The sequence below is a fragment of the Ammospiza caudacuta genome, chromosome 7, assembly GCF_027887145.1.
Source record: "Ammospiza caudacuta isolate bAmmCau1 chromosome 7, bAmmCau1.pri, whole genome shotgun sequence".
NCBI classification, from domain to species: Eukaryota; Metazoa; Chordata; class Aves; order Passeriformes; family Passerellidae; genus Ammospiza; species Ammospiza caudacuta.
In genome coordinates, this window is record NC_080599.1 from 32149288 (window position 1) to 32437645 (window position 288358).

At 39.1% G+C, this 288358-nt stretch overlaps 7 protein-coding genes across 15 annotated transcripts in view; 2 read left to right on the top strand and 5 right to left on the bottom strand.

Annotated features, from left to right (window-relative positions):
* Positions 1-15284: 15284 nt before the first annotated feature.
* RPAP2 (RNA polymerase II associated protein 2) lies at positions 15285-48982 on the bottom strand. Its single transcript, XM_058808586.1, has 12 exons — positions 48924-48982; positions 48012-48057; positions 47158-47272; positions 46390-46488; positions 45274-45339; positions 43966-44054; positions 42161-42196; positions 40362-41298; positions 39958-40052; positions 38152-38232; positions 32015-32083; positions 15285-16582 (listed from the first exon to the last, which is right to left on the bottom strand). The coding sequence occupies exons 1-12, from the start codon at positions 48970-48972 to the stop codon at positions 16444-16446; spliced, it is 1821 nt and encodes a 606-aa protein (XP_058664569.1). The 5' UTR covers positions 48973-48982; the 3' UTR covers positions 15285-16443.
* A 111-nt stretch (positions 48983-49093) lies between these two features.
* GLMN (glomulin, FKBP associated protein) lies at positions 49094-67174 on the top strand. Of its 3 annotated transcripts, none has more exons than XM_058808481.1 (20): positions 49094-49141; positions 49353-49489; positions 50706-50829; positions 51291-51416; positions 52807-52926; positions 53948-54056; positions 55235-55481; positions 55951-56050; positions 57072-57259; positions 57718-57771; positions 58569-58599; positions 58955-59044; positions 59586-59627; positions 59719-59792; positions 60107-60191; positions 60961-61070; positions 62183-62246; positions 64326-64449; positions 65835-65917; positions 66049-67174. In XM_058808481.1, the coding sequence occupies exons 3-20, from the start codon at positions 50764-50766 to the stop codon at positions 66154-66156; spliced, it is 1821 nt and encodes a 606-aa protein (XP_058664464.1). In that variant the 5' UTR covers positions 49094-49141; positions 49353-49489; positions 50706-50763; the 3' UTR covers positions 66157-67174. The 3 variants fall into 3 exon arrangements, with proteins under 3 accessions (XP_058664464.1, XP_058664466.1, XP_058664465.1); XM_058808482.1 differs by lacking the exon at positions 49094-49141 and adding an exon at positions 49166-49180; XM_058808483.1 differs by lacking the exon at positions 57718-57771.
* Positions 67175-67184: 10 nt separating this feature from the next.
* On the bottom strand, positions 67185-74609 carry C7H1orf146 (chromosome 7 C1orf146 homolog). Its single transcript, XM_058808484.1, has 5 exons — positions 74503-74609; positions 72192-72285; positions 70927-71095; positions 67762-67840; positions 67185-67304 (listed from the first exon to the last, which is right to left on the bottom strand). The coding sequence occupies exons 1-5, from the start codon at positions 74569-74571 to the stop codon at positions 67185-67187; spliced, it is 531 nt and encodes a 176-aa protein (XP_058664467.1). The 5' UTR covers positions 74572-74609.
* Positions 74610-83787: 9178 nt separating this feature from the next.
* Positions 83788-114984, bottom strand: BTBD8 (BTB domain containing 8). Its single transcript, XM_058808572.1, has 18 exons — positions 114755-114984; positions 114508-114678; positions 109336-109586; positions 108358-108475; positions 105272-105361; positions 103078-103158; positions 101928-102024; positions 101217-101305; positions 100910-101012; positions 96699-96881; positions 95755-95892; positions 94622-94751; positions 92051-92112; positions 90725-91352; positions 90325-90415; positions 89616-89755; positions 86224-88545; positions 83788-84878 (listed from the first exon to the last, which is right to left on the bottom strand). Exons 1-18 carry the CDS (start codon positions 114862-114864, stop codon positions 84409-84411), a joined length of 5274 nt encoding a protein of 1757 aa, XP_058664555.1. The 5' UTR covers positions 114865-114984; the 3' UTR covers positions 83788-84408.
* A 1508-nt stretch (positions 114985-116492) lies between these two features.
* On the bottom strand, positions 116493-132702 carry EPHX4 (epoxide hydrolase 4). Its single transcript, XM_058808785.1, has 7 exons — positions 132460-132702; positions 129345-129430; positions 125793-125950; positions 123624-123752; positions 121346-121449; positions 120275-120423; positions 116493-117397 (listed from the first exon to the last, which is right to left on the bottom strand). The coding sequence occupies exons 1-7, from the start codon at positions 132700-132702 to the stop codon at positions 117163-117165; spliced, it is 1104 nt and encodes a 367-aa protein (XP_058664768.1). The 3' UTR covers positions 116493-117162.
* Positions 132703-137631: 4929 nt separating this feature from the next.
* BRDT (bromodomain testis associated) lies at positions 137632-160313 on the bottom strand. Of its 7 annotated transcripts, XM_058808337.1 has the most exons (20): positions 160186-160313; positions 157872-158113; positions 157130-157267; positions 156271-156400; positions 155272-155453; positions 153812-154183; positions 152299-152427; positions 151940-152128; positions 150490-150677; positions 150126-150415; positions 149929-150042; positions 148271-148393; positions 147340-147407; positions 145984-146146; positions 145132-145244; positions 143730-143871; positions 141967-142040; positions 140500-140717; positions 139090-139249; positions 137632-138376 (listed from the first exon to the last, which is right to left on the bottom strand). In XM_058808337.1, exons 2-20 carry the CDS (start codon positions 158061-158063, stop codon positions 138308-138310), a joined length of 3054 nt encoding a protein of 1017 aa, XP_058664320.1. In that variant the 5' UTR covers positions 158064-158113; positions 160186-160313; the 3' UTR covers positions 137632-138307. The 7 variants fall into 7 exon arrangements, 4 of the variants coding, with proteins under 4 accessions (XP_058664320.1, XP_058664321.1, XP_058664322.1 ...); XM_058808338.1 differs by lacking the exons at positions 157872-158113; positions 160186-160313 and adding an exon at positions 157427-157572; XR_009274922.1 differs by lacking the exons at positions 137632-138376; positions 139090-139249 and adding an exon at positions 144329-144428 and having other exon boundaries at positions 140582-140717.
* A 25341-nt stretch (positions 160314-185654) lies between these two features.
* Positions 185655-288358, top strand: part of TGFBR3 (transforming growth factor beta receptor 3) — a 108947-nt gene continuing 6243 nt past the window's right edge. Inside the window, exons 1-16 of the mRNA XM_058809047.1 lie at positions 185655-185820; positions 199008-199181; positions 229542-229726; positions 246328-246465; positions 257449-257632; positions 262902-263070; positions 265383-265530; positions 270078-270267; positions 271477-271793; positions 272448-272597; positions 274366-274497; positions 274746-274913; positions 277545-277844; positions 278310-278430; positions 282520-282555; positions 284525-284632. Coding sequence (XP_058665030.1) covers positions 199124-199181; positions 229542-229726; positions 246328-246465; positions 257449-257632; positions 262902-263070; positions 265383-265530; positions 270078-270267; positions 271477-271793; positions 272448-272597; positions 274366-274497; positions 274746-274913; positions 277545-277844; positions 278310-278430; positions 282520-282555; positions 284525-284632 — 2404 coding nt within the window. The 5' untranslated portion in view covers positions 185655-185820; positions 199008-199123. The remainder of the gene's footprint in view (positions 185821-199007; positions 199182-229541; positions 229727-246327; positions 246466-257448; positions 257633-262901; positions 263071-265382; positions 265531-270077; positions 270268-271476; positions 271794-272447; positions 272598-274365; positions 274498-274745; positions 274914-277544; positions 277845-278309; positions 278431-282519; positions 282556-284524; positions 284633-288358) is intronic.

Sequence of the window (288358 nt, forward strand, 5' to 3'; positions counted from 1 at the left end):
AACAAATCAAACTACCTTTCTTTTGCTTTTAGCCTTCTAACAAAAGGTGTTTCTCTGCTTGGATGAGTGTTTTTGATGCGTGTTTTTTACTGGAACTCTAATTTCGAATTAGCTAGAGAACGAGAAGTGGGAGAGGAGTGGGCAGTTACCTTCCCTTCTTCCCTTGGAACAGTGTCTGCATTTCCAAAGCTGCTGTCAGCTGTGGGCCACGGAAATGGTGCTCAAGTTCTTGCAGAAAGCAGCCCCAACACTACATGCCAAGAACTTTGGAGGCTGTGTCCTGAAGCAATGAGCTCAGTAATTGTTCTCTAGCTAACAGACCTCCTCTGGTTGTCTTCAGAGCAGGAATCCATGGACCCGTTAACGTCTCAGCAGCGATCCTCAGCCCTTGCTCTATCATGTGGTGAGCTGCAGGCGCAGGGATGCACGTGCACGCCCAGTCTGACTGTGCATCGCGGCACTTACAGCTGCCTTTCTTCCTGTGGGTGAACCCTCCACGCGCACTTCTGGCATCTGGGCACATTGAGAACAACCTTGCAAAGTAAACACATCCACCTACAATTTTTATTTTCCCAAATCACTCCTTTAGCTAATGTTTCAAAGATACATACGCACCACATCTGGTGCAAACCAAATATTTTCAGTCTGTTGGATCCGAGTCAATATTTGCTCAAGGTATTACAAAGACGGTCGTGAAGCTGTGACTGGCTAAAGGTAACAGTGCCCTGGCTGAGGATTTGTCTTGGGCTTACGTGTGAGCAAAGGGACACAGAGCTTTGTGATGGGGAGCCTTGCCAGCACTGCTCCTGTGGTGATGGTGCTCATGGCCAGTTTCAGATAGCCCCCTTGATGACTGGCCCCCATGCGCTCATGCAGACAGGGCTTGACTCATCACTGGTGCTGCTGCAGGACTGGCACTGCTCATGCACCTTCCCCAGCCCTCTGGGCATTCCCCTGGGAGAGCCAGATGCAATGGGGACGTTTGCAGGAGGGCACCTCACTAGAGTGAAGGCGGTGAATAAATCAGTGCATTCTGTCATGCTGGCTCAGCTCCTGTTTCAGATTTTTGCACCAAAGTGTTTATTTTGTGTAACTTGTGGGTTCCTGGTGCCTCTGCAGTCTCTGTGTAGGCTTCCTGCTGACTGATGTGCTGTACTTGCCATCAAGATGTGGAAGTTGGCCTGTCAGAGCTGAATCAATCCTAGAAATGCTATTAAAATCTGACATGCCTTTTGGTCAGTTGAGACTCGCTTGGGTAAACAAAGGTCAAATCTTCAGTTTCTTTTTTGGTATTTACATGGTTCTATATAGAAGCTAACTCCCACTGCTCCAAGAGCATTTAGAAGCTGACTCACATGTGACAGATTTGTCTTACTCTAACTGAAATTAAAGAACAGGAACCTGACTGCAGGATGACCTACATTTAATATATCATATTTAGTGTAAATCTGAGTGGTCTGTGCTCTAAACAGAACTGAACATATTTGCAGCTCTGTAATTCAGTCAATGATATGTGGATTGCATCTAGTTAGTACTGCAAGAGTCTCACTGCTGCTGGTGGAGTGTCTCTGCAGACTAAACTTGGCAATGATCAGTCTGCTGGGGGAAAGGGTCATTTCCTGGTCACTGCTGGCTGCTGGAGAGGCCGGGTCAGTGGGTGTTACTCTTATCTTCAGTACTTCACTGCACTTCTGTGTGGCTCAGCACATTTGGTCTTTGTGCTTATGGTAGCATCTGTTTTTCACTTTGTTCTTCCTCGAGGCCAGGACTAACATAACACTAAGGGCTACTCTTAAAACTTCCTGGAGAAAGAACTCATGCTGGGTAGCTGCACACCTGATTGTGGTCAGCCTGAAATTCATTGCATTAAACTGGAAGTGACATATCCAGTGCTGTATCAAAACAGTAAATCCTCAGAAACCAGGGGTGAAGGATGAACACATTCCTGGTTAGAACCCAGCCTTAGGGGAGAGGGGAGGTTATTGTGTGACAGAAGCCTCCTTGCAATGGGATTACACCCTGCCTGACTGCTCTGTGGTTTAAGGTGTGGGTTGCTCCAACTAGCAGAACACACAGAGCAGGGTTTGACAAGTCCTCTCCTATTTTGTAGCAAGTATTTATTTCAAATTCCTCTTTTTTGATCTTTTTGTTGCATTTAAAAAGCAGAATTGCTTAGTGCTTTTTTTTTTTTTTTTAGATTTTGGGTGACTTAGCAGTCATTATGAGCAAAGAGAACTTGTTCATGGTGATTGCTGTATGTTATGAGCATATAGGAAACACTGTGTTTAAATGTTGTGTAAGAGTTGATGCTGTGGTCCCTGCCTTCATTTGCCTGTAACTGTCAACAAAATAGGTTGAAGTCTCTTATGTCAGTGCCTGACCTGTTATGTTGCTGTTTGCTTGGGTTTACAGACAGTCACTGTGGTTCAGCCATCTTTGAGAACGAGATGTTGGGCAAATGTCACTCTTGCTCTGTGCCCTCCTCCTTAGGAAGCTGCAGTTCCCTCTCATGGCACCTTGGGTGGGACATCTTCCCTTTCCCACACTTCTATTTGCTGGGTACCTGCAAAATTGCTTTTTCCCAAGGGAGCAAGAAGCACCTGAAAGAGTTCATCCCTCTCAAGCTGCTGTTCTGAGATGGGCACTTTTGTCTCTTCACCTCAAGGTGTGTGACAAGGAAATGAGACCTATACCTGGGCAAACAAGGGAATATGGACATTCCTTAATGGCCCTGCCAATTCCCTCTACCTCGTGCTTGTACCTGCCTGCCTGTGAGTGGTGTCTGGGTGACATCACTGTGTTTGCTTGAGCAAAGCAGTGGCTCAGCTGTGTGCCAGGGAATTGCTGTGCAGCCAGCTCCAGCTACTCACTTAGGACTGGCACACAGACCAGAGGTCTTTTGACTCCTGCCATGTTGGTGATGGCTATCAGTTTGGTACCTCTCCTGCCCTTTCATTGCTCTGGGACATTGAGATTAAGCCTGTAGCAAACATCTTGGGTTTAGTATTGGAGTTTTACCTGTGGCCAACATGCATCTCCTACTGCAAGCTGTGAACACACAGTTCAGGTTGGTGGAGACTTTCAAGGGCTATGCAGCCAAATTCCCTTAATGCCCTTTGGTTCCTTGCATCCAGGTGAGAGCAGTCAGGCAACCTCCAGAGTCCTCCTCCTCCCACAGCCTCAAAACACCAAGTGCCACAGTTCAAAGGGCAGGCTCTGATTCAAGAAGTGGGCCAACACCTATAGATACAGTAATGGTAATAACACTGAAAATACTGCGCTGTATTTACCCACTACTCCAGAAATAACAGATGTGCAGCAGTAATTCCTAAACACTTAATTAGAGATATGGAGAACTGAGTGGTTGAGAGAGAGTATTGCTTTCTAGAAGTAATTTCTGAACTAATACCTAAATCTACAGAGAAAAGTGATTTCTGAGTGCAGTCATGAATTATGCTGCTGTGACAGGATGTTGTGCCCCATCTCAATCTGTTTCATTCTTAGAGGCATGCTTTGCATAAACTAACAGAAATCACACTGCTTATAAAAAGCCTGATTTTAACACACGACAGGACTACCCCTTAAGTAGGACCTCATGATAACCTTCCATATTGATGGAAATATAATTCTGTTACTGCATTTAGAAGTGTAAGGACATTTTCTTGTGGCTTCACTCAGAATTGCACCTACATAGGGTTTCAGGCAGCCTAGTGTAACAGTCAGATTAAGTGCTTTCTTGCCTATGGCTATTTTACTGGAAATCCTGGTAATGAAGACCTCAGAAAAAGCATTTGTGTCAAAAAATCATGTTTTCAGTGCTTCCACCCTGGAAAGGGATGCAGTAAGAGTCTGTTTCTCTTCTATCATTGATTATTTATTGTAGTTCTCACTAGAGGATGGAAGACTAAGCCATTCTGTCTTGAAATGTCAAACCTTAACCTTTGTGCAAACTTTCTGAAATTGAGCAAGCTGTGTGAAAATGGGCCACTGTGATTGAATAACGTTAATGTGGAAATAGTTAACTCCCACACAATGCTGTGTTTCACCATCTGCAACATGGTTTGGGTCTGCAATGGTTTCACAGGTCTGTGATGCTTGTACAGATTTTGTGGTGGTTCTCCTATTTGTAATTACTACTGTACTTAAAGAAATGTCTGCACACTGATAAGCAGTACATAATATTGATACATAGATTCAGATGCTAAACATATAGTTACACTTTTGTGCTGAGCATTCAGCTATCCAGCCTGAACTTCATACCTTGTACCCATAATTGCTTTCAGAGCCAGGTTCTCACCCTGACACAGAGATTTTTCTTTTCTCCCAGATGGGTTCTCTTGCATTTGGTTGTATTGAAACACATTTTGTGACTGTGTGAATCAGATCACTCTGTAACACTGACCTTCCCTCCTTATCACCCTCTGGCTCCACGTGCTCTAATGTTATCTGCCAATTCTACTGGCACAGATTTTTAACATGACAGCTTCTTCCCCACACCCTTTCTCTCACTGTGAGCTCATGTCCCTCCTGTGTCAAACCTCTGCTGACATCCTGCTTTTCTTCACTAAACCTCTGCTGAAGTTTCCACACGGCACCTGGTGCTGGCCCTTCCTTACCCCTCTCTGAACAGGAGTTAATCCCAGGCAAGTTCAGTACCAGCTGTAGGTTTACTGTCACAGACACACTGCAGGTACCTCACCTGTTGTGCTGATGGAATTCATTGCATGAAAAAGTGCCTCTACACAGATGGCCTGGATGAAAAAAATATACCTCCAACAGCTGCCCAAAACCAACCCACCATGAGTCAAAAACTACTATTTACAATCTTTGCTCATAGTCAGCCCCATTCACTACTGGATTCCACTCTGAGATTCAGTCATTCAAGCTGGTTTTCCATACATTTAATGTGCATCCTTGTTATTTTTGTTCTCCCTAATGGGTTTTTTTATTACAAAAAATTAATTTTTTTTGTAATAATGCCTGGTAGAAGAAACTCAGGATTTGCAATCTTACTAGTTTGTAATAACAGCTTCCCCCCATGCCAAATCCCCATGCATTTATTTCTTGCTTTGACATTCCTAATAACCAGAACTATTGGATTGTACTAGTAGTTAACCATGTGGCTTAGGTTTCCTTGGACCCTAATAACCTCTTTTACCTTTTAATACTACAAACATACTGAAGTTCACTGCTGCTTTCAAACACACTTTGATTTTTCAAGACTCTTAAAAAGTAACATTATTTGGTCTAGCCCATCCTGCTTTCTTTCTTTTATAGCCTAGAGCAGTCCATTTTCCCTAAGTGGCCACATTATCTTTTCCCCAAGAGCCATTTACTGTTAGGTGGCCTCAATAAGCAGCTTTGAACTAGAAGGTCTCAAACACTCGAACTTCTGAGGTGTAACTCTGTCCCAGCCATCAGCTCCCCTTACATCTGTAGCCTTGTCTTCTTCAATGGGAGAATAGTTATAAATAGAGAAGATGGATGGAGTTACCCAGATTCCTCAAAGAGCTCAGCTCTTCCTCAGTTCTCTTTTGAGGCCAGAGCAAATGGTCTGCTTTAGTCTCTTATTCCAAAGTGGCTGGCCTCAACATACTTAACCATGTTCAGAACTGAGTCTAAAGGCTGCAGTGGCTGTATCTACAGATATGACCCAAATCTGGTGGTGATTACTTACGAAAATCTGACCCAGTTCAGCTGTAACGTTTCTGTTTGGTATGCAGCCAAGTTTACAGTATCAGCAACATCAATGCAAAGCAACTGATATGGAAAAATATGATCAATGGACTTTTATTTTTCTTCAGCTCTGTGTAGAGTTAGGCAAAAGAGTAAGGGAGGCATTACAGCATGTATTGCCAAAAAGCAAGCAATGTATTTTGAATTTCAAATGCATGTTCCACCAGAAGGGGATGTTCCTTTGCAACGTGGTGGGATGCCTGCCATCAGTTTTGGTACAAGCTGTGTTAATGCCCTGGCCATGAGTGTGGATACCAGGAGCTCAGAGTGTATTTCTGGCTCTGCAGGTGACATAGTCTGTGTGCCTGGATGAGTCACTCCACTGCCCTTTCACTTTCTTTTTCTGTGAAAAGGGGTTTAGCATCTTTGAAAAATGCTTTGCAATTGATGATCAAACTTCCAATTGATAATCATTCTAAAGGAGACTGCTAATGGTAAAGATGCATGTAAACACCTCAATGCATGTAAACATTCCACAAGGGGACCATTAGCTCAAACAAAAAAAATCAGCAAATAAAAATAAGCATGATCCTGTGAAGTCACTGATCAGTTTGATCCATCTTCAGTGGTGAATTTGTAATCCTGGTAAAAGTTCTGAAACGAAACAATTTCTTAGAACAATTAATTAAAAGTAGGAATGCATCTCTTTTTTTAGTAAAAAAATTTTCCCAGAGGTTGTATTATGAAAGGTAATGACCTTAATAGGTAACAGCCTATAGAGATACAGGGGCTGTTATATGGGGATTCTTATAGAGCAAGAAATTCTGAACAATGCAGTTACTGCACCAGTTCATCACATAATGAAATTTAACCCATCTTAAAATGAAAAATGACTTGAAACTTGATTTTCTTCTTTTTTTTTCTTTTCTTTCTTTCTTTCTTTCTTTCTTTCTTTCTTTCTTTCTTTCTTTCTTTCTTTCTTTCTTTCTTTCTTTCTTTCTTTCTTTCTTTCTTTCTTTCTTTCTTTCTTTCTTTCTTTCTTTCTTTCTTTCTTTCTTTCTTTCTTTCTTTCTTTCTTTCTTTCTTTCCTTCTTTGTATGTTTAGAAATGTCAAAATGAAACACACTGACAATTTGGACACTTTTTCAAGTTGAGAAATTAATCAAAACCAACCTTTTCCTGCAGAGGTTTCATTTTCAACCAAGTATGCCGCTTCTGATTAAAGAAGTTGCATAAAAATTCTTAATCATCTCTGCACAGGAGTACTGCTGTAGCTGTTGGGTGATTCATGCCTGTTTTAGAGCAGCTTTCATAATAATCTATAGGTGCTTTTGTATGACTCTGTATATGAGTATTTTTGCCTGTCACAGCTCATGTGGCCCATGGGGCCCTTCCAGCTGCAGGGCAGCGCCTGTGGGCAGGGGCACCAAACCAAGGGCACACTTTGGAGGAGCAGGGGGACAGTGGGGCCGTTTGCTGTCCTGTGCTGGGGGATGAGCCCTGCAACAGGCTCCCCACAGCGAGTCCCTGTGCCCACAGGAGGTGGGAGGCGCTCGGCCGGACAGAGCCATCCCTTGCTGGGCGCAGGGAGCAGCAGGAGCGGTGGGAAGCCCAGGGGTCTCCTGCTGGGGAAGTTGGGTGGGATCTTTACAGCAACACATGCAGAGCAGGCAGGAGGATGAGTGCTAACTGTTGGAATTGGTGAAGTGGTACGGCAGAAAGGAATGGCCATGCGCTGGGATGGGAAGAACAGGAAAGATTTGGAAGAAGAGGGGACAGAAACAGAGTAGAGATATGAAACAGGGTGGGGTGATTGTCCATAATTCTGGCTTTATACCCAGTTGTGAATTTTTAGTTGAAGTTTTTCAGAAGCAAAAAGTACAGAGTATTATTTATGGAGTATTATCTGTGGAGTTCTGAATTCAGTATTTTTAAGAGCCTGTGGCTCTTAGAAATTGTACTTAGATGGTAAGAGCGGATACTCTTTGGCTAACCTGCAGGGAACTTCCTTCCTCCATTTGTAAAGGAAATAAGGATGTGAAGATATGTATCTATGCTCTTGTGCTTCCATTCCCCCCTCCCTCATGCTTCTTAGCACTGGTGACTTTATCAGCTTTGCTTCAGGCATCATCTATCTTGTATTCAAGGTTATCAGATAGAGATGAACTAGGAAAAAAAAAGAAATCCAACTTTTGACTCAAACCCTTAAGATATAAATGATGTAACCCAGAATCCAGCTTTACTCCTACAGATCAGTCAAGTATCAGAACTGGAGGTCAGTGTTTCACCTTCGAATCACCAGATTAGAAAAAAGAGACCTTCTTTGAGTGAAGTCTAGACAACAGCACTACTTATAGTTAGATACTGACAGAGCCTTCAAGGCAGGGAGGTATGTGTTTGTATCTACACTTTAACTTTTTTTTTTTAATGCTGTGACAAATTTTGAACTGTAGGGAGGAGATAACATGCTGTAAAGTGTGAAGTGTGGCTCGACAGTTCAAGAAAACAGCGAGCAGGTCTTGAGTATTTGAGCGTGAAAATGATCCCTTCATTCTTTGCAGGACAGTATCATAAAACCTTTTAGATCAGTTATGGCATTACTGCCAAGGCAAATTATAGGTATTTGATGCCTTAGCACTACAGCATTGCAGACTTCATCTCGTCCCACATCGTGGGAGAAGGGACGGCTTGCAGAGGCACTGCAGCTGAAAGAGTTGTGGGTCCTGCTACAGCCTGGCCACGGAGAGCCGGACAAACGGCTCCAGTGCGCTGTGCCCGGAGCGCCTCTGGGCCCTGCGGGACTGGGGCAGGAGGCAGCTCTCGGGTGCTCCAGCAGGGCTCTGGGGCAGGAGGCAGCTCTCGGGTGCTCCAGCAGGGCTCTGGGGCAGGAGGCAGCTCTCGGGTGCTCCAGCAGGGCTCTGGGGCAGGAGGCAGCTCTCGGGTGCTCCAGCAGGGCTCTCGGGCGCGCTGCACAAACCGCACAAACGCTCCCAGGGCAGTGGCCTCGCTCGCCCCGAGTTACTCAGCCAGCACACCCATGCTGCTTTTCGGCACAAAGGAGACCCAGCTCGTTCCCACAGCAAAGCTCCCTTCAGCTCAAAGAGAGAGAAAACTTAACAAGGAAATAAAAATGTCTTATTTCGGAGAACACTGTCTGCTTATAGAGTAAGTGAGCATAAAAATGGCATTTGCATTCTTAGGAAACAATGCCTGTGCACAGTTTGCAATGTTTCAGATTCATTCTTTGGAAACAATTTGTGTGATTTATTCTGTTTTGCTTCAAGCGTGATTCTGTTTCTCTTCAGGGCTGCTTGGGGTGTGTGGTTTGACACTCAGCTTGTCAGTTTAGCATTGTGAGATTGTGAGTTTTTTGAAGAGGGCACATCTGTGGTTATACAAGAATAACAAGAAGCATCAGATGTTCAGAGAACAAAAAAGCAGAGCTTGGGAGGATCTTAGAAATGAATACTTAGCAGAGATGACATATATGTGACCCAGAGCTCTAGAGGGCTAATGTGGTATCTGTAAAATCACTTATTTTTCAAGTTTTCAAATTCTCTTAATTATCTTAATAAGGAACAAACACTTTAACTACATTTCTAGTTGTGAAATTTTTTAAGCCAAGGATCTTAAACAGCAAAAGTATCTATTTTTTTAAATTTACTGAGAACCCATAGTTGAGAAAAAAAAAAAGTACTCTTCAGTACTCAAAAAAGCTTTTAAGCAGTAAAACTACTGCCTTTTTGAGAGCAGAAGGAAATGTTGGGATTGCAGCTTTCTCCCCTGTATTCCCAAGACTGCTTGGGAATAATTAAGTTAGATGGACATTTAACCAGCCTTTATGCAAGAAGGAGTCAAGTTGAACTGCAGAGGGTGTAGGCTTATGCAGGTAACAGTGAACAGGATCTAAACCTTGTTCAAAAATCAACAGCCAAACTGTTTTCAACAGTGTCTGCCTTTCTTAAAGTGCAATTATTATTCTAGCTTAACCACCCACATTGTCATCAAAGGACCATAGTATTTTAAAAGTTCTTTTAAAATATTTTTTAATATTTCTCTCCATACTGATGTGAATTCTCCTTCTCTTTTCTGGCTATGCAGGTAAAAATAATACACCAATACAACTTTGCTTGCACTTTCTCAGCAAAGTGTTTTAAATGGATCACATGCTTTGAGACCATGTCTGCAATCTGAAACTTTTGAACAAGAAGTGCAAAAGTTAGTAATTATCTTCATGAATTCTGTGCTGAAGTGATGTTTACCATTTAACTGCTGAAGTAATGTACCTACACTCTGAAATACAGCCAGCCTTGCTAAATCAGTACTAGCCACAGATTTGCAACCATTTATTCTATTTATTAAATTACCAAATCAGAAGTGTCTGCAAAAGCTTTTCCCCTGACTCTGGATAGCACTTGCAGTACTGAGGTGTTTACGGAAAATCCTGCTTAGTGGCAAATCCTGATTAGGAAACGTTATCATTTTTCTGCATAATAGGTGAGATAGGCATGCCTAACATATGGTTGCTATAAAATACCTTAGATGAGTCAGATCTTAGCTGACAGCTGTAAGCAGGATTGCTGTGGCTTCTCAGATAATACTACCAATTATGGTCCTTTTTGTTATTTAACTACTGTACTGGTAAATTATATTCACCTGATTTGTAGACATTCCTGTTTGAGTAGAACAAAAAGGCAAGATTTATGATGTAAATCCTGATCTAATGTTTGCAGCTTATTAAAGCTGTATCCAAAGTCCTTCAAGCTCTCTGCAGTGATGACTAATTCTAACCTAATTATAGGACTCCTCAGGAAGCTGCTGCTGGCCCACTAAGTGTTCAATTCAGCTACATACACCATGAAATTTAAGAAGGTAAAAAGTCCAGAAATGGAACTGATTTGATGATGCAGGATGTACCAGTAGCCCCAGTGGCTTTGTGCTCTGATCCTTGCATGCAGCTCCCACAGGTATCACAGGGTGCAAAAATGTACTGAAGAGTTTGCCTTTAAAGTACAGACTACTGCAGTGTCCTGGGCACTGACTTCCCAGCAGGGACTTTGCCTTAGAACCTGTGCTTCTGCTCCAGCCTGTTGTTGGAGAGGGGCTCTTGGAGCTCTTAACAGCAGGATAGCCAACAAACAGGGGGACAGCTGCAGTGTACAGGGGCACACTTACTGCACTGTTGTGATTGATTAGCCTTACCAAGTCTAGGAGTTTAACCCACACATTCAATCCTCATAGCAAAGTTTATCTATTTTCTTCAGAACTCCAGCTTGCACTTTGCTCTACTCTACAGCTGCAAGCAACTCAGGGGGAATGACTTTATCATACATGTCCATCCATTGCTCAGAGGCTCATCTGCTTTCCCTGGCTTTTTGAAACCAGAGAGCCTAAATGAGGAATGCTAAATGAGAGCCACCTGAAGATATGTGTTTCCCGCACACATCCCCCACCTCCCCAAATCCTCTGTAGCACCACAAATGCCACAGCTCACGTTCTACAGCACCTTCTGTGCAGCGAAGTGCTTTCAGGATGAAGAGTCACAAAAAGAAAGTTGACAAGAGGAAAAGTCTGCACCAATATTACTTTCCGCCTTTGCTAATGGAAGGCACACCCACTTCCTTTGACTCTAATCAGAGGAGGGCTGGCTGTCAGGTGGTAGAGATACACAGTTGAGAAACAAGAGGTCTTTATAGTTAGGTGCCTAGCCCTACCTTGTATACCATCTGCTTCCAATGGAAACTTAAGACTTGCCAAAAGGAGAGGCTGAGTCTGTGTTTTCAATATTTAATGCTCACTGGAAATGACAGTTCAGCATTACCTGCTGTCCCAGTGAGATCAAGCTAAACCCCACCCACAGTACTGTGTGTTCACATGCAATTGCAGAAATAAACAGTAAGTATGGAAAACTTAGAGGCAAACTCTTGAACTAGAGTGTGACCTTATTTCAACATAGGGGCATTGTTTTGATTTCCCTAAAGACTGCCACTCACTTGAATTCTTTTGGTGTTAACTCTTATAGGTTAAGAAAAAATTTTGTGAAGTAGTAGCCATCAAAATAAGTGAATAATAGGATCAGATTGCTTAGAAACTCCCCACTGTGCAGGGCCAGGGCCCCCTTCAGTTTTGTGCACACTCTACTACAAATTACTCCAGGGAGAGCCAGTCTACTGTGTCAGCATTCTCAGCTGACTTTTCTGCTTTCTTTCCCCCATGAGGGAATGGGAGCTGAGGCATTACCACCATCCATTTCATAAATGCACTAAGGTAAGATTTGAAGACCCTAAATTTAAGAGCATCAGTTCTCTCTCAAGCAGATGAAGATAGGCAGGTACCTAAGTTTGGATGCCTAAATTTAGATGGTATGAGTATTGCTTTCCCCTTGTCTCTTCCTTTTTCTTCTCTCTGATGTGCTAGTCCTTTTTTCTCAGCAGTTAAAAGAGACATGTCCAGCTGAGCTGCTCATCCCCTCCTGCACTTTGTAGAGTCCAGGTTCTCTCAAACTAGGGGGAGAAGGGTAGGGCATGGAACATCAAGATTCACCAAACTGTCATTTTCCCCCTAAAACCACAACAGATGTCTCACTTTTAAGCTACTCACTGAGACTGAAGAGTGAAAATACAGGTGACTCTTGTATGTGTTGTGTGGACAAGGCCTGTGAGGCCCCAGACACATCTCATGCATGTACCAGCACCTTGTTGCTCCCTGCACCTCCCTTTGAAAGACAGGGTGGATCTAAATTTCCAGCCCTGGGTTTGGACAGCAGCAGAGCCCTGTCAGTTATGCTGAGGAACTTTTTTGTTTTGATAGTTTTCAATTAAATAAATCAGGCTCTCTGCTGCTTGTTTTAATGTAGGATTTTGCATTACCATATCTAGCTTGATTTGAAAACTTCACACAGATTCAAGGTAATCTCTTCAAAAACCTGAACGTGTACGGGTTACATTATGACTTTTCTCCTTTTCTGAAATGGTGAACATCAAATGAACCACTCTGACTCCTCTTTTTCTCTCCAAAATGCAAGAAAAGTCACTAAGCATGGTCAATGGGCAAAAATAATCAGATGGCAGCAGTGAAGGTCTCTGTGCTACGAGATTCAGTGTTACAGAGTGCATTGCTTACACTGAGAGCATTTACCAGACTGTGAACTGAACTTTGGTGTGAGAATAGACACAAAAGTCTTTCCATCAGCTTCTTTGGCCAGCATAAAGTCTGCTTCGAATAATGTTGAGAAAATGTGACTCTGTGTAAGTGCTTGTTCTCTTCCTGAGATTATTTCATTACAGCTATGGAAAATTTGGTAAGAAATCCATTCTGTGACATGCAGGTATGTGTCACACCTTCCTCCTTTGAGGCAGAACAGCTGCAACAGCATGAAGCAAACTTTGTTTCAAGCTTTAAACTAAGCTGTTCTTCTGTTCTTTACTAAATCAATTATATATGTCAGGGAAAAAAAAAGTCACAATTCAAGTCTGGTTTCCTTCCCACTTCCCTGCTGTTAAAAGAAACACATCCTACTCCAATGCTGACCATGGACCAGACAGTGCTGGATGCTTTACATGGTTATGGCAGTGGACTTCTGAGACTTTATGCTCCTTATCATCTAAGGTGCTAATGGCTTTGCCAAGTTATGCCCCTTTGACAGAGCTGTTCAGAAATAGAGGCTTCTATCCCATTTCCCCTGAACCCCAGATCCATGGTGTCTCTCCACACCTGCACCTGCAGCTCAGAAGTCAGTCACTACAATTTAGTGTATCTGAGATAAGGCTGAAACCACCACTGACCCAAATGTCAACTGCTCTCATCTGTTTAACTTACACAGAAGGAAAAACAGTAAGCACAGAAACAAGGCCACAAGGAAACAATCTGTCTGCCAACATAAGCAAAAAGAGAAGGGGCAGAACAACACCAAAACCCAGCTGCATTGTCTTCTGTATTATCATTTGAAGGACAGATAGTTGCGACAGAAATTTGCTTTAAGATAAAAAATGATATCTAGATTTGACCATTTCTAAGCAGTTAGGCTGTTACAAAGCATGCTCATAAGAAAACTACATAAATGAACTGAATTTTTGGTATTTGAGTTGTGATTTTTATACACCAGTTAAGGCTAACAGTTTTGAAAGACCTTTTTGGGATGAGTCTATAGCCTCTCTCCTATTCAAAAGTATTGGGTACATATGTACACTTTCTGCCTTTATTTACATGTGTGTTACATCTAATGGAGATGAAATCATTACAAGGAAGTGAAGAATATCCCTTCAGGGTGTTCCCAGCATACTACAGAATATTCTTCTGGACTCATGCTATTTTGTTCTTGTAGGGCAAGGAAAAGACTGAGGGAGATTACTACACAGCAGTGAAAGAAGAGATGCAAAACTCCTGAAAGCTGATTTTTTTGAGCTGCTGAGGCAGACAGTAAAAGCAGTTATAGTGAACCCTGATAGAGAGGTCTTTGAGCCTGCAACCTATTCATTCTTATTACAAGATTATACATTTCCTACACAGTAGGGGCTGAAGACCAAGCCTAAAAATAACTACAAAAAAATCACACCACTAAACTGACAGGAAGTGTAAAAACTTTCCAAATGAGAGCCATCAAACCTGATAAAACACAGTCACATTCCTAGTATGATGTACACTTGCAATGCCTTCTAGGTGTACTCTGTATGGCAGAACTGTTATGAGGTAATCTGTGCCTCAAGGTAAACATGCTTGGAACAGAATAATGGCTTGCTCAGAATCTACTAGCTAAAAATAGAAATTCAGTCAACTTCCAAAATCAGAAGTGAGCAGATATAAATTCAAGGTTTAAGTTCTGCTCAGAGTATCATACCTATTACTCAGTCTTCTGTAGAAGTTTATCTTTTGGTGAGGTCTTGACCCTTCTCTCCATATGTATCAAGTAAACTTTTCCATCATGGTACAAAACCAATGTACCATCTATCCAGTAATTCTTATAAATTTTGAATCAGACACTCTGATTGTAATGGGTATTTCCCTCCCTACTACATAAAAAAAATGCATAGCTGTAACTCTGCATTCAGGGTTATCCTAATTCTAAATTGTTGCTTTTACAACTTACACTGAAAGTAACTTCCCATTACAATGTAAATTTGGAAAAGTCAAACATTGCCTACATAAAGTCTACTGCTCAGTGAAGCTTCCATGGCAAAGCTGCATGAGTTTCTGTGTGTTGGGGGGAATCTACACATATTTACTCTGATTGTCATGAAGGAACTACACAGCAGTGAACTACTTAAGTCTCGAGTTCCTTTCTGGTGTCCAATTACAGAAGCAAACCAAAGGAATAAACTTTGTTTTTTTCAATGGAGCGAATGTGTAGCAGCCCTGGTAAGGCTTGTGTCAGCCTTACCTAGAGCTGGCATTTGCAGCAGACTAAGCACTGTCAGTTACAACTTTCTTCTCAAGTCTCTCAAAATACAGTCTCCTATGAACTGAGAACTATGCAATAAAACATGGAATCATTAAGAATATTAGTGGATAGTTTTAAAGTGCCATTTATAATCACTTAGTGACAGAAGCTATTCCAAACATACTCAGCCTAAATAACTCTCTGAAATGAAATGACTACTGAAAGCAATACATTTTTAGTTATTAAAATATATTTAGGAAGTCCAAATTAGTAACAACTAGAGTCTGTTTAAAAAGAACTTTTACACAAGTTCAAAGACCACCCCTTTTCTTAGAAGTAGCAAGACAAACAGGCTATGGATCAGACATATTTGTGTACTGTAGTCATCATTCCTAAAGGTTCCTGCTCCATGCACGAGGGCAACTGGAAAAATGTCAGCAGCACTGCTCTTACCATCGGAGGCTCACATGCTTCCCCCCCTCTTTCCCTGATGCCTGTAGACAAAATTTGACTGAAAGTTCCCAAACCAAGAAAGACCAAACCAATCCAAATTCCTTTCTACTGCTTTTAAGCACTTTTCAGATGATCCATATTTTAACTTGTCTTCATACCTTGAACAACTGTGGTTAGTCAGCTTCTTCGCAAGACTGCAAAATTCTTACCCATAGGAAGGAAATGAAAAAGCAGAAATGCAAGTACTACAATTCATACTAAATTTCATTTTTCATTTTAAAAAGTTCAAACAACTGAAGGTGTTCTTTTGTTCTCTGTGCAACTATTTCAGGTAGCAGGAGATGCTAAGATGATCATGTTATTCAGTGGGGAACAAAGGAGTGAGATCAGTAATGATATCATAATCTATATTCATTAAATCAGTTCAGTATGATCAACATAAGGTATTTGCTCTTAAATTTTTTGGCCTACCTGGAATGGAGAATGTAATCTCAACATCATGCAAAAAATACGCAGCTCTTAATTTCATATCACAAAATGGAACATAACAATTCCATTGTAATAATTAAAAAAACCTGCTGAGTCTTAGCCATTGTAGCCACACAGAATTTTTTTTTTTTAATAAACTGTGGTAGTAAAAATTCCTCAAAATTGCAGTAAACCAACCATACATTATCAAAAGATAAGTGTGACAAGTAAACAGCTGGCATTTACTGGAAATTATTTACATTTTATTGTAAGTGACAAAATGATGACACTCATTTCCATACCAAACATATTTCTTTACTTTAAAATGTGCTTCACACATTTTCTGCTCCAGCTGATACAATCTGTAGTTACTTTACATACTTACAAAATGCTGAACATTAAACCTGTGGTTAACCAGCTTGGTTTTAAGACACACAAAGTAGCTTGAAGTTGACTGACCATTCAAGTTGTCAGTCCATTCTAAATATTCTTGTTAAACTTTCCAGATCTTCATTTTTGAAATGCAGTTCTTCCAGTAATGTGGTCAGGAACTGTGTGTACATTGGGCTTGTCTGAGTATTCTTGAAAAGTGGAGTTGTTTGTGACAATCTGGAAAAAACCCAAACATATTTCATACAGTAAAGCAACTTTTGAGTGGCAGATGTTAGAAAGCAAAGCTTGTGAGTTCAAACTGTATTGAAGAAAAGCAGTTTATAATGTCACATTTGATTAATTACACTATATATTAGACTGTATGTATGATATACAATATGAGCTGTACCAAAATATGATTTATTAGTATGTAGTAAATAAAAAATCTAATTGGAAAAAATGAGAGTAGTTTGTATGCCTCTAATTAATTGTACATAGAGGTTATATAATGTACACAGATGTCAAAATAAACAAAGTGCAGAATGTACAATTAGACATATAAAAGGAAGGATCCCAGTCATTACTTATTTCTTTACCCAAAAGCTCATAAACAGTCACACAGTGAAAGTTATATACTTCTTCATATGACTAAAATATAAAAGGGATATAAAATTCCTCAGTTTGGAAGGAGCTACCACTATGCAGATCACCTACATACATAATATTTATATGCAGATGAGCTGAAATACTGAACTGTTTGCTCCTATTTACCCTTTAATTTATCTGAATATATTTTTATCCTGAAGTCCTTCCTTTTTCTCCTGATTCTATTGCCAAATATTGCAAAGGTAGTAATAGCTGAATCTACTTCCTAAGCCCAAATATTAAAATCTTTAATGAACAAAATCAAGTATTAAAGCTTAAGCTGAATGTTAAGAAACTGTAACACCAAAGATTACTGACAAGATCACTTAACAAGAACTCCTATCCCAGCAACAGTTACTTTGTCTCAAATACTGTAAATAAGCAGTGCCATTGACACCATACACAAATGAATTATTTTAGAACACATTTGTGCAACTTTTAATAAGACATTCAAGACAGTCTGCAGCTTCCTGAAAACTTCTCAGCTCAGGAAGTCTTCGAGTGAGTATCAACTGAGATCAATCTCCCTGCAGTCACTGGTATTAAGACCACCTCCACTTAAAAAAAGTGCATATGAGAGAAGATTCTTTTAAATTAAGCAAAAAGAGTGATAAAACGCAAAGAAAGGACCTTACAAGACATAGTAAATAAGAAACCCTTAATAAAAAAATAAATTTGCCAAAAAAATGAATGAAAAAATATTTAACTTTTAATGTGTTAAAATTACTTCCCATTTCTTTGTGGATTGCATTTCAGTATGTACATTAGCTGAACAGTTCAGCTCTCAAACTCTGACACTTGGTGAGAAGGATTTTCAGAGGTGCTGAAAGTCAGGGCAAGGTGCGGAAAGAAATGACTTCTGCATAAACTCTGCTATAAATATATAGAAGAGAAGTATTCAGAGCGGAGTTTGCCGCTGGGTTTGCAATGGGACTGAGCTGTTTCTGTCCTGGGGGAGGCGCTGGGGTCGCTGCCCGGGCTGGTGAATCAGAGCGGCCCTGGCCAGGGCAGGCCGGCAGGAGGCTGCGTTTGCACGGGGACGCTGCGCTATCAGCGGGGACACAGCAGCGCTGATAGAGGATCACAGGGACCACTGCCGAGTTAGGCTGGAGATGGCGGGAGGAAGACAGGACATGCATTTCTGCTTGTCTTCAAGTCACCCTTCTCAGAATGATGCAGGTTGTATATGAAAAACACTGGTGGCAGAAACAGTCATGACTTCCTGAGTGCTGGTTCGAGGTAGCTGTAGTCCTGTAAACTACTCTCCTGGCCATGATGAAAATTTACATACATTTTTACTTGAATTTTCTTAGTCCTGCCATGGGCTTAAGAGGATATTAACAAGGACATTATTTTTCAAAAACAGCAGAAAGCTTGTGCAGTTTTAAGGATTACTCTAAAACCAAAAGGTTTATTACCATGAAGCTCACATGCTTTTTTTTTTTTTTTTTGAACTGCATTTGGTGATAGTACATAGTTTCATGAATTACAAGCATGTCGTAAATGTCAGACCCTCTTTGAAAAAGGTATTGCTATTCAGAGAAGTTGCCAGGTATTAAATATTGAGAAATGGAAGTTAAAAAAAGTTTTAGACATGGATCAATTATTTTTTCTTACCTAAACTTTGTTTTAAAATTAATTAAGCTACTGGTTATCTGATAAGCAAGAGACTAAATCAACAAGTCACTTCAGAGAGGCACATACAAGTTTGTAGCAATTAGTTAAAAGTTGCATCTTGATGGGGCAACGTTAAATATTTATAAATCTATGTACAAACACTTTTCTCTTGGAAAACTGTGCCCTTTTGACCTTTAAATGATGCTTTAACTTGTCATTTGAAAAGCAGTTACCATCTAGTACTTTTCTAGTTTCAGGTGGCTGCTGAAGCAGAAGCTTTTGTCTGGGAAAGGAGCAAGCAGAAGCTGCTGGTTTGCATGGAGTGGTAAGTTACATGCTCTAAGTAACACTGCTCCAATGTATATTTGAGGTACTGCCCAAGAGAGTATTGAGGGACTGCTTAACTGAATTAAACCTTAATTGTATGCAAAGAAGCCAGAACAGCATTTGGGATCAGTATCTTCAAGTCACAGAAAATTACAATGATCTTATCTCTCAAGAAACTGTGATGACTAATTCAATTTAATGACACACAGGATTTCAGTTCAAAGATTGTAGAATTCCCTTGAAAGTCTGCAGCATCTTCTACAGAAGTAGAATATAAACAGGAAATAGGATACTTGGGACGACAATAATAAGAACTGGCTAGTGGACCAGTGGAAAGAAAATACAAATTTTGCTTTTCTGTTGCCCTTTTCACATGTTGCAGCATTAATCTGGAACAAACTTTTATGAATGAAGTCAAATAAAAATAAGAAAAGCTAAAGGATTAATTGATTTTAAAATAACCAACTACAGAAGTACACAATGTAAATGTTACAGTCCAAAATTACCATTTACAAATTACCAATTACACCCATTCTTCAAAGGCTTGCTTTCAGCAAGAGCTACTAAAAGGAAATGTTCATGCTCATACCATGGAAAAGCAGCATATCAGACTTGATGAGAGTGTCATTTCCTGCACACCCACTTACACCATATGGTAAACAGGCATTTGTAACGTTTAAAAAGTGTTAAAAATGTCAAACTCTATCTGATTGATAAAATTTGTATTTGCTGGCTATTCCACATATGTTACATGTACACGAAAAAAACCCCACTGAGGTGAAATTCATGTGAAGAATAATCAATTATTATCAAGCTATTAAAGGACATCTGGCTACCACAAAATGTTTACATAGTTTCAGTGCTTCAGCTCAAGACCCAAGCTTTCTATGAATCAGGTGCCTTACAGAGACATTTGGCAAGTACAACCAGGAGTCAAACCTCAATTACTTTTAGGAATAATTTTCATTAATTAATACGGTAGCGTGTGCAACTTGTTCTTAGATCTACCTTAACGAAGGTAGATCTATTCTTAGATCTACCTTAACGAAGACAGCTGAATACATCCAGAAAAGAGAAAATGTTTATGTAATTTAAAGCATTAACTGGCATTTCCTATCCAGGGGTATGAATATTCTTCCTAAAAACCCAAACCAATTGTCCAGTACCATCCTTCCCCCTGCTACTGGATCTCAGGGAAAGCTTTCTCGACCTTCTGTTTGAGATGAAATTTGTGATTCCCTTAAAAACGTTAACAATTTTCAAAGCCACCACAGTGTTACCAGTCAGTTACAGCTCTTTAAAACAGACACCTGAAAACAGGGGTAAAAACACAACCATATAAGAGTCAGGTTCCTTTCTGCTCCTCAAAATTGGTCACTTTAAATTATACATAAATTGTTGAGACTTTGAATGCACATAAATTGCTCCAATATCATGGGAAGCACTTATGTACTCATGAAGAAAAGCCACATGTTAATTCTCAGAGGACAAACAATAAGCTCCTCCTAGAAAAACATAAGCATTGCCAGTCTTCCTAATTTTTTTTCAGTGTTAGAAGCTTGAAAAAGTAAAAGCCACTGGTTGTGGCAGAAACTATGGATCCAAACACATTTTTTTAAGTTCTTTATGTTGTTTGACCTGCTTGGAATTTGAATAGGAACAGAAGTATAAAGAGAATGATGGAACAGGCAAGCACTACTCTCTTTCCAGAGTAAGCTTTGGAAAATAAGTTGTCTTTTTGCCAGTTACAGGTATTTAAGCACTATGAATAAGACTCTTAACATAACCACCACAACATTAGGGTTGGGTTTTTTTATTCTCTGTTTCTTTCTACCTTTTGTTTTAGTCACTTAATTTTTTAAGATCATCATAACCAGGATCATTGATAACTAGTTTTCTGTCAGAATGATGGAGTTGAACTACTGAATAATCACAAAAGTTTCCTTAACACTTGTTTCAGAACACAGAAATAAAGCAAGAGCTGGCAGCACTACAGGCAGCATTCTCCCCCTTTCCCCAATAAAACCACAGACACAGACACAGCATGTGTGCTACACGGGTGCCAGCAAATCTCTGACCAGTCGACTCTTGCTCCAGCTACAGCCATGCAGATAACCATGCCATTCTAGTGGGTTCCACTCCATCAACACAGAAGTGCTGGGTGTTTTGGTTTTGTGTTGTTTTTTTTAACACTCCAAATATATTTGCACTACTCTTAAGTTACAGATCAGATGGGTGTAATAATATGCAATGCAATAAAAATGTTACTAATCATAAATGCCTTTCTTTTAATATAGCAGTTTTATAGAACACACGTTTAGATTCCATTTCAGTTATGTTCCTTTTAAGGAAGTCTCCAACACAATTGATTAAACAAAAGGAATTGTTTTGTTTAAGACAACAGGCTAGACTGACTCAATCCAACAAGTGTTACACATCAGCAATAAAACTCAGTGAATTGATGTGCATTGCAGCCCACAGACCATCTGCCTGTACATGCAGCTGTATTGCTGCATGTATCAATCACTTATACCAGTGCTTCAGCTGATGGGGTAAACTCCAATGCTTGCTGCATTTATCCATTCCATGAATCCCTACCCAAAGGCACACAGACATCTGGGCAGAGTAAATTGAAACTATCATTGTAATTTTGCATGTTCTTCACAATACCTTGGCTGCTTGCTTAATTTCAGGTAGAATCTCTAACTTTCAGTATCTCACTAGATACAGAACACTTGTCTAGGGACTGCAATTTGTTAGTAAAGTATCTTAAATTCCAAAACCTGGTGGATCCATCAGGCCAAAGTTAGTATTGGACAGAAAGCTGAAGCTCTACATGAGTCTGGCTGTAAGATAAAGATGGAACACCGGGGACCTTAAAAAAATTATTAACTTTGGTGTAATTAAGTGGTTACACTTAATTACTATGTTTAAACGTATGCTCAGAAATTAGAAAATATGACTGCCTCAACTTATGTAATTTAGCTGTTGTTTGCAGTTTCAGTGAAAAAACCCCAAACCCTTACTTGTTTCTTATAACTTTAGCTCAAGCATGATTTAAAAAACTCAGCATTAAAAAACCCCAAACCCTTAAAAGCAAAAGGCTGTCTCCAGAGTGAGCAATTTCCATTAGAACACATTAATATTTGACAGACAATCTTGAACTTGAAGCATCTAACTTACAAACAAGATGCAAAAGTATTTAGATATATCTTTGGAATTGACTCTTTTAAATTAAACTACACTAGTACTGGAAAAAAGTAATTATGATGTCAGTGTCACTTGCAACTCTGCAATTAAAGTGGTCTCTAGTTTTGTTACCATATCCAATCAGTCAAAGAGGAAACTGGCATTCAGGGGCAGCTTTCTGTAATCTCTCCCAATATATTTCTGGATTATACTTTCTTAATGAAAGATAAAACACTCTAAAGCCCACAGCATTGAACAGCAATAACTGGCAGAAATAAACAGGCAATTTTCTTACTTAGATAAAAAAGCCACTTCTGGTCTAGTTTTAAATATAGCCTGAAGATCCTTTTCTCATCATAAAGACAAGAATTTTGTAACTGAAGTGCAACTTATGTTTTATTTATTATTTAACTTCCTTTCATTATTGTGTACTGACTTGTCCACAGAATCCAGCACAGGCACTTTAATCCTCTGATGGGAACAGAAACTAAATTATTCATGCTTTAAATTTTTTGTCCATTGCATTTAAATCAATGCTACCAACAGTGATTCAAAATCAATGGCTGGAATTCCTATATAATCCAAGTATACAGCAAAAATTAAGGTTCATTCGAAAGTTATGTTTGTTAATTTTTTCCACTACCTTCAGTTTTTTCCTATGCAGCTTCTACAAGTTTCTTCAATAAATATGTTCTTTGATACATGTTTATGTATATAGATATGCAAATATATTTTTTCTTCATGTAAAGTTCACTTTCCACACACATTTTTCATGTAGTTGTTGTCCAGACACAAGTCAACTTCCACTCCTTTTTAATGGGGCCAACATTTCACGTGTGGTGTAGCCAGATATGACTGGATGGCCATGACTAACAGTAAAAGGAAAGCCTTTCTACAGCACCAGGGCTTAGCTAAGCATTTCATGGAAGTGCTTGCTATCAACTGAAAAAAAAGACAATGGATCTGCTTTTCTCTCTTTCCTTCTTACCCCCACCCTCTCCCCCCAATGAGTTGTTTATGTCCAAACAGGGAACTGGCAATTGGGAGAACGGGCTGGGGCACAGCTGAAGGCGCAGCAGCCCCAGCCCCACCCCTGCCTGGGGCACAGGCTGTGCAGCACAGCTCCCTCATGGCACACCCTGCTCTCCTCACAAGGGCTTTGGGAGCCCAGTGGACATGTGCAAAATACTCTGCAGGCTCACTCTAACCTTCCATATCAGCAGTCATTTCTTGTCTTTCCCTGCGTATGAGAGTTCAACTTCTGTTTTTCCATTAAGCTGCATAAGGAAATTTTTGGAAGGCATTTAAATGTTTTAACTAAACTATGCAGGAGAGAAGAGTTGAGGTCATAGACTTAGAGCTACCTTATCAGATACAGAAACTGTTAATTTAAAATGGATTTAAGAAAATGCAAATGTTCTGGAATTTTTTTTTAACCTAACAAACAAACAAACAAACAATTCACATGAATATCAGGATGCATTGTTTATGCCACTTTCTTTGTCTCCCTTGAAAGTTAAGAATCATTCCATCAGCTGCTAGCTGTTATTTATAACAAACAGCTGTATAACTACAAAGATCCTGCAATGAAAAAAATTTAATAGTTATTAATGTTGCACTGATACAAAAAAAACAGAAAAGGAAAAAAACTCAGTACTTGTCTAATACTGTCTAATGAGAAAGTTGACAGCCAATACTCTGGAAATATTTTGCTAATAACAACAGAAAAATTCTAGGACCCATGACTCCTTTAAAGCCACAATAATAATATGGAATGGTTTTATTTGCCTCTTGTTATAATGACATTTAAGAACACTATTTTCAAGGACTTAGTCATTTTTAAATGACTACCATTTGCCATCAATACAAATATCATATAGGCCTGGCAAAAACCAATTAGTTTGGTAATTATATGCAAAACAGCACTTCCAGATTTCATTAACAGTGATTAGAAAGACCTTGAGCCAGGCAAGACTAAGGAAGCACTAAAACCAGCTCAATAATATCTACAGTTTCTTATGCAGAGTTCTCTTCTACAAAGTGTAGTGGATCAGACTTTGTTTCACTATTTTGTACAACAGGTATGACTGCAGGATGATTTCCTCAAAAACAAATGGAGCATGGCAGACATCTACATTACTGTATTCCAAAGATGAATAGCTCACAGAATAGCTCACAGACACAGAGCATTAGAACCTCTATAGCACTGTGTGCCATTTAAAGCCCCAGCATTCATACAGGGATTTGTTCCACAAACTTTTAATTTAGCTTACTTATCAGTGTAATACCAAGGCAAAATAAGATTCTCAATATAAACCCAGAAGAAATCACTATCAGCTGTTTCTCCTTAACAAATCTAAGTTTTTTATGTACACATTTCAAGGACAGGCTTTGTTTAAAGAGCTCCATTTATTTGAGGCCTGTTTCCTGCTAACCAGCTGACAGATCAAAGGTACTTCTCAGTTTGATAATTTATTCCCATTTCCCCCTCTTCTTTAACTTAATAAAAGTTGAAAATTTATTACATTTAAAATTTATTTTTAAATTGATCCTCTCATCCTTTTCAGTCTTCTCTTCCTTTTTATGTTCCACAAGGTGTTCCTGTGACACCTCAAATACTGGAATCTATGCCACTGAAATATCTGGATTACCTAGCTACATGAAATTAAGCCCAGGTATAAGTCTCAGATTAAAGAATGCCAAAATGTAAGCTTTTGAGAACCTGAACCTCTTAAGTACTTTGTAAAATACACAAATTTTGTGTGAACTATTGTTCACATAAAGTGGAACAATTTCATATCTAAAATATGCCTTTATATTAAAATCTGATACATTTTATGTATCAATTAAACACTGTTTTATATCTATCTCTATATATATGTATCTCCATTTTTGCACTTCATTATTCCACATATGGATATTCCTATAAATTCATTACCTTAGTGATCTGTAAGTTGGAAAAAAATTCAAAAAAGACAGAATAAAATATACTGACTTGCAGTAAGTTAAAACAGCTACAATGCAATATGCTTAGGTAAATAATGTCAACACTTGACTTTATAAAATGCACTCACCTGTGCTCAGTTACTAGGGAAACGATGACCATAAAATTGATCATAGCTTAGTTTCACAACTTTTTAACATTGTGACTTGATTACAGTCCAGTATACAGATCAAACACCTGTAATAATGCAGCTGAGTAAAGAGACATGCTAGGAATAGCCTTGCTTACACTGTGTCCAAATATTTTTTATTCAGAAGTTAAACATAACAACCTCAACACTCTTCTACTTGCCTTTCCCAGTTTGAAAAGAAATGCCAGCATGGTTTTGGACCTCTCAAACTGAGATTCTTAGAAATCCCTGAAAGCTAAGGATTCTTAAGCATGTTTTCCCAGAAATGACAGCACACAGCAGGTTTAAAAAACAAACAAACCAAAACCGAAAAACCCCAAACTCTTTTCCTGCTTGTTTAATTTCCTAATCTACTACCAGCCTGATGATCTCCAGTAAATCACTTTTCTACCCTTAATCTCAATCTCACCAGCTCTACAGCAGAAGAGCACTGTTAACACTGATTTGTGAAAGTACACTGAACTGAACACAGGCCTAAACCCAGCAGAATATGTGATGAGGTTTGGAATGAATATGAAGAGCCAGATAAATCTCAACTATTCCTTAACTTTTAAAAAACCCTAGTACCTCATCTCAGAAATACTGAGTTTTATGATGAATTACATCTATTCAGTGTCTTCTTAAGATGTTTACATGGACAGAGGGTGGATGAGAGAGCAAAATGTGCATTTCTGTGGAACACAGGGTGTGTGATATAAATCAAAATGCAACATGCTCTAAAATGAAACAAGCCTCTAAACACCCAAGCATCTGCACCTTTAGCACTGATGCTGGTTTTGCACTTGTAGTATGCAATTACACAGATATACTTTGCAGTTTCTGCAATAAACCTCCATGTGCTGGTTGGTTATGGTTGCTACCAGCCAATTAAAACACACTTTTCCTGGTGGGGAGGAATGGGAAGAGATCATGTGCTGCTGCAGACATGATTGTTCTAGATTCTTTTTATTGTGCCAGGCAAAATTTTATGAAGATATGATTTTGTTTACTTATACAACATTCTGGTTAATTGACTGGCTGCAGTCTTCTTATCCCCAGTATTTATTTTAATTATACATGTGTAAAAAGAGTCACCTGCCCTGATGCTAAATGCACTGGCTTGGATTGTCTGTAAATTCTGAGAGCTTTATCATAGCCCAGTGTCTAGAGAAACACTTATACATCAACTTTGGGTGACCTGCATTTCCTTCCTTCCTTCCTGCCTTCCCAAAAGAAGCTTTTCTGTTTTCATATATATGAAAGGAAATGAAATTTTCAGAAAATGCTGTACATTTTTGCTTTCACTGTTAACATCTCACTTCAGAACTTAACTGCCAGACTGGATGAGTGCCACTGGGTGTCAGAATGGTTTTGTATCTCAAGAAGTAATGTGAGAAGTAATGAGAAGTACAAACTGCCTTTGCATTTGATTCCTGCAGTATCAGGACACAAAACCAGGTCCCCACCAGTGTACCGGCCACTATCAATTATCACATAAAAATAATTGGGCTCCTCTCTAAGTTAATCTTCTCCTATCACCTTCAAATTTTCATGTGTCTGTAATTTTTAGCTTATTCCTCACCACTGTGGAATATTATAGCACCACTAATGTTCTCCAATATAACATTATTGATATGAAAAATAAATTGCATCTATTTCCTCTAAATGACATAGACAGTTGGGTCCTTAGGTAGGGTGAAGCACATGATGTCAGTCTGAATGCCCACACATACAGCTGCTGGGAACATGCAGATTTCTATCTCTTGAAGGGATTTCCAAGACACCTGGCAGGCAGCCATGCCCTGCTGGGGGGCACTGGGCAGCAGAGGGGGCAGGTGCAGAGCTGACAGTTCTGAGCCTCCCTCCTGACTCCACGCAGCAGAGTCCAGGGCACTGCGGGTGCCAGGGCTCCACTCCTGCTGATGAAGCCAAGCCCCAGCAATGAACAGAGAACTGATTATCCTGGACTCAGAGAGATTGTGCAGGGCACACATGAAAGTTACACAGCACATCCAAATGTCCCATTTAGAAGGCTGCCCATGAGAACACCAGCCTGCAGCTGTATGGGCTGTGATGAAATTCAGTGTCACTTCCTGCAGAACATCACTGCAGCAACAGTGGGGTTTTTTTTGCTCCAGGACAAACACCTTCTTGGAAACTGTTCAGGTTTTTTCTATTTTCTCCCTTATGAAAGGGGAAGATATTTAATGAATTTTAAAGTTGGCACTGAATAACATCCCAATTAACAACACTGAAATCCCTCATGTGTATGTTTCCTACATAACACTGGAACATGCCAGAAAGAAATAAGATAATACTGATCATGTCCACAATAGGCTAAATAAGCAACTTCAAGTTTGCTTAGAAATTGCTGATAACTAAGCAAGCTTAACAGAAAAAACTGCTTAAAAGACTTAAGAACTGCTTAACAGAAAATCTATTTGAATTCACACTTATCAAATGACAGCCTAAAATTAAGAGAAAAAGGGAAGAAGATATTTTTAATGCATTAAGACAAAGTTGCTTCTCCTCTATTTCACACAATAATATAACTCTACAGATAAACACAACACTATAACCACCTTCAAATGCTTTTATAAAAACTCTTTGGATTCTTGGTCCTGCAAACTCAGCTCTGTTTCAAAATGGAAAACAATTCTATTTCTAGGTTAATGATGAATGATTTTTCTCAGCTGAAACAAAAGAGTCACTCTCAATTCTGATTCATATCCTATATGAATTTGTACATTAGATTCAAACATTTCAAACATTCACACACTTTTAGATAAGAATAGAGTAGTGATATCAGAAACATCTAAATTCCTCTTAAAATGATTTAGAAATGTCAGTGCTGAGCAATAGATGTGCTCTGGTGTGCAGAGGAGTAAAAACACATACTTGAACCCAAGATTCTCCAGTTCCTGAACTGTTATCTCCAAGAGAGTAAACCTCTAGAGTACATCTCCACATGACACATTTATCTAAAGTGGCTGCACACATATAATGACTGCTTTTGTTTAGTGATCATGGTCATTTTGAGTTTGTTTAAATACTGCAGCCAAATGCTTATAAACTAATCCCAGACCATTTTGAAATGCTTCAAAGCTTTTAGCGGGGGAACCTCTTGCATAGGCTTTGCAGATGAAGCTGACCACAGTTCACTGGAACCAGCCAGCTCAGATAAGTAAGATGAAAGCAGACATTTCCTGAAAATATCTTGAAAGCTTTCCATTAGTCTGTGCCAGGGGTATACACTAAAAACAGAAAGTGCCCATGCTTGTATAGCAACCAATCCTCCCACTGCTTTCTCCATTCTTTCTTGAACTACTGTATTTATATCTATTTATCTGCTTCATTTGGTATCTTAAAAAGTTCTTTGGCAGAAAAAGATGCAACTTCTGCATTCTAGTTTACAATAAATTATAAAGCAGCTATTACGAGAACAAAAAATTCTATTTAACATACTAAAGGATGTAACAGGAAGAGACCAAAATCAACCAATGCCAAAATTACTACAGATTACAAATAAGTAAAAAATTTGATGTACAGATAATTTTTAAGAGTCACCCACTCCACGACAGGCATGAATACCACTGTTTGAACAAGAAGCTCTGGCTGTCAAAGTGTACTCTAACAAGGTCGATTCAGCATTGCTGAATGTGCCATACTCATAGGAGTGCCTCAGGCTAGATTTTCAATAAAGGCAGAGACTGGCTGTGTTCATATTTTATACAATAATTTGATTGAATAAAAACAACTGTTCCCTAGGAACATGAAATACTCCACTACTGAAATTGCCAACATTTTATACTTTGAGACATGTCACACTGTCCAGTTCCAGGCACTTTATTTCAATGAATGAGAAGCCCAGGTTTCTTTCAGTAGAATCAGTAGACTCAAGGGCACATAAGTACTTTCAGCAGCTTTTCAAAAACATGCAGACTATGAAGTATGCCTAGGGTCTAATTTAAGCACCAAAACCAGGCATTAATGATATCCATCATGGTGTATCCTCCAAAGAGTTAATATGCACACTCAAACAAAGAGAGGAGAGCACGACCATAACACACTGAAATTCAATACAGCCATAATGCTAGCAGTTATTCTGTCCAGTACCTTACCACAAAAAGGGTTGGGGCACTCTGAAAGTGCTCTGTGAAGTTAAGAACACCAAGTCCTCAGCACACACTAGCCATATATGTTTGAGAAGGAAGTGGTGAGCCACAACACTGATGCACAAAATAGGGTGCAAGCGAAGTCCAACAGTTGCTACTTGAAACAAAACAACTGTGCCCCCTTTAATACAAAACAGAAAATACCTGAAGTCTTAGATTTTTTTTGAGGTATACCTTGAAACTCATGCTCACTCTGCCTTCTTGCAATCCCTGCACCCTGGGGCAGCTGTAGCATGGTGTGGCACCCACCTGGGAAGAGCAAGCATTACCCTCTACCAGGATGCTGCTTATGCAGCTTTACTGGTTAGTGTTAGCAGTGAAATGGTTGTGGAAGCAACAGAAATATGATATGTCATACCTATGTCTGAAACCAGGTCAAGATCTGAATAAATGTGAAAGTGTGGCTGAAGCTACCAAAGACCCCCTCTGACTAGGCCCCACACAACTGTATGATCTAATTAACAGTAGATATGCTAAAATGTGCATAATGTCTCAGTACAACTAAGGGAGAAGACTTAAATAGGGTGCAATTCTTTTTCTGAAAATTATTAGTAATATATGGCAGGTTCCTTGGCAGACTGTAGGAAGTGAGAAAGGGCCTGAGTGAGAATTTGTGAGGGGCTGTCCACATCCTCAGTAGCCTTTCCCTGCACAGTCCTGGCTTCCACTAAATTCTCAAGCTTGATTAGAATTTCCAAATAATTAAATGTTCTGCTTTAATCTTTCTGGAAATAATGTAAGATGCATCATTTTATTAGAGGAATCTTAACACTCATTCTATCCCAGCTACATTCTTCCACATTCTTTCCTAAGAGGCAGCCGAGAGAAGTTGTTAAAAATCTCAAGATCATGAGCTTGCAAGAACCTTACAATAAGCAGAAATCAGCAGTGGCTTTATTCATGATTTCACTAATATTGTAAATAAAATTTACTCTTTTTAGTGATCAAATATAATTAATTTCTTTAGGGATGGAACTTTAATAAGCAAAAGTAAAAAGAGACTTGGTTCTCTGCTTATACTGACTGCCACCAGGACTGCTTACTACTTGTATAACATGTTAAAGCAGCTGTAAAACAATCATTACTTATGTAAACATTTACAGCTCATCATATGCAGAGACCAGCTACATATTTTAACTTCTGATCAAAAAGAGACACCATTTCCTTAGCTGTACTGAAACTACTTGAAAAATTCATAAGATCTGTTTCACAAATTACCAATTCAACCATAAGAATATATAGTAAAAATGACAAAAGATTTGTTCTTATAGTTGATAAAAAATTTATGCCAAGGCATTCAAGTAAAGTTACTTTCTGTGTTCTGATTTAATGAATCATTTGAGCGGTATCTGGCTGGGTGACACAGATGTAGGCTCGCTGAAGCCTGCTCTAATGCCTGCTGGTACCATCTTCCTTGGGACAGCACAGCCAGAACAATGTGTCAGACTGAAGTAAGATCAAGGAAAGTAAGTGCAGGGCTGGGCGTGCCACGAGGCTGGCCCACAATACTTCCTGACCTGTGAATGGCTCTGAGTACCTCTCTGTCCTACAGGCTCCAGTGACCCAGGAAGCCCAAAAGCAGCAGCAGCAGCGCAGTCATGAACAGACTCGGAAATAAAGATTTGTGCAATCTCGTAATTCAAGCTCAAGACATACAAAGATTGGTTGATGGTTTAACCCTAATGGAAGGCAGAGCCTGACACTGTGAAACCACCAGTGATTTCTTAAACATTTAACATTAGTTCACCTTTTAATACAAACTTGTGTGTGTTTAGCACACTGCAAAGTTTGTGTCTTTAACTTCAGAAAAGTACATGAATTTGCAAAATACAAATTAAGGAACTCACTTGATGCATATGAGTACAGCTTTTATAGATCGTGCTTCTGTGTAGGAGTTTACTGAAAGACACTGTAATACAATCAGGCTTCCCATTAGGGAAATCATTGTAAAGAATTTAATCCTACAGTAAGTAAAACAAAGCTAAGGAGGACTGTAGGCACTGTGGTACTTAACCAAAAAAGCTAATCCTCATAAAAATAAGATACTGGGTTCTAGTATTCCTTGGGAGGAATTCTCCTGCTAAAAGAGATTTCCCTTCTAAAAGAAGTTTGCTAGAATACTTATACCTATTTGGAAGCACACATATCTTTATAGAAATAATTTGAGTTTAATTATAAAAGTGAAACCTTTTAAGAAATTAGAAGCAAAATGAGAAATGAAAAGCCTGACAGTTATGCCAAATCCGAATAATACAATATACATCTCGTTTTGTCCTAATGTCAGAGAGCAGAAGACTGTATGTCAGCAGCAAATGGAAGAGGGTGAATTATACTCCTACCTCATCCTGCAAGGCCTCTTTAAAACCCCCTAAAGCTTAGCTCTTCTTTTTTTTTAATATAAATTTGTCTAGTGATAGCATTTGATGCAACGGTGAGGATTCTGTTTTCTCAAGAAAATTTTGTTCATTTTTATGAAAGAAATATTTCTGTTGATTCCACAGTTAGTTCCATGAAATCTTTCTTTTACCTGAAAATTACATCTTGTTCCAATAGGCTAATAAGACAGTTGCACATAAGAGTATTTGACATTTAAGGGTACTTACACAGATAACAAAACAATAGCAATGAGAGTCCATTCAGGCATTTTGTGAATAATATTTCTGTTTGTTAACCTGAAAAATAATTTTTAAAAAGTCAGTACATTTAAAAATAAAAGTAAGCAGATTTAAACAGCTCAATTTTAAGTCTACCATGAATACACTGGGTTATAAAGAAGCAATTACAGCTGTATCTGAGCTATTCACCAGCCCTTAAGCTTCTGTCATCCTCTAACGGAGGAATTGCAGAATTGTCAATGTCCCCTTTTTTTTATATGAAAGTGGGATGGGAAGACTGAACAGAAGCAATTTCTTTTAAATTGCTCACAAACAGTCCTGGCTGCTGTGAGGGCCCAGCTCTCACTCAAAGCCCTGGGAAATTCTCCAGAACTGACAAGAGTTTCTGAAAAGATGGACCTTCTTACTCTTAGATTCCATCCTGCTGGCTTCAGATCCAGAGTTGCTGTAAAAGCTGATGCGGACACAGACTGAATTTTATAAGGTGGCAGAGACAATTCTCTGGTGAGTCTTGTTTTTAAAATGGAAATCCAGAATTCTAACTTATGCAATGGCAGCCAGAGCAAATATAAGGGCCATATAAATATAAATGAGGTGTGAATAGAGAACCACACAGGTGTTCAAGTGCTGCTGCACTGGATACCAGCTGACTCCTTTGGCTGAACTGCCTAAAAAACTGGATCTGCTTTAAGTCAAGTACTAATCTGTGTTAAAACAATTAATCTGTGAATTGCTGTCTCAAATTAGGCATGACCCTTGGTATTCAAAACAAGCAATTTCATGGAAAAGTCACAGTCAAAATGAAGCTGTGGCTTAGCAGGCACTCAAAAGAGCCAGCAGAATTATTTGTATTCAGAAATATGGAACCATCCAACAGATAAGTGCCTCCCTATGTTTGCTTCCTTCTTGCTTTCAGTTTCCCTTCCACGACCTTGTACAAATTCAGGTCCAGAATGAAGATACCCTGTCACTCATAGCCATGCCTACAGGCACTGGTGAGGATGGTTCATTTCCAGCAAGCTCCTATCTGGCAACAAATTCAAATCCAGGGTTTTCAGATTACTTAAAAAAAAAATTACTTTGGGCAAGTGTATAGTTAACCAAAAAAACAGAAAAAAAGACTAAAATTTGAGAAAGCAGAACTATTTGTAGCTGTCATTGTTAAAATTGAAATTCTAATAAGTAATTCCCTAAAATTATATTCAAAATGGTCATTAAAATGTAGTTATCAGTAAGATCATTGATAGTATTGGTCTGCACGTCTCTATTTCAGAAAGATACTAAAAATTAATAAAATAAATTTGTAATGAGCAAAGCAATATTATCCCATTTTTATCCTCAAATCTTCAAGTCTTCAAACCAAAATACAATATTGAAGCAATAATTACTCAAGTAGTGTCTCAACAGTCTGAGTTTTGTTCAATTATGAAAGGAAAAACAGCATTTTGATCTACATACAAAGGAACTGTCACCAGAACCAAGAGTTCTGGCAAATACTGATTGTATTTGTTATTAAAAGGTTCATTTTAGCAATTATTATTTGAAATAGCTAATGGATTTAGCTGGCAACAAAATTTATACCTGGTAAACTGTTACATTTTTCTGGCTACAGAATAAGAGGCAAAACAAAGGCTGAACATCTTGACTCAACACTGATGACAGTGATAAACACTACCAAGAAATGCCTGATGGAATCATCTTGACAGGCAATTCATATGTAACATTCCAGTTAATCTGTTATGATGAGACATAATGAAAGAGACAGCTCCAAGCCACCTGGGGAAACTCTGTCAAATAGAGAAAGCAGCTTTATTTCAATGCTTTACAAGGAGTTATTATTGATTAGAGCACAGGAAGGTGTCATTCTTGTACACAAACTGAGAGATGCAGTTATTTGTGTCAATTAACTCCTATTCAATGTTAGTATTGATTGGCAAGGTCTGAACACTAGTCATTGCCATCAATATGGTATTTCTGAAGGAGGTAGTCAAGACACAGATAACCAGCAGGACACAGCAGAATGGACCTGCTGATGTACTGCAGTCACTGCACTGCATGAACAGTCAGGCTCCTGCAACTGAGTAACCTCTCAGTACAGCACCTGTCCTAAAACACTTGTGCAGCTGGAAAAAATAACATTTCAGAGGGATCAGAGTAAAGCAAGCAACCTACAGGTGTGAAGCCTTAAATAATAAAGAGCAGTGGAAGGGCAGTCACTTTCAAACAAGCTCTGTGTCAACACCAAGGCCTCTGAAGAGCAAAGCTTTCTGAAAACAGGGAACTGCAGGGCCTCTGTAGAAATGGTTCATTAATTCTTTGTCTTGCCTCTAGCCAAAACTGTTACTTCAGAACAATCCATGGAAGAGGTCACTAGATTTCTGTCCTAAAAATATAATGTGGAAATTTTGAAGCCGTACAAAACTTTGTGTGTGCGATTTTAGTTTTGCAGTGAAATCTTTTCTGTTAAAGAGTTTGGCCAAATTCTCCCTCACCTACCTAGAGAAAGAAAACAATATGCAACTTCCCAAAATGGAATGTGCCCACTTTCTTGGCCTGTGCAGGGCAGGATACACAAGCTAGGAAAGCTGGAAGATCCCAAATAGCTGTGTGGGTTGCTCAGTTGCTGGTTTGTGGGTCTTCTGGTTCCCTCCAGCAGGACACGCTGTGGCCACCCAGCAGGACCACAGGGGTTTCACACTGTGAGGGAGCCTGACTGAGCACCTGGATCCAAGGGGCAGAAACTTCCAGGATAAAGGACTGAAGAGTAAGATGCATAAAAACTCCATCTCAAATGACCTCCTGATAACTGACCAGTGCCCAGCCTGCAAAGCAAGGGAACTCAATAGGGGAATTGTAGGAATCCAGAGTAAATCAAAACAGTAAACCCAGCATCTTTGCAAACGCAGCAGCCTCTCCTTCCTCCATCCAGATTCCCAGGTAGGGGCACACATAGCTGCAGTTCAAGGATCTGTCCATTCTGTAAATCTGCAAACTGACTTCATGGCATTAGGATACAAAGCTGTGACTAGGGGATCTCAGCTACCTGTATTTTTTCCAAAACTTGCAGGAAGATGAGTGACTTTAACTAACCCAGGGCAGCACAGGCAAATACTGAAGCATATATTGTTTTTCTTTAGGTTTCAACTAGACCAATTTAACCATAAAAGGGAGCTTTTCTACCTCCTGGAAAACAGCAACATATTTACATACTGTAATATCATTTAGTTTGATGACAACCAGCAAAAATAAGTTACTATTTAACCTTAGGCTTCTTTTGACAAAAGTCTAATTACTTGAGAAAACATCATTAACATCCTGATACTCCCCTACTTCCACACAGAACTTCATCTATCACCAAGTACCACTGATTGACTTGAAACTCAGAACTTAAAATTCCACTTAACAAGGGTAACAGGTAAAATAGGTATAAATACGTGTATATACCAGATAACATATATTCAGGATACATACTTAAAAGCTAAAAGACTGTCTTGGACACATGATAAAATCGAGTTGTAACAAGAAGTCCTGAACACATCTCACATCTGATTCATTGGTAGAGTTCAATGTCAATGATAAACTCCATAATGGGAATTAAAATACTTGCAACCATAAAATACAGATGGAATCCTATTTTTAAAATGAAGTATTATGCCTTAAAAAAACCCAACCATACATTCAAAATCATTTATCCTCAATTTATATATAAGAAGCTAATTTTCTCTGGATCTTTTAACAAAGTGCCCTTACACACTCTGGAGAATTATTTGACATCTCAGTTTTCGTAACAAAAGCTTACAGGCACTGAGGGACTTTGTTTGGGAAGAGCTCTAACCATTCTAAAATGTCTCTTGAGATCTCTCTAGTGTGTTTCTTAGCAGTGGTGATTGAATAAATGCTGCCCAAAGGAGGCTGAACTGCAAGTGTTCCTTTAAAAACCAATGGAGCTGAAAATCGTTGTTGCTTAGTTCACTACATGCTCTTTTACCCTTCTTCAGCTAAGCTCTACTACAGCCATGTGTTTTACCTACTACCCTTTTTGCCAGGCTCTTCAGCCTGAACTATCTTCAGTACAAAAATCAGGAAAGAGCACCAGCATTTTTTCAGTGCTCCTCCATTGTCATTAAGCATTTGAACCACATTAACAAAATAACATTTGAATTTCTATACCTTATAAATACAAATACCATTTAAAATTTATCCCACATCTCCCTGCCAAAGCATTAAATCCAAAACTTAAGAGACTACTAATATTAAATAAACTTAAACCTACATACCAAATTGGGGATTCAAGTCTATGCCTTCATCTTAATATCCATGAGCTAGCTCTTGTGTACCAACAATCAGTAATGCAAGACAGAAAAAGGGCCCAAAGGTTTTTATTTATTCTTCACTATTTCCTATATTTTTATATTATTTTGCTATCAGCGACAACAAAACTCCATTTATTTTGAGATATATACTATATGAAGGCTTTTAAAATTCTTGTATAGTGCCCACAAATGTCTTTAACCACCCCCCACCCAGATTCCTGAATTTCTAAGCAGCTGATCTGGAATCTTCACCGTAAGAGAACCCCAAGGAGTTGCTACCATCACCTGCAACTTACTTCCTAACAAAAATGACACAAAAAATAAACTCACAAAGTGTTATCTACGAGATCAAAACAGACTAGAGGAGACCTTTAAATTATGATGAACTACTGTTGCATGAACCAGGAATTGGGTTAAAGACCAAATAAATTTGATTTGGTTCTATTCTGTAAACCCACAAGTGTGTGTGCATATACATACATGTACATATAGGTGTTTTAGAAGTCTGTTTTGGTTTCAAGTCTCATTTGCTATAAACCACTGAAAACTTTATATTCATGCCCCATTGTCTCTGAATAGCAAAAGTAATTTGAGAACCTCCAGGCCTTCTTAGATAATCAATCATTAAAAAGTAGCTTGAAAGACACCAAATGTAGTTTCTCTACTTTTATCAATCCACGAGCTAAAGTGACTATTAAGCATTTAAACTGCAAAGCAATAAAACTGTTTTAAGACACAAAGATCTTAATCAATAGCTATCTATACACTACACTATATGCAAAAACATTTTCACTGGTTTCAGTGGTGTTGTTAAAAGAAAAGGCAAGTCAGAACTTTAAAGACTGCAATCACAGAAACAGATTCAAACAGTATCAATGTCTTTATTTAAAAAAGATCATGCACAGATGAGATGCACAGTTACCAGAAAGGAAGACAGAATCTTCCACAGTAAGAAATCTTGCAGAGAGACATCTGTGTTTTAGTGGTGTCCTTCCAGATACGGGGTAAGTTGTAAGAAATTGGCTAGAGCTGGGTTTCTACTCACCAAAGCCCAGACTCCTTGTGGCAAATGCTACATGAATGAGTTTTGGAAAATATACATGTAAACCTCATACAGGCTGAGGATGTGCGAGGGATGTCTCAAGAATGACAATGAACACACAGCTAGCAACTGCTATTGCTCTTTTTCTGACAATACTTGAGGGTGAAGGACACAATCTAGGTCCAGGCTATGACAGTTTTCTCCCAAAGAAAACCTAAGAATGTTCAGAGAAGTTACCATTCTGTTTTCCCTCCTTCTTTATCTCACTGTTTCCAAATACTGTCTTTAGTCCTACTGACTGACCTGTGGTGATGAAAAGTGCCCACTAGATCTTCTTCCCTTTGAAATCAGGAACAAGACAGATCCAACTGACTCTAGAAGTTACTGGTAAACATTAATAATCAGATTTAAGCCATTTAGCCCAGCTGCAGGAAGCTAGGGCAAAAGAAAAGGACAGATCTCAGAAACTCACGCTTAATAGGAGGTGACGAGGTAGCAGAACCTTTAAAAGACTCACCAGCATCCTCCAGAGACCACTGGCCTAGTTTTTAAAAATCTACAAATACTCCTGGTGACCTAGCCACTGTCAGGAGCAGGGAAAGGGCTGACTTGTTAGTCCACAGGGAATGTGACATTACCTACATGAACACGCAGCAAGAGAAGGGGAAATCTGCAATAGGGCCCTCCTCTCTGTGCCAAATCACAAATCATTCAACTGCATGTTTAATTCATCCATTTATAAAAATCTCTGAGTAAAGACCAATACTCACCGGAAAGTTTTGACAAGATTTTTTAGCTCTGTGTAAACATCACCTGAAGCAATCTGAAGAGGGCCCAAAACTGCAGATAACCTAGAAGGCAAAAGACACCAGTCAATATACATTTTCCTCTCTTTCTAATTTCTTCTGAAGTAGGATTTCCACCAAAGCTTATCAAGGTTAGTAAAAAGGAAAAGAGATTGACTTCTGTGCAGCAGATCAGGCCTATAGCTGTCATTTCAGCTCTCTCTGTGCGCTGGTTGGGCCAACACCTTCACAACCGCTCGTTTTTAAAAATAAGCTCTAGTTCTGTGTGAATGTGGAGATTTAAATATAATTCTACATACATATACTTACTAGTTTCACCTTTCAGTTCTGAAAAAGTATTTTTACAATTATGAGGATTAGAACTACAGGCCTTATACATTTTTTGAAGGTTTATATTTACTTGGCTCAAAAATAACAATACAAAAGGAAGCTGCATATCTAAATGGGGTATTCACACATAATATACCTGCTAACCTCAGACTCACACAGATGCAACAGAAATGTCAGTCCACTGTGATCTTGGCAGATGAAATCTAGATGATAGTTACCAGAAAATTTCAAAAGAAAGAAATAGACAGGTTTCCTCCTTACTTATCTGTGCATAAAAAGGACAGACCACACAAACTGCACATACTCTTTAACTAGTTGTCAGGATTCCCAAATGATGGAAATAACATCCTTTGTTTTTCACATTTAGGATTAAACTTTTGCCTTTATTTACTTGTTAAATAGTTAAAATTCTCTTGTTTGGAATATCCAGTGATTTGCACTTATATGCACATAACACTTACTGCATCAGTATTCTGGAAGACTGCATATTTTACAAAAACTGAACACAGGGTTCTTATGATGCTGGGCATATTCATTGCTTTATCACAATGAAAATTATCTCTTGATTGTAACAAAACAACTGCATCAACTCAGAAAATTTGAAAAAAATCGACATTTACAGACAAGACACTTGGGGGATGGTTTGATTCCATGGTTGTGGCCTATCCACACATGGTGCAGGTAGAGAAAAACAGAAAGGATTTTCCTTTTATTTTGGCAGGGATGAGGGGCTTGGTTGTGAGGTTTTAAGTTAAAAAAAAGGCTTCTGCAAAGCCTAGTTTGGCTAGGTAACACAAACTACAATGACAGAAAAGTAAATACCACTACCAAAGCCAACAGAATCATGACCTTCAAACTCATTTATCTGCACTGCCTTGACAATGAGAATATTTTCAAGGTTCTCCCAACTTTGACAGATTCATAATTCTAACAGCTACATCAGAAATGCCTTAATCTCTTTTGTGACTCCAAAGCCCTTTGATGCATATGAAGAAGGTCTGATGTTTGCAAAGCTTTAAGATCCAATTGTGAGGGCCTTTAGTGGTTGTAGCTAGGGGCATACTGATACCAGCCATCCAAACACGCATTACAAACTCTCTCTTTGTATGACATATCTTAAACAATTACAAGGATTTGTTTACAAGTAACAGTATGCTTAATGTACAAGACAAATATTTGAACTCCTCTCAATCAATTTCAAGTTTTTCAGTCCAAATGTAAGCAGTTGGTAGCTACAGATGGTGCAAACTGGCACTTACAACTGGACTACAGCTGACTATTGCAGAACTAAGTAAGTCCTTTAGGGCAATAATGGGCTTAAGTTATGACTAAGGCCATCTAGAAAGAGCCAGGCCCATCCTTGGATGTGTTTGTTACTTAAAATAATAATGAACAAGCACCAACTTCAGACTGACATTCACCAAAGTAAAATGTACTTACGCTTTTCTCAGTTTTTCAAGGACAATTCGCTTCCTAATCTGCATTTGTGCATTTGAATCAACAAGTGGGAAGGTGAGATCTTCCTGCTGATCATCCTGTATCAGACAAGAAATTTTAACAGCTATAACCTAGTGTTTAACACTAGTCAGTACATCAAAAAAGTCACAGATAATCAATAAATATTTAAACATTAAATAACTTTTATCTCTGAAAAAAAAAAACAACCAAACTCCTTTTTAATGGGCAGACACTTGCATAATCTGATGCAACATAAGTATGCAGCTAATGGAATTTTTCTCTATGAGAGATAGTTATCCACTTACGACAGCAGAAACAAAATACTAATTCTTTGAAGGTCTATTCAGGCTTCATACAGCCTCCACACTGTTACAGCAGACACTTACTCTGTCTTTGCTGGGATGCTCCCCTTCCTGTGCTTGTGTCGCTGCCTCCTCAGCCAAGACGTACCTTCCTTTATAGAACTCTTTTACCCGGAGTTCTAGGAGCTCTGTTTCTTCTTTTAGCTTTTCATAACTAGGCACAGGCTTAACTATTCCACTTGAGCCTGTGAAAGGTAAAGAATAGTTCAGACTGTTTTCAGACTCCCCTAGAGCAACAGTGCTGAGATCATCAGGTGTATCTAAGTCATCCTCATCAAGTTCTTCAGTCTCCTGGCTGACAGATGCTATGCGCTCTGATGAGTACAAAGAAGTATAGTTTGGGCCATAGAGAAATTTTAAAGTTTCCTCAGTTCTCCACTCCATAAGTGTTTGCCTAAGTACTTCTAGTAAACTGCCTTTGGAATTAACTGGATGCCTCAGTTCAGGGTTTTTATGTTCTGTTGACTTAGCTAATGTTCTTTTAAGATGTTCTGCTCCTCTTTTGCTCACACCTAGAAAAACTATCTGTGATCCATACGTATTTTCAAAGATTTCTGAAGCACTTGATTTCTCAGGAGCAGTATTGTCTGAAGGTGGTGCAGTTACTTCATTATGAACAGAGCAAGCGTGTCTTTCTTCCTGAGTGTCTAATTTACAATGAGAGAGTTGTTCAGTGGCTTCTGCCACATCTGCATCTTCAGTTTTAGGGCTGGCATGGACTTTTCGAGCAGGCTTCTTTTTGAGGATGCTTTTTCTGTGCAATTGCTGTGCAAAATTGGCTGAACTTGACTGACTTCCTGGTAGGACAGAGGAAATAAATTCTTGTTCAGTATCAGTACTGCTGTCACTGGCTGTGTCATGAGAACGAGATTCACATGGATCTGAAGATATCCTAGGATTTTCAATGTCAGATGCTTTAATTACTTCATCACGCAGTTTCACCTCTTCTCCAGACTGTCCACTACAAAAGAAAACACAAATCATCAGTGAAATAAGAAATGGCTATTATCTGCAATAGCTTCTATTCTCATGTAAGAATGATAAACAAAGCATTTCCCCCCTTATAGCAGAAGTGTAACTTTTTGCTTTAAGAATCATGTGCTCTTCTAAAAGTCTTCTTGAACTCTAAGAGTTGTACTATTCTACAATCAAAATGACAAGCATAGACACTATTTAGAGAAGTGAGTTCTCAGCTGATTATTGGTAGTTAGAAAAGAAACAGTATAAACAAAATATTATTAAAGACAGAACAATGTCAGACTTAGCATAATGAACAGTGCAATTTTTAAATGAAGACAGGCATGTTAACATATGTAGGAATATAGTACCCATAAATCAGGGGGACAGCTGAGCTGTTTCAGCATATATAAGTTTGCCACCTAATGGCAACATGTTGCTAAAGAAAACAAACAGAAAGTGCTCAATGCACAGCAAGGTACAGCGAGATGACAGAGTAGCGTGATTTCATTTTGGCTCATAGAGACCTTTTAGATTAAGAAGTACAGAAGCTTTCATCACATATAATTGACACAATTTTCTTTATAAAGAATAGATGGCATAAAATATTCAAAGTACAAACAGTGTATTTGTTTCAGATTTCAACAGGCTCAATTAACACACACAATCCAAGAGCAGCTGTACACTAAATCATACAGATCAAATATGCTGGGTTATAATCACAAAGGGAAAAAAAAAGCTTTGCATAGGTTCTAGTAAGGTCTTTTTTATAACACAACAAAACAAAGATTCCCTTTGCATCTGCTATGATGCTAAATTTCTAGCTATAAGTGCATCTAACAACAAAAAGAAATTGCTCGGTGTACCTCCGTCCCTCCTTCAGCAGCTCTATGTCGGGTGGTCTGGAAAAAGAAAACAGAATGAACATTTTCCTGCTAAATCTATTCTCTTGAAATACACATGAATACAAAACCAGTTGAGTTTGGAAGAGACATCTGAGGATCTTCTAGTCCAACACCCTCTGTTCAAAGCAGATCACCCTCTGGTCTCTTCTTCAAACAAGAGAACATGCCAAGATCCTCATAGATCATAAGGTTCCTACAGTAAGGACAATTCTGAGCTATTTATAGGAAAATGTTCCAATTAATGTAAAAATATGAATATTCATGAAATTTTTACTTATTTTAAATTTTACTTTGTTAAAAATTAGGCTGTCAAGTTATATATTTTTTAAAGAAAATGGTTTTCAAAGGTTTCCAGAAACTAAAAATATGAATAAACAAATTCTTATGAATTTCTTTCCAAAGCCCTACTTGCAATTAATCTACTTCAGTTATGAGGCAGCCTATCAGTGCTATTCTTCTTATTCAATAGCAAATGTTAAAAATCTAATGTATCCTGTGACTGAAATAAAACCTCTTAAACAGACACTAAATGCAAGTCAGTGTACTAACACCTTTCAGTACATAAAAGACCCTGCAGGAAAGCTGCACCACTCATATCAATAAACTGAATTTGGAAACTAAAGGTGATAACATAGAGTGATTTAAATTTTTAGCTCCATATAATTCTTCTTTGGAGTTTTAAGTGGAGGTTGTAGTCTTTTCTGTCAAAGGAATTTCAACTATTCTACCATGTCAGTGTGTGCACATGTGTGTGGTTGTGCAAAGAGGTGTAGCTAGCCAAGAACTATCTGGGAGTTTGTTGGTTTGGTTTTTTGAAAAGATCACCTCCCCACCACCAACCCAGAATAAATAATTAACTATGTCAGGCATAAAAGAACTATACATTTTTGATGTGAAGAATAAAGGGAGATTTTAGAAATGCTTTTCTTGACAATAGCAAAACATTATCTAAAAAGCACTGGTATACTTAAACATTTAATGAAGAGTCTAGTTTTACCTACTAGAACACCTCAGATCTGATGAGGCTGCTCTAAAGCTCTTCTCTCACTGACCATAAATTTCATATGACAGATATAACTCCAGCTGTTTTCTTTGTTGAAACCTAGGGACTATGAGAAGTAGCATCTTGTAGAATGAAAGCTGAGTAAATTTGCTGAACAGTCTCTATGTCAGTCTTTGTTGTTCAACAGTGACACCCATTGGCTCCACTGAATATTTGCAAGCCCGTGTTTCCTAAGCTGGGAACATGGACTGCATACACTGTTCCAAAATGCGTATTGCAGGAAGAACAAGACACAGGCAATCAGAAATTTAGACTGGATAAAAAACCTCTTCATGTTACAGACTGCTTTCAGATGCAAGCATTCACTGTCTAAGCTTAAGATCAATACCAAGTGCTGTGCTAAAATTAGAAAATCTCTTGTAACAGAGTAAGATTATTCCAACCTGTTTGTAAAAATTCAATCCCAGTCAGTCCACTTTAAAGTTAATAGGAGTTAACTATTATTTCTGACTAATCAGCCCTCTAAACTAACATGGCCACCTCTGCTAAGTAGATGAGAGTAGTACTGAACCATGCCAATTTCTGTAACCCATACAGCTACAACACTTCTAAAACAAACACCATGCTAAGCTAACACGTTAACATCAGCTACCTCTGCTTCAGACAAATCATTTTGATGTGCTGCAGCTCTTAATTACCACTGCAGATGTATAGAGAAATAATATTCTCAAAAGGTGCAATGAATGTGTAAGATTATACTTACTTTTCCTCTTCTCTCATCCACACTGGACTTTTGGAAATTTGAGCTTCAAAATATTTAGATGCTCTATAGCAAAAATTGCTGCAAAAGCACTGGCAATGAGAGAAAGCAAGAAAACATTACTAAGGCCAACTTTAATACATAGAAAGGTACAACAGTAATTTCTTTTAATGCCTGTAAAATTAAGTACCAATACTTGTTTCTTTTCAAGCCTATGGCCAGGTTTTCAGTTCATCTGAGAAACCCAACCTATCAAATAGGTCTAACCCATTCCACACAAGCCACATTTAGCTGCTTCTTTCTTCCCCATTTTTCTGCTTTCTGCACTTTTATTACACACTGAGAAGCAAACCAGTGTTGGATTCTATATAACAATAATTTTAAAAAGCCCCAACAAACCAAACTTTTCAAAGAGGAACCCATAACCCAATATGCTGTTCATACAGTTTGAAAGACATATACAATAAAATTCAGATGTCTAATAATGAAAATTTTTCTTAGCAACAGAACCTATTTTGCAATAATTAGAACACCTAAAAATTTGCAGCATCTTTGGAAACCAGATTTGCAAACTTGCATCACAAGGGAAGAACACAAATCATCCCACTTCTTGTTCAAGTCTTGCCTGATTGCTTATGAAAGCAATTCCTAAAATTTTGTGTATCCCAGAGTTTTAATCAGAGGAAAGGAATGCATACTAGTGACACTGAAGAAATGTGTCCTGTAACTGGAAACATTTATGTTACAGTTTAGTGTCTATGTGCCTTAGGTGACTGTGTATCCTGTGAAATGGCAAAGATGATTTTTATGCAACCACCTGTGAATATACTTCCAGAAACATTTTGTGAAGAGTTAGGTATTATGTTGAAAAGTCCTCAAAACAGAAACCTAAACGTTCCCCTAAAAAGAACACTAAGGGACATGTAAGATGTAACTTGTGCTACATTACTGCAGACTTCAGTGGTTGAAAAGGATGTGCACTTTGATCCTACTAAAGCTCACTGACTATGCTGGAGCAAAATAAAGAACACTTCACAAATGCCTTTAACAGATCAGCTGTGCCACATTCAAACACCTATCCAAGTAAAATTTTCCATCTTATGTTTAAACTTAGAAAACCATGTATTTTGTCTCAAAGGTATCATCTAGGAAGTGAAATGCACAAAAAATTTCAACAGTTTGTGAAAATTATTTTCATAAGAACCAAACCTATTTGCCTTTGAATCAAGCCACCATATGAATGCTGTTACAAAATGCATTTCTGATGTTGCCACCCTTAAACACATCCTAGAAATACACTTCTTATCATACCTTTCTTTCAGTGATATCATAAACTCTGTTCGTTTTTGTTGAGATTCTGTACTTCTGCTTTGGCACCTAAAATAAATAGTTTCATCAGCAACATTGTCAGTTCCATCATGAGTACAGAGAAATCTTCATTCTTAATTCACATATTTGGGTATGTGCAATATATTCTGTTTAACAGAACTGCATAATACAACCACCTTTTCTCTCAATTCTTCTGATGTTGCACCTTCTCAGATGTAAGAATGGCAGTTTATCTTTAATCATATACATCTCATTAATCAGTAAAAGGCAGCTCCACAGCTATAAGAAAACCAGTGCTGAACATAAAACAATGGAGCTGCCATGGCAAAGCTTTCCTCATGTGTAAGTGCTGAGCATTTACAGACAGGTCCTTCCTTAAACCAGATCTATTTATATGCACGTGAGACTGAACTGTCAGACGCCCACAACCACCCAGACAAACCCAGAGGAACTTATGCAAACTGTAACAGTTTTGAAATGAACATCTAAGCAAATAGATGAAGTCCAAAACAGTAAATTGTTTTGTACATGAGCAGAATGTTTTCAGATAAGCACATGTAGCACTGGTATTACATCACAGGTTATCTAACTGACCTCTGAGTTCTACTTAAGCTCTCACACATCACACCTAAAGAGGGGTGACTTTCATATTGCCACAGTTTACATACATTTTCATAGCAGATATATATGCATTCACATAATAATATCCCTGCACTGTATTGTTTTTTCACTTCAATCCTTCTCATAGACATCTGTTGCTACACTGACAGAAGAACAAGATTTCTAAGTTTTTCCATTCACAAAGGAAGGCCATGAAGTCACAACTCTTTCATCTCTATCCCTGTCAGAACAGATCCACACATTGTGATTCTGATCATACAGTAACTGATTCTGTCATACAAGAACTGCCCTCTACTGATCAAATTTCACCTTTCACTTCAGAAAGATTATACTGAAATGGAATTATATAATGCCTGGCTCTTTACTTGACAGTAATCTGCGCTTAATATTCTAACTTTAATATTAAAAAGAAACTGCAAGAGAATAAAAATTGTGAAAAGATTCCTTTGATAACAGCACAAAGGAAAAGCAACTTACATTTTCCAGCTTATTGTGACATAGAGGATAACCACACAGTTTGATGATAGATCGCTCATCAACAACATCTTTATAGTGAGATGGAGTAATACATTTTCCCTAAAATGACAAGAAATGGCTCAACAGTAGACACTGGAAAACTTGCCAGTTTTGTACTCAAAACATCTCTTCAGCATATAGATATCTAAAATTTTATAACAGTTATCCATTAAGTTTAATGAACAACACAGTAGAAAAGGTAAAAGGGCAAAGACAGAAGGAAGAGACCTAGGCATTTCTTTTTTACATATACAAAAAACCTTCACAGTTTTGCCTCTAGTGTGGCACCTATTTCTGTAATTTTCCTCTATTTACATGTTTGGTACACCTATTAATCAGCCTATTTACAACCTTAACAAGAATAATTATCATACCATTTCAGCAAAACTCTGCTGCCAGATAACTGTGGTGCTTTATAGAGACTTTGCATACATTTACAGATGGTATGATGTGAACCTAAATTTTTACAGCTCATCTGTCAGTCCAGAACCACAGAGGTATAAACAAAGGCTGTGAGAAAAGAGTGAGGATTCATTAATGTACACAGTCCTGCAAAACTAGGGCATGTTTTCACTGCAGAACCCTTAAAAATCGGGAAACTGTTACCACAGCTGGTAAAAGACGGAATCAATGGTTTGGCTATTTCAAACTGCAGCAAATTGTTCCAAAACCTTTTTTTAAAAGTATCACACAAAGATACAAAACAGTATAAAAACTTGCAACACCTACACAATTTAGAAGGAACTCTTCAGTAATGTCCTCTTCCAGGAGCTGCTCAACAATAGACAATGCTTTTTTCTCACATTCAATCTTGTGTCTCAGTGCAGCCTCCAGAGCTGCTTTCCTGTAACAGAACAGACACGGAATGATACAGAGGGCAGATTCCATAAACAATTTTCTAATCATATTTTTATCTTTTTTTCTGAAATACAGCTTATATTTTTCTGTATCACACCATGTTGGCCAAACAAGTAACAAGTAACTGGACTAGTAATTCTGTTACAACTACAAAGGGTTATTTATTTTATATTGGTTTGCTTTATTTGCGGGTCAAGAAAAGTGTTGACTCTTACTATATTGCAATACATTCCCAAATTTTCTTGCAAGAGGGAAATCCAGAACTGGCTGGACAAAGAACCTGGGACAATTTATGGAGTGTTGTCAGGAAAACAGGAACTGGGTAAGACATGAAGAATGGGAAGAAAAAAAGAACTAGGACATGACTGTGAGGTTACAAAGTAAAGGTAGGAATAAAATTAACAAATGTCTCCTCCTGAGTGTTTTTTGATGTAAATAATTATAAATGGCAGGTATGTAAAGAAGTTAAGACAACAAAAAGCAAGCAATACAATTTTGGACATCAGATTACAAACTTTTAGTTTATTACACAATGCTCAGGTATGCATGCTGTTAGAAGCTACACAGCATCACTCCAAACATGTCCTACATGATGTTGATGCTGGTGATTTACTGAAATTCATTGTGGTACTCTGAGAAAGCAAAGCCTCTGCAGTACACAGACTGTAATTCCAGAGTGAGATAAAACAACACAAATATCACATACTGTTCCTCAGAAATTATACCTTTGAGCAGCATCTTCATTTTTCTGAGCAGCTGAATGCTTATTTCCTAGAAATCAAATATACAAATTAGTGTACTTTCTTAACAGTGGAAGATGTTGGAACGTGAAAAATATTAAAACCTCTAAACTGTAAGCACAACCAAGATAATTTCTTAGTAATTATTACTGCTTTTGATGGCTGTGGTTTCAGTAAGCTGGTATGCAACAACCATTTAGATACACTTTTTAAAGTGCGAAAAGAGACAGGCCCAACTTGTATCGTACTTTCATTCACCACGTTCTATATACAAAAAAAAAGGGAAAAAATTCTGAAAAAATTTTGTGCCCGCCACACCCCCCGTGTCTCTTTACCCCGCTGGTAAAGCCCAGTTTTACCCCGGCCGTCCCCAGCGCTGCCCCACCGCAGAGCTTTGCTCCGTGCCAGCTCCACCGCCGGCACCTGACACGGAGCCGCTATTGCCGCTCTCGGAGCCGCCCAGGACGGCCCCTGACCCAGCTCCCGACCCGGCTGTCCCGAGCAGCTGCTCCCCCACGACAAGGGCAACAGCAGGGGAGACACCGCGCTGTCACCCTGGGAAAGACGCAGCGCTCCGGGCAGGGCTCAGCGCTGTGACCGCTCAGCTGCACGGCCGCCATCACAACCCGTCCCCGCCGCTCCGAGCGGGCCGGGACGGGCCGGCCCCTCACGGCCTGACGGGACCAAGGGTCCCGGCCTTGCCTCGTCCGGCCCGTCCCTCATCACGGCTCCGCACTCGGCCCGGCACAGGCCCACAGAGCCGACCTCGGCCGGCTCGCCGCTCCCCTCGGCACGGCAGCTTGGGCGAGTCCGCCACAGTGCTGGTCTGGGGGCACAGGAAGAGCCCAAAGCGCCAGGCGGGGGGAGCGGGGGCTGCCGCGCGATCCCGGCGCCCACCTGCGCGCCGCCGCCGGGGCTTGCCCGTCCCGGCGGCCATCATCGCCATCAGCGCTGCTCCGCCCGCCGACCTCTCACCCGGGGCGGAGCCGGGAGAGGCGGCAGCGCGGAGCTGAGGGGTTCCTCTGGCAGGGGCTGAGGTGAGGTGAGGTGGTGTCGCTCTCGGTGCCGGAGAGGCGGCAGCGCGGAGCTGAGGGGTTCCTCTGGCAGGGGCTGAGGTGAGGTGGAGCTGAGGGGTTCCTCTGGCAGGGGCTGAGGTGAGGCGGTTCGGTGCCCTTGTGGCTTTTCATTCGGCCGTGTGTTTACTGGCTGAGGCTGGCAGCTTTTTCGTCCCAGCCTGGGTGTTTTGCCACCCAGAGAAAGGGTCGGGATATCTGTTTATTAGGAGGGAATTTGGTGAGTATTAATAGAACGTTTCACATGATTCAGATGCTGTTCACTTGCCGCTGAAACCTCCTAAAAGATTCAGCTGGAAACCGGATTAAGTATTAAGGCCGGAGACCATCTGCGAGCCCTGTCAGTAAATCCCTGCAGCACGGTGGGTGCTTGGGGCGCCTTTCCAGGCTGTAAGTACATTGTGAAGTTACTGAGGGCTGAAAATGCAACAGTACTGGTGTTCGAAAGTATGTTAAATTATTTTGGTGGGATTAGTAACATTCTGTAAAATGAAAAGATTAAATAATACAATGTGTGGTAAGAAAGTATGTGGTAATGATCTGGGTAAAATGACGGGCTAGAAAGGATACGTTTCAGTGACATACAGATGTCAGAATGGGCCGTGAAGAATAGAAAGTGAGTTGTTTATTCTTTGAATAAGAAAGTCACACACAGATGCCTTTAAGGCTTTTGTGAGTTGTCCCCTTTTATGAGCATCTAGATAGGTTCTTTATCTGTGTATTGTCTTGTGTAGGTGGGCTGGTGTTTGGCCAGTGTCAGCCCACCACATTCAGTCAAACATAGGAAGAAAGGCTGAGGACATTGCATGGAGACACCTGTGTTTTGATGAATAATTATCTAATTAACCGAATGTAGGGGTAATTGGCAGTCATAGTGATCATATAACCAGGTTTAGGCCCATGGCATTACTTAAAACCATAAAGATTATGACTGCTTCTATGATATATCACATAGGATAACCAGGCTTGATTGCATTTGTAATTCATGGTCCTGGCTACTTAAAACTTGGTATGTACTTGACATTAGTCAAACGTTATAATTTTGTTGTTTTTAGCAAGAAAGTTTTAAATGTTAATACCTAGATGTAAAAAGTCACTGAACTAGTCCAACCTAGACACTAGAAAAAAATAAATGAAACTACACATGTAATCTTCACTGGACTGTTGCTATAAACTGGCATGGTGTTTGGATCAGTGCCTTCACATTGCAGATATTGGGTTAGTGTGTTCCAGTCAGGGCTGAGCAGAAGCCCCTCTGGTCAGAGTAGTCACAGAAAATGTAGTGTGTCATGGGTGTGCATACTTGGTGTGCAGTGAGCCCAGACTTGCTCTGTGTTAGCTGCATTTTCCATGTATGTGTCACTGAAACCTTCACGCTTCTTAAGATGACCCAGATAGTACTTGAAAAATTGTTTTCCTTTACATAGAATGCAGGTTGTTTCCTGTCTCTAATTCTGTCTCCTGCAAATATGGGGAGTAGAATAATATAGCATATACTTTGTAAAAAATTAGTTTTCCCTTATTCTAATTATGTAGTCTTAATATTTGTCTAGGTTGTTCTTATTCCTCCATTAACATTTTTCATGGTAATGTGATTATTTTTCAGCCTCTGTTTTAAGTTCGTGTGATATAATACTGCCCTCTTTAATTTATAATAAATTTTCATGCCAGAAGAACACAGTCAAACTGTAATGGCAGTTGATGAACTTCAAGCCATAATACAAAGATGTGTAAGTAGTTTTCTTTCCTTAGAAGTAACAAGTGTCAGCAGTGTGATTTCTTTTCATATATTAGAATTAAAGCCAAAATGACCTCAAAAGACAAGTCAGTTGTTGGTAGAACTCTTCATGGGGCAGCTGAATTCAGCCTCCATGTTTCATTGACTTCTCTGTGGTGCTTATCCCAAGAAGCTTGGTTATTTCTGCTTCTTGGAGATGGAAGTGTTGTACCTAGGAACAAAAGCTGGTAGTTGTAGAAAACACATCTTCCAAAGAGAATGCTGTAGTCTAGACTTAGTGCTATTGAAATACTGCCTTGTCTTGTGTAGTAACTTGGTAGCTTTTTTAATATGTGGAAAATGTATAAAAGTTACAATGATACTACATTTAATTTTGAAATGAAAGCATGGATTTTCTTACTTCTTAATTGACATTGATAAGTATGGAGTTAAACATTCGTATTTTCTTTCTAGCAAATTCTGGAAGAAGCTGATTTCAAAGGAGAAGATTTTAATCTGTTTCAGGTAGCAGGTCAGAAGTGTTTGGAAGATGGATATGCAGCTCAGTTATTAGAAGTAATTCAAAATGAGAAAAACAAGGTGAGTTTAAGTTTGCACTACATATTAGTGTTTATTAACATCATTAATATAAAACTGCTTATTAAGAAGGAAAAGCTACTTTCTCTATGGAGCAAGGCTGTACATATGAATAGCTAATGGGTTGCTCTGTGTTAAGTGCACATAGTTCTGTATTCAGGTAGCTCACAGAAACCCAAGTCATGGTAATCTTAATAAAGCCATTAATAACTCCTTTGTGAGTGAAGCAGAGGGAAAAGAAAGCAGAAAAGCTTAATGAGGAGAAACAGACAGTGTCCCACTTCCACAGGACAGGGATTTCAGGTGGTGTACTGGGTCTGGATGGCATGGGGTTGGCTTTCTTCATGGCAGCCTGCATAGTGCTGTGTTTTGGATTTGTGACCAAAAAGGTGCTGATAATACACCAGTGTTTCAACTACTGCTGATCAGTGCTTGTGCAGCATCAAGGCCTTCTCCCTTTCTCACTCTGCCCGCAGTGAGCAGAGAATTTGGGAGGAGGCACAGCTGGACAGCTGACCCAAAGCAGTGAGATGCTCCAAACCATACAACACCGTGCTCAACAGTAAAGACACGTGGGTAGGGTCCCATTCCAAAGCAGCTGTTGTTTGGAGGCTGGCTGGGCATTGGTCTCCTCGTGGGAGATGATCTGCATCATTGCCCATCATTCCCTGCTGTATTTTCTCTTCCACTTATTACATTGGCCTTATCTCATCTCTGGAGTTCCTCTGTTTTGCTCTTTTGACTCTGGCCCCGATCCCACTGAGGGACAAGAGCAAGCCAGCAGCTGAGGGGTGCTTCATTGCTGTTGGGGGTCAGCCTACCACAAATGGATATAACAATACTGGCCAATTACAGGAGCCAACTAGGCTGATGCTAATTTGAAATACTAATGTCTGTGGGCACTAGGGATGCTGAGACAATATACCAAATTGAGCAGAGATAAATAGAAAGTTCAGAAAGAAAGTGAAGGGTAGAATATTTTAGCAATGTTACATGGAGTTCATAATCTATTACAGGGGGTTCACAATCTGGTTTTGAATTTTGTGAGTTTGGAGTAACAACTGAAAGTCTCAATCTCCTCGTGAATAATTTGTCCAAGTGTTCTTTTAGCACAACTCCTCTGCTCAGTCCCATTTTAAATGTATTGTCATGGACATGTAGAAATATTGACATGTCAATAATTAGAAGAAAACTATACAAAATTTGTGTTTATAGGTATGGGCAGAGGACACAATGTGTGTCAAATTATGGTAACAGTTGCCAAATATTCAGTGACAGTGATAGTTACAACCAGGACATTGATCTGTTGTTGCTTTTGGTCTTTATGTATACAATCTTTCTGGGTTTAAAAGAAATCCAGTTTTGGTTTATTCTCTGAATATCTGTTTTTTAGGTTATCATCAAGAACATGGGTTGGAATCTCATTTCTCCTCTTGTTAGATGTATTTTTATGTATAAACAAGAGGATGATAAGCGAGAACACTGCCTGAGGATACTGGATCAGTTGGCACAGGTATGGTTTTGAAATACATGATTATGATACAACAATGTTAGGGAAGTTCTGCACAAAAAGGGGTTCAAGATCATTAATCCATGAAGCTAATACACCAAAGGCCAATTACACAAACATGTTTGTACAATTTGATTCTGTTAATATTTGCATAATGAATCTGCATCACTACTTGGGTAAGCTGCTCTTAGTTCAACATTCCCTCGCCTCAGTTTAAAGGTGGAGAGAATTCTGAATTCATGATGCATGTTCAGTGGGTAGGGCTTTTTGTTTGGAAGTGGTAGGCTCAGCATCAGAGGTGTGGTTTTCATATGAAAATGAGCTAGGTTGATCTGAAGGACACAATCTTACCTGATTTAGCTAGCTTGAGTAAAACTTACAGTACATTGCTAAATGTCTTTTCTAGTATCTAATTCAAGGTCTCTCCCTTCATGTTCTCTCTTTAGTTTCAAAACTGTGCTGCAGGACCTTGCCATTTTCCACTTATCTCTGTCTGAATAGTATTTATTGTTCTCTATTTTATGATTCACTCAGAAAAGTCTTTTCCTTAAATCCTTCACCCTTCCTCAATATGAGAATCATTACCTGATGATTCTGATGGAGTAGGAGCAGAAAAATGTTTTAACCTGTAAAAGACTCGTTCTCTTTCATTTATGCACTCCAAAAGCAACTTGCAAACTTTATAGCTTGAGTTAAATTCACACTCAAATTCTACTTCTCTCTCTGCTCCAAAGAATTACTTTGCAAAGGTACTCTGAGGTTTTTACAGCCCATTCAAATCAGGTTTAGTGTCAGTTTTTACTCTTATATGTTTTCAGCTCATATGAAAGTGTCACACAGGTATGCTCTACAGTAGATGTTAATTGTAGGCATGTACTTACTGTTTCATATTTGTTTTCTTAAATCTTATCTTGGATGTTCAGATCTTCTCTCTCAACATTCAGGAACTTCTGTATTCCATGTTAATTATTTTTTTGAGTATGACCACGGTTATTTAAAAATATGCATTGTTCCTCTCTTGCAGCTCTGCAATCCAAAGGAACTTTTTTTGGGTTTACTTGAGCAGATTGAGCAGACCTCTGGAGAGCAAGTGTGTCAAACTGTCATGTTATTGCTTCAGCCTTTGCAGACAGGTGGGATTCAGTTTATCATGTGATTTCTGAATTAAATTATTTTCTCATTTATTTATAAATTTAGTTTAGCCATTGCTGGAATGGTTTCAGAATAAATCCATCCTGAAAAGCTTTACAGTGTATTATATTCTGCAAAATAACACAAGGCATACATTTCATACTTATATTGGCCTGTTAGAAAAAAAAAATAGATGAAACTAATAGCATCAATTGAAAAAGCAATATTCAGCTATTTGTCATCATTTACAAGAATGTGGTCCTATGGCAGTTATATTTAGAGGTGTAAAGCACTCCTACTGTTGTTGCAGAAATAGGGAATCACATAGATTCGTGAAATTCTTCATTATCTGACTTTTAAAACATGCAATTCTATTTTTTATAGTCTAAAACTGTAATTTTGACTGAAGCATGTTGAAATACTTTATTGGTGAGGGGGAATGTTATTCTGGCTCACACATGAAAATTAAAATGTTGGGTTTGGCCAGTCTTTAAGTAGGTAACAAGCAGTACTTTCTGATTTATTATAGAGATGAAATGAAGTGTTGTGTATCAAGTAGAAGACTGATTGTAGCAATGTCCAGGATATGTTATTGTATTGTTAGAATTTAACAAGAGAAATGTGTAATTTTTTTGGGTAGCCATTCTGCAATTAGTCTGCACTGATCCAGTTAAATGGAGAGCCTCTGGTGCTGCTTCCTCAGCCTGGGAGAGTGTCTGTTATTTTTGCCATGGAGTAAAAACCAGGGTCAGTTCTCAGCAGAAAAACTGGGCTATTGTCTCTAATTTTGCTAAGCACAAAAGGAGTCAAGTACTAAATGCATTTTCTGGGTCAAATATGTATCATTTCACTTAGCCCAGTTCTAGAAAACATTGTTTTAGTTCTCATCCTGCTGCTGTGGAGAAAGGAAGAACATTGAAATGTGTGCCAGATTTAATATTTGTTATTTGCAAATACATGGCCATGGTAACTACAGTATATTAAATTAAGTGATGATGTTTAGTCTTCCTGGATTTGCTCATGTGATTTCAGGTGTCAGTCCCTCTCCTTCCCTGAAAACAAAATGTTTTCTTTCCTAGTCACGTTGTTTTTCTTCATGTTTTCCTCTACTAAGTAAGTAATAACTTAATGTCTCAAAATGTTATCTCTTCTTTTCCTCTTTTTTATTTTCTTTGCCCAGTGCTTTTGAAGCTTCAGAACAAGAAGGCCTACTCAGTGGGTTTGTCATTGGCCATGATTATGAATCAGCTCACTCCCTTACCTGTACCTTATACAAAACAACAAATACAAGAAGATAAACTTGGTCTCTGTCAGTGTTGCAATGCAGTGGTGGACTTTGCTAAACCTTTTGTGAGTGAAGTTGTTAAAAATATGGAAAAGTCATCAGAATACAATGACATGGAGCTGAAAGAAGAATTAATAAAATTGTGAGCATTTTATGTTTGTCCTATATATTCCTGTAACTTAACAAAATGAATAGTAGGCATTTATTACATAGGTAGCAAATAAATAATCTTTTAGTGTTTTACAATGCTGCCAACATATATCTAACTAATGTGGTATTTTGATAAAGAACCCTAAACAGATCTTATATATTCATGCTTTCTATTTAGTAGAGGGAAATGGTAAAATGGAAATTAGTTGCTGCATTGTGAAGCTGAGTTGGTATTCCTCTGTTCCTCAAACTTCCAACAGTGAGAACAATCATAGTCTGGAGGTGAAATCTAAATAAAGCTTCTACAGGAGATGTTGAGTTTTTATTTTTTATTCTCCTTGGAGTACCTTGAATAGCAGCAGCTGATATGAGTATAGGCATTATTCTTGGTTATCAATGACACTATCATAGTCTGTATTTATGACTGTACTGGTGATTTATTCCACCCCTTTCTTTTCCAGCTGTATGCAAAGCCTGAAATACCCATTATTGGCAGCTCAGCTTGAGCACCTGGAGGGCATTGAAGAACATCCTTTTCGGCAGTTTGCCACTGAAATTACCGTGAGTGCAGTGGAAATGGATTACAGTGTGTGCAGAGCCAGTGGTCCAGTCCACCACTGCCTGTAATTGTTCTAGTGCTCATTTCCATTTCTGTATTGGTTAGTGGGGTGACTTAATGGGCTGTGTAAGGTATATCCTGCCTTTCCTGTTGGGCACAGTCTGAAACCATGTTCTTCATGTTACTTATGAATTACCTTCTCTTCTCTTTCTCAGTAAACTTCTGTTTATGGCTTTAAGTAGTGAGAGCTGAAGCTAAGGTCAGTAAGTCATGTTTAGACTGTATGACATTGTGCATAATCCTAATTTTCCAAAATGTGCCATCCTGGATGTTGGGTTTGGACAACTCCAGAATAGTGAGCTGACCTTGATCTCCCTGTTTCTCTGTAATATGTTCAAGAGGAGTTACATTATGTCCTCAGCCATAGGAAGGGTGTGAGGGGGTAACCCCTGTAGTATTTCTGATTTACAAATATTAGGGGTTCCTTGTGTTGTGCATCATGAGAAAGAAAGGCCATACAAAGCAAATCTAACTTTAAATCAGGGCTTGCCTGTAGCAGCTAAATGTTGTGTTCCATATTGATTAGTGAGAAAAAACTCAAATACTGAGTTTTCTGTGATCTGAAAACCACAGAGATTTTATAACATAATGTTTTCATGAATTTATTGTTACTCAATGTTAGCATTGGGGATAAGGGAGCTGAACTAGGAATTTACAGTTGGTCTTCATTCTCTCTTTGGCTAACTTCTGTGTGCTTGACTTTGCTATCTTAGTAACATTTTTCTAACACTAGTTATTTTTCCTCCAGGATTTTTTATGTGTGTTTGTGCATATATCATAAATACCACACGTTTGTATTAATTAATATACTACAAACATACAATTTATATATTACAAGCATTTATATTAATTTATATGCATGCTGTACAAGAGAATGTATGTAAATACAGCTAGAGCTTTAAAACTTAATTGACATACAGTTATTTTAAAGGCAACTATAGGAAATCTGTTTTCATTTTTTAGGACATTTTGTGTAATATGGGAGAATTGATACCATTAGTGTTTGTACATCATAAAGGCAAAAATCCACACTGGGAGAATCAGGAGTTTGCAGACATAGAGCGAAAGAATTCTGCTGATTCTTTGGCATGTCTGTCATACCTGATGTTTGTTCAGCATTTTGGTGTTGAATGCTTTCCAGTGGTTTTTAGGTAAGAACTATTCTTTCTTGCTCATTGTAAGTCTGTACTTTGAAGATTCTTTCTGAATGGAAGAGAACTTTATTTGTGAATAGTTATGTATGAAAACTGTATTTCAGTAGTGTTAATTTTATGTCAACATTTGAGCATTTATATTTTATGTAACTTATGTTTCATGAGAACATACTCCTGCAGATTAGTCTAGTGTAGTTTAAATTTAGATGAACTGTCCTTTAAAAGAAACTACTATGATTAGTCACGTGCTGAAAATTAATGTGCATTAATTGTTCATTTACATATCTATAGACAGTTTCCCCATAAGAGTTCTTAACAGTGATTTGACTTACAATTTTTTGTCTATTTAAAAATCAATAATTTTAGAAAGAGATTTTTATTTTTTTAAATATATTAATTATGTGGAAATGTATATGGCTTATGCAGTTTAATGTAGCTGGATTCTTCTCTTCTAGTCCTTCATACCTTCTGCTGTGCAATATGACACATATTGAAGTGCTGCTGAAAAGGTAGAGTTTGCAGGTCTAGATAGTGAGTGTGATCTTTTACAGTAACTCATTAAAAAAATTTGAAATATTGATAAGTCCAGAGGAGGTTTACAAACTTGAGCATTAAAATGGCAAGTTTCACTACAAGATATCTTCTCTTACTAAGAAGCAGAAGTTGTCTAAACATTTATGTATTGTTTTCATCTTGTATTGTGATACCATTTTTAGAAACCTTGTTCTGAAAATGTAAAATTAGTAGTTTAAACACATGCAGAATAATTAGAGTGTATACTTACTTGCCCTTCTATAACAATTATTACTAAAGGCAACTATTGTGAAAATATTATTTGGATGTATTTTGACATGATATGCAAAATGATTAAAGGTCAGGCTTTCTAAAGGAAACCAAACTTTACTATATTTACTATGTGATTATTTCACCCTTCATAAGCGGCAGTGTTACCAAATGGCTTCTAGCACTGCTATGGAAGGCAAGTTTCCTATTCTGACTGTTTATAATTTAATTTTCTTTGGTAATCAGTGTCTCAATACCTGTGGGAGATGACACTGCTTTTGAGCACGTATAAATACTGAGGGGAAAAAAGTAATTTTTGACTGTGAAGAGATAAGTCTAATGTTTATTTCTCATCAGCATGTTTATTCTAAAAATCTTTGGGAAGAATAACAAAGATCCTATATTTAAAAAATGGAATGAAAATTGTTGAGGAACAAGTTCTTGTTAACCTCTGTTCTACTATTTCTTCTGAAATATCAACTGTCTTTTTAATTCACAACCTTAAATCTGATTTTTTTTCTAGAACAGAAGAATCTGTATTATCTAAAGGACTTGTAAGTTGTTTTTTTAAATTTTTAAATTTTTGATGTTACAATGTTTTATTTTTTCAGTTTGAGGAATGGTAGAACTTCTGTTTGTCCTTCTAGGAGAGGTATAAATGATAGTTCAGATAATATTTCCAGAAATATTTTGAGGCTTAAGTATTTTTCAGTCATACAAATACCTGTATTTATTGAACTTTACAGTCCTGCATAAATGTTTAAGTTACAGCTATCACTTATAACTGCAGCTGCTTATCTGAATGAGTATTTCTGAGTGAAGGCTGTTTCAGCCATGAAATGTTAAGCTGATAGTGTTCTGTATATGTGCATACTGTTGACATCTTTCTGTTCTTTTCCACACCTGCAGGATCTGTTTGAGAGCTGTTTATTGAGAATGGAAGATAACAGCCTTCTCCATCACTATTTAGAACTCAGAGGCTTTATTAATGTACCTCAGGTAATAAAAAGCAGCATACAGGAGTCTTCAAAGTTTGATTAGAAATCATGCCTAGCTGTCCTCTGGGTGTTTGACAAGAGGCATCCTACTGGACCTTTACACACCTGTGCTCTTAAATTGAAACCCTCAGTGTCTTGCTGTACAGAATTGTCTTTGCTGCCTGCTGCAGCATGAAGTTCAGTGACAATTCCAACACACCCAGTGCATGTGCAGGTCACTGAAGGTGCAGGTGGGCACAGATTTAGGTGAAAGGTGGTGCTTGCTCATTTTTATCTCCTTGCCAGCCTTGGCTACGTTCTTACCTGCCCTGCAACCAGCAGCACAGGAATAGTGTTCTTGCAGATCAGCCCTGGGATTCTGACCGCTGAAGAAAGCATGAATTTCTCTGATGAGAATCTTCTATTCCCTGGACATTCCCAATGTTCTGTGGGTTTTTTGTTTGGTTTGTTTTTTTTAAAGCCTTGAGTAGACTATTATGTTACATCACACTGACTATAATCTGTATGTAATTATAAATTGTATTTCCTTTCTCTGACTGCAGGATTTGGTGAAAATTATGACCCTTTGTCCCATGGAGCATATGGTATGTTAAGTGGCCTACAGAATCAGTTGGATTCTGAATGCTGAGTTAATTTTTTTTTAGAATTCATCTGAAACGTCTCTGTTTTCTTTAGAGAAAGAAGAGTTTAAATGTTTTGCAGTTGTTCATAGACAAGTTTGATACAGAAGGAAAATACACATTATTCAGGTAAGCATCCAAGCACCAAAGGCAGTTTGTGTAATCTCAGCCCTAGTGCATCTTAATTGTATCAATACATTGATCTCTGACAGAATTTCCATCTGATAAGCCACATTAATTTTACTATGTTAATACTTTGATAAATCATGAATTTCAATTGTCTCTTATAAAATTAGCTATCTTCTGTAAGCCAGTGTTTAAAGGTTACATAGTCATAATGTTCTTCTGTGGTAAAACTCCCACTTAGCTCAAAACTTAGATAACATTCACTAACTCTAGGGGCAGCTTTAAAGAGACAATATCTTTGTTTTGTTTGTTTGAAGGTGTTTACTGAAGACAAGCAACCATGCTGGTGTGGAAGGATACATTATTAAAAATATAAAGGATCAGATTCACTTAGCATTAACGGTGAGGCTGTTACCAATAAAAACCAAGTTGTCTTCTCAAAATTCTGTCAGTGTGGTATTGAGAAAATGTCTACAGCTTAAACTTCTAGTGGTACATTAAAAAAATGCACTTTGAAAAGACACATAAGATTAGAAAGTTTTTTTAAAAACATTACTTTTGCTTTTTCTGTTTATGCATATTTAGGTTATAATTTTACAGTTGTATTTTTAATTGCAGTATCTTATTGTATTTTTCTAAGAAGTTACTACCTTTTCTGTGCTTGAAAATAGATTTCTCTCCTAAAGTGAAACTGCTCAGTACATTGTTTTATCCCCACAGTTCCTCATTTTTAAAATATAATTCAAATATTACAGTTCAGATAGAATTATTAATTTTTGCTTTGCTTTTATGATGACAGTGTTTTATTATGAGTGCTTTGCAAATGATAAATCCATCAGGAAGAGCTGGGCTAGATCAAAGCCATTTTAATCTCATATTTTATAATAATTATACCAGAAAGTTGGGAAAGTTAATTAAAACTATATTATTAACTTTCTACTATACAGTTTCAGAATTCTCTTACTTCGTTTCTTCCATTTCTTTCCTGGCTGACAAAAAAATTTAAAATTATGAAGAGGCTGTTTTGTGTACTTCACTCACATGTCAATATTAGAAAACATTTCTTACAGGGTTTGATTTTTTTAAACATTTCTGTTTTATGCAAGTTATTGTTACAGTATTTAAGAGCTAAATTTTGTACTCAGCTGAACTTTTTGTATTTTTTTTTCAGAAGGAGTATGACAACATTTGGTTTACAGGACATCACCTGATCTCCCTTTTAGATTTAGTACTTTCACTTCCAGAAGGTGCTGAGACGGATCTTCTGCAAAACTCAGACAGGTGAGTTGGAATCACAGTTACAAGCTTTTCTTCTTTCTTCATTATGAAAAAAGACTTTGAACTACCTTACTACAGTGATGTATGCTGCCATGTAATTAATGAGGTGACAGCATCAATGTATTTTAAGGTTTTGCAACTAGAAATGGACATGGTCACTTATTTTAACCAGCTCTGTGTAGAAGAATGTCACAATGCTATTACATTAATTTTTAACAATAAAAAAGGATGTCCTTCTCCATTCCCCAGGGATGTAAGACTTCAGATGTGAAATGCCATAACTAATGGGTAAAGCATTATTTCCTCAGGAATGTGTGGTTTGTCAGCTCTCTGCAGAAGCAGCTGAAGGAATAAAAGCAATGGGATGTGGTGGCTGATATCATACAGGGGAATAATAATTAGATGCAACCTATGGTGCAAAGCCTCTTTGAGGCAGTTTCACAGATTGCTACTGGGAATCTAGAATCTGATGAGTAGGATTACAGATCCATCTGAACAGTAAATAATTGCATTAAAAAAAACTCAAACAACTGAAATGTGTCTGAAAAATCTTGTGTATGTAGGGTAGGTCTTCCTGTATGATAAGTACTATGATGCTGCTTGTGCTTGTAAATCAGTGGGGAGATAATGTCCAGATGGACACATACCTGCTTAAAGAGCCCAGAAGTATGATGGTTAACTGTGCTTGTTATCTGGAAAAAAACAATTCATAATCTGCTCAAAAGTATGGTAAAACAAAAGCAAAAAAACAAAAAGTACATTCAAAAGTAAAAATTCAGTACAGTAATAAAGAAAATTGTCACACTAGTTTTAAATCAACTTTGGATCACTAGTGATATATATTATAAATCCTGTGATAAGGTTCTGTCTCTTGAGAGGACTCTTTCCCTCCCAATCACCAGCCCTCTGCAATCTGATGGCGGTTTCAGTTTTACTTGCAAAGTGTGAGCTGTAGTATGGACATCACTACACACCATGCTCTAGGTGGAGCTGTACTGCTCAAAGATGGGGGCTTGCTTTTTGTACAGATGGGTTCTCCATACCAGCATGTCTGGCTGATGGACAATTAAAATTACAGTCCTGGTAAGAGGTATCTGTGTGTTTGTAATTCACAGGGTTATGGCATCACTGAATCTGCTGAGGTACTTAGTCATTAAGGATTGTGAAAGTGACAATCAGGTATGTACTATTTGATTTGAAAGTGATTGATTAGCTGAGAGATGGATTCACATGAACACTCTTATCCCTAATTAAAAAAAAAAATGTGGGTTTTGCATTTTTGTTTGCAATGGTTGGTTCCCCAGAAGTGATGCTTTTATTAAGACATTAGGAAATACATGATATGGTGCTTTGTTTTGATGAAATTGTTTGCATAGATACTGTTCCTATAAAGAAATTAATCCTTTTACTCTGCCTGTTGAACTGATCTGTCTCCATAACAATAGAGTATGTCACCACAAAATCACATACCCAACAATTATTCCCACATGAAAAAATAGTTATTTTTGCTTATTTATTTGCTGGTATCCCTCAAACCACCAACTGGATATCTTTATAGCAATAACAACACAATAATATAATTTATTGTTTTCTAAAATACAGAAAAAAATTCTGATCTACTTTTAGACTGATTTGAAAATTTATCTAGGAATTAATTTTGTAAGTACCCAATAATGTTACTAATCTAATTAGAATAACAGTGAAATAACTAGTACTGATTGCTGAAACTGTAATGAAAATGAAAAGCAAAAATAGCTTTCAGTGGGTGCATTTCTAATTTACCATTTATTTAGTTATTTTACTAAATTTACTATTTATTTAGTTATTTTACTATTTATTTACTAGTTAATATTGGTAAACTGTATCTGTCATATTTAAGGGGTGATTACTATTTAAGTACTCATAGTGGTCTCCTCAGTTAGATGTAAATACATGGCTTTGTAAGAAAAGTAAGAATTCCTCTTTTATTATTAGTAAAAAACTACACATAGTAGCACTCAGCTGCTCTAACAGTGCTGTCTAGTACCTGGCAAAAAGAATGTCCATACAGTTTGAGGAAAAATAGCATCACATCTTCTGAAGATTTTCCCTTAAATTTAGCCTCTGTCAGTTCTTCTTGACTTCTTCCCTGTCTCTCTTCATGCAGTGCAAGTGAGGCAGAAAGAAAATGCCTCCTTCCACGTCAGTTCAGATATTTTGATTGCTGTGTAGCAAGCATTTTCATTAATAAAGTTTAAAAATAAGTCTTTTGTAGAAAAGTTCCTTTTTTAAGCCACATTCTGGTGGAAGTAATTACTGTTCTTATTTGAACTGTTAACTGTGTCATCTAGTATTAAAAATCGCTGAATTTTCCACTGTCGTTGGTGGATTCGCTGTATTTAAAATAGAAAATTCTTATTTTTATTGTCCTTATTCTGCCCTCTGAGGATACTGCCTGAAGAAAGGAGTTGTATAAATGGCTCCTATATACAAAGCAGCCTTTGTGTCTTTGGATTTGTTTCCTTCTACAGCAGTTTGTAGCAAACCCAAGCTTATTTTCCTCTCTGTAACCCTGAGCAGCCTTGGTTTTGAGCATCTTTCCCTTGCACCTCCTGCTTCCTGAATGCCATTATTGTAACTCCTTTCTGCCCATGTCAAACTGGGAGAATTTTGTTGTCGCTGTGGCTGCTGTGCTGAAGGATGGGAGAGTAGAATATCCAGTAACATTCCTATAGGGCTTTAAAAATGCAATATAGACAATTGGGAAGCATGATATTTATCACAACTTTCATTTAATTCAGGAATGTTAATTTAAATATTTGTTCTGTTTTACTGCTGAATTATCTGAGAGGAGCCTACATATGCCATTTACTTGCTATAGAGATTCTAGCCTGAGGAAGGGCCTAGAACCTCCCCTCCAACACATCCAGATTCGTTCAGCTTTGCTTACAGGAACAAGCTGAAAATGTGCATTTCCATTGCTGTAGTTACCAGCCTACACACTAAGTCCTCCCTACCTTCCAATAACCTTTTTTTTTTTTTTTTTTGACTGCTTCATCAGCCAATCAACAAATAATGTAGGGGAGAGGAAGAGGAGCTGAAATACCCAGCACAATGCTGCTCATGCTTCAATGCATGACTCTGAATTATTTTTTTCTCTTTTCCTCCCTGCACAGAAGTATATGTTATAAAGACTAGTTAAAAAACTTGTGCTCAAAGCTTAGTATTGCAATGCTTCACTGAAACTGGTTTGTAACCTTCTCTGTTCTGTTTGACTAGACTGGTGTATGGACCACACTTGGCAAGATAGAGCAGAATTTCTTAAAACCACTGCGTGTAGGACTCAATATGTCAAAAGCACATTATGAAGCAGAAATTAAAAATAAGAAAGAAAACAGAAAAGGTCAGTTTTTTGTTGGTTTTTTATTCTTAGGTTGTTCATATCTAGAAACTTTGGTAATCCTTTGGAAATGAGGAACTGGTGAATGCTGCATAGATCAAGTTTTATTTAACTGTTGCCACTATTCCAAATTTCAAATAATAATTCAGTAGTTGCTGAATTAAAAATTTTCATAATTGGTCAGAAAAATCTGAACTTACCTGTCATCACATTTGTAAATCTTATGGAAACTTGATAGAACTGTCACATGAAGACCTTCAGAACTTGTTCTGCATTTATACTTTTGATTTTAATGTTACAAAGGAGAAACTAAGTTTCTCTGAATGCATAACCCTTAGATTTCAAACCAGGTGTGGGAGGGTTAACAAAAGAAAAAATAAGTCACAGTGCTCTCTAAAGCCTGAAGCATTACATTCATTTTTTAAAATACATTATTTTTTTATCTGACACACAGAATCAGATTCTGCTCTGGGTTAAGCAGGCATGTTGCATGGGGCACAAGAGCTGTAGCTGCTTTAGGCAATATCTCTGTATGTCACATCCTCTGTTCCTTGTGGTCTCCAGTATAATTAAGATAGCCCAAGGAATTTGTGTCTGCTACTAAAAATGTCAATATAGTTTTTTGCCTCTAGTCCTATCCTCTTCCATTGCAAACTATGTACTTATAAGGCAAAGAAAGGGACTTTTTTCTTCAAGACAACCTGTGGATATCTCTCTAAAGGGAATCCTTCAAAATTAATCAGGAAGCTTTTTTCTTAAGTGCCTCTTACAGTTCTCTAGCCTTTGACAAAACATAAAGAAATTTGAGTTTGGGAGAGAACATCTAAATTGTAACAGTAAATGGTTTAGCTTTCTTCCCTTGTGTTCAATCTTTGTAAGCATTACATTGAATTTCAAATATGTGGTCTGAATGTAAGAAGTTTTTCCCTTATTTTTCAGACCCGTCCTTGTAGTTTAGCCTGCTGCAAGTAATCTGTCTGAAACAGAGAGGCCTGCAGCCTTTTCTTAATAAAATAAGTATTTAATGTCTGGATTCATTTAGTCAAACTAAAAAACTCCTACTATCTCCCTGGATGTGGAAATACTAAAAATGTATCAAAACTGGGCCAGATAACATTTTATTCTTCATTTTGAAGAGCATGTGAGCTCTATAAAATTAGTTCCAGTTGCAGATCTTGCCTGTTTAGTAATGTAGGAATGTGTGTTATACAAAGTATAAAGATATCACCCAACTCCAGTTGACTTCCTTTTAAGGTTCAGCACCCTCTGTCGTGTTTTGTCAATCCCTAGATTTCTGTTCTTAACAATTGCTGTCATGAAATGTTGATATTTTAAATATTCTTTTAATTCTAAGGGCCATGTTGGTTTCTTCATGTTTTCTTCTGCAGAGGCACACAGTTCTAACACAGTTTGCTCTGTAACTGTTAGTGGGGAAAAGATGCCTGCCATGACTACTGGAATGCAGCTTCAAGTGAGTGTGCACTTCCCTTCGGTCACTCAGAAGTACTGACTTTTTTTTTTTCAATGTGGAGACAAAAGTAAATGTAAAATGTATAAAAAAAACCCTAATAAAAATAACACTTATCTTTCTTGTCATTTCAGGTTTTACACTCAGCTCTCTTCACATTTGACTTAATAGAAAGTGTTCTAGCTCGGGTAGAAGAACTCATTGAAGTGAAAACAAAAGCTGTAATGGATGAGAATAGCTAAGGCAGCTGAAGTGTTTGAATTAACATCCTCCTGACAGGATCATTGGCCTGAGACTCCAGTTGCAGGGGAGGCTATGGCCCTGTAAAGAGGAGCAGTTTAGAGGGGCCTCCAGAAGAACTGCAAATGCTGCTCTTCAGAAGTCTCATTGCTGGTTTTTTTTTTCTTTTGCTCTTATTGCATGTAATTTGGAGATATGGTCTGTTTACTCCTCTTCAGAATTTGATGCTTTTTCTTAAGTTTAGAAACTAAAAAAACAAACCAGGTGTGTTCCTCTCTGTGGCAAGGAGGTATGGTTAGGCATTTATTTTTTTTAATTTTCAGAATTAGTTGGGTAATAGTTGCTGACTGGAGTTGTGAATTACAAAGATTTTTATCAAGTGATTAAAGAACCATTAATTCAAAAGCCCTGATTAAGCAAAAGGTATTTTTATTAGCACATTTTAATGTTGACAAACAAGCTTCTCTATTTGCAGACAGGACTATAAGGTACAGATAACTAACACTATAGAATATACTATGTATAGAGAGTACAAACCCTGTGGCAAAGGAAACCAGGTTTAAAGAAAAACAACCTTGGGCCAAATAAGATGTAAGAACTTGGTAACATAACAGATAACACTTATGTTTAAAAGCAGTGTAAGGTTGCATACATACAGCTGTTGTTTTTAGGGATATCTGTATTTTGGAATTGTTTTAATCATCCTTATCTTTAATTGTACAGCTTTCTTTAAAATACAGTAATTTTTTGGGGAATTATTAATAAACAGATGAGCCTCTAAGGTCAGAACCAAGTTAAAAATAAGGATGACTTTCCTATAGTGCAGCTAAACCACTTTTTTTCCCTCTCTAGAAAGCACATTTGGTATCAAGTATGCTATTTTTCATTGTATAGCTATTTAATATGAATTTTCATGGCAAATGCATATGTTGTATGTAGTCTTTTGAAATGTAACTATATTTTAAAGAACATTCTATATTTTGTTTAAAATGTAGACACTCTATTTATGAATAAAAACCCAAATATTAAGTTAATTATGGTGCAATTGGTACTCCTGAAGCATCTTCCAAACTGGACTTTTTTCTATTATTTGGGCTTTTGTCATTTCTATTTTGCAACGAGTATCATCTGCTTGTGGCTTGGAAGTTACCTTAGAGAAAAGAAAAATGAGTAGAAAAAAGTGACTTTAGGTAATAGAATATTCAAGATTTTATTTTTCCAATAGTAGAAATGCAAAATTATTTAGCAGTGAAATTTGATTTTTGTGTTCTCAAGCAGGTGTTCAGGAATGCTGTACACAGAGGTGATAGTATTTCAACAGGAGTTAACAGTAAGTGAAGATAACTTAACAGTAGTAAATAGGAGCCAAAGAAGCTCTTAGATATCTGATTTCTTTTCTTAAATGCTATTAAGAGCTATTAAGTTACCTTTAACAGTAGTTGAAAGACTCAGCTAATGCATCAGAGCACCAGTTCTACCTTAGTGTATTAATGGATTGTGGTCAGTATAACCTAAAAAGTTCCATTAAGGAAAACCAAGTATTTTATAGCTCTTGGCTTTTCCTGAGTAATACACTAATATTTTTAAGTGTATGCAACTGGACTTACCTTAGCCATAGTTAGCATTAATTTAACAGTTTCAGCAGGATTATGAACTGGTATTACACGTAAATTGCTGCCCAGGAATCTGCACATCAAAATAAATAAGGTTACTTTTAGAATATGTATTTAATTTGTTATGCCATAAAATTCAAACAGCATTCCCACATGAAGTAACAGCTTTTTAGTGTGCAGTGTTACTTACAGGGAAGGCTGCTTTTATTCTGAAAGGCAAGTGCAGCATTCATGCTGTTTGTAAAGCCATCTGTCCCATTTCTGTACCACTTATTTAGGTGGGATTTGGAAGGGCTCATTTCTTTATCTAGGTCTCTTCAACAATCAATCAGCACTTCTTAAGCATGTGTACATTCAGAGATCTAAAGTGTCTTCTGTGATATTGCTGAAGGCTCTCCTCAGTGGCAGTAAAAAATATTTGAGTTGTTTTTATGGCTGTGGAAGAGCACAGCAAAGTATCTAAAAACACTGCTAAAAATACTTCAGAATTTGAACTAAGTCTTTGTAGTGTACTATAAATAAAACAACCTGTATTCCAGACACGATTAAAATAATGGGATAATTCCACTACTTTCACGTAAAGACTTGTTCACTCAATACTTTAACCTAAAATTATTTCTTTCTATAAATAGTGTTATTAATATGCATTCATTCTTGAGAAGGGGATCTGAGGATTTAAAATAGTAGCATGAGTTGTTATTCAGTGAGATTATGGAGGAGAGACATCAAAGCTTAGGCAAGCACAGAGCCTCTCCCTAAGAATTGCACCTTAAGTGTGTCGTAACAATGAATTACCTTTGCTGCTGTTTTCTGTTGTAGAGCTAAAACAGGAGAGGCACTTCACAGCAAAGAATGAGGAATTTTAAATAACCAAAAAGAATTTAAATAATGCAGATGAAGTGCCCAGCTGCTCAGTTGCACAGTCCCCTGTGACCTCCCCTTGTGCCCACCACCTGTTCTTCCTGCAATCTGGCTGATGACTTGGAGTCATTCACATTAGGACCTCCTGCTGCTAAGGTATCTCAGCTGAACTTGTCTGCCCTTGCTTCTCATTAGCAAAAATAAATGCTACAGGCACTGTCCTTCTCTAAGCACAGGCACTCGGGTCCCTGGTGAATTTTGCTAAAATGTGATGTACAAACAAGGGCTGGATTTACGTTTTGAGATTAGGGAAATAAATTGGTGCAATTTTGCTCATACTAGAATGGGCTTAACAAAGCATGAATGAACAAAGTGCAGCAAAAAAACAATTACATGTACTTACCTAGATCCACGAAAATCTATTTCTAGAAATAGTTTTGCTTCTAATAACAGCAGGTCTAAATTTAGTGTTGTATGGACAGAATACTGGTCATTTGAACATGTCTTGCCTTTCCTCCAAGGTATTTAAATTTACCATGCAGATGTACTAAGGTTTTTTGTGGAATGCTCATTTAAGCTGTGATGGTAAACACTACTTTTCTCCCACTTCCCCCTTGCTACACACAACTCTGCATAAGGTGTTCATGTTGTTAACAAGAATCCTGTAGTTTTCTTGTTAATAATAATGAAAAATAATCCTTCCCCAACTGCAGCAAAAGCAGAGATAAGGAGAAAGGAGCAGTAGTAGAAGATAACCTGACAATACTAAGTGACTGTTTTTTAACAAATCCAACAGGTGATTTGTAGTTTCAAAGAAACACAAGTTTCAACCCCACCAGGAGAAGCTCAGTTAGTGATCACAAACAGTAGCAGAACTTCAAGCTGCCAGGTAATAAAAAAAGCACATGCATTTAAATATATATATAGATATAGATATAGATATATATAGATATATGTAATTGTCCATTGTCAACATCAATTTGATATTGCTTGCAATGAAAAAACAACTTTAATTTTAATAAAATTACCAACTTGCCAAATGGAATGCAGTTCCAAAATATCACATTTTAGTCATCAGCATGTGCACAAAACCCATTGTTCATAACCACAAAGTAGATTGAGAATTAGCATTGCCATCACCTGAATAATGTGGTCTTGCTGAATGGTAGCTGAACTTTTAAAACCTCTCATGAAAATTTACAACATTTTCACAAACAGGTAATAGATTTCTTACATTTCATCTCATACACTCTTTATTCATGAGCATTTGGCAGAATGCCCAGGATTTAATGGAACTGGTGCTAGCTACTTAAGGAGGTAAAGATCAAAGACTTCATTAGAATAGTCACTTCTCTGAGGCCAAGAGTGACAACCAACTGCAGTTAGGGCTACTGTACCTACAAGAAAATAGTTCTGACTACAAGCGGAGCACAATCTGATCCCTGTTGTCAGCTATTATGTACTAAAATATGCAAGTTTTCAGACTTCATTAGAAATCAGAGATAAAAGTTTTAAACAAACCAGTTTTAATATAGTTTTATACTTTTGGTGTAAAATAACGTTGATTATTTAATTGTTCTAGCACAGTGTAACAGATGCTGTTCCAAGTAAACATTTTAAAAGCTGGTAAAAAATCTGCACTTTACACTACAGCCTTTTTTCATGACATAAACTTGCCTGCTCTGTTTTGAAAATGACCATGAAAATATGGTTATAGAGCTAAGAAAATTGTCTAATTTTCCAATTAGAAAAAAAAATTTAAATAGTTATGCTCCATAGCCCTAAAATGATTGAAAGGAATCTTATTTGCTTTGTTTTGAGGAACATCCTCTTTTGTTACCTGTGATCTGGCAGATTGATTCACTTGGTATTCTTTTTATTTGCTATTAATAAAAAAATGCTTTAAATAATTTTTTACAGTGAATTAGTAAAATAAAATTTGTGTATTCCTGAAATAATTCACAAAGGGTAAGGCTGGAAAGGACCATAGTGTGTCAACTCCAACCTCCCTGCTCAAGCAGGGTCATCTCAGAGCACACTGCACAGGATTGCATCCAGATGGGTCTGGAATATCTCCAGTGAAAGAGACCCTACAACTGCTGTAGGCAATCTGTTGCAGTGCTCAGTCACCCTCACAGTGAAGAAGTTCTTCCTTGTGTTCAGGTGGAACTTCCTGTGCATCAGTTTCTGTCCATTGCCTCTTGTCCTATTTATTCCTAAAATAATGTTTCCAAATCCAAGACTGCTATTTCATTTCTTCTTAGCAATATAAAGTTCAGTTTGATGTTGAAATCATACCTTCTCTGAATCCTGAACATGACACTCCATTCTTCTGGTCCATGAAGAGCAGCTGACAAAAGCAAAAAGCTGTTCCGATGGATGTTTATGAACCTCTGAATTCTTTTGTAAAACTCTTCTTCCCCTGTCCTGAGCAAGTCTTGAGTGTCTGACAGAATAAATGCAATGCCTATTGGGGAAACTGCTGTAAGTGTACAGGTCATGGCAGTAAAGGGATTAAGTTCTCACCACAAACTGGAAAGCACAATTCTTAAAGCAACCATTAGTCTGAAACACAGTGGAACAGAACGTGAATGAATTTCCACATCTCTGACAGGGAGATTTGGCCAGTGATTGCTAGTAGTTTTAAGATAAAACTACAAATATCTCAGGTTATTTTTCTACTGTAACAGCAAAAAACCACCAGCAATTCCATCTACTGAAAGCAGACACATCTAAATGCCTTTGAGAGCATTGCTTCAGGAACAAGCAACTGCTATAATGGAATGAATTAGGGGCAAATGCAAAGGCTGACTGAAAAGCTCAGGAAGTCCTGTTTCTAAATGAAAGAAACAGCTGTAAAATCTTAGAAGTTAGCTAAACTGTCTACCATGAAAAATGAATTTACATCTCGGTCAACTTAAGTCGTTGTGAAAGGGAAAGTTAAGGCTGAAGTTTAGGAGGGTTAACCCTGAGCATACAAAAGTCGATCTCAACGTGTGCTAGTCCTTAGAGTTCAGGCAAATGGAACTATCTCATCTACATGTCTACAACATCATCAGTTCTAAAAAGGAAAACCAGCTCTTTCATGTTTACAATTTCAGTGATTTCTTAATCAAATCCACTCAAATAATCCTTTTCTTGCCTCCTCTGCCACTACTAGCTGTGCAAATTCAACTTGGAGTTTGAAAGCCAATGGCTCTTACATTTACAGCCACGTATATGAAAGATCTTGATGGCAGCTTATGTGCTTGTGGCATTTAGCATGTTTGCTCAGTTATAACACAAATTTACTACACAGTTCAGCTGATGATCACCAAATATCATGTAGCTGTTGTATAACAGGTCCAAAAAAAAAAATTACAATGAAAGTGGTTAATCCCCAACATTATCTGTTTCATCCTCTGATTTACCTACAATCATAGCCCAACTCCTTCCACTACTGCACAACATCCCAACAAGGTAGATTTTATTCGGTTTAGTGTAGCCCACAACTAAATAACTGCCCTGACTCTGTACTTCTTTGGATTTTATGATTTAAAAGCATGAACTTTAAAGTAGTGTACCAGAAAGAGGAAAAATCACAGATCCAGTTTCCACTGATTCTGAATATCGAACTCGGTGTTGTTGCCTCTGCAGAACTGTAGAAATTTCATGATCCTAAATAAATTTTAAAAGGTTATTTTGAAAAGTTTTCAGTCAACAAATTAGAAATATTCTTAAAGCATCAGCTAGACCACTATAGATAGACCTTTGGCACTGTTGTTCAAAAAGTATTTCTTATTCCACTAAAAATTAAAAAAGTACTAAAATGTTAAACATGATCAGTTTTGAAGTATTTGATTGGAAGTTACCAACACTGAATAATAATTATGTATGTGTATGTTCAGTTTGTCTTAGGAAACTCTTGCATTATGCATAAAGAAAGTTTTTTTTACAGTCTGTTTTGGTAAGATGTGCTAATAGAGGATTTGCAGAAGGGAGGATCATACAGTAGTGTGTTTCTGTGACTGGTTAATTAGGCTGCATTATTTTCACAGATGTCAGCATCTCAGCTGGAAAATCGTTCAGCAATTTTATATGGGACATGATTTTCTTTAAAGCTTTTTGACAGAAAGCAATCCACACAGGAAAAGTAGAACATTGCACTATGCAGGATAATCATCTACAGAATGGAATGTGTTTGGATGCATTTTTCAGCCTGCAAAAAGCATTTCTGCAGTATGTTCCACAGAAGCTGCACGAACACACATATATTAAAGGTTAAATCACTGAGAGTTTTTAGCTAATAACATGTTCTTTAACCTACCCATTCAACACACAGCCAGCCTGCTTATGTAGGGAAGTGCCATGATTTAGTGGAAGAGTACAACAGAAAATCTGGATTGCAAGTGAACCTTGAAGGAGACATTAACCAGAAATGTCACGCTTTCAATTGTCTGGAAAGGGTACACTCAGTGGCAACTGCTTGTAAGGTTTAGCTACATTTTACAAAAAAAAATCTCATATTCAAAGCCACTGTTGGATTATTTAATGTATAAATATAAATAATGTCTATATGAAAATGATAGTTCATAACCAAAACTGATACAGAAAAGCTGTAGGTGCACAGTTTGTGGTAATTGGGGCTGTGGCTGAGCCTCATCCCCAGTGGGTACAGCTGTGAGCAGCAGGTGAGCAGCACTGACAGCAACGAGCCAGGGAGTGCCCAGGGGCACTGAGCAGCCACCAAAGGGAACAGAGGGCACACAGGTGAAGGGCATCAAGAGGAGGGGATAAAAGGTTGGGACAAAGAGCAAGAAGGCCAGAGCTTGCAGCCTTCTGAAATAATGTGATGTTACTCTGCATGGGCAGAGACCTGAAGCCTTCTGATGTGGTGAGGTGTTGCTCTGTTTTAAAGCTTTCTGAAATGGTATGGTGATACTCTGTGTATTATGGCTGTAACAAAAAGCCATCTTGGATTTGTATTCAGTTCCCTTCATTGCTTTGCTTATGAGGAGGCCTTACTAAGAGCAGTAGTTTTAAGTTGAGCTGAGGACAGGAGGGAGTTATGCTGGTAGGGCTAATGAAATCACTGCCATCCATTATCTCCCACCATATTATGGCACAAACATGCACAGTTTACAGGCTGTAAACTCCAAAATGAGCAAGTAAGTATAGGCTTTAAAGTGAGGTGATTCAGGAATTACTCCAACACGGTTCACCCATTTACACAGCAGAGATGGGGTGATAACCTTGTCAGCCAAGCTTGCATAAGACATCCCTGCTTGTGAATCAAAGCTCTCTTGCCTCTAAATTCTCTCCAGCTGGCATGAAATTGGCCTCAGCTGCAGAAGCTAATTACCAGCTCCTTGACATACCCTTTCACTTTGCTTGGGAACAGAGTCAAGGCTTCTGATGTTAACAGATAAAAAATATATATTAATATCTGTAAGACTCAGTATTTTAAACTGAATTATGTACTTACAGGGTAATTGTCTACCCCTATTTGATACTGCATAGGAAAAATTAAAATATTTAGGGAGAAATTCAGAAAAAAATCAGCAACATTTCTGATGGAATTATTTATAGAGCAAACTGAAAGAGGCATCAGTGCAGTGCAAAAACGATGAGTCAGGAGAATATCCTAAAGCAGTGTAACTCAGAATAGCAGGTGGCAAGAATACTAAACAGATATGGAAGTAGCTAGGAGAAAATACAGTTGCACACAAAAATAACCAGTATTCTAATACAAGCAGTTTCAGACTAATATCTGGTTTATCCTGAAAAAGATGTACTCATTGCAATTGATTAAAATATTCCCATATACATAATCTAGGAAATTCTTTCAGCCTTTCCTAGTGAGTCAGATGCTGGCTTTGACAAGGGCTGTCCTACCTGCAGAGCTGTGCTCATAATGACCGTCGTTATCCACTTTGTCTGCTCCTGCCCACAGCTTTCTGCCATTTTTTTTCAGTGGTCTAATAGCTCTGCAGTGAGGTGTCTCTTCTGAAAAGTTTGGGAAAAGAGAGACCACAAATATTTCCCGCCAGTTAACGAGGTGAGATGTGTGAAGCACAGGGATACATTAAAGAGCTGATTAAAAACCAGCGGAGCGCCGCCAGCAGCGGGAGGAGGCCGAGAGGTTCCCCTCAGCCTTTGTGCCAGCAGCTCCCGGTGCCAGCCTCAGCCTGGCCCTTCCCCGCCCCGAACCCGTCCTGGGGCAGCGCTGGAGCCCCGGTAGGAGCGAGAGGAGGCTGGGACCCCCTCAGCCTTTGTGCCAGCTGCTCCCCATGCCAGCCTCAGCCTGGCCCTTCCCCGCCCGAACCTGTCCTGGGGCAGCGCTGGAGCCCCGCGGCGCCTGCGGGAGGGGGCAAAGCAAAGGTGCAGCCGGGCGGCGGGGAGGGAGCGGGGCCCGCTGTCAGCCTCGCACCTCGGCCTCAGCCCTCACGCCTCAGCCTCACGCTCAGGAGGAGCCCTCAGCCCTCACAGCTCAGCCTCACCCTCAGGCCTCAGCTCTCAAACCTCAGCCTCACGCCTCAGCCCTCAGGAGCAGCCCCGCGACGCCGGAACCGCGGCTCCGGGGAATGCTCGCCATGGGCGGCCAGTTCTGCAGCTGTTTGTGGGTAAGAACAGGCCAAGTTATTTTCTATAGAAGTTATAGAAACGTAGAAGTTTCACAGGACAAAAATGCAAAAGCAAGGGACTGTTGTATTGCGCTAAATCAGGCATGATTTCTTACAAGAGACTGCGCCACTTTCAGTGAAAAAGAAATACTGAATGTGTTGAAGTTTCTTTTTTAATCATGTAAGGGGAAATAACCCTTCCACATGGTCAGGAAGAGCTGGGATGCTGAACCATTAAAAGCACTGGTACCCAGCTCTGCTCTTTAGCCAGGCATGAATCTGGATTGTCATACTGTCTTCTGAAACTGGTATTTTTACCAAAAACCAGATATTTTAGTAAAAGCTTTTTCTTTTTAATCACTTTTAAAGCATTTTAAAATAGAAGAAACTAACCTTATTTATGTATTTTTAGAATGTAATTACAAAGAAATATAAATACTGGATTTAGGCTCCTGATAGATACCTTTTTTCCCTGGTAGCCACTTACTGTGCTTGAAGTTGGACACTCCCACCCAAACTCAGAATATCATTTGAGAAGCATCAAAGTACAATGATGGGTAAGTGTGGGACAATGAGAAAAACCCAAATCTTAACAGAAAATACTTCCTATCAATATTTTGCCTCCAGTTGTTATACATTTACTCACGTATATTATGCATGTTAATTACAGTTGACAAATATTTATACCAGAAAGTATTTCTGCTTGTCACTTGCATTTGACAGTAGCTGGTTTTTGAAATAAAAATAGGGCTTGTTCTGAGACAGAAGGTTCTCAGCAGAATGGACCCTGCACTGTCTCCTGTGTAAGGGCTGCCCCGGCCTAATGCTCGTCTGGGACGTGCCCAAGGGACAATTCTGATAGAAGTTTGTTCTGCAAGACCGTTTGAATATTTCACGACTTGGCTTTCTCTTTTTTTTTTTTTTTTGAGCCTGAATGTCAGAACACTAATTAAGTAGAGGTCAGACTCAAAGAAAATATATTTTTCTGAATTGTGTGTTCTTCAGAGCATTCTTCTCCACAGAAGGTTCCTTTCCCAAAAGGGACTTCTGAGGAAAGCTATCTGATGAGCTGAAGTTATTTGCCTACTTACTGTTACCTCTGCTGTGACCATTTCTGACATTTGGCTAGTCTTAGCTTTAAATCTCACAAGCATTTCTTTCCCCATACCTACATGGTGCATTTCACATAAAGGTGAAGTTGCAGGAGAGAGAAAGAACAGGGCTGAATCTGGCAGCATATCAAATATTTCCTGGAAGCAGAGTGCAGGACCCCACTTAGGCAAGAATAGAAAGATCTTGTAATTAGAACTCCCCTATGATGAAGATAATGGCATAAGCATTTGAATGAATAACTAATTTATGACAAGGCAAAATCTATAATCCAATTAGTGTTTCTCTATGTTCTTCTGGCCCATATCCTGTATGTTCTACATCAGCTCTATTGTTTGGTTTTGTGGGACTGTTACATAGGTATCTTCCTCTATGTATTTTTATATGAAAACTGATTGTCTATCCTCACACTCATATCAACTGTCCCGTTCTCTGATGACACAGTCAAAGAAAAATCAGTATTTTCCTTTAAAGGAGAAAAACAAGTGAAGGTCCACTAAAGATGGAAAAGGAAAGTAATTTTTTTTGCCATTTACGGAGCACAAATAAAAATTCATGTCAGCATTCCACAAGTTGAATGAAATACAGTGACTCAGCATTTAACTTACACATAGGATTTATTATTTTCTGTCATACAGAAATCAACTAAGAACCTTGAGTATGTAGCATGAGGAAGAAGGGTTGTGGGACTATGCAACCATACAGATATTCTTGAAAGAGAACACTATGTTGACAAAAATTGATTTCAAAATAGGATTACTTAGGCCCCAACTCATTATCTAGGTGTGGAAAGCAAGCAGGTGGGAATCATGCAAGCATTTGGTTTGAGAGCTTAACACCCTCCCCTTCCCTCCACAGGATTGAATGGTCAAAATATTCCAGGACCATAAAGCCATGGACTACAGGTAGTGACTCAAACCTTTCTTCATATGCATCCCATTATACATATATTGGATTAATCTTGGTTACTAGATAATCCAGATACATGATAATCTTGGTTACATGATAATCCAGAAAATAGAGATTGAAGGGTTTTTTTTTCTCTACAGATACAGAAGGAGATTTTATTATAGGCAGGAAGTTTGATTTCTAGGTGGGTTTCTTGTTTGTGGATATTTCCTCATTTTATGAAAGTCACAAAAAGCTTTTACACTACCTACACTGAATCTGGCATGTACACAGAGTTTGTCCTATCTGTACTGATCTTAAGCACACTGATATAACTCTACTGGCAGGATGTCATGCCACACTTGAAAAATGGTTATTAAAAAAAAAGTGAAGGATGAAAATTACTTCATTAAGCACAACTGTGAGAAAATGGCAAGAATTCCTACATTAAGGATTGCATAGGTGAGGATATTGTAGGTTAAAGTAAGTTGGTGAGATCAGTCTCAAAAATGTTTTATATATTTAAGGTACATGGGCCAAAATTTTTACTCCAGTAACTAGTCTCTCTGTCTAGACACATAAATAATGTGATCTTCATAAATGTGCATCTGATAGCACACACACTGACTTAGGTGGGAGCTCAGAAAGAGTAGTCACTGTCATTGAGTGCATAAATACAAAGTATGATGGACTACCTGGGTAATTGGGCTGAGTCCCAAATTTGTGCATGTGAACCTGTGTTCAGGTTCACCAGAATACACACTCTAGTCCAGTTAACAGTCACAATCTCTAAGTGTACAAACCCTATTTTGACCATCAGTGTCCTTGATAAATGTATCTAGTTACTGATTTATAGTCAGCCCCTCCAGAAATTGAGGTTTGAGTTACTGAAGACATGTATTCATATTTTACAGTGCAATAGAGAAAGAACTTACGTTGCATGTAATGCAAAAAGTTATGTTCTTAGTACCTTGATTTCTCTAACTGGACAATCTTCTGAGCCATCATTTAAGGAGAACAGGGAAGGAATTTAATGGAATTCCATTATTAATTATTTCATATTTTAACTGCATCTAGATGGTTCATCAGGATTAGAACCTCATTAAGTTGAGTACTGTATAAAAACACAAGTGTGCACAGTGCCTGCCCCCAGTGTCAGCTCCATTACCCTCTCTGAAAAGAGAATGTTAAGCTGAAAGCCAATCTGCAGATGTGGCTGTGGATTCACTTCTGTGTTTGCAGAACAGTGGCTTAATGGAGTGCAGATTGCAAAGAGAAGTATGAAAGGAAGGTCAAATGCAAGAAACAGGTGTGTGTGCATGCCTGCTCTGTATAGCTTCTACTGGTTTTAGTTATCAAATATAAAAAAACCAAATTTGTAAAAAAATTACCAAACTCAGTATTTTTCCCCAGCTGATATCCAGTTCTTAGATAAATCACTTTTCTCTGTTACAGGATTAGCTTCTTTAAACACACAGTAGTTGTCAGTGGGAAGAAGTAAAGTTTTAAATTAGCTAAAGAAGACATTTCAGCTGTCATTTTTCCAAAGTTGAACATTTAAGCTTATTTTAAAAAAAATAGCATATAGCTTTTGTTCGAGAGAGAAAAATGAAAATCAGTATGGATTTTCTGCAAGAGATGAAAGCTTCTAATTATATTTGATTTCAGATCTAAAAGCCCATTTCCAGAGAATCATCTGTTGTAATAAAGCTGCAATACTTCTCATTTTATCTTTTGTCCTCAGTTCCTATGTAGTCCTGGCAAGAATGTCATCCATCAATGGAAAAATGTTAAATCACCCCAGTCATGAAATATTAACAGAATGCATACAATCATGACTCCTAAATTGAAGTCTTTCTAGCTGTAATTTGTCATACCTACAATTGTACAATGTTATTAGTAGAATAAAACTAGAAAACTACAAAATATATCTATTGGAAAAAATAGCATTTCTAGTACATGCATTATTATAGACAGGTCCTGAGCCTCATTCAGCTGAGGTCAACAAGAGGGTTTCTTTGACATTAGTGAAAGCAAAACAATGAGTTCCTAAATATCTTGGTTCTCAGCAACAGATGAACAACATAAGAGCAGTTTTTAATTCCTTCATGCAAAGGTTTAGGATTTCTGGAGCAAAGTAGAATTAGCATGCTACTTACTATTTTCCAGATGGCAGTAATGTATATTGAAATATATATAAAATAGTCTCCTACAGTATGTACCTACAACAGGTATGTGAGTTTTTTTTTTTAATCATATTCCCTGAAACAAACTGATAGACAATGCTAGGGGAACACATCCTAGGGACAGTCTTTGGGAGAAACATAGGAAGTTCTCTAGTCCTAGTTCTTCCAAAATAATAAAAAAATTTGCCATCTCAAAACTTGAGTACAATTTTGAAATAATAAAAAACCTTAAAAAGTATGTTAGAAGATTATTAAACATATACAGTTCAATCACATATCATCCAGAACTTAAAAATATTGCAAGCTAGCTATATTTCTTGTACTCAATTATTAATATTTTCCAATGACACAAAAAGTAGTTTTATTATAATGAGAATAGTTTAATATCAAATATCTGTTTCCCATGAGCATTGTGTTTCTGCCTGCTGTCTTTATTACCATTTTATATGCTGTGGATCTTGATGAGGCCCTGAGAACCTCATCTAAGTTTGAAGTTACCTGTGCTTTTAGTAGCAGGTTGGACTACAGACCTTTAGAGGTCAGTTCAAGCCTACATTTTCCTGTATTGCTATGATTTTTCTGTAATTTTTTGATTCTGGAAGAAGCTTTTCTAAGGGAAAAACTGAAGAATTTATGAAGTGTCCTTTCCATTACCCCTATACCACAAAGCAGATGTCTGGGTTTTTATGCACTTATCTGATCACTTGTAGCAGTCCAGACTGGCTGCTGATCTCATTTCATGCTTACTTATCTCTTCTGATCTTCACTGTATGTCTCAGCCCCTGCATTTCTTTTGCTACACTACATCAACATGGTATAATCTCATGCACTGAAGAAGCAAACCAAAATATATTATTAACTGGTCTGCTTTTCTAACTGTTGTTTCTCTCCTAGTGGTTAGGCTCTGTTTCCTTCCTGCAGTTCTGTCAGGCTCTCCCAAGCTGCTGTCTGTTGCCTTTGGCTCTGTGGGCCAATCTCTCATTTTGACCATAGCCCCTAGGAACACTTTCCTAATCTACCTCAAAACTGGCATTTTATACTCATCTGCCTTGTGGGCTGTGTTCAGTGAAGCCAGTGGTGCAGTTTTCCTTAAATCCTCTCATCCTCATTTGACTCCTGCCTCCATCTTTTCATTTCCTCTGCTTCCCTAAGTTTTTTTTTTAATAGGTTATTGGAAGAACTCCCCCCTCCTGCCTTTCCTGTACAGTTCCAAGTGCCTGGCCTTCCCTTTTCTGTCTGCAGTATGTCTGTTGGTGACTTAGTCCACAATAATAATATTAGCTGTTATCTTTATGTAAAAACTCTGCAGAGCTGCTTCTCCAGTCCAGATTAGACTCTTAACTTTCCAAGTGAAAAAAAAGTAATTATGCTTACAGATACCACTTTTGGAGGTCTAGTCTTTTTTTAAACTTAAACTTTTAAACTTAAACTGAATATACATGCAAAATATCTTTCCTTATTTTTCATTTTCATGACATGTCATTCAAGGTAGGCCAAATCAGGGTCATTATCTGAGACTGATTGCCAAGTCCTCTCCTTTAAATTTCACTGATAGTTTACTAAATGTGTGTTGCTCTCTGTAGGATACAGCCATCTTTGCCCATTCACAGAACTATCTCAGGTAAGCACCTGTTAACTGCAGCCTGGTCTTCTCAGGTTTTGACAAAGCAATTTCACTGCTCTTATTCCAGTTATTACTGCCAGGGGAGTATTCTGACTGTGCTATCTTTTTGGTTTCCTCACTGACACCCCTTCACTGTTTGCTCAGATGTATCTGTCTACCTTGTCTTTGCTTTAGAGGTCTTTCAGGACCTCATAATCACTATTCACTTGGAGCCCGTGGCACCACCTCTGTTTCTCTATCAAGTTTTCAAACAAACCTTTACGCATTCTCTCCTGTTTTGGAGAAGAGGTGAATACAGTGATAAAGTCACTGCCAGGAGGTATGAGAAGGACTCCAGAGAACTCAGGTGACTGATACTATTAAACAAATAGCTACATGCACCAGGTTTAAAGCTTGGACATTCCCTTGAATGAGGTCAGGGTCAAACAGTTTAGGCAGCACATAAGGCTGGTCAGGATTATACATTCTTCCAGCTCCCTTGTTATCCAACCTTCAAATCTCACCCTAAAGTTTCCCCTTCTCTTATTGCATACAGGAGAAAAAATGACTATTTAAACTGATGATGTGCTGAAACCATTGCTAATCAGCCAGACAAATATTGACACTCTCATTTTACTTTTCCATTCATGTGCATTTTTTTTTGTCTTTTGTCTTATCTTGGATTCTAACCACTCTGTGGGCAGTCTTTGTTTTTGCTCTTTGTTTGTACAATGTCTAGCCAGTGGGATGCTGGTCTGATTAAGCCTCACAGGCGCTCTAGTAACGCGAATTAAAAACAATACCACGTTCTATTCCTGCTACTCCTGCAGACACTCTCTGCCTGTGGGAAGCTGAATTCTATGGCTGCCCCTGTACCAACTGAACAATACCCTATCCTCATCAGCGGGCTGCTGCAAAACTGGTAAAGGAATTGCAACAACAGCATTGGGGACTTGAAGAGAGAAGCTAATTTAAAGAAAATTAGCAAATAAAAAAAGTAAATGCAAAGACAAAAACCACAATTAAAAAAACTATATGTGACTGTATTTCATACAATACACTTGAAATTTTGTGTCAATTTTCAGTGTCACTTTATCAATTCAGTAAAAAGTTAAAAATATGGGCAAAGTGAAAAATAGACAAAAGGATCCCTTCTTTCACTTTCTGTCACTTTTCCTTTCCATCACTTCATCTTGTTTAACGTGAGAATGCCCACTGTCAGCTTTAAAATCCTGATGATACTTGATTAAACTTTTTAGTAGACAACTTTTACTTTAATGCTTTACACAGACATTAAAAACGACTATTCCTTGGCCTTCTGTAAGAGCTTTTCTTGAGCTTTATATTTTACTATGGCCAGTATTATAGTTCTCTATTTTGTCCAAAAGATTATCACCTACTGATGTACCTTGTAAATGCTGAAGGTGAAAAATAGGTTTTCTTGATGTTTTGCACTTCTAAAGGTGGTTCTAACTCCCTCAATATGAAGACTGGGTTAAATGCAGAGTATTACATTTATAATATTTGGAATTACAATATCTCAGACTATTCATCCTGCTGTTAAAAGAGCAGATGAAAGATTTTTATGATGAGACTTATATCTTCCTTCCATGAGTTTAGAGTCTTCCACTGACATAAAAAGAAAGGAAGGTTCTCCTTTTTTTCCCTTACCTTGATATTAAAGAACAAGATAAATTTCTTCCTCCATTCATTTTGAGAATAAAACATTACTTTTACTTATGTATCAGAAATTCAACAAAGTGCCTTGCTAGATAAATTATTTTGCCTCAAAGATCTTTATTCTGTCAAATCCAGTCATAACTTCTTTAATCATACACTAGGACAAGTTCATATTTCTGCAGAACTGAGTTTCTGACTATGAACAAAAAGAAATGAAGTTTGTCAAGTTAAGGTGCACTGCTGGAATTGTGCAAAAGCTTGCAGATCTGAAGTGTTATCAGTGGTTACAGTCAGCTTAAGTTTAGTACTTCTACAGTTTCAACCAGAATAGAATGTTAGTTAGCCTTTTACTCCTGTATGGCACTCACTCCTGAAGGCACTTCTGTTAATGACTAAGAGGAGGTAGAACTTCCTTTTGAGATTTTAAGTTGTGTGAAAAACAAGCACTACTGTTTCCATAATGCAGATATCTTAAGGGGGTCCAACCTCTGCAGGGAACAAAGCCCTGTATGTTTCAGGAGTTCTGACTAGGGAAGAATTACAAGAAGTTTCTCACTCCTTCCTCCTCTGTCAATCAGAAAAGACAATAATCAGTCCTATCCACACCCAAAGAGCCAAAAGCAGCAAAATTATCTGTATATCCTATTTCACTCTGAATCAAAAGAAAGGTTATTGTGACATTTAATCTCAATTTATAAAAGCTACACTAGAGATAATAACAAAGATGCAATAATCCTATTACCACTCCCAAAAATGTGGCATCTATGAAAACACACAAAACCAAATTCCTGAGAATCTTGCTATACTTCAGCATGAGAATATGCAAGTGTAATTAATTAATGCCTGAAGGTAATTCTAGTTAGCATCAGACTTCAGATGTAACACTGACCACAACTTCAGACTCAGAGGTACTTTTGGAAACATCAGACATGCTGTTTCTTAGAGCAGGAGCAACATTCTACCAACTCCTCTGAATTCATGCACTATGCCATTTAAAATATTTACTTAAATATGTGCATTTTCATGAAAGAAACAGTGGTCTTCGTACAGCGCAGACCCTGTGAAGTCTTAGATTTGAAGAAAAGGCAATTAAAAAATTTATTGGAAACTTCTAAACAAAACAAACCAAAATACAAAAAATCAAATCTGGAAGAAACAGATGAAACAAGCTACTCATATTAACAAGGTCCAAGGCAGATTCAGATTGAAACATTTTCTTAGAATATGTTTTTCTGTCATTTAAAGTAGTGTTGGCACACATCACCTTTTGACACAACCATTCTGAATCTTTATTGTTGTAAAATGAAGTCACCGTATTGGAGGGGAGAAGGAGAGGAATAGGTCTACTATAGTGCATTCGTCTTTAAATTTTTGATCAATGAGAACATTAAATGTCAAAAAAGAAGATAAAAGGGAGGGCAGAAACCCAGACTTTTCCTTCATGTTATCTAGTTTTTCTAACAATTCTAGAAAATACATGCTCAAGTTCATTTTTAGAAAAGACATACATTTAAGTCTTGAAAAATTATTGTACTTGTGATTAAATCTAGATGATAAGTTAACATATTTACCTCAATTTATCAGAAAGATTGCCTCAGTATCAAGAATTGCTCGTTCTTGACTGATGCAGTATTTCATTAAGGTATGGAAACAACTCATCAAAAATAGATTTGGGGAATGGGTTGGAGTTCAGTTGCAAAGAGCTGAAACCTTAATGATGGGTTTCCAGTTCAAGAATTGTCCATTCCCCTTGAGGGGACGAGCAGTCTTCAGATGAAAAGCTCGCCACTGTAATGCTTGTTGAGGAGTCGTCAAGTGGAGACATGAGCTCAGTCCACCTGCTGAATGTGTCAGCCTGGGAGGTACCCTGAGGATTGGAACCATCTCTTGCCAGAAACAGTGTCTGATTGATAAGACATTGTGCTAAGTTAAGGTCTTCAGGAACAGAGTTTTTGAAATCTATATGTGAGTTATGCTCAGATAGCAATTGCCTGAGTAGAGTCCAGTCCTGTTCTGCAAACGGTTGATCTTCAAGATCCATCTCTAGATCTGCTGTTTCTGAATCCATCCTCTGCTCAATTGCTTCTCCAACATCCATCTCATATATTGGAGAAAGGGTTTTTGAAGGCCGATGTTCATACATGCAGGTTTGTGCCATTGTGTCATAATCATCTATGTCTCCTGAAATAATTCACAATACTGTACAATGTAAAAATTGTAGATGATCCTCCCCTCAGGGCTGTGTAGAGCAAAATTTAATTCATTCAGGAAGGACAATCCAATCAGGTTAAAAAAGGGGGGATGGAGGGTTATACAAAATTGACAAAATTTGAGGCATTTATTACCTATATAAAAACAAAGTATGATTTATAAATTAAGTTAAAGCAGCAATCACCACTGGTAATTAACAATAACCTCCATAATTAAGTTTCTGATACAGAAAATGACAATGTAAATATACACTTAATGCACATGAAATTTCTCATTTACTACATAAATTAAATTTAGACCAGGAGGTGCATAGAGGGAATTAATAGAGAATGATTACTGAATGGTGACTTAAGCTATTTCAGCTTAGTAGAGAATTAAAACCAAAATTGTTTATCCACAGGCTTATTTCTACACTGCACATGCAAGGGCAGCTGCAGGCAAGGGCAAGCAAACTTAAAAAAAAATAGTACAACTTTTAATGTCTTCTTGTTCTGTGGTCTGGCTGAACATAGATCATCATCAATGTTTCATTACTCTTGAATACACAATAGTTGTAATCAACACTATTGCATATTTTTGATGGGATAAACAGACTGAATTATTGATATAAAGAAGACAAAACACAAAACTAGACAGGTATTCATCTAGCTACATGAAACAAGTTAGAACTTTTTTTGTATATAAGCATGAGTTCTAAGTATAATCTTCTCTTTAGGAAATAAGCTTTTACTGGTAAAATTTAGAATTTTAGACATCTCATAAGCTCTAAAGCAGAGTTCAAACCTACTCCCACTGGTGTATATGGCAAATATTCAGTTATATTCAGTGGGAGAATGATCCAAATTTGTATATAATATATAAATAAATAAATTACAACAATAATGCATATAGCTGTTCAGGTAAACAGTTCAGTGCGCTTTAGTTAAGGTTATTACTTTAGTTATTGCACATCCCATTCAGACATACTATATGTTGTCAAGCAGACAAAACAAATACTAAGATTCCATCAAAAGCTGATGCTGTCAATGTTAGATTGGATCAAAAATAACTGAAGTACAGACAACTGCATCCAATCTTTCTTTTAGCATTACAGGAAATCTCTTTTCTTGTAGTCAAGTTTCTCATTGAACAGCAGGGTATTGACGGATATTTCAAACAGACAAGCATTCTCTACCCAAGTTAAACACTTAAAAATATTTAAATACTGTTTCAGCCAAAATTACTTCAGTTCAGGATTCAATCCCGGACAAATTGCCAAAGCTTTCCCTATTAATTTGGTTTTGAATGACTGAATGTTTCTATTTCTGTACATTACCTGGAAGTAAATCAGTATTATCGCATTCAGTAGTTGCTGGTTGACTGTCTCTCACTTGACTTTCCTGAGTCAGCACCTGATTCTTACTGGCTTCTACAGGTTTTGCAGAGCTGCTCTTTTGCACATCAGAATTAGTTTCTCTCTGCTGAAGATCTAGATGACATGGTCTTTCTTGAGACTTTGCATCATTGTCTAAGTACTTATTGCACTGGTGAAATTCAGTAGCCATGTCATTCTTGATATTTACTTGCTGGTTTTCTCCTGGATGTGGACTACCTGCTGAATGTACTTTCTCTGAGCAGTTTTGTTTAGTCATTGAAGCACCTTGATTCTCCTTCCCTGGGATTTCAGCACCCTGAAGATGCAGGACAGAACTTCCACTTTTATCCGATCTATTGTCTCTGTCCTTTTGCTGTTTGCCATCCAGGAATCCCTCTTCAGTTTCCAATGAGTATCTTGAATGAATAAAATGGTGCTCTTGAGAAACACTGTCAAATACTTCTGAAGGAGTAAGAGACTCTATTGAGTGCTGACGTGAAGTGTGAGTTTCCGCTTTATCGTCGGCTCCCAATTCTTCACATTCATCTACTGAAAGTAAAACAGATCGTTTGAAATTTTTAGTTTTAGAAAACTCCTGACTTGCAGTATCATTTTCTGTTGCATCCTCAAAAGCTAAATTATCAATTCCTTGGAACTGTTGAGTAGGAACATTTGATGGAGGAAAGCTTTCCACAACGTTCTCTGCTTCAGATCTGTCATCTTCTGTTTCATCGGCAGAAGAAGAAACTTGGTCTGCTTCCTGAGTAAACTGAGCATTTCCAAAAGTAGAACTTTTGCTTTCTCTGGCTGTGGTCCGTGAACTGTCTTGATGGGACCAAATTTTTCTTGGTATTTCATCATCACTTGTTGAATTAACACGAAAGAGATCAGAACCCTCTTTTTTCATTTTCACTTCTATTCTTAGGCTGCTATCATAAATTTTTAATTCCTCAGGTGTACTTGTGTCACTGCTGCTTCTTCCAAGAAAATCATGACATAGCATAGTGCTGCACTTAGAAATCCCTCTTTCATTGGATCCCTCATCGTCCTGAGAGCCTCCAGCATCATAATCTTCTGATCTAGGTTTTATATCATCAGAGGATGTGGTTGCACTGCCAGTGTCTGATTCAGGGCTCTCTTTTGGATCTACAGCACCAGTACTCCAATGGTCCACAAAGGGAATTTCTGCATTTTCATGGTTTTCTGGCATTTCCATAGGCTCTATAAGCTCTGTGTAATTAGGTGAATATTTTTCTGTTATTTGTTCTGTGGAACATTCTGAAGCATCGTCTAAATCTGCTGTAACTGATTTATATTCAGTCAAGGCTGATGTATCACACAGTTCATCAACTGTAAGAAATCCTTCCACATGGATCTGAGAAGATGATATCTCATCCTCTTTATTGGTTACTTGGGAAAAGCTTGACAAAGCACTTTCACCATAGTTATGACCTGTTTCAGAGTTTATTTTATCACTCTGTTCATTACAGACTTTTGCTGCTTTTGAATCTTTCACCAGTTCTCCTGAAACAATAGCCTTTTGATTGGTTTCCTTGGAAAAGTCTGAATATCCATCAGTGGAAGACTGTGCATGACAGTGAAATTCAGCTGTATTGTCATCTTTCTCTGGATCTTCAGTCTTTCTAATTCCAGTCTGATTGCCACAGATTTGTCTAGTTTCCATGTCATTTTGTATTGAAACATTCAGTTTATAAACAGTTTCTTCTGCAATTTGAGGAGAAGATTCGGATTGTATTTTGTATTGCACAGTTTCAGAAGAATCTGGTAATTTTGTTTTATTGGATTGACAGGACTCCAGCAATCTATTGTCACTGCTACTTTCTGCGGCAGATTTTAAAGATTCATTTGCAGAATAACATTCATCATTGTCATGAAGTTGACCTGCCACAGCATCAGCCGTGTTTTTCTCAAGTTTCTGTCCTGAACCTCTGTGCTCAGAAGTGTGCATATTCTTCTGGACAACAGGAGAATCACTCCTTGAGTGCTTTTGGGCAGAGGACTGAGATTTTAATACAGCTGATTTCTGTTTCGGGTCTTTACTATTCGTATTCTCAGCATTCTTTGATGGAGCCAGAGTCTTAGGTGTTATTTTTGAAGTGGCTTTTGTTGTAGATGTTTGTGATTGTTTAATACTCTTCTTCTTAGCTGAAGGATGCTTTTCTGGGAGTGTTGTCTGAACCAGGTTTTGTAACACATTTTTTTCTTCATTATGTTTTGGAGACATTCCTGATTTCAGTGAATTTGGTGACTCCCCCTGAGGTCCTAACAAACAGTAAAAAAGACTATAAAAGTTGTATGTGCCAGTCACAGTATATTCACCAATTTTATGTTAATGTTTGTTTATGTTAAGAAACAAGTTACTCAACTTTTAATGTAACTAAGGGATTTAAAGCTTGTTATAGAATTAAGATTTGAAATAACAAATAATAGACAAAAAATACTGTCTTGGCACCTTTAAAGCAGTTCATAGAATATACATACAAAAATCACTTCAGCCTGTAACTAAAGCAGCCATCCCTAAAGTAGAAAGCAGCAGCTCTCTAATAATGCATACAAACACTACACAGCAGCTTAGCACAGGAAGTAATGAGTACTGTATTTAATTTATATTGTAGAGGAAATGAACAGAGGCAGAAAATAATTACATTAGTTACAATGGGATTAGAACACCAGAGTTAATGTCCCTGCTCAGTCAGAAAATACTGCAAGATCTTTAATGACCACAAATTGACAGAACCTGTGTCTTCTACATCACAGTGCATTTAAGATAATAAAACTTGAATATTTGAGCTCCATCCTTAACACCTTGTATCCTTCTAAACCAGTGTTTCCTCTCTGTGTTCTATAGTGGCATTTCCTACCCCTGCTATCAGTAGCTGTTGAAATTGAGTATTTGTTTGGGGCCAGTATCAGCCCCAAACAAATAGTGCTACTGACAGGGGGAGACAGGAAAACACCTAATTAGGAGGCATAAAGCAGTATGCAGCCCAGATCTTTGAGGCTTATTACAGATGCACAACCTACAGAATTTCTGTTGAGCTCAGTCATGGTTCCAAATGCAGAAGTGCAGGGGATCAGCAAATGGAAGCCTCTGCAATGCAGATTAAACAAGCAGAAGAAAACACCGACTGGCAGTGAAGAGCGTCTTTTAAGTATTTTGAAGTTGACACATTAATTTGCATTTTACAGTTTAGGATTGTCACCAAAGTGAAATATGGAAAAAACCCAGAATTCTCCAGAAGATTTTTCCAAAGACTTGCGCAAAAAACCAAACAAACCTCAAAGCTTTGCATAATAGTGGCAGATCATTGAACTGCTGTGGGAAACTTTACCTTGGTTCTTGGGAGAATTGGTAGGTGTGTTTTGAGTCTTCTGCTGTGCTGCAGAACTCATACTCACATTCCCTTTTTTCTTCGGTACAGCTTGTACATTTTGATCATTACACCCTTTTCCTATTGGTTTTTTTGTCAGACTGCAAAAAAATCATTACATCCATTATTTCCGGGCTTAGATCTAGCACTGTTTAAGTATATTTAAACAAGAAATATACGTGTTTCAATGTGCACACATATATAAACATTGAAAATGCAACCTAAAAAGTAAACTTTTTGAAATAAAAACTAAATATGTATCTATATTGTCAGTTTATATACAAACATGTATATATAATGACCCATTTCACAATGTCATTTCAGCTGTCTCCTGTCCAGTTCAATTTAAACTATTCCAGAAACAGTAAGTTTACAACACCTTGTGTAGTCATTAAGTGTTCCAGTATGCAGAATTCTGAATGACCTATAACAATTTAAAAATTATTAACATGCAACAGTCCAACACAAAAGCCAAATCAGTTTTATCTTTACAGCAATGTTGCCAATAGCTAACTCAAATTATTTTGCAAATAACATCCTACACACAACCATTCTCAGAATAAAAAGAACATCTAATGGTAAGCTTAATAGTTCACCTGAAACCTTTCTTCCCAAACTTATACACATCTATGCACACATCTATGTAGCAGCATGTTGCTTTGTAACATACCTGCTTGTTGTGGCATTAGCCTCAAGCTCAGTCTTTTTTTTTTTGGTGGTGACTCCATTTGATACCTTCACAGATACCTTTGTTTTCACTACTGTAGAGTAAATTCAAAGTTAATTACAGAGAGAATGCACTGCACATAAGTACCAAAAAAAATCTAATATATGAAGATCAGTTATTGAGAAGACCATATATGCATATATGCTAAAATTGTAAAATGTTTACTGTTTTAGGTGGCTATTAATTGACCAAAAAGTCAGTTTATACTCATTTACAGGATAAGAATGTAACTCTTAGCAATTTATAGTAGATTGGCTTAGAGCTTCCCTGGCTGGTTTTCAGTGTATGACCAGCCTGAGACCAATCAGAAGAGGACTTTAAAGAAAGAATTATAAAAAATTACCAGTCTGTTTTTTCCCTTCCTCTGTTGATTTATCCTCTTTGGGTTCCTCTGTCTGTTCACCCGCATTCTGGATATCCATGTTTGAATTTGCTGACTTGCTGGAAGCTGCTGCCACAGTCACCAAGGAGGGAGATTCCTTCCCTGTGGTTTTTTTCAATGGCTTTGTTTTGTTCTGCATGCTTGAGGTTACTGTCAGCACTTTAGGTCTGGCACCTGCAACTTTTCCTTCATGATTCCTTAGTCCTTTGCTGCTTCCTGAATTTTTTTGTCCACTTGCAGATGATGTCTTTTCTATATCTTGCTTGGTAAGCATGCTTTCAGCCTTCACATTTCCATTATTTTCTATTTTTGTCTTTATAACAGCTCTAGCCTTTGGCAAAGCAGCTTTTTCCCCAGGTTTGGAATCCTTAGTAATCTTGGAAACTAATTTTTTGCCATCTTTCCCCTTTACATCCTCATGCTTTGAAGTCTTATTAACAGTGTTTCTATTGGTGGATGCATGTCCAGATGCTCCTAATCCATCAGATTTCATTTTATCCTGATTAGTGGAAGAATCTCCCCAGCAACCTTTCTTGCCGTGTTGTGCCCGGGAAGTATTCCTTATGCCAACAGATGTACTTTTATTTAGCTAGGAAAAAAAATGGCATCAGAAAAAAAACCAAACAAAACATACTTGTAATGTATGATTTTACAGGATGATTTTAACCATTACCAAACAGTGTATCCACACAGAAATGTCAATATTGATTCTCTCAGGTAAAGAGGAACTCAAACATGGAGAATTAAGTGCATGAAAGGGAATCTTTGTGATACCAGTGTCATTGCAATGTATGCAAGACTGTCAAATCATGTGAAACCCATACTGGTTTTTTACAAATTAATAGTGTAGTTTTGAGTGTGAGTTTCAATAGAAGAGTTGTTGAGGGCACTAATAAAATTTTTTCAGAGCAGGGAGTGTAACAGGCTCAGTGGTGTGGTGGCTTGTGATAATAGCAGAGATTCATTAGCTCAGTAGCAAAACATTTGCTCTGGGAAACAGACGAGTTTCATTATGTAGCAAGAGAGGAATGTGAGGTTCTGAACACAAATTCCTGCCTTTTATTTGGGCTTATCTGTTTGAAAATGTCGCAGAACACAGTCTAAGTCCTAAGATGTTTCCAGTAGTCATTACTGATTCTGCAGAAACAGTTTACAAGAAAATACAGATTTTTCAAAACATAGTTCCATTAAACAATATGGAAAATAAGTATCAATTTAAACAAATAATGAAAATGGTTTAGTTTACAATTATCTGAATGTTTTAAATGTTTGGATGTAAATGTTTACCTGAGAACTGGTGAATACAGGTTTTTTGCCAAGTCTTCGGTCATCACCCTTGTCAAATGCAGCTGTAAAAGGAATAAGCAGTTTCTTCACTGTTTGGCAGGAAAGGAGGGGGACAGAAATCAAGCCAGCCTACTCAGTTAACATCATGTGAAAGCAGAAAGCACTTCTTTGGGTCCTGATTTACTCTAGAAAGGCTAATTTTGGTGACATGGTAAATATTAAGTCGAAATACATGGCTTTATGTTTAGAACAAAAAATGTGGGATCTACAATGACATCACATGGCCATAAGCAAGTTACTTAACTCTTCTGTTTCCCATGTCCATAGTCAGACTTTTGTTTATTCAAGCTCAATTCATTTATAGCTAGCGGTGCACTGAGACCTTTAAAAGTGTACAAAATTTACAAAAATATACTTTCAAATTTAGAGTACTAACAGCTTTTAAGTGTGTTGTTAATTATAAGGTATTTATTTATACTATAAAAAGAAAAGATTAATTACATTGAAGTAAATTATATTAGTTTTCAAAATTGGCAAAGCCAATATACCTAAATGTACACAGAAAGGTCATAGTGCCTCTTTAGACAGCATGCAGAGTAATGTCATGAGAATTATCCCTGTGATTGTCATGTGGAGTTTTCAGGCAGTGAATGCCTTTTTTTCCATCTGATATACTATGGGAGGAAAGCAGTTTTCAACAAAGCTTTTGAATCAATTGCACTTGTAGAACACAAAAGGGATATTTATAGACACTGTACAGACCCAGAATCGATAGGTTTCATTTATGTCTGTATTCATATTTCAACTGGAAAAAAGGTTTTGCAAAAAATATATTTAAAAATGTAGGCATTCAGTGCCTCATGTTCTGAGGTACTATACATGGAAACATTTTTTTAATGTATAATACAAAAATTCTGCTGAATTCTTGCTAAAGATACTAAAAATAATTTTTATATAAATCTCTAAAAATCACACAAAAGGTATGCTGAAAATGGCACCCCAGGGATCTAATCCTTTTTCTAGCAATGACTCTGCATATTAATACATACCAATATATTAAGACCAAATCCTTATAAACTTGTGCCTAAGAAAACACAAGGCTGTAAATGAAAAAACCACAATATCATCTCTCTTACTTTGGCATTTTCCCTCCTCTATTTTAGCCTTCTAAAGCTATATAGGCTAAATTTCTAGGAGCAAAGCCACCATCAGAAATCTTTAAGATGAAAGTTGATCTAAGTTATCCTACATGCATTTCACCTGAAGATTAAAATTTGTCTAGCAATATTGTACGATTGCTTGCATGTAACTAAAACCAGATAATTAATGCAAACATTTCAGCCTTTTAATATATATAACATATGCAACTTTAGTCACAATTTAACCTAAAAGAAAACAAAACAATTTTTGGCAATATGGAGTTTGGAAAATTAAGACACACCTTGATTTTAAATATTTCTTTCTATTGAAAGCACTAATGTAAAGTAGCCAAAGCATTGTTCACAATAGGGACACAAGCATCTTAAAATTAAACCACCCCAAATGAGAACAACCCACCCTTTTTTCTAAAAGCAACTCCTCTGCTTCTGAAGGATTTTATAATCAAGAAGCAATCCTATCCCTGTTCTACAGAGTAGTATATTACTTGACTATATTCCTAAATCGTGCTTAGAAAGACTGTCACTGCATCTTTCAGCATGTAATTGTAGAATAAAATTTGCATCTACCTCTAGGTATATAATTATGAAATTGCTACTAATGTCTTTAAGGATATAAAAAGGTTCACATCTCCTTTGAATCAAAAGTGATTTGAATTCAGAGCAGTATTTAACATTCTTTTCTTTTACAACACTGTACCGTCAAAGCTAATATTAAACCAGAACCTGAACTCCATCATCAGTTCCACATCCTCAGAATACTCGTGTACTTCAAAACAAAGGAGCATTCAGAACAAAAACTCCCTTTTGCTGGAAGTGCTGTCTGTTCAAATGTTGAGAGCACACCATGCAGCTCCTTGGGGGCTCTCTGCAGCAGCACACACAAGATCACAATGCCAGCCAGCCGAGCAGCCCAGCTCTCTGCATTTGCTCCCAGTGCAGGACGAGCATTATGCAAGAGACGAGCAACATTTATACATCATGGAGAAAGCGATAAAGGACAGAAACAGAGTGCAGAGAATGGATAATCTGCTTTGGGCAAATTTAATTCATCCACAGCTCTTATCTCCTTAAAAATGAGGCAGATCAGGTTTTTAATCCTACTGCAGTGTTTTCAGTAATTTAGAGTAGCTGTAAATAAGAATAGAATGCATCTACATGATGGTGGAGGGGTTCTATCATATATACTCCTAACAAGAAAAGCAGGGAGGACTCTTCACAGAAAATGACCTATTGATTCCCATGTTTGAAACTACCTAAGCATGCCATCATGCTTCTATTCTAAAACACCACTTCAAAACACAAAGCAGCACAAATTTTGCTTCAATTTGTATCAGGCTCCACAATTCCATCTGCATTGTATCCACTGAACAGATTGCTAAAAAATTCTAATGCCGTTTGATGCCAGACATACCTGCTTGTATTTTCTGTTGATGGTCTGGCCTCATCAGCTTCCAGCCTTCTGTGTGACGAACAGCATAAAAAGACTGAACCAGGAAGACCCAGAGCTTATCACGCAGCGCCTGGATCTTGCACGTAAAACCCTGTGTTCAAGTAACAAATCAGCAGCTGGCGAGGGGCATATTGTCATAGCAACCAGTCATTATTCCTTTCAGAATCTACTTACTCCCTAAGCTAGATCAATGATGTCATCACTTATATTTTATAACGGTCTGCTAGATGGAGATGCTGTTTTTGAAGGTTTATTCCCACCACAGTGATTTTTTCTATAGTTTAAAACCTACAAATTACAGCACTAGTAAACATGACATTGCTCTCATTGCTCTTTTTTTCCTTTTCTTTTTTTTTTAAATGAACCCCATAATAGCTCTTCACTGTCAGCTGTGTCACAACAAGGTCAAATACTCCAGGGAAAAATAATGTATTTGATTAAATTTTCATTGCTTTGACCAAGTAAATCTGTAATAGCACCAGATTGCAGTAATTAATGTTTCATTTATTTTTTATTCTTTGTCATACTGTTTATGAATTGTTCCCAGAATTAGCCAACCACAGCTTAAATGTCATTATTTAGATTGTATGAATATACACGGTATGTTACACACATGGAGCCTGACACCTCCACCCAATCCAAAAAACACACACTGGATTAAGTGTCAGTCCTTGCTTCAGAGGACAGTTTAAAAAAAAGGTTCACAAAAAGCGGGGGAAATATTTAGGAAGGAAGAGAATAAACTCTCTTCCCCTGTAAGTTTTAGGTAATGCAACATTTTGCTAAGTTTTTCTCTTATCACAAATTTAAAGTGATAGTAAAGATCAATGGGGCAGTGCTGCCCATAGGACTTACATTTTCAGTAATACACAGGATGTTTTTTATTGCCAGGATGGGGTTTCTCTTTAAAGTAAACAAATGCCTACGTTTTCTGTACTTCCAAAAGGACCTTGGATTTATGCAGATGCTTTTCTGTCTGACCCCAGTTGCATGACTGAGCCATCTGAGCTCACACCATATCATCTGATTTGAACCATGGCATGAAACTGTACCAGAATAGTTTTTGTACAAGCACTGCACATTTAAGAACCTACCATCTCCTCCACATTTGCGGACTCCAGCAAAATATCCACTGCTACAAGAAGAAAGCAGCTATTTTCATTTTTAATGCTTTTTTCAATTGCATTGAAAATTAGTTCGAGGAGGTCAGGTTTGCTGCTCATTGCCTGTGCCTGAGGAAACAACAAAAGGCAGTCGTTTAAAACAAAAGCGTGTACTTTGTATGCAAAAGCATTACCGAGCAGAGAGGATCTGCTATCAAGCTGTGCAGGAGGTATTCCAAAGCTGAGCATCTTCTTTTGTATCCATTCCACAGCCCCACCCCTCTCCAGGCCTCCAGCAAATTATCCTGAGGCTTCACTCGTTAACAGAAATCTTAGGAACAAGCACACTGTGATGAATTTACAGCCCCATGCAACTCTGGATCCAAAGGCAAATTCTTTTAATATTTCCCTCTTTATTTTTTGCACTCCTCTGTATATTATATCATATTAAAAAACATATTTCACAGGAGAAATGGACAGGCTAATTAACAAGCTGGGTGACTAGGTGAGCTCTCACCAGAACCTGCAGCATTGCCACATTCGTGCAACTGATGACAGAAATCAGTAGCAGTTTGAGTACGCTGCTCATACTCATAATCTTGTAAATCTGGGCTGTTTTTCCAGGGGTCTGAAAGCTTTTTTGAAGCACACAGACACTGTCCCACTAAACCAATTGGAACTTTTGCTTAACTGAAGCACATACCCTGAATGCAGTATTAGCACTGTGTATCAAAGCATTTACATGCTTTAAAACAAACCTGAAAAAACCCACCCCAAAACTCTTAGTTTTGGTGTTTTTTTTTTTTTTTTTCCCGTAGAATTGTAATTCAAAGCAAAACCTGAGACTATTTTGGTAATTTAGCAGCCTGATCTTTCAAAAATGTGACATAATTCAATTTATTTGGAAGCATATTTGAACTTGAGGGCACTTTTACCTGCAACAAAACAGAGAAGCCTTCACTTTGTACTATGTGCAGGAAGTTTGCAACAATAAAGGTTACACATTCCTCGTGTAGCCGTGCTGCCAAGGCCACAGCTCTCTCTGTCCATTTCACTCGGGGCAGGCTATTGATCAGCCGGTCACTCTCCATCAGACGGAGAGCAGCATTCTTGTGGTTCTTGAAACAGAAACAGAAATTAGCGTGTTGCCAAGCAATTACCTAAAGAACTGCTGATTGTAAAATAGCATCTGTTCAGTTACTGAGCTTTTACACAGGGATCCAATCATGTCATTATTTCCCTTATTTAAATAATTTTTGGAGTCTATAATTCTTAATATTATATGTGCCTTTGAAACTAAAGCAGAAACAGAAAGCTCTATTGGTTCAGTTTTGCCTGAAGCTGGGTAGTGAAGTTTTAAAGTTTTCAATAGCTTTTACTATATTTTTTCAACTGTGTCATTACATACTGCAGTCCTGAAGATAAAAAGCAAATGTTTGCTGGAGAAGCTGAATAGAGAAAAAGATCATAGGTCACCAAAAGATGTAATAAATTCATTAATAAAACTGCTAAGTTGAGGTTTTAGGTGAGTGTGGATGGCCTAGCATTCCAGATACAGAAAAAACTTTTTCATAATTATGAATCTTTTTGCTTTATTTAATGGAATTGGACAACAAATATTTGTCTTCCCAGATGGAGTTCTAACTGAACTTACCCTCTTTGTTGTTTAAAGTTTCTCAAAGGAAAGTAACTGTTACATTTCTAGTTACCTTTCAAACATGCAAACAGAGTTGCTGATATTTATTATCCTGGTCTGTGTCTTTGGTTCTTTCATGCATTGCATCAGCACAGTACCTGAGGGCAATTTCTACTGGCTAACACAGTTACTTGAAAAGAACTTGGAATTTATGGTTATCCACATTAGAATGGCCTGAAAGCTCCATTCAATGTGACCTAGCAGGACACTGATAAACTATGCAGTAACACTTGAAAAAGCAACGATTCAGATAAATATTTGACACAAAAACCCTTACTGCAAATTCAGATCACAATCAAATTCGTCCTATGCAAGTTAGCAGGGAGTACCTTCTTTGTGCAAATTATAGTTAAAAGATAAAATCTGACCGTTCATTGTTAAAATATACTTTAAAAATGATTTTACTCATCTCTGGGCAAAGTAGGTTTGCTTCTCTGCAGATCATGTAAATGAAGAGTTACATATATGCTCATGGTTTGATTTTGCTCCCACTGGACTCAATTACAAGCTTTCTGAATGTCTCAAATTCAACCCCTGCTCACAAGGCAATAAGCATTTACTCCCATTAGACACTTCCAGTGAAATATAAAATGCCTTCATTGACTTTTAATTAAATCAGCACTTTGTAGAAGTGATTCTAACTGAATTTTACTTCTCTTGTTGTACTTTTTTCCTAACCATTTTAAAGTGGAGTCCACTTATCTAAAAACTCAGTAATTTTCATGCATGAAGTTGAGACCTCAGGGACAGGCGCACATAAAGCACCTGGACAGTGCTTTAAATGATACTCCCATTTTAATGTTTCTGTGTTCATCATTGTGGTCTCACAGGGATTTTCCCATCAACAATCTCCTTTTCTTTACACCTGTTTTATTTTCCTCTAAAGGGCTGTCACATTAACTAGGTTTTACATTTCCAGCATCAGTAAATTAAAGGATGAGGAGAGTTATACTGTTTAACTGGGTGTAAATGTTTAAAGTTTTACAGCAGAGAACTCTAGCACAGCAGAGAAAAAGGACTGTAAATTTTACAGTAGTCCCTGCAAAAATCAATGTCAGACCTTTTCTTCTTCATCCCTCAAGCAGGATTAAAGCATTTTTGCAGATTGTGAAAAACTCCCCTGGGAATTTCACCAGTTTTTGGAATGGGTGTCTTAAATGCTGAAAGGAATGCTCGCCAGAACCGTTCTCTGGGCAGTAGAGGCTTATGCTTTATCATTTAATTTTGTAACTCTAGATGCTTTCAAGACTTCAGTCCATAAAATACCAGTGACTCTTGCAAAGACACATCAACACAAATTTTAAATCATTAATATGGGAACTAAAATCCACTTTAGTCCAAACTGCAAAAACCTTCCAGCGAAGCTGGGTACACAAAGGGGGCAGTACCAAGTACCACAGTGCCATGGCTGTTCTGCAAGTGCTGGCAAGTTTGTGTATTTCAACACAAACTGTAACCACAGCATCTTTATTGACTAGAATAAGCAGAGGGGAAGGGAGGTCTGAACATCCACCTTTCAACTGTCCCAATAGCATTGCACAAGGGCCTAGAGAAGGACCTAGAACTGTGTCTACATGTGCTTATAGCTACAGTACACGCCTGAGGTAGTTTGGAGCTGGAGGTGGGTGGTGGTTTAACTAAGAACAGCTGCAGATCAGAATGAACTGCCTTATATCTGAAAATGTTACTTAAAACTTCTCAAATTTTCCACTATGCATAATTGCTATGTGTATATCCTAGGAACAGTCCAGTATGCTGATATAATATAGTGGCAGAACACCCAGCATCTTGAGATACTAGACATACTCTTGAGGTATTATGGCTGCCGTCTTTGTTCTGTTAGATTGATGCATTGTGGTAGAACTGCTCAGATTTTATAACTGTGGATATTCTCAAGCTTCTCTTGACTACAGAATCACAGCTGAGCTGGAAGGATACCCTCACAGGTCATAATTCCAACTCCTGGCCCAGCACAGCACCATCCCCCAGAGTCCCACCCTGTGCCTGAGAGCATTGTCCAAACACTTCTGGAGCTGTGCCAGGCTGGTGCTGTGACCACTGCCCTGGGGAGCCTGCCCAGTGCCCAAACACCCTCTGGGGGAAGAATCTTTACCGAATATCCAACCTAAAGACACAAAGCTCTGCAATCTGTCATTTTTCAGGCTTTCAGCTGCTACTCCTAGCTGACCTGCTGGCCTCAGCACTTAAAGTACTTCATCACACAAATCCTGCCAGTCCCAAGAAGGCTTCACAGTCCTTTCAGCAAGGGGTAGTTCTTGGCCAAGAAGCACAACTCTTGAACCAGGGCTATGTTTGACCGTCCATGGCCACACCAGAGCTATTTAGTGTGGGTAACACAGGAGCACAGACACAGGGACAAGGACTTCAGCAAGAGATCTATGTCACATATTCAGTTGTTGGGTTGTGTGCTAGAACCAGAATCATGCTGTGAATGTTACCTGAGCTAGTTAGATTACATTTTGTTTGTGACAATCCACATTGCAGTTACATACACAGACAGTCATGTTTGGCAACAGCTCTACAGATTTACCTTTATTGCTACATACTGTTCATATATCTGTTACAATTCAGTGTATTTACAGGCTGAGTACTTGACCAAAGATCTGTTAACAGGTCTAGTTCAAATCAGTTACCTTAAGTCAGCTCTAAGCATAGTTGATACAGAAATACAGTTAGAAAATACTTTAAATTTAGGCAGGTATAAATTGGAACAATGTAAGTGCGTGCTACAAAAATTGAAAGCTGAGCTTTGGGGGGACCAGTGTAGTACTGTTATTGGAGAAGTAAAAGATATGGATACCATACTGCTACTTTGTTTTTGTAAAGTCAGCCCGCCTGTAAACAACTTATGATCCCTGATAGCCAGGGACCACCTGAGGTCTGAAAAAAAATGAAATCAATTTTTTCCAAATTAGAATACAGGCAAAGATGAGAAGGCAATCACAAATGATGTATGCCACCACATAACACAGAAATTCATACAGTGATTTCCTGTTTCTCACTATGCATATACATAATCAGAGAATGACAGGATGGCCTGGGTTGAAAGGGACCTTACAGGTTCTCTAATCCCAGCCTCCTGCTGTAGGCAGGGATACTTTCCAGTAGACCAGGCTTCTCAGAGCCCCATCCAATCTGGCCTTGAACACTTCCATAATGTTGCATTATAATGTCACAGTTGCATTTCATAAACATATTTTCTATTACTGTGGTGGACTTGGATGTCACTAGACTGTGTATCATGAAGCTTAACAATGACATTTCACATCAAAATAGTTTTTAAAATTGTTATTTTAATTGGAACTTTTACATAGTATAAATGTACTACAGATTTAAGAAACTGTATTTATTATCTCCTAAATTACATTGTACAGCTAAATAAGGAAAAAATTCACATTGCTCTATTTTTCTACAAAGCACACTACTTACCAAAGAGTTAATCAACATAACAAGACAATTGTTCTGAAGTTCAGTAGGTAAATTGGCAAAGCTTTTCTCTGAAAAACATCTTGCAAAATGTTTTCCTACCCATCTGTTGAAAAGAGAGCCATTCTTAGGTAAGGAAGATGAAAAATGTTCTATCTTCACTTGTTAGCATAAGTGATACCTCTAAAGTATTGTGAAGAAAAAACATTCAAAATGTAGACATTTCATATGCCAAAATAAACCCTATCTTGCAAAATAAAATAATTTCAACAGAAAGCAGATAAAAACAATTTTATTTTATTTTACTTACTTCATGCAAGCAGCGTATAGGTTTTCCACTCCCAATGAATGAGCAATAGCCATGCATTCTAGTACAGGTTGCTGTTTGCCAGGAACAGGCTAGAGTTGTTAGAAAATTATTACAGTTATTGTACATTTGATTTACAGAAACTATACAGAAATACAAAATCTTCAGTTCAAAGATTCAGAAGGAATGTCAGCTGCCATGGTATTTAATTTTGTTTGCCTTTATGCAGTCATCTATTTCCACATGTCAGTAAAGCAGAATTCAGCCTCATGAGCCTAGTGTGTGGAAATGCTCAATTCTAAGCAGGTGTTTGTTTTAAAACCAATTTTAATTGAACAGACTTTATTTCTAAATACATGCCCATGAAACAAGATAGGCAAATACACAGCATTTCCACATGGCCCCCAAGAGCAGTTACATTTACAGTAGCACATAATAAACTACCCTGAGTGTAATTTAGTACATTGAATTAATCATGTGGAATACTGCTTTTAATCAGCTGGGGTTTCCAAGTGTCTATAAACAGGTGATGATATCAGAGGCCTTACTCCCACCACCTATCCCAGATTCACACCTGAGAACAGGGACTGCTGACTTCAGCAGCACCTTGATCATGTAGTTCTTACATATCTCGTCACTATGATTTAGTGTTAAGCAATAGATTTGAAATTCTCAGGCTCTGTAGCTCACCAAGTAGCATGAGAAGTGACATACCTTTTGGAAAAAATTGCAGTAATCTCTTTTCAAAATGTAGATAGCTACTCCTTTTAGTCCATCCAGCCCATACATGTCTGCAATGCTCAACATATGACTGAAGAGAAAGCAGTAGTGATAGGAATTAAAAATCCTTGTGATATATGAATTTTCCTTACAGAACAATTTACATGCTAACTTTATTACCTCTTGGTTCAGTCAGAACTTACTGCAGAAAGAGACTGATAACCAAGTGTTATATCAGTGCCAAAGAATAATCTTCAAAGCAGAAACATACATTGACCTAATAATAACCTCCCAGCCATGGAGTTCAGCCTGTATAAAAACAAGCCTCAGTCATAGCTGAGACCTGTTTAGAAGACTCTCAGTTTCTCTATTTTAAGGACAGCAAATGAAAAAAATATTTGTGCCAGTGGGGTTCTGGAATTTTGTAGGGTTTTCCCCCAAGATTACATAAAATGTTATTGATGACATTCTTAAAAAAAAAGTGAGCAAACTATTAATTATTTTATATAATAATCAATACCATAATTTTACTTTCTAGATCAATTAATTAGCTAAACATTGGTATTGGGACACATTATAAACAATTCCATATTTTTAGGAAATGGTAGCATTTTAATGTTTAGTGGCAAGAGTTCATCACCTACTATATAAATGGTTACAGAGAATAATTCACAAATTTCAGATTTTACTTCACTAAAACAGGATTATACATAAAACAATGATTAAAAATGATCCCAGAAGAAAATGCCAACATTTACATTAGTTCCTATATATCATCATTCATGGATCTAAGACTATTTCACCTTTTCATCACCTTGAGAGATTATTCAAAAATAAATTAAAAATATGAACTATTATGTACTATCACACATTGTATATATATTGTCTGAAAACTAAAAGGAAGGTACAGGCCAATTGGGTATCATTTTGGTATGAAACATCATCCTGTTTTTCACTCTCCTCATAGAGTATTCCAAAACCAGCTGGCACACCTTTTCCAGTAGCTGTCAAATAAATAAGATTTCTTCAACAGCTTTTTTTTTTTTTTTTTGAGTCTTCCTTTTGATTTTTAACTGAGAAAATACAGAACAATCAAACAAGCACAAACTAAAATGAAAAAAGAATAATAAAATTTGGCATATACCCAACATCAACTTCGTCCGGGAAGTCCAAAGTAGCTCCATATATAGAATGCAAGACAACATTCATTTCTGCATGGCTTATGCTGCAAAAAAGAATGAAAAAATACAAATGAAGACATGCCCATAATAACCTGCATCACATTTCTTAGCCAAAGGAAGTTGGCAAAAAAGCTGATACATCATCCAGCTGCTCTGTGAATGGAAGGCAAATGATCAGATAAAATTAAAGCAATAAGATTTTGCAATACAGAAGTATCTAAATGGACTACACTTGGGGTGAATTTAGCTACTCAATAGATTTGCTGAAACTTTCTAACACTTCTGATCTTTAAAAATAAGCAATAAACAGACTAATACTAATAACTATATTATTTACACTGATAATATAGAAGGATTTTTTCATCATTGCCAAGCTCTTTACCAGCAATAAATCAACTAATAAGTAACTATATATTTTAAAAGTTTTTATTATAAGTACTCTAAGTCTTTATTTTAGGATATATTTTTGTTCATGCAACACTAAAATATATATTTAGTAGTTTTATCACAATGCTAAGTAGAAATGTTCCTCAGAGTATTTAGTGTTTATTCAGATTAAGAAAGCTGGCAGACCTACACAGCAGTGTTTGCATCCTTTCACAGCCCCAGCATCCTAATGCAGAAAGGCACAGAATGCCTCAATGACGGACACAATCTGAACAACACTGTCTTCTACTTGTGCACATACATTTTTGTGTGGAGTCTTCAGGACTCACAAGTGCTGTGTGCATTGGTGTAAATGGAATATTCATGCAGAACTAAGACCCTCTAAAACGTCAGACATGTTGAAGCAATTGACATGAGTGACTAAAAGCAAAAGGAAAAGAAGCCAGCGCTGCAAACGCAAAGAAGCAATATCAGCCCAGCTGTCTCCCTGTATAGCAGCACACACAACAGCCATAAAGGCAGCAAGGAGGAGTTTCCCCACAGCCTTGACAGCTGTTACCTTAAGCAAAATTCTCATTATTTCAGAATAAGCCATATGTACTTCATTTATAAGTGTTGTAGAAAACAGCACAGAAACCAGCACTAAGCAGAAAAGTGAACTGGAAAAGGTAAAATTATGCATATGACTCATAATAACAGAAATTATGAGACATTGGCATGAGAGCAGTCTCATATAAGGATTCAGTACTTCTCCAGAGAATGCCTCTACTGAAAAATAAGGATAAAATTTCTTAACCACAGAGAAATCAATTACAGAGAGATAAGTGTAAACACCTGACTATCAGCCTCTAAAACACCATAAAAATGAAGGAATAAATTAAATTGCAAATATATTGCTTTATAAAGCCTTGGAATTATAACCAAATCAACACATAACCTTTGTGATGTTGCAGCAGCATTATTACACTGCCAGGGAACTAAAATGAACATTTAAGAAAGTATCACTTGGCCAAGAGATTTTATATTAACACAAAGCAGTTACATTTTGCAGCACTGTAAGGTACACAGTTCTTTCTGAAGAAAACTGAGTCAACCAACATCATGCCTGAAAAAAAAAGCTAACATGTACATGGATCAGTACTCCTCTGCTTTTAAAGGAAATTGAATGTATTTCAATAGAGTTTTCTGATACTGAAAAGATCTCTAACCTAACTACTGAAAAGAACAGTCCCCAGCTTATCTGTGAAGTCTTAAGTATTCATCCTACAGTGACAGCTCCATTATTCTCATGCAGAAAGCCATGGTGAACAAGCCCACTAGATAAAATTGCTTTAGTGTATGCTGCTGAAATATCATAATTAAACACTATTTAGGAAATGTTATTTATCTTTACATTGTAAATATACTTATTGTACAAATAAATAGGAAAATACACTGATCACACACATTTCATGACATGTACAACAAGAAGTGAAAGAAAAGAATTTTCAAGAAGATTGTGAATATTAAAACATACTCTACACAAAAGGATTAGTGCCCTTCTGCTGATGAAAAAGACGTTTCTGAATCATCTGACAATATTAACAAATACACTACACACAGAGTTTCATCCTGAAGTCAAAACAGTACTCAGGAAATGTATCAGGCTGGAGAAAAGTGTCAAGGCATATTAATCTTCAGCGCTGTGTTCACAGCACAGTTGTTACATATTTGCAGCAATTGTAAATTGCCTACCTTTGCTCCCACACGACTTGCAGAGACAACACTTACCCTTGAAGAGTGATGTGCTCTTGAGAGCTCTCAGCCCAACTTCCACTCAGCATGGCAGCAAAGTAACTAGATCTGGCACATAAAATGGCCCTGAGAGAGAAAAAGTAAACATTATTCCAGTACATACAAATATTCATGATGAGACTCTTTGATAACATTGACTTAAATCTTTGCCCTTTATGCATTAAGGTGTCGCTGTGTACTGCATGCCTTTTCTCCCTGTATGTTTGGAATTTCAAAATATGCTATAGAAAAAACCAAACAGTACTCTATAAATTTTTCAGTTAAAGCTTGTTTTTAGTATGACTTTGAGATTCACACAGAGGAAATCTATTACCACAAGCATCTTCCTTTTATATAAAATTTCACATTTATTTCTCCTGCTTTATTTATATTTATAAATCAGAGTAAATAACAGTTATTAAATAAAGTAAATAAATAGTTTATACAGCCCCTTTATAAACAATTATATCCTGAACATCTTAAATTCTTCTATTACAAAATGGGTATTTATCAAAATGATAAGTATGTAATGTCATGTATTCAGAATTTTCTACCCACCAAATTCAAACAAAACTTGCTATTAGCACATGCTGGGACAATAAGATGTGTTTTTACAACAAGAGCTGTCAGCTACTTCTGTTCACACTTAGTGTCCTTCTATATTTAAAAGGCATATAACTGGCCATAACAGGGCTAATTCAGTTTACTACTACATCCATAAAAGAGAATAAAGAAACCCCAGAGCTGCAGTCTGTGTAGCTCAGTATCTCTATCAGTATCAGTCTTCCAAATATCAGGTCAGAAGACCTTTGCAGCAGGGCTCTTAAGGTGGAAGTGCAGTGGCAGAGAGGAAGACAAGACAGTGGATGAAAACTGCTTTGTGATTTCAGTTTTCCATATCCACACCAGTTAAAGTGTTAGCCTTTATGTACCTTATCAGGCTTACTACAGCCACAGATAATATTCTCATACATAGAATTTTGTCATTACACTTTTATTTCTAAAATTAGCTTATGTCATGTATTTCCTGTGGCAGAAAAAGCAAAACATTATACTAGGCTTGAGAATCCTTTCTGTTACATGTATTTGTCTCTTCAAATGTTTCTGAGCACTCTCATTTTGCGTAGGAAGAAGCATGAAGAAGACTATTTATGGTCTCTTTTACAGTCATTTTATATTCTGTATTTTCTCATCTCTCCTCCTGCTTCAGAAGTCTCAATACTTTAATTAGAAACTTCTGGCACATTCCTCCCGTGAGTCATCCAGCAAAAATAATAATAACAAAGCTTTTACTAAAGGCTTCATATCTTAGTGAAATACATCCACATGTAAATGGGTATTACATCCTAACCTGAAGTGCATGAAATTCTGGGTACACACACAATCTTTTTGTTATAAGATACAATAACAGTATCATAGAGATATGGAATACACTTATCTCCAGTTTTTTATTCTGTTAAAAATAAATTTTAGTAATGAACAGTGATCAGTCAACTTCAAGGGCATAATTAGAATTGGTATTTCAAAGACTCATTTTAAGTAAGACAGGTACTCAGCAGAATATGGACAAATATGCAGTACCTAAACTTAAATTTTATCAGCATATATTTATAAAGTATATGGAGATACTAAATTATTTTGAAATAAATTTCTCTGTGCTTTCCTACAGTGATGGTTGGTGCCAGTTTTATTACCAGCCAAATCTGACTTGCTTCATGCAGAGCTCTGTAAGAATGCAACACTAGGAAGACATAAACCAGCAACACTGAAGTCTATTGGAAGTTGACAGGACTTCATGAGAAGGTAAGGAATACTGACACAAGTGGTGGGGGACTCTGGGGGCCTAGTCTGTCTCCTGTTTGAGAACTTAAAAAAAAAAACCCTTACAGTAAGTAAATCATTGCGGTGCTTTTGCCACAATGAAATTGAAAGTTCCATTGCCCTTATTAGCTCCTACTGTTCACATGACCCAGTGCTAAAACGAGCTCAAGTCCTGTGCCTGTTTCAGAACACCCTTGTTTTCTCTGTGATTTACTGCTGTATCTTCTGATGCTAGTTAAACTAGATACATAGCTCCAGGCAGTAAGTGGCCTAAATTAAAGCTCTGCTGATAGAAGCTCTTTGTTGCAGTATTTTTTCTGCATTAAAGCATTTGTTTTTCAAACTTACGTATCTGAGAACATATAATGTAGACCAGAAGAAACGAACATTCTTTACTACACTTCATTCTGAAAATGTAGCACATATCCAAATACCCACACAATTGTGATATACCTTCTCTAAAGATAGTGTAATGTCAGTAACAAATTGTCCCTCCAGTTTTGTGTTGAAAAAGTACTAAAAGTAATGGAGGGTTTTTATAGTCCCTCTCAGTTACTTTATATTCTCAAAGGGAACAAAATACAGGCTGTCTAGTTTGCTATCTCAAATGTAAACAGACCTATATCAAAAGTACAAGGAATGGTACTGACACTTTAATTTGCTTTCCCAAGCCACAGGAGTACAATAAGCCAAAGTTCTTAAACGGTCTTGGACTTTCAATCTAGGAAAGGCTCCTGACAATCTTTACATCTACATAACTGAAGTAATGAAAGTAAAACCAGATTTTGTATGCACAGATTCTGAAGAGCCAAAACAAAAATTACTGCTCCAGAAATTTTCTGCCTATATGGAAATTTTATTCAGCATTAGTAACTGAATAGTTTATTAGTAGATTTTTGTTTTCTTTACAGATCACAGTTTTTAAAAAATATTTTGTTATTCATATATATATTTATATATATATATATAGTTAGGAAAAAAATCTACAAGTATTTCCATAAGTATTTGCTCAATATATGAGATTACAGTGGCAATCTTAAAACTGCTAAAAGCACAGTTGTTTTCAAAATAGTGGCAGTTGATGATAAATTATATTCATTAATATCAAAGTACAGCCACTCCACACATAAGACCTAAAACCTGTAACAGTTCACAGCTACAGAACAGCGCCAGCAAAAGCTTCTTAGAGATAACAGTAATAGCAGCATTTTATACCAGATGGTTATTGATTGAAAAACTCTTTACTGTAAATACTTATGTACCTGTGAGCTTGAAAATTTTTGCCTTCTACGCAAATATTAATATCTGGGCAACAGCACTTCTTGTAGAGCATCAATAAGTCTTCTCCTAATACAGATGCAGTTTCTACTTTGGAATTACCTGCATATAGGAGGAAAAAGCTGTTTTCACTTGGTCAGGTGTACAAGAGACTATTGGCAGTGCACAGACAAAATATTTGAAAAGAATCTGACCTAATTAAATTTTTTCATATTGCATATTCAAGCTTTTCCCTGAAAAGTTCTCCAAACATCACTTTTTACTTCTTATTTTGACTTATCAGAAACTTGACCAATGCTCCCTATTTGGTATCTACAGAAGAGCTACAGTTACTCTTTCATAAGATCATAAGATCACCCAGTTCATTCTTTTCTGCAGAGGTCTGGCACTCTGCACTGAAGAAGCACAGCCCCTGAGGAAGTCTGGGGAGATGCAGTGCCACAGGTCCCACCTGAACAGATGTGCTGCTTGAGCCCTGGCACTGACACAGCTGGAGCAGCCAGCACCTCTGGGGAAGATGCAGTTAAACTTCCTTGTATGATTTCATTCAGAGCTGTAGTATGGCAGATTCTGAAAGGTTCCAGAACCCTCCTAAAACAGCAGTGTAACCAGTGCAATTCGCTAGGGAAGGAAAACAAGGGAGAGACTCTACTGTGTGGAAGTCCCACATGGTGAAGAGTGGAGCTCACTGTATTCCAGGGAAAAGGCAGGACATGGTGGTGACCATGCCTGGTGCCTGGCAACTCCAGATTTATTACATCACACACAGGCTTGGAACTGTGCTTGCCTAACTTCTGCAGCAATTAATTTCTTCAAAGTGTGAGATCATGAGGTGGACCAAAGAAAAGAATATCCAGCTGTGCTGTAACAATAGTTTTAATTTTGCCTGCATTTGTACAAGTGTAGAACTATTTGGACAATTTAAAAGACAAAAAGAGAAAAAAGTGCAATTCCAAACCTACCTGCAGCAGCTTTGTCACTTTCTGCATCAATGACAGCTTCTGGAATTTCTTTCTCAATACCAACCAAACAAACAACTCCTTTCTGCACAGCTCCACTTGGAGTAGTCTGATCAGCTGGTGTTCTTTTGCTTTGTCCAAGACAATTTACATTTTGTTGAGTGTTATGAAGACTAGTAGTGTTGCTTTCTTGTATTATCGTCATAAACAGCTCCTCAGTTTCTTTAAGATTTATATCAGATGAATATAGAATCCTAGAATATGACACTGATTTTTACTCTCATGATTTTTCAATTGAAGAAAACAAAAAATTACATTTTTAATCTAACAAAATTCATGACCAGAAAACAAAGAATTGGACTCTCTTGTGCTTAAAAAACCCAACCTTTATAAAAATGTATCTTTGGAAAACTTATTTCTGCAATTGCTTGAAAAGCATAAACAAGCACCACAAAATACCAAAACCATCTAACATCAAGATTACAGTAAAAAAATCATAAAAAATGTATAGAGATAGAAATGAATTGGAGAAATAAATTTTAATCTCAAAGGAAGCACTTCAAGCACAAAAATTTGCAGTTAAGATTACCCAAGAACTTTCACTTTGCCTATCTAGTAATTCCAGCTTCCCACTTTCCCATCTGTTTCACCAGCTTATTTTTGGCTCAGGATCTGGAAAGGCTAACAAAGCCTGCAGTCTGTGACTGCAGAGATCTCACATTTATAGAAACATACTGCACTCCAGCACAGACAACACGTCTTATCCTTGGTTTCATACCATCTAGATGAAGTTAGCAAAGTTTAACAGAAGAGCTACAGTTCCTTTGGATGCAGCAGAAATATCCAGAGATCTGCTTTAGTCACTCACTCCATGGCAAAGAGGCTTTTTTGTTAATACTCAGATAACAGTAATTTGAGTGTGTTATTTGAACACTGTACTCTGACAGGGCAGAGAAAACATACAAAGAAATCATCTTCCTTCTTGAGTCCTGTATTTAAAGGATTGAGATAGGTAGCATTTTTTTGGTCTATGTGATACAGGTCCTCACCAGGAGAGAAGAAGAAATAAGAATGTAGGGAATAAGAACGTTAATATTTTGTTTAATTTTGAAAGCACGCATCAGGAAAGGATGCAACAGGAAGAATAAGATTTCACATGGAAAGAGCAAGATCAGGACCCTTTTCACATGGGATTTTAAGGTTGTTGTGTATCTATGTGCTTTCAGGTCTCCTAACCTATGAACTGACCATCTATTGCTTTTCAGATATAAAATGCTTCCCAACCTAGCACAATAATAGCAAAAGGGAAAGACAATTAAAAACATCTGTACTGCTGATTCCCTTATGCCCAGGGAAAAGAACAGTTGTGCCAAAAAAATCCACCTGCAAGCACCACAAAAAGCCCTTTATGCAGCTGATCAGTTTTCAAGTTCCATGAATCAGTCAGAGAAGATACTCCTTGCATGGTAAGGTACACCACATCAATAGGCACAAGTGATAAAAGGGAAGGACCATATCAGAACAGTCTGTATAAACTACAAAATTCCAAGAATATGTGTGGCAGGGCTATTCTTCTGAAATAAAGTGGTCTGCAACCATACCCCCCCCCCTAGGGGCAATACACAAGCAGAGATATTAACAGTACAATTGCTGAGGTGTATACATAAATGAATTCAGTACACATGCATAACTCAGGTTTGTTTCCTCTAAAACCCATTATCCAATGGGGACTATGGCAGTCCAGCAACTGGGAAACTCATAGACAATTTATTTGGAAAAGTAATTTCCTTTTTCACTACTTTATAATCCAGTGTTATCCAGTGGAACTCTAACTGGAAACTGTATTTAAAGAACAAATATTCACAAACATTCTATTTGGCATAACTTGTTTATGAAAACCTCACATGGAAGAGAATATTATGCTGGAAATAGTGCTAATCCACCACTTCTGTAGTGTCAGTATGATGCTGTGTAATTTTAACAGGTACCCCACCTTATGGCTTGCGGTTTTTTCCCTGTACACAGAAAAGAATCTGATAGACATGAGCAACAGTGAGTTTGCAAGAGGTGTGGCTAGGTGGCAGATGAAACAGGAACAGGGTATCTGTTGTATTCATAGCAGTTACTATAGCTGGAGATTTTTTATACAAAGGAAAGGTGTGCATACACAGACTCTACTGAAAGAAGTTATTGCCATCATGCTGCCTAGAGGTTACCTTCTAAAAGATTTCTGCCTGCACCTAAACAAGACGTAGCATCCTTGTCCTGCCTGGTACAGAATTCTGTAAGCGTAACATGGTTAAAGGCTTGGCTGGTCTTTAAATCAACTGCTGGTATTGCAAACTAACCCCTGTGGCAGTAACTGTCACAATGACAATCGTATTCCTTTGTATTTGATTGTATTTGATTGCTTTTTAACTGGATCTCACTGTCATTTGGTCCTTCTCTGTCCTTCCTTGTATTAGACCCTCTAACAGAAATATTAAGAGATAATATCTAGATTTTTATTGCTAAAGCAGTATTTTGTCCATCTGCAAGAGAAAATAAAAAGCAGTTTGCCTCTCAGCAGGCAAGACAGTAATGATCTGTGACAGACAGCCATCCTTCAGGGATGCTGATTTTCTCTTCTTGAGGCACACTGCAGAACCCTGCCTAGGCAAGCATCTCCAGCCATCAATGTACTTGCAGCTGCTGATGTTTTTCTAGTTGTGTCCTGAAGAATGACAGAAGGCTACTGGAGGGCAGAGTGAATATTGCATTAATTTCACCTGGGACAAATGTAGCATGCATAGTGTCTTCTGGGGACCAGAAGTTTCTTCCTGGTGTCCTCAGATTATGCAAGTGTACAGAGGGAAACAAAGCACTGCTTAGTTGCTCACCTACTTTGTGCTGAAGCTATGCGGAAAGATCAGCATGAAGTTTACTATGTCCTGTCTCCTGCCCCAAACAAGAGGGAAGAGGAGCTGCACAGCCTTCAGCACCCAAGTGACACATGGCCCACTTCAAGTCTCCTGATGAAGGGAGACAGAGGCCCACAGGAAGCATGCATCACTGAGAGGCAGGCCAGATATAGCTCATGAGAAAATAAAGTCCCCAAATCCCCATGGAAAGTTAAGTCTTACTTGGGAAAATGAAAGCGATAAAAGAAGCTGAATACAAACAGGAAAAGGAATGAGATTTTGTTACAGCTTTGATGAACTCTGCAATACTGTTACTAGTATTCTACTTCTCCATATATACAAGAAACCAGAACTTTCATAGAAGAAATAACTCTCTCAGGAGCTCAGCTGCAGCTACAGGTCTCTGTTACAACTCATCATGGCAGTTTACATGCTCGAAGAACCAGGCTGGCTTCCAGTACAACTAAAGCTCCAATTTAAGGCACTGTTTTGCACTTATGAAGATCTAATTAATTTACATCTTAACAGTGAGAAACCACTGAGATTCAGCAGCCACTGATACTACTTGATCACCTGAACAATGGATTAGGCTCTTTTCAACCAATCCTTTCTTTGGTCCAAATGAGTTCAAAGTTCAGTGCATTCTGTAAGCATCAATCTCCACAGAATGTGCTAGGTTAGAGGACTCAAAAGGTGAAGTACCAAACAGCACTGAAAACTAAATTAAGAAAAAGCAATTATCTTGCAAAGCACACTTCATACACAGCTTAGAACATATGGGGAGTTCATTTGAAGATTCTAAACTCACCGTGAAAAGATACAAGGTTTACAATTAGTTGAGCTGAGTTTAAAGGTGTTGTCCAATACCATGCTTTTTGGAGAACATGCAGAACTTCCTTGCCTTATAGCAAACTCAGACAAAACTGAAAGCAAGTATCAGTGACATATGAAGTGCTTACCATTAGGAATACAAGCCCCTGATATAACAGTATATAAATAATTATTCAGAATAATTGTTTCAAAATTAATTTCATTTTTTTAAATTGCATTCTCCTACTTCTCTATGAAATTCTTCTGTAACACCACTTAGATGAATGTGAAAGAAATTAATGGCATCACAGTAACAATGAAATCAGGAAAAACACAAGACAAAACCCATGCTGTTTTGTTTCTTACCACTTGTTTTGCTAATTCTCCTGCCACGCTGTGGCAGTAACCGAACAAATGCCTGGTAATCAAGCTGCTCCACTGCAAGGATTCTATGTTTCAGATATTACTCTGGGCTCAAAGTTTTCTTTCATAATTAGGCTGTGTTTCAAGTACTAAACTTTAAACTGCAACACTATCACGTTGCTGTTGGCAACAATCTCAGGAGCCTGCAAGTACCTACATTTTCTAGGCACGTCTTGAATTCATGTGAAATCCCAGAATGATTTCTTTCCACCACTTTGCTCCTGGTGCATTCCTGTAAGTGCCGATCAGCTCTAACACCAACTCTTTTTTAGGGAAAGTAGGTGGCAATACCAGAGCTTTGTTACAGAAAAGCAGTTCTTTGAAAAAGGGATTAGAGAAACTTAGAAGAAGGAGGATTGCAAGGTCTGGTGGCAGCACCAGCCAACACCCCTCATGAAACTCACCTAAGGTTTGGAGCAAGACATGAGAGATGTTGCATATGTGGCACTGGGAAAATAGCTGGCAGTGCAAGAACATGCTGGCCCTTGCACTAGTCCCTGGGGAGCAGCCAGCCCACACATCTCCCTCTGGGATCCCAGCCTGCACCAAAGCTAGACTGTGTTTGGCCTGTGGTTCACTAGGACTTGAGAGATGAGTTTTGAATTTAATGCATTTTCCTCCAACTTGCTGAAGTTCTCCTCGATTCCTATATCCATAACTTTTTCAAATATGAGCTGAGAGTTGGTTTTATTTGCAGTTTTCATCTGGGACTCTTCCTGGAAAGGGTTTTAGTAGGCACAGACAATCTCAAAGGACTTGTGCTGGTTTTTCCTCTTTTTCTATTACAAGACCTTTATACACAACAAAAAAGCACGCTAAGGTGGAGAGTACAGCCATGTGCTATCAGCAGAAGGGCAAAGGCAGAGGAAAAGAAGAAGTTACAGAAAGTCCTCTGCAAACTCTGCAGGAAGGCTGCGAAAGTACTGCCTTGAATGGGAAAAGCTTTAAAACAGGTACTGGCACTGGGAGAAAAGAAAGAGGCATGACACGGGAGCGATGATGCCGAGCCAGCCCATCGATCCCGCCGCGGCCGCGCACTCACCGCAGCAATTCCCGTAACTCCGCGGGTTCCAGGCCGTGCAGCTGCAGCTGCCTCCCCACCAGACGTTCGCAGAGCAGCGGCGCCCGCGCCAGCAGCACCGCCCGGTGCACCCGCACCTCCTCGTTGCCCACTTGGAAGGTCACGTCGGAGTGGGTCCCCTCCGCCAGCAGCCTGCGGGACGGCACCGTTACTGCGTGTCCCCGCCCCGCCCGGCGCCGCCCCGGCTCGGCCGCCGCCCCGCGCCCACCTGTCGAGGTCCTGCCGGAGCTGCTCGGCCAGCGCCTCCTTCAGCCGCTGCCTCTCCGCCGCCGCCGGGCCGGGGCCCTTCGGCACTGCGCCGCCGCCGCAGCGCGCCATGCGCCGGCCGCCCCTCCGCCCCGCGCCCGGCACGGCGACAGACACCGGACAGTCGGTGCCTTGGCGGCGGGCCGCCCCACTGACGGAGAGCACCGGGACGGCGCTCGGGGCGCGGACAGTAACCGGCCACAGAGCGGGAGCGCCGCGGGACTCGCGCCCTGCGGGACGCGGCTCCTTCCCCGCGCCGCTCGCGGGGCGGGGCCAGCGGGAGCCTACACCAATGAGAGCCAGTGTTGCCAGCCTGGCCCCGCCCCCAGTAGGGAACGCGAGGGGAGGGTGGGGCCTCCCCGCTGAGGGCGGGGCCTCACTGATGGGGCGGTGCCTCAGCCGGCCGAGGGCGGGTGCCGCCGGGAGTGCGCCCCCTACCGGCCGCCGCTCCGCCCCACACGCGAGGGTCGCTCCCGCACACCAGAGCAGCTCCCGCACACGTGAGCCGTTCCTACCGCGGAGCGCTCCTGTACTCGAGGGCCGTTCTCGCATTCGAGGGCCGTTCTCGCACTCGAGGACCGCTCCCGTACTCGAGGGCCGTTCCCGCACCCGAAGGCCTTTCCCGCCGAGTCCCCCGAGCGCAGCGCCCTCGTGTGAGGGGCCCGGCGTTCCGCGGCCGCCCCTGCCGTGTGCACCTGCCGCGGGGAAGGAAGCGGGGCGGGCTGCGGCTTCCGAGCAGCCGGTGCTCTGCAGGACAATCCCTGCTCCCCAGACTGTCTTGCCAAAGCAAAACTGCTGCACAGGCGATAGAAGTATCTCTGTGCCACCTCCTGAGACTAGGGAGAGCCTTTCCAGCTTCACAGTGTAAGTAAGAGAAGCACATAACCATTTACGTTCATAAGTGCTGAAAGTATTCAGGGAAAATGTTTGAAAGGCACGTACTAGTGGTGGATGGAAAGAAGAAAATATAACACCACTGTCGTGATCCTGAGGAGACTCTGCTGGGATTTGGGGACAAGAACAGGTCTCCAGCCATGAGCTAGCGCTGGGCAGGCAGCACCGCTTGGTCCTTCCTGGCGAGGGTTACACTGAGGGTTACACTGCACCCACACCGAGTGGGACACAGTGGCTCCAAAGGGATGATACACTTGGCAGTGGGGGATGTGTTGGGACTCCCCAGCATGTTCCATCTCTGTTCTACTTTAGTGTGGACGGTTGTTCAGGCTCACCTGGCCCTGACGCCTCCCTCAGTGGCCTCTTGTTCACCTCTGATTCCAGGGCACTGCGCTTGCTCTGCAGGTGGAGAGGGAGGCTTTGGAAACCTGATAGGCAGGTGACACCTATTCTGTGGTCTTGTATTTTTGCTTCTTTTCCCATTGTAGTTAGCTTACGTTTTTCTTCTCCCCTGCCATCACATGCAAGTTAATTCTACCCTTTGTGTTCATAATCACTGCGTCTCTTCCTCCTATAAACACAGGAACTTGGCAGCAGTTCTTGGAGACAAGAAGAGTAGTTGCTGACATAGGAAGGATAATGCCAACAATGAGGCATTATTTTCAAAAATTGACAACAATCATAGCATGAGTGTCCAGGCTGAATACCAGACCAGACACTTCAGCTATTCAAACTCAGTTCTTAGCTTCAGCAAATCTCTCCATAGGAAGACAGATAAAGTAAACGGAGTCTTGTAAGTTGCATTTTATTAGACAGAGGTGGATTTGATACATGTTATATCTTAATTTTCCATTGTTCTTGTTCAGACATGTGGAGTGTACAGGTTTCCCATTTTTTAGTCAAGAAAGAAAAACACATTGCGCAAAGCAGCTGCATTCAACAGTACAACAAGATACGGATCATTATTCACTTGAAGACTAGAAACGTACCCAGAAAATTTTCAGTCATTCAGTATGCTAAAATATAGATAAAAAGAGTTACTGTTTAATGGTAAAATACATTAAAAAAATTCAGGCAAATCTAGAATGAAAACTTGTGACTTTCTTCAGTATGGCACCACACTATTGTTTCATTATAAATTTGTAAAAGGCACCACACATTACAACTGTAAAGCAAGGGAGAAAACAAAACCAAGCAACTTTCCATGATTTTCTTTCTGTACAAATACATATGTATTTTAAGGCAGGTGTTTTTATGTGCAAAATACAAGTATACAGGTAAAACCAATGTTGGTATCATATATTCTCATACTCACTTCTTTTAGCTGTACGATTAGTGTCCAAATGTACAGTACAATGAAAACACTTCTCTAACAGAGCTCAAAATAGAAGGCAGGCTGGAAATATGGCCCTGATAACAATTAGGTTTTAAATCCAAAGAGCTTTTATTTAGACCCCTTAAAACATGTACAAACAGTCATTCTCTTTTTCTTTTTGTCTCTTCCTTAAGAAAGGTCCATATCAACTTGTTCACTATGTCAGGTTGATCCTGCTGGAGCCAATGACTGGCTTCTGACAAAATAGTTAATCTGAAATGATTTTTAACATAAATCCTTGTAATTTCTGCCATCTCAACTTCCATAAATGCATCTCTTTCTCCCCATAACAGCAGGGTTGGCATGATGATTTCATGGTTCTGCAGAGGCAGGCAGCTTGAAAAATAAAACACACTTAGTTAGGTCTTCTTTAATAAATCATAGAGACTATGCTCTGTAAAAAAGCAAGAAAAAGAAGGTGACGTCTTAGTTTAAAGTAAAACAAATAAAATGAGACTTTGAAGACATTCTTCCTCTCTACTTACACGCAAAGTCAAGAAATGTTAATAAAAGATCACTTTAGATAGTAATTTCATTTTGACTGATGATTGCAAAAATTCTTAAAATGGCCTTTTCTACCAGTGGATTTAAATCTCATTTTGCAAACAACCTGACCTCACCCACCGAACCACAGCTTATTCATAGTACCAATTTTAAAAAATGATAATTTAATATCTGATTCTGTGCATTGAGACTAGTCTCTTCACCTTTTACTCCAGTATCCTGGATCTCTTCACTATTAACATGTGTGTTTTCTCACCACTGTACAGTTTACTGTTTTGTGCCTTGCAAGGTTTGCAGCCTGACTTAGGTAAACTCTGTCAGGCTTTATACAGGCTTTTTTTCACAGGCTTTTTTTGTCACTTTTCATTGCCTATGAATGGCATTATATTTCTGTTCAGTCTGGAATATGGGAAATTATATCATGCCTGAAATTTCCAGAAATTGCCTTTAATAACAATGAATGCACAGATTTCTCATTTAGAAAGGGAAGTTCCATTTGTGAAATATTAGTCTTTGAAAAACAGACTCATACCTTCATACACCATTGTTATACAGTTTCTCTGTAAACAGTGAAGTACTTCTTAACTGTTACAAGAGAACTAATGCTATTTTCTAAACAAATGGTGTATCAGAAGACATTAAAGTTTCAGCTTCTTACCTATCTCTCTTAACCAAGCATGATATAAAAACTTTATAGATTTATTCTTAAAGTGTTTGTATTTAATATCTAGTGAAAGGAATGACCACTGTGCTATTTATAAAAAGATGTGCTGGTGATGGATGGAAGTGGGTTATTTTCTCTTTGGAAATAATATTCCAGAAACATGAGGCTCTGAAGAATGCACCTCCAAGTGGACAGTAATGAGTTGGAACCCTTTAACACACGGGTCACCAGTATCAGCCCACTGGGAGTTATGGTGCATACAAGTCATTAGCATCCAAATATATGGATGCTTAATGACTTAGATGAGAGAAAGGGAAAATTCCAATCCAGTTTTCATATTTAACAATTCCCAACCCATTAGGTGTGACCATCAGAACTGGTGGCAAGAACTGAGTGACTGATTTTTTTGTTTACTGCATTGTGGCTGGCAGCACCTAAATAAGAGTCTCTGAATTCAGTGCAGGTGTACTTTCATTAGAAGAATAAAGCAAACAATGCACAAACATACACACAAAACACATGGAGGAATTAATAGCTGTGAAGATACTTTCTGACTTATAACTGATACTTCACTGTCTTTTTGAGTCTGCAAAGGTCTGAAACAATAAAGGTCCACATCTCTTCCGTTTGTGTGTGAGTCCCAGAGCAGTTGAGCTGTCACAGGCCCGTCACTCTGCTGGCAGAGGAGCAGCTGGTTAATGTGCACACGCACTGGAGCGAGGTGCTGGGGATGGAACGGGCAGGGCTCGGGGCGCTGAGCTCCTCCTCAGCCCTGCCGGGGCTGCCGCAGGGCGGGAGAGCGTCGGACATCCCAGCTGATGGCATCGGCTGCTCTCTGCACGGCTTTAATAATGTACTGTTACCAGCACAGCCGTCTCATTTATTCCCCACTGTCAGCCCTGCTTGGGGTTAGCTTTCTGCCTTCTCCTTCCTGTTCTGTCTCAGCCTGTACCAGGCAGCACCTAGCTCAGGTCCCTGTTGCCCTCACAGTGTTTTCCCTGCTGATTGCTCTGCTGACAGTGACACAGAAAGAGCAACAAAGGTGGCAGTAAATTCGGACCATGGAAAATGAAAAGTTATTCTACTTCAAACATCTACTGCCTGAGTTTAGGCAAAGAAGCGAATTGCTGTTTGAAAGGATATTGGGATATCCTGGTCTTTTGTTAAAGAAGCATGCAGGACATTTATCACTAAAGACCAGAGATGGTAAAGGAAAAACAAATTCAATGCCACTCTTCTTGATATAGTCCAAGTTAGTGCTGTAAATAGAATATATGCAGAGTTAAGATCTTCTGGCCCTGTTTTTGGTAGGTAAAAAAGGGGGTGTCTGTCTCTAAGGCCAAGCCAACTCCTTTCAGGAAAGTTAAAATCATTAGAAAGCTGTTTGAGAAAATAAATATTAATCTTGCAAAAGCATTTCCTATTATGATGCTGTCTCTGTTTTACTCTGTGAAGGGAGTCTGCTAAGACCAATAAAGGATCAAAAAAACCCCAAACCAAATCAAGTTAGGTTAGTTTTAGGCTTAGTTATAAAAAACCTCTCCACCTTTCTGAAAAACAGAAATAGACTAAACACAATAAAATTGTGCCAGATATGGTTTTTTAAAGTTACAGATAAGGGTAACATACTTGGATGCCATATCATCTAGTAGTATTATATAATAATAAGTTCTTGATAGATATTATCATAACATGAATTGTAATGCAAATAATTAATTGATGTTAATTTTTAAAGTATTATTTAAAGGTGGATTTTTGGGATTGCCATGGGAGCTGTGAATGAAGAAGAGTCTTTGCTCTATTAGATTTTGAAACAAAGATTTTCCTTTTGTGCACTCTGCTTGTTTTGCCATTTTGTGTGGACACCTCTCAGAGCACACCTGGCCTCTCACTGCTGGACTGGGCCTGTGCCCACCTGGTGAGGCTTCAGGAACACACCTGGGGGTTTCCCCTGGTCCAGCAGCAGGAGAGGAGCAGCAGTAACACCTTTGGGCTCCAGGGGACTCTCTAGAGTGTTTTCCTTTGCTTGGGAATATTATACTGACCTGAAAAGAGTTCTGTAATGGTTAATGGGTCCTGTTAATGCTCCGGGTTGTGAAAAGACATAGAGATAAGCTTCAATATCCTCTGCAGTTAATCTGCAGCCTTTCCTTCCAATTCCAGTGGCCTGGCTGGTAAACAAACTTTTCAGAACCTACAAAAATAAGAAGAAAAAGCTATTATGTAAGATAGCTAGAAAATGTGATTTCTCTCCTTCAATAGGACACATCTTTCTAAAATCTGTTTATGCATATTTATGAAATCTATTTATGTTCAAAGTACAATGAATGGTTCAAATGAGTTTTTAGAGAGCTATGTGTAAAGCACAAGCTAAACATCTCTAGTAGAACTTATTCCAGAATAATCAAGTACAGAGAAATACCAGTATTACCAAGTCACTGCATCCTGCCCTGCTACCTGTGCCAGGCAAGTGCAGGCCTGTAGGTTTTTTTGGGATGGACCCAGCAGGTGGCAGGGCAGGAGGGAGGAGGATTCATGGCCTCCCTGCTGGCTGTGCCCTGTGTGTGCAGCACGGGGAGCTCTGCTCGGGCTGTTGGTGTGTAGGAGGTGTGTCCTGCACTGTTGTCCTTTTCTATCGGCTCCTGCTCACGTTTAAGGTTATACAAAGGGCTGGCCTTGGCTTCTCGGGCACAATTCATCACCTGGCTGGATGCAGTGCCCAGCCCCCCCCACTGCCTGCCCTGTGGCAGGCTCTGAGAGATGAGGGGATGTCCCACTGTACACAGGAACTTAGATAAGTCAGCAGCAACTCCCCAGGCACCGGCGGTGTCCCACTGCTACGGGCACAAGTGAAACCAGCTGACCCTCTAGGTGCAGTAATGCACTGCTGAGGTTAAATGTGCCTCCCTCAGCTCCTCCCAGAAATGCAGAAGTAAGAGTTAATCTCAGAGACTCTATGGACTTGTATGCTACTTTATATAAAGCTTAAGAAGGAAAATCAGAAGGCTCCATATTTTTTCCAGTAATTATATCTACATCAGAAGAGATCAATGTAGGTGGCAATTATTCCATTACTCACAGTTACAGATATAAACAAGAGCATTCATTTTGCTCACCTTGAAATCATTTAGTGTAAACATGAATTCAGGAAACCATGGCATTTGGAAAAAGAAGAAGTAACCAGATTTAATCAATTGTGATGGATGTCGTAGAATGTATTCTGAAACAAAAATGTCCATGAATTAAAAATGAAAACTGATGGCTCAAACAAAATTACTAGTAATATTACTATTTTTTAAACATAAAGGAATGTTTTAAAAATATTACATTAAAGTATGCTGCGTGACAAAAGATGATTATTTCAGCAGTAAATATATGATGTGGCCATTAAAAGGTACTTCTTTTATAAATGTTAGTAGAAACAGCCAGCAAAATAAAAGTTTGCCAAAGATTAGGTGAGGACAGCGGGACTGGAGTTAATTGCATGGTAGTTTTTCACTTAGAGATCTATTTGTGTAGCTAGTCCAAAGCATTTCTTTTCCAGATATGGAATAAAGGGCATAAATAGGTATTCTCTCATCAATGAGGTGATGCACAGAAATCTGTACATGATGATCCACTGACATTCTAAAAACTGCATCACTACTGTTCATTGAAGTATAGAATTTTTCTAACAGTGTCATTTTGGCAATTTCAAGAACCATAATCAAGATTACATAGAGTCACTTTTCAAAGATTTTTACAGTTATTTTTAAAGACATAGCATATATAGCAAAAGAAAATTATATCTATATCTATCTGTCTATAGATTATAGACATAGATATGATTATAGATATAGATTATAGATTATAGATTATGTCTATATCTATCTATCTATCTATCTATCTATCTATCTATCTATCACAAACTTGCATCTTGCATTGACTGTTTTGTTCTTTTTTTTGAATTGCAAATCTGTGTCTCCAGTGAGTTTCAAGAGCCAACACTGACATTCAAATACTTAACTTCCTCAAAGCAAGCACACAATGTGTGCAGCTGCTAGGAAGTCTAGAACTTTTCCTGTACAGGTGCAAATTTAGGAATGCAAAAAACCACATTCCCAACACAGGACATCTCTCTGAAATATTAATTCTGACTGTGAATAAAAATGAGTTTTAAGACAACAGAAATTGAAGTGTTAGTTATCTTCTATAGTTTCCTATCTTATACATTCTTAAATTGCATTATCCATTATATTTTCCTGATGGACCATTGTCAGCACTGATCACTTTTCTGTACTATTTATAAACTGTGTGTTTTCTTTTGGCCACCCAAAGTAGAATAAATTTGATGTAGGGAGAAAATATTAAGGTACAGAACAGATTTTGTAGTTCAGCAAACATGCAAACAAATACTATAATAAAATGCAATTATCTTCTCTACAGCCTCGCTCCTGCTCTAATGGAAAACACAGCAAAATCTTCTGCTTTCATGTGGAAAACAGACCTCTCCATGGGTAAGTGTGGATTTACCACCTGGCAAAATGTTCTTTAGTATCTTAGAAAGGTGCCCAAGAACACTGTGAGAACAACAAATATGGATGGTGTGGCTGATCCCACAGTGTAAGGTCAGATTTATTTTCAATTGAAATGAAAATTAAAGTTCTGCTGAATATTCTTAGCTATTTATGGGGAAATGGGGTGACTTTTAAAATGGAGATAGGGTAAGGCAAGCAATTTAAAAAATTCAGATTAGTGAGATAGTACTTTCCTTTCGATTGCTGAATGTTTATATAATTCCTGTGAAATGTTTTGCAATTCTGGGTAGTAGACAAACTCAACTCTATCACACAACAAATAGTGAAACAAGTCCTGTTTCAGCAAAGTACTGGTATATTCCTGAACATCTATTAAGTAGCCTGGAAAGACTTCTTCCAATGAATATTGCACCAGATCACAAATTGCCACTTGTCACCTAAATCAGGATGTAATTCTAATGTCTGATTCACATTCATACAAAGACAGGCTTATGCAGATTTAATAATGCAGTGCAGCCTTTACCAAAGTGTAATACAATATACATCCCTCTTTGGGAATTATTTCCTGATATATATAACAGTGATAAACAGTGATAAAGTGCAAAAAACCAGATTCATGGGTTTGAAAATTATGTTTGTGGACCCTCAAGGATTAAAAAAAAAAATCTGTAACTTTTGTGGCAAGTATTCCCATTTCCTACAATAAATTTATTTTCATAAGTCAAATACTTGCTATCTTACTGCTTCATAAAATACAGTCCAGACTGTGAGAGCCATAGAGCTTATCTACTGAGGCAGGCTGTTGGTTCTCAAAGCAAGCACAATTGTGACCAAAATGCAGATACTTTGGATTAACAAAGACTACTGTCAAACTTACCTGTAAATACAGAAGGATGAGGGAAATTAACCACAATCAGCTTAGTCACCATTTCAGGGTAACATATGGCCACTAACCAAGCAATCATTCCTCCCCAGTCATGGCCAATCAACACACACTTGTTGTATCCTACCACATAAACACAGACACATGCTTTTATTTCAAAGGAATTAAAATCCACAGAAATCAGCTCATACAATAAAATCATTATTGGGCTGAATAGGTGGTTCAGCACATTCATTAATGTAACTTTAATACTGCACCATTTCCATTACTAACAGTCAGAAAAAATAGGGCACTATTATAGTTTAAAAATTTACAAATATGTCAAAGTATTTAATTGGACTTGATTCAACTTGAACTCCACTACCTCCATGTCACCCTAAAGTCACTCAGTATGCAGATGGCCACCCTGTTCACATCTTGGCCAGTGCAGGCTCAGATGGACACTTCAGCCTGCAGCCATTATAACACACGGACACGTGCCATGTTTAGGGAGTTTGGAATTGGAAACTGCAGACAAGAAGACTGAGCAATCTCCTGAGCACCTCCAGAACAAAAATAATCCTAATGTATTTCTCTGAATATGAGAGGTTATCTAAGCACTCAGTGGCATCATTATGCAAAAAGTGGGCATTATACTTAGTAGCCATATATAAAGCATGTGTAAACACTCCCATTTATATACTTAGGAGGCCTGTAGCTTTTCTCCATATGCTGTTTTGTTGGAAATTTTGTAAGTTCTGGACATTCACTTACTTATTCTTCCATCAATAAAAATTGTATTTTAGCAGCAATAGAAGTGGTATGGGCAGGATAGTGACCAAGTGTTTTGAAAGCTCTAATACTCCTTCTTAAACCATTGCTGGAAAATAACATACTCTAGTGTCAGATACCATCACGCTCCTCATTGAGGACTGGTATGGTGAGCAACAGACTACAAATGAAACATATAAAAGCCAAAATGTTTAGAATTCTGACATAAATTTGGATACAGTTGTCAAAGAGCCTTATAAACCCTCTTGGACAGAAATCCAAGAGGGAGCACTTTTGATATAATCAAGTTCTCCAAAAGAATTTAACTTGGGATTAGGACAAACAAAGATAAGGCTCTGAAGTGATTTTCCCAAAAAAATTTAAATCCCTCTGAAACTGAATTATGCTGAGAGCACTTCTCAAGCATAACCATGGCATTACCATGGAGATTAACACAACCAGCAAAGGCTGGAAAATGTCAACACTGTGTGAGGACTGCTGCCCAATCTTTTGCCAATACTCAAACATCAGAAGCAAAGCAAAATTCAAATCTCAGAACTTGAATCACTGCATTATTATTTCTCCATATGAAATGCAGTAAGTTATTTTACTATGGCTAGAATATCCCGGGAATTAAAATTACTCAGAGAATGACAATCTAATCCCTTGTATTGATCTTGGTATGGAAGGGAAATAGCCTTCACCAGGGGTTACAATTTATCACCCAAACAGAGACACTTCAAACTGAGTTGGAGGAGCCAATTTTGCACTTCAGCTCTAGACCTTTACCCTGTGTATTTGCCACAGAGAGCAGTGTGCCCCTTGTTCTCCCTTTTGCTCTCACTGTTGTGTAAGACAGAGTGATACAGCTCTTCAGAACTGACAGGAGTAGTATTGTGCAAAGGGTAGCATTTTTGGAGGTTTTTTTTCCCCAATACATCAGATGAACTCTCACCATCTCTGTAAAGCCCTCTATAACAATAGTTATTATGTCTTGTTTGTGCAAGAAGAATGTCGTCTGATATAAATTCCTTTGTCTGCAAGTCCTTTAAGACTCTAACTCAGAATATTATCCACTAAGGCAAGTGATTAGGAGGAAAGGCTTCTTAAGGAAAAGAACCATAGGTTTGTACTGCATTTTACAGTACATAGAAATTTTCTTTTCAAAACTCCTGATGAAAAAATAATCTTTACATATTGCTTATACAGACATACACATTGTGATTAGAAAACAACACTTCTTAATTTATAATTGTCCAAATAATATTAGTATCCTTAGATTTATACACTTCTGCAATGTGTATATTAAAACAAACAAACAAACAAAAACAGTGCTAGATCTTTATATAGGTTTCTTTTCCTAGAAAATTAAGTCATTTTTGAGTCAAGTAGATTTTTCTTCTACTAACGCACCTAGAGATTCCAAAATATCCTTTATGTCTGCTATCAGGCAATCTAACTTGTAATTTTCTTTGTGAGGAGGAGCATCTGTTTCTCCATAACCTCTCAAATCCAGGGCCACCACTCGATATTCACTTTTAAATTCCCGCAATTGATGGCGCCAAGAATACCTAACAAAGGGGAAAAAAAGTTGGAGTTACAAGGTCAAGTAGTATGATACCAAAAATGCACTCAATGCTTTTGCACCCAAATATTTGAGGGTAAACTAGCATGGCTTTGTTTGCTCTGAGATTATTTTTCCTTTCTGTGCTGTGCTGATGGTCCTTTGTGGCTGCAGTAGTTTTGTGCTCCTGTCTTGAATTCCCCAGTAACAAAGTGCAGCTGCCACAAAGGGGACACAGCCAGAGCCAGGGCTTTGCAACAATTCCTGGAGTCTGGCACAGCCCCTTTGCTGCAAAGGAAGCAGGCATAAACCAGAGCACAGGGAGGACTTTATCCTTGGAGCCATAGTAGCATCAAAAAAGTAAGACCTGAAAAGCTTTCTCTTCTCCCTGGCTTACACACAGCCATGTTTTGCAATTTTTTCTATTCAGAAAAAGAATATCAGATAATTCATACAATAAATAAACCAAAGAAAGAAATCCAGTTAATAACAAATGATCTTGGTGAAGCTTATAGGATTTGTCCTGTGTACACTTTCATCTGTGTCTCTGTACCAGAACTGTTGCAGAACAAGTTCTCTCAATGTGTTGTTACTAGACAGAGTTTTTCATCCTTGGGTTTTTATGGAAAAGAGTGATAGCATTACATACATCAAAAGGCATACAAAGGCAAGAACTCAGGCAAAGGCCTGGGCTATTCCTCACTCTGTAACTGTTTGTAATGGCTGGATGTGTGTTATGAAGCAAAAATAAAAAGAAAATGGTGGGTCTTAACCTGCAAGAACAACCTGTCCTTCAGCTGTTATTGAAACCAAATAAATTTTAGAATAGCCAGTACCAAGACAGACATAGTCTTATCTTACACTGTACTAGAAAGATGTAGGAAAACCATGATCCTTCTGGACATATATAACAGTGACTGCATCCCTCTGTGCTGGGATCTAGCTTTTATTTCTGCTTGTTTCAGAGAAAGGATATATAACATTTGGATCATCAGTGGTTTTAAGTGTGATGCATAGAATTCTACCTTAATCCAAACAACATCTGTATCAGACCATGGGCTCTTCCACTTTACCTTTGCCTCCAGCCTATTAGGGACTTCGAACCTAAATAAGGTTACAGGAACACTCAGTGGTATGAATCTGTTTTCATATAAACAAAACAGTCAGAACATTTTCATTTCAGTGCTATATAATGTGAAGACAAGGTTTAGCTGAGATCTCTGGGAATGAATTTTTTACAGGCATTATATAATGACTTGGAAGCTGAATTTGCCATGGTAACTGTTGCAGCTATTCTATATACTTCTGTAAGAAGAAAGAACCAGGCCCATAAATACATAAATCAACTATTTTTGTTTTCTGAAAATGTCTACAAGCTATTCTCATCCTCTGTTTTCACAGCAGTCCATCAGTCTCCAAATGTATGACCTATCAAATGGGTAGGTTTTATATTCAAATAAACCCTTTTATCCCATATGATATATAAATATTGGACAACTGCTTTGCAAGCAGAATTTGGAAATGTTATGAATGCCTCCATATTCATAAGGTTGAATCTATTTTGAGACTTTCTGATAATATTTTTTCTAAAGGGCAAGTAGTATAAAATGTAGCAGCTCACACACAACTTTTAAGTACTCAGCTGCCTCAACACATTATGTCCAGTTTTAAGTATTTTATTATTGACCTTCCACCATGTATTGATTTTCAAGTTCTTATGCATCTAAAACCCTCATTGGCTCTGGTGTGTTACATTTTTTAGTGATCTGTCACCTTCAGACATTTTCTATCACTCTTAGTGGTCTGGTTATATTTGTCCTAGTTATAACCTTGAGACATTTGAAAGCAGAGGATTTATTAAAATTAAGAACTGTAATTGTGGATAAAATCCTTTTTGTTTTCCTAGACAAACAATACAAATTTGCTGCTGCTTTACCTCTCTCTTAAATTGTGGTTATTTTATCTTGTGCTCTTAGAACAATCACTATTCCTGAATGAAAAAGAAATCACTGAGTGAATGAATAACCTAACACAAATATTGGTAATATGACTGGTTTACAGACTATTAGCATATAGTGTTCTTTTTAAAACAGTGATAGAAACTCTCGGTGGTCCCAGTGACCTACATAACACGTTTTTTATTAATCCCTTTTGAATGGTCAGACAATACAATCTAGTAGCTGCCACTTATAGCATGACTCACTATCCTAAACTGTAAGAATTACTTTCTGCTTTTTAAAAATAATATACCTAATCTCAGTAGAATATGTATATAAAATGCTAATTTCTCTTTTACTATTCCCCCATAGGGGAAATCAGCTGTAGTCTCATTGCCTGTGTTAGACTATGCTTTATGCAAGATATGCATAATGTTTGAATAGAATATGCACTGACCCATCTAACTGTCCTTTCAATCAAAGTTTACAGCTTTAATAATTTTAGATAGCAATTTATTATTAGAATAATGTTCTTTGAAAATTTAACTTAACAGAAATGTGGCTCTGTACCATCACCCTGAAGGGCATTAGTACCTAGGGGAAATTGCTGAGGAAAGGGAACTGACCTCTCCTACTTGGGTCAGTTTAGCATGGTATGACCTGAGTACAGACTGGAAAATCACAGCTCCAGCAGTGGCCCCTAGCCCCACAGCTGAGTTTGGTAAGGAAAAGGATCGTTTACCTTGCTGTATTTCTGGCATTAGTACTCCCCTTATTCCCTTACTGTTTTTCTTGTGCAAGTTCTGTAAGCCATGCTTCACTAGCTAAACCTGACAACAACAGGCTGAGCAATTTGGTTAAATCATTGGACACATGACTGCTCTTCATTGTTATAAACAAACATTTAGGATTGGGTTTGATTCATCATTCATCTTGTGATGAACTAATAATAGAACCTTTTTCCCTGAGTAGCATTCTGAAATTAGGCTGCACAATAGCCTATAGAACTCATAGTTCTTCCCCTCCCCTAGTTAAAAATTAATGTGTAGTATTTTTAATAAATGGAGCAATCCTGATTGCACTTAACATACAATGGATCTTTATTTTAACACCCTCTGCTATAATTCATAAGTTTAGCCATATAATACAAGTACTATCCAAAAGGAAATTTGTTTAAAATTAGCAGTTCCTTCACAAAGTCTGCAGGAAAGGGTACATACCTGAGGAAAAATGGATTGACAGTACAAAAAAGATGGTTGGTTTGTGTTAGTCTGAAGGAACTTTCTTTGTGGATGCAGCAGTTAAAACGATGTTTCAATGGTTCATTGCCTACTGAAACTTCATACCATTAGTATTCATAAATACATATAAGGGATTGCACTGGGGATATTTAAGCAGAGGTGTTCATCCTTGGGTATCTTATGCAGCCTCTTTTATAATAGAAAATGTTGAAGGGAGTTTTACCAGAATTCTGGAAAGCCATGAAGCAGCAACATGAGTGGTTTGCCCCTTTCTCCAGCAGCCACATAGTGGAATCGTAACCCGGAATCCTAAAATAAGAGAAAAAGAAGTGTGTTTATTGCTGCACAGAACTGCTTCTTTGGGATTTGAGAATGATGATGGTTTCAGATCATATTCTAAGAAACAATATAGTGAACCTAAAATAATATCAAATGATCAGTTTTGAAGCTGAAGCCTTCTTTACTTCTGAGATCAGGTATCTGCTACACCGTGGCAATGCTGAGTGTCCCCCAGCCTGCACACCCAGCACAGCTCCTTCCAGGAAGGACCATCCCCAGTACCTGCCCGGCTGTGCCTGTGTGCCAGCCCAGCCCTGAGCACACCAACACTTCTGACAGAGCACTGCCTGCCACAGCCACTGGCAAATGCAGGTTATTGTCACAGCAAGCACGCTGCTTTCACACTGACACCAGTCAGCTGCTTTAAAGAAAGACTTTAAAATGCAGAATACTTTAAATGCACTTCCAATCTTTCAGTTAGCTGGTAAGATTATGCAACTGTTTAAAACCATCACATTGCATTCTGGCATGATAGATAAAGGACCACGTGGATTCTTAACAACCAAAAGCAATCAAAATTAAGTAACCAGAAAGCAAGACATATTTGCTAGTTTTTATAATTCTAGGTTTCAGATTCACTTCAGAAAATTAAGCCTTAATGTTATAATCTTCTTTCTGCCGTGTCAATAGTCAGTTTCTGATGCAACTTTTAAGGAATTGGGTCTTATGAGAATTACAAGCAGGCAACTTACTTATTGTAGAAGCTGAACACTGAAATGCTATTGAAGAGAATGGATGTACACAAGCTTGCACTGACTGAAGGTCAAATCCAGTAGAATTTGAATAAACCGTGATCATGACCTAGAGGTTTTACTGAGTTCTGACACAGAAGTAGATAGAGAAGTTGGGAGTTAGCTCACAAAATACTGTTTAGAAGTCATGTGAAAGAAACTGCAGGAAGAAGGGTTGTACAGCTCTGAACAAATGTCAAAGCCTGCACTGTCTCTGCTATTTCAAAACAGAAAGAAAAACCCCATGCCTTTGCTACACATCAAGAGCTAATATCAGGGCAAGGATCACAAATGCATGAAAAAAAGTTTTCTTGCCAAGATGCTTCAAATGCTCTGACATATCTTTGCACTTGTAAGTCACTAATGAGCTCCAAAACCGTTAACTTATATCCTCATTCTTGAAAGGACTCTGAAGAGGGAACTATTTGGATTTTTAATATTTGCTCTGGATATAATAGGGACTTTTGCTCCAGATATAATAGGGACTTTTTCTTTTTTGCCCCTAATTACATTGATGTTTCATCTCTGGGATGCCAATGAACTTGAAGTCCCTAGAGGTAAAAGTAAATTCCCAAGAAATTTTGGGGTCATTACATCATCTGTATCATTCTCCAGATCATTCTGTCTTTAATCTTTTTTTATTTAAAAAAGTAGAAGTTTCTCAGTCTTCTTCCACAGTTTCTCATTTAGTGAGTAATAGGTAAGCCCTCTTCCATGCTGTTTCTTTCAGTCAGCATCCTCTTGGGATTTACCCTCCATGTTTTTATTCTAATCTATTTGTTGCTTTTAAGGAACTCCCTTTACTCCTGAAAATTCTATTCCCACCTGTACAGCAGCAGTTTAAATATCACATGGCCCATCCTGGACTTTTTCAGTTGCTGCTGTTCCCTTTTTTCCAGCCTCCAGAACAGACATAGGATGTTGCCACCTTTTCCAACATTGGCTGTTTTATTGAAATTTGAATGGATTTGTAGGATATATGTGTTTGGAAAGTAATCCATTAGCCTGCTGTTATCCAACAGCATGAGTTTCTTACTTCCTGAAATGAGTGATCAACTGTCATATTGACAGCAATTCGATTTGCCCCCAAATGCTCTTCTGTTACTGTCATACCCCTCTCACTTCCCCAGCAGCCTGTTCATTTACTGCTTTGTGGTACAGGAAAAAAAAGAACATGTCATATGAGTAAAAAGCCCACACATGTCTCCTAATGATGTTAGCAAAAGAAAACAAGCAAATCATGACAAACTGAGGCTCACTAATTTATATTAGTACTGCCTGGCATAAAACCATCTGCACAGAACCCTGGGAACAGAGATCTTTATGTTTATTTTATGAAAAATAGCACTTGACAAAACTAGCTATGCATTCTCTGCTCACCTATAGCTGCAAAAGAAACCTAGCTAATACAACTTCATTTAGAGCATTCAGTAAAGAAGCAAATCACAGAGACCTGAGACAAGTACAGAAATTGACTGGTGGCTTAAACTGTACAACCTGAGGGTCAGCAATTAGCTTCTTGCTCTACGTTTTCCATGTAACAGTGATGCACGAACCGAGCTCCCCGGTGCAACTGGGCAAACCGTAAACAGCAGAGAGCAGCGGCGGTGCAGGGAGCGGTGGCTGCGGGATACCCGGGGCCAAGGAACCGCTCACCGCCCACCCAGGGCTCCGCACCCGGGCCGGCCGGGCACCGATCCTCCCGGCCTGAGGCCCCGCAGCCGGGCCGGGCACGGTCCCGCTCGCCGGGGCAGCGCAGGCAGGTGCTGAGTGCACCTGTGCAGCTGTGCGAGCACGCACGGCAGGGCAGGCGGGCTGCCCGCGCACCCCGCGCAGCCGGGCAGGGCAGACAGGGGTGCCATGCACAGCGCAGCCCATACAACAGGGCAGGCAGGGGTGCCATGCACAGCGCACCCCGCAAGGCAGGGCAGGCAGGAGTGCCGTGCACAGCGCATCCCGCACGGCAGGGCAGGCAGGGGTGCCATGCACAGCGCATCCCGCACGGCAGGGCAGGCAGGGGTGCCGTGCACAGCGCATCCCGCACAGCAGGGCAGGCAGGGGTGCCATGCACAGCGCATCCCGCACGGCAGGGCAGGCAGGGGTGCCGGGCACAGCGCACCCCGCACAGCACGGCAGGGCAGGCAGGGGTGCCGTGCACAGCGCACCCCGCATGGCAGGGCAAGGCAGGGCAGGCAGGGGTGCCGTGCACAGCGCGGGGGTGGGTGCCTGCGCGCCCAGCGGGCCCGCTCCCCCCGCCCGCGCCCTCACCTTGATGCGGACGTAGCAGTGGGTGCCCAGGGAGGGGTCGTTGAGGCAGGCGGGGGGGTTCTCCCGCACCACCCAGCGGAAGGTCTCGCCCGGGCGCCGGCCGATGCTCCAGAGCAGCCGCAGCCCGGCGATGCAGGCGCACACCCCGCAGTAGCTGTAAACCAACGCCCAGAAGAGCAGCGCCCGCGCGGCCACCATCACCCGGCGGGCGGGCGGAGGGCACGCAGCGCCGGGTCTCGCCATCGGGCCCCGCCGCCGCCGTCCCCGCCGGCCGGGAGGGGCTCGGAGCGCCGCCGCCAGGAGCCGCCCGAGCGGAGGCACCGGGAGCGGCGGCGGCGGCGCGCCCGCCCCGCGGCCCTCGCCCTGCGCCGCCGGGTACAGCACCGGGCACAGCGCCGGGCGCAGCGCCGGGCGCCCGCACGTCCCGGGGCTCGCCGGACCCCGGGCGGTGCCTCGGAGGCGGCGGCTCTCCTTGCGGGGGTCGCGCCTGCCCACGCAGGGCTTGGCCAAGGAGGGCTCTGCTCCCCAGATATTTGGCGGCGAAAGAGGGCGAAGCCGTCCCTGGGGCGGCGGGGCGCGGCTGTGTCACCTGCGCGCTCCGGCAGAGCCGCCAGACACATCGGAACGCGCTGGGAATGTCATTGGGAGCAGCGGCCGCGGCCGCCGGGCCGCCCCCGCCGCCGTGCCTGCCCCAGGCCCCGGCGGCGATCGCGCTGCGCGCTCCGAGCGCGCCCTTGAGCGCCCTTACCTTATCGCCGTGCCAGAGGTGGATAACTGCCGGCATGGGGTTGTGTGCTCGCACCATGGTGTTTTTCAAGATTTCATTCTTTCACTGCCGTTTCACTATTACCCATTTAAGGGTGATTTTGTAAACGTATTTACAATTTTAGTTATTATATGCTGATACTAGTGAATATTTCTTAAAAAGATAAATCACCTAAACTTAAGTCTATATTGATACCTCAGCTCCGGAGGGCTGATAGAGGCTGAACAGTCCCTGCCTGCCCATTAGTACATCACAGCATACACCAAGGAGTCACTGTCTCATACAAGGCCACAGATGCCAGGGTAAGAAGAAAGTCTTCAGTCTGTCTCCTACTAACCTACTGATATGCAGGGTAAATGGAAATTTAAAACTAGAATGGCTCACGTAATCCAAAACTGTAAGTCGAAGTGTAACTATATGAAGCAGTTGATTTTACAGTTTGTAAAAGTGCATTTAAGAAATTACAGTTTATTAGCTCTAGAAGATAACAAAATGTGGACATGGTAGGTGCTGACTGCCAGGAAAGTATAATGAGCTTCTATGTCAAATCCTGATCTGACTCACTGCATGGCCTGCTCACCTTTACTTCTCAGACTAGAGGATATGGGCAGGTTCAAGACTTTTGGAGGCCATATGAGAGGCACAGCTCAGATGTAAGGCCTATGTGCAGCTTCTTGCCATTTGAAGAGAGCAGGGTTGCCAAATTCTATGAAAAAAAAAATTGTTCTTGGTCCACATTAGTCTGTAGAATTAGAACTTTACTTCTGAGAAATATTTTTGCTCTGTCCAGCAGTGCAAGTAGAAGCTCGTACAAAGACGCCATCCATCTGTTAACTCTAAGATGTGTGATTCAATGAGCTAGTTTTAAAAAAATTGGATAAGCATGTATGCAGACAGAATATATATAATTTTTCACTCTGCATGGAACACAGCTTGTAGATGACTTTTGTCTGTAACATACCAAATGCTTTCTCCTACTTGTTCTAAATTCAGACTTACAAATATAGACACTGATGTTGAATCCTAGGCCTATTGAAGGCAGTGACAGAATTAATGCTGGTTTCAATAAGGTCAAAATTTTTCTCTTTTTAGAAAAATCAAATGAAATTAACTAAAACAGCAAAAAGGAATGTTATAAATAATGGCCTGTTACTGCACGTTATTTTAAAAGTTTAAACAAGTTTAAGCCCTAATATGAATTTATTTTCTATTACTAAAGATAACATTTTAGGTAGCTATAAAAAGCTTCCAAGCTTGCTGTTATCTATAACACAAATGAAATATCAGTGACCTACACCAGCTGCCAATGCTGAATAACACTGTTCATGATCCCTGCTCCTTGTCTGAACACCAGCCTTACAAATGTGAGGTCAGGAGCTTTATCAATCTGCTGGGGAAAGAGGTGCAGGGCTGTTTAAGGCTCCCTCCTTCTCTTGGGCAAGAAGAGAAGGAACATCAGATGCAGATGATTCAGTTCAGACACCGACCTCTGCAGACTCCAGTAGGATTGCATGAATCATGCCTACCGAGCTGAGCTTTCCCTTCGTGCTCAGATTACTCACGCTGCCGACCCTAGGATTAGCATGCAGCTCATTTCTTATGCATCAGACTTCGTGCTAATGACCTTTCTTGTAGGGAAGAAGCCTTTGCAACTTCTCAATATCAGACTAAGCAGCAGCAGAATTTTTCCCTCAAGTGCACCTCAGTAAACCAGTGACCCAGTTAGATAAATTAGGAAGTTTGGCAGAAGCAAAAAAACCCAATGCTGTTGTTTATATTATGGTAGCCATCAAATTTCTTAATGAACCACTAATAAGAATTAATTACTGTAAAACATCCCCTAAGAAAAATTGGAAAACACATTTGAAATCCTGAATCTGACCACAAGCTTTCACTTGCTTTCAAAGAAAGGTTGATGAAAGATTTAGGCAAAGCAATCAGAAAACTCCTGTAATCATCTAGAATACAAGAAGGAATAAGGATGGAACCATGATGTGCCTTATTATACAAAGGTATTTGGCCATGCTATGCAGTAGTTCTTGTACAAAGAAAGAAGCAGAGCAAATTTTTTCACAAGAATAGAACCAAGTTTGTTTTTATTTTATACAAACTACCTCAATAGTTATGTCAACTTCTAAATTATACAAACCTTTTGGCTACGGAGTTTAGCTATCTGAGCTATCTAATTTAGCCATCTTGAGGTAGTGGACATGGATCTGGCATCAGAGCTGAGAAGAAGGTAGTGCTGGTGACCTAGCAGTTCTGAGCAGTGTTTGCACAATGAAATTGCTGCACACCCTAATGGAGGATTTCTGGGCACCACTTGTGCTGCCGTAGCTTTCCTGTTTTCCAAGGAAGCTGTAGAATTTCTCTATTATTTAGGAACGCTTTGTACTCTAGGACCACACTGTCCACATATGTGTAACAAACGTGTTTGTACAAGGCAAATACCTGCCACAAGTTTTCCAGGATTTTGGAGAAGAAAGCTTAGAATCTTCTACCTGTCATATGAATAAGAAAAAAGGAGAGCCTCAACAATTATTTTTCTGTCTTTACATTTTGATTTTCTCATCATCTGCTCTAAATTATTGTTGTAATGGGTGCCAAACCAAACCAACCCCAGGGCAGATGGTCTTACGTGCTTTGACAGTGTGCTTTGCCCTCCATAAGGTGCCATCTGCCTGTTTATCTTTTGTCAGCTCAACTAATCCTTGTTCTCTGAGAGACAAAAGAGGACAACTTTTCACATCACTGCTTTTGCCTCTGCCTCCAGCCTGACCAACTCATAGTTGATAGTAATAAATTTACCCTATTGCATTTATTAATGAGAGAAACTTCTAAAAGCTAATAACTATCTTACCTTTCATTTATATGTAGACACAATCTACTAGCATAGACACAAGTATGCAAGTGACACATTAAAGCAGCTGTTTTCACAAATGATAAAGGTCAATGAATGGTGTAACAGAACTTAGTACACCTTTTATCTGTTAGGTAACTAACAGTTTATTTAAGCAGCTTGTTGTTTGCAGGGTGATCATTTGCCCAAGTGGTATTTCTGCATCTTTGAGCATGTTCGTGGCTTTGGGCAAACAGTCCCTAGAGGCTTGTTGCTGGGGACAGGAACTGATTATCCTCTCCTAGTGACTTGGAGGTTGCAAATAAAGGGTTTATCAGATTAGCAGTAGCAGCACTGACGTTGTGACCCATTGCGACAGTACAGAGTCACGGAAGCTGGAATTAGTTTTTGAAGTGACAAAAGCGGCAGTTCAAACCAACAATGCCCATATAGCTGTATCCAATGGATGAAATGCTCAGAGGGAATTCTTGCCCTTCCCTCTTGTCACCTCCTATTTCCAAAGCAAGAGCTCTTGAGCTTGCATAAACCCAGAGAGAAAGTATATCCAAGTGACAGCAAAGTAGAGAGTCCTAGATGTGAACTGCAGCACTTTATTGCAGGACAGATAACTCTTAACAATGTATAAACGACAAATGAAGGCAGGTCACTTTTGATGTGGATATGAAAGACATCCTAACAGCACCACTTTACATTACAACCCATCTTTCATCCCAAATCCCTGTTCTAGCCAAGTCCTCAAATCTCCCAAACAGCGTACAACTTGAACATGCCTCCAGCCAAGACATCCCTGGACATTTCACAGGGTGCTGGCCCAATCTGAGCATTTGCCATACACACTCTTTGTGCTGTTGAATGAAATGATACCATTCCAGCAATGGCAGAGTTTGAAGATCCATGACTATATTGAATAAATATATTTGAACTAGCACTAACTCATCAGCCTGCTACCTGAAAGACTAGGCCACCATTTTTGGGCATGCTTTAGCTGGCATTTTTGAATTTAGAAGCAATTTATTGTCTTCTCTGAAAATTCAGTTATTTGTAGAAGGTTTTGTTCACTTAGGTTACTTAGGTTGCCTGTGGCAGAACCTCATCAGAGCTGGCAGTGTTACCTTCACTTTTCATCCAGGAACTTGACAAATTGAAGTTCTCTATTGGGAGAGAGTTTTGAGTAGGAGGCTCAATGAGATCAGTAGTCTTCAAAGTGGAGTGTGGGAATAAAATATTGAATACAATTTTTTAAATTACAAAATAAAATAATAAATAAACAGGGTTAAAAATAAAACAGAAATTAAAAATATTATAATATAATGTAAAAAATAGACTACTACAGTGGAATATTTATAATGTGTATATAATTTATAAATTAATAAATATATATGTCTTGGGGGTCTATGCTTAAAATATTTAAATTATGGGGTACATGGCAAAAAGGGTTTGGAGACTACTAAACTAGATTGTCTGAAGAGGGCCCCCCTTCCACCCAGCATTTCTGTAATACACATTGTGTTTTGGTAATAATTCCATAAAACAATGTTTTGCTTGTCCCATATTTATTTCCCATACCTGTATATAATCAACAAGAATGTAAAAACTACACATTCTGGTTTCTATCAGAAAATTTTTCAACACTAATAATATCTTATATCAATCAAAAAATCTTTCACACTGGAGCCAGTTTGCCATAATTTCTTCCTGAGAAGAACTAGAACTATGTGGCAAACATGTTTACACCCTTAGCTAAATGTTATGTTAACATAAAATACATTAAACACATCTGGACCTTAAAATACATGCAAGTAGATAAGATTTACTGATGAAATTAAAGAGTTCATGGAAGTTGTTTTTGTGATTACAAGTAATGTTACACACCCCCTCCCTTAGACAGTACCACTTCTAGAGAGATCCTTTTGTCACAGCCCAGATTTTGTACAGGTGTGTCACAGTACAGTGATTCTTTGTAATACCAGATAGAAACAACAGATGAAACTGTAATCGAACTAACAACTCCATTCTACTGCTCAGCAGAACAGAATACATGTTATAAACAAGCAGTGAAAAGAAATAAACCTTGTGACGCTTCAGGTATTAGTGAACAAGCTTTTAATACAAAGCATTTTGGAGAAGATCTTTAAAGTGGTCTTAATATTTAAGATCATAACTAGTACAAAACTATGCTGGGTTTAGCAGTTCGAAGTTAAGTTCTATATAAACTACTGCTTTCAGTCAAGATATTCTTCGAAAGATGCCATAATATCTCTCTGCAGATTCACATCAATTATCCAAGCTGTCTGCAAGAAAGCAAACAAGTGTGTTTTCAGAGCAGTCAAACATTAATGGACACTATGCAGGTCAAATACTTAAAGATTTAAAAGAAAACTATAAGGCATCTTCTCAAAAATGAATGTCTTTTCTGTTATGACAAGTTTGAGAGTGTGTGTTGCTGAAGCGCTCAGAAAAGAGCTGAAGGATGAAAGCTTCAGTTGAACTTACCTGAATCCAGCATGGTCTCACACTGGTACTTACATTCCATTCTACAACACTATGAATTTTTTAAAAATGTTCAATCTTAAAAAGGTAGCAATTAGAAAACACTAATTACTGTCACCAGTAAAACCAGTTAGTTTTAAAAAGGCTTAGGTGTGGTATTTCACACCAGAACTGTAGGACTAGCATGTTTGTGACATGTAACACTTTAAGGAGGATGTACAGCTTGCAACACTCAAGTTTGGAAATTATTTAGAGGGCGGGGACTCCTCTTCTGAGTTTTTTTTACCACATAATTATTCTAAACTTATGGGAATACTAGGACCAAGCAGATGGTTTTTCATATCATGCCACTTGAAGATGTACTTTGAGTTTCCTCTTGCATTTTCTGCACTAACTCTTCAGGTAGTAACTCTTCAATCATTCAGATCATTTGAAATAAGGACCTCATGTAATATTTGTTTATTCTATAGTAAAGTTGAAAAATAAAATAGTTTAGCAAGAGTCAGAAACTTACTGCTTCCTTCCTCCTGCGTTCTTGTTCCATTTTTCTAGCCAAGTTGCGGTCCTGATCAAGAACATGTTGTTGAGCTTCGGGCAGTTTACTCTTAGGCATTTCTTTTTCAAGCTCACAGTCTGGCACTGCCATGGCATCCAATCTTGTGCTTTCAGGGCCCCTTTAAAGACAGGAGAGGAAATCAGTATAGGATAAAAGTTCTTTTTTTTTTTCATAACAACCTGATGGAATTCTACAAATAATTTAAATCAGTGCCTAGCACTTAAAGGGTCTCTTTCACATTGTTTCAAAATGATTTCCCTTCACAAGAGTTATGTGCACACAATTGTTGGGCTGTAGTAGGTTCATGCTTCCTGTGTCCCATTTCTAATCTGCATGCATGTGGGATTTACAGATACACTACACAAAATTTACATACACTTGCTTTGAAATTCTTTATTTTCTGTTACTTTCTTGGGCTGTGATGTTTTTTTTCTACCTTCTTCCTATTCAGTTAGTTATTTGAGGTAGATTTCACTAATTTCTGAACGAGGAGTATACTCTTAAGTCTCTCAAATGCTCTGATTATTAAAATAAAACAATCCAACCAATTGACTTATTCTAATACAACCAGCAATGGGCAAGTTCAGGAGAATTTAAGAACCAGCTCAGATTTATCTTTCACAGGATGGAAGAGGCAAGGGGAAAAAAGCAGACTACTGAAGAGGGGAATATTACAAACAGTTTCCAAAAGGTGGCAAACAAACTCCAGGATATTACTGCAATGCAGTAATTAGCAGGCAGTCATTTATCCCGCTCAGCATGGCCACAGACCTCAGGGCTCTGCCTGAAACAGGAGCTGCAAACAGCCAGGGGAGCAGGGGCTTATGGAAGGTGCTTTTCTACAGCAATGCAAAGAATTCTGCTGCATGAAGTGGTGCACACTGGAACCCCTGTATAGCTACGTTAACAACATGCTCTCAAAGACTGGACTTTCCTGTGTCCCCGTAGGAGAGCACTAAGATGAGGACATTCCTGGCTACAGGTGTAGGAAAATAGGACAAATGTGAACTCTGGTCATGAGTGCTCCAGGGGACCAAAACCTCTCACCTTAGTACCCAAACAAAAACCAAATTCCCTTCCATCCAAAAAAACCCCAAATAACCAAACAAAAACAACAACAAAAAAATCCAGAAGCAAACTAACAGCAACAACAAAGGAGGAAGTTCCTGGGAAGTTTCTCTGATTGCTGAAATAGTACTGATTTGAAGAGAAAAGGCTGCTCTGTGCATTTGGGATGTGCAGTTTTGCTTAGCATGGTACAGCTCCCCAGTTTCATCTGACATGTGGCAATTACCAAACCCAAACCCCTTGTCCCTGAATAACTAAGCCCTCCAGTATCATACAGGCAAAAACCAGAATAATACTTACACAGAAGTAGCTACAAATCTTTTGTTTTCTTGTGGAAGATTTTGCAGCTCCCTCTCAGCATGCCCAAGGGACCTTTTTGCCTCCTGCACTTGCCCACTCCTCTTTAGTACTGCATCCCTGAACTGATTGAAGCTCTCAGCAGATGCTTTTATTGGAGCTGGAAGCTTCATTGTTTTACACAGGCTTACCCAGGAATCTACAGTCTTCAATTCTGTATCCTGAAGTTACCAGAAAAAGGAAAACACAGAAGAGGAAAAAAAATACTCTTCAACTACTTTACCTGCCTAGTTCTTACATTTGCACAATGTTGTTTGACTAGGCCTGCTGGAAATATCTACACCAAAATATTTTTCCTTTGGCAGGATATTAGTGCATATGCAGCAATCTGAGCAGATTTTAATGTGCTTTCTCATCAACTTTGAGAGTCTTTGGCAATATACCAACAAACGTTAGCCTTTGTAGCTATTCTGACTATTTAAGTCTACCTCTCCACTATTTCATTTCAGAAAACATGAATTCACAAGGCTGAGTTCACACAAGGTCCACTGACAGGGTTTTAATACAGAAGTCCATCTGATTTCTATACACAGTCCTTACACAACAATAGTTTTATATTAGGCTTGTGGGTTTTGTTTGTTCCCCTGTGGCATTTTCTTCACAGCATAAATCAGAATAAAACCAGCATTCTTCAGAAATCTTCCTTCTAGTAGAAGCATGTGCTTATGAAGGAAATACATATTTTTGGAATTCAATTCAACATGTTAGTTAATAATTTTCTGAAACCTAAGTGCCTAAAGAAAAATCCTAGAAACATTTTAGCTCCACAGATGATATAGAAAACTTTTTAGGTCCAGAGGTTGACATGATTTAGTATTAGTGATTTTGAATTAATGTTTTCAATTAGCTGATTACAAGAGAAGAATTTAGTAGATAAGAAAATCCCTCTGTCCTTCCAATCAAGGTAACTTACTGTATGCCAGGAGACATTTTGCTCAACTGTTACAAATACCTTTAGTCATTAGAAGTGCTTTGTCTTATTTCAGAACAGGTTTTCCAATAGTACCAAGACTATATTCCACACTACTCTTATTTTTTTACTGGATCAGTTAGGGAAAGCACACTAATAACTTGGATAGCAGAACTAGATCAAGGAACACTAGTTCCTTGTTTAAATATTAAAACTAGATGAAACAAACCATATTTTAATAAGGCAATGTGGGCATATTGAATATATATTTGTGTGCATGTATCTTATGTGCTTTACCTTGTGCAATGAAGAGAGACGTTTGGTTTTAACACTAAAAATGAGATAAATCTATACAGATTATACCAATAACAAAGACCTATTGTACACTAAATATTCTATTTGTAAAAGAACCAATTTTTAGAGAAGATCCAGGTCAGGGAGTTATTCAAGCTAGTAACTACATTCAGCCTCTTCTCAAACACAACTTGAGCATCACTTACCTTTCTTGGAAGGAGTTCAGACATTGGCTGTGGTATGTTTTTATCATTAGATTTATCATTGGGTGTACAATGACCTGATGGAAAAATGAAAAGAGACTTTTTTGACCATGTTGATTTTATAGACGATTCTTTCTCAAATTTAAATGATAAATCTTTAGTCTTTCCAGGAATTGACTTAAAAAGCTTACAGTGCAGTTTATTATTTGGTTCAAAATGACAGAAGTTCTCCCAAACATTTCCTAAGCTTAAATTAACCTGGACCACTTCTCTCCACTTTTGGGCAGGAAAAAGTATAGGTAGCTCGACTATAGATGAGAAATTAACTCCTGGTTAATTCTAGGAGAGGTCCCAGCAGAATGCTTTAAAGGTTTGGTCAGGAAGGCTCAACACAACACTTTGCCACTTAGACACTTCCTCCCCTTCCCACCCAGCCCTCTTTCCTTTTGATTCCAGCTTTAGGGTTACCTGATGGATCATGCAAACTCATTTCACCTATAGCTCTCAGCCCCATTTACTTTTATTTAAAAGCAGATAGGCCAGCCATCAAGGGCTCGTCCTCCCATTTCCAGCAGCCTACCCATATACAAATACTTCATCCTGTTACTTCTTTTTTATTTGAGGGGAAAAAAACCCCAAACACTATTTTCAAACCAGAGATTAACAACACATTTTATCTCATTCAGCAGCAATCCTCTAGTGTAGTTTGAGATGTTTCATTATTTAAGTAAATGCTTAGTAAAAAAACTTCGGGTAACACTTTTTAAAATTATGCAAATAAATGCTGGATTCAAAGTATCAAACCCTCAGCCAGTTTGTCATTAAAGGGGTTTTCAGAAAAACCTCAGAGCCACAAAACTTTGTTAGCAGAAATCTTAGCTGAGGCCATGTACCAATTCCAGCTGCTGCAAGTCTAAGCAAAAGGGGGCAGTAGATGTATGGCTTGGTGTCTTAAGACCCTAAAATTAATAGAAATTCATGGAGAATCAAATCTCCATTTTTAGAATTGCTTTAATACACTGCGACTGCTTAGCATTATTCTTTGCCAAAAATAAGAACTCATCAGTGAACAGGCTCTGCTTTTTAATTTCATGAAGTTTTCAGAAGTTTCTTCCCTTCTTCTCTAGGTGTTCTAGAGGGCAAAGAGTAAAGGAGAAACCAAAATGATCGTGTCTGGCCATACTGTACACACAGAGCATGGATGTTCAGTCAATTCTTTAGTTGGAAATATGAAGTATAGAATGCAGCTTCCAGAGGGCCAGTGTTCTTGTAATAATTGCAAGTTTATTCCATAGTGAAAGCCTCTTTGACAGTGATTTCCTGTCAGATCCTTGTCACTAAGAGCCAAAGACAATAACTCAAAATACACACAAAGTGCTCTGGGAAAAGAGGTCCATGAAACTTCAGCAGAAGACATTTCAGAAGCCAGTGAAGTTCAACAGATTGAATCATCAATTCTCAGACTTCATGGTTTACTGGTTTATGTATCCCTAGTGCCACATTCTTAAATCAAAAAGTAATTTTCTTTATATATTTTAACACAGAACAAGAACCAAACATCAGTTTAATTTCACTTTTTTTGTTGTTTTTAAGCAGCAAATAAAAAAAAAGGAAGAGCAAGGGAAAACTGCATATCCAACCATTATCCTGCAAAGTGAATAATATACAAGGTATTCAAGCTTGATATTTCTTTAAACTAGTTTCTTGTGCATTTTTAACTTTGCAACACTGATAATAGCTACAGTTTTTATTATGACATTACATACTTTGTTCTCGACTTATAGATATTAAATCAGCAGTTCTCATGCTGGTCTTGTTTTGCAGTTTATTTGATTTGTCTAGATGTCTTGTTTGCTCAGCTTGTTTACTCCAGTCAGCACTGTCAACTTGGAAAATGGTGTTGGACACCTAGAAGAGAAGCTAGACTTCAAAATACATCCTTTATATTACTTGTGTTTAGCATATGAGGATTCTTATTATACAGCATCAGGATTAAAGGTTTAGAAGCTTAGAGCAGTAAATTCTTGCAGCTCTAGCTTCTGTAAACACCAAGGAAGAAATAGATTTCACTCATGGTAAACAAAGCAAGTTCATAAATGAAGACTTCAGATTTAGAATATGCACAGCTCAGCAATCCCAAGTGATGGAGTGGGTAGAGCATGAGAAACTGATACAAGATCTTTAACCCTTAACGTGGTACAGCAGAATAAAGTTGTCTTAAAGGCAGTTGCTGCACTCTAGCTTGTGGCTCAGGGCAAAGGGTGACTGTGATCTTTGGTATTTTTACTCTGTGCAAGATTACTCTGTGTAGTAATCCCTTGAACTAAGAACAGTGCTCCACAAAACTGAGTCAATTTTATATTACCTGCTACCTTGGACAGTGGACACCAAAAGGAAGGTGTGAGCTGCTTTTCATCCTTACTTGCAGGACACATTCCTGGGCTCATAGAGTCAAGAGGCAGTTTCTATCCATTGCCAAAAATAAAGCTATTACAGCCTGATTAAAGCAACTAAATTTCCAACCATGCTCAGAAGGATTATTAATTATCATAGGATGGAAGTGATCATGCTGCAGTAACATCAATAACTTCCTTTGCTCCACAGAGGCCCTTCTAACCAGAATACTCTCCAAGAACATATTAAGACAGAACTCAACAGTCATTAAATATTTTACAACCTCATGTAGACCCTGAAAGCCCCAGTTTCCACAGCTTTAGGAAAAGGTATGAAAGGCATCACACTTCCCCAGTAGAGCCTCAGTATTGCTGAGTTTGTGAAATTGATATTTCTACAAAACCAAGACACATATTATAATCTCCCTCTTTTGTAAAGGTTTTGGTTTACAGGGTGGACTTTTAACCTGTAAGTGTGCAAGAGTTACTTAAGTTTAAGCTATAGCCCTGAAAAGAAATAAAATAAGCTTTATAGTACACTATGTGATCAGCCAAACTTTCCTTTACAGCCAATAGGCAATGAAGTAATACCCTGTTACAGGATAAGAATCACTTTTTCACTGGGGTTTCAGAAAACTTTTGTTGTAAACCTTAAATGGCCTTCATTGCATCAAATGCAAGCCTGAAGTACTGTATTACATCTTACTTCAAGGGTAAGAACATGCTTTACAGATACTGTTTGAAATTAATTAATTGGAGAGAAGCACGTATTCACCTCTGGAAAAACATTTCTGGAGTGGGTGACAGAAGACTCATTTGTCTTTGGAGTGCTCTGAGGAGTTTGCTGGTCTGGAGCATCACACAGAGCAGGTACAGCTGAGATTTTACCTAAGAAAGAAGTAGGGTATGATTTTTTCCCCTGTCATGTAAAATGCAGTCCTACATCTCAAAATTAGGTCACTGTTTAGATCTGTGGAGTAACTCAGTATTGAGATATGTATTCTAGCCACGTGATTTAAGAGAGTTATTTTTAATTAGTTTTTAATTGATTTCTCAGTTAATCAGCTACCAGTTCATGCTGTCTTCTACCAAAAATCTTAGTCGTGTCTGACATTATTAGACTTTTTTAAATGAGGGAGGGAAAATAGCTCCTTGGATCAAGTTCCTAAGCAACTTCATGTATCTGATGTGTCTAGACAACAACACTCCGTTCAGAGGACTTGTGGCACCAAGCCTTCCATTCAGCAAGTAAGCATTCAGACATGAACTTGGGTAGAGGGCAGGGGTTGAAGCCTCTAATCCTGCCTCAAGGTGTTCAACACTTCTGTAACTCCAAGTTCATTAAGATGTCCTTTTCCATCTCATAGGAAGGAAGCACGAACACTTCCTGTTTTTAATACTACTTTGCCCCACCACAAGTGTCCCACTAAGCTGAAACCCATAGCCAATCCTTAGTGTTCCCATGCTTTAATTTCCATCGTGCTCTTTGGTAATCCGTACTCTGCAAGAACTTTTTCAGTTATCCACTTGCTAACCTCCAAAATTCCAAGATAAGCTTGTTTGGTAATACAGGCATCCTGACAACCCTTCTTTCCTCAGCAGTCAAATACAGGCATAAAGGTATTACCTGAGAGAGTCTGAGTGTTTTGTTCTGATGGATTAAGTGATCTACACTGAAGCATTTGCAGTGCATTGGGAGGTTGCTGCTGCAGTTCAGATGATCCATGAATTTGCAAGCTGCTAGTGAGAGAGGAGGGCTGTGCTTGCAGACCAGCATTGCAGGGTGTCCTCTGTAAACAAAGTGGCATTCTCTATAAAGAGACTGCAGTTGTTAATACAGCCAAATTTTTTAAATAGTTATCTGATCCTCTTTTCCCACCACTCCTTATTTCCACTGTTTATCAGATTCAGTACCCCCTGTATTGTGATACTGATCCATCATTTTCTAAGCATTTAGATGACAAAAAGCCATGAGGTACAGCGCACTCACTGCCTTGGTCTGACAGATACAGAAAACCCCTGAGAACAAAATGTAATGTGAGGATTTCAAGTATGATGTTTGTTGCTACTCAGGAGGTCAGTAAGGGGCTGTTACAACTGACCAAGCTGAAGCTCATTTCCTGGATCCTGTTTTCTCCAGTTCATTGCTGTCATTCTGTCACTGCAGAGGCTGAGGCTCTTAAGCAAAAACAGAGTGTTGCATAATTCCTTCTCTGAATCTTTGCTTATGAAGATGCAGAAGGAGCAGCTGAATAATGAATTTGCAGCCTAGTTTCCTGTACTTTAAGGGAAAGTCAGTCTATTGCAAGAAGAATGAAGGTTTGGCTGTGATTTCGCTTTGAAAATCAAGGTCTCTTTCTCTGGTTGCTTCAAGAGAAATTCTTGAAGCAGCTAACCTTGACAAGAAATAACACCCACTGTATAATACAGAAATAGAGCAATTCAATCTAAGAGGCATTAAGAATTATTTCTAGATAAAACTGCTGTTGGTTCCAATAATACCATAACAATAAACAACATTAAAGTACCCTGAAAATAAGTGTACAATGTATTTCTTTTCAGGCATAGAGGTGAGGGTATTAACAGATTAAAAAGCATTACACTGTTTGTTAGGTCAATTCTATACTCAGAGATCCATTTGGAGACTATTTGCCCTTTTTGGGGGTGGGTGGGATACATGGAGCATTCTGCCCTTCTTCATCAAACACAATCACCACAATGATAATAAAAGATAAAAACCTCCCAGTATATCTGTTCCTATACAGATGCATAAGGTATTTTTAAAAACAGCTCATGGGACATCTTCATATCAATCAGTCCTACAGAACAAAGAGCATTCAAGCCATATTTATTATTTCCTGATGAAACTGCATCATTTCTATTACCATTATATGTTAAAAAATAACTTTAACAAGGTCATTTGTATAATAACTTTGTTATTTGTTTAGGGCAAAATCATTATATCCATTCCAGGCAGATTTACCTTAGATTTTTCCATAGAAGCTGGACATTTGTGCCTGGTTCCAGTCTGTTTTGAACAGGTTTCTGTAACTGTAAATACAGTGAGGTGGGCAGAAAAAGTGGGATAGAAAAAAACTGAATCAGTCATTCACATATGTTTCATTATTCACACACAGAAGGTGTGAGCTGCAGTTGTACCTAGAGTCAACCTCACAGTGAAAGGAACATTCTTATCTTGAATACTTTGACTTGAGCTTGATGTGTTTAGAGAATTTCTCCCAGATATAACAAGAGACCACAGATTTCTGCAGGACCAAGGTCTCCATTGCCATTGATTCACTGTGTTTGCTCCCCCCCACACTGCAGAGGGTTGGGCATTCATCTCACCCTGTACCTCATATGGAGATCTACACTGCAGAGCTCCAGTTTGGCAGATATATTCTGTCCTAGAAAACTAAAGAGTTCTGTGTACAGAGAAACATCGTTCAGTGTTCTGATGCTGAACAAACTTAAAACATTTTAAGCACCAGGGTGGATTTTGCCTCTACAGTTAATGCTGTAAGCACTTTTGTTGCTCAGGTCACCCTTCAGGTGCAGACCAGAAGATGAAAATAAAGTGAATCACACTTTCAAAAAGGGATCAAAGCTACATGAGTAAGCTATAGCTCTATTGTCAAGTGTCCAGGTTAGATACAAAGAACTTTTGCTAGCTTATTTTGGTCCCTATAGATTTTCACTGGTAAGTTGAACGGATGTACTAGGGGTTTGGTTGTCTTGTGTTCCCTGGCATCACAGTATTAAAGGCATTCATTTCATTTCATAGCATTGGAATTAAGCCTTGAAAATGGAGGGAACCAAACCAAAGATTACTAAAATCCTTGGTAAGCATGGGGAACAGTAGATGCTAAGAGAGAAGATATTTTGCCTACACAAACAAAAATAAACTTTCTAACCTGATTCAGAGTCACTGCTATCTGAGGAGCTACAGTCACTGCTAGAGCTGCTGCCAGCTGAGGAGGTGCTGCTGCTGTCACTCAGTCTGCTTGGCCCAGTACTTGACTCAGCATTGTTTTCAACTGCAGGAGAAAAAGAAAATTCAGAACAACCTGCAATAGAGCATTCTTCCTATACAAGACAGTGATCAACCTTGCTAGGTCTATTCTCCCATGCAAGAGTTCATTTCACTTCCTTGTCTACTGTCCATTTAGCAGTGGACTTGAAAACAAAGACTTCCCTCTAGAGACCATAGGAGTGGGATTTACCAGCAGCAAGCTACTTGAATGAATGAAATACCCAAGGAGAAGCTGTAATCACAGTTTACAGTTCTGAAGCAAATTAAAACAGTAGACTTAAGACACAATTCAAGCAATTTTCCCCCATAAGCTTTCCTGTGGTCAAGAGTGTGTTTGTGTGCACGTTGCTGCTGCCAGACTTGTCTGCAGAGTTCTTTATCTACAGCCAGCTCTTCCTTCCCTAGCCATATGCACTCCCAAAATTGCCATCTTTTGCCACCTCCCCACCATCTGACTATTTTGCATCTGCAGGGTTGATTTAACTCAGCTTACAATGATTTTGGAATCAAACCTTTTTCAAAGTTTTTTCTCTGTGGAAGCTTCAAAAATGAGAAGTTACATGGATACCTGTTTCCCTGGACACAAGTCCAGATTTAGCTCTTGTAAACAAGCCAGATACCAGTTGTAAAGATTTCCTAGGCAGCTTCTTCGCTGTCCTCAGAACATATAGTTAATAACTGATTTCAGCTCCTTAACATTTTCTTTGTAGGATATTTTCAAGGCATTATGCATACCAGACAGGAAGACTTGACTGAGCTAATGCTGGATACACATGTCCCTGTGTCTTCCAGAGCTGCTTCTATCATGTCAGCTGATTTTACATAGGAGCTAAATAGATATCCAGTGGAGGGCAATAACAGCACTCACTACTTTAACGAGGAACAGCTTGACTTATAATAGCAGCATCAGCTGCACTGATCCATTCTCAGCCCCTGATGAGAACCACCAGTAAGTGTACAGCTCAAGTAAGCACTGACTTTCTGGCTTTGATCTTGAAATGCATTATTGCCTGAAAAACTGAATTTTTCTCCTAGGACACTTTCTTAAGTCTAAGGTAACACAGCACACCTGTCACTGATATACCAGTTTTGTTAGCATGACAAAACTGGTATATGACACTGCCATATAACAAGTATTACTAGAATTGGTTATTCTTGTGTCTCTAAACCACAGAAAGTTAATTGCAAACAAATAGATTGTGTGACCCTCCACATCCCCCCATGTTTTCATATATTAGCATAGGGGAATTTTTCAGTGCCCCTTAATTTCTGAAACTGTTACCATCTTTACTTGTAATAAAGTATTAGGTGCAGGAATAAGGAAACTGTTTTAGACAGGATAAAGAACTGACCAAATTTGCTGCTGTGACTCCAGCTCACTCAACATAGAAAGAATCTTGAGACTATCAGTGGGAAGCTTAAGACCCCACCTATTGTGAGGAGACAATCTCCAGATACCTAAAACAACTTAAGCCCAAGGGAAGAATTCCACTTTAAGCTATTTCCATTGCAAATGAATAAAAGTAAGAGCCACATTACTCTTGAAGCTCTCTCTCTTTGGGTTTAGTTGACCATTGACATCCAGTAGTCTCTTCTCTAACTCTTGTTTCCTCTCAAAATTAAGTTCTTCTTTTGACTTTGTTGGGTTTTTAGCTGCATGTGAAACAGAAGTTAACATGAAAGAAAACCAGAAAACAAATCTAATGGGTTTTTAAAAAATCATTTATGCTACATACCCTGCATTCTTTGTTTCTTCCTCAAACAGGTTGCTACGTATCTCTCTAGTTCTCTGAGTGTTGAAGCATTTAAAGTTTCAAAGTCTATTTCTATCTCATCAGGGTTAGAGTTCCTCAGTGCAGGTTCTCTTGACTGTATTATATGGACTACTTTCCCAAGCTTATCTCCAGGGAGTTTATTTATGTCCAAACTCAACTGCCGTTTTTCATCATAATTCATAGGTTTGGCACCATCCTCATCTTCTGACTTATGTGCCAACAAGACCTGCTGCATGGTGTTCTTTGATTGACTGCAGGAAAAAAGTGTACTGCAGTAACGGCAGTTTAAAATAATCTGACACCCACACAAGTTCCCCACACTTACATGTTTAAAGAGAGCTTTCTCTTAGATTTCTTCATGTATTTCAGATTTTTCTTCTTTTGAATCAAGCTTTTCATTTCAGCTTTTTCCTTGTTCTTTCTTTTCTCACTTTTAGCCTTCCCTTTTTTCTTTCCTGGTCTAGATAAGCATGCTTTGGTCAAAACCCACAACTGCTGGTGAAGAGCTTTAAGCTATCAAAACCAAAAAGAAAACAAGAAAACCCACAGAATGTTGATAACCTTGGGCAATGTAGGAGGAACAATAAACTGGTCCTGAATATCACAGGAAGTTAGTGGCAGCTGAATGGATATTAATAGGATGTCTGCTTTCCAAGTGAGATTTATTTCCCAAACATTTTACTATATTGTATCTCAGTCACAGATTATGCATCTAGAGGATACAGGACTGTTTATTTTATGCAAACATTTCTAACAGTATGTGCTTTTAGCATTCTGTCAGGAAAACACAAACACACCCCCCCACCTCCCCCAAAAACAGAAAAAAAAAAAAATCACTGCAGGGGTTTCCAACAGCCTCTCTAATTTCAGGGATTTGGGATGCACATAAATGCCTTATTAGGTTACATTTCTACAGCATTGCTGAATTAAGCAAGTGGGACTGGGCTCATGCATCTCATTTTGCAATATAAAGTGGCTAGTTGAGAAATGCTAAGAATTTGAGAAAAGAGCTTAACACAACTTGGTTTAAACCTCAGGAATTAGAAGATGGTCAGATGATGAGATTAGAAATCTCTGAAATACCTCACTACTGTAAAGGCTGGCTTGTACGCTTAAGTTCATCCTTCTGCCTACATCCATAAACTGATGATGCAAATCTGTCAAGGACTGAAATCTGTCCCTCATTTCACTAACGGAACAAATGCTAATTTTCCCCAGAGTTTATAGATGCAGCAGCAACAGGTTAAAAACTATGTTCAAGCAGAAGTAACACCCATCCCACTCCTAATATGAAGCATGGCTTTGCTTCACTGGTTAGCATGAGATACCTTCTTTTCTCTCTCATACTGAGCTCTCTGAAGAAGAAATTAACAACTTGCTTTTGTATGGCTCAAAAGAGACTGAGGGAAGGAACAATGCTTTTTGACCATGTGAAAGAAATGACCCTGTTGGAAGAATATGCCACTAAGCTACATATGGAGTGCCTGGAGGCTCTCATACCACAGGAACACGCTTTTATTTTTTAAGAAGTTTGAGATTCCTCTGAAGAAGTGGTAGGCAAGAGTAGTAGAACTGTTGCTCACTTGGTATTTGTTGAGGCGCTATTCACTTCACATTTGGCAGTGCTTCCAAATGGGACTAAAGTTCTTTATTAAAAATACAAGTTAATAGAACCTTTTGAAAACTGATTTTTGTTGCTAAGTCTTGGAACAGACCATTGAAAGTGGCATTACTAGAGAGATATTAAGTCACACACAATAAGTAATAATGCTTACTTGCTCCTGAAGCTTTTTGAGGTTCACTTTTCTCTCCTCTTCAGAATCTTCAGATGATTTTTCTTCTGAAGAGTTTTCATTACTGCTTTCACTGGAATAAGCTTCTGTCATTTCTCTCACAGGCTGTGGCAGATCGTCACTCGCAACAGCTTCATCAGGAATTTTAGCAAAGTGCATTTCAAAAACATCCTGAAGAGTTAGGTTTGGGAACAGCACATTTTTCAGATTTTTGAAAGTGTTATGCAGCTACTATTTGCAGAACTACACAGCAACACAGTAGTTCAGTAATATTAGTAGATTCTACATCAGGGCATGAGATGAACTATTCCATTTCAAGTCTGACTTAAAAGATAACTCACCTGAAGTTTTCTTGCCATAGCAACTATTTCATGGTCTGAAGAATTACGTTTGTAACAGTTCATGAACATTAATCTAACATCTGTAGCAAATTCTTGTATATCATTATATTCCAAGTTATCCATTTTCTTCTAGAAGAAAAGAAAATTTAAGGCACACTTAGTATACAGTATCTCCATGAACTAGCAGAAAGAAAGGAGGAACAAGAATTTTAACATATATATTCAGGTTCAGCTTGTATTAAGACAGTAAATATTATAAAAAATGTTATGGAAATACCTGCATCTCATTTCAACATTGTCTCTTTAACAAAGTAAGAGATTTTTTTTTCCTCTTTTAAGCAGATATAATTGTAATTGCTGAAAGACATTTTAGAACTAGTTTCAGCACTTGTCAAGACAACGTTTGGGTGGTTTTATTTGGTTCTGAACTCAGCATCTGTTTTTGATTCTATGCATAGTATTTACATGAAGCTTATTCCATAATAGCTGGAATCAAACAAATGGACTAGAAACTGGGAAATAACCTTTGTATTGTGCAAGTGAGCTTTCAAGATAGTTCTGTAAGCTATTAAAACTGAACATTCCCCAAAAAGTGTTGCTTCACTGGGCTAAATATTTTACCCCATACAAATACACTCAGCATCCACAGACAGCTCTCCACATATCTCCATCTAGAATGGTTGCTTCCCACTAAAAAGGTGAAACATGTTACATAAACATCCAGTATAGAAGTTCTCAGGCACTTAAAGAACATTGAGATTGAGGGAAAAGGAAGACTTGACAGAATTTCATTTTGTTTTATAGGGCATTGTCGCAGACATTTCTCCACAGAAATCCTTTTCTTTCATATTTCTGTGTCTTCGGGAGCCAGAGGCCCCGAAGAGAAGGTAAACAATTATTATCAGCTGCTGTGGAATGCAATAGGATTCACCTTGATTGGCTCATTTTCCATGTTTATAATTAAGGGCCAATCATCAGTGCAAGCCAGGGGACTGAGTCCCTGGACACAACTTTGTTGTGGATTCTTTTCTATCTATTCTTAGCTTAGCTAGCAGCTCTGCAAACCTCTCTCTATATTCTATTAGTATAGTAATAATGTATTATATATCATATATTAATAAATAAGCCTTCTGATCAAGATACAAGATTCACCGTCTCTCTCTCACCAACTGCGACCCACACAGGCCGTTGTAATAGGGCATTAGTAACAGCACTGTGTGTACAGACAGATATTTAACATGTGGCATGCTTGGAAGGGCTTCATGGAGATCAGAAATCCCTCACTACTTATATTAGCTTTTTCAGCAATTAGGTAGATTAGCCACTATGTGTCACAATGAGACTCAGAAGACTTTTATTGACTTTGGCTAAGTTTGAGAAACAGAAATGCATCTGGTTTCTAGGCCTGTTATGTCTTTCACAGAAAAAGCAGCTTTCATGGCACCTTTTCAGCTAACACATTTAAAACCTTGTAATCACACAAATAGCCTATTTTCCCCAGAAACACACTTACTTTAATGGCACACAGGTCTGTAGGACATTTGGCAATGGCTTGGTTCACCCCAGTGGAGAAAGATGCTGCATCTACAGGTTTTATGAAAGGCCATGCGTATGCTGCATGTTTCTTTGAAAACATTTCTTTAAGTATTGCATTACAATGTTTCAGTTGTCCTGACAAGTGAATCTTTTTAACAATTCCAGGTGGCTGTTGAGAATCTGAAAAGGATCTCTTCAGAAATTTATTTGTTACCATACATTCATTTTCACCTCTACATCCTTTAATAGCTTTTCTTTCACTAAGCATTGCAGAAGATTGACCACTTGCTGTGACTATTGAAGTAGTAGGAGTTGTAGTGTCAGCCTTCCTTTTCACACCTTTTTTTGCCTAAGAAAAGAAAAAAATATTCAAGTGTCCAGAACAGGAAGAGAATGGTCAATTTTAGAAAATTCTTTTGTGTGGATAGCCCAAAAAAAGTGTCAGAACTTGTACAGCTATTGAAGTCAGAGCAGAATTCAGCAAATCCACAAGCTTAGACTAAAAACCAACAAGGTTTTACAAGACTAGCACACCAAGCTCCATTTTAAATGCAAAGGAAAGAAGCAGATGTACTGCAGGTCAGGCTGTGGTCAGATTTTAGCCATTTGTGAAGATTCCAGGAAACTGGCAGGTTATGAATTACCTGCAAGTTGACAGTTACAGGAAGGGGGTAGACTACTGCAATTTAATTTAGGCCTGGTTGAGGGCCTTATCTAAATGGTTGATCTTTTTTTTCTCTAAGTTGTGCAGTATTTGGTTTGGAAGCCATATAATGCATGCTTTATCATCAGTGTTCAGACTCCATGTGAGTGAAGTGTAAATATACACTATAGGGGAGACTGGCAAAAGTGCCTGTTCCTCATTGGAAGGGCACAACCAGAACTAAGTCAATACAGGAATCTTTTCAGATGTTCGCGTGCAGCTCAGATTGAAGTAACAAGAATCTGCTTTGTGAGCTACAAACATCACCTCTCAGGCTAGTTACACAGTGTTTAAGCAAACGTTAATTTTTGAAGAAACAAGTATTTGATTTACATAGAAAAGCATGAGAAATTATTAAATAGAACTTAGATCTTTATTTTAGTAGTTTAAAACCAATTATCCTCAAGGTGAAGCCCGCAGAAGTATATATAGTAATACACTTCAAGAAGGATCATCTAATTTTTTTTTCTTTGAGAACAACATTTTAAAATTACATTTATAAGAAATGATGTGCCAAGCAATCATCCCAATTTCCATTTAACTTCTAGAATTAGTACTGGCCCAGGTATTTAGCAGAGACATTGAAGATCTAATAGAGATCTCTTACTGTCTTGTATCATAACAGAAGTTTCATAAACATACAGCAATAAGCATGGCTTCTATGCTTTTGCCATAAGTGCCTGAAGGAACAATTTCAGTATCTTTCTTTCTGAAAGTTATTTGAGGAAACTTACTTTTGTTATAGGGACTGCAGCTGGCATTAAAGCAGTCAGCTGGGCTGCAGACAAAGGAGCCAATGTAACTTGCTGTCGCTCTTGAGTCATCACTGGAGGCTGTTCAGCTTTCAAGCTGCTTTCAGCTTGCTTCTCATTTGTGCTTTGTTCATTTGAAATCCCAGGGTTGGCCTGCCATGTTTCTGGTTATTTTAATACAGGAAATTTTAGAAGTTAAGTCTTAAAAGTTGCAGTTAATTTCTGTCATGGTCAAATTGACCAGCTGTCCACATAACCACTAGCCTATACAGGAATGCCATAAATAAATGCAAACCAGAATGTTTGTTACTTACACAACATTGGTATCCTCCTCTGCTCACACCTTTAGTGTCTCAGCTACAATATCATGCCAAGTCACACCTTACTTGGCTTCAAGACAGTGTGGGTTAACTTCAGACCAAAGATTAAAGAGGCATCATACTACCTTCTGTATATAGTAAAAATGTTCTTGCCAGGGAAAGTATCAAGTTGTTGTCTACAAACACAAAGACCAAGTAGCAAAGAGTGCAGACTGCATCATGTAGGTTCATGTTTCCTAAGCATAGGTAATAGCTGCATATATTGCTTAGCAGTACTACAGATCTCCACTGCTGAGATCTGACAACAATTTAGACCAATGTTTTTCTGTATTTGGTTTGGCTGATTAGATTATTCATGTCTTTGTCAGCTGTTACTCTGTTTACTTCCCACAGATGTTCACACCTATTAGTTTATATAACACAATGTTGAGCAGCATGACAGTCTCTGAATTGGAAGTCAGGTCCTTTTCTAAAAAAAGGAACTTTTTAAATTAAAAAAAAATCTAAAGCCTTATAGCAGTATTGTTATTTGTCTGATTGTTCTGGAAAGAGTAGAGAACACCCAAACTGTTCCAGGGTTGAGCTGTGACAAATGAGATACTCGGTTTCCAGTTCTGTTTGCTTAATATATCATAAATTCAGCATATAACACAGGCCTTACCCTCTGTTTTCTTCCCTTTACTCTTTCCTTTCTTGAGACTCACTGGTTGTTCTTCTGGTGGCATATGGGCTATTTTCTGCATAAACACTTTTTCTAGTTCTTCAGCCATAAACACAATGTCATCACCTGGCTGCAAAATATGGTCAACACCATTCAGTAAAGAGGCTGCAGTAAAGGGAGCTATCTCATAAAACTACCAGGCTAGAGAGTCCTGCACCAACAGATCAAAAAAAGCCACTAGTACCAGAGAGGTCTTTAAATCATTGCCATCCCTGCTCCTGCAACTCACTTTACAGCAAATTCACCATTTAAATAATCTCTCTTACTGTCCCATTGAAAAATTCTCCTTTACTTCTGCATGCTTCTTCAGCAAAAGCCCAAGGGGGCAGATCTGCAACTCCCTTATTAACCCTGTGTTGCGAAGAAGCTGTTGAAGCTCAAAGATACCAATACACAGCCAACAAATACCCAAGCACAGGGAGATGATTATACTTCATTAGGTTGAACTTGTTGAAGGAACAGAGCATGGCTCAGGGTTGCTAGCCTTGGACTTGTACAGCAGTGACATAGTGCTTGCTGTTCACGAGCTCTGCAGCTAAACCCCAGAGATTTTGGATATGGAGCTCTTGTGCAGAAAGAGCTATGCACTCAGTTGCTGGAACAGCAAGCAAGACTTCACTTACATCCTCAGTCAATCCCAGATTAAAAAACCTCCCCAAGACTTCAGAGAAAATAGTTTGAAAACAACAATAAAATGTCAACTAACTTACTGCATATTCTAATAACCATGTGCTTGTTTTAGACTTGTTTGTATCATTCAGTAGAACCAGTTACTGGTAAGAGTTGGTGTTCCACCTACCTTGTTGTACATGTAGCAGTTCCAGAACATAGTTTTAAAGTCTTCAATACATTCTGCAGCTTTTGTGTAGTAATTGTGTTCCAGTCGCTTTTTTATGGTGCCTAAGTCCATAGGTTTTTTAATGATAGTGTAATAATCCTGGGGTATTGAAAGAATAAATCATCAAACATATCTTAATATTAGGACATGAATATTTTTACACATTTAGTTATGAAAGCTAATTTGCAAGAGAGAATTGCATTATATTAGTAGCAGTATTTTATTTAAAGGAAAACCTTCCCCTATAGTCATAGGTACCAAAAACATAGGTGTTCAGGAATTCTTCACTTCATATTTTTTCCTTGTTCTTCCATGTAACATATATCATTTTAAGTCCCAAAGAATATTGATTTCAAGAGGCTCCAGAGCTCTACTGGTAGTACTTATTAAAAGTAAGGCACTTCTCATTTGTTGTCTTACACAAAGCAGCACTCCAGTTTACAGAACAGAGGAAAAAGAAGCCAAACTTCAACAAAGTCTCAGTCACTAACAAAAAGAAGCTGCCAAGTTTTCACAATGGCTGTTGAAATACTTTATCCCTGGCAGCATTTCTCTAGAAAGAAAACACTTTTCTTGTAGACTTGGATTAGTGACAGCAGTTCAATAGCAAAAATAGTCTTCCATAATCTGTTGCATTAGAAAAAACCTTTTTAACGTTGATATAATTTACATATTAATACTCCAGTTCCAAAATGGTTCTTACAGGCAGATTCAGCGCTGCTGCATCGACAGGCTGGTGAAACGGCCAGGAAAAGTTGTGTCTCCACATGGCTCTCATGACTACCCTCTGTAAGTACTGAAGTTGGTTTGTTTGACATCCACTGCTTTTGTTATTTATGTACTCTGGTGGAGGAGGGTTCATAATAATGGCACAGTGCTGGCTTTGAACAGACATCTTTAGGGAGTTTGTACATCCACTTGCTCAAATATCGTTACACATTTAACCTGAAGGGAACAAAACAGAAGCATTCAGTGAAGATATCTAGATTTAATGCTGCTTACCTGTTCACTTCTGTTTGTAGAGCATCCATACTGTAACTACAGACATGCCTTTGTGTTCTGAGCAAGACATTGGTCTTAAAGTGCATATTTGGGCATTCCTAGAGTCTAGGAATGCATACTAGTTTTCTCCTAAAAAAATCTGATAGCCAGCTTTTCCTACCAGAAGGAAGTATTGTGTGAGGTGTGAAAAAGATGATAATAAGATAGACAGCTACTGTAACCAGCACACTGCCAGAACAGTGGATATGGCCCACTCTTACAACAGCTGTAGCATCCCAGCAGATATTGCTGATTACACATCTTTTCTTTTGTTTATTTCAGCATTCAAAGCATACCTCTTCTGACTTCCTGAAGCCTATACCTTAGCTAATAAGAGTGAATACTATTTGCACCACCACATATCATTAACTAAGTGCTAATCCTTTCACCAAAATATCTATCTTGGAAGGGAAAGATCTGGACACATACAGGATCTGCCTCTCCTATAACTGGCCAGCATTTGAAGACAAGTTCCGAGGTAATTTTAAGTGCCTCACAACTCAGCCAACTCCTTCACACATTATTTTCAACTATTAGGATATACTATCATTTTTGCCTGTTTTTTTCTGCCAAAAAACCCACACTAGACGATATCAAGTGCAAGCTGTTCACCTTCTCCATCCAAAGCTCTGAAGCTATGGAAGGCAGAAAGAAGAAATTTCTTCTTCCAGAAGAAATGGAAGGCAGGAGCAAAAGAGTACAGTTTAAACTTAGCAAAAAAATCTTATAGCAACAAGCAGAGAAATAACAACATTTAATACTTAAATTTGAACATAATATAACATCTAATCTCTTGAACATTTTGTAAATTAGTACAGTAGAGTCTAGAATAAAAGGCATCAAGAGTGCCAAGGAGACCAAGAGACTGAAGTTTTGTGTACATAACAGTGTCTTCCGCTTAGATGCTTAGCTTTTAAAACCTTAATTTATGCTGTGAAAACTACCTTCCCTGCTTACAATAGAGCTAAGCCTGCACCTTCTAAAGACAGACAAGTCTGTGTTTTCACTCCCTCCTTTACTACCTCCCTCTCCATCTCCCCAGTCACAGAAGACTTCCCTATCTTAAAATAAAACTTATGTTTGCATACTGAAGCAAAAGCGTGATCAGATTCCAACCAGGTAAGTGTTTTAATATTTTTCAAACCCAGCCCCATGTGTCCTTGAGATGCTGAGTCAGGTCCCAAAGGCCAAGTAGTCTTAAAAAGAGAAGCCTTGAGTGTTTCCTTAAGATCCAGTTTGAAGATTCTAGCTAACCTGATAGAAATGTGGTTTTAGTTTAAGAGTAAAAAGCAAATAGCTTACAATGAATTACATCACTAGAGAAGTCAAGGCTTTTGGCAAAATATCACATCTTGTGAGAATCAATCATTTTTCCTTTTTTCTCGGTAAGAAGAGATTATATGCTATTAGTCAGTGCTCTCTAAAAGCATGCATTAAAGACCCTGCTGAAAAGGCATCTATTTCCTCTTGTTTTAGCTCTGTTTTAGTATAAAACCTGTATACACCATATACTGTACAAGAACAACAGCTTGGAGAAATACTAATACACCACATACAGAACAAAGGCAGAGAGTGTACCAGGTTCTACACACTAAGAACATTTCATTCTTTGAAGCCTTTTTTACAGATTTTGTTTAGGTGACTGCCAATAATCACACTGAACATTCATAAATAATATTGGAATCTCCCTTGGGTAATTATATTAAGGCTACACACAACAGAGCACAGCCTTCTTAGGGCAAGTAGCGCCATCTCTTCTTTCAAAAGGACAACTGATCCCATAAAGACACCTCTAAACCAGCATTTCTGTATGTTTAGGATCTCTCTTGGGATACATCAAACAAACCTTAGTTTATATAAATATTAGGTGTTGAGAAAACACTGACTTACAGCTATTACCATAACAAACACCAACCACTCTTGGGCAATTCAAACCTAAACTTCCACCCTCAAAGCAGATCAGTCATATCTTTTACCTTAATTTTAGGGAAAGCCACAACTCAACTCGTCCCTCCCAAAAGATGAAGGAAGAAGAGAGCTTTAGAAGGCAGACAGAGTAGTCTTTATAACCTACTCACACCCTCATTCTCTGACAATAGCTCCATCAAACACCTGCAACCCCAACTAACCCTGCCCTATCAATGGTTCTCATTGGCAAGCCATCAACATAGAATAGGAACAGCTGCTAAAGACTGAAGCACAGCAGCTGGTTACTGGTGCCAGGGCTGCTCTCTTGGTAGCCAATAAGGCAGAGTAGAGGGACACAAGAAGGGGAGTAGATACACTTAGATGAATTTTTGTTTGATCTTCTTACCTTAACTTCTAAGTCTCAAATTTGACATCATGGGAATGTTTATGTTTTATCAATTATCCTGGGTCACACTGGGTTATGGTATAAGAAGATTGCATAAATAATATGTCTGGTTAGGAGTGGTACAGTACTCATATTTTCTTTCACTCCACCAATTAATTAGTTAAATTAAAATCCAAATCTATTTAGTAAATGCATAGAAGTATAAAAATGAGGACCAGGTTGTTTTATAATAAATTTAATTTGTTGTCATTAAAGCCACAACTACTTGGAATTTAGCCAGCTTATTTTGAATTTTGGTTATTGACTAAGCATTTGTTTCTCTCAGTACGCCTAAAAAGATTCGTCCCCAGCATGCTTTAGTACAAGGCAGGTCTACAAAATCAGATTTCTGTTTAATTTCTTGTACCATTCCCATTTTCCCCCAATTTGGGATTGAAACCTGCTTGGATTCTCACCATGAAAGTAATTAATCTGCATTCTTTTTTTATTTCCCTTTTTCTTTCTCACCAAGATGTCCTGGCGACTGTTGCTTTAAGACTACTGCATCACCCTCACAAACACATGAAGCACAAATAAAATTGAAATCTTGTGATTGAAAACTTTGATATGTTTTAATTTGTAAGTGTGGAATTGTATTTCCCAAAAGTGTTCACTTTCAGCATGTTAAAATTGGTGAGAGCATTTAAAGCACTGCTTCACCTAGTAAATGCTGTATGACAGGACCCCTAACTGTGCAAACAACAAATACTTAAAGAACCACTGGAAACAGAGTAACAGGAACTGAAACTCCCCACAAATAAAACATGATTACAGGAGTCAGCTTTGCATCACATTAAGACATAGAAATTGAAGTTAATTGCTACTGCTTTATGACTAGGCCAAATATGGCTCTGGATAGTACCCTGAATTTGGAATAACCTATCTTCAACAGAGTTGCCTTAGGTTTTCATCAGGGTAAATGATAGCAAAATAGCAAAATGCCATTTCCTTGTGCTGTTTAACTCACTGTATCATTTTCCTAGATATTTGTAACTTTGTTCATCTGCGACTCCATGGCAGAGTACCCACGAAAGTTGTAAAGGCACGTACAGGAAATGACAGTGAAAAAAAATTATCCATTCCAGAAAGTTGCACTATTCCTGCTTGCTTTCTCACCCATTAGATTGTTCTCACACCCAGAGGAATCTCACACTTCATTCACTCAGCCTTCAAGGGGCTATTGCAGAATGATGCCTGACTGAGGAAGTATTACATCATCACATGATGCAACTGGCAACTATCTATTTCTCTCTCTGAAAATGATTTTCTAAACTCTTTCATTGCAATTGAGTCAATAATTTCTGACATTCAGTTGGTGAGATGCTCCCTGCACCCCTGCTGTGGCTCTGTGAATAAGCAGCCTTCTCTTCCTTGCTGTCCCTTCTGGCACTCCAGCTTCTCACCCAAAACAAACATGTCCCTCCACCTGCTCTGCTCCTGCCTGGCCTCATTGTTCATTGCATTGGTATCTGCTTACTTCTTGGACTTCTAAGTTTTTTCTTTTCCCATAGTTCCTTATTAATTACCTCCTCAAAAATAATTTCACTGTGGCCAGGCTTTCATTTTTGATGGCCAGCTTGTTTCTGTGCTTTCAGAGATCATAACTGGATGTGGATGTGGGGGCTGCTGTACTCTGAAAGGGAGGTATCCTGTGAAAATTTCCATTCCTCTGTACACTGAGCAGGAAATAAGCCCTCAGTTACTAGGGTTCTCTATATAGCACTTGAATGCATTATTCTGAACAGTTCAAGTATATGTCAGTTCTTTGTCCCATCCCATGACCTTTGGCCATCTTACAGAGAGAATGGGGAAAAAATTTCAAACTCCTCTGATGTGGAAAAGGGAACTCTTTTTATTGTGTATAAAATTAGCAGGATGAAATTCTCAGCATGCTTTTGACAACCAAAGATTTAAATAGCTTGCCAAGGGAAAATGACTGGCTTGTTCAGTATATTTTTGTACTCCTCAGGATGTTGATACTCAATATCAGCACTAAATCTGTGGTTATTAGAACTAACTAGGGTGCAAAGAACAGAAACAAAATAGTTTACTAAGTCTGATTTTTGCATTTTTTATTTTCCTTCATGTGATGCCTTTTTTATGTATTTCAGGAAATAAGCTGTTCTTTTTTTCTAGGAAGTCTTCTAATGTTTTCTTAAAGCAACAGTACATGATAAAATCCTATGTGTTTAGCCATAAATCAGGGATCTTGTTGCCATCATATGATTGAATGTAAAGAATGTGTGTTAAAGTTTGGGTTCTCCCCATGCTGTCAAGCTCTTCTTGTGCTCTAGGAGAAACTGAGGGTGGAAAAGATACATCCACAGCCTTGTCTGCTCACTGAATTTAATTTGTTGAAGTAATGTTCTTAGAGTTGTTTGAGTCCCTGAGAAAACAATCTTCTTCTGAGCAAAATTTGAATTTTTAAATCCTCTTCAGTGGTGGCTTTGTGCAAGCTGGGGTGGCTCTATATTACAGCTGGCTAGGGTAGCATACATGTTATTAATTACTGTGCCTCAGCTGAAACCTGAGAACTTTCTGAACAGCTTTAACACAGTTGCAAGCTATTATGTGTTCATACCCTTCGTGATCTAAGCTAACCCAAAGTAGATCTGACCAAAATGAATTTCAGCAGTCATTTCCATGAATAAAATTGGCTCAAAGTTATGCTTGAAATGCAAAATTTGAGGTGATGATTGAGTAGTTACATCCCCAAGCTATGTGCCTGATTTCTCTGTGAGAGATAATACCCTTGCAGCAGAATTGCATAAATTTATACTTTCATGAGCTCTTATCCATTCAAATCCCAAATCATTCACCAGGTACCAATTGGAGATCCTTAAGAAAATACTTCTCAGTTTCCTGTTGCACTGTTGCAGTTTTCTGCCAGTAGATGTCAGCTCAGAACTGGTGAAAGTTTATTCTGCTTGTTTCAAGGTAATTAGAATCAGTGGTTCTGTGACTTTGGCCCTAACTGATAATATCAGATTGCTTGTTCAGAACATCAGAAAGCATCATGTCACTGTTCAGACATTGAACGTGTGACCAGTGTGACATTTGCACACTTGGACATTTGTAAAGAGAGAATTCAGACTGAATTAATTGATTGAAAAAAAATAAAGCTAGGTAGTGAGTTATTAAACTTTAAGGAAAAAATTTTCAAGATCAGACTCTGATTCCAAGTTAACTCCAAATTCTAGATTATGCTAAGAAGCACCATGTTGCAGAGGGTGGTAGTAATTTGTGGCAACCTCTCTGCTGCCAAAAAAAAAAAATCCTGGAGCATTCCTAGGAGTCTCTGCCCCAGTAAACTGGTTATCCCTGTGAGACAATGTGAGGGAGAGATCTGCTTGCTGCTGGGAATTTTTTTCCCCTTTCCTTAGAACTGCAGGGCTAGTTTGCATGTGCATATGGTTGTAATTTGTACATGTTGCTGGAGCAGCATTTGAGAGGCAACCCTCTGACCACTGGTGTTCACAGTAGCATGGCAGTGTGCATATAAGCCCCTGCTGGGACAGGAGGAGCTGTACTTCTCTGTACACTGTGCACAGGCCCTGTGGCACTGCCTTTGCTCACTTGATGGCATCTGCTCTGCAGGCAGGCACAAAGACATGACATGTTCTTGGCACATGGTCATGTGTTCTGTGAGCAAGCATGGGACAGTCAGTCTTACCTTCAGAAATTTCTGCTTCAGGGGTAGAAGCATGCTGTTAGTGTACTTCCCCACTTTCTCCTGAGGACTCTGGAGGTCTGCCCCAGAGATCTGAGTGCCTTAGCCACAGAGCTGGGCTGTGCTATGAGAAAGCTTGCAGTGCCCTGTGAGGCAGTGACTTTAGCCCACTGTCATATCTTGATGGGTGTGTTTCTGAGTCTTGCCTGCTCAAATCCATGTTTTACAAGTAGGACAAGTAGGTTGGCTGCTCACACTTGTAGGTGAGTTATTTATGCTATGGAGTTGGTATTTGGTAACATCATTGGCATTTTCTCCTTGAAATGCAGAAGTCATAGGGCATGGTGAACAGACAGAGATACAGACAGGTGTGTGAATGCTGCAGTACTGTGCAATACTGTGAAGGGACCCAGGCTTTGGGATCATAGAATCATGCAATGGCTGGGGTTGGAAGGGAGCTTAAAGATCATCTGGCTCCAAACCCCATGCCATGGGCAGGAGCAACTCCTAATAGACAGGTTGCTCAAAGCCCCCTTCTGTCTGGCCTTGAGCGCTTCCAGGGTTGGGCCATTCACAATTTCTCTGGCCAACCTGTTCCAGTGCCTCAACACTCTCACAGAAAAGAATTTCCTCCTAACATCTAAACTAAATCTGCCCTCTGTTAGTTTAAATGCCATCCCCCCACATCCCCTCACATTCTTTGGGATAGGCTGAAGCCATGTTGTTGTTGACATCTGGGAGAACGAACAGTTTGGTTCCTGCATTCAGGGCCAGCCCTGACATAGTGCAGAGTGTGGCTTTGGATGGAACTGGGAAGAGAGCAATGTGAGAAAGAGCTGTGAGGAACATCATAGGATCTCCCTCTTTTGCCTCAGGTCTGTGCCCTTGCCTGAGCTATGTGATACTTGTACCCATTCCTGGCCATATCCTTGCTAGTCCTGATCCTCAGCTGGCTGCCTGGCTGTACCTGGGACCTCCTTGGTCACCAACTTCTGTGACAATCACTGGGTTATGAGCCGACCCTAGTTACTGTTGCAGACCTGCTCTTCTCACGGTGCCTGGGGACTTCAGGATGGGGACCTTGCTGGTGACGCCATTGTCACCACTGACTTTGTGCTTACTCAGCCTGGTGGAGCAGCCAGCTCCTGCTGCTCCCTGACACTAACGGGCTGCTACTGGGTAGCTATCACAGGCTGATTTATCTTATGTAGATTACAAATCAAAATTTTAAAATACATGTATAAATTAAAATTAAAACTTGTCTTGGCAGTTCAGTTCTCTGTACTAGCACCATGGAATCTGTTAACTGATTAATGATGTGTCTCCTCAAAATTCATGAAGATAAGAATTTATAAATTATTTTCAGAGATTAGGCTTTTGAACTGGTAAGTGTCTTATAGATGTTATATCTGCTCCCACCTGATCCTCTAAAAAGAGAGAAGAAATACATAAATTCCAAGAAAACATTATTCCTATTTTTGCAGATTGCAGCCTAGGTCAATGCACAGTTGTGGATGTCAATACAATAAATTCAGTTCTAGGATCTTTAGGATATTAACTGCCTGTTTGTTTAAAAACTTGTTTCTAGTGACCTTGCTCCTTACCATGTGTCATTACTGGGGTTTTTTTGGAGGTGGGGAGGTTCCTCACTATTGCCATTGCTCAGCAAATGGAACTTTTTTAACATCAGAGAGCCAAGTTTAGTAGAACTGGCTGTAAATGTTTGACAGTGGCAAGAGGTGATTTTGTTGAAGTGCATTGAAGGTTGATGCTGGTGACAAAAATCCATCGGGGTACCAGCATTCTCAGGACCCTCAATTAGACTGAGTTTGAAAACCTTGCACTGTAGACCCAGAGGTATTTCTGTATGGTTTACTTTCAGGAGCCTGCTTGTTTAGGGGACTGATATGGGCAACCAGAAAGTGCCATTGCTCCCGGGGTTGGCTCAAGATGGATGGGGAATGAAGATATACCCTGCATACCTACTTCCTGCATACCTACTTCCAAGGGGCTTAGGAAATGAGTTTCTGAGGGGAGCCATAAGGGCTTGAACACTTTCAATAAAATTTTAATTAGATTTAACTATACAACCCTCAGTTAATTTGTAACATGCTTTATGGGTTTATAGGTTTAAGGAGATTTTTAGGTGTTAAGTGACCATATGTTTTACAGGCTTTAGGTTTTAGATGATTGTGACATTTTGCAAGTTTTTGAAAGTTTAGTAATTCGTTCCTTGGTTCTTCTGCATGTGCAGAACCCATATAGCAATGTATTTTAATAAAAAACCAGATCATTAAACATTCAATTAAAGCCAACCAATTAAATCCTACTAGGTGCTTGTTCACATACACAGAAAATAACTCGAGTGAAATGTGATTTGAAAAGATATGTATCTTTATGTGCTTAAAACATTTAAAATAGCTATAGTGAAATTATGTGAGCCCCTGATAATTACAGTAATAAAGGTCAGTCTCTGTGGTAATGGATATCTGAAGAACTCTGCGTTCCCAGACTTGAGCAGTTCTTATAACTGTTTGTGTGAAATGACTTGAAACTGAGCATATGCTGGTGCTTCAGGGCAGTGGCACTGTGCTGGAGCTGGTAGAAAAGCCAGTATGACATTGTGTGTGCAAGCTCTTGTCCCCAGCCTGGTGACTGATTCACAAACCTGAGGTCCTGCTCCTAAGCCTCTGTCCTTCTGCAAGGAACTTGCCCTGCTATTTCTGCCTGTGCATTCTGCATCCACTTCTGTGGAAAACTCATCCAAGGCTGGCTTGACTTTTCTCCATTGCTGAACACTCCCTGCTCTGTGCATGCCAGCAGCAGCTCTTGCTGTTAGTGTCCACAGGCACATTATGTCTTACCATACTGTTAAACAATGTTAGAACTTGGCCTTCCTCTATTACCAGTGCTGGTTCTAACTTTGTTTCAGGCCAGAGAACTCCTGGAGAGAACAACAGTTGCTAAAATATCCTAATGGAAAAAAGAACTAATATTTGAAGCCAGTGGGAATATTCCAGCTCTCTCTGCCAAGGAGCCTGTGAAGGGAGCAGTGTATCAGCAAATGGAGAGGCTTAGTAAGTGACCAGCCCAGTCCTGGGGAATTTGCCCAGTCCAGAAATCCAGCAGCCTGTCACTGCTGTTGCTCTAACAGGTAATGCTGACCAGCATTATTTATTAGGGAGGAGGAAGGATAACTTCCAGTTATCCTATGCAATGCTCCACTGGGATGCACATGCTTGCTTTCATTATCAGAATGGCTTCTCCTCCTCCATCCTCTCAGCTATGCTCTGCAAATAAATGAGGAAGGATAAACAGCATGGATTTGCAGCTCTGTTGTTGCAATATTAACAGTCCTTGTGGGAGATGTTTCTCACTCTATCAGTGTGGTGATATATGACTTTTCCAGGGGCTGAGGTGGTGTGATAATTAAAGCTACAGCCTATAGAAAGGGAATGAGGAACCTCACATGGGAGGAGATGAGAGAGGTCCCTGCTGCTCCCACCTCTTGCAGCTAGGACTGTCCCAGCTTCTGCATGTGGCCACTGCCTGAAGCTGAACAATCCCTCCAGGAGCTTTGGAGGTGGCAAAGGAGAACAGAGTGCTCCTGAGACTGCATCCTGAGTGCTTCTGACCCAGCTGCACGGGCTGAAATGCCTTTGGCTGGAGTGGGCAGGGGAGTGTATGGAGAGACATGTTTCTGGGAGTGAGAGGTGCCTAGATTCAGGACTCTGATACTCAGTGAGAACAAATAATGAGACAGAAGAAAAAGGAATTTTGGCACAACCATTCTTTTTACTGATGCAAAACTGAGAGATTTTTCAATAATATAATAACATTTAAATAATTATGTGGAGGATATACTCCTCCAGCATGAAGCTCTAATGTGCATATTTGTTTTTACTCATGGGAGGGTCAAAGTATGTTAAACTAATATTTAAAAAAAAAGTTGAGGCCTTTTTGGGTGGGGGGAAAGCTGAGGGCAAGTTGTGGATGGGATAGCTGGGGTTTTTTTGAGATAAATGGCTGGCTGGAGTCTGTTTTAGCTTAAACAAGAGTAATACAACTTGTGTAAGACTGACAGCAGAGCCTGTTTATCTAACTTTTGTTTATTATTATCTAGCTTTCTGAATTTCTAAACCTCTATTTCAACATATTTAGAATTCCCATTTCCTTTTTGCAATGTGCTGTATTTTGCATGATGCATTTGGCTGTACTGCATGTGCAGGGGTTACAGAAAAGGTATTATATGTACATTAGTGCTGTACCTTTATATTTCTCTATATGCCAAGATTAATCCAAGATGCAGTCATGTTTTGCCAGGAGCAATTGTACCAATGAACCTTAACCCTGATCTTGAGAGACTTATGCTCTGTTCCTGTGACAGTTTGTTTATTCTTCACTTCAGGGCCTCTTTTGAGCTAAAACAGCCATTAAGAGCAAATTGTTCTGGACACCTTTTCTGCCTCCGAGTAACAAAAACGGTGCAACTTGTTTTCATTTCTTCCTATACCTTTTCCAGGTGATTCTTAAAAACATAAATCCACTGTGGTAATCATCCAGCACTGGAATGTTCTAAATGCAAAGATATTACTTGACTCTTTACCAGTGTGACCTTTCAGCATTCCCTATTCAGCAGGGGACAAATCCCACTGTACTTTGTGTACAAATTATTGTGAATACAATGTGTACAGTGCCCATATTGGAGGCAAAAAATGCATCCAGGTACTTTGTATATTTTCAGCTGTTTCTGTAGGTTCTTGTGCTGAGTGCCAGATGAAATTACAGCTGTATTGTAAAAGAATGTTATGTGTTTAGAGTTTAGTCCCAAAATAGATCTAAACCCCTGTAATTCTGTGGAAGGTATAAGTGCTCTATCAATTCGAGTATTTGATTAATCCAATTAATCAACTTAATCATTAAAATTAATAATATCAACATATGAATGAAAATATATTCCTATATTAAGCAGAAAATAGTTTTTTACTTCATTATAAACAAATATATTATCTGTGAAAGGGTAGAAGAAAAGAAATGAAAAAGATTGTTTGCCTGCAGTACAGCAGAGATATCAAGGGAAAACTGGAGCTTTTGTTAAAGTTAATAAGAGCTGGATCAAGGCTAGGATTTCTTACAGTTCTCATGAGGCACCACAGCTCTTGACTTCACTAGTCAAGAATTAAAACCAAATAATTATGAACTATATCTTTCTCTTCACTAAAGAAGAAATAACTCCCAGGTAGATTTAACATGGTAAAACTTGCTTTATGAAACCTTTTTTAATTAACCAGGTACCTTACATTATTTCAGGTGCTGCTGTTCTGTTCCTTCTTATAGGAGACTACTGAAATGGAAATGAAGGTCGGTTTAGTAATATGAAATTTATTTTAGAATTATATCTAAAGTGAAAAGATAATCAGAAATAACAGTATCATTTTCTATCAAGCTAAATCTTACGCTGGCAGTGCAAGTAGGTTTATAGTAGAATAATAAATTAATTACTGCCCTTTGAAAACATATTTTGTTGAATTGCAGTTGCAACATAATTGTTAGAAAATTGTTGGAAAGGAGGTAGAATGTTTTTGTTTGTTTACATTTTCACAGAGATTTTTCTATGGCTGCCACAGAACAGAGACAGCAGTTACTTCAGTAGTATGGCAGATATTCCTCCTTTTTTTTTTTGCATAATTTTTACATAACTGAGACATTTTACTGCCTAGAATGAAAAAAAAAAAAAAGACATTAACAGATCCATATGTATAATGATTATGGATGTTTTTAATAGAAGTATTTTTATTGCTAAAGGTAATTGAGATTTTTATCTTGTCTCCTCTTTTTTCTTTATTTTATTTTCTTTATTTTCTTTATCTTTTTACTTTGTTTGAAATTACAATCTAGGAAAATATGAACAAGTGGAAAAATCTGATTTATTGTAATATATTGCATCTCATTAATTTTAAATCTTCATAATTGTAAACTATAGTAATATTTTTGAGCAAATTTATTTATGTGTAGTTGAATCGCTAGATTGAGGAGCTGAAGTGGAGTCTTACAGGATACTTAAAATATTCTATGAACACTTTTTACTACATGCATTAATGGTAAATTTTGAGAAGTGTGAAGTGTTGATGGGTGCAATGAACAGAGGTGGGATTGATCTTCATTACAGCTGCAGCAGTTTGTAACTCTGAGGCTTGTGACAGCTTATTCTTGAAGAATAAGCCCCTGCTCATTGGCTATGTTACCAAACAAATGAAACACTGAGAGGAATCTCAGACTGGTTTCTCTGTGCAAAATCTGCTTCTGCTCAGGTATTATTGTCCTATAGTGAGAATCTGAGTATGAAAGTACAATTTACCACCTGAAGCAATCTTGTCCTGTATGATTTTACTCAGAATATGTAAATTTCTCAGGTGGTGCTCAGTTAGCTGTAGCTTTCTGCAAAATTATGTAGGAACATAAATAATTCTGATAGTTCATGAAATATGAATAAAGGCCTATTCAATACTTTCTTTTTATTTGAGGCTCTTGGGAAACCTAAATTGAATTGTGTAGCTGAATTTCTTTTGAATACATATTCTGTAAAATTTTTAATGTTCCATTTACTTTTTCATTAATTTGATATAGCTTTCAATTCTTTCAGTGTTCCTTCCTGATGAAAAGTTTTGGCAAATGCCAGTCCTCATTTGTACATGGTTTCCAACAAGGGCTGTTGGACATGTCCTAAAATTATTAACCTCAGTGCTGGAAACATTTCACTTTTCTGCATTGCTACTTCTTGTTAATATAGAGTGAAACTGTCTTCTGTTATTGTTGGGCAAAATGTTTTGCCTCTAAGAAAAATTATAGAGATGTTATTTGTCTTCTTGACATCTATGAATACAGAAAGCCCAGTGCTGCTGCTTGCAAGCATCCTCAACTCCCTGTGTGCATTCACGCAAGGGGCTTTCCTGCATCTCATCACTGTGCACTGTGAATGTAACAGGAACATGAAAGACAGAGGATCTGTCACAGATGTTTCTAAGACTCCTGCTGCTGCAATGTCTTTCTCGCCCCAAATTACAGCAGGCTACATCAAGATCAATTTGGTCAAAAGAAATTATAAAAAAGCTCCAAATCCAGAAAAGCTTTCAAATTGAGAGAGGTGAAAAACTTCAAATAAGATAATTATATACCTTAGATAAATAACATGTGCCATAACTCATCTGTTTTAAAAAGTAATAGCAAATGTTGCTAAGTTCGAGAAGGAATGGCTGTTCACTTTGTCTTACAAAACAGTGAATACGATAGTCATGAAACTGAAATGTTTTGCCTGCAAAATTGAAAGGAAGTTTTTTTCATGCAATGCATATTGTCCCAGGGGAAATCATTATTTCAGCATATGGTTTGGTATCTGGAGTTTATTGGGATCTAGAAAAAAGAGTTGGCCATGAATATTACCAAAAAAAAACCCAAACCCTAAAACCATCCTTAGTCGGATTTGACATACTGTTAAGTAAGGAATTAAGTATTTTAGAGGAGAGATAAACACTTTACTGACTTATGGGGTCTGAGGCAGGCGTGACCCAACTACCTCTTGCAAAACACCTTCAAGTTTTATGAGGCAGCTGTGACCAAGGGCAAAGCTCTGCACCAGTTGAACCATGGGCCTCATCCAGCACACAATGCACGCCCACGACAGTCATTCCCTGTGATGCAGAACGAGGTCCTTGCAGCACCCTGACACCTGTTGGCTTTGGGGGAATCTGAGAGTGTTTCCTAGGTCCTAGGCTGTCAGCAAAGTGCAGCTCAACCTCCTGCTTTGCACTAGCCTGTAGAAGCACCAAGGGTTAAAAGCTGCTACGTCAGTGTTGGGGCCATCAATGTAGCTGAGGTCGGTCAGGTACCCCAGTGGTGCTGGTGAGGAGCTGGAGCTCCCACAGCTCCTGCCAGGAATCCTGTGTCCCTCTGTAGGGGCAGGGCACTGCCAGGCACCCCTCTGGCTGCTTAGGGCTGGGCCATCTACTGATCTCCAACACAGGGGTCTAGGAGACTCCAGGTGTGCTTTTTTTGCTGATTTGCTCCCCTGTGGATGCCAAATACAGCTTGATGTTTTTGCACACACTTTGGTGTCTTTTTGCTGGAAAAAAATGCTGATTGGCATCCTAATGAAAATCTAATGGATGTAGTCACATTGTGTCTGATTGTGAAGTACATGTGATGACAGACACTGTAAACAATTTATTTTTATGTGTAAAGAAAATACATCAGCTCCAGCGTGCCCCAGGTTTACATGAAAGACACACTGTTAAGAGTTTTATCTGATAATTAAGAACCTGCATGAAGATCAGCTGCGATTTTAATTTATACAAATAATTTCTATGAAACAGCTACTTTGAATGAGACTATCTGAAAGTGAAACCTTGGAAGTGCTTTCCAATAAATGAGGCATTCAGCATTCTAACATTTACTGCTGAAATATGATTAATTATATGTTACACTTTACTGTGAAAACTGGATATACTTAAACATAAACTCTCCTCAATATATATGAGCTACCCTACTTGGATGCTTTTCATTCTCTTTTTAGCAGTGAATTTCATACATTCTAAGTGAAAATTCTCATTTTTTCTCATTTCTGTTCCATGTCTGAATTCTAACCTTTCTCCTATAATGCTGGGTGTGGTTTTACTTGCTTTATCACTGGCATTTCCAATAGTTTTGTGGTGATTTGAAATCTAAATGCTAAAGACATCCCATCTCTAAAGTAATGGCAAAATTACAAGAAGACCTGAGTGTGGTACTACTAAATTAGTCTCTTTTACCCTCTTTGCACTTCCCTGTCCCAAGGGCTGAAGTTGGCTGAACCACAGCTAGTTCAGTCGAGAAGCTTATTTACAGTCTTATGCAAGGGGCTTTCATTCTGCATATGTTACAAATAATAGCTTTGGACAAATAGGAAGATCCTAGAACATAACTCTGCCATCTGTAAGTGATTATTGGAAGCTACATTCCTGGTTGGAGGATCTCTCCAACTCCCCCTCCTCCTTTTCTCCCAGATCCCTGCTGGAAAAAAAAGCCAGTCTTTGTATGTCTGAAGAAACTGGTTCTGGATCTCTTATAGTAGGTATGTTGATAATCCTTATGCTAGAAGTCCAGTCTCACTTGAATGTACCAACAATGGCTTAGCTACATGACAATTAGTGAGATAACAGAAATAAAAACTCTTAACTTTTGGTAGAGCTTATTGTCTGATGAACCTATGCCTAAATGTTAGATGTCACAGGGTCTTTAATCTGCAGTTGCCTAATTCAGGCACTTGTGTCAATGTGTGAATTTTCCCAATAAGCAGAGCTATCAGAACCTTGGCTGAGTTATGCAGTATCCCACAAGGAAGAAAAAGCAGCACCTACAACACAGCATGTACTTTTTTCTTTGCTTATTCTGGCCTGAGTCTCATCTTTGTATGAGTCTTGGTCTTTGGCTAGCATTTGTTTGCTAGTTCCACTAGGAGATCTGAATTCATGCAAACTGAAATGGTGAGGGGTTCCAACTTGCATCTCTCCAGGCAGATGATCTCATCATAGTTCTTGGCAACAAAACTCACACACTCGAGCAATTTCATTAACTCTGAGGGGGAAAACTTATTAATGGATTGGTACATACATCAGTAATGGTAGAACTGGGGCTTTGTGAGATATGCATTATGGATAAAGTTCCCTAAGAACTTCACTGGTACACATGGGTAAAATGATCTGTATCAGAGCACCACAATAATCCATGTGCTGTTCTGGCGTGAAGAACAAACATAAGGTAATACTAAAAGTAGTAAAGTAAAACCACTTTGTAAAAGTTCAGTTTGTTGTTTTTGTGATGGGTTTTTCTGGTATTTTTAAACAAGAAAAAGAGAGAGTGCTGGAACTAGATATTATAATGAAAATATTTTGTAAAATTTCTCGAATCAGCTGTCAAGCTAATGTAAGCTCTTTTTTCAGATCCACAAATAAGATTAAATTCATGTTTGCTTTTTAAAAAAATAAATTGACAAGAAAAATATTTAAGTTTACTGACCAGATTTAGTGTATGCAGAAAACATGTAATGGATAAGTGTGAAAGACTTGCAGACAATTTGTATGGGCAATTGCTTCTCTTTTCATACCTTAAAATCAAAGGATAGCACATTTCTACAATATGTAGTTGATGAAAATATTGTAAATAATTGTAAAAAATAATAATTTTCAGAATAATGCTTATTCTTTTGAACATTATAAGGACTGTGAGAAAGCAGAAAAAGGGGCATACTAAAAAAAAAAAGGTTGCTCATATTAACATGGCTATTTAACAGTGGGCTTGTATAACACTTTTCTTTCTGATGTTATGTCCCATGTGCAGTATCTCTATTTGTTGGCAGATGGAAAATGGGAGCAGAGGGAAGTGTTCCTCATTGAAACAGATCTGCTTTCCTTTTTTTTAATAATAACCAAGAAATACACTATCCTTTTAGTGTGCTTGGCTATATGTACTTTGCTGCTTAAAATGGCCCTGAGTGTATTAATAGTATAGCACAGGATTCAAATATTATCATTTGTGGTGGGTGTGGGAGTGAGGGCCTCATAGTTGGGCTTGGGAATATATACCATGGGAAATCTCTTATGAAATAACTGTTACTTCACTCAGTGTGGTCCATTCCAAATACTAACCATTTACTTGTCAGATATTTTTCACGAGCCTTGCAGATAAGATAGCTCTGGGGGGATAGATTTAGCTGTGTTCAGAAAACTAAGCTCACACTAGACACCCCACCTTTCTTTCAATTTGGTATAGAATATTAACGAGGGGAGTGTTGGTCTCTGGAGCTTCATCCCACCCTTCAACACATCAGATTCATTTTAGCAATATTTATTATCTAGAAGGGTGACTCACTGCCAGCTGTTTTCATTTTTGCTTATAGTACCCTGGAGCAAAATGTATATGTAAGCAACAATTTACATTTTCATTTCTGTATTTTATTGCAGTGGAGCTGGTCACAGTACCATAGTAACAGTTGCTTTGCAGTTTCACTTTTGACAGCATTTGATTCCTTGCCATAGGGGATGTGGTTAAAAGGCTTGCTTGTGGTAAGAACTGGTAAACCTGCAATTCTGAATAATTAAGTGCTATTATTTTGTTGATAGAATTTAAAAGAAGTAATTTGTCTTTATTTAAATAAAGACAAATATTTACAAAATAAGTAAATAGAAATATTCAGTACATTATTTTGCTTCAGGACTTGGTTCATACATAAATGTATATGTATATTGTATTCAACAGCATGTGCAATGTGTAAAGAGAATTTTACAGCTTCTACAGCTGTTCACCACATGTGGGGCTGCATGGGGAAAACAAATATGAGCTATGAATGGTCCCCAGATTATGCCCCTCTGTGAGATGTATATGGTTACAGTAAAAAATGTACATTTAGTGTTGTTAATAAAATACTAATAGTTACCAAGGTCTAAGTTTTGAGTAGTACAACAAGCCTGCATTTGAAAAACTACACATAGAACAAGAAAATGCAACTAAACTGCTGGATAGGTTAGTTTGGACTCTTTTTTTACACACAGAAATTCAACAAATAGACAAAATTGATATAGGCCTTAGTATTACTACCTAGGATAGGATTTACTCTCAAACATCCACTGCATGACCTGTAAGCAGAAAAGGCAGCAGCCCAGTCAGATGTTTTATCTGTCTTTTGCTAACTTGACCTAGCAGATGCTAACTGCCTTTCTGCTGGATGAGTGCTTTTGTTTGTTGCCGTTGCACTTTTTAGTATAAAAGGTAAAAGAAATATGTTGTATCTGAAAAATCACTCTTCGTTTTGGTGAAAAAAGTTTGCTCAACCTATGGTAAATAAGGCTGGTTTATCATTAATGTATGTGGGATTTATTATGCAGCTGTTACAAAATTACCTTTGTAATCCCTTGTGCACTTAAGAGAATTTGATTCCTTTTACATTTCTAATATTGAACCTTTTGAACCAAGGAATTAAGTGGTTTTCTCTTCAGGGATCTGAGCTTCATCCCATACAATGAAATAGAGCTGTGGTTGAATATTTTTAACTTGAAGAAGTAAAACCATTTACAAAATAATGGTCAGCACAATCCAGTTTCTACTCTGGTGTATTTACCTCACACATACAAGTATAGATATGTAAGGTTCCAATTCTAATGGAAGAGTCTCTGTGTTTTGTTTGAGAGAAGAAAGAGGACTGGGGACAAGGATTCTCCAATCCCTTCATGGACAGTCAGTGAAGTTCTCCCTAGCAAAGGGCCAGTACAAATCCTGGACACATCAAGGAGTCAAAATAGGAAGGACGAAGGGCAGAGCAGTACACGAAAGCTATTTCTCTGCATTGGCATGGATTTTGACACTTTAAAGTAAAGACCTGGAAATGTTTTGTGAACTTGGATTCCTTTTGAATGTGAACATCTTAGAATAGTATCAGATACATGCATTTGGCAGGTAGCAAATGCTAGTGCTGTCAGTGCTCTGCAGTATCTTCCATGTCAGTGTCTCTTGCCCATGTGTGTCCCTGAAGAGAAATTAGAGTAAAATTGTGTCCTTTGAGGTATTTGGGATATGCGTCCTTCAGCAGTTTAGGTTGGACCAGGAGCAGGCTTTGGAAATGAATCTCCTGGTCATTCGCACATGTAAGGCTTTGGTTTTTGAGGTGGTTTACAGTGTCAGAGTACACAAATGGGATTACCTCCTGAGTAAAATTAAACTGGGACCCAGAACCTAACATGCTCCAGGAACTAATGGACATGCAGTCCACACTGGAACTGATTAGAAATAACTTCCAATAAGCTGTGTCTAGTGTAGATATCAGACTCTCAAGACATGTGATTTTAATCTGTAGATCCCTTCCTATTGTACCTAGTTGGCTAGTTGTTAATGGAGAGATACCCACAGCCTGATCATTAACAGGTCTTGCTTTTAAACAAAAAAGATTATGGGAATCTGCTCTCATGTCTCCATTCCTTCTGGAATGAATTACTGTTCATTAACGAAGTGGTTGGTCTATTTCATGGGAGAAACAGGATGAGACAGATGGAGGCCAGCCAGTGTTCTTTAGCATGAGGCCTTTCTCACCCTCATAGTGATAGTTTTGTGGTTTGCATATTAGGAACAGTTTTCAATGTAGTTAACTATTCTGCTTCTGTTGCCTCTTGGTATCTAAATATTTTGACATCTAAATATCTAGATGTCTAAGAAATCTGAAAAAAATATGTTCTTTATCTGTGAGATAACAAAAAACTCTCTGGTTTATAGATGTTTCTTTCTCTCTCTGTGTACTTGTATAGATCAGTATATTTTCTAGGGTAGGCAAAGTTTTCCTTCCATGTGCTAAAAAGAGCACATTGTATAGAAATGGTTTTTAGATTTTTCCATTTTTTCTTCCCCCCCTTCCCCATCCCCCTGCAAACAATTGAATTAAACAAATTAAGTATCAAAAAGAAAATGTAAGTATATAATGTTTCTTTCTTCAAACTTTTGGGCTCTTACACCCTAGAGGTTTAAATTTCTTAGGTACCTTTTGGCTAGTTCATAAAAACATGAAGTTTTCAGTAAAAGTTTTGAAACCTCCTGCAGATCTATATTGCTATGGTGGCCACCTACCATGCCAGCCTGTAAAGACCTTAAAAAAAAAAATCAAGTGCAAATGAAACTCCCAGTCCTTAAAAGAAAATTAATCCTTCAGGCAACAGCAAAATTTGAAAGAACTGAATAGTAAATTTACTGGATGCATATATTTATAATCTCTGTTAAAGGCATAACTTGCCTTTGATTGTTTCCTTTTGTCTGTGGTTTTCAACGGCACTGAGTATGCAGTTGTGTTGCCTGTCTGCTAAACACAGATGGTTTGACACATGAGCAGGTTACAGGTGGCAAGTGTAAGCAACCTGCTTTGTGCAAAAGGTTCTTGGCCTTGTGATACAGCAAGGCCTGGACTGTCCCTGCTTTTTATCAATTTCCACCTGATAACACTGGGGGCACTGGCTCTGACGTACTGAGTTTGCTGATGTCCTTCAGCTCATTGTCACCTCATATTTGACATTGCCAGTTCTGTGCAAGTAATAATCCAGAAATACATAAAATTATTTTGAAGTTGTGCAAGGGAGGGAATGGTGGTGGCTTACAAGAAGCAGCTGTGGAAATTACTAGGGCTTGTGTTTGGGCTCATAGAGAGAATTATTAATGAAAATACAGCTAGCTGAATATACCTGGACTGCTTATGATCTGGTATTTCTCATTTTTTGTCTTCAGATATGTGCTGTGATTAGGGGTGTTGGTCAGCTGCTTTTGAGTTATTTATGTTGATTTTTATGTTGAAAAATTGTCTTTCTCCATAAGTCTTTTTCTCACTAGTGCAATCAAGAGATCCAAGGGGTCAAAAGACCTATCTTTTCCCTCAAGATTTGGTAAAAGAGCAGATGGAAGGTTGGGTTGTTTTTTCCTCCTCTGTCTCATTACTCAAGATCTCTCCTGATCTTTTGTACATATTTAAAGAGAAAAGGAACTTGCATTTGGCTTTTTTAATGTGTAAATGGCAACAAAGACTGGATTTTTATAGCAATTCATGCACTAAATAATTGATACTTCATGAATCAATGTATGACATGAAAGCCTTCCAGAAGCAATTTATGTAACAGAATAAAGTGTAATATATATAATATATATATATACACATATATATATAATATATACACATATATATGTATATATATATAATATATACACATATATATGTATATTACATATATGTATTATATGTATGTTACATACATATAATAGATGTGTATATATTACATATATACACATCTATTATATGTATGCACTTGCCTTACATCCCCATCCAGACTCAGTGAAGGACAGTTAGGTCTGATAGGTTACATTCCCTGGCACGTATCATTGTAATTCCAAGGACGATGAAATAACATGTGGGAAAAACAAACAAATATCCAACATAAGGCATTAGTCAGTAGCAGTCCAAAGTAAAATAAAGATTGTCATGTATTGCAGATCACTTGGAGGGATAAAAATCAGATCTAATACTTGCATAAAGACTAATTCTCATATACACAAAGACAAAAGAATACGTTCTCTGAAAGAGTTAATGCTGCACTGTATATGTGAAGGAAAAACTTTTATGTTGATTCCCAATTCCAGCTGGATCTAAACTGTAAGTCCCACAGGAAAGTATAAAATTAAGCCCTTTTACAAATTTGTTTTGCAATAGTATTGGTAATTTCCATTGCAAAAGAAAAAGAAAAGGTGTTTTCTCTAGGAGCAGTGCTAAACCCAAGCACAGAGCAGCAGTGCAGAATTCCTTCTTCAAATCTTTGGAGTTTGAACAAGAAATAATTTGGAGCATGATCAATGCATTACTTGGTAATTCTCAAATCCCCAAATTTTGCCACAGGTTGGTACTTAAGTTCATACAGCTAACAGGTTTAAATAGGTGACTTTTTCTCGCAGGGAGCATGTTTGGAAACACACTGTATCCTGAAGAGGGGCTCACTTTATGGCTTTGCTTTAAAATGTGACTACCTATATTGGGCTTCAAAATACCACACAGTATCATCTTATAAACATCTCATGACCTCCTCCTCAAACTTTAGAGAAGTATCACTTTAGAGACTGATAATAAAACAGAAGATTTATTCAATAAAGTAAGGACTTGCAACTTCTGGGTTTTTTTTTTGTTTGGTGGGGTTTTTTATGGGGCTTTTTAGGTTTGATTGTTTACTTGATATGAAATTTCATTGGTAAGTGTAGCTAGATTCTGAACATCTAGCCAACCTATTCATTGTGTGACAGAAATATAGCTGAAACAGTCTTATTTCATGCATTTTTACTCTGCTGGTTAAAATTTACTTCATGAAATATAATGACTATCTAGGCAGCTTGATTTTTGGCTCTGCTTCATCTGTGAGGGAGACTGTATATAAATCTCCTTCCATTTCTTTATCATGACCCATTTTATCATGTCCTTGCAATTAAATCAAATTGGGAAGAAAAAGAGAAAACCAGATCAACTAAAGATCAAAAGGGCTAGAAGAAAATGTCCAAGACAAATAATTATACCAGCGTGTCAACAGTTACACTTTCTCACGTCCATTTCAGTCACTTACCTTTGCTTATTGAAGTTGTTAGCTCTCTATGCAGCAGCCTTGTTTTGATGTTTTTCAGCAAAACATTTGGCACCCTGTGGAATTATGCAGATAAAAACAGTGAATTAATTAGGAAATTGTAGACATGAAGAACCTGTGATACTTTCATCTTGGCTACAAAGAATTTCACCCATAATTTGGTTTTGAAACCACAAGCATGCCACATGAACTTCAAAACAGAATACAGCAGTTTGGAACCCAATTCTGCAAGCCACAGGTAGTTTTAGCCATATGTATAGTTCCATATTTTAGGTATTGGAGGGTGAATATCAGTTATTTAATATGTTGAATCTGAAAGTATATCTTATTAAATAATTGTTATGTGTCTAAGTTCTAGGTGTGTTATGATCAAATATTGTTGAAGAGCATTGTCTGAAACTGAACAGTTTAAAGTAATCTACTGACATTTGTCTATTATATTTTGTATTGAGCTCTAAACAGACAACTGCAATATGAGGAATGGGATCCAGCCAGAAGAAAGTGATTGAACAATGAAGGTATGTTAGTTTCACATTTGCTGTGTTTGATCTTTGTTGATTTTTTCCTTCTCTCATATAATCTCTTTCTTTCCTCCCTCTTCTGCTCTGTTATGTTTGCATTTGGTAGGTTGAGGGCCTATAAACATCTTATCAGAAAAATGTTGGAAGGAGGGTAAGGGGCATATCAGAGTCAAGAAGAGTGCTGGGTATAGAGGAGCCTGTGTAAGGCAGGCAGGAAAGAAGAGGGGGCACAAAAGAGATGGTTAGTCATGCTGGAGGGTTTTGGTCTTTTTCCTTCTTTTTTAAAATATGAAATCTATAAGAATGTGTTATTTGAATTGGATATGTAGCCTCAGGTTTGAGTTTAAAACCCATGGTACCTTCCAGGTTTGTACTATACATGACTTGTCCATGTTTGGAATTATTCCAGATTTGCTGCTGCACTTGAAATTCACTCCCTGCCTTAATCCAAAGTAACTTTCAAGTGTAGACAAGCCTAGCAGTTCAACACTAACATTTACTTACCTTTAGCAAAAGTTTTAGGTGTTCAAGGAATGCAGGATCATTTAGTAAGGAATGTAGAATTTTACCTCATTAGTTTGTATTAATGACTTATTTCCTAAGAAGCTTTTAATGGCTTAATTACATTAACTGACCCTTCATATTAAAGGTGGTTGGGTAGAGTCATATGACTAAAACAATGGAGTTAATGTAATGCAGCATAAGAACCCATACCTAGTCAGCAACCTATGCTTATTGCTTCTAGACCTTTCTTTTCCTTGCTTCAGTGGCACAATAAATCAGCTTAAAACACAAAGCTAATTTTAAATAACAACATTTTACTTCAGAGAGGGACACAATGGATGTGCTGGGCAATGGCTGTACTGATCTGAACATACTCCCTGTGCTTGATCCCAGTTCTAAACCTATCTTATGTACAAGATATCCCTTCAGGGTGCCTATTCATCCATTTGGGTTTTGGAATTTAGTGAATTAGCATGCTTACTATTTTCTGGACTTTCAAAACTACCAGAGATTCTTTAGTGGTTCTTAGTGATTCAAAACATGGCTGCTGGCTCGTTTTCTGGATCCACTGTTATTGACTTAATGTAGAATATGATCCATTAACTTAAAAGCAAACAGGAACAGCTCTTAGGACAGTGTGGTCCTTCCTAGCTGTCTTTTTCTTTTCTAATGCTTTATTGGTTGGGACAACCTTTTAGCCTTGAAAAGATTCTAGATACTGTATGAAGTAAGAGAGTTTTGTGAGAATTAGTCCTTACTAATGTCCAAAAATAATTTCTGAGATCTTAAAATACTTTATGACAAGAAAACACTTTCATACCAAGATGCTTGTTTATAGAAGTCTCTGTTTTCAATTAGAATTTTCAAATCAGTTTGGAAATAAACATTTTGTAGAGCTGTTGTACCCTTCATTTCTTTTGGTGGGTGAAGCAAGTTTAAATAGTGCTATAAAGAGATAAGTGATCATCAGATGCCTAATCCAGCAGCAACTATTGAAAGTGCACTTGGGCTCGTGGCAGTGGGTCCATCACAAGAAGCTGTTAATTAGCAGGCAGTGTATTCACTGCCCCCTCAGTGACAGCATGTAGTCCCCAGCTCCATGTTGAGTCCCAAGGCCCCAGTCTAACGTCAGCCCAGAAGGCAGAGAAGATTCTGTGTTTCTTAAAACTGTGGAAATTTCCCAGGCAATGACAGGTTTAGTGCTAAAGTTTTGAGAGCAAGTGAATCCTAATTTTCCTTTCCAACCAAACTGTTCTGTGATTCTATGAATACAGAATGATACCCAAATGAATAGCCTGCTCCTGGGAAGGATTAGTTAGTTCAGCTTGGATGCCATGTTAACAGATTGATGCTGCTCTTGGTGTTGGTGACCTGAACTCAGCTGGCTCCTCAGGGCAGGTTAGGGCTTTATGGCCATAACATGAAATGAGTAACTGAAAGTAGTCTAGAACTTTTGGGGAGTAGTAAATGGGTAGTTGCTATCCACAGGAGTATCCCTACTGTATTTTCTGGGAAAGGAGGAAAAAAATGAAAACTTTGATATTAATAGTTTTAACAGTGCATATTTTAAAAGATTTTACATTTACTTAGGCCTAATTCTGTAGCACCACACTATGAAAACCTCTAAACCTCCTGCAAAAGTGAGCTGTCACAGCCTTCATGCATCTTAGTGAGGACAATACATTACATTGCTGGATTGGAGCAATGCCTGCTAAGTGAAGTAATCCTGCCCAGGACTGAAGATAATCACTAGATCAGCAAATACTTTAAAAGTAAGTAAAATGTAAATTATGTATATAATTGTGTTCCTCAGCTGCAAAGATTGAACACTGTAGTTAAGATTGCAGGAATTTTCCATGGTTTTAAGAGGAAATTATGTGGTTTCTGTTTATTCTGCCACAAAATGTAAAAATACAAAAAAAGCCAAAGCCAACTGTATATCATTATGTTCCTGGGTGACCCAACCCACGTGCCTAATTCTACTTTAATGTGACAATTTGTCATGGCTTCAGTCTTTGAATATCATGTACATCAACTGAGTTACATATTAGCTCATAACTAAAAATCTCTGGTTTTGTGTCTTAGTCTTGAACTTTTTCAAACACCAGGACAAGTGGTGTTTGCTTTGCTCAAGGATGCTGACTGCCTAACAGAATTGGTTCCATGGACAAGAACCATTTCTTACCAAAATCAGTGAAAATGGTAAAAATAATTTGGCTAAGTTTAGACCTATATAGAAACAATTTGATTTTACAAAGGCTTGTGCATACATATTTGATGTCACATACTTGAACAGCTCTCATGGCTACTTATTTGAGTGAACCTAATCTGTTTTATTTAATCTTTGCAGGATTGGGACCTAAATGAGTAATTAAAATTAAAATAATGTGTTTGCTTAAGTTTCAATCCCATTTTAAATCAGCAGTCTGGAATTTTAGCTAGCAGAAATATAGCAGACACACAATATGCCTTATAATACCTATATTGCTGTAGAATATTAGTGTTCTTCTTTGTTGAAGGGACTTCCCCCACCTCCACATCCCTCTTGCAAAAATTTTGCATCCTACATACGAGAGTGATAAGAGAGGAGGTATGTCATGCTCCAACATGCACAACTTTTCAAATGCTAAAAATAAATTAAAAGTTCTGTAAGTGAGCTTAGGCTGCCAACAAGCAGTCTGAACTTGTATTTTACTTGTTTCTGCAGGTTTTTCTCCAGGTTTTGTAAGCTCGTTTGCTAAAATATTTAATGTAGACTAAATGCTTGCTATTTGATTTACTTCGATTTCCTTGCTAGAGCTGTCATATACAGATAATGTTGTTTTGAGGACAGGTCTTTGGGGGACCCAGCCATTGACTGATGTGTGGTGCATGCAGCAGAACTGTGAGTAAGTCCTGTCCAAACACAAAGAGGTCAAAGGTAAATGGCAGTGGACTATTCTAGGTTGTGAACTGACATTTCAAGAGTGGCTAAATTGTGTCTGAACTCTTGTAACACTCCTCTTGGGTAGATGTAAGAACTTGGCATTTGTGACTCAGGGAAAAGGGCCTGAAGTCAAAGAGAATTATGAAAGAATCAAGTCACCTCTAATCCTCTCAGTAAGAAAGCCAATTAAACTAGTAAAATTTTGCTGAGACAATGTACAGATATACAGGAGTGGAGTAGTTCTACTCCTCTCCACTTCTCTCTATCTCCACATTATCTCCATGCCTACAGAAGAACAATTGCTCACTTGGATAATAATAGGAGTAGGGCTCAATTTTGTGATGGGAGTTTTGCTAGAATGATGTTTGCCAAGTTCTAGTACTGCTCTCATTACCATGACCTTTAGAGGACATAGAGGTTTGAGCAGCACACACCTGATGTTGCAGGACTGTGTCAGAAACTAACTCTGTTCATCCGGCTGAAGGATGAAGTTGTGGGTGGAAAGGCCTCATCTGTGGAGTAACTCCCTTAACGCCAGTTTGCTCCACAACTCGATAGTCTTGAAGTTGGGGGATTTGACAACCTTAAGCGTGCCTTCTGCACTGAACAGCACTTTCTGTTATTTCCTAGTATAATGAACCTCGAGGGAACTGGAATAGTTTGCTCTGCTGTAAACGATGTCAGCTCTGCGGTGTTGGCCAAAACTGGTTGAGATGTGGGCTCTGGGCTGCCCTTGGCTGGGGAGGCAGCACTGAGGGGCGGCCGGGGCCTCGCTCTGCGCCAGCCGCCGCTGGGAGCTGGGCCCGCTCGGGGGGCTGCAGGGACGTACCTCGGTGCACAGGGCAGGGCACCGTCACACCGCCGCTCACACTGGGCCCGTACCGAGCGCAGCCCAGGCTCCGTTACGGACGCGGTGCCCGGCGGCCTCACGCGGTTTCGAGGCCGGTAACTTAAAGGCCGTTGCGGCTCCGGCTGCCGTGAGCAGGGACTGTGCCCCTAGCCCCGGCTGCGCGGGGGTTTTCGAGCCGCTGGCCGCCAGCACAGCCGGGCCGTGCGCGACCCCAGGACCCCCTCACGGCTCCCGGGGGGCGGGCGGGGCTCAGGTGTGGGACGGGACGGGGCGGGCGGGGCCGCGGCGCGCGCTGGCGGCACGCGGGCGCGAGGGGCGGTGGGCGCGGCCGTCACGGCGCCGTCTCCGCCCCGCGCCCAATGGCGGCACCGCCCGCGTCCGCCCGCCCCGCCCCGCGGGCCGCGGGGTTACTGCCGGGCCGGAGGCCGGGCGGGCGCACACGCGCCTCCTCCGCCTCCGCCTCCTCGCTGCCTCCTCCGCGCACCGCGGGCCGGGCAGCGGTGGCCGGCGCTGGGCGGCCTTGGCGAGGACTGCGTTCCCGTCCCGGCCGGCGGTGCCCATGGCGTAGCTGCTCCGCTGCGCGCCTGCCCCGCGGGACAGACCTGCCGCCGGGTAGGTGCGGCGGCCGCGACCCCCGCCCCGATTCGGGCCGTCCGCTGGGCCGGGCGCGGGCAGTGCGCCCCTCGGGCTGTCACCGTGACAGGGCTGAGCGGGAGGGTCCGGGGGCCTCCGCCGGGCGCGAGGTGCGGGAGCTGCCGGGGGCGGTCAGTGTCCGCACGCGTGCCGGGAAGAGCGGCTCGCCCCTCGGGACCGTGCGAGCTGCGGGCTCCCTGTGGGAACTGAGGGGAGAGCGGGAGTCGGGCACCTGGCGAGGGGCAGATACAGGTGTCCCAGCGGCGGTCGCTGTGCCCGGTACGTCCTGGGCGCGCTGCGGGCAGAGAGCGAAATGCTTTACAGAGAGGCTCGCTCTGCTGTGTGCGAGTGTGTCCTCGTACCCTTCCTGAGCCCAGGTGAGAACTCGGCAGTGCACGAGCAGAGTGTGACTTCAGTGTAAGTGACAATAATACAAGGGCCAGTATAATGTCCCTTCAGTGCTATTTCAGTGAGGCATTGACATGTGGGAGTTACTGCTGCAGATTTTGCAGGGGATGCACTGGAGTCAGGTCACTGCAGGCTTCTGAGTACGGCTGTCCTAGAAATAACAAGAATGTGGCTTCTATGTTAGATGTAAAATAAGTAAGTTTTTAAACACGAGCTTTCCCCAGTTTCAAGTGCACTTGCAGTTCCAAAGTCATGGGTGTCAAACAGCACAGGATGTGCTACTTCTCCCTTTCACAAGAAAGGACTTATTCAGGTGTAGTGTGCATGTGTAGTTATGCCTTTTCCACTTGTTGTGGATGTAACCAGATCTAAATCTACTTAGTTCTATTAAGCTGTAGGTGTTAAAATTGATTTGCTGTCATTTATTATTTTCTTCTCAAATGTATGATCATTGCACAGTTCATTTTTTACAGAGTATTTCTGGTAGTGTTTGTAAGTTGTTAAAGAGACACTTGGACATACAAGTGCCATTATTTTGCTCTAACAAAAAGGTTTTCTGGCTGGGTCTGTATTTATACTGATCTAAGTTTATGTATTTTTTGTTTGGTGAGGTTAAACAGGGTGATATCAGACCCCCAATGGAGAGAAAACCCAAAGTGAGAGAGCTGCCTGCTCACTAACTGTGGCATCAATTAGGTTTGTCTCATGGTGACCCACAGGACTGATACTATTGTAGTCTCATATATGGAAGACTTTGCATGTGTAAATGAAATGTCTTCCCAAGACAAAATCTAATTGTTTATTGCTACTTATGAAGATTACTTTATTTTCCTTACAGTCCATGCTTTTTTCCATGTATGCCTGCCACAGTATGAGTTGGTAGCTGGGTTTTTAATTAGCACTGCACAAGTATCCTGTCAAAGTATTCCCAACAACAGTGTTAGTAAATGTTAATGGCAGATGCTTATTCATTTGAAGAGCTCCAGTTTAACCCATGAAAGCTTACAGGGCTTGAGTTCCAGCTGAGGAGGAGCTGCTCCTCGAATGCTGACCTGGTGCAGCTGGTGCTGGGCTGGGGGAGGAAGGGAGGGACGCGTGTTGGAGGGGGGGCAGGTCATTGGCTTCCTTCAGTGAAGAGTCCTTTACTCTGAAACTTGCTTCCCCCAATTGTTTGTTGCAGTTCAACCTTTTCAAGTTTAAAGTGACACTTCAGATTTTTCTCTTGACATGCTTTCTGTCCCTGGGGAGATGTTGTTTCATTGTTGATTTTGATCCATGTTTTGTGCGTCCAGAGCCTCATCTAGTCAAAGCGTGTTAAGTGATATCCACCAAGGGTGTGAGTTCTTTTAAAAAGTAACTTTTAGTTGTTGTTCCTGGCATGCAAAACATATTTTCATACTCCAGCATCTTGATGCCTACCACAGGAACAGTGTTTGGAAGTCAATTGCTAAACCAGCAGGGGGAACACAAAACTTGCTGTCTATAAAGTCTCTCCTCCTACCACAGTTGGAATTTATTAAAACTTTGGGCCTATACTTTTGATAGTATTTCTTTAGAAGGTGAATGTTAATTTACTTGGAACACCCACATACATTGAAATAAACATATTATTTTCAAATACTTGTTTATACATTTCCTCTAGCAGGCAGATCTCCCATTCTTCTGAATGCAATTTTTGTCATATTAGCCATGACCGACTTGCAAAAATACTACAGGTTTATGTGAGTGAAATTTCTCTTTGAAGATGTTTGAAGTGAATTAATCCCAAGAAACGATATTTTGAGTAATCCTGCAAAGTTTCAGATGATGAACTAGACAAAATATTTTCAGAGTGGAGCTCTTACTAGGTCACACATATGATTGTACGTAGACATCTCGAGAGCTCAAGTTGACTTGCAAAGCAGTTGTATTTGCACAAGAAACTATTTCTAGTATTTAGGCTTTCCATAAAAGAAAATATTTTTAGATATTCTCTTAGGTTTTAAGAAGCCATTACTAACTTATTATGTAGAGGTCAACTGATGGTCCCAGCACAGAGCAATAAGATTTTTTTTTTTTCATTCATATTGGTGTAATGATTAAGTCTTTTGTACCACGAATAAGAATGTAAAGGCTGTTGCCAAAGAAGGTTATGTGGATGGCTTGCACCAATCCATATTGCTTTCTGGTCTGTGAAGTCTGGTGCAGCCAAATGGCAAATACTGAAGGTGTGGATGCACTCAGATGGCTCACTGGGAATTTGCAGGGTGTCAGGTACTCCTCAGTAAGAGCTGGGGAACAGCCTCGCATCCACAGTAAATTCAAGAATCTTGCTGCTTCTACTTGTGGTTATGCCGCCTTTCACCGATGGTGGGGTGAAAACATGCCGAGGAGCATTTGCTACAGAGTAACCAGCTTGCTGCTTGTGAGTGATAACAATTGTATATTCCACCAGCATTAGGTGCTAGAGCAAATACAGACACAATAGAGTTCAACTGAAATTAACAGTCCCAGGTCAGGTTTAAGGATATGTAAGCTCTGGTTCTGGAATGGCACTAATTGCACAGTGAAGTATAAAATAGATATAAATGTATATAAAGTATATGCATATTTCAATGGCCATGCATTGTTCTCTGAGAGCATTACTTGATGTTGCCTGCCCGTAAAAGTATAAAAAGGTGTATGTTAAATTCCATTGGCAATCTTCATCTTCTGTTGTTTTCATGGAATCCCAAACTTTCTCTCCAGATGGTTCTCTGAGATGCTGGAGTGTGTACTTTGTAAAGTCAAACTGAAATTTCTGTTTTAATGTGATTTGAAAATAGTGGTAAATCTTTGCCTAATTTGTCTTACAATTCTTTTTTTTTTTTTTTTCGATATTGCCAGTAATATTGTGTTAAAATTAAAGACACGAATTATCAAGTCTTGGGCCATTTATGTGAATCTCAGAAAATACTATCTGGGGTGTAGATTGCAAATATCTTTGCAATCACATTGCTTTTGATCTAGTTCCATAAAAATATTTGTATATTATAAATAGGCATTACTTCTATAGCAGTAATATTTGTGGTGATTAACAGTGGTATGCCAGTTTCTAGCCACTTCATGAATACAAGCATGTTTTGCCATAAAAATGTACTAGCAAAAAGTAGTGCAGTTGGAATTGCTTGATCCATCAGTGTGGATTCGCATTTTTATGTGCTGGCATTCATCCAACAGAGCAGCATTTCTTGTGCTTACAGCAACAATTAACTCTGTGGTAGCCAAAATGAGAGAGGTTTACCAGATTTCAGTTATCTCTGGAAATCATGGAAGAGGGACTTTAAAGCTGCCACTTAATTTATATTCCATATTTTTTAATTTCAAGTATCACAAAATAAATGTCTTAAAAGAAGAACTTACTTTTTGTCCTTGATTATCTAAGTAGTCATATTTGTTAAGTTCAGCAGAGAACATTTCATATATTGCATTTTAAGATAATAACTGTTTATTTGTACTTAGAAATAATTCTGTCTTGGAAAGCGTGCTAGTTTCTGATGTTTCTATAATGAAATGAATGGTGTTTTTGAGGAAAATGTGAAAACAATTTCATCTTCATCCTGTGAATAGTACTTCAAAATGAGTGACACCTGCTTATTATTAACAAATTTATTGCATTATATTTAGCACTTCTGTGTAATAATCAGTCTAATTTCAGTACACTAGTTGGCCAAATTCAGATTTTTTTTTCCTTCTGTCCTGCTCTAAGAGGTTATAACATTTTGAGAGTCAGCTGGAAAGGGCCTCTCTTTTAGATAATTTCTGTTGTGACCTTGCAAGAGACCTGCTTAGATTGCAGGAGAGCAGTTTATCTAGAGGTCTTTGGTCTGAAACAATTTAATTATAGAGCTGCTGTGTAGAGGTTGTTTTTCTGCCCAGAAGGCAGTAGGGGCTGTGATACATAAGGTGGTGTTAGTGATTCTGAAGGATAGTGGCAATTCGTTTATTCTCTGATTCTCCTTTGTAAGCATAGGCATTTTCTGTTGGAAATTGGTGAGCTGTATTGTGTGAGTCAGGGACAATAAAAAAATCCCAAAGTATCCAGTGAGCTTACTGTGTAGTAGAAATTTGCTGAATTAATGTGTTTCTTTGCCAAGAAGCTGGAGGTGGACTGAAGATTGGTATGTCCTCTTTTGCCTTACATTTGACAAGTAAGTTGTTAGACTGTAGCTGCATTTGACTCTGTGTGATTAAGAACTATGGTAGTATTTTTACAATGTTTTTTACAATGATTTGAGTGAAACAAAATTCTGTTCTGCTTTCCAAAGCAGCTGTTGTGGTGTTTGAAAAGAGCCTTTTCTTTAATAAAGCTATTGCATTAATGAACCAAGTCACTCCTCCAGTGTATGCAGCTTGTGTTCTGTGATAGATTAGTTCCTCCCTCCAGCAGTTAAAATCACCACTGTTTCTAAATACCTGTAGATCTGGTGATTTGGTTCACTCCAGTGATGATCATATACATGATAATTTCCTTCTGACAGAAAGGTCCTTCTGACAAATTATTTATGTGACTAATGGAATTTGTTGTGGTCTTCCTTCTCTCCATACCTGTGCCTGAAAATTTTTTACAGTTGTTATTTATACATTTAATGTAACATATTTAAAGGAAATTCTGAATGGTAATGATTTTATGGGAGTGTTCTCCACTCATTCTGAGTGGAACATGCTAGTGATTCATACCTTGACTGAAGCAAATCCCTAATGAAGTTCTTCTAAATAAAAATTTTTATGAAAAAAATTTGCTCCAACCTGAATAGATTTTTCTGCTCAACAAATGGAATGACACCATTTATTTGGTAGAAAGTGAGAGGGTAGATGCCCCTATACAAAGGGAAATTATTTTTGGCTCCTCCTTTTAACTGTGTGTCCCTTTAAGGACTTCCCTGTTTGTGTGGGAGAAGTTTCCTATCTGTGAGATGTGCAGCTGAAAGTTTAGTGGCTAACAGATAACTTTTGGTGGGTTTATCTTGCATTCTTGTTTAGCAACCTGAACAAATAATCTACTCATCTGCCTGCCTATTAGAGTTTGCCTTATTCTAGAGACCAAAAGAGACAATTCTTTTGTTGTTCTGTTTGGCTTTTTTTCCCAAATGTGGGTCTGATAATGCATGCAGTTAACTTTAAAATCCCTAGTAGGTAATATTTCAGTCTGTTAATTCACTTCTTGTAGTATGTAATGGCCCATGGCAGTGAGGAGGGCTGGCTTGTATCGCTTCATCTAATTCCCCTGTAATGAGAAGCACTGATTTTTCAATCTTGTTCATTTATTTACTAACTGTCTTTTTTGTTTGTTTCTTTTACCCTTCTCAAAGAGGATTGCATCCTTATACAGTGAACTTGTTTAATGCTGTAGTCTTGCTTTTCATCATAATCTTTGTGGCTTTCTCACAATTAACCCAGACAGTTGCTGGTATTTATAGGTCATGGTTTCAAAACTACTTTTCTAAATGCCTACAAGTCATTTCAAGATCTTAAATCCACCACTGATGGATTTAGTTGTTTTTTCATGGTAGGAAGGTTCTAGGTAAAATATTTCTAGATGCAATCCTATGGTTTTTGCAGTTCAGTCTTGAAAAAAATAACAGTGCCGAGTGTGTGGAAGAAGCCTTGCTGAATTGTTGGTAACTTTCCATCCTGCTGTGGCTTCAATTCCACAGAGATGCCCTCCCTAGGGTTATATCTGCCTTGATAGGTACATTAGAGCTGTTATCTGTTTAGTTGAGGTGTTCAATTAGAAACCCAGCCAAGTAAAACTTAAGATAAATTAAATTTGTGTGAAGTTGTTGGCTGCTACTGTGTTTATGAAGAGTAAGATAGTCCAGTGCCAGGAAACCTATTCTGTTTTCAATTAGAAACAATAAAAAGTTGGTAATTAGTCCAAAGAAATTTAACTGTGAGAAAGAAAGGTTGTAGAGATGTTTTTTTCATGCAATTTAGCATGATCTCACTTAGAGTGAAGATTCTTATTTCTATTGTTTTTGTTTTAGGGTAAACTTCTTAGAAGCAGTAAGTCCCATTTAAGAAACGTGAGCTTAGTTCTTTTTAGTTGTGGTGAGATATTACTGGTTAATTGGGAACTTGAGTTTTATTTAAATGTACATCTGAGATTTCTTGAGTTGCCATGTTTTTATGTATGTATGTTTCTGGTTATGTCTGCTTTTTTGCTTCGTTGTGCTTCCTTAATGTGTATCAGAAAGATGGGGTATAATTGTGCTTCTGGTATTCCCTGGTAAGATCAGTGAGGTTTCTTGTCCATTTTCTAACTAGAAGGTGGAAGCAGAATGCCCAAAGTAGAGTGTTATCTTTCCAGGCAGGTGTTAAGGAGGTGCTGCTGTGGCCAAGGTGAGGTCCTGTTATGACTTTTTGCCTGTGAAAGAATGGAGTAGCTGTGAGTTGCACAGAAAATACACAGCTGGAGCTGGTATGAGATTGCAGATGGCTTGAGCCAATACAGTACAAGAGCTGTACAGCACCCCTGCCTCTTGTTTTCTCCACTCCCTTTAGAGATGTCCTGATGTAGGAAGTGCCTGAAGGCTCTATGATAAAGGAAAAAAATTCTGATTTGGTACTCAGATTACGTGTGGGGTGTTGGTCTTGGTAAACTCTGTCTGCGGTGCCATCTGTGCCTCCTCCTGTAGAGGTTCAGTAACCTCTAGGAATTTCTGCTGCTGTCAAAAAGCAATCTGTTCCAGTCTGCTCCTTCTGGAAGCCTTGTGTGCTCCTTCCACTCCAAGATGCCCAAATGCACTTCCTTCCCTTCCATGCATTGAAACCCTCCTGCATCCTGATCCTTTAAGAGACTGTTCTCTTGTTTACACTTGGTAAGCAAAACCTTCCTCAGCCTAGGAAGATTTAACTGCATACCTCCCTGTGTTTGGGGGAAGGGAAGTCCTGGGAATGTATAACAGAATGATTTTTTTGGTCCTGTTTCTGTAAACTGTCTCTTACTTTTGTGCTGTATTATGCAGTGATTCTTCACCCAAAACTTAAAATACCTGGTGTCATCTAAATTGACAGCAATAAAATCAGGTGATTAAAAAAAGGGAAAGTTGTGAAGCTGAAGGGGAAGTTGGTTATGAAATGATACTGAGAATAGACACCCCCATCCACACTTTCATTCCAGCTGTGGGCAAAATACCTACCAGGTAACAAAATCCCCCTCCAGTACACTGTTACTAAATAGGTGGAATGGTTTCACATTTTTATTGGATTTATTTGTTTATATTTTTGTTCCTGTAATTTGGTAGGCTACATTGTAATACATTAATAAGAAAATAAATAAAATACTAAAACAAAAATCACATGGAATAGAGGGGCACGTTACTAAATGGCATAAAACATCTTCATTTGGCACTCATCCAGTTCCCATAGCCTTTAACTGTGACTTGTTGAAATGTCCCATTACAAGCACAGCAGCATGTGAACTGCAGGACATCAGAGTTACTTTTTCCCTGGACTTTATGATATGTCAGGATTTTTAGTTTTATTGCTATTCATATATTCCCTGAAAATGAAACTGCTTTGTTGTTTCTAAACCAGAATCTGTCCCTTTATAGTTTATGAATAAGTTACTATTTTAAGTTCTGAATGAACTTGTGGGACTTTGTGTATATGCCTTGGACATAGACATTTAAAAATATGGACAAATTTTCAATTCCATGTGAGCATTTGCTAATCCTATTAATCAGCTTTCCTGCCTGTATGTGTGCAAATCGTGCAGAATTGACATGATAAATGTCAGCTAGTAAGTCTTTAAAAAAGCATTTTTAATAGGAGTAGGGTTATAAATAAGCCCTTTTGCTGTTCCTAAGTTTATAGAACTGCTCATATAGTTAACTATTTGTGGGGTTATTTTACTTGAGATTGGGTGTACTTGATTACAAATGTTTGCCTTATTTACTTACACAGGGCATGCATGTATTCACTGCATTCTCACAGGGAAGCAGCTTGGACAAATGGAAGAAAAACCGGTTAAATGAGTGAAATGGTTGCCATGTGTAAAACAAGCAAACAAAAAGTGAAAAAGCTTTGGCTGTGAAGGCGGCCTTGGATGGCCTAGAAACTTGGGTTCACGTTGCTATGGCAAAACAACACAAAGGGACAGATCCTGCTGGCTTCACTCAAGTATCCCCATTCACTTTGTTGGGACTTGTGATGTGACTTGAGAGGAGGAGGAATTTTGGCTTGCTTTGGTAGAGGAGTGTTTGTTAGCAGTGTTGTAGAGAGCTGTGCAACCTCTGGCACCACGTGTGGAAAGAGAAGGGAATTACCAGAGTCCATGCTGATAAGGCAGAGAGGAAGTGGAAGTTATTCTTCAGGCAGTAAAGGAAAAGTTTAGACAACAAGAAGGGTAGAGTTAAGGCAGGGGAAGAGCTTGTATGGGTAAGGTAGGTGCTGATTAATGAAACAGATGGTAGCTGTTGGGGAAAGGGCTTCAGGGAACAGAAGTAAAAGGGATAAATAAAACAATAAGATCCCAATTCAGCAAGAAATGTGGCAAGTTCCTGTGCTACAGAAGCGTTAATAGGAAACAGAAATGCCCTAGAATCTGTGGCTCTGGCTGCCTGCAGGTTGCACTGGGTAGAGAAGCTTTGAAGAAGTAAGCAAAAATAAATTTACCTAGAGAAGAAAAGTGTGTAAAAGTTGAAGCTAAGGAGACTTCTGATTTGAAGAAGACTGCTGCATAATAGTCACTTGGCTAAAAGTACAGAATTGGGCTGAGTAGAAAGGTGCTCAAATGTCATGAAGCCTGAACCTAACCCAGGGTGGTTCATTTTCATTTATAGTTCTTGAAGCACTTTAGAGCAGAGTCCTGTCCCCTTTCTAGAGAGCATTAGGCCCACGTGGGGGTGGGGGCATTTCTGCTAGTGGCAGAATGGTGCTGAATGTCATTTCTTAGTGACAAGCCATAGACCACAGAGCCTTATGGTCTGGGAGTGCCTGTCAGTAAGGACTGGAAAATCCATAGGGAAAGATGTTTTGGATTTTTTTAGGAGAAAGTGTCATGCTTCTAGCCTGTGAATTCTTCCATGTTGTTGCAGTATTAAAGGTGACTTTTTAGTTCAAAGGCTAGCTTTAAAAAATCCAAAGACTGAAATTCTGAGGAAGATGAGTACCAGAATTTTACAAAGAGAACTATTTATGTAGGTGAAAGGCTGAGAGAAAACAGTAGTGTACTCAAGTGATTTGTTTCCTCTGCTACTGGCTCTGACAAATGTAGATTGCTTTAAGTACCACTAAATTAAGGACAACATTCGTTGTCCTTTAGCTTAGCATAGCAATGAGAACTGTCCTTCCAGGCCGTGCTTTGGTATCTTTCAAAAGCACCATGCTTTTCACTGAGTTCTAGCTAAGCTTTATGCATCAAAATTCTCATGGGCACCAGAGGCTCCTAGCTGAAACCGAATTAAAACCTCATGCGTTCTCCTCTGCTTATCCTTATGTACTTCAAAATGTGTTTCCTCCCCTTCCATTTCCCCAGTCTTCTTTCATACCTAACAAAAGCTAGTAGTAGTCAGGTTATTCCTGATGTTCCCAGCAGCATGTATTCCTGATTTGATCTGCAGATATATATTTCTCAACAAAATAGGGTCTTTGTGCTTTTTAGACCCTCACTTTTACCAGGACTAGTGGCCTTTACAACGGCAGATTTCAGTGAAAATGACCAAAAATGACCCCATAGTCTTCAATGGTTTTGATTCAGATGCCTTCTTTTGCCAGCCTTCCTTGCAGCTTGTTGTAGTAAAAAGCATTGGCATGAAAACATTATTAATAAACCCAAAACTCATGTCTTCTTCTCTTTCTCTTCCACATCAGGATTTTTTGGTTATACTTGTAATACGCCCTTTCATGATCTCATTTACAAAAATAGCCACCCAGATATACCCCAAAGGAAAAGAGGATTCTCTTGGAAATTTCTTCTGAATGTCAAGTTGGCTAGCAGTTGTGTTTACTTCTTGGGTAAATAGTTTAGGTTCCTTATCCCTTTGCACAGCTTTCTTCTCTTGTTTCAAGGGAAATAGCTTCCTATTTTGTGGACTGGCTTTTCCTAGTTTGCAGGTTTCACATTTTTTCTAGTGACAGCAGGTCTCACACTGAAGCAAAATCTGGCAGATTTTGCACCACAACTTAACTTTCTCACTTTTTTGTTGTTGCTGTTGTGGTTGGTTAGTTTGTTTGTTTGGTACTGTCAGATGGTCACTTAAGAGCAGCTTGGTAGCTGATTCCTGCCACACATGATCATATTTTGGAAAATATTGACAAATTGCCTGCTTAGTAGGTTTAGTCTTAAATGAGTTATTACTAGTAGTTTTATCTGTCTTTTAAATTGCAGCTGTGGAGCTGACAGTTGGGGTATCATTCATCCTAAATTCATGAAACTCACTGTTAGTTTGTCACCTTTTCATGTTGTTTGATATTTGCCCTGCATTTTGAGTTTGTGAGTATATGTCTTCAAGCAAGTGAGCTCACTCTTCAGAAAGCTCTTCCAAATTTTCATTTAAGTCTTCATTATTCACCCTTCATGAACTGGCAGAATCAGGGTAGAAGTTTAGGACTATTCAATCATATACTGGCAGCTCTGAGTTATACCTTGCAAAAGTTATTGGTCAGTAGATTGTGGTAGGGATCAAATCACTCCTACAGATGGAAATGTGTATGTGTTCTCTCTGCCTTTGAAATCAGCTTTTTCAAATGGACTTTCATCCAAGTGGAATTGCAACTTGACATTTAAACACATTTAGATGCTCAGGTCAGAATGGGATTCTAAACATAATTTCTTTGTCTCCAGTTCTTTCCCGGTGCTCCCTGTTTCTACACAACTTGGTGCCTTATAAAATTGTCACTGAGGAATGAGAGGCTTATGCAGATGGGACAGTGAGCATCTTGGATTTTCTTTATTAGCATGTGTGCTGTAGTTGCTCTTTTTCTGGTTTCTCTTCTGTTTGTTGGTGGTGGTCAAATGGCTGTACATCAGTAACTTGGGTTTCAGAATGCTTCTTCATTGCCTCTTTGCACGTAGGATATCTTGCAGAACATTATGATGGTCTTCTATAGATAACACTGACTAGAAACCTCATTATTTCCTCTATTTGATAATTTTTCTTTGTGGCAGCATTTAGAAATTGAACTAGCAACCAAATAGTACCACCAGGAGGTAGAGTTAGGTTTCTTTTCATCTAGAGAAATAGCAGCAAATTATTCCAGTTTATATTTGACTTCCCAAATAATGCTCAATATTTGTAATGTCTTGCCATTTTTCCAAAAGTGCATTTTAGGTGGGACACTAGAAAAGGAGCTGCATGAACCCCCATGTTGTGACAGACTGTCAGCTCCTGGCTCTCCCCATACCCTGCTGTCCTGTAGGAGTGTGTCTGGTGTTCCCAGCAGCCTGCAGAGCTGCTCCTGTTCCCCCCACCTCCCAGTGGGATTTGGGGCACTGCCAAGACCACTTGGAGGTTCCAGGAGCTGGGTGCTGAGTGAAGCATCTGCAGGAGGCTGGAGTTCTGCCCTTGGGCCCCAGCAGCCCTTTCAGGGGTGTAGATGCAGCTCTATGCACACAGGGCAGTGCTATCCCCACCAAATAACCCATGCAGAAATGCTGCTGAGCAGTTTGTCCAGTTTCCTCAGAGCCCCAGGGGTGCTGGTCTTGAAGTGCTGATCTGGGTGCAGGTTTTGGTTGAGCAGGCTTCTGCTGGTGCACAGCATGGCACACACTGTGTGACAGAATCTGGCCTTTTGTCCTTGTGCTTCATTCCATTTTCAGGTCAGCAAGAACCTTTTAAGTGATATTGATGTTGCCACATGATCCTGACTCAGCATTGTGCTATCACTTAGTCCCATGATGGAGGTTTGTCATTTCTTGCAGTACTTTATGATGGGTGTTAGTGGTTGCCAAGGTGCCATCTGTCATCTGCTCCCAAAGGCTCAATACCAACATTCCTGTTCTTTACCTTCCTGGTTTGTAATCTTATTCTAGACATCTAGATAACTGAGAATAGAATAAAAACAAAGTTTAAGAGGATATTGTGGATCTGCTTAAGTGTTTCCCCTCCAAAATCTGCAGCATGCATTCTGGGGTCAGAATTTTCCATGTTTGTAAGGCTTGCAGGCATCAGCTCTATTGTCATTTATTAGCGTAGCACGCTGGAGTTGTTTAACTGACCTGGTATATCATGTCTCAAAGTATTTTAAAATAAAGATTCTGAGCAGTTTTATGTTTATATTTAGTGTCGAGTAGCATTGAAAAGTTTTCAGAGTTTGTCATACTGAGAAATGATGAGTTAAATTTGAGTTACCCACCAACCAGTACATGTGAAACATTTCTCCATGCTATAATAAAGGTAGCAGCAGATAACTGAGCAAACAAATGTTTATATGCACCAGGGAAAGTCTGATTACTTAAAATAAACATGTCTGAGGGTGTGAGTACCATTGGCAGGCTTCAGTGGGACTGTGGTATTAGCTGACAGAAAGGACTCTGGGGCCTCGCTTCCAAACAGATCCCAACTTGCACAATGTATCCTAGAAGGGAGCAACATCTGCAAAGACGTACTGCAATACAGGGGAGGAATACTAAGTTACTGGTACCTAGGGTATCTGACAATATAAAATGCACTCCCCTACTAGACCTTTAAGAGAGAGTTCTGTTTCTCTTCTTACAAGAGAGAGAATTTTAAATATCTAACAATATTTCTGTAAGTTGTATTTGTATTAATGTTTATTTTTACTTTTTTCTGTAGGCAATTAAAACTCCAGAAGATCTGATTTCAAAGCTCACCACAAATTTCAAAGAAAGTAAATCTATATGAGGAGCCACAAAGCAAGTTGATTTGAGAAGAATACAGCATTTACAAAAATGTCAAGTTGTGTGACTTCAGTGTTTCCTTTGATGGTTTTGTGCTTTGCAGCTGCAGGTAGGTAGTATTATGCAAATCATGCATTCAGTGGATTAACTTGATGTGCATATTTAGAATTGTTGATCAGAAATACTTTTTCATGCTGAAGAAAGTAGGTCAGCTAAAGTTTATGTCTAGGTTTTCTGTAAAACTATTGTGATCATAATTGCATCATATATGATGTGAGAAACGATGCTGTTCCTATAAGAATGTTTTCTTGCATCTATGTTCACCCTTAAGATAATACAAGAACTGCAGTAGTAATCTAAGTTATTTAGGTTATTTACCTATTTATTTTTAAAAAATGCATGGTGCACTTAAAGGGGAGGGTTGATATGGAAGCCTTTGGGAGTGGAGGCAGTGTAGCTCTGCCAGCCTGATGAACTATTGGCTCTGCCAAGAGGCTGAGCTTATTTTCCCAGATGCAGGGTTGGGCTGGTGAAGCTGAGGCTGCTGGAGTCTCTCTGCAGAGCTGGGCTGAAAGGGTCTACCTGCTCAGCTCCATGCTGCCTCCAAGACCTGTAATCTGGAATTAAGCCCCAATTATTTGACTTTATAAAAAATATGTCAGACAAAATCCCAGAAAGGTTCATAATAGGTCACTGAGTCTGTCCATCCATCCTGCCTTATTGGGATAAACCTCACCTTGGTCATTTCTGACAGTTGTCTAACGTGACTTCCAGTCGACCATTAGTGATGATGGCAAAGGCCTTTTAATAACAGTTGTCTGTGTTAATGGAGTCCTTTTAGGTTAGGAACATGCATTGCCATTTAAGGGGATTGTTCCTGTCCCACATTTTGGCCTAGCTGGGGATTTTTAAAATGGTATGTTGCAATAACTTGTCACAGAGAAAGGAAAGATCTGTGGAGTTCAAGTACCTAGTTTATTCTGTAGTTTCTTCAAGCACTGAAGTGATTCTACTCAGAATGTTTGTTTGTCAAAGTTCTTTCTGTGGTTGCAAGGGGAAGCCTCTTATGTGTCCAGCTTGTGTACAGTGTGGGTCTTTGGAGAAGAGGCCAAGTGGATGTACAGTCAGTCAAAATGAGACAGTGGGAAAAGTAGACAGTGGACAGATGGCTTGCTTAAATCTGAGATGTCCTCACTGTGGAAAAGATGACCAGCTTTGGAAGAGACAGGGCTGAACAATTAAATGTGTTACAATTTGGCTTCATTTCATCTTCAGCATGGAAAATTATGTTATTTCAAGCCCTCAAGCCTTGTGGGACTTTCTCTGGGTTTGACCTCCTTGAGGGCATCCATCCAGCATGAGTAACTTTGATTGTTTAACAGTACGTGATGCTGACATTTTGCAATAGCTTCACTGCAGACAGACTTCCAGCAATGCAGGGTGTGTCTGAGTGTGTCTGCAGCTCGAGCTGAGCACATCAATGCTGCTCTTGGCTTACAAGAGCCATTACTTGGAGCAAATCTGGATCATTCTAGATGTGTAAAAATCTACTTTAAAAGGAAGGGCCAGTGCAGAAAAGAAAAGCTTTTTTAATTGATCACAACCATAATTCTGTTTTGCTGCTGAGGAGAATGCTTGCCTGTTGTGTCAGCTTATCTCTTAATGCTAGCTTTAATTAAAACCTACTGATTTAAAAGTGCTGTCAAACAGTTACACTATTAGTAAGTTATTCAGCGTTGAGAAAACGTAATGTGTCTGTCTTGAAATTCGTTGTGGTTTTTTTGGTTTTACTCCCCATCTCTGTGTTTTCCTCTGGCAGATATTCTTGAAAGAAACTCTTAAAAAACTTTGGATTCAATCAGATGCTTAAGTAGAGTGACAGAATTACTTTGGCTGGAAGGGACCTCTGGAAGTCTACTCCAGCACCCTGCTTGGAGGAAGGCTAGTTTCAAATTCTTTCTTTCTTTCTCTGATTTTTCTTCTATCTGTATGGGAAGAAATCAGCTGAGGAGAGTAGGAGGGGTCACAGTCTGTTAGGGGAAGGTGAGGAAACACTGTCTTTGTGGTTTCTGGCTATATCTGCCTGTATGTTTTGGTTTTCTTCCATGCTTTTTCATTTTTTCAATAAATTCTTAATGAGAACAACTAGATAATATCCTTACAGAGTATAATGAGTACAGTGAGTACAGAAAGAACCAATGGACTATGATGAAGAGGGAAGAGATGTCAGGCAGATGCAATTAAAACTGAGGAAAGACAGCTCTCTGAAGGCTCTTCAGATAGAGCTTTTGCAACTGGAGGCTTTGAGTCCTTTTAATGCAAACAGTTATGCTTTAAATGCAGGGAGTTTGTGGCTCTAGGTGGGAGCACACAGCGTGTTGCAGAGCTGTGAAAAGCTGGCAGAGGCCCCCGGCTCTGGTCAGTCTGGTGGCCAGGGCACTGCAGGCATGGCTCCTAATTGCCAGCATCCAGAACCTGTGCTTTTCCAGTCTTGAACCACAAATGTACTGGTATAAACAAAACTAGAAGTCTAAATAAAGTTAAGAAGTATAAATAAAATCCCTTGCTTGTGGTGGAGCATGGGGGAGGCAGGGGGCAGCATGCCACCTCCCTAGGGTATTGATTTATTTTTACATTTGAGCCTTTTTCCAGCTTGCTCTTTGTTTCTGAAGAAGTGAAGCTGCTGCAGCAGAGCACACCTTTGTTTTGTTTGCCAGTCCTACTCTGAAACTGCTGCTACTGGTTATGGAGGGTGTTTTGCTGACATTGTAGTAGCTTTGGTGTTCTTGTATTTTCAGGTGTAAGTGAGGTTCTAGACAGAATCCATGTTTGGTTTCTGTTTTTCCACTCTTGCTCTTGAAGGTACTAGTGTGTTAAATATATCAAAAAGTCCCCAAAACCCTGGAGTTACACTGCATGATGTACAGAAATGGATGGTCAAAGATGAATCACAGATCTGCATGTTTTTCAAGCTAATAGTTTAAATATTACACCTCACTAACTGCATTGAAAATAGTCTATATAAATATTCAAAGAATATTTGCCTGTTTTTCTACCTCCTTATACTACTTGGATGTATGTAGCTAAATGCTTATCTGAATTTGATTTACTTTTGTCTTGTACACTGATTTCTTGTAAGCTTTTATTTGTAAAGCTCTTTTGGGCAGAAAAAGACTGCAAAGTAAACCTTGATTACTCTGAGATTTTTCTACTTCATGGAAAGTCCAAGGCAGGATGGGGAGAAAAACTTCTGGCAAGCTCTCTACCCGACTGAAGGAATGAAGTTTTTGAAGTGGGATTAAATTAAGGTCTGGCAACCTGCAACAGGAGCTGCACACAAACACTTAGAACTACACACAGTTATCCAGGCCTTGGATGACCTCTTAAATTAGTCTGGCTTTTTAATCTTGGAGCAAAAATATTCTGTCCTAATGTGGCTTAAATCAAAGGCTGGAACATATTTATTTTACTTGCTGGCAAATTAGTGCAGTTGGGTGCATGATGCATGTCATAATAAAATGTCTTAGAGGACAGCTGAAATACATACCTGCTCTAGACCTTGAGGACCGAACCTTCAACAGAACAGGTCCTTCTGTGAAGGAATGGGGATGTGTTTTAGCTTCAATTTTTTGTTTTTGTTTTGTTTCTTTCTATCCTGCATTACTATTCAGCTGGAAAGAAGACAGAAGGGTGATACAGGCTATGGATTTCCAGCGGCCAAAGGTTCTCATTGCAGCCTCTGGGGTAGATCCTCTGTTGGTGCAAATCATTCCTGCTGCTGAGAAAGCAGCGCAGCTGTGGCACCTGATACCAACTGGAATTTGCCCATGGAGCCATGTTCACTTTCCTTCAACACCCTTGATAATTAGCATTATCTGTGCTTGACTTGTGGACGCTTTTCTCCTTATGGCTGCATTTCATGGTTGTGGTCAGGCAGATGAAGACCCTGTAAGAATTGCATATATTGAAGAATTTACTTATTTTCTGTAATGCTGAGGTTATTGGTTTATCTGCTTATGTTAGGTCTGTCTTTATGGTTTTCTTCCAACAACTCTTTACTCCCTGGTTCTCCCCTCTATTGTAATCCTAGCTGCTTTTTCTTTCTTTTTACATACTTGTTTTTGTAAGTAATCTTACATTGTTCAGAGCATGTGTGCTTCATTTTCCGTAGGACTGTTCACTTGCAAGCTCATGTATCTCTGGATCTGTGCCCCCCAGATATGATGGTGATGGGTGCCATGTTAATAAGTGGAACAACAGGAAGAAACAGGCCTTGTCATGACACCTAGTTTTTATTTGTTTTTAAAGATGAACTTCCCCTGACCTTGAACATTGTGTTTCCAAAAGCAATATATGATTCTTCAAAGCACAGTAGAAAAACCTTCTACTAGAAGGTGAAGGACATGATCTAAAAAAAGTAGAAAGTAATACTGGGAGTTACACAAATTTCCTTCTATTTTAAACAGTGTTTGCTGGGTATTTCCCAGATTTAATTAGACTGTAATTATTTTTTCCTTAAAGTATTTGTTGCCAGAGGTGTGGAGTTTTTTGTTTGTTTAAATTGTTTTTAGAGGATGAGAACCAAGGGAAAGAGGTTGGATCTTGAATTCTTAGGACTGAAGTAAAGCACAGGCTGGTTGCAGTATTCAGCTTTTGAATGGATGAAGATTTCACTTCCTACTTCCCTTTCCCTTCACATCTTTCTCATAATCAGCTGGCTCCTGCCTCCCTTGTGAAATCACCTGTTCCTATCTGTTGATGGTCTGGGTGTTCAGACTTTTGAGGATGAAATAAACCAGCACTCAGAACATTTGAAGATTTGCAGTGTCAGAGAATTAGAGGAGCAAAGGCTGGTTCATGTGCTGTGCCATGGCAGAAAGGCTGCAAGGAGGGGCAGGGGCTGCAAGGGAATGCCCACCCTCTTCAGGGGAGGCTTATGTGCTCTCAGTTCTGAGAAATACTACTGAGAAACCAGGGACTGGCTATTAAAAGTGGAAATTGTTATAATTTTTTTATTCCTTCATCACCATGATGGTGATTTGAAACATATGAATACCACATGTTTATCTGATAAGGAATCAAATGATGAATTCCTAAATTCATGTCCGTGAGCTCTGTGACATAACTTTGAGATGCCAAAATATACATAAAAAAGAGTTAATTTTCGTTTCACACAAAACCTAATACCTTTCAAGCAGTAAATTGTTTTAAGTGAGCACTTTAAATAAAAAGACTGATTAGACTAAATCTGTGTGTCCCCTGATTTAAGTTTCTTCAGCATTCTTGTGCTGTATGTTGATCTATTCCTTTGTAAATTACTTCTTTAATCAGTTCATCTGTCTGTCTTTCAGCAACTGAATTGAATCAAATCCTGTGCCATTTCTATGTGCTTTATGCTTAAATAGTGTTTTTTTTATCTTCCAAACCCACGCAAAAATTGTGAAGAATTTAAAGAGTCAGGACACAGAGAAGGGTTATGTATTTTCAAAGAGGTAATTGTATCACAGACTTGGAATGGCTTGAACTGAGCAGGCTTCATTTTTCCTGTATCAGCAAGGCTCTCAAGCTAAAACCAGTTGAATTTCAGCAGAATTCTGCACAATTCTGCACCCATGTGGAGCAGTAGGATGTGGGATTGTGGGTCCTGATTCAGCAGAACAGCTGAGTGTATATCCAAGTGTTTGCTGAACCGGAGCATTTATCTCTAGACATCAGTATCTGCTTCTTTGATTAAAACTGGCTCTGGTGATGCCAAAGGAGCCCTAAGAAATCTGCAGCCCATAATGCAGTGCTGGAACTGTGTAGGTGCAGGCAAATGGTGTTACTGAGGCTCTCTGGAGGGAGGTACTCCACTGATGAAAAGTAGTTTTGAGGAAAATTTTATGGCACAGAATGGGGATGGCATTAATCCGTATCTTTGTAAAGGAATTTATTCAAGTTTTCCTTTTTTTTTAAGAGAAACTTGTCTTTAACGAGTTCTAAGCTCCACATAATTATTTTATAAATACTTTGCTAAAAATAATTCTTTTGTTTTCTGAAGGGAATTGGGATTTGAGGTTTTGCTTGTAGATCTTTTAATATCCTCTCTGTATTGCAGGCCCTTGTTAACTCTTTCTTAGCTTTTCCATCTGTCATTTGTCTTATAAATAACATGATCCCTTTAATTAATAAAAAAGTGAAAAAGGCATATTTATTTAACTGAAGATTAAACTTCACATGCTGTAGAACCCCACACCCAGAATTCCCAGTGTGGTCCTGGGGTGTCTCACCAAGAAATGAAGCATCTGCTATTAGAAAAACAATTGTTATTTTCACATTAAAATTGTATTGAATTTCTGCAAATCTGTTTCTTTTGTAAGCTCCTTCCACTGAAGCATACTTGTATGATTCAATGCCATTATTTTACTGCTGGTGATGTTATAGTGTAGAGAAAATATAGGGACCAGATACATGCCTTTTCAAGAAAGAGAAATAATTTAATCCTCTGTAGCTAATGCTAAAAAGAACTGAAGTCCCTTAGGCTGTAAGTCATAGGAGAGATGAATTTGGAGTGAAAAAAAATATATATTTAGCACAAAGACTGTACCATGTTTCATTACCTGAAGGCACTGAGTTGGATTCTTCTTTGGTGTGAACTTATTTTAAGTCAATGGAATTTCACCAAGGATAAGTTTTGACACCAGGTGACAAAAGCAAAGGTTTTCACTAATGCCATGAAGTGCAGCTGCTTTAAGCGCAATGTGCTTTTCTTTTTTAGCATACTTTATAAAAGATGGAGCTATTGTTCCTTTTTTTGGCAGCTTCCACACTGTGAGACTTACTAATAGGCATTTAATAAAAAAGGGATTTTAACTGTCAGGGATAGAAATAACTAAACTGAAAATGTCATTACTCTGATTATTGAAGTAGTGCAGTGAAGATGTAACAAATAAAGGAGTTTGGGGGTGGGCAATGGAAATGTATGTAAGGTTTGTTGCTGTTTTATCTCTTCAGCAAAAAGTTTGCATTCATCTGAAGCAGGTGTGGTGTTTTGGTGGTGGGTTTTTCTGTTATCTTCTCCTTAACACTTGAAGCCAAGAGTGGGTGAAGAATTTATTTTTATGGTTATTTTTGCTCATTTTCCTCTTTAGTTTTTCTTCATTTCCTTGATCACCAAATCTGCCTTGAGTCTGGAAAGGATGATGGATGCAATCTATTTTGGAATAAATAAAATTTTTCTTTATTTATACTTTTAATTTAAATAGAGCAGTAATAAGTATGTCCTACCAGAGATGCTCCTAGTTATTTTGATTCTAGCTACTATGTCAAAATCAATTTTTTCCATCACAAGAATGTGTGCCTTTCTTTAATATGTAAAAATCAAGGAGGGACACTTAGCATCATATTGCCTTGGTGATTCTTTAGACTTCTAGGCTTCAGGAATTGTATGGATAAAGGTGAAAAGGTTATTTGTAGCTATTACTGAAGTAGTTTAGCACAGTTCAGTTTGCAAATTTGGGGTTGCTTTAAGAAAATATGTAGAAGATGAAGAACTTAAAAAGCAGAGGTCACACATTTTATATATTGGGGGGTGTGTGTGTGTTTAGTCTAAATGGGCATTTTGGTTACTCATGGGAAGCATCTGCTCTGTAGCATGAAAGCTGGACAGGAAGCATAAAAAGCGTGGGTGGACAGGTGCTGCTGTGTCTGACGACAGGGTGGAGTGTTGCCCTGCCCATGGAGTGATGTGCACTCTCGGTACAGCCAGGCCCAGCAGCCCCCTGTGAGGTGATGTGTGTGTGTGTGTCCATCCTCTGTGGTGACTGAGTGTAAATGTCTGTGTCTGAAGGACCTCTGGGAGAGCGTGGGGCGAGCTATGGACTGGCAGAGCAGCTCCTTCCTGCTGTGGCTCTGCCATGAGCAGGGGCTCCTGAAGGAGAGCACGGGGAGGCTGGAGCAGCAGCTGGAGCTGTTCTCCGTGTGCAGCCCCCGTGCCCGATGGCCACAGCTCTGTTAGGTGCACGGGGCTAATCTGTGAGCCTCTGCTTTTGGCTGAAAGGTGAAAGGCTTGCATCTGGATTTGTGACTTGCTCTGTGATCTCCCCACGAGTTATTTCATCTCTCAATCTTGGTCACTTGATATGTAAAACGGATGTGTTCAACCCTGGCATCTTCCCTGCCGGCCTGTTTGAAGAGCCAATGTAATCACTTTAAAGTCACATGGTTGACATTGTTGCTAACTGCTGGGATCTCAGTAATTCTTCAAAACGTCCCTGTACCCTTTTTGGAGGTATGAAACTAGCAAAAGTTTTACTAAAGGTACTGCCAGACTATTTGCCAATTTTGCTTGGTTTTAGACTCATGGATGCTGAACTGCAGAGGTTTGTTGTGATCTCTGATAAGGATCAAGGTGGTTTACGTTTTGGCAAGACATAGATAAAGTATCATGTTCTGAGAAGTGTCTTAACTCATGGAGTTACTTATTTTACTCTACCCATCATCCTTATTAAAAAAAAAATTAAAAATCACTATATTTGCAAGAAGTAGAGTCAGCCATACCAAAGCAAGGAAGTGGGAAATCTGAGACTGTACCAAAAATGATTTTCAGGTGAAATACAACTCTTTTGTTGCATGATTGGGAGACAGCTTACAACAGCAGGTAGAACTGCATTAAATCCCATGCAGGATTTGAGCAACATGATACAAGTTAATGTGTAGCTTCAGTTTCTTGCATTAGGGTCGACTTTTCCTTTGGACTGTATAATAACTTGTAAGAGTTATATACAGTAAGAGTGGCCAGATTTCTGTATCTTCTGTTTTGAAATGTTATGTCAGTCTGGCAAAATTTTCTTTTATGGCACTAATGAGTTCAAAGCAGTAATTAATTTTTCTGTGGGATATTTTCACCTTCAAGCTGAAAAAGTAATAGGTATTTGAATAAATTGGCAAGAAAACTGTTGAGAGATGACTTTGGAAATTACTTGTCTCAGTTGCTTTTTGGAAGTAGGCCAGTAGTAGTTATTTTTCTTGCTAAAATAGTGCTCGTGGCCATATTGTTCACTGCCTTCATTCTCCAGTGCTGATGCTTGATCTCTGTGATCACATTTACCATCACAGATGGAAGTAAGAGACCTCAAGTATGCATCATAGGAAGGTCTCTGAGGTTTTTCTGAAGATTTCAATTGTCTTAATTGTAATACTTGACAAATGCTTCTGTAGTGCCTCCTGTGAAAAGGGAAAAAAAAAGTAACTGAAATGTCAGATTAAGGAATGCTTCATGGCAGTAACAGAAAAATAAAAGCAACCCTAAAAAAGATCTGGTTTTATTACTTGTGTCTCTTGAAATCTTTTTTCTTCTTTGAAATTAGAAAAGCTAGAGGTATTTTCAGCAATTTCATGCCCAAGATAAAATAATGTTTAAGACTGTGTGATGGTTGATTTTGAATAAAGCATTTTAAAAAATATAAAGTTCCTTAATTCTAGGTCTATGATACATTTACTGGATCTCAAAAGTATGTTTGCAGCAAGAAGCCTATAAGTCAGCTCTTATAAATACTAGACTGAGCTTCAACTTAATTGATGTGATTCAGGAGAAAAGAATTCTAATGAAACCGTTCTGAGTATTGAACTGCTTAATAGTGTTGTTAAAATCTTCTTGTATATGGAGAAAACCAAACCAGCTTATTGTTCTGTTTGTTTCAAAATTGCACAAGCACTATGTAAAGGATTAACCAAAAATATTGTCAAAAACATTTCAAGTAAAAGTTGCTAACAAAGAACTCCTTGGGTTTTTTTCCTGCCTTGAAGAGTCCTAAAATGTATCTTGCCTCTTTCTCCAGAGAAATAATAATGCACTTGAGATGGTTTTATAGGTCAAGCATTCATGTAACTGTCTATGATTTGACAAGATTGCTCAAAGGAAAAGTGGAGTGAAATCAGGATTTACCCAGGAGGATTTTTGAGCAATGAATCAGTGCTTTTTTGGCTTAGTGGACTGAAATAATTTAATTGGAGAAATCAACATTTTTGGTACTAGTTGACTGAACTAATTAAGTTGATTCAGTTTTGATACCTGTGTTGTCATCTTGTTCCAGTTGCTTTCCTTAAATTTTTGGAAGGAGCCAGCCTGTATACGGGTGTCCCTGTGCTCCCTGGTGCCATCTCTTGCTGGAATGCTTTTTTGAGGATTCAGTTTGCTGCTTGGAGGGCTGCAAGTGCTGCAGACATAACAGGTTCATGTTGAGACCATAACTTTCTGCAGAATTGCTGTGTCTTCTTCCCTTTAATCCCATTCTAAACCAGTCGGTAGGTGTCTGATCCTGATACAGTTGTATAGAATTATGTCTCTAGGAGGACTTAATGGCAGAAATTTGAAGATGGTGTAGCACAGGTCCTCTTTGTTAATGGGTTTAATCCTAAGGGTCATGTCCTGTAGTGATAACAAAACTCGTGTTCTGGTCTGAAGACTTTTGGCCTGCCTTCTCCGTTGGCGACACATAGGTTTGTTTGCTTTTTCTTCAAAGCTTCTTGTTAGGTCCTCTGTGCTATTTTGTTAACTAAGTCCTGTCTGGTGGAGTTGGAGAGAGATTTACTGAGAACCTGCTGTGCAAGGGGTGTTGTGCCAGCAAAGGGAAATCATGCTATTGCTCACTTTTGGTGGGACCCTGCAATGGGTGTGATGCTCTCTGCTCCCCTCTTTACTTGGGGCTATGTTCTTCCTCCCGTGTTCAATATCTCACTGTAATTGTTTGTATCCAAGATGTGCATTAGTATGGTTTTTTTTGCTAGGATGATCTCATCCCTAATGAGTATTTGATGCCTTTGCAATGTTCCTAATATACACATAGAACAGCTGGAAGAGACTTTTAAAACAAGGATCTTTGTAATATCCTGGATGATCTCAAAGAACATTCAAATACAACAGTGGAATTGCATTGGAAGCTTTCAAGATAAACATATTTTTTCATACAATGGCTGAACAGTGTGCAGTGGGTGACATAGGGGGTCTCTCTGCATTTACAGTGAACGAAAGCTGCAGTGAACTGTCCAAAGGGGTTAACTAAACTGCTAATGGTTAATAGTAAGCACAAGTAAAAAACAGTAGATGAGAGTACACTTCTGTGCTATATTTCTGAATATATTCAAGTTGTTATTGTAGCCTTGTTATCCAGAGAAAAGGTTGTTTGTCCTCAACAAGAACTTGGTTCTTTTCCAGCCAGACTTGTGGCACTGGTGCCAGGGCTGTGAGTGGTGGGACTGTGGAACTGCTCTGCCCGGGCTCTCTCTGGTCCTGAGTCAGGCCTGTGCTGTGCTCGGGGAGGGAGTGGGGCTGCTGGTTACCCAGCTGTCTGTGAGCAATTAGAAAAGGCTGATACCGTGCTTCAGGTGCTCAGTAGGGGGTGGTAGCTTTTCTAAAGCAGGATACACTCACCAAGTGACTTGCCTTGCAGTGTGAGGTTAAGCTGCTTCTGTATTGGATGGCCACTAAATTACCACATGTCTCATGAGGTATGAGCCATGAGTGAAAGCATGGCTGTTAACTTCCATTCCATTTAATGAATTTAAACTACTGGTTCACTGATGGGAAGAACAAGTTTCAACTGGGCTCCTGTGTGCTTACATGAGAGCTTTTAAGTCCTAGAAGTGGCTGGTTTTCTCTGAACCATCATGATTGCTAGAGCAAATAAGGAACCCTTGGAAGTGTGTGGTGGGGTAGTGGAGCCTCCATTTTTTGCAGCAGATTATGTTTGTATTAGGTCAAAAATGAGTTTCCTCTTATAGAAGAAGAGCATTGAAGTATTGTTCAAGTATTTTAAGTAACTTGATCTGTGCCTCACCTGGTGGCACAGTCGGACACAACCACAATGTAAAACAGCCTGTCAGAATTGGAATATAAAGCAACAAAACCATTTGGTTTACTGGCACAGCTGTACATCCTTACCCAAAAGTACATGAAAAAGCTGACAGAAGCACTTTTTTTGGTTCATGTAACTTATGTAACTCTACCCATAACAAGGGTTTGCCAGCTAGTTTCCCACAGTGATATGCAATACCTTACAAAAAGGAAATGTGCTGCTGCACAATGCAATGTTGAAACTTCTATGCTTCTCCTATGAAGACTGTTCAGTAAATGAGAGGCAACAGTCCTCCTTTGGACTCTTGAGCTGGAACTCTTCACAGTCAGTGTGTTATGCTACAATGTAAGCAAGTGAAAGCCTGAACCATTTGACCTTGTTAAAATCTACCCAACCATATAGTTTAACTGGGCCCTGCATTAGTTTGTCTACTCGGTTTTTTGTTTGTATCTTGTTGGACATCTAAGTTTTTTCAGTCCCTAGCTCTTTTTTTTCCCCAAAATCAAAACCTGATATTACCTCCTAGTTAAAATATGCTGAAGTGGGTTGCTTACATGGTATTTTCTTCTAAAAAAAATAATAGTAGTAATTAAAAAAAAAGGCATGTAAGATGTATAGCAATGGCTACTTTCAGGCTGTCAAAAATTGCAGCAAAGCAGATGAATTGTCACCACCGAGTGCTGACTCAATGATATCTTTTATGTGTACTTTGAATGTTTAGCAGGAAGAGAGATTACTCATTCCCTCACCTTTCTGAGGGACTGTTTGAAAGCTTGCAAATCTTGCATGAGGCCCCTTAGACTGCTGACTGCACTGCAAAGTTATTTTGCATCTAGTAAATTCCAGTATATTGTGACTGTTTTCTGAGTAACACTATCCTTTACTGATTGTACTTGAAAACAAATAGTGCTAAGTGTTGCTGAGTCACTTTGAAAGGCTCACTGAAAGGTTTCTCACTGCTTACCCTCTATGTAGGGCTGGGGTGTTGGTTGTTGTTTTTGTAGGAAGCAAAAAACCATCCTACTCATTGAGGTCTCTGCTTACAGTTATGTTAGGGGCTAAGAAAGCTTCTGTGGTCTTGCACTTTTACATTTAGTTAGTGTTTTCTGGTTAGTTTTTACAGAATGTACCTGCATTTTTTTCCCTGAAGCCTTGTTTGCTTGTTGAAGAAGGAGCAGCAGGCGTTTTCCTGTCCTGGAGAAGACAAGGAATTGCACTCCATTGCCAGCTCTCGGGCCCCCCATGTGTTCCCTGTGGTGTCAAGGAGGCTCATGCTCATGTGTAAGCCCTTAAATGGGAGTTGAACCTTTGCCATACAGAGAGATGGATTTCTACACCTGTGGGGTCTCTGAAAAGGAAGTACTTCAGATGTGCGTGTGAACATTTTATATTTTTGTGAAACCTGAATCGGCTTTGAGGCTCTCTGAGACTTTTTTCTCTGCAGCAATGATACTACGATGCATGCCTTATAAAGGCTGTGTTAGCATTGGGCACAAATGACTTATTTCCTGTTAAAAATCCTTTCCCCAGCTTCCCTTAAAAAAAAAAAAAAAAAAGTCAGTAAAAGATTATTTGAGGAGAAGAGCCATTGTGTTTTCATATGGAGGCCATCTCAGTTCTCCTTTTATATCTGTTGCTCGCCTGGGAGAATACGCTGTACTCATGTCCAGAGCTTGAATTGTTTTCAGCTTCTTATTAGTTTTGAAAATGCATTTAGCAGCTAACTGCCAATGTGCGTGCTCCTTCTGCTTACAGCTAACAAGCAGCTGGGCAGTGCATTAAGGAAATGTGAAATTGGTTAACTCTTGTAGAACTACATCCCTGTGTTTCTTCAGTTGCCCTTGTAGAACTATATGGGGAGAAATCCTGTAGGATAACACAATGGGCATGTGTTTATTAATAAGGGAAGAAATGAGCAAAAGGAAGTCAAGGAGAAGAAAATTGTTTGGTGTTCTGGCAGGGAGGAAAGGCTGTAGTGAGTGAAGTGTCAGTTGTTGCCCAGATAGCCAGGAGATGAGTGAGTGGTGGCATTTAGTAAGAAACTCCTTAAACATAACTTTACCTCAGGGGGAATGGAAAGAGATGCATTAGTGAGTGATTCATTTCAGAGCTCTGATGTTGCAGATGGCCTTTAGAGACCTTTCCTAAGTGAGCAGTTTTACTTTTTCATGAGAATGATTTTGGTTTGGTGTGGGGTTTGTTTTATTTCTGGTGGGGAGAAAAGGGATACCTCAGGGATACTAGTTAGTGTTTTATTTTACAATTAAATATATATCCATTTATGTTACTTCAACAGTTTTGAAAATCTTGTTACTGGACTTACTCTGTCAAAATTTACATTTTAAATAATGGAACTAATGCCTGTCTGCTGATGGGCCTTTTTCTTTTTGGTGAGGATGAGGTGCAAGTAGAGGATATATACGGCCGAATCTTTTCACATGTGGCTGCCATCTGCGTGAGCTAAATTACTGCCTATGAATCAGGCACACAATATGCAAGCTCTGCTCTGCATAAAGATCTGCTCCCAACTTGTTTAGAGTCATCCTTTCTCACTTTCCATTTAGTCCTTTCTCTGGCAAATCTCCCATGGACCTCATCTGGATTCTTGCCTGATTAAGGAGTAAGAGCTTGACCCTGTGAGATAATAAAACCCCAACATCCCTGCAAGAATCTACAGATTTCAATGGGAGTTGAAGGCAGTGTGTGCTGCTAAAGTCTTCAGCATGTGTGCTGGGTTTAAGGTAATGATTTCAGGACTTGGCTGTGTTACAGTGTACATACTGGCCCTAACTTGATTAAGCTGTGAGTATATTACTATGATTTCAATCCTCTATGGGAAGGGAAACACCTAGTCTCTCTGTGGATTTTGTAGCTTATTTAGAATGAATTTTCATTTTCTGACTGTTTATATTGAGATGTTTCTCACCAGAAAATTTCAGTTTATTGCTACTTGTGCTTTTTTAGGAGCTGTTTTCCTAAAAGCTGTTTTCCTAAAAGCAGGGGTCCAAGAGTAGATTGCTTTGGGAAGTGGAGGCCATGAAATTGTAAGAAGTAGGAAAGGTTGTAACTTTGACTCTTATTGCACAGAGCCTTCCAAAATGATTCACTGTTTCCTTAAAAGATTCCAGTATCTCTGCGTTTTTGTTAGAAACAAAGAAACACAAAGCTAATTATCAGATCCAGGAAGAAAACACATTGCTGAATTAGACCACATAATGAGATAATGAGCACAGTTGGATAGTGACCTTCAGCTCTTTGTATGGGTAATGCTCTTTAGACTTTCTTCATTTTAATAGAGCAGACTACCCTAACCCAAGGTTTAAAAAGAATTCCCAGAGAACCTCCCAGTTTAGAAGTGAGTAGGAAATATTGAAATGCTCACATAACCCCCAAAGTATCTTTTAATAAAAAACTGGGTAAGTATAAAAAGCATTTTAACTTGCTAATAGTGTCTAACATAAAAACCCTGTTCTTTAATGTTGCATTACTGCTTATAGGTTTCTTCTGGAATGCTGTTGCACCTAGGCACAAGGGGCCTGATATTCAATTTTAGGTTGAAAGAATAACCCCTAAAAGACAAAAGTTTCTTGATTTGAAGGCTACAGGATGCCTACCAGGAAAGTAACTTTTTATTGAAAAGCTCACCACAAACACAGGTAGTATTTAATTAAAGCAAGATTAAAAAAAAAAAAAAAAAACCAAAACAACAAACTGTCACTTAAAAATCTGCGTAGTTTTCTGGTGATAATGCTCTTTCATGCTTTTGAGACCAACACTCCTGTGTTTATAAACTTTTTGGTGCATATACTTCTTTTTTTCATGCACGTATAGTTGTCTCCATACAAGGTTCACAGGGCTGGGTGTCACTGTGTTTGCACACTGGCTAGTATCTGATCAAACTTATAACACTTGTGTGTTTACAAGCATGATGTGTTTTATCTTCCTGCAACATGGACTTCTGCTGTGATGACCTGGTAACACACAGTGTTTATACAGATAGGAATAGTCAAGCTTGGATGCTTGGTGAGTCAAGCAGAACAGATTGCAAAGGCCCAAGCGATGCAACCCCAGAGAGGTTCTAATAAAAAAAGACAGGAAACAAAGACTAGTAAAAGTGCTCTTGTACACCCTGATGCATATTCAAGATAGTGCTCTGAACCAGTGAGTTTGTGGTCACTTTTCCTGTAGAGACTGAAGGAAGGAAGATGAGGTTTGACTGAGAAATGGGAAACTGTGAAAAGAAAGAGTAGAAGGCAAAGGCTGTGAAGAGAAGGAAGGAAATAATGTAATTTCTGATATCCAGTCTGTGTTGTATGTGTTCATGGTTATCACAGGTACGTGCGGGATGGCAGGAAGGAGGAGGCATAAGGACTTCCTCCTTACCTGTAAATGCCTTTGGCTGCCTTCAGCTGGGGAAGGACTGGTAGGATGCAGTGCCTGGAAAGAGCACCCTCAGCCACTTCCCTGATGGCACTGAGCTGGCACACTGGAGGGAGTCAATGCCACCCAGAGGGGCACTGACTGGCTGGAGATGTCAGAGAGTCCAGAGGAGGGCACATAGTTCATAAGGGGACTGGAACACCTTCCCTCTGGAAGAAAAGCTGAGAAAAACTGGGCCTGTTCGTCTGGAGAAGGGAAGGTTGCATGGAGGCCTGAGAGTATCTGAAGGGGGTCTACAAGAAAGGCAGAGAGGGACTCTTCATTCAGGAAGTATAGTGACAGAACAAGGTGTAAGGGGTTCAAACTGAAAGAGGAGAAGTTTAGGTTGGATATATGGAGGACATTCTTTAGTGTGAGGGTGGTGAGATACTGGAACAGGTTGCCCAGGGAAGTTGTGGATGCCCTCTCCCTGGCAGGTTTCAAGGCCTGGTTGGATGGGGCTTTGAGCTATCTGGAGCAGTGGGAGATGTGTCTGCCCATGGCAGGGGTGTTGGAACTAGATGATCTTTAAGGTCCTTTCCACCCTAAACCATTCTATCGATCTGTGATTCCAAGAGGAGGGAGCTTGCATCCATTTTCCTGGCAATTGATACAAAATAATCTTTCCAGTCCCAATTTTCCTTATATAATTCTGAGATTTAAATTCCATTTAAGTCTGTGACACTGTTGTTTCCCATGTATGGGTGTTACTCTGTGTTTCAGGGCTGGAGTGCTGGGTTCAGAGGGGTGGAAGATCATGCAGGGCATGGAGCATATGCTGTACTGTGGCATTCTGGCCAGGTGCTGTTTGATTACATACTCCCACCATCAGTTTCTCCTCCATTAAGTGTGTTTTGCAATATGCCTTTATTTATTTTTTTTTAAAGGAAGATGTGAATAAACTTTAAGTGGTGCTTTTCATGTAAAACATTCAAAGAGAACCTGCTGTTTCAGCTAAAAAGGGTTAATTTGAAGTCTCATTTAAAAGCCACCAAATTATTTGCCAAAGGACAAGCTCTTTTTTCAGCTGCTGTATTTCTTTTGCCCTATAAATTAGTGGTAATAATGTTAACAGGTTATGAAAGGGGAAAATGTAGCAATGAAGCCATGCTAGTGCAAACCATTTGTCTTAAGTGCTAAGTTGCACTTTAAATTATAATTTTGTTTTTAGGAAACTGGGGCTAAGCATTTCAAAAGTCTCAGATCCTTAAATTCTTGAAAATACCTTGAAAAATATTTGTCTATGTTTATGCACCTGGAATTTCTGGTTTAAGTAATCTTACTTTGGGATAACTTTGCTGTGATGATGGCAACCCTGAGCTGTGGTGTAATGGCCTGTGGTCCAGTGGAAGGTGGGTTGGTTGTTTTTCACATGTCAGTATTAGAGTAACAGCTGAGTTTAAGATGTAACATCACACTTTGAAAATAGGTTTTGTTTAGAATGTGGTGTAAGCACTGAGCTTGTTAAAATTCAGGTATTTTTTCAGTCTTTTTGTGTAGATGTTCAAAATAGGGTTTTCTGAGGCCACTTCATCTCTGTGCTTGTATTCCACTCATCCTGTTGAGTCAGCCTTATTGAGAGAGCAAAGATCAATTTCTTCCAGTTTGGGGATGAAAAAACAAAGATGGTTTCTGCTTTTCACAGCTATAAGCCAAAAGTGGTTGATTTGTAGAGAAGATCTCTTTATTTGCTTGTCTGAATATTGACAGTTTTATAGAATTAGCAGCAAAAGATGAGCAAAAATATGCACTTGATATGGACAGATATTTTGCCCAGCAAACAAACCTGTGGACAAAACTGATGAGAAAATGTTTATTTTAATTTATTTATTAAGCCTTTTTATGGTTAAAACCATAAATTTATATGTTTATGATTGGAGGTCCTAAATATGTAAATGAATTGAAGTGACATTGTATGCACTTAATAAATTATTAAACCAGTTCAGACTTCTCCCACATCAGGTCTAATACTGGAACATCTACAGTGATCTTTGCAGTGCAGCTGTAAATGCAGTTTCCAGGAGTTTAACACAGGAAGTAGAGATGAGAAGGCAAGGGGAGTGGAGAAGTGCAATGTGGTTACCCCTTACAAAGGGAGTAGTTCCAGTTTTGCATTTCATATGAGGTGTTAAGAGTGGGCTTACACGAACACTGATTAGGGAAGCAATTTTAAGAGACCATGTGTCAGGACTGCTATGTCCTGTCATTGTAAATGGTGAGATTAGTAGTGTTGAGGAAATTAAATGGAATTCCTTCAGGAAAGGCTTTTATGTTAGTAAAAGCCAGTCTCTTACATGCTCTTCAAAAGTGAAACAAATACCTTTATATGACTGAAGTTTGATTGATCTCACTTCCTCTGAGTATTTTGTCAGCATTTACATGAGGTAGCTATGGAGAACATGTATGAGTATGCATAAATACTTACACATAAAAATATGTACATACATAGAGTGCAGTGAGGTATTGCATGAAATCTTCTTGATAATCAGAGCAGTTGTTAAGCTGTGACTATTTGTGTTCTCCACCGTGGAAATATTTATTCAAAGTGAAAATGCATGAGAAGCTTTTGAAAGTGGTAGTTTGTGTCACTATTGTGCTTATAGTCAGCACATTTTCCAAAATCAACAGCATTATCTCTTTCTAGGAAGGTCTTTTCACGTTCAGTCAGTGAGGTTTCACAAGCACAATCAAGTCTGAAGGCTCCCTGCTGCCACAGTAGGGACAGGGGTGCAGGTTTATTCCAGTGGCTGTGGTGACAGCCAGCCTAGGTACTCCCCAGACCTTCCTTCCTGCTCTCAAAGCCACCAAAGGCCAACAAAAACCTGCTTAGTCTCTTTATTGCTGGGTTACTTTCCTGTCATGTTAGTGAGTTGAATCAGCTCCTGTGGAAGACAGGTTTGATCAGCATCAAAAGAGGCATAAGATAGCTGGAAAGTGTTGGTGGGAAGAAGAAAAGTGGAGAGACTGAGGCATCCTGGGTTTGGTTGTGGTTAGATGCTGGATGATTCATCCTGTCTCATAAACCTGCAGTGCTAGGTTTTACTGGTTTTTCATTACCTGTAGCAATAACTGTGTATGTATAGCTCTGTCAAACCTGCCATCACACAGACTTGCTCTCTTGGGTCCATCTCCACCCAGATGATGTGGCCCCCTGTCTGTGTGAAGCTGAGAGCTGTGCCCTGGGTGCCAGGCACAGCATTTGTCACCTGCCAAGCAGCCACCAGGGCCTGGGGCCTGTCCTGCAGCTGGGCTGGTGCTCCTGAGCAAGCTTCAAACAATATCCAGGCATGAAGTCACAGTGCCCACACCTGCCTTGGCTTGAGGCATTCCTAAACAGCATGGGGCCAACATGGTGTTTCCTAGTCTTCTTTAGAACCTTGAAAAATGTTGAGCACAGAGTCTTTCCTAGTTAAAACCAAACTAGATAATAAATATTCAGAAGTCTGAAAAGAGAACCTGTAGCAGGGCATATTCCAGGATTGATTTCCTTACCGATTCTGCTGCCAAGGGCAAGAAGCATTGTGGAACAGTACAGTAGTTTTTGCCTTTTTCTTTATTGATTTTTAAAGCATCTCTTTTTGTGTTTTTCAAGACAAGACTGAAGATTTTAAGTGTTTTGTGGAGGAAAGTTTTGTCTTGCTTGAGCACTTGATCAGGATCAGTTTTCAAGGTTTGTTCAGTGAGACATATAGTGATAATGAACTCATCCTTAAAGGGTCAGTTACAGGAATTCAGCCTTCAGTTGAACTTGTAATCTTGTTATTTGTGATTAGGAAAAAGCTGGTTTGCTTTCATGGAGCCATCTTTCCCAAGTTTTTCTCTTTCCTTGTGGCTTTTGCTGCTTCTGAGATCCCCACTGCATTTGATAGGACTGAAGCAAGTGGTGGCCAGCTGCTTGCAGCTGAAAGCCTGAGTAGCAAAGCCAGGTTTCTTTATTTTATGAAGGGTCCTGTCCACTGATGAGGATTTTCAGTCCTTTGCAGCTGAGGAGCTGGAAAAGCAGCCCCAGCCTGGCCTGGTGTGGCTGGCAGCGTGCGGATCACGTGTTCCAGTGCCGCTGCTCTCGTTCCAGCTCTGCGTCCAGCAGCGTTTATCAGATCCTCTGACACACAGCACTGAGCAGATGTTCCCTTTTTTAGTATGGACTGATGCTTCTGACGTGCAAACTGAGATTAGCAAAGGGAAGGCTTATAAGGTTTCATGCTTGAGTGAAGCACCTATATGTCAGTTTCTGACAGGCAGAACTGAGGGGAGGGAAAACCAAACCCCAGACCAAAAAGCTCTCTCCAGCTGCTTTTCACCGAGTGCCTGGTGTTGCAAGCAGAATCCACAAGCTTCAGTGGCCAAGGATTAGAGGCAGTGACTGCTAGCCTGGTCTTCTGGTGGGCTAGTTACAAATGGCAAGGCTCCCATGCAGCCCTGGGCCCAGTGACAAAGTTAAAGCAGAAGATGATTGCAGGAAGTTGCTGTTGTGCTGACAGCTGTACCATCTGGTACTCTGCATTTCTGTGACTGTCAAAAAGATATTTTTGAAAGGAAATCACTTCTCTCTTAACTCTCCAGATGTGCATGCATCCATATGCACCAGCATCCAGAATTTATTGTTTTCTCTCTGAAGACCAAAATCTGATTTGCTGATAATTGAATTGACAGATAAAAGGAAGACATCCTATTGAAAGAAGAGCCCTGTGTATGCAGGTGTAGTGAATGCCAGGTGTTGATGAAGCTTAGGGGACTAGGTAGGAATGGTTAAATGGAATAACAGGGCTTGAATTGGATAGAATACCAACTACTGAGAAGGAAAGGAGCTCATAGAGGCGGTAAAAAAGGGGTACAACCAGAACTCCTGTAAGTTCAGTGTGTCTGTGTGAAGAAAAGGAAGAAGCTTGGGCCAGATAAAAGAAATTAAATAAAAGGAAAACTTTGGATATGCTTTTACTTTGAAGCTTGGATAGCCTATCAAAAATAATACTAATGTTATGAATTAAAGGAAAATCTGTTAATGGTTTGTAGAATTGTGTGATAGTGTAATTGTTTAGGAATGCTTGTGAAGTGTTTTAATAGATTCAGTAAAAGGAATTGGAAAATTTTCACAATTGCAGGAGTTGCTCTCAGCTCTGTGGTTGGGATGCCCCATAACCAGCAAACACAAGACACCTCTAAATCTCTCCTGATCTTGTTGAGGTTGCTTTCATTAGTCACCAGATAAGATAAACTCTTCATTGCATAGTAGTGCCACTTGGACACTGTGTTTTTGAGCAAAACATGGCTGCATATGGAGTTCCAAAGGAAAGTCAGTAAGGATCAAGCATGTGACAGCTACTTGCAATTCTGAAAAATTGCCTTGGGATATTTTTAATCATTATGATTAAGAAAAGCTGAAAAAAAACCCTAACAAAATCCATCTATGCCAGAAATCTTACCCCTGCCCCCCAGTCTAGTGTATGCATTTTATAGTCCTACTATTACTGTATATTTTGGTACCTTCATCTATACTATTGATACTGCCTGAGATGGGAATCCAACACTTGTTGTATTGGTTTGAAAATCATTAGAACTAGTATCAGAACTTGGAAGCACACCCATGAGTGTGCAAAGAACTGAAGTATGTATTTGCAATTTAAGTAGATACCATTTTGCTGTGAGGGACTCAGAAGACTTGTTTCCTTAGATAAGCACAGATTGCTGAAGTTTACATGTGTGTTTTTGTGTATGCTCTTTGATGAATTCTTGTATGGCTGGTCATGAAAGTAAGTATGGTTCTCTCACTTTGCCTCCTGAAACTTATTTTATGAAATCTGTGATTTTCTTCTCTGTCATCTTTAATTTACCCAATTTTAGGAATACAGTAAAAGCAATAGTGTGGGTAGGGTGGTTTGACAAGTTCCAATACTGATTTATTAAAAATAAAATGTTTTTGAAACCTGATTTAGAGTTTTTTGCTCTAAGCAGGCATTAAATTTTTATACAGTTTTTTCCCCCTTTTTGGCCTCAATACAGAGCTCTCATGTAAACCAAGCAGAATGCTTCCTGTTGTTTTCTGATAAAAAGTGCACTTCCATTCATTGTTTCCATGCAATTTCCTATCTTTCTGTGGTCAAGAGAGGCAAATCTGAGACGATTTATGGGCTACCTCTAGGGAAAATACACTTTTATAACATGAAGTTTAAATGTTTTAGGGAATAATGAACCAGGAATGTTAGAAATAGTTTGTGTCTGTTCATTTCTTCCTCTTTGTAATATCACTTTGCTGAAGACAGCTTTATCTATTAACAGTGATGAAAATTGAATGCTAAATGTGCTTCTTCTGTTAAGGCTGTTAAGGCACAATGTTTCTTTGCATTTTTAGGTATTGCTTGTTATCTGAAATAATTTTTGTATCTTTTACAGTCTTGTTAAAAGTTTATTATTTGAGTCGGGCATTTCTGAAATACAGCCATGCCTGGGATGCAGGGAAGCCCTCAGTCTAACATTGACCAGTTTAAAAAAGTATGGGTGCTTCATGGGGCAGAAGATTGGTGCAAGAGAATAATCTGCATTTGATTTTTAGACTAATTGCTTGAAATTTGGGTTTTTTCTCTACTACTTGAGGATAACAAAGGGAAAAACTCAACAATCCTTTTTGAAACATTGGTGAACCACTTTGTTTTCAGTTCTTTGACATGGAAACCAAAAATTGTGCTTTCTGGATGTGTTTAAATGAGAGTCAATGCATACATGCTGTTCTGTTTATGAGTATTAAAAAGACGCTCTTATGTTAGTGGAAATGTTTTCCAAATATTGGCTTGGGAGAAGGAATGGGAAGAGAGAGTGAGAGCATATGTGGATGAGTTTGCACATTCAGGCATGGAAAAATACTAGGAAGAGTTCCTGTAAGCAGTGTTTTGCTGCAAACCTCAAGAGAAGGTAGGGCTCTGACAGTACTTTTGGTCAGAACCAAGTACAGCAGAGGTTACATGAAATGTAGCTCTGTGGTAGAGTACATCTGCTTTTGAAAGACATCTTTGTTTTCCAGGTGCAGATGTTTGTTTTCTAAGATTATGCCTCATGGGTAGCAATGTCTTGAGACTGTGCTCAGCGGATGTTAAACCAAACAGGTTTTTCATTCATTGCCTTTTCTGTTTAGTTAGCTTAATATCTGTATAAACAAGACACCTAGAGTTTCTTTTGTTAAACAAAATGGTGAACTGATTGACATTGCCTATCTTGGCCTTGCTTGCTTGGGTATTGAAATAGAGTTTTGCTGTATAACAAAGGAGTATGACATTATAATTTGTAATTTTTCATTAAATGGATAGTTTAGGTTTAATTCATATTTTTTAAGTAGCAGCACATTATTACAGCAATTGAGTTTTATTTGAGAGTTAACCTCTCCAATTAAACTTGGATTAGTGTTATGTCCTGATGAGGACAAAAGATCAATGTAAGCTTATTTTTCAAAAAGTGAAAGAAGGAATTTCTGATTTAAAAATGTAATTTGAATGTTTTTCTACATGGAAAAAAGCTGTGAGGTCCATGCAGGTAACACTCAAAATTAGATCATCTCTGCTAAACAGAGATAAACATTGTGCTTCTACCAGTGGCTGGGAGCCATGGGAGTGGATGTTTTGCAACACATCCACCAGAGAGGCATAAAAAATTATTTTGCTTAGAAGGAGAAGCCAGCATCAGGAGTTTGTACCAAGCAAAACAGCAACCTAAAAAGGTATGGGACCTGTCATCTCAATGATTCCCAGTGGGCAGCTGATGATGTTAGATAGACTTTACTATGTATAACAGAAATGTTTAGAGAAACTGCAGAAAATAGAGGATCAAAAGACATGGGAGATTAAGTGTAATCTAATGTGTCGAAATGTCTGAATAGTTTGGTCCATACATGGAATAAGTCTGGGCAGAGTTGATAATAGTGGAATAGGAATAAATTGGAGGATAATGGTTGGGGATAGACAGCACATGGAGCAGGGGTCTAATTGCACGTAGCATTAGCACCAGATGTCAGTGTCAAGGTGAAGAATGTACGTTAATCCATAGTTCAAGAGAATTTTTTTTTGTTCTTGAAGAAAGGGGAAGGGTGCAGGGACGGTGTTGTGGAGTTGCTGGAGGTTAGTGAGCTCAATGCACTGGAATAGGCAACCTCTGCTGAGTTTCTGCAAAAGCACATGTTTTTAGTTAGTACAACTTGTATGTTTTAACTCCTACAACCAAATCTTGCCACCTGTACTGGATATTTCTTCAGGATATACTTTTTCTCAGTAGAAGTTTTATAGCTCATTGAATTCAAATAGATACCTGTGGAGTCTGGTATCTTGGGTGTTTTGGTTGCTTGGATTGGTTTGTTTTTTCAAAATAGCAAAAATTAGTCTATGTTTGTGAATCTTCTCCCTGCAATTTTAAACCTCTCACCCTTGCTCCAATGGCAATTCAGTCAAAAGTGGCTTCACTGTGAAAAGTATGCACTAGATGTGACGGTAAAAGAACTCCCTGAAAATTAAGGATCTGAAGGGAAATGTGTAGATTTATACAGATATAAAATGCTTTAGACAGTCATCTTCTTTAGTCTTCCTCCTGGCCAGTATGAAAGTCTGAAATTCTGTACCCTGCATCTTCCTTACGGCAATCCCACTTACTCAGAGGGGAAAATGATGGAATCCAGGAGTGGTCTTGGACAACCCAGCTCCTTGTAGTTGCTGATCATGGTGGAGGAGCCTCTCCTATTCGTGAGCAGAAACACTGAGCTTTCCTCTACGCCCTTGTCTCTCGACACAAAGCTGTGTAATATTTCCTACCACCCGATCTTCTCTTTTACATCTCTCAGGGCTGCTTGCCAGGATGAACTGGTCCTGAGCATTGATGTCTTGTTCAAGTGCTTGCTTGTGAGTGTGAAACTGGTTTTTTCATGGTTATCATTAATAAAAGCTGCTTTTCATATTAATAGTGGAGGTTGTCCATTATCCTCTATATTGAAATTACTAGGAATTTGGCTTTCCAGGTGGTCTTCTGTGAAGGGGTATGCAGGAAGGAATTTAGTATTTACTGTTAGACAGCCACCCATACTGAATAAGTAGTAGTGACTAACGTTTTCTCTGGTAGTGATAGTTGTCACTTCCCTCTGTAAATTCTTATTTGCCTCAACTCTTGTGTATATTTTTTGGTATAAATACTTCCCTCAGTGAGAAACCCTTTATGAGAAGAAGGTTGTAGGTGGTAACAATTGCTCCATGTTGAACAGTGGTCCTTTGCCCATGCACTTTTAACTTTAGAAATGAGTGGTGAATATCAAGGGAAGAAGTTATTCCTGAGTCTTGCTCAAGTGCTCTGTGAAGCTTTTTAGTTCAAGATTCAAATGATTTCCCCTCTCTGTTGTCATTCAAACGTAGGTTTGTTCCCGCCATCATTGTCACTGAGAGATTTAAGAGAATACCCTTAAAATTAACCTTCTCTTTTGTGGAAGTCTGTCATTTGGGCACACTGAAATCTCTACTTGAGTTAGCCTCCTCCACATATTAATGTGCCTTTCAGCATAAAGTGATGAATTCTGGGTTTATACATAATGACTAGATTATTGTCGTTCTCTCATTCAAAAATCAATTACAATAAAGCTGTCCTTCTTCTGAGGAGTGTTCTATCCCCTTGGTGTGGCTTGTACCCTCTGCTATGGCATATGGGAACCATGCTAATGTGCTGTGGAGCCCCCAGCACAGATTCACGCCATTTGCAGGAGCTGCTCATGCTTTTCAGCTGACAGCACTGAAGAAATCACCATGGAAATACAACAGAAACTACGTTACCCTTTACTATTTGAGTAAAATCAATCACAGTTATGAGTTGGTCTTGGGTTGTTGTGTTATCCCCCTTAGTCTTACTCTCATTTCTGCTACCTTCTTACGGCAGAACACATGTTACTCATTAGTAGCATGTAGATGTGGGAAACAAGAATGTTGAAATTGGATTGAATATGTTCCAGATGGACACAGCTACCCACTATCAAACAAAGTTGGGTCTGCACTGATTTCCTTTAAAATATTAATTGGAAGTGAAAAATAATTCCATACTCAACAATTCTCTAGAATTCTGAATTCACTAAATATTTGAAATAAGTATTTTATTGGAAAACATATACCTAATAATTGGTTCTTAGAAATAAAACTGCCTAACCTGCTTTCTATCCTCTAAAGGCATTAAGCAACTAAAATTTGATTGGGGTAGGAGCCAGGATTCACTAACAAGATTAAGTGGTTACATGCTCCAAAGTTAAACAAAACCCAAGGATGGCTGTGTGTGCGCACTTAAATTCTCAGCAGAGAAGGCACCAAAGGCTTGTGACAGCACTAGGATGGATAAACTGGAAGATATCTTTGACCCTTTGTGCTTTGATTGGAGTGGAGATGCGGGAGAACATCTGTACATATTTAGAGCTGATAAGGCAATCTTGATGTGTTAATTGGACATTGATAATGAATTTTGGCAGGATGTTAGTGTTGCTGATGCAGGTGAGGAACAGGGTGTGAGGCTGGAGTGGGAAACTGGCCAAGCCTCATCCTGGTGTTTGTGGAGGGCAGAGGGACAGTAAAGCCCAGGTAGATGAGGCCGTGGTTTCCTGTTGGCTTTTCAAATAGGTGGTGTGGAGGTGATAAACAATCAGATTAGTAGTATCCTAGGGAGAACTTTGTTTTGGTTTTTTTTCAGAGTGGTAAATATGCATTTTGTAGGATTTAAACTACATAGAGAAGTAGCTGGCTTTCTAGTCAGAGAAAAGTGACAGTAAAGAAGAAAGATGAAGGAACTGCGAGGGACTCAGAAGTTGCTAATTTGGGTAGAAGAGGGCTCTTGTTGCTCCCACTGGAGTGACAGTGCCTTAGCATCCACCTTTGAGTGGGGCGCATTTGCAGGTGCAGTAGGAAGGGCTGGAAAGAAATGCAGTTTATGAATGTTGAGCCAATAGCTCAAGCATTGCTGTGGTACATGCAGTATAAGAAAAGACTAAAGTAGAGCATAAATGCAGAAAAGGTGGCAGAAGGAGCTGCCTTGTGCCATTTACAGGCTGAGTATTCAGTGGACTTTGTGACCTAGAAATAATTTTTCCTTTCACTTGCTGCTACCTTCAGGCATGCCAATGTATGTGGGCCTGGCACTACACCCAGGTTAGTGGTTGGGCAGATATGCCAATAGCAGTACATGAGAATTGTGGTTTGATATTGCCAGTGTAAGAGAAACATGATTGTGAGAGTCTTGAATTGCTGGGAAGGGCAGTATAGGCCCAGGACACACCTACTGAGGCACCTGTGTGAAACTTGGCAAAAATTAGACAGCTCGAGCAACCTCTCAGTTATTTACCCCCACAGCATGCCTTGCACGTGGGCAGTCTCACAGCATGTGTGGTCTGATTGCAGTGGAGCATCCTCCAGGTAGTCCAGTCATTGGTTCAGATTCCAGGGCTATATCCCTTTCTCTTACAAGGCTGGTCTGGTCTGAAAGCAGTTCTATCAAATGCAGTAATTCCCCCAAAACATTGGTTTCTTGGACTTGAGTGGCTTAGAGCAGCCTTGTGCACCCCTTCCCTCCAAACAGATGTGACAGAGGGGACGTGCCCCAGGCTGCCAGGGTGTGCAGGCAGATGCTCTGAGCTGTGCTGCTCAGAGTGGCCCTGCCCCAGTAAGCCCTGCTCAGGAGTGACACAGCAGGTGGGCTCGCTGCCAGCGAGGTGAGGGAATTTCTGCTGGAGATCTGGCCCCTGGCCAGCCAGGGTGGAGTGCAGGCAGAGCAGGCATGCCTCATGCTGCCAGTCCCTGTGCAGATAAGCTCAGCTGCACACAGTTATCCAGGATGTGAACTTCTGCTCCCTCCGGGACTGTTTCCATCTTGCATGTTGAGCAGAACAGAGGGATTTCTTAACGTGCATTTGAAGTGCCAGCAGAGGAGGCAGTTACAGCCTGAACAAACCAGTCACAATCATCTTCCCCTTGTAGGATGTGAGGGGAAAATCCAGATGTCTTTTATCTAATGTATTGAGTTTGTTCAGAGTAAGTACCAGATAAAGGCTGGAGGGGAGGATTGGTACATGGCTTGCATGGGGATAGGTGTTCACAAGAAAATCACAAGGAAAGTATTTGCTTTTTCTCCTCAACCTTTGCTAAGTGCACATTTTTGTCAGCAACTCCATTTTTGGTTTTGTTCAGTCCTGTGCCTTGTTCTTTGTGGGTGAGTGTGTGTTATGACTGAAACATCTTAAACGTGAATTCCATTCTGGGTGACAAGAAACAATTCAATGAACAAGTGCTCCTTTCCTTCCCAGCCCAAGAAATGCTTGTGGAGGTTAGAGAAGCGTTTTGTGCAGGTTGTGTAACATGGTGTGCTGTAGGACTTGCACATCAGCGGCCCGGCTAATTTAGCAGCTGGCTCTCTGATCTGCTCTTGTACGTCAGGAAAATGCAGCCTTTCTACTGGTTTTGTTATTGTTACAAATCCTCAGTATTTCTTCAGCTGCTACAAAGGGCAACTTTTTAATTTTTTTTCTTAAACTGAATCATATCACTGCTTGGACCACTCACATTTTGTATGTGTATTCTTTAAAAGGAGCTAAATAAAAACCAGAAAACCTCAAGTCAGTGCTGCTTGGTCAGTGCTACTGCTAAGCTCCTCATTTAAGGAGAAGAAAGTTTGTTTATCCTCTGTACCCCAAGCACATGCATGCGTAATTTATGCCTTGAGCATTTCCTTTACAAATATTCCTGCTCTGTGGGAGCTCATAGGATATGCTCTATGCACTGGTGGGTTTCAGGAACGGCCTCTTTGAGGCCTGAGGCACTGCAGAAATCTCCCTGTGCTCAAGGGCTTTGCTTTTTCTAGATAGTCTGGTTTAAGACAGACTCTGACTTGTAAGTAAATGGCTAACTGCAAGCTGTATTTTGAAAGAACCGTGGTTTTAACCAGCGAAGTGTAGGTCAGTGCTAATACAATTAAACATAAGTGTACCCCAGCATCAGATGATCTCTAGTGTGACAATAGCTGGCTTTAGACTTGACAAAACCAGCTAGAGCTGTTCCATTTAATCAGCTGAGGATTTTCTTTATTTTGAACTTCCTTCAAAGGAAGCATTTTACTTCAATTGCAGATGTGCTCAATTTGGAAAAAAACCTGTGCTTCTGCCTGTATTTCTCTTTTATGCCTGGCAGCCTCTGAACTGACTGGTTCATGTGAGTCTAATTCTTATCTGAGTGACTTTGGTGCAAATTAGGGGTTAAATCAATTATGTTCTCCTGCGACCTTCTGAATCAAAAACATACATGTATCTGTTACTGTTAGGGGTGGGCTTGAGCCATTTTGGAAAAGCAGGGCTGCTTTTCATAAATATTTGTCTTGATTTAGTTTCCTGGGATATAGTTTAAATGTAAACTGCTCTGTATGCTTTGCTTTTGTGCTATCTTGCTCTATCACATCACACGGTCTCACGTACTATATAAGAGTATGGCACTACATCATGCTGTGGTGATTATTTGAAAGGGCGTACACTCTGTTTTGGACTAGATAACTGTTATCAGTGCAGATAATTGCTGTCAGACACAAAATAGACTCAGTAAACAAACATTTCATTTTATCATGTGACAGATGCCTGCTGTTTTGTATAGTGTATTTGAATGATGTTCACTATAAATCAGCACTGCTTCAAAAGCAACAAATCCAGCTCACTCAAATCCTTCCTGACATAATTACCTTTCTGATAGAAAGTTTTCATTGTTATATACACATGATGGCATTTACAGTTGCAGAAAAGTGTTTGACATAAACATCTAAGACAAACCAATTCCCCTGACCGCTGTCAGGGGTCGTGGGGGGAGGTTTTTTTGTTTGGTTTTTTGGGATTGTTGGTTGTTTTTGGTTATTCTGTTTATTTTTTGTTTTGTTAAATGGGGTTTTTTTAGACTTTATTCCCCTCTTTTTGTTTTTCTCCCTGGTAAAGAAAAAAATACCTTAAGTTTTGGAATTCATACTTGAAAATTTAGACTGTTAGAGAGAAATGAACCAATGAGTTAGCATATTCAGGATGACTTAGAAGTGCAATGGGAGTAAAAGTCTTAATTTTGTGGAGAATGAGCACAAAGCTTCTGCTTGTGCTCCTGTGGATTTTCTGAACAAAGGGATCATCATTATCTGACAAGTATAAACAATGCATTGCTTTTTTTTCTCCCAGTGATGTGTGTCTGTGTCTTTCTTTGCAGGTCCTGTGCCTCAGAGGGAATGTGTCTTGTCGCCTGTTAACAATTCGCACCCAGTCCATGCCTTGTTGGAAAGCTTTACAGTCCTGTCTGGCTGTGCAAGCCGGGGCACGACGAGCCTGCCCCAAGAGGTGCACGTCCTCAATCTCAGAAACCCCAAGGAGGGTCTTGGCCATCATGAAAGAGAGGTAAAGGGGAATTAGTTTTTCTCCAGATCCCTGGTGATAAGTATGTCTGCAAATGGGATTGTTATATGTTAATTTGCTGCATAAAGTTATTTCTGAATTGTCACCAAAGTACCACAAAGAACCATGTGCAATTTGCATGGAGACTGTCCACCTACACTTTACATGTCATGTGAATAAACTGCTTCCATACCTAGCCACCCTCTTCATTATCTTTCACAACCACAAAGTATACTCAAAAAAGGTAGGGGGTGGGCAAAGGAAATAAGAAACAGATTTAGATCTCCCACAGGCCTTTGCAGAATTGGCTGTCTTCAAAAGCAGGTCGTTTACCTAAATGTGTTGTAAATTAACATGAATACCTTTGGAACCCTGCCATGACCACTATAAACAAATACTGAAGTTTAGATTCTTTTACAGCCTTAATGCTTCACTGAGGGGGGGGACTGCTGTACAGAAAGCAAGTGTTGCTGACTATGGTAATCTAATTACTTATGTGTGCTGCACTTGGAGGGACTGGCAAAAATTTCAGCTGTTCTGAAAGCAACAATAGAATAAAATTTTTGATGTAAGGTTGTTCCATACTGTTGTTTACTCTCAAAACACATCAAAACAGAGTGCCAAAGTGCAAAGAAAACATTGCATGCCATGACAGCTGAGCCTTTTAGTTCATATTCTTACAGTATTACACACACAAATCCTTACTACTGTGTCCTGTGGGAGCACCGTGTGGATACACAATTAGAGAATTTGTAAAGAGAGAACAAAGATGATGATCTAACAGGGAGAAACTCAGGAAAAGAGGGTCTAAATCTGTGCTGAAAGAACTTTCAAGTGGAGTCTTTCTTAGTGATTAAAATGAAGGCAGATTCCCTTGGCCAGAATCAGTCTTTCCACTGACTTCAGTATCAGCCTTGTTGGGTTTATGGTGACTTCAGCTCAATGTGTATTGTATGCATCCATGAAATTTCAGCTGTTGTGTTAATTTTCAGTATATATATGGTCTTAAATGTCTAGTTTATGATGACAAAAATTACTTACAGTTTTTTCAATAGATACCTTATTGGCTTCCATTAATCAAAATTGTCAGATCTTCTACTGTAATGAGATGAATAGAAAAGTTACGCTTTTTTGGTGGGACTGTGAATGAGGAACAGATATTTTTATATTTGGAGGGGGTAGTGGTGGTGTGGGAACTTGTTTTGGGAATTTTTTTTTGTTTTGATGTTCTTAAAACCTTTCTTAGTATACCAGGCACCGGATAATCAGCCTGTTAAGTACACTGTGAAAGACTGAAAAAGGTGTAGGTATGATCAGTTCTCTGGACATGAAGCCCAAGTTGTTGGGCTTTTTGGGTTTTGTGGGTTGTTTGCTTGGGGAGGGTATTTGGGGTTGGTTGTTTTGGGTTTTTTGAGCATAGTTTGCAATGAGAAATAAATAGCTGTATGTGATTCTGCTGTAGATTTTTCAGTGCTTCTCTCATCTCCCAGGAAACTTTAAATCCATTGCTAAGTCAAAGGCAAATTTGGTGTGAGTAGATCTCGCAAGGTGATCACAAGTTTTATTGAAAGTGGGCAGAAGAGTGCCTGCACTCTGAGGCTGTGGTACTGAGGGAACTTGTTACTCCTTGGTTACTAAAGGGTGCCCAGGCAGGCAGGCAGGCATGAAATGGGCTGGAGCTGGAGCTTGTACCTCCCGAGAGAGCAGCATGACTCAAGTGCATTTGCATAAGCCCAAATTTCCCTCTGGGCCGTGACACGGAGCTTTGTGCGGCCTGGCCGTGTGCGCGCACAGCGTGAGCCAGCCACGCTGCACGGGGATGAGGGCTGTGCCCTGCTGCCTGCTCAGAGTTACACGGTGCTGCAATTAAACACTTGGCTTTGAGTAAAAATACTTGCTGTCCAGCAGAAAGAGGCTGCGTGAGGCTCATCTGATGTGCTTATGCTAAGAAAGCAGTTTGCCCTAAGCTGTCCTGTCTGTGTGCTTTGGGGTGTGCTAAAGTGTAGGGCACTGAATAGATCTCAGCATTTGAAACCTGTGGCCTCTTTCTCCCATTTCCTGAGCAATTTCCAGTGATGGCACTTGGAGATGGCTGCTCTAAAAATGCACAGGAAGCTGGAGCAAGGTTTGCTGGCAACAGTGTTATGCAAAAGAGTGTAAACAACTTGGAAAGATCAGATTTTACTTATAGGATCAGGCTCAGAGAACAAAGCAGAGCAAATGTTATCTTTTCCATTATTGTAGAAACCAACTCCAAGTGGCCCTTTGTCTAAAAGTAGAATGCACCCATCACCTTAAGTTACATGAGCTTGATTTACCAGCTGAGGTATTTCCTGTTGCCTGCAAATGCTGATAGCAAAGGTAGAGATCTGTTTGTCATGTAGTATTTCCAGTAGACTCCAGAATAAAACCAGTAGTTTTGTTTGACAGCACATTACTTAGATTTAGCAACATCGAAAGCATGTTTAAATAAATCATGTATTTGTTCAGAGGTTGGCTGAAGTTTAATGATATGGAATGCAAGTTCTGAAAATCTTTAAGTGAAGTCTTGCTTTGGGGGAGGAGGTTGGGTTGTTTTGTTTTTAACCTGCACTGTGCTAGAATGCTGCTAAATGACACATTCCTTACTTGCTGGGAGGAGTGTAAACTTCCCCTAGCAAATCCCTTGGAGAGTTCATGCATTAAACATACTTGTGCAGTTATCATGGCTCTCATAAAGATGCAACATATGTGTATGCATTAATTTAACTCTCTTTGACACTCCTGTAGAATATACAGACAACAAGCATTTGCAAATTTAAGGGGTGGCTGATGAGGGGGAGGGTGCATGGCAGGGGTGATGCAGGCAGGCTTTTCAGTAGGGGTTAGTAAGATTTGAGTGCTTGTCCTTCCCTATAAACTGGGAAAAAGAAAACAAAAGACAGACTGGAAATGTATAGGAGTGTGTATTCTGAACAGTCTTTGTGAAACTGAATCAGTAGTTTACCACTTCTGTGTTATGGCAGAAATCTGGTAAATATAAGCTCATATAATGAAATATTGTTATCACATTTATGATCTTCAAGGAATTTGTTTGTATTTTAATTCATTAATCCCATGGGGATGAAATCTTGTATGTTGAGACTGGGAATATCTTCTTTCTTCAAGTAAGAACCCCCACAGTTCCAATCTCTTTCAAATATTTCTTAGAAATGTCTTTTATCACAATTCATATTTGGCCATGCTTTATCATAGGAAATAGAATACGGGTGCATGTAATAGCCTCAAGTGTTTATATTGAACTTGGCAAGAAAAATGCAAGCCTTTTTTGTTTGTTTTATTTGATTAAATATTCCTGGGGAAGTGAGTGCGTGTGTGCATTTCTGTACTGATCTGAGTCTCAGCTGAATGCCAGGAACTACTGAACTCTTACAATAACTTTCTCTTTGACTTTGGGTATCTTCACTACTTCAGTTTCTCAGTTTTTGGAAAAGAGATAGTTGCTTCCTCATGGAGCTGTTTGTTCTGAGAAAGAATTATTGTTTGCAGAGTAACTTGGAAACTCTAGAAATTTGCACCAGAAAAATGTGTATAGAAGAGCATAAGATTATTCTTAAATCAAAGTCACTCTTCAAGTATATTACCAAGTCCTAAATAAATGGAGGATTCTTTTCTTATGCCTGTTGGTTGAATTTCCCTGAGCTTCTTCGGGCACACAGTTACAATTGAAATAGTTAACAGGAGAGAGGAGGGGCATATAAAGTTAATCTCATGTGAATACTTAGGATTGAATACATATGAATACATGGAATCAGAGTTCCTGGCAATGGAGTCACTATTGTTTTCATTGACATCCTCATCCTCAAAAACTTTGAGATGTTATGCCTGATACAGATGTTTAACATGTGTTCTATGAAATGAAGGCAGGAAAACTAAGGACTTGTCTTTATAATTTCGAATAATGCTACTGAGGCTGTAATAATTTGACGGACCTTTTTCCCAATGTTTAATCAGTACTACTCTGTAAAAAGTTAACAATAACAACTTTAAAATTTCCATTGAGAGTAAACATGATATTAAAATGGCTGTTAGCTCCTGGAATAGGCTAGTTGTAATAGGCTGATCCTGAATTCAGGATAATTTTTCTGTGTCACAGTGTTTTTGGTTTTTACAATTTTGAAGATCTAGGTGAAGGTGATGAAAACCCAGTTCATGTTGCCTATTATGCTGCATATTTACTGTATTTCTCAATGTGTTTGTTTTAACTGTTTTCAGAAGTTCAATACTACAACAGCTATACCCAAGGCTATGTAAGGGAAAAATGTTTTGTTTCATGCTCAGGCATCCAGAGATCCAGGAACAGCCTTGAGATTCAGCTCAGATAAAGGGGCCACTTTCTGGGCATATTTAAAACATGCTGACCTGCAGCACTAGAGTCATGGTCAGAGGGAGCCTGGAGGTCACGTGCTGACTGCAGGCAGGAAGGGAATTCAAGGTTTGTTACTTGACAGCTGGAGTTAGTGAGGATTTTGTTACCTATTCATTTGTTTGAATAGATACACAGTGCTGCACATGGGTATATTTAGTATTTCTGGTAGGTCAAAGGCCTTTGCTTTGAAGAAAAGTAGTTGCTGCTTTAGAAAAAGAAGCTTTGAGAGATAAAACAAAGCACTGTGCCTCTGCCAAGGTACAGACAAATTCTGAACTTAGCAACAGTGCTTTTCTTTTCTTGCCTCTTGACTTTCTGACCACCTTAGCTTGGCAGCAGTTGTGGATCTCTAGCTCTAGCAGCAGACCTGCATGTTTCAATGCATGTTCAGGGGTTTTGAACCTTCAGCCTCTTCAGCTGGCCAGCTCTCCTGTTATACTGAACCCATCAAGGTTAATTTGATCACTTCATCCATTACTTCTTGTTCCTTGATGACGTGTGGCTCATGAAGTTGTGCAGACGCAACATAATCAGTCATCCTGGGTATACAGAATAACAATGGAAAAGGAGTTTGGCCACCTGCAAGACTCTCTGTCAAATTTGAGGTTGACTACTGCTTTTTATTGTAATTATTTTGCATGATGTTTTGTGAGGGAAGGGTGCCACTTAAGAAGGTTGAGAATGGGAAGTCCAGATGAATTACTGCTTCCACCAGTGCTCTGTGCCAGTGACGTCTCAGAGTCAAGCTGTGAGTGATGCTGTGGCAAATGTACTCCAGGAACACCCTGTATTTGTTCCTTGGAAAGCAGGAGTTCCTCATCACATGCATCTTTGATCCTGGGTAATTTCCAAAGTTTGTGGTAGCTCCACTGGCTCACTAGAATGGTTTCACAGGCTGCTGTTTTACTCCCTTTATGCACAGCCATGCCCAAGAGCCCAGCTGGAGTACTGGACTAAATCAGAAGAAAAAGTACATTATAGACCTTATAAAGCCTTAAAAGTAGTGGAAGCATGTGCCACAGAAATCATAATCATTCAGTGTCTCAGGTAACTCCATGTCTGCTGAAAGGTGCATCTCCCATGCGGCTGATACATTAAAATGACATTAATGTCTTAATTGCCTTCAGGATGAACATGGCATTACCATATTTTTAAGAAAGTGGAGTTTGCTTGTTGTTTGAAAGCCTTTACAATGCTCTTTCTCCTCTCTGTTAGCACTTGGAGGCATCTGTGCTTGCATAAAATTCCACCTTTTTTAATGTGGCTTTTTCATCTTGTTTGTCTGGACTGCAGTCTTTGCATGTTGTTTTTAGCCAGCTCAGGATTTGCTGGTCACTGGATTTGGCAGTCCTTTCATGTTCTGCCCACCAGAACTGCCAGAGGAAGTCCTGTGTTGGCCAGAGGAGTCTGTTTGTACAGAGCCTTATGTCCTGCAGGAGCGTGGCTGGACGCGTGTCTGCCTTAAAGAGGCAGCAGTGACATCTCATTACTTGGAAAGCACTGTGCAAAGCCTTGCTATTTTCTGTTTTTAGAAATGGGGCTGTTTGCTGTGTGCAGAAAGTGAGCCCTGTTCTCAGTTGAGGGAGCTGTGTGGAGCGGTGGCTGAAGCCCTGCCAGGGCCTACCACAGAACGCTAGCGGCTTCAGAAGGAAAAACGTCAGTGTGAGTTTTCTGGCTGCTCACAGTTTTGGGTTTTGCTGACTGCTGCTTAAAATGTCGTGTTGGGAGCTGTAAACTGGACCCTTGTTTTCCTCTGAGGCAAGATGCAGCAGGTACTGCTGTGCTCTTGCAGGGCTGTAGAGAGCAAGAAGGCTGCTGCTGTTTACTGGATGGGCTCTTCCTGTCTCTCTGAGGCTTGGATGTGTAAGCACACTGTGCACGTGGGCTCACATGGTTCTTTCAGGCAGATGTGTGTTGATTTTTGATCATAGGCTGTGATTTGTTTCATGGTCTCCAGTTTCCTCAAAGCCTCTGACATGTCTTCTTTATAAATTACTGCTTTGTCTGTAATTGCTTTCTCCGAGAAAAGATATTAAGGAAATGATGACATTTCCAGCAGTCCATCTATATCCCAAACTCCATGGTCAGGTTCCAGTCTAGCTTTGGGCTCATGCATGTATGTGTGAGATATTGGAACAACATTTGTCAGGAGGGGTCATATTTATGTTGTTCTCTAGAGTGTCTGTTTGAACCAAAAGCTGGAATTAATAAAGTCGTTCTTCTTCAGCCTCCCAGTGCAGAGGAAAATTTCCAACATAAATTGTGTGGAGCTTGCCATGCCTGACAGCCATGCTCCTGAATCAGCTGAAAATGTGAAACCATGCTGTGGCAAGATGGAAGAACAGCAAATGTTTTAATTGGTTGAGTGTTTTTATGTGGATCTTGCTTTTGATAACACTTTGGTAACACTCAAGTTTGTGTTTCTCTAGAAGAGTCTCTTAATTTCCCTGTGAAACATAAGCAGTGTACTTATACAGTAGCAAACACTAAACTACTTTAGTGATACATTAGTGCAGCTCTGTAGTTTCTGCTGGGTGGCTAGCATCTATCTAACTTGTTGAAAATACAGGCAGTGGAAACTTGTGTTTACCTGAAATAGCCTGTGTAGATTAGTTTAGAAGGCTCCAAATGCATTTAAGGAAAACAGTCCTGGCAGATACTTGTCATATGTCTTTTATCTCTCAGTTTAAGAAGCTTTTCCTTTGGGACAGGAGCTGCTTTTTAGTAGGTACTCATATATCCTCTGACATAGTTAACTGCCTCCACATCCATTTTTTCTCTTCAGGGCACTGGGCACCTGTTACACAGCTATTTAGTAATAGTTTAGGGCAGGGGTGGGAGAAGGTAAAGCAAATTAAAATTTGCAGCTCAGGCAATGCACTGAAGGAAAACTTAGATCTGCAATATATGTACAAATAAATGTGGACTAGAAAATTACCTGGAAATTTGTTTCATTTCTGCATGAGTTTTCTACCTGAATTATTGAGGTAAAACTCAGTGTGATGGTACCATTTTAGAATAGGCCACTAGCAACAGTAGGGGAGATGTTGTACTTGTGGTGTATAGGGACAAACCCTCTGCACTTTAACAGATCTAAAGCCAACAAGGAATTTTCCCACAAAAGAAGACTGTCCCCTCAGGATTCATTATATGCCATGTGAATGGTATTGACATCTACTGATTTATGCAAAGCTGAGCAAAGCACTGTGCTTTGGGAAGCCTGGCTGATCTGCAGAAAGGCACATGGCACAAATGGTTTCACTTAATCTTTGGGAGCCTGAGCATCTTGATCAGGTCACAGACAGAATGGGCAAAAGGGTCCCAGCTTTGCACTGATGGGCATCAGTTTTCTATTGACCAAAGCATGGGGCTGGTCACTGTGGGCAGCCCTTGCTCTGCAGGTGACCACAGTGGGGATTGTTGTGTGAGAGTTACATTTGGTTGGCAAAGCTGAGCAGAATTGTGTGTGCAGAGACTGCTTTCTTTGCTGCAGACAGAAGTTTTTGAAAAATCTTCTTTTTCAGGAAGAAAGAGAATTCTGGTTCTCAAAGCATGTAATGCTTAACACATTCAGTGAAAATTGAATTGATATGTGTATGCACAGGGGAAGCTGGAATTTGTATAATTCAGGTAACAAAGCTAACATAGGCAGTATGTGTATGATATCTACATAAAATTTATCAGTACACACTTTGGTTGTACTTTCAAGATGATAGTTACGGAGCTGTCTCAGTACGACTTATGATAATACATTTATTGCCCTTTGTGTTCTGTCCTTATATCCACCTTAAACCTTCAAGTTTTTTTACTGTTATTATTCTTGCACTGTGAAAAGTCATACCCCTTTCTATTGCAAATAGGACTTCAATAACTGTCCTGTATATTTGCCAGGTTATTTGTGTCAGGAATAGCTTTTATTACCTGGGTATTTGCATAAATTATTAGCATTTGGCTGCTTCAGCTTAGAATAACAACTTAGGAACATCAGAAATTAATTTGCTATGTTTTTGTCAGAAAATAAATGATGTGAGTAAGCTCTGGGCAGAAATAGCCCAATGTTTTCATGAAGCTAGAAGAACTGTTTTGTAATGTCTCCTTGTGCCAGAATTTTTTAAAGCTATGTGAGCTGTGGTGCTTTCTGAACAGGCACTGCATTGCCAGTAGAACCTTACCAGCGTGGTTGCCTGCTCTTCCACTTTTGAGGAGCAAGTATCACTGGTGCAGGAAACTACCAGTTATGAACCAGACACAGACAACTCTGCTGCCAGGAACAGAGCAGTATGTTTAATGTCATACAGCATACTCATCTGGCACATGATGTCTTTGATAATGTTATAGTACTAAATTTTATTTGTAATTTGATTTTTTTAGTCTGTTGTGGGGAGCAGCTGAATTACAAGCCACAGGAGGAGATCTAAATGTGCTGCAATTCCATCCTATTACACAGACCCTCAGCTTGGTCGTTTAATACTGGGGCAAGAAACATACCAGAGCTTACGCTGGAGGCAGAACTACAGATAATTTTTGACTGTGCTGCAAGCCCTTAGGCTTTTGTTCTAAAGGGCTCTCTCTCACCCAACTGTTAGATACAAGTATGAAGTCAGTGTATGGGCAGGTCAGTTTTCTAGCTGGTTCTGAAGCCTTAGGTCTTCATTAAAAACAATGTGCTGCTCTACAGGGAATAGGTGCCAAACTCAAGGGTGATGCTTCATCCCTACTGAAGGTGAAAGGACTTTGTTTAGTTCATGTCTTGAACACATGTTTTGGGGCTGTCCTTTAATGGCTGAGGTTAGCTGGTCTATTCAGCCTAGGGAAGAGGAGACTGAGGGGAGACCATATGACATTCTACAACTTCCTCATGAGGGGAAGAGATGGCCAGGCACTGATCTCTTATCTGTGGTGACCAGTGACAGGACCCAAGATAATGGCCTGAAATTGTGTCAGTGGAGGCTTAGGTTGGATGTTGGAAAAAGGTTCTTCACTCAGAGAGTGGCTGGGCACTGGAACCCCCAGGGAAGTGGTCGCAGCCTTAAGTCTGACAGAGTTCAAGAAGTGTTTGGACAACATTCTCAGGCACAGGGTGTGACTCTTGGGGATGGTGCTGTGCAGGGCCAGGAGTTGGACTCAGTAATCACTGAGGGTCCCTTCCAACTCAGCTTGTTCTGTAATTCTCCGATTTTCCTGTGAATCGTTATTAATGGGAACAACATGCATAATTCAAAATAATTTGTTAGTGGATGTTGGCATGTTCATGTGCTGTAGGACTTGACTTTTAAGCTCTTTGTGTCTAGCACAGCATACCCTGACCTTTATCCCCTATTGTAGGACAAACGAGGGTGAAGGGAAAAGGAGTTTTCAAACACCTACTTAATGAAGAGAGTGCAGTGGGCCACAGGTCATAGTTGGGCAGTCCTTATCAACTTTTCTGTTTTCTTATCTTCTTTTTTATGGAGCCTAGTTTTCCAGTTTGGGTGGTAGATTGTAACAGTCAAGAGATTGTGCAATAGTATTCTCTCTTCCATGAAGTAATGTATGGGACCTCATCTGTCTCTGGTTTAGTGCCAGTAGCTTCAGTGGAATTATGCCAGAGGTGAATCTTTCCCATGATTTTTAAAACTGAGCTATAACTGCTGTTTAGTCAATCTGGTTCTCTAGTACTGTGTGGGCGAGAAGGTCCAGGCAATGCCAATCTATTTGCAATCGTGTACTTAGGGTAAAATAAGCAAAGGGTTGATTTTAAAATAGAGTGTTACATGAGCCTTGGAAATGAACTTCAGTCCCCATGTACCTGGGTAGATGCTACCTGGGACTCAGATCCATTCCCTAAGGATTGAGTTGTGCCTCATCCTGCAAGTAAGAGCGGGTCTTTCCTTCCCTTGTGCCTCGTGCATCACAGCTCTCTCCCTGCTCTCTCCCACAGGGACAGGTCCCTGCCGCAGCAGCATCCATGAGTGCTGCTGTGGCACAGAGAAGGTGGCATGGTGTGTCCCTGGCACGGACTGGGAAGGTGGCACATGGTTGGGTTCTGTGGGAGAAAAAGTAACTCTCTGTGGGTATGAATGCTTGCTTTTAGTGCCATTGCAGTTTCCCTGCAGTTAGTAGTTTCTTTGATACTGTTTTGCAGATCTTCTGATTGCTGAGGTGAGTTTTCAAAAATTGGTGCTTGCCCTGTCTGAACAAAGAGTCTGTGTTGGAGAACCTTCCCAGAAGGGAAGCAGTAGGATCTTGTGTGCTTTTAGGAACCTGCTTATACAATCATTTGATTTAAGAATGCAAATATGTAACCCTGAGAGCAAAGTTACATTCAAGCAGTAACACCATGTGAACATATTTTAAGTTTCTTGGAAAAATCAGCAAACTCTCTCTCAGAAACTGTTGGCTCTCAAAAGCTGGGTATTGTGATCTACTATAGCTGGCTTGGTATCAAATCTGTAACACAATATTCAGGCAGCATAGCAAAACTATGAGGGGGAGGAAAAAACAGTATTTCATTTTGAATCACAATCCCTGTCTAAAGAGTGTGCTTTTTCTAGACTTTTATTTGGAGAAGAAAAGGATCCTTCCCAAAGTACTTGATAAACACTTCTGAAAAGTGGTGCAGTACCAGATGTCACCAGTTGAGTTGGATTAATGGATTAATCCTTAACTGAATTCTATTATGGCTGATGTACTAACATTATATTTTTTTCTAGTGAATTTCAGTAGAAATTCCAAATCTCCTATACTGATAGACACAAGTGAACTGTAAAAATAAGTTGCTCCATATTAATTTCTTTGACTTGTAATATCAGAATAAACTATGTTCTATAAATATTGTATTAACAAAAGGAGTGAAAGCACTTAGGACAGAGATAGGTGTAAATTTTCATATTTCAGCTCTAAATTTTGCCTGCTTTGAATGAGTTAATCTTTGCAGCAGAGTAATGAGTTGATGTCATAAATCTGTCTTTACTGCATCACTTATAAGTCAGAAAATGTACTTAAGTGATCTGAGAGTTAAAATTCTTTTTTTCTTCTTTTTTAGAGAACAGCTGTCCAAGCCTAGACAGTGTAATTCAATACAACACCACATATTTTGTCCTGGCTTTTTAGCACAGATTTGTAATGGTTGTTTTGGAAAATGTGCTATGGATTTATCTGAAGGTCTTCATGCCGGAATAGTTAATTCAACCTTACAAATCCTTGGCACTTAGCTTTCATCTTTTTAGAGCAAAACACAGAGCCTGTGATTTCATGCCTTGAAGTCAGCAAAACAAAATGGTACTTTAACAGCAGCATTTACTTTGATCAGTTTTCAGCATTTGTGTCCTTGCCTTTCACGTAGTACAAATTGCTTTAGCAGAGTAGCGGGGCAGGAGCCCGTGGACTGTTTTTGTAGTTGGTTTCTGTGGTGATCCTCAGCCTTCCATGAAACTGATCTCTGGGGACAGGAGCCTCTGCAGCCGCCTTAACCTTGCTGCCGCTGGAGCCCTGGAGGAGCTGTGCAGAGTGGGCAGCCAGCAGTGCCAGCAGAGCTTCAGTGGGCACTGTGCCCATGGAGGGCAAATGCATTCCAGCAAACAGGACACAAGCTCGGGGCTTCACAGCCCCCTTGGACCTGGATGCTTTAAAGAGGAACGTGTAGGTTTTGTTCTGACATTTTCAGAATAGCTGAAGTCTATCATTTTCAGCTATGACCAAATCCTTGTATTCCTCACAAGTTAGTCATGTATTATTTGGAGGAGTGTGTGCCAAAGGGGGCCAGACACCAGTCTGAAGAGGAGCTTCCTCTGACAAACAGCTGCCGAAGTTGAGCCTTGCTGAGAGAGCCATTGCTGACACACAGGCCCAGAAGGTCTGGCCTAGCTATCGATTGCACAATGAAAGTGTTGGCTGTGCAGCAGCTTTGTGATCAGATGAGCCCTTCACTGGGAGTGAGGAATGTGTTGGACCACACTGACTTATTTTCCTGCACTGTTGTGGTGCTGTCTGCTTCATATGTTTTTAAAGTAATATAGGCAAAGCAATAGCAGCTTTTTAAATGGACTAGATGACCTAAAATGCCCAAGTCCATTTAATGAATCAAGTAGTATGTTGTACCGTATAAGCTTCTTTGAAAATGTAGGAATGGGTGGAGGATGTCCCTTTTTGGATCTCTGATTTTTTTTTTTTTTTTTTTTAAAGCTTATGTGGGAGTTTTAGAAAAAAGTTAGGAACTTTACTACAGAGTTCACAGAGTTCAGAGTTTCACCCCATGTCTTCAAAACACTTTTTGCAGCACTAAACACGCATAGGATTAGTTTCTGATGGAGTTTCTGGGCAAGACTTCCATAAATATTGAGTAATAGGTATTTTGCCTGTGAAAATACAAAAAGAAAGGGAAAATTTGTAGTTATCTCTTGTGCTATTAATTAGAAACTTTTTTTTTTTCTGGTGGTTTAAAGCAATTGAGTATCCTTCTGTCAGTTTGTGTTGTGTTCTAAAAGTACTGTGAACTGTAGCCATGAGAAAGGATGTGTCTTGAATAGCTCTTGAGCTAAGATGAGACAGAAAGGTGTCCAGGGGAGGGGGATCACTTGGGACTCAGCTAATATATGGTATAACTACAGCCACAGTGGGGACACTGCGGCAGAAATGGTGTTTTGTTGAGATTGCTGTAGGGAGAGTAGGGATGAGGATCTTCCTGTGCAGTGCTGTGGATGGGGGCAGCCATGCCAGAACTTAGCAAAGGGACAAGTCAGTGGGAGCACAGCTGTGACAGCAGAAAGCTCAGCAAGGCACAGCTAAAGAACTTGTGCTTGTGTTGATGTCGTAACTTTTAACACCTTAGAGTCCTGTTAAGCCTTTCAATCTCTGAAGCAGGAGTGGGAAGAGGCATTTAAATGCCTCTGATGCATATTAAAAGTCCAGGCTTTCACCTGGACTCTGCAGTTCAAACCACCCTCTCTCACATTACCACCTCTCTGGTGAGCTCTTCTGACCATGCTTGCTGTACTTGGACTGAAATTTCCCTGTGATACCCACTGACTGTAGTTATGCAGTGTAAAAAACCCAATGCTTGGCAGCAGGGTTTTGGTGTAAAGATCTTGGGTGCTGGTAACTCCCCAGCAGTTTGCTTGAAAAATTTGAAAAACTTGGTTGAAAAAGATGCATTATATACATCTTTAATTTTACAAGCTGAGGGAATAGCAACTACAAAGTCTGATAGCAGACCCAGTTGCGAAGAGTCTCTGATTTTCTCACTAAGGCAGTATGATTGCTCTGTGTGCTCTCATGTGACTAAAACAACAGGAAGAAATCTTCATGAATTCTAAAACATCTGTCTTGTCTGATAGATGTTGGTTTTGAACAAATTTGTCTGAGATCAGTTGAAACAGAGGTACTTCTCCATGTCCTTATTACCCAAAGGACTTGGCCCGGCTATTTCTGAGATGAAGTTTTCAGAGTGTGTTACATGTATTGTATCATTCCTGCTTTTAATAAATAATGGAGGTTTTAAATAGCAAAAATTTTTGGAAGTTTCTAATAAGAGCCATATCTTTTACATTGACTTGCCATTCTGATAAAAACACAGCCAGGATGCAAGCCTAAGCTGAGTCCTCTTGTTGGCCAGTGCAAGAGCATTGTTACTAGTTTTTATTCTTGCTTATTTAAGCACATAACTATATTATAAGTAATTTCATCAATATCTAGCATCAAAGGAAGTCAGTTATTATTTGGCTTGGAAATACGTTGGATGCGCTTTATGCCATTTGAAGCTGAAAAAAATCATCATGAAATTTGAGCTCATATTTCTGAGATCAGAACTTCAAAAGATATAACTGGACTATTTTACTAAACTGAGATTACAATGTTTTTATTGTTTTGTGAGAAAACATAAACCTAGAACAAGGTAATTACATTTAATAGTTTTAACAGCTTATTATTAATTAGCAGTGACTATAGCTGAAAAGCCTCAAGAATTAATGAAAGCTGCTTAATTGTCATGAATTTAATAGTAGTTCTAAACACTTTTTCCTTTTTACTTTCACCTCTCCATTTCTAGACAGAACAACAAACCAGAAGTCTTGTAAAATGAATAATTTCTCTCTTATTTTCAGGTAACAGAGCTACTTTGGCTCTATAGCTGGTAGACCAAAGCAGTTTCTGTAGCTAAGAATGTGACTGTTTGGCATTTCAGGTCTCTGTCCTCCCATTAGAATTGAGAGCACTACCACCCTGCACTTTGCTAAAATGAGAAAGAATAAAATACTTTAGAGGCAGAAAATAGAGGGAAATGTGATTCTTGGTAGTCTGTTGTACTTGGTGTTTTCTTTGAGATGTGTTCTGTGCTGGAGAGGCCAGGTGGTGCCAGAGGTGGCTGCAGGAGCAGGAGATAGCACTGCCTGACCTTCCTGCAGGCATGGCTGTCACTGCCCAGCTGCTGCCACGAGAGGAGCTCCTTCTTTAGGGCAGCTTGGCTTTAGTACAAATATGGATCTACTCAGTTTTCCAACAACTTTTAATCAAGCTTAACGAAGAGGAGGACAGGGATGTCCTGGGTGCTCCCAGTGGTGTGTGTGTGGGATGTGATGTCTGTCACTGTGGGGACTTGAGACACCTTTGGTCAGTGGCATTTCAGAATCTGGTGCATTCTGCATGTAAGCAACTGCTACCAGTTAGTGTGAGAGCACAGCCAGCTGTTTGCTAGCTTTCTTGCAAGTTCTTAAGTAGTGATAAAAGGTCTTTCTGCTGTCCTCTGGGTGTCTTGGACCTGAGACCAGGGCCTGGCAGTGACTTTATAGTGATGGTGAACTTTTCAAGGTGAAATAAATAAAAAAAAATTTCAAAAAAATTCAAAAAACCTTAAAAAACCAACCAACCAAAGGGAAAAAAAAAAAATAAAAAAAACAAACAAAGCAAAAAACCCAAACCAACCAAACTAAAACCACCCATCTGTCTACTTTGGAAAATATTTTCAACAATAATAGGTACCTAGTTTTCAATTTGGTCTCTAGCTTTCATCTAGTTAGTTTACTGGATGAATCTTCATTTACTTTACTGGTAAACTAATGGTTGTTTGCCACCATATAAGAATCATGCAATGAACTATACATAGTCCCTCTTCTCTATCTCAAATATCCTTTTAATTTCTCTAGCAGGATACAGAATTAATTGTGAATTATCTTTGTGCTCATTTCTGTTTGCCGCCATTCAAACTGGTGGTTGTGTTCATGTTTGCTTCCTCTGTACTTTTTTTAGAAAGAGCTGTGATTGTCAGGGAACCTGCCTGTCATCAGTGTGGTAGGACATCAGCTTCCCTGCTCAGTCTATGGTAGATCATCTCTCCATAGCACACTAGAGGTTTCTTCTGTAATGTGGGATGAAGTATCAAGCTAAATCCTGACTGCTTACACGGCTTATTAGGTGCCACAAAAACCACTGTAATATCAATTGCAAGTCTGTATATTCCAAAAAAGGCCAGGCTGTGCTGTCGTGTGTTTGGTTATGGTTTTTTCCAACACTGAGCCCTTTCTAGAAGGGCAGTGCTGGGGTACGAGGAGCTGGGCAGGAAGGACTTCCAGCAACTGCAAACTGCTTGTTTCAAAGCCACTTCTAACAGGTTGCCTCACTTCCATGATGTCCACTTTGCTCAGATCATTTACCCTGTGTATTTTTTTAACCTCTGAGCACAGGCATTTTCTTTCCCTAGTGTATGTTAAAATTTCTTTTGGAATTACTTCCATAAAGTAATGTAGTGCTCGCTTGTGTTTCTGGATTTGTTCCTCCTGGTTTTTGTTTGTTTAGTTTTATTTGTTTTGCAGGCCAGATTTATGTCCTTAACAGAATCAGCAGATGAGGTTTTATACTCTAAGCCAGCCTTGTAGACTACCATCTAGAAACCAGCAATCAGAGTTTGCTTTGCAACTCTTTTTATCTCCTTGTTCTCCAACTCTCAGCTTAGTGGTTTGACCTTTTGCATAAGATATTTTTCATCAGCATTTGCCAAGGTTTTCTTTTTAGCAGTGCTCTGCAAGCATAGAGCACAAATGTTAACTATTTCATATTTTATTTTCTCTGTGTTCTGTTGACTGACTTTTGTGGAAGTAGATTAGTCTTTAATCTTGAGTCAAGAGGTCTGAATGCTAAGAATCATAATATGTATATATATAAATTACCTTTGCTTCATTGTTTCAAATTCCAGGAAGTATTCACATATTTCTGTGTTTTTCTGTAGGTCACATTACATTTGAATCCAATTTCATCAGTGCATATTCATCAGAAGCCTCTGGTGTTTCTTCTCAACTCTCCTTTGCCTTTGGTCTGGAAGCTAAAAACAGAAAGATTGGCACCTGGAATCCGAAGAGTTTTCTTTGTAAGTGTACACAGTCCTCTGGCCTGCTCTCTGTCATAGCTGCTTGTCACATAAGCATGGAGTTAATGGTATTCATTTGGAAAATTTTCAAACTTTAGATTAAAAAAAAAAGTTAAGAGAGGGTCAAGTTTCATTGTAGGGCTCTGGGGAACAGTTAGATGGTAGGGCAAAGCAGTTTGGAAAAAGTAGCCAATTACTTGTTATGTGAATTTAAGGAAAGGAAAGCAAAACTGCTTTTCAGAATCTGCACGTCATACAACTATTAATACTAACAGCCATTAGAGTTCAAAAAGCTGTGAGGTTATAGCAGATTGGAAGTCTGACAGTACCATAAAGCAAAAAGCCTCAGAGCTATTGGAAATATTAAGAGTGGATGTTAATTGTGTCGTCTGAGACCAAAACAAAATTTTGTATCTATTGAGCTTAATATCTCCAGCTATGGTTTATGTCTCTGATGAATTTTTGGTCTATTGAAATGACCAAGCTAAGCCCAGAATGAAGTCATTTTTATTTCTCAGAAAGACTGGAGCACTGCTTATAATGCAAGATCCAAATATTACCTAGTATTTGTAAATCATGTTCTTACAGTTTGCCAGGACATTCAAGTTTGCTATTTGTAGTGAAACAGACAAGTTGTTTGGATTAAGTTTTTAATGCATGACATCATGTCTAATCATGAGTTGTCTTTATGAAAGTTGCAGCTTTCACTATATTCAACTCTAATTGCAGAACTGAACTTGATTATTTTTAGCAGTGTCCTTATAGGGCTTAATTTTGCTCCTCCAGCACAGCTGACAGTGGTAGGCAAGATTGTTTCTGCAGCACCCAGGGGGAACTCAGCTGTGTCACTGTGCATCAGCAGGACAGGAGGATGCACTGTGGTGCAGCATTAGAACTCTGAGAAGGGACACTGCTCTCTCAGTTGACCTGGTGTGGTGGTGACATGGTGGAGGGCACCAAGAGTTCTGTCACTTGCTGGACACTACAAGCTTTCTGGAATTGTTTTTCTTTTTCCTGTCATCAAGCTGTCATATAAGAGTAGGAGTAGCCTTGATATTTTGAACTTCAAAGGACTCAGTCCTGTTTCCAGTGTATTACTGATTGGTGCAAAGAATATGGCTTTGTTTTTATCTAAGGTATTTACAATCTTAGGTTTTTCATTGCTGTTTTGGAGACTCATGACTGTTATCTTCCTGTTATGTGTCCTTAATGCAACCAGTACAGTTCTGGTCTGCTGAGGAAATGACTGAGGAACAACATGTGCAACAACAGTGTAACGAGTCCTCATTCCTCTTGTGGACAAAAGAAGCAGGATCTTTCATCATATAATAAAGCCTTGGACTTACTTCCAGTTTAGTTTTGATCTTCTCCTACAACACATCATCACTCCTATTTCCTATCAGCTAGTTTTAGTTCAGCTAGTTTGTGTTCTTCCTCTGCACCCAGGATTTTCCCTCTCCCCTTATCTTGCTCAGGGAATGGAGAGATGGCCTGCTGAGACTCCTGTATTTCTGCTCAGCTGATGGTGCTGAGCTTGCTTGGTTTGTCTCAGTGGGGTTTCAGCAGCCTGCATTAAGGCATAGGAGCAATAGGGATAAGGCATAGGAGCAATGAGGCTCTGGCTGCCAAAGCTGTACCATTAGATAAGTGTTTGCTGCAGAAAACTATTTCAGGTGCTTCTGGTTACAAGCTCAGGCTTGAAGAGGTGAGCAGCAGCAGTCATGGATCTTGCCAAGCAAGAAGTTGCCTGACCTCAAGAACTGCCATGGTGAACTTGGCCACTGATGCTGCACGGAAGGGTGTACTGTTTCTCAGGTGGGGCAGGAATACCTGGTAGGCACTGCAGGTTTGCAGCAGTGTTGGGGGGACTCAAATCAAATACCTCCTCTCACAACTCCAACTCTTAATCTCTGCTGGTCATGGTAAGGGCTGGATGCTGTGGTGCCTGGTGCCATCCTGCCAGCCTTTGATGCTGGGATAATGCTGCTGCCCATGGGACCTTGCCTTTTTGTTGCAAGGGACTGAACTGGCTCTCAATGTTAACCCATCCCTAATCCATCTGAATAGCTCGCTCTCCATAACAATTTTGGATCTCCTTAAGTGCTGTAAGAATTTGTGTAATTTTCCTTCCATCATGTTAAGGTTTCTATTTTGCTTTCCTACAAAGAGCTCAAAGAACAAGATTGCATAATGCCAGAGTACTGATCCACCTTTACCTCTCCCACTTTAGTGTCTGTCATCCATCTCACTCCTAAAGTTCACTTTGTTCTTTCCCTAAGGTGATGTTTTTGCTGTAAACATAAGCTAACTTCAGCCTCCTACCATGGATTCATCAGCCTTCCCACTTTTCATGGCCCTGTTTCTCAGGGCATCTCGGGATGATAAGCCATGAGGTTATGGGCTGAACAACTTTAAATGTGGTCACCATCTGTTGCTTTTCCACAGTTCCACTCTGCTCACAAGGACAAATACATTGTTTTCCCAAAAGCTTTCTGAAAAAACAGCACAGAATCATGTGGCACAGAAAACATGAAAAATGTGGAGGAAGTCCTGGCAGCACCTGTAGGCAAGTGCAGTATGCCAAACAGAGATCAAGGGGCTCTAGTTCTGCAGAGAGCTGTTTGCCTGTGTTGAGCTGTGCTAATTCGCATCCCCCGAGTTTGTATCCTAGGAAAGGTTGTCCTTTTCCAGAATCAGGGGTTCTTGTTTTAGGTAAGCTGTGGGGCAGAGGGATATCCTGCTTCTGCCCTAGTTGCTGAGAGGTTCCCTGCCTCTGTGCCAGAGCCTTCAGTGAGTTCCAGACAACTGACCCTAGGACTGTAAATAGCAGCTCCAAGGGCTGCAGAGTGCAAAGCATGCTTCCTTAGCCCTTGTTTAAAAATGCTTAGCTCTGTGGCTCTGACTTGTTCAGTCTCCTTAAATGTATAGCCAGAACAGAAGACTGAGTATGTTGAATCATGAAAGATTTAGAATTAGAAGAAATTTATCTAGTGCCCATGAATTCCATGGCAAGCATACCACAGGAGTGTCATAACTATTGTGTCTGTCTCTATGGAAGCCTCAGGCAAGATACTAGTTGACTTTCCAGCTTTTCCTTCCAACTTTCCAAACAATACATTCATTCACCATTTTATTAATATACTGTATGTAAAGTATGAATTGCAATGACTTTCATTGATTAAATCCTTGTTAGAGTGGTAGGTAGTGTAAAGAAATTTAAATGACAACTTCTGGGACTTGCTGCTGATAAAGACCACACTGCTAGAGCCAGATCCAAGTTTGTAGTGAAATGATCATGGAACCATTAGTAAAGTCCTAACTCTTTATTTCTTTTTAATATTAGCTCTTTTTTTCCTTGTAAAGTATCATAATAAAGTTCTCAAACTGTTACAGGGACGTGTGCTTTGAGTAAGTAAGTAACTAAATAAAAATTAAAAATTAATTGTATTATAAGTTGCAAGGTTATTTCTAACAAAGTTGTCTCCAGGATATGAGCAGATGATGAACTGGATCACAAGTGCTGCTAGCACTGTACAGGTGGAGAAACCAAGGCACACTGAGCTTGAATGATGATTGTACTGGAGAAGAGGCTAGAGTTAGTGCTGTGTGTTCTCAGTGGCCTCATCAGCAAAATGGTGTGTTTCCTTCATTCTGTGAATTTATTGTTTGAGTTTCCATTAAAGCTGCCCCAGGGAAGGATGAAAAGATTTAAAGCTTGTATCAGCACATATCCAAAAACCTGGGAAAATACAGTACTACTGAGTAGGGCTGGAGTTTAACTTCTTATCACATAGTTTGAGCATAGATTTTTTGCCTTCAGCCTGGTCCTCCATCAGTTAAGAAGCTTAAAATGAATGTGAGAGAAAATCCAGGCTTTGGGTGCATGGTTGTAGTATGGGGGAAGCACACATTACCTTCTTAGTAAACATTTTTTCAGTGAGGACATGTAGATTTGGTGTACATGTGTGGTTTTGCATTTATTTCTATCATGTAATGCACAGTTTCACTCAGTGATTTATGTGCTCTATCTTCATAGAAACAACTCATGGTTTCATTTTCACAAAATGCCTACTGGTGGCTAAACTCACAGTGGAATAAATTGTCATTAAAATTAGGTAGCGTGCCCAGATAAACCAAAGCTTTTATTGGGTTAGCATCAGAATTTCTTTAATGAAGAGTTTTTTCCAAAGTGGCACTGAATGGAAGCACAGTGATTCTCTCAGAGTGACAGTACTTTGAGGGAAGCCTTCATGACAGGGCATGGCTGCTAAGGGCAGTTGTGCTTCACTATTCTGTTTCCTGTGTTGTCATTTTGCTTCTCGGGGTGCTTCCCCATCTATAAATCACAAAGAACACTAGTGAGTAGTCTTAAGAGAAAATCTGGGCATCTTGATATAAACCTGACAAAAATTTTCTGTGTGTGCACGAGAAAGAGAAAAGAATATATGGTGTCTGCCTAGTGTGGTGTTAACAATACATTTAGCATGGACAGGTTATTTTCAGACTCTGCATGAGTTGCTGTATATTGATGGGTGAAGTAGGTGATGCTGTGAAATTATTGTAATTCTAGTAAAATAAGCTTGGAGTTTATTTTCATTGTGTTAAAAATAAATGTACCTTAGTATCATGGCATTTCAGTCCAAAAATACCTGAAATGGGTTAGTGCATGGACTGCCTGGCCTAAGTAACTGTAAATCATCACTTCAGTTCCTGGTGCATGTAGTCATATTGGTCTGGTTTTATATTTGTACATGTCACAGAAATACAACAATTTGGGAATTGGGCCCTTTCTGTTCAAGTGTTTTTGGGCTCATCCCTCTCAAGAGCGTTGCATGGGTTGGAAGCTCTGTTCAGTTCAGCAAGGGGAATGCTTCTCATCTGTGCTACATTTAATTTTTTTCCTCTGCGGGGAATAAATGCCAAAATTGCATTATAAAGGGGAGGGGGAGAGGAAGTTGAAGGACATGTTCACAGGTGATCAGACTGGTTAGATTATGACATCACAGTTTTATGTATACTAGACAACTACTGTAGAAACTGCTTTTACCTGTGATCTTGGTGCAAGTCAGTATTGCAGAAAAACATTACCAGACCTCTTCCACCAGCCCACTTTTAGGTTTTCATACAGCAAAATAGTTTCCTTCCTTCCCATCAAGTCGTCATTTCTCTCCTTCCCTAAAGCTAGTTTATTGCGAACATGTCTTGGCAGAAAACCAGAAGTTTTATGAAACTGCACAGAAAGGTTTTATAGGTGCTACTCAGAAAGTAATTTTTTTTCTTTATATTTGGTAGCTTTTTCAATTGCTTTTATAGCCTAGGAATGTCTTTACTCAGCAAGTGAAAGTAGTGAGAATTAAATCAATGAAAAAAGATCCCAATCCTTTGTGATTTCCTGTTAGAAAAGATCCAAACCCCCCTTAAATATCTACATATGTGATTTTATATAATGTGTGATTTAAGAAGTGATGCTTCAGCTTTTTCTCTGAGTTAGTTATTCAGGCAATTGAATGAGTAAAAGTTATTGATAAGAAAACACTTATGCAAACAAATAACCTTCCTTGCAAGAGCTAGGAGTGAGTGTGGGTTAAGGTACTGAAATGGAGGAAGCCAGAGCAGTAATGATAAATACAAAACCAGATCACTTGCTCTTGGTTTGAGATTTGAAAAGATAAAAGCTTTAAAGAAGATGAAGTGATAGAATTAAGAGTTTAATTATTAGTAATTTTTGTATTTCTAAGAAAAAAAATCCATGTTCTTATTGCTTTAGCCAATTGCTGATTTATTCCTCTCACTTCATGAAAATATGGTTCACAAATTTTGGGTCACTGCCACCAAACCACAGGCTGTTCTATGGTTTGCACTAGGTTTGGATGACTGACAAAACTCACTGAAAAACAAGTGCTATTTGTTTTCCTGTGCCTAGTATTTAACGGGAAATCAGGAGGCTAAATTTCCAATCACTGGTTAAACAGACCCAGATGTGAGCAGAGTGCTCTGCTAGGAGAAGAGTGAGGAAGGATAGGAAATGCATGACTAGTGATAAATTTGGTATAAATAGTGACCTTTCACTATTCAAAGTAAAAGCATAGATTTTCAGTGTTGTGTAACAGTGTGAAGAGGAATTTAAAAGGAGCTTTACATTACTGTAGAATCCTGAGTTTGCTTTTTTTTTAAGAAGTCTTCATCGTTCTTCTACTCAGGAGCTGGAAATAATCCTGTAGTTGCCCTTTTCCACTTGGAAAAGTTCATATTCTCCCTTTTCATCCCCACACTGTTTCCTTGCCTTTGAAAAAATGTGAAAATTAAATTTTGTGCCAAATTAAAAGCAGTGTTTAGTAAACAGTAACTCTTACTATGCTTTTCACAATGGTAAATTTCCCTGTAGACTTTGTCTCCTGGCATGTTTCAACCCTGGCAAAATACTGCTTTTCTAAAGTCTATATAAATGGGTTATTCTCAGAAATATTAGGGGGACCTCAGGCTACCTGGGGTGGTGATTCTTGTGAAAAGAGCAGAAGGATTTGGTCAGCAGTAGGAATGGCAGAAAATGACAGAGTAGTAAATAGATGCTTGAAAATAATGCATGTAAAAGGAGTTTAAGAGTACAATAACCCTAGTAAGGCATCTTTAAATATCCAGGGGGTTGAGGTTTTTTGGTTTTTTGGTTTTTTTTTTCCAAAGCTTCATTCAGGAAGACATTGCAGAAGAGAGTTGCTATTTCTGGCTTAGGAAGCAAGATGGAGTACATGAAATGAATATGCAGAGTATAGTAAAAACATTCTGTATGTGTGATGTCCCAAAATAGGGAAATTTTATGATCTATAGCTACCCTCTGCTTTCACTGTAATCACTTCAGCTTGGGCAGAAATATTTCAAGAAAACCAAATTGCCAGTAAATTTCCACAGGAAACCAGGCAGGTCCTTGTGCCTTAGATTCTTCTTTCTCGAGACTTCAAAGGCTGGTGTTTTTTTGGGGAGCTTGGTTTGCTGAGAGTGTCACAGAGTTCATACTAGATCCCATGTGATTTAAGACAACTTTCAGAACTCAACCTTTATTGTGTGGTGTTTGTTTCAGCTGTGTGAGTGGGCTGTCTCTGTGGGTCATTGTTCCAACCAGAACTCGTGTTAGGAGTGTGGATAGGCCAGATCTGATGATGCTGCCTCTTGTATCTCCTGCTGATCTTTCTCATTGCTGCCTCTGACTGCTCCTAAGCATTCCTCCTCCTCCTCCTGGTCCCTCTAGGAGCCCAGCACCATCACTTTCAGACCAAGACAGCTGCTAGTCAGGAAGATGTGGACTTTAAGTTAATCCAGCCTTCAAGAGCGAGGAAACAAAGACTGTTTGGGCATTTAGTGGTTGAGGTGTATTCCCAAACCAGTCTTGCAGGAGGCTGAAGGACCTGGAACAGGCACCTGGGAGTCTTTTTTCTTCTGTATGGTCATGGCTCCTTCCTTTCTTTGCTTGCTTCAGTAAACAGGGGGTTTAGCCAGTGGAAGTTTACAGAAGCAGGCAATGGATTTTGGCAGACTACTGGTGTTAGTGATGTGGAGATAATAAATCACAACAGGTTGTTACTGAGTCACTGATTCCAGTGGAAACTATAGCTGCAGTTGCATAGATAGGCTTTAATTCTCCTCTCACTTCTTCCACTGAATTGCCTCTAAATTGAAACAGAATCCCTGGAAAAGCTTCTGCTGCCTTATTTTGCTCATATCAAACAAGTGTTATGTTGAGTCTATTAAGATGTTGTTAAATTAAGTGGGCAGTTACCTGTGTGCAATTAATAAACTCCTGCTGAGCCTTAAACCTTGGTACCAGATTTCCCCTTTCCACAGATTTTCTTGTTTGTTTCTTTATCATTCTAGTAACTGTTCCTTAGGCATTTTGAAATTTCCACTTGATTTGACACAGATTCAGCTTTGGTAGAAAATCCCAGGATCTTCTTCCTACATATATAAAGATTCAAAGATGTGCAGGAGTCTGCTCTCTGATCTTGTAAGGTTCTGCTTTCATCCTTAGAAAACATTGAACAGCATTAATTATATAAGGATCTTTGGTAGCTGCAAAACTGAGTATCTCCCAGGAAGTTGAATTAAAATCTAAAATGTATTTAAGATAGTGCTCCTCATGTGTATGTTTTCAAAAATGTGAGAACTTCAAGTGGAATTTTATGATGACTGCATGTCATCAGAGACACTAAAGAGCACTAAAATGAAACATTTTGTCATTGCCTGAAACCATCACACCTCTGTGGCTGTAAGGACTATGCAAATTTGATAGGTGATTCACAAGTGTGGCATGTAATTTCAAAAGCAGCATGTTTCTTATTCACTTGAAGAGAATTGTTCTTTTGATGATTCGAGTATGTTGTATATGGGTTTATGAACAACAAAAGATGCATTTTTGAGTTTTGGAATACCTGATATTTCTCCATCTGTGGCTTTATTTTTCTCTGTAAGAGGATGAAATTACGTCAAAGTACAATATCAATAAACACCAGCTGACTCTGATCTCCCTGTAGGCTGCTCCAGTAGTTGGTTCAAATATTCTCATTTTATTCTGAGCAGATACACTCCTCTCCTACATGTTCTACACAGGTCTGATGCTGTACAGCTCAGATACAAATATGAAGGATGCTGCTTCTTTTCCTCCTGGTACATTTACCTCCATCATGGCTTTAGGTGTGATCAGGTGGTCCCTGTGCTGGCAGGCCCTGGATGGGTAGTGGTGTAGCTGTTGTGAGAGGAGGGATTGGTTCATGCTGGCTGGCTGTGCACACTTACCTTTATATCCTGAGTCATGGCCCAGAGGTGCCCAGCTCTCTCTCAAGGCTGAATTATGAACTTGCTTCCTACTTGGGAGTTCTGAATTATAACGGTGTTAAATACTTAAAATGTTATAAGGCAAAGTAAATATCCCCTTGGATCAGATTCAAAGAAAGAAATAAGGCAATAAATGTTTAAAGGGAGAGAAGGAAATAGGTAAAATAAGAAACAGAATATGCAATTTTGTGTGTGCAGTATTCACACTCACCACTGCATGTATTTGAGATGACTCAGGTTTGGTTCTGAGAGTTGTTCCCTCTGGGGAATAGTAACCGATGACATTTGGCACTTCTTCCAGGTAACTGATGTCCTGAACTGCCATGGCAGCCTTGCAAGGGCAGTTTTATTCAGACTGGGAACTTTTCTTAAGGGATGTATGAAGGCTGTTTTAGTTTTTTGCCCCAGCATGAGGGGATGTATGTTTCCTTGATTTGGTATGGTGCAGAGAAAATTTCAAGCCCTGTTTTCCCCAATGGTCAGCAGGGTAGTAGTGTATGCAACCAAAATATGTTCTAAAATATGTTTTGTTCTTTGATGCAATACTCAGGTTTTGGTAGCATATTTTCAATATCCTATGCTTGATCCTCATTTCCTCTGAGGAACAGCCCTCTGAACTGTGGTGCTTGCTGTGGTTTGTGGCTATGGCCAGTATCTTACGGTCTTGCAAACAGATTTTCCATGTCCAGCTTCTTCATTTAGTCTCAGAAAAGTGACAGGACATATAGGTTTACTCAACAGCAGAGGATGTTTCCAGTGCAGTTCCTTTTCATGTCCTCACAACAACTGGAAGAAATAGAGCTGGGGCACTTTTTCCACTCTGCAACCTCAGAAAGTAACCACTAAAGGAGCTGAAGGGAGGAGATAAGAGTGTCTGTGGCAGCAGTCTCTTAATCACTCAATCAGTGCCTAATTAGTGCTCAGATAAAAATTGGTTGGTTCCCAAATATTTAAAACGTTATTAGGCTTTAATGCTTTGCATTATCCTAAACATGTTAGATTTGCTTTTGATTTGTTCTGAAGAGTAAATAGTTAATGTTCAAGGCAGGTGTTGAAACAGTGATGGTTGCCTTTTTTGGAAGGGTCTGTTGAATTCTTTCCAGAACAAATAACGTGCTTGGCTCACTTAACCTTGCCTTAGGTCTGTGTAGTAAAAATCCCAACATTGGCAAGCACAGCAGAACTCTGCAGTCCTTTCTAAAACCTGGTTAGTGGAACCAGGATTTCAAATAGACTTTAGTAGGTGATTGAAAAAAGTAAATATGATAAGCTTCATGTTTGTTTCAAGATGTTTACTGGATGATCACTTAGTGAGGATGCTTGTGCCAGACTTTTAGTTGCTCTGCTTTCTGTCTGTCGGTTCCTCCCTTGAAGCACGTGGCCACTTTGATAGGATCTGTCCCTCAGGAAGACATTTGTCATGCTGCAGGATGATGAAAAAGGTTTTCAAGTTTTAATTAGTAATAAATGAAAAACCAAGTGTATTCTGAGGAAGACAGCTGTTGTGTTAGCATGCATTTAACTATCTCAAATGAAAAATACAGCAAAAATGTATTATTGTAAAGTAATCAATTTCTTTGATTGTTATTTAGAAGGAATAATATTTTTTCTCATGCTGTCTTGAAATGTTTAAAAAGACACACTGATGCTGCTTTACCCTGGTATTGACCATAAAAAAAATTGGAAACAATGTGCAAATGAAAACCAACTACTACTCTTACTGGATAAACTGTCTCTGAGGGTGGAATGCCAGTATCTATTCAAATTCAATATTCCTGCAAAATAATCACTGATTAAGTCCTTAAATCCTGTGAATTTTGTGCATGGGAGATTTTTCTAGTTAGGCCAAAGCTCTATGAAAATGTCCCACATGTCTCTGATATAAAAGTGCACAATCTGGCATGTGCTGTGTCAGTGCCATCCTCTAAGACTGTACACTTGGAATTTACACAGAATTTGATATGTTAGGAGCATTGTAGAGATGCTCCATTAAATCAGCCCATGGCATAGGTGCTTCTAGGTGGTGAAAATGCAAAGTGGAAATAGACCATAATCACCTTCAGTCACTGCATTTGGGTATGAGAGGTCACATCACTTAAACATGCTATGTGTCTGCATGGATAAATGTACCACATTAAAATGTGTTTTTATTCCCATCAGGTGTCTGTAGGTTCCGTTGTTCAGTTTGAGAAGGGAAACTTCTCCTTGTCAGCAGAAACAGAAGAAAAGTTTTTTCCTGAGAAAAATGAACATCTGCTACAGTGGGCCCAGAAGGAATATGGAGCAGTAACGTCTTTCACTGAACTTAAAATATCAAGAAACATCTACATTAAAGTAGGAGAAGGTAAACCAGAACAAAACCAACTGAATTCATAGACACTTTCAGATACTGAGAATATGTTGCTTATATTTCACTTATTTTAATTTTTAAACATATGAAGGGGGAAGCAGAGAAATAAGGGCAAGCCTCAAGTCTAAGACCAGACCTTGGGTTTAGGAAACTTTTAATGGATTGTGGTGCCATCACTTTATGCTCATAAATGTGGATGCAATTGCTCGGAATCTTACAAAAGTCAAACTTTGCCTTTTTTTGCCTTTTAAACAGTATCAGCTACTCATGGTGATTGTTTGGGTACGTTCATCTTGAAGTAGGGGGAAATTTCTAGAAGGACCTGAGTTACATTATTTTTTCATTATTTGCTTGTATAAGGATCCAGGCTTCTTTGGGCACAGAATTATTGCCTTCCTCACCAAACTAAGTTACCTTAGTCTGTACTGACATATTTTCATCCCAAGGAGACAGATTTCCTGTCCCTCTGAGCCACATGCCAGATTCTTCAGGTGGCCTAGTGCAGATGGGAGAGGACCCCAGCTCCTTGGGGACTGCACACAGGCCTGTACTGGGGTGGGGCTCAAGCTGTAGCTCCATAGCTGAGCAGTGTTGGCACAACATAACTGTGTGATCCTCTGCAGGAATATCTACAGAAACTCCCAAACAGCTGAACTAGTTGGTTACAGGCAAGAAAAAACCAACAAAAAGCCTTCAGTGGACAAAGCATTCTTTCCTAACCACATGTATCTGATAATTTGATTTCCTGACATAGGAGGTTTACCCCCCAAAATCAGAATATGCCTGAGTTAGTTTTATCCAAATCCTGCCAAATTTGTAGAGGATTCCCTTGTGTGGGTTTTTTTTTTTTTTTTTGGCTCTACTTGGCACTAGTTGTGGATTCTAATGCCAGAAAATCATTCAGAAATATATTTCTTACCTTATTAAAATACTCTTGAAACATATACATGGGAGTAGTGGTCTCTGCATTGTGGAGACAAATATTTAATGAGATATGTTGAAAAAACCAGATAAAATTTTGTTTGTTGATTTGCATGTCTCCAGTCAAACCAGGAGGCTAAAGAGGAGAGTTTTGCATCATCTTTAGAATGCACTAAAACACAATTTAATTAGGAGCAAGTACCCAAAATGGAACTTGGCAGGCAACCAAAACAGACAGTTTCTGAGAAGGCTCCTACAAACCAGCTCAGCTGTAATTGTTTGATTTTGATTTAAATTCTTGGCAGAAGGGAACATGTGTGTATGTGGGGGGGTTATGCATGTGCTCAGGGGTGGGGACAGGGTCCGTTCTTGAACTGCAGAGTCATGTGAGGAGTTCTGTGAAAACCACGTGGGATGTGCTCCTGGTTTGCTTCTCTGCAGAGTAAACAATGGAATCACTGGATTTCACAAACCACAGCATGCAGTGACGTACAATGTAGGCTTTTCATGCAAAACTTACACTCTCATGAGATTTAGTAAGGTACCCTCAGCTGACAGGCTGTGAATCACTGCTGAAATTGCTCATAATCTATAGGTGGTCACACAAAGCAGTTCCTGGCTGTGTGACTGATACAGAATTTGAGGGCTGTATTCATATAATTGTCTACATTTCAGCTTCACTCAAGTTAGACAAATATGAAACTGGAAGATGTTACATTTTAAAAATGTAGGCTGTCGCTGAATACAGAAAACAGAAAATGCAAGCCAAAGGACAGAAAGATCTGAAGAAGGCTGATCTTTCATAGAATAAAACTGCTTCTGATGCCATGGGTCTCTTAAGTCACTTTTGAAATTGCAAATGAAAGGCAGCTGAGAGCACTAGCAAACTGGATCAGGGCCAAGTGCATCTGAATCCTGTTGATTCTAAAGAGTGGCTGATCAAATACTGCAGGGATGGTGATCACAGCAAGAATTTTAAGGGACCGGAATGGGGGTGTGGAGGAAGAGGGCACAAGAAGTGGAGTTCTTGTTCTTGCCTTGGTTTGTGCAATGGAGGAGAGGGCAGAGTGGCTGCTGTGATAATCACTGTCAGATTCTAGAAGGCAGGACTGCTCACGATGACAGTGCTCTTGGTATGTGTTTTACAGCAGAAGTCAGTTTAATTCCTCATGGTTCAGTAAGACATGATTGAGCAAGTCAGGAAGTCCTATCAGTTAGCTAAATGTTACCTAATGCATCTAGCATCACCAGTACATCCAGGGCAAATGTGCTAGCCTGAAGGGACCCTAATTTCAACACATTTCTTACCTAAATAATAAAAAAATTAGTTTTAACAGTAGCTAAATCAGAAAATGTACAGTTTATTTACAGACAGTAACACTGTGCTTCTGTCCTGGCAGAAGCTGAAACATCATTCCCGACTCTGAATTTATAGCCAGTGCACATATCCTGCATGCCATGCTTGCTTGGTTTAAAGCTGGCACATGGTCCCATCGTGTCTGGCTTAGCTGTGTGTCCTGCTGCAGAATGAGCACTGCCTAGAGTTTGCATCCTCCCTCCTGAGACCCCTGTAGCCCTTCCCTGATCCCATTTCTATCCTGCCATTAAATGCCAGCCAAGGTTCTGATCTCTGTTGTGCTAAGGGCTAGCAAACTGTGAAATACACATAAATAAGCCCTACCATCAGGGTGCCCAAGGAAAATTCCAAACACCTTGCTTATGCCCAGATCAGATTTTGAAAGGCAAGCTCTCCTTAGATGGGATTTTTATTGCTGAATCCAACTGCTGCTGCCCAGGGTGCCTGTCTTGGGAAGAGACACTTGATTAACAGTGCTCATTCACACAAAAACCTCCTCAGGGTGATGTTAAGCTTGGATATTCAACTTCAGCCATGAACCTGTGGATGGCACCTAATTTGTGCAGAACAGAGCAGACAGTGTCTGTCCTCATCAGTAAAAACAAGTGCTTCACACAGAAGGGACAGATCCTGGTGTGCAGTGCTGTGTGTCCATCCAGCCTGCCTGGCGCTCACTGATGGAAGGTGGCTGCTGGTCACTGCTCACCGCTCTGCTGCCTTTGGCCAGCAGGGCCCCCTGGCACCCCAGCTGCTGGCCAGAGACCCTCTGCTGAGGGGGTTCCTGCAAACCCCACGTCTGATTCCCTGTTGGGAGTCTGGGGAGATTAGAGAGGCACAGAATCCATAAACTGACTGTTTGTTGGCTGGTTTGGTATGTTTTTAATTGATTACAGACACCTGCAGTCCCATTCCAAAGTATGTAGACAGCCCTGAAACTAACAAAGAGGAGATGTGTAGTGAGCAGAGAAAGCTGGAATGGATCCCCTTTTCTTTTCTGCTCCAGCCCAGTTTTGGTAACTGATGTGGATGGGATTAAGTTCATTCTAGTGTGCATGTCAAGTAGCCCATGATAGAGTTGAAATCTGCTGCAGAGGAAAAGCTTGCTATCGAGTGGGGGCCCAGGCTGGGGACTCTCTGTGCTTCTGGCAGCAAGAGCAGCACTTCTGGAGAGCTCCAGAGACGCCTCATGGAAGTGCCGGGAGCAAGAACTGAGTTGTTTGCGATGGCAAATGATAGCACGTGTGGTAATGACCCACAAACTGCTCCAGAACTGGTGTTTTATGGCCTGAATCGTGTTGTACAGCAGTTAAGAAGAAAATCCCTACTGTCTCTGTGTGTGTATATATATAGATATATTTAAAAATTTAAGCTCAGCATAGACCATTTGGGATCATTTTCCATTCTGTGCTGTTGTGGGAGGAGCTGACAGAACTGCAGCTGCATTCAAGGCTAATCTGGCAGGGCACACACCAGATGTTAGAGAAGTGCTTTGCCTGGGGAGTATGAATAGTCACAGCCTTATACAGCTTTAGTAACTTCTGTAGGGGACACAACAGGGTTAATATTCAAAGGCTGCTTTGTGTAAGATCAGGAGAAGAAACTCCCCTGATTGTTTCTGCAGAGACCAGGGTCACAGGAGTCTCTGGTCTTCCTGCAGAGCTGGGTAGCATGCACAAATGCCCTTCAGAGGTGACATTTCAGTTCTCATTTAGAGAGTGCATGGCCTCAGAATAGCTCATAAGAGTTTCTTCACAGTTTTTTGTTCACAATGCATGCTAGTTGATTTATTTTATTTTGGTTTTTTGGGTTTTTTTTTGTATCCTGCTACTGACCTTAATAGGAAAAGTCCTTCTTGTACAGCAATGGTCAAAGACCCAGGCATGTGGAATTGTATTCTTACAGTACTTCAAGTACTTGAACATGGTACTTGGTCCTTCTGTGTATTATGAAAATTCATAGGTCAAGCTATCTCAGAAAGGCAAAGTGCTCCTGATTTTCAGTAGAAATAGTGTTTCTTGGGCTAAAGTAATAGAGGCTGTGCATGAGAATTTCATATGAAGTGACTTTTTTAATGGTTTGCATTTTACACTAGTGGCTCTTCACCCAGAGGGTGTTTGAGTGCTGGGACAGGCTCCCCAGGGCAGGGGTCACAGCAGCAGCCTGGCAGAGGTCAAGAAGCCTTTGGACAATGCTCTGACACAGGGTGTGGCTCTTGGGGATGGTCCTGTGCAGGGCCAGGAGTTGGACTCCATGACCCTTGTGCATCTCTTGCAGCTCAGCACATCCTGGGGTTCTGTAATGCTCATATTCAGCTTTTTGGTTAAAACCAAAAGAGATTGAATAGCTATGCTAGAATTTCGTTATTTCAGCTATGTGTATTGTGATCAGTTTCTTAATATCAACAGCTGACTCTATAATTTTTTCATGCTTTTAATTTTCCATGTGCAAGACAAATGCAATATTTGTTGCTTTCTAGACAACACTGACTCCAACTACACAATATATAGTAAATATATTAAGTAAGGAAATGGAAAGTACTTTCTGTAGTATTTAAAGCGTGGTAGGTTTATCATAACAACAATAAAATATTTTCCACAGGGAGAAGGAGTTGATTCCAAAAGTTATCTCTGAGTAAATTGCAATAGAAAGAAATCTCTTGTAAAGATGCAAGGAGCAAATCAAATGTATTTTACTAATTTTGACAAGTTTTTCACATTTTTCTTCAGAATTGTTTTCACACTTTTCTTACAGGGGTTTTCTTTTACTATGTGTTTAAATCCATAAATAATAACTATTAGAAAGTTGATGTATTGGTGCAACAGTAATCTCCTTTTCAATATGATGATTTGTCATATGTGCTTGTAACAGATGTTAGAGACACCTTTAAGAAATATAGTGGACACTGAAGTGTACGTGGGATGTGCATACATCGAAGCTGCCATCTGTGGTTAAAGGTCCCTCTGCTTGCTTTTTTTTCCCCTCCAGATCAAGTTTTTCCTCCCTCGTGTAACATAAAGAAGAATTTTCTCTCTTTGAATTACCTTGCGGGATACCTGCAGCCAAAACCAGCAGAGGGGTGCCTCATGTCTAACTTAGTCCAGGAAAGAGAAGTTCATATCATTGAACTAAGTACTCCAAATTCCAATCCTAACAGGTAAAGTATCATCTAAATAGACTAAAACTGTTTGAAGTAATAGCTAAAAACTTCACTTGTCTTATAAAAATCAACTGAAAGCAGCCATTTCATCCTTAAAGAAAAGCTTGAGCTTTAATACTTTACTTTAAATAGAAATTGGTTCTTCAGTATGTAAAGATTTTAATTCTGCTGCATAATCACAGGATTTTTCTGGACAAGACTGCAAAGCACAGCTTTTATGGACTGTATACTGCTCCCCTTCTTCCTCAATCAATCACATTTTTCCAAGGATAAGGTGAATAAGGGAATATGAGTAAGGGCAGTATCTGACAGAGAGGTTTTAAGGTTAGACCACTGTGTGAGGAGGTGAGACAGAGGTAGAAAGTAATCCTGACTTGTCACAGGCAGGGATGACTGGCAGCAAGGTGTAGGACAGTGGCTCCCAAACAGTGTCCAGAGGCTGCAAGTGATCTGTGCTCTGTGATATGTGTTCCACAGCTGCTCTGAAGATTCACAACAGTATTTTCTGTCAAGTTTCCAGTTGAGTTTAAGGGATAATGTGATAATTATGAGAAATGCTAAGGGTTGATAGTGGTGCACTGACTAAAATTTTTTTAACTGCTGGCTAGGAAAAGTAACTCTATACACATTATGACGATTTTCTAAATTTTGAATTATAGTTTTCATCAAAGGGGATGGGTAAGACATATAGAATACTCATCTTTTACTGGTCTTTCCTAGATCTTTGTGGGAGAACATAAGTGGGGTGTGCTTCAGATAGGAAGAGGTTTTCCAAGTGTGACTAAGGGCCAAGTATGATTGCTAGAACAGAAATTTGCTATGAAACTTAGATGGTTACAATTTCATCAGAGATAAGGTAGAATTAAAATCCTGTCTGCTTACTGCATTCACTGGATATCTGGCATTGTCTGGTTCTGCTCCTCATGCAGCTGCATGTGAGTGCATCCTATCCCTAATGAGAAATCCACACAGGGAGATGGAGGTGGGAGGAGGTGTTTTTGTAAAAGGCTAATTCTCATTGCAAGATGTTGAAGCCAGAACCTGATCATTTTCTTGCATAAGAACCTGAGGAGAGTAAGAAAGTGTTGAGGTGGAATGGAGTGGTAGTGTAGTGGAAGTGGAGTTGGTAGCCCCAAATGCTGATGCAGCCCCATCCTGAACAGAGCTGATGCTAAGCATCCTTCCAAGTCCCTTGTAGTGCTACACGATGACAGCCTTGGTTCCAAGCTTTTGGCTTTGGATGATAGCACAATAGGAATTTGCTTTTGAGATGATAACACTGCAAAAAGTTTAAATGTTTTGCTATTAAAAGTAAAAAAAAAAGAAAGATACTAAATTACTTTGTTCTTAGTTTTATGTGTTATCCACAGCTATCCTTGTGAAGTTTAAATCCCCAAAGAAACATACAGAAGCTGAGCTAGGCATGTGTAAAGGGGCAGGAGATGGACCAAAGGTCCCAAGATACATGAAGTCTCAGTGTATTATTAGTTGGAACCTATTAGCTGGAGATGAGCACGTTCTTATAATGTATGGCCCCATAGGATGGTCTGGAAGTATAGGTTTTTCTGTTGAATTGGTATTTTACATGTTGAGATGTTATTGATGGGTAAGAACCCATTTGCTGTACTTATTTTACTGTGATCTTGAAAATCTGGACAGTTTTCATCTATTTTCCAGTAAGCAGTAGGCTGGACATCTGAGTTTTTTTTCTTTTTAAAGTAACTATATACCCAGAAGTAGTGGAAACTGAATACACTGCTTAAATCGTCAAAGCACGCAAGAGCTGAAGCAAAGTCATTCCACAATTTAACTGTTTAGGCAGACACCCCCCAGTATAGTACTTGTGGTTTGGGTTGGGTTTTTTATGCATGTGTGTTAGCCTCTTTGTCTTTTTTACTTTTTTTAAGGTATTTTTTAAAGTTTTAGTACAGTTAAAGCCAGAGGAAACTAAAACAGTTATCTTTAGGCACTGTCACAGTGAAATAAGAAAATTATGTTTACTTTAGAAAGTAAAGTGATATCACTTACCTGCCATATCACTTACCTGCACTAAATAATAGGTGAATTGAGTAGCACACTTCCTGTAAATAAGAGACAGAAATATTTTTTTTCTAAAAAGTACTTGTTTTTATTGTTATGCAAAATCACTTAAGTGTGTATGGAATAACAATCTGTTTTGCACATGTTGTGTTGTCCGGGATAATATCCAGCATTTTAATCAGCTGGCCAGACAGTGGAAACATGATGGATTGGAAGAAGGTTGATAGCTGAAAATTTCTGGCATTCTGTTCTTTCTATTTTCCATACAGTGCTCTCCAGGTGGATATAATCGTGGACATTAAACCATCTCAGCCAGGCACCAGGCTTGTCAGGGATGTGGTGCTTATCCTCAAGTGCAGAAAGTCTGTCAATTGGGTTATCAAGTCTCATGATGTCCAGGGAAAGCTGGAAGTGATTGTAAGTTAAAGCACCTTTATTTTTTGTGAGCTATTGTAATGCAACAGTATAGAATCCATTTAAATGTGATATAGTGCTAAACCATGTTGATTTCTGAATGTTTTCTCTTAGATACTTCTTTTTAATAATTACTGCATTTTAAGGAGTAAATGCATAAACTTTTTATTCTCATTAACTTCCAATATATGGGCTGTAAAACTGACCAACACATTGCAGAAGCCAGGTGGTTAGAACAAGGATTTAGTCTGTGTCTTTTTGATTTCTGTGGAAGCATCCTAAACACAGAGTAGGATGTTCATTTCTCTTTTTGCTGTTACTTTGGTGTATGGATCAACAGGTTCATGTCAGAAGTTGGAACAAAGCCTTCAAGTGCAGAATGGATAATACTAGATATGCAGCACACACCCACATCCCTTTGGAAGTGGAAACTCCTTTACTTCTGCTTGTGCTTGTAGTAGTATCTACCCCTTTCCCTGCCAGTACTTCTGTCTCCAGTAAGTGATTGGTCAAATTGACCTAACTCTCCTCAGACAGCAAAAAAGAATTGTTTTTTAAAGTTAAAGCCAGGCTCTCTAAAGTTAAACTTCTTAAATTACTGCAGATACTGATTCATGTTGATTTTTGGTACAGGCTTTATGGCTTAACACACTTTCTGCTAAGAAAATGTGTGTTCCCTTGCTCTGAAATAAATATAATTGAACTGATCTTGCAGCCTATAAATTTGTGGCCTATTTCCATATTAAGTGATCACTTAAGAGCACATTGTACACTTGAGCTGAGTGTTTGCTCAGGACCACCCATGAGCCTCATGACTAGCAGTTTTGCAGCAATTCAGTTACATTTTCAAACTCCAGTTCTTGGTATTTATAGCAATTTTCCATTTTTTGCTTAGTTGCTTTCTGCTTGTAATCTGTGCAGAGGAAATTCTGGCAGAACGCAAAGGCTAATTGATCTAAATCTCCCAAGAAAATAGATTACTAAGGATTTCATAGTAGCTTTGGAGAGTGAAGGGAATTAAAGGAAAGCTAATTTTGGTGTTGCTCAGAAAATTTAATGGAAAAATTATCTAGGGTGGATGATGAAGTTCCCTCTTGACCCCTGACATATTTATCTTACAGACAGGAGAGGATGTTCTGGTCATTCTGTAGGTCTGAAATAGTCCTTAAAGAGAAAGGTCAAGTTTGGTTGCTGAGGATTACCACTCTTGTAAGCAGAATGATGAAAAACAATGCTTGACTTCAAAGTTTCATCCTAGGTTATGACATAAAATTCACCACTGTATATTTGGGCATATATGGATCTACTCTCACAGGATAGAGAATTGTGCTTTAGTTCACACCATGCTAGGAAGCAGCTCACGTGGTGTATTTCATGTCCATAAAGCTGTCACTTTGTGGATCATCAATTTTCACAAGACAATTTTTACAGGTTTTTAAAATTTTTGAAATGCTGCACTTGAATATAGAAAAGCAGACTGCTTAAAAAACTTTATTTTTAGATTGCTTCTTTATTAATTATTGAAAATATAAGTAAAAAGTATAATTAAAAATAGTTTCTGTAATGAGTGGCAGAAAGTAATATTTTGTTTAGATTAACGCAAAGTAATACATTAAATATATACAGAAATGTCAGTATTTAAAAGACTTTGGATTCATGTTAGGATTTTGAGTAACTAGTTTACTACTTCATTTATATAGATGTTTCATTTTCTGAATATATGTTCATTTTCCTTTATTTAGAGGGGGTAAGGGAGGGAACTAAACTCTGCCATGTCATTAAAAAGCCTGCAAATCCAGCATTTAGCATCTTTTCATATCCCTATTAAGCTGAATGCCTTTCCAAGCCCAAATTTAGACAATGCATAAAAACATTACTAAGCAATTAGGTAATGTTTCACAATGTTCTTTTTATTAGTTGAAGCAGTTCCATGCACTTCAATTTTCCTAACTTCTTGCCCTCACTACGAATTAGAATTGTCTTGAGGGGATTGGCAAGCTGAGAGGGGAAGGTTAGTGCCAAGCTGCCTCAAACCCAGTGCTGTAAGTTACTGAGGTCCAAGTTCACAGACAAAAAATGAGAAAGATGTTTTAAGTCATACAGCTCATCTCCCAGCTTGCTGTGTCTTTTGGAACTCTGCAAGGGGATGGACACAAACCCAAGGAAAATGGGAGTACTTTAGGTAAATCAATTGCACTTGATGTGTGTGCAGTGCTTTCTTCTGGGCTGTGTTTAACTCCTGAGTGCAGTCCTTACATGCAGGGCTTGTGTGGTTCTCTGCTTGTACACTGCTGTTCACATTGCTTCCTTTGCAGCTGCTGTCCCTCTGCAAAGCTGGGAGCTGTGCAGTGAAGCTCCAGAAAGAAAATAAGTTTATGGGCAAGGAGTAGAGAGGTGCAATGCACAGAACAAACCCTTGAGGGTTTCAGAAGCCTGGAGGGGTGGTTGCTTACCTGAGAACAACTGCCCAGCACCTTCTGAAATGGTGTCTGTTCTGACACACAGCTGGGGGCTCAGATTGCCTGGTTTCAGTCACTGTGTGTGAGGCAGGGCAGGCACGTGAAGGGAGGTCTATTCCTGCCAGCCCTCGTTCTTGCTTTTGTTTCAGTGGGGCAATGCAAGACTGAACATTTACAGGCTCACTGTGGAGTGGAGGGGTGGAAACAAGCCCTGGAAATGTTCAGGTGGGATATAGCTAGGACAGTAAAGTTCTGAGATAATATTTGTTCAGCTGTCTCCTTGTGACAGAAAAGAGATGCAGCAAAGTTGGGTTAGCATAATAACTCCTACCAGTCAAAGCTGCGTGGTAATATGAAAATACCTGATCAGTTGTGTCCAGTTTTGCACCTTGTTGAAGAACAAAGATTAGTTGATTCCAAAGAGTCATGAGGCACTAAAATTAGGATACCTGTTGCTCCATTTTTGTTTCTTATCTTCAGTGACCTTTACTGAGCATTGATAACTGTTCTGGTAATAGTATCCTCAAACCAGGTGCTCTGTACGTAAATTTATCTTTAACTTCAGTTGTGAAGCCCCAAGTGTTTAAAGGCTGCAGAACTGGGTCCTTAGGAAGAAATGAGGGAGGGAGCTAAAGATACATTATGCCATTCTATCAGGACTTTCTACGTGCTTTATTCACTTCTTAGTTCAGAAACTCACTTTGATGTCAGGTAGGGAAGTACAGCTGAGCCCTCTGACCTGTGTAGCATGTCCATAGGAGCACTAAGAGAGATCTCCCTAGTCAATCTTGTCGTGTTCCAGAGTGAAAGATTTAAGATTTGTTCACATTGAGGAAAAACCAGTGGGGATGAAAAGAAGATGCAGTCTATATGATGGAGAAGGTAATCAAGCATGGGAATGAAGGTGTTTGTGGAACATTCCATGGTATCAGCTGCATTAGAAAGAGCATTTCAATCACATTGCAGGAATGGCTGAAAAGTGGGTCATTGTGCCTTTGCTGCTGCATCTATGTTCAGCTTGTTCTGCAGCCATTGATGTGATTGTTACAGTGATAATAGTAATGCTGTGACTGTAAGAATAAATGTATATTAATTTAGCTTTGGTGTGAATGAATACATGTTAAAGATGCCAAGCTGCTGAATACATGTTTGTGTAATACAAGTGAATATTTTCAAACTGCCTCTCTAACAGTGAGGTGAGAGATACTTGTTGTATTCCTTTGATTTGCCCGTTTGGACAAAAAAATTTGAAATTTCACAAAACATTTACAGGAAAATGAAAATTAAGTGGTTGTGTGGCTCATTTATTCATTTAATAATTTAGCATGTTCATTCATAAGGTCAGCATGTGCATTTATGAGTTTGCTGTATTGATGTATTTGTGTAAAATTTGCATTGTTAATTAATTTTAAAATATTTTCATTTACAGAAAGTAAATGTTTTTTATGTAGCCTGGCCATGCATAAATATGCATGCTCTCACTTACTGCTCTGTTGAGTGTTTAGTTCAATTGTGTTTAACAAACTCTACTTTGGAGGCACACAGCATTTCTAGGGTGAAGCTCATTTCAGACACAGCCTGTCCTTGGTGCCAGCTGACTTACAGCATTAGCTGCTGTCAGCTCTACTTCATGAGCACGCTTTTTGCCTTTTTCAGTAATGCTCATTTGAACATAAAGGTTTTCCTTTATCCAGCTTAAGTCATGCTCTAATCCACGAAATTAAGAGACATTTGAAAATTCATTTGTCATCTTGAGTTCAGGAGTCATTTCAGATCAGTTTTGAAGAAAGTATGGCCTTATACAAAAGGCTGTAAATATGTCTTTGTCTTGGTTAGGGATGAACAGTTTCTGATTGCCTTGATTTACTGTACTCCAGGCAGAGGCTGAGAGGAAACGGGGAGTTCTTTTCCATCTGTGCAGCTGTTATGTGCTTAAGGTGGCAGGGTTTGCTTTATTTCCCAGGTCTCCTCAGTTTGCTGTTACTTAGTAGATTAAAACAGAATATAACACCAAGGTTCAATCAGTGTCACTATCCCATTGTAATTATCCTTAAGTGGCAAATGAAAAACCAAGTTTTTCTTTATTTACAGACATCAAATAGTATTGGTTTTGGAAAAGAAACAGAACGATCTATGGCTATGAGTAAATCAGTAATACCTGATCTTCCCTCATCACATGAGAGTTTGATCAAGTGGGCTTATGAGCATAATTACAGTCCAGTTATTTCCTACACAAAAGCACCTGTTGCTAACAGATTTCATCTGCAACTTGAAGATATAGGTAAGTTTGAAGATGAACTTTTAGCATATAGAAAAAGCATATCTTGTGGTTTTAGGAATACAATTACTTAAATGGTGTTTTCTCAGTTTTGAAGCTTTGGTTTTGGCTGTTGCACTTCTTTTACTGCTTGTCATCAAGAATGCTGGTAATATCTATGAATGATGGTTGCAAGTAATAATCTGTGGCTTTTTGATTAGAAAAGTCCAGGCAAAGTTGTGTGATTTCCTGAAATTTGGGGGAATTAAATGTTTATAGTTTATCCAATGCCCAAGACTTCATAGCTGATGGTACCCACTGTTCACTGAAATAGATGTCAGCAACTGGATATCTTGTTAGTTGATAAATCCAGCTTTGATTTTTTTTTAGTGTGTTTTTTCCAAAAGTATGAGTATAGTGTTTCCTTGAGACGATTAAATAAACATTGAAACTGTTTACAGACATGAGTGGCTTACCAAAAAAGTCTGAGCAAACAGAATAAATACAACTGTTGAAAAAGGAATGGGTATTTGGCCAAAGTAATTGCTGATGTGTGTCCATTGAAGCTAGCAGAGTAGCATCTGTTTTTTCACTAATTCTGAGTTTCAACCACTAAAACTATTGGTTTACAATTTTGATAAAGCTTATGTTCACATTCATGTTATCAATTGCACTCTGATGGGCTCTGTCCTCAGCAGTCATGTGTATAAGCTGAGATATAGTTTCCTCATTTACTCACTCTAAAGTTGACTCTTATTTAGCTTCATTCTGGTTATATAAGTAGTTTCACAACAGTAGTGACTGAATTTCTGATGGATCAGGTAGTGAAAGAATTTCATCTAATGATTTGCACTTAGGCTCTTTGAGCAGTACCAAAACAGTATATTTGAATGTGATGTTTCTATTATCTTGCTGGATCTTTTACATATAATAGATCCACTCATCAAAAGTTTATTTTCAGCTCTTGGTGAGAGAGATTTCTGACAGGGGCTAAGTACACCAAGATTAGTTGCCTCAGTAACAACTAAACTCTTAGTTGTAGGAGTTGTGACTACCTACCTGACAAGTGCAAAGATGCTGCTTTTAATGGTCTTAGGAGCTCCCTTTATGGATAATATTTTTTTGTATGAAAGTTATTAGTTCAGGATACTTTTTCAGAAAAATATAAAAATATCTAACAAACTAATGTGGATTTGTTTGGTTTTGGTTTTTTTTTTTTTTTTTTTTTTTTAGAAGAGATGAATGATGAAGAAGACCATTCCCTTCCTCCAGAGCTGACAGAATTGCTGGGTGCTAACCCACTGCCAGCTCCAAAGAATACTGATGGCCTGACTTTTCCATTTCACATTAACAGAGGAAGACATGACACAGTGGGAGAAGAAATCTTCCCATCCAGGCATTCAGTAGATACATTAATAAATCATGACTTCGGGCATTCCCTCTCAAAACATAAAGAACCTGAAGAAGTTCAGGGCAGTGCTGATATGGCACTGTCAATAAAGTGTGATGACAAAGTTATGACAGTAGCTGTAGAAAAAGATTCTCTACAGGTTGGTGTGATATCTTATTCTCAGAACTGGGGAGGCTTTTTTGGACAGCCCATTTTATTTGCATTTTGATTGAAAAAATAAACATTCAAAGTCCTACAGCCATCACCACATAAACCCCCCAAAACAGTTTGGTGAGGAAACTGTACTGTGGATCTTCTTTGCCATAACTCAGGATAGTGTTTTCTCTTCCCAGCAATCTGGTGGTTTTTAGAGGGATTTCTGATTGAAGGTGTGCATGGTTGGTTTTCAAAAAATTACTGTACTCGGCCATTAGTCTGAGTTTTTAATTTCCAAAGAAGCTGCTTTTGGTAGCAGTGTGAGACCTAAACAGATGTAAAGATCTGTCTTTACCATCTACCAGCTGATAGGTTGCTTGTGTCCATTTGTATTGTGGAAAAGAGCCTGAAACGGCATTTTAGCTCATTTCAGACCAAACAGAGTCAGCATTATTAATCAGCAGATTAATAATGAACCTGCTGTTTCCATTTTTTCCATGTTACATTTATTCCTTGCGTGCCATGTGTACCAGCATTTTGAGAGTGCCCTTGCCTGGCTGTCAGCACAATGAGCTTCCCTTGCAGCAGCCAGGCAGTGCTGAGCTGCGTTCAGAGGAGCCCAGTGCTGCTCAGCCCTGACAAAGCTCCTTTGTTCCAGGCCGGCGGCCACGCCCGCACCGAGCTCTCGCTGCTGGACCGCTCCTGCAGAGCCAGCATGAACGGCACCCACTTCATCCTGGAGTCCTCACTCAACAAGTGCGGCACTCGGACAGCGTACGTCTTCAACAAGATTGTCTATTTTAACTCTGTGAGTACTCACAAAGAGCATCCACCTTCTGTACTGCACATTGTAGTAGTACAGGGAAGCCATTGCAGTTAGCTTTAGTCTTAGCAAAAGGGAGGCATCTTGATCCTTCCTGCCTAGCTCAGTTGCAGCCACAGTCCCTGTATTCAAGAAGGTAGGAAGGCTGCGCATTCAGTATGCTCCCGTGGTCAGATAGTATCCCAAAGGAAAACAGAGGAGTTGGAGTTAAATACATTTTACAACATAGCTGCTCTTTGGGGACCATCTGTACCAGTCTGGGAGGCACTGGTGTTCCCTGTGCAGCTTTGATCATCCATACATAAACAGTAATACATTGCTGTAAAGAGAAATAGGAGTGAAGTTTTGTAATTGCACAGAGCACTACCTTTAAATTCATACCCTGAATTAAGTGAAGTCTTTCTTCTGAAATTGTGTGTGAAAAAAGGCTTCTAAAATGTGAGGCAACGACATTATTTTTGCATGCTTTTCTCTCACAATTTGAATTTATTTTTTTTTTAGCAGTTGCTATATGTAATGAAGGGACTCTTGAGTACTTGTGTATGAGTGATGATGCAAAGGAGCCCAGTTAGGTTGTAATCAACTGCTTCCAGGCTCAGCTTATGAGCCAGAGTACAGTGCAGATATTCTGGGTTCAAAAGTAATGACAGGTTTCTCTCGCTGAGCTTTCCAGTACATAGAAGTAACTTTGGCAAATGATGGAAAGCCTGTGGTCCAACCCAAACAGCTCAGGCAATCTGATCTGACCTTGCCTGGTTAAAACTGTTCTATGCTGGGGAGTCAGTAGCACCTAACTTTAGAAACAGTCCCAAACCAAGACAGAATCTTTGGCAAATGACAGAAGAGCACAGGTCTGGAGCTAAACACTCTCATGGTCCCTGTATTCTATTATGGCCCAAATTAAAGTGGTTATTTGCCTCCTCTCCTTTCTCCATCATGTCTTTTAATAGTCCTGGCTATACACTTGAACTCTCACTGATGTATGAGATTGTTCAGAATTTGGGAGCATTTCTCCTAAAATGCAGACACCCTGCAGTGGAGTGTCAAAGGGTGTGCCTATGTCATTTTTTAGCAATTGCTCTAAGTCTAAGAAAACAAAGTTGAAATCCTGAGAGGGAAGAAACTAGCTGAGAAGCTGCAAGCTTAAAGAGGCAAAATGCAGAACACTGGAAAACAAAACTATAAATTTCCAGGTGAAGAAATGAAGATGTATGAAAAGGATGATTAAAAAAAAAAAAAAAAAGGATGAGAGAATTCAGTGAAAAAAATGGGAGGAAAATGAGGAAGTAATATTATGGTTTTGGGTATACATGTCTGAAGGAAAATTGCTGATGACAGAAGAGAAAATCCTGTAGTGACTCTAACATTTTTAGTGATTTTTTTACGAGTACACAACGGAGAACTGATAGTAGCAAAGTATCACTTTAGAAAGCCATTTCTTTTTTCAGTGTTGGCTTTAGAAATACTAGAAATAGAATGGAAATGCTGGGCTGCTCATTCAGACACCAACACCCAGACTGGTGTCCTTCTTCACTGGCTCTGAAATCTGGAAAAAAAACTCAGGCATTCTTTAATTATAAGCTGCATATCATACATGCTCAGCACAAGGCTGTTCAAGACATGCTTTCACCATTTGCTTAGCTGGTGCTCTTCTTGTGGCCTTTGCATTGTTCTGAAGACAGCAGAAAATAACAAGCATGAGAGTGCTTGGTTATCACCTAATCTAATTTGTTTGCAATCCCTCTCTGTGCAGATTGTCATTCAGCTGTCAGCACCAGCTGAAGGCAGTGGCTTTGAAGATGAGGACATGGAATCAGGTGATAATGGATTTCCAGGGGATGCTGATGAGGGAGAGGTGCCTTTCTCAAGCTGGCCTGAAATAGCGGTATGTTACCCTTGGTTTTGCACCTGACAATGAACAAATACCTGTTGTAATAGGCCTTTCACATAAATTATAGTAATTGTCTAGAAATTCATTTGTCTTTTAACACATTTCTTCTCACAACTGTTTCTCATGACTCTGTTGAAGATTTGCATTAAGTAGATGTAGCGTGGGTGGGCCTATATTGTATATAAGAAATGTGTCCTACCACTCCTGACTCGTGATGTTACTGTTTTTTTTTCTCATTTTAGTTTAATTGCACACTGCACCAGCCAGAGGATGACAGAGGCATTTCCTGGCCTCCTGAACCACACATCACCAATGTGACCTTCAACATGGATCTGTACAAAACAGATTTATTCCTTGCTCCCTCCCAAGGACTCTTCTCTGTTGCCAAGAATGGGCCAGTATATGTAGAGGTAACAAACTGAAAACGACTTCAAATTAGCAAAAGGGTTTTGCAAGGCTGTGCAACTGAGCCAAATCTGTTCTTGTCAGTTGAAAGGTTTTGTTGGGCAGCTGGTTCAGGCCTCTGATGCCTTCAGAGAACAGAAACTGAGGGATAAGAAGTAGGACAATATTTTGGGTAAAAAATCCAAAGGATTCTTGCAAAATGGATGAATTTAACTTACAAGGTAGATTGATGATTCTTCCTAAATCTGCTTTTCCATACCAAACTTTAAGATGGTTTCTGAACTTGTGCTCTGAACTGGCATGTCCTGATGGGTTCATTTTATTGTGTGTGTCTGAACCTTGTCTGAAAGATGTAGTAGGCATGCAAAAAATTATTACAAATGTGTGTCTTTTATATGCTAGTGTTCTCAGGTTACACAGTCAATACAAATTGTGGTCTCTCTCCAGTCTGCTTAAAAACATCAGTTGTAATCCTTTTGAATGCTGCCACATAAGAGATCTAGCAGATTTAGGTAAATAACACTGAAACAAAATCAACAGCTGGGTACCTTTGACTTCGGGTACGTTTTGCACAATATTTCCATGTGTTGCTGAGTTGCTTATGAAATCTGTGGAATTGGTGTGGAATTTCACACCAATACAGTCAGTATTTTTAAAGATAGCTATGTGAACAGAATTTTGGATTTTCAAATAGTGGCAGACATTAATAAATATAGCTTTGGCAATGAAGAAGTATTGCCAGTTTCTAGGCAAGTAAATCATAAGGTGTGAGCTATGGGGTTGTAAGACCAGGAAAAAGCAGCAGTGCTGTGCTGTGTTTCTCTTGCCCAAGTCAGTTCTTTGGGAACCCATGTTGCACATGATAAGCACAGTGATCCATTTGGTGCAGTTTTCTTCATTATTTCAGTGTCCTTTCTCATTTATTTTTTCTCTACCCAGTGCAAAATACTTAAAACAGCTAAAGCAAAAATAGTGTCTGTTACACTCAGTTAAGAATATTTTTATAACAAACACTTAAAACCATCCACTTCCTTCACTGATCTGGGATGAATCCCCCTGACTCTGAGCCTGCTGGAGCTGTTTATTCAGACAGATGTTCTGATTTCTTCATCACCTTTCCTGGCAAAAGCCTTTTTATTCTGTTTTTCTTTCTTGCACAGTGGAAAACATATCAGTTTTGAACTTCAGTGACTCGATTTTTTAAGATGACTCTGGGGTTTTTTCCCTCTTTTTTATTTCTCTTTTGCATTTGTTACTAAGAAAAATATTTTTGGGTTTTGATAAATACGTATTTGGTAAAAATTCTATATCTCTGTTGTCCTTGTTTGGTAAGGGTTTTTTTGTTTGAATCTTTTGGATTCTGGAATTTTATTCTTTCTTCTCTGCTGTCGTTTTCTTACCATATTTTGATCTTCCATCTTCCTCCTGTGTTTCTTTTCTTTCCTTGAGATATCATTCATCTTTTTATTTAATTAACTGTATTGTGCCTGTCCTACTTTCCATAATCTATTTCTTAATTAGTTTACACCATCAGCTTGTTTCCTGTCAGTATCTGTGGCTGACTTTTGTTCATCCATCTTTATTTCTGTTCTTTTTAGAAGATAATCTTTCTTGCTTAGATGCTTCAGCACATTCCTTCATCTCTAATTTGATTGCTGCTCACATAAGGGAGAGAAAAAAGGAGAAATGCTTTTATTCTCAGCAAAACTCCTAGCATCCAGAAATTACTGCACAGACCACACAATTTGGCAGGCTCTTCCTTAAAGATACATGCAGCACATATGGATTAAATATGCATATAAGGCACATTTCTTCTAAGAAGATTTCTCGTGGAACTGTTTCATTGGGCAGTGTTAATGGTTGGATAAATGCTTCTGTTGTTTATTAAGAGCAACATGCCTCATTTGTTACAAATTCCATTTATTTTTTCCTTTGAATTATTCTGTAGCATTTATTGTCTGCATTCCAATCCAGCTGAGCAACATCAGGGCACAGGAGGCTTTCAGTCTTAATTATTTTTCATAAAAGAATATGAATTTCAAACTTACAATAAGCTAAAAGGATCCTTTCACAAGAAATGATGGCTTTTTAGGAGGCTCCCTCACCCCCTCCAGCCCAGGAATGCCACCCACACATCAGACCATGACCTCCTCTCTGCCTTTGCATTCCTCTCTTGGCTGGGGGTGGTTTCTCTGTTGTGTCTGTTGCTTTTTTCTTTTTTTTTTTTTTCCTATTTTCATTATAATTTTGAACAGATACAAAACCATAGAATTAGTGATTGATTTCCATACAGGTCTGTTATAGCCTGTGTGTCTAAGGGAGGCAGTGCCATCTCAGGTGGCAGACACAGACATTACTGTGTGTCTTATCTGGGGGGGGGGGGGGGGGTCATCTGCTTTCAGAAAGATAAGGGATTGCTGTATTTATGTATGGTTATGCTATTAAACAGCTGCTGGTTTTGAAACCACAGATTTTCTGTCTCTCGGTTTGACAGTTTATCCTTAACATTTAGCCTTCAAAATACTTCAGATTGGAAATGGCACTGGAAAACTGCTTAAAAAATTGTTGAAAATATTAATGAAATGTGAACTAAAAATGTCATTTCTGAGATCTTACTGTCTCTTTCTTTAATGCAGGTGTCTGTGACTAAAGCTGACAGATCGTTGGGCTTTGCTATTCAAACGTGCTTTGTTTCCCCGTTTTCAAATCCAGATAGAATGTCTGACTATACCATTATAGAAAACATTTGTCCTAAAGATGAATCTGTTAAATTCTACAGTATTGAGAAAAAGAATTTTCCAATACCACATGCACAGAAGGACAGAAAAAGATTTAGCTTTGTGTTCAAACCAATGTTCAACATCTCACTGCTCTTTCTTCACTGTGAGCTGACTTTGTGTACAAATAAAGACAAAGATACTCAAGGACTTCCAAAGGTCAGTAATTAATGTAATTTATCAAAACTTCTGATTTAGATAAAAACAGTGTATTTTTTCATCTGAACTCTGAAGGTAATAAATAGTTTTCTATGGAATTGTCTAATGAACGTGATATCTCTAGGCTCAGAGTTTTAGTAGATAAGAGTTATTATACTGTGCATTTTGACTACATAATTTGCAGTTGCTGCTTAAATTTCTTTAGGTGGCTACAAATAGAAATTGCTTTTTATTGCACAAGTGGTTCAAGTTTATCTTTTCAATGCATATCCAAAGCACAAACAATGTAAGCTTTAATTTCCAAAGACATGCACCATGTTAGATAATACTGTAATCTCATTGCTACAAAAGATAAGGTTGTTTGGAGGTTCTCATTTTTTGGTAAATTGTGTAGGGTAAACTGGTTATGAGGCAGCTGTGCCACTGGCAGATGAGTGAATGTGACCTCTGTTCTTTGCACTCCAGTGCATTCCTCCTGATGAAGCTTGCACCTCTCTCAATGTGGATATGATCCTGGCCATGATGCACAACAAGAAAACCTTCACCAAGCCCCTTGTTGTAATAACACATGAAGGAAAACAAGAAGGTATAAAAATGAGCTTGACCTGTTTAATAATGCTATATATATATAGAATATTGTGTAACATAGAGTCACTTGAAATGAGGGAGCATGTGACACTGTATAATCTTGTGCTGGTGCTGTGTCTGTAAGATGTTACTTGTTAGGACATTTCCCTGGCAACAGTCATCAGGACAACTCACAGCCATTTTTTAATCATGTTACTGTTCTCTGGACGTGTGAGTTTGCTGAGCATTGAGAGAGCAATACTCAAAGTAGTACAGAATAACATGGGTTTTGGAAGTATGAATGTAGCAGTAGCACTTGGAGCAATTTCTTGTTGCCCAGAGATCAAAGGCAGTCTTGTGCTCTCTGCTGTGTCCTTTTATTTATTGTGCTTGTAAATATAAATTTATGAATAATAGCAATAGAATCACTAAGTATTGAGGATCTTAAAGCCTGGTAAGTTTGTAAGGCAAAGAGGTGGCCCTGGAGACTCGCTACATTGTTGAACTATGAAGAGCCAAGGATAGTATGCACAAAGGGGGCTCCACTTTAGTGGGACATGTTTGATTATGTAATCTGTCTTGGCAAAAAAAAAAAAAAAGAGTGTGGTTAGTAACTGGTTGAAGGAGTTGGAGAGGCTGAAGGTTGGCATTATGAGATAATGCAAAACAGCATGATGGGACCTTATTCTAGTTTAAGAATATGCCCTGTGAGTGATGAGAAGTAAGAACTGTTCTCAGTTTCATTTAATTAATAAGTTTTTCTTAGTAGATCACTCTGACAAGAGCATCAGTCATGTTTTGGAGCAGTCCTGGAAGAAAATATGTTCATTTATCTTTTCTTTTTGTATTTGCATTGACGTTTCATAAGAAGCTTCAGTGGCTTCCCATACACATCAAAATCTTCCAGTGGTGTCCAAAGGCTGTTTGACCTCTGGAATGCTTTTCAGGGAGCATCAAAAGTGTGGTGATCAGGAGTCATTTAATCTCTGTTTTACAGTGCATGCTGTTAGTCTTTGAACAATTTAAAGTTCAAATACAGCATTGCTAGGGGACATAGACAACAACTGTTTCTGTCTAACTCTGCAAGTCAGCTCATATTTAGTTCGGAGGGTTTTTAACAAAATTTTTAATACAGACCAAATCCAGTATGACTTCAAGTCAAGTATTTGATCTGTTGCTGTTACCATTAAAACTATACTTTGGGCCTGATTCTGGACTCCCATTTTGCTCAGCTCTCATATTATTTCAGTAGATTTTCTATTGGGAATGAGTAAATCCTGCAACTGAAATTCGTCTTTCACTAAACAGACTCGTACTTCAGCTCTCTTGTCCTTGTGATGTGTGGAGCATTGTGCACAGCTCCCATCTCAGGCTCCACTCAGAATGTTGTCTTTGTCAGAGGCACAAGGTCTCAGTGTGCAAAGACAAGCTAAATTTATAAAGATTACTTACAGGACAACAGTGTGATAGAGTATTTTGTTGCATTGTGGGTGATTTGGTGTAATTGTAGGACTCTTGGTGGAAATCTCCCCAGCATATCCCAGCTTTCAGACAAAATACAAAGTGGCACATGAACAATGTAGCTTTGTTGGTATGCAGTTCTGCAGTGAATCAAAACCCCTTTCTTAAAGCCAAATGCCATTGTTGGCCAATATGTGAACATAAGATTTGGAGAAGAAATTATATCACATTAATGAACAGGAGAATTTACCTCCCAGAGGTAAATTTTCTTTGATGTAAACAGAACCAGCTTTTACTATTTCAAACCACTCTATGTGAGGTACTGCCCCTGGGTTCTCCTTATCAAGCCACATGTGAAAGTCATGGGCTTGACATTTCAAAAGTCAGAACAAACTGGTCATTGCAAAGGTGATTGTTTTTATTCAGACAAGCTTGTAACTGCCATTGCCTGTATTAGAAATCACAATGCTATATCTGAATGAGAATTTGCAGTAGATCCCAGTGGAGGTGATTAAAACCTAACTCCATGCCACATACACAATTCCCTTTGTATTCCTGCATTTCCCCATGCTCTGTCCCACTCCCATGAAAGGCACATGGATGGCCATTTATATGCTAGGAAATACATGTTCTGTTGAAATAATCTACCAGCGTTGTTCAGATTTTTGCGAAGTGTGGAAACTTTAAATTATTATTTCTACACCAAAACCAGACAGGTCATAGAAAGAAGGTCAAAAGGATAATTAACAAGTGCCTCTATCCTACAAAGGTATAGGAAATGTTGATAATTCTAAAGGCTGGCAGCCCTTGTTTTTAAATTAGATGGTTTTTGTAGATTCTCACTGAGTTGCTCTGAGCAAATCACAATAAAATACATTTTAGAACTGGATGTCTGAAGAGAATTGATAATGAGCTACCCAGCTTATCATTAGCTGATTTCATTTTCTCTGTGGAGAGGCCAGTGATAGAAATAGCATGGAAAATTCATTTTCCCCTCAGCTCAGAAGGCATTTTCTTGGCACTTGGGATATGCCAGTGGAGTGTTTGGACAATCTGACAGTGCCCTTACCCATGTTTGTACTTTACAGTTTCAGTCCAGCCTTCCTTGCAGATATTACATTCAGTTGTATTTTTGCTGTTATGAGCACTTGATAACTTGCCAGATTATTTGTGCATATACTACCCCACACACCCTCTATGTCCTCATCTGTTTCCTGCTACTGTTCCACCTGTTTTGGACCATCTGCCAAAAGGGATCTGCAAGAGATACTCATGTGTTAGAACAAGGCACAATAACACAGTTTAAGGATAAAATGCTTTTTGGGTTTTGTAGGCACATGTCTCTCAGGGCCTAATGGTCTAAAGGATGTTGCTGGAAGTTTGGTGCTGCCACCTGGGTTTTAGAAGTTAGAAGCATAGTCTTATTTAAGAACACTTTAAATAAATGAATATATTTCTTTTCAGTATTCTTGGGCTGTTATGTTTGCAGTGAAATGAGTTAAACTATTTTTTTCCAGTTGCTGAAGATACAAAACCAAGTACTGAAATACAGTCTTATCAAATCTTTCTATATCTGTTGCACTCATCACACTCAGATATGTCAGAATATAAATGAAATCCCTGAGTTGCTGGGCAATCCAGAATCAAGCTGCAGCTAACCAAACAGGTCCCTGGGTCTGAAGCCAGAATCTCTAGCTCTTCTGCTTGAAGTGGCATTCTTGGAGAAAGATAAGAGAGGGCAGTTAAGAAAAAGGAGGGGAAATTCTTCATTTTTTAAACATTTACTTGTCTCTTTCTGTTATGGGGTGATATCTTTATCACTAGGATGATGATATTTGATATTCTTGTCTAAAGTAATATCTTTGATCTTTGAACAATACCTATGAACTTCTATTTCTTATATATAAATTTTTAACTTCCCCCTCCCCCTTGGAAAAAACAACAAAAAGGAAAATCAAACAAACAAAAAAAAACCAAAAAAAAAAAAAAAAAAAACAAACCCACAAAAAAAAAAAAAAAAAAAAAAAAAAAAAAAAAAAACCCAAAAAAACCCCCCCAAAAAAAACAAACCACCAAATCCACACAACTTAGAACTTCCAAGACAGAATACTATGTCGGACTCAGAAAAAAGAGTGAATCAACACATTTTCATGCAATTTGGACAAAGCAGTATGTATTGTGCTATAAAACTCACTATTCTTTAATGAGTATGTGCTTTTGTGTGAGTGTGTGATTCAGTGTGCTGGTATGTCATGATTAGTGAGTGGTCAGATGAATGTAATCACCTTAACACAATCTTTGTTCCTTCACAATCTGTGAACTTTAGGAGTTCCACAGAGGGGTAACCAGAGTTACTGTGGGTCATGCCTGATGACATCTGATTTGGGAAAGGTTGCAGTGTATTTGCCAGCAAAATATACAGTGCATGAACTATACTGTAGATACAGTCCCTTGAGGAATAATTAATATATGAAAAGAATTCTTCTGAGATGAGTGATATTACTGAATTTGGTCTGCTTTTCTTGAAATTCATGGTTTGTAAAAATTACTGTTCATGATCTGTCAGATCAGAACCTGCATAGTTTGTAGGCTGCATGTGGAACTCTATCTGATTAATGTTTTGTGCATTTTCTTTGTTTTAAATTAGATCCGTCCCTTCCAAAGCCAAACGTGAAACAGCCACGTAAGTAACTCTTAAAACAATCTCTTTTCATCTTTACTCGTTTGTCTACAAAGCATTTGATAAGTTAAGAAAATTCTCTTCAAGCTTTCTGAGAGACAGAACAGAATTCTGGCTGTATTGTTGATTGAGAGGTTCCCATCCGTGTTCAGGGGAGGACTGTGACCTTTTGTGTATGTGAAAATCAGGTTTGGAGAAACACCACTGAGAGTCTCAGCCCTAGCAAGTTCATGAGTTGGTGTGTATCTCCCCCCTCTGCTGAGGCCCCTGCTTCCCAAGAGCAGAGTTAGAGCAGCAGTGCCATCCCTCAGAGCTTCTGTGCCCTACCTGTGTCTTGTTTGAGCCTCACTCCTGTCCTGCACCACAGCCCCACGTGCTCCAGCACCAGCACGTACAGGCCATGCTTCGATGAGATCACTGCCTTGATATGGATTCATTTCTTTGGTTTCCGTGTTATCTTGGTGTAGTGAATGAATCAGGGTTCATTAGTGACCCAGAAGAGGAGAGAAGCAGCACTGGAAGAAAATAAACAGGAAGGTGCAGATTATGTGTAGCCAAAAGCAAGAATGAATGGAGAAAAGGGAGATTTAAAGAGAAAGTGCAAAGAAGGTTTTTCTTCTGCTCCTGTCCCTGTGTCTTCAAGGCTTAACTTGTTTGAAATAGCAAAGGTGGTGAGCAATTATGCTTCTGCCACTTCTCCATGCAATTTTCTTCTCTCCACTGTGTTTCCTCCTAAGAGGAGAGGACACTGACTGGTGCCTGGTGGAAAAAACTGTTGATTATAGTCTTTTATATTTGCATTTGAATGACTAGAAGTAGCCGAAGGAACCAGAAACAGTCTCATAGAAAAAAATGAAAGAAAAACCTTCTTAGACACTGTCTGTGAGGTGTTGTATATGCAAACCAGGTCACAAATACCCGGGAATGGGTCCTGAAGGCCCTTGCCAACAGGAGCTGCTGGAGAAGCCTTTTGTCAAAAGAGGATGAGGGATGTCTTTAGGGGCATCTGCTGGATGCAGGATGAGTAAAGTGAGGGTGTTGGTTGTGTCCTGAGAACTGAAAATTCCACTGAAGGATCCTACTAAGATCCAGTCAGCTCATTTCCTGGCCAGCATAGTCAGTAAAATGTTATTCCTTGGACTAAGCAATTTTCTGCACTGGGAGATATTAAAAATACTAAAACTAGAAATCATTTTTTTAAGAAGAAATTTCCCTAAAAGATTGCAGAATGATTATTAAATTTTTTAGTATTTCTAATTATCAAAAATAAAAACACAGAGGCCAAAAATGTTTCTGTTTGGATGATTAACACTGGAGGACAATACCTCCAGAAACCAAATGCTGTTACCCTTGAAATGGTTCTACAAAAGGGCCTCTCCCCTAGAAAGTGATTTACGTGCGTGTGTGTGCTTCTATTTTTGTGATCTGGAATTAATTTCAGTTATTGAAAGCATTGCCAAATGTGAAAAACAATTGTTTCTATTTATGTTTTTGCTGACTTTTTGCTGGCATCTCTTTCCTCTTAACAGCAGTTCCGTTCTCCACCTAGATTTCAGACTGAACTTGAGGAGATGTAGGGGAAAGTTTGTTGAATGTTAGGCCATTTAAATGAAAAACATTTTTGCCAAACATTTCAGCCTTTTTAAAACACACTTTAAAGATAAATGAATACTTAATTGAAAGCAAGTTATTAACAGCCAACAAAAAATGCTTAATTTTTGCAACATTTTCCAGACTTGGGTGTGCTGAGCTGGAGTTTTACTTTGTGATGTGGAAAAGTTGGTTGGACTGAAGCCACTCTGAAAGCATCACTTTCATTTCCTTGATGCAAATCTGCCAGTCTGTTTCTCAAAGCAGTGCTTAGTCAACTATGAAATTTCAAAAAACTCTTCCATGTGAGCGTGGGGGTGAATTTCTGTGGGATTTCTGCCTGTGAAATAAGCAGTGCCTGTGTGTGTGTTTCCCTGAGCAGCGGTGCTGTATGGGCTGGACACGCTGACCGTGGTGGGCATCGCCTTCGCGGCGTTCGTCATCGGAGCCCTGCTGACCGGAGCACTCTGGTTCATCTACTCGCGCACAGGTACCGCGGCCCCTGCACGGGAGGGAGCCACCACGGCTCATCCTGGCCTCTTTCACTGCCTTGCTCTCTCTTCTTACTCAGGAGCTTTCCAGCAGCTCCTCCCATCAGCCTCTATTGCACATCAGCCCAATGATACCCGCCCTTCCCTAAAGGGAGATGTTACGTGTTATGGTTTAAAATTTGCTTAAATAATTTTAAACACAAGTCTTGGAAACTCACCTGGGACATGAGTAAAGCTGAGTATTCCTGGCTTGTGTGTCATTATTAATAATATCCCTGTATTTCGAATTTATATAATATTTCAGTTAATGGATCCCTTTTGGTTCCCATACTAGTTTGGAATTTTTTTTTTACAGTTATTACATTAGGCTGATGTGTACAAGACATGGGTCAAATCAAATGGTTAAGAGAATGCTTTATCTGAACAGACATATTCTGAGTATAACTAGACTTGAAAATTTTTCTTGGGCCTTGATTACATGGAATTTTGCCACAATTATTTATTCCTTCATTCTTCAACTACTATTTTCAATTGCTAGAAGTCACATGTAATCTTAATTGTGTGCAATCAAATACTTAGGAATGTGTCTGAATTAGTGCAGCCTCTCAGATAATTTTCCAGTGTCTCAGAATTTTTTCCCCTGCTAAACTAAATTAGCAAAAATGGAATACTGGAAGAAGAGGGTGTTTGGGGAGCTTTCTGTTGCATGACCCAGGCAAGGAGTAGACATTGGTGGAGCCTTGATTTCAAGCATGTGACCTTGGCTGCTTGTGGGTTATGGGGTATCTCAGGATCCTTAGAGTATTCTGGGCGCTCAGCTACTTCTACTTTAGACCTCATGAGAGACCCTACCAAGATCTGGGAGGTGGGAAAAATGTGAGGTCAATTACTGCAAGTCTGTGCATCTCTAGAGCACTGAAATTTGCTTGTAGCCCACCGCAGGGTTTTTTTTCTGGTGTCTGAAACCTCATGGAAGCTATTTAGGAGTGAGAATTCTGGCCCTGTTGGGTCACAGCTTCTGTAAATATTATGACCTGGAAGCTTATGTTAATTTGGAAATAAAAACTATGGCATTTTTTCCAGTTGGCAGTGCAACAATTTTTGTATAAGCAGTTTAATACTTCTCAGTGCATCAGCTGTGTATGAAACTTGTTTGGAACTGAAGCAAACATGGAAAATTTAAAGGTTGTGATAATATGTATAAATTGTATAATTCTGTCTCATATAAGTACTGAAACATTGTGGAAGAAAAGTAAGTGCTATTTCAGTGAGTAAGTGGGAAGTTAAGTAATTCCCATATCCTTTATTAACAAAAAAAAAATTAACTGTTAAATTAATATCTTTTGCTGCTGCATTTGTTGAAGTTCAATCTGTATTCACACACAGAACCATCTATAGACACATTGTGTGTCAGTAGTCAAGGAACAGTGGGAAGCCAACATGATAAATCCTTCAGCAACAGTAGAACTTGGAGCAATCCCATTAAAAGAATTATATTAGTGAAGGACATCAGTCATGTTGACCACATACAAGTAGTGCAGAGGGCAGCTGCTCTGGCTTTGTGCTTGAGAGATGAAAATAAGTGGAGAAAAAGGTCACACAAAAAGTAGTAAATGAATATAAGAAAGAAAGGGGACACTGTAACTCACCAGATTAGAGAATCACAGAAATGATAAAAATTATCTAGGAGGTGTTCTGGTTCAGATTTTCAAAGGATTGCGAAAGTGCACCTATGTTCCTGTGCACATAATTTTTCTGTGCATAGTGTCTTGTATTTACAAAGCATAACTTGCAGCAAAGGCAGCAAAGGTTCTGGCAGGCACAGCCTCTTAGAGGCCAACTGCTGTGGCAGACAAGATAATCCAGCTGCAGTGGAAACATTTCAGAGCTCGCTGCAGGCTTTTATTGACTTGAGGAAGGGAAGAAAAAAAGATAATCCAAATTTCATCTACAAAGTGGCTGTCTTTTGCCATTAGAGAATTTATGCATTGCTGAATTGTGTTCTGAAATTGCATCTTTTGTTGTAAGCAGTACTGAGTTTCCAATATATGGTTTAGACGAAAGGTTGGAAAATATGAGTTCATTCTAGAGCACTCTTTTGCTGATACTCAGAGCACAGATAAAAGCTACTGCTGGTAGAGAATGGCAGCTTGGGATGTGTGAAATAAGTTATTTTTGTTGCTGTAGTGCTATGCAGCAAAAGGCCACCTTTTTGCCAGTAGTGAGATTTGCTGATACAATTTTATTAGTGTGTCTCTGCTGCTAACAAAGAAGGTGTTATGTGAATGAGCTCTTTTGTTTGTCTTGATAGGCCATTAGCATTAAAACCTCAAGCAGGTCATAGCAGAAAGGAACCACAAAATAGGTAGAATTTCATCTCCAGATATTGAGCAAGGATTCTTGTCATGTAGGGCTTTTGCAAATTTCAATCATGAAAAATTTCTGCCAAAGCATCACAGCTGTGCATTAGAAAATTCTAGATTGTCTGAAGCAATTTGACATGGAATAGAGATGTCCTATGATAGACAGGTAGTAAAAGAAGAGAGAGGGAAAGCTAATATCAGAACAACAGAGGAGGAGTTTTAGCTGACTTGTCTGCAAAAAGACTCAGTACTTTTGATCCTTTCTCTAGTCAGTTAAAGGGCACGAAAGGTGTTGGTGCTGCCTGGAGAGCACCCAAGAACTAAGGGAAATACCAGACATTTGCCACAATTGACCTCATTTATTTAGGGGCCTTGTAAAGAAGCAGAAGTTTTGCAGTGTGCATGAATGCAGATACTCTTCATAATTTAACCATATAAATATGTATCAATGTAATACATGTCTTAGTGGATTCACTGAGTGTGTTTAGGAGAGACAGGCACAAGCCTGATTAGTTACTTGTAAAGTGTGTTACAGAAAACATCCGTCCCTGCCTTCTCTGAGGAAGTGCGCTTCCCTTCTTCGGGCTGTGCTGCAAATTAAGAGGATAAAGTGTTCCAAAATCTGAGAAGTTAAAAGTGTCTCTCCTCCCCCACTTCTCTCCCTTTTTTATGAGATCTGATTTAAAGTAAACTGACATAGCAACCAATTATATTTGGCAAATGGAGATAGAAAAGCAAACATTCAGACTTCCTGGACAGGGAGTACAACTGGCAGCTTTCCTAAGAGTGAATAATAAAGTGCGTGTTGTCATGTTCAGATGGGTAAAAGCTTGTTTACTGTCAATAGATGAGATGTGTCCATTCTGAGCAGTTTTGGTTCAGTAACATGAGATACATGAAGCTGTTTACATGAAAAAGACAGAGAATGCTTCTTCAATGATTGTTTGCATTTCTTTACGTCCTTTTCTTGAATACTCTTTTAAAAAAAGCTTTGCTATGGTTTAGCTAGGTGTTGAGGAAGTAAAATACAGGAAAAATCAGCAAGTCCAGATGTAGTTGCTAGGCTGTGTGTTCATAACATCACTGTGATTTGGACTTTCTTTTTTCTTGAGAACATTGAGAGAATTTGTAATTGTTCAAGAAGTGGTTGTGGTGCATCAGAGCTGCTGATGTGCTCTAGAAATGAGGTGCTGCAGAGGCCATTACAGTGGAAGGAAGGGGCCTTCCAAGCCAGACAGAAGGGAGGGCACTTTCCAGAAGAGCCAGGAGAAGAGAGCGAGCCATTGGGCTTGCTGGGGACCGTGGCACTGCGCTTTCGCTTTACCATAACATAAAAGCAGCATGTGTTTGGCTTATAAATGA

What these genes read in the sequence shown, in the direction of transcription:
- RPAP2 (XM_058808586.1), bottom strand. Translation starts at nt 48,972, where the DNA reads ATGGCGATGATGGCCGCCGGGACGGGCAAGCCCCGGCGGCGGCGCGCA. An exon ending in GCCCCGGCGGCGGCGCGCAG is followed by an intron (nt 48,058 to 48,923) that starts GTGGGCGCCGGG and finishes TTTGATTTCTAG; the next exon opens with GAAATAAGCATTCAGCTGCT. An exon ending in AATGAAGATGCTGCTCAAAG is followed by an intron (nt 47,273 to 48,011) that starts GTATAATTTCTG and finishes GTTCTGTTACAG; the next exon opens with GAAAGCAGCTCTGGAGGCTG.
- BTBD8 (XM_058808572.1), bottom strand. Translation starts at nt 114,864, where the DNA reads ATGGCGCGCTGCGGCGGCGGCGCAGTGCCGAAGGGCCCCGGCCCGGCG. An exon ending in GCTTCTCTGTTTTGTTGCAG is followed by an intron (nt 95,893 to 96,698) that starts GTAAAAGTGCCC and finishes TTGTTTCCTCAG; the next exon opens with GCACAGGCAATGAGCAGCAA. An exon ending in CCGCAAATGTGGAGGAGATG is followed by an intron (nt 94,752 to 95,754) that starts GTAGGTTCTTAA and finishes ACTTGAACACAG; the next exon opens with GGTTTTACGTGCAAGATCCA.
- GLMN (XM_058808481.1), top strand. Translation starts at nt 50,764, where the DNA reads ATGCCAGAAGAACACAGTCAAACTGTAATGGCAGTTGATGAACTTCAA. An exon ending in TTTGTCCCATGGAGCATATG is followed by an intron (nt 59,628 to 59,718) that starts GTATGTTAAGTG and finishes TGTTTTCTTTAG; the next exon opens with AGAAAGAAGAGTTTAAATGT. An exon ending in CTACTGGAATGCAGCTTCAA is followed by an intron (nt 65,918 to 66,048) that starts GTGAGTGTGCAC and finishes TTGTCATTTCAG; the next exon opens with GTTTTACACTCAGCTCTCTT.
- EPHX4 (XM_058808785.1), bottom strand. Translation starts at nt 132,702, where the DNA reads ATGGCGAGACCCGGCGCTGCGTGCCCTCCGCCCGCCCGCCGGGTGATG. An exon ending in GGATATTTTGGAATCTCTAG is followed by an intron (nt 123,753 to 125,792) that starts GTGCGTTAGTAG and finishes TTTATGTGGTAG; the next exon opens with GATACAACAAGTGTGTGTTG. An exon ending in TTACACTAAATGATTTCAAG is followed by an intron (nt 120,424 to 121,345) that starts GTGAGCAAAATG and finishes TTATTTTTGTAG; the next exon opens with GTTCTGAAAAGTTTGTTTAC.
- C7H1orf146 (XM_058808484.1), bottom strand. Translation starts at nt 74,571, where the DNA reads ATGGCAGAAAGCTGTGGGCAGGAGCAGACAAAGTGGATAACGACGGTC. An exon ending in ATGTTCAGGATTCAGAGAAG is followed by an intron (nt 67,841 to 70,926) that starts GTATGATTTCAA and finishes TTTGATGTGCAG; the next exon opens with ATTCCTGGGCAGCAATTTAC. An exon ending in TAATGCTAACTATGGCTAAG is followed by an intron (nt 67,305 to 67,761) that starts GTAAGTCCAGTT and finishes CTTTTCTCTAAG; the next exon opens with GTAACTTCCAAGCCACAAGC.
- BRDT (XM_058808337.1), bottom strand. Translation starts at nt 158,063, where the DNA reads ATGTCTGTTCAAAGCCAGCACTGTGCCATTATTATGAACCCTCCTCCA. An exon ending in CCAGAAATGTTTTTCCAGAG is followed by an intron (nt 143,872 to 145,131) that starts GTGAATACGTGC and finishes CTTCTCTTCTAG; the next exon opens with GTGTCCAACACCATTTTCCA. An exon ending in AACGCAGGAGGAAGGAAGCA is followed by an intron (nt 138,377 to 139,089) that starts GTAAGTTTCTGA and finishes GCTTTCTTGCAG; the next exon opens with ACAGCTTGGATAATTGATGT.